At 49.0% G+C, this 288358-nt stretch overlaps 1 protein-coding gene across 1 annotated transcript; it reads left to right on the top strand.

The window, feature by feature from the left end:
• Nucleotides 1-141445: 141445 nt before the first annotated feature.
• abch1 (ATP-binding cassette, sub-family H, member 1) lies at nucleotides 141446-263564 on the top strand. Its single transcript, XM_085981594.1, has 19 exons — nucleotides 141446-141706; nucleotides 142433-142592; nucleotides 143555-143709; nucleotides 156120-156227; nucleotides 161612-161705; nucleotides 165130-165204; nucleotides 165298-165466; nucleotides 180449-180545; nucleotides 181015-181183; nucleotides 185699-185799; nucleotides 186089-186159; nucleotides 189550-189599; nucleotides 189703-189759; nucleotides 192550-192620; nucleotides 197731-197819; nucleotides 198820-198923; nucleotides 200086-200245; nucleotides 217598-217702; nucleotides 262206-263564. The coding sequence occupies exons 1-19, from the start codon at nucleotides 141585-141587 to the stop codon at nucleotides 262310-262312; spliced, it is 2064 nt and encodes a 687-aa protein (XP_085837720.1). The 5' UTR covers nucleotides 141446-141584; the 3' UTR covers nucleotides 262313-263564.
• The last annotated feature ends 24794 nt before the right edge of the window (nucleotides 263565-288358 follow it).

The following is a 288358-nucleotide window of genomic DNA, read 5'->3' as shown; positions in this document are numbered from 1 at the left end:
GCAACCAAAATTTGAGGAGCAGCCCCCTCAAAAAATGGAAGAGGGGCTGCAACCTCTCACACCCCGTGTAAACGTGAAAGACGGACTCCTCCAGACCGCAAAACAAACAGGCGGTCTGGGAGTCCGTAAACCTATTTAAAAATCTATTGCACGGAACTGCTCTGTGCAACACCCTCCAGGCCAAATCCCCGATAGAACAAGGGAGGACTCCCGCATAGAGAGCCCCCCATTGGGATGAGTGGTTACCCCTCTCTTTTTAATTCGACCAAAAAACAAATTCACAAATAAGGCGACAAAAACCCAATAACCCTTTTAAATAGCCCTCCACCAATCAAATTAAAATTTGGTTGTCCCGATTAATTATGCACTCCAGTCCCCGCGGCGCCCACCGGTCACGAAAAAGCTCGAGCGTGCCGGCGGACACCGCGTGCTCCATCTCCAGGGCCACCCGGGCGCGAACATGGCCACGGAAGAGGGGGAGGCAATCCGGTCGGACGACCCCCTCGCTCGCCCGCTGCCAGGACCAATTGATGGCTTTCTTGGCCAGGCCCAGGAGCAGGCCCACGAGGAGGTCCTCCGACCCGCCCGCTCCCCTCCGCACGGGGTGACCGTAGATCAGGAGCGTGGGACTGAAGTGCAACCAAAATTTGAGGAGCAGCCCCCTCAAAAAATGGAAGAGGGGCTGCAACCTCTCACACCCCGTGTAAACGTGAAAGACGGACTCCTCCAGACCGCAAAACAAACAGGCGGTCTGGGAGTCCGTAAACCTACTTAAAAATCTATTGCACGGAACTGCTCTGTGCAACACCCTCCAGGCCAAATCCCCGATAGAACAAGGGAGGACTCCCGCATAGAGAGCCCCCCATTGGGATGAGTGGTTACCCCTCTCTTTTCATTGGACCAAAAAAAAAGAAACAATTTCACAAATAAGGTGACAAAAACCCAATTACCCTTTTAAATAACCCTCCACCAATCAAATTAAAATTTGGTTGTCCCGATTAACAATGCACTCCAGTCCCCGCGGCGCCCACCGGTCACGAAAGAGCTCGAGCGTGCCGGCGGACACCGCGTGCTCCATCTCCAGGGCCACCCGGGCGCGAACATGGCCACGGAAGAGGGGGAGGCAATCCGGTCGGACGACCCCCTCGCTCGCCCGCTGCCAGGACCAATTGATGGCTTTCTTGGCCAGGCCCAGGAGCAGGCCCACGAGGAGGTCCTCCGACCCGCCCGCTCCCCTCCGCACGGGGTGACCGTAGATCAGGAGCGTGGGACTGAAGTGCAACCAAAATTTGAGGAGCAGCCCCCTCAAAAAATGGAAGAGGGGCTGCAACCTCTCACACCCCGTGTAAACGTGAAAGACGGACTCCTCCAGACCGCAAAACAAACAGGCGGTCTGGGAGTCCGTAAACCTACTTAAAAATCTATTGCACGGAACTGCTCTGTGCAACACCCTCCAGGCCAAATCCCCGATAGAACAAGGGAGGACTCCCGCATAGAGAGCCCCCCATTGGGATGAGTGGTTACCCCTCTCTTTTCATTGGACCCAAATAAAGAAGAAACAATTTCACAAATAAGGTGACAACAACCCAATTACCCTTTTAAATAACCCTCCACCAATCAAATTAAAATTTGGTTGTCCCGATTAACAATGCACTCCAGTCCCCGCGGCGCCCACCGGTCACGAAAGAGCTCGAGCGTGCCGGCGGACACCGCGTGCTCCAACTCTAGGGCCACCCGGGCGCGAACATGGCCACGGAAGAGGGGGAGGCAATCCGGTCGGACGACCCCCTCGCTCGCCCGCTGCCAGGACCAATTGATGGCTTTCTTGGCCAGGCCCAGGAGCAGGCCCACGAGGAGGTCCTCCGACCCGCCCGCTCCCCTCCGCACGGGGTGACCGTAGATCAGGAGCGTGGGACTGAAGTGCAACCAAAATTTGAGGAGCAGCCCCCTCAAAAAATGGAAGAGGGGCTGCAACCTCTCACACCCCGTGTAAACGTGAAAGACGGACTCCTCCAGACCGCAAAACAAACAGGCGGTCTGGGAGTCCGTAAACCTACTTAAAAATCTATTGCACGGGACTGCTCTGTGCAACACCCTCCAGGCCAAATCCCCGATAGAACAAGGGAGGACTCCCGCATAGAGAGCCCCCCATTGGGGACCTCCGCCTCCGTCCGGAGGTAAAACGGCACGCCACGGCGTGTCCGGACGGCAGGCGAAGATGGCAAAGTGGAAGGTGTGCAAGAGCAGCCCGTACAGGAAACCCCTCCGCGCAGAATGAAAAAGCACGGAGGGTATTTCCTCGAGACGGCTCAAGTTGTGAGGCGCCGATCTCCGAGGGGAGTCTCGGGGAAAGGCGCCGATAAGGAATTCCATCCGAACGGGAGTAAGCTCGGACGGGATCTCCCCACGTGCCCGAGCCGCCTCGACGCACCTCGTGGCGCCGGGGGGCAGCATCGCTTTCACCGCCCCGATGGCATTGACCGCGAGCCGGACGTCGTCCCACGACATGCGCCTCGCCAGCTCCTCTGGCGCCATCCAGCCCGCTCCTCCGCCATCGAGTAGGTCCCCGACTCTAGTCACCCTGGCAGGCACAGCCCTGCGTTCCGCCAGCCACCCGAACTCGCGGACGTGGAGGTGCGGATTCCTGAACAGCGGCTCCCGGAGGACAGCCGCCGCTCCTGACGGGGGAGAGCTCCGCCTGGAGGCGACGTGATTCCAAACCCATAGTAGTTCCTGGTAAAAGACAGGCAGCTCCCGCAGGCTCTCACGCCTGCCGCTCCCCTCCAAAAACAGGAGCTGCGTGTCGTAATTGAGGCCGTGCAGCTGGCGGAAAAAATACGTCGCCAGCGCACACCATCTTGGAGGATTCTCGACGTACAGGTATCTCTGCAGCGTCCGAAGACGGAAAGTCGCAATCTGGGTGCGGAGGCACACCAACGCCTGACCGCCCTCCCTAAGCGGGAGACTCAGAACCGCGGCAGCGACCCAGTGCATCCTGTTGTTCCAGAAGAAGTCGACGAGCTTCTTCTGTATCCTGGCGACAAACGCAGGGGGGGTGGTCAGAGTAACCAACCGGTACCACAACATGGCGGCCACCAGTTGGTTTATGACCAACGCCCGACCCCTGTAGGACAACACTCGGAGCAATCCTGTCCAGCGTCCTAAGCGAGCGGTGACTTTGGCCTCCAGCTCGTGCCAGTTCGCCGGCCAGGCGTCCTCGGCCGGGCTGAGGTAGACTCCCAAGTAGAGGAGTTGCGTAGTACTCCAGGCGAAGGGCCTGAACTCCTCCGGCAGAGAGTCCACCTGCCACTGACCCACCAGGAGTCCGGAACATTTCCCCCAGTTGATCCTGGCGGAGGATGCGTCCGAGTAAATCTGCTGGCATTCCCGCATCCTCCGCAAGTCAACGGGATCCGTGACCACGAGGAGCACGTCATCGGCGTAAGCCGAGAGGACCACCTCCACGCCCGGCCCTTGCAGAGCCAATCCCGCCAACCTCTTCCGCAAGAGGCGCAGGAAAGGCTCCACGCAAATGGCGTATAACTGGCCGGACATGGGGCATCCCTGACGCACCCCCCTCCCGAAGCGAAGGGGCGCCGTCAAGAACCCGTTAACTTTAATCAGACACTCCGCGGCAGCGTACAGAAGTCGGATCCGGGCGACGAAATGCGTCCCGAACCCGAAAGCGCGCAGAGTCCCGAAAAGATACTCGTGATCCACCCTGTCGAACGCCTTCTCCTGATCCAGGGAAAGGAAGGCGACCGACAGACCAGCCCTCTGGGAATGGTGGACCAGGTCCCGGACCAGATGGATATTATCGTGAATGGTCCGGCCCGGGACCGTGTAGGACTGGTCGGGATGGATCATGCGGGCCAGCACGGTGCCAAGGCGAACAGACATGGCCCTGGCAAAGATTTTATAATCCGCGCTGAGGAGGGAGACCGGGCGCCAGTTCTTAAGGAGGCGGAGATCACCCCTCTTAGGCAGCAGGACGATCACCGCCCTGCGCCACGAGAGGGGCATCTCCCCGGTCGCCAAACATTCCCCCAGGACCCGCACGTAGTCGCCCCCCAGGACGCCCCAGAACGCCCTGTGGAACTCCACGGTCAGCCCGTCCAGCCCCGGGGACTTCCCCCTAGAGAGCTGGCGGAGGGCGCCGGACAGCTCCTCCAAACTCAGAGGAGCGTCCAATTTTTCGGCGCCCTCCAGGCCGACCTTCGGCAGGTCCTCCCACAAAACTCCGCGCGCGTCCTCGCTGGACGGATCCGGAGAGAACAGAGCCCCGTAATAGGCGCGGGTCTCCACGCGGATTCCCTCCGGATCCGAGACCGGAGATCCGTCGTCGGCCAGCAGCTCCAAAAGCTGCTTACGGACCCCCCGTCTTTTTTCCAGCGAGTAGAAGAAGGGGGAGCCGCGGTCCAGGTCCCGCAGGAACTGGATCCGCGACCTCACGTACGCGCCTCGGGACCCGACGAGCTGCAGGTCCTTCAGCGCGCCCCTCTTCTCTTCGTACGCCAGCCGCAGGGCCGGGTCCTCGGCGACTTGACCGAGACGGGACTCCAGGTCGAGCACCTCCTTCTCCAACTGCCCGACCCTGGCCTCCCGCCTCTTGGTCGACCCCTTCGCGTACTCCTGACAGAAGAGACGGATGTGAGCCTTGCCCACATCCCACCATAGCCTCAAGGAGGGGAAGCCCCCCTGCTTCCTTCTCCAGCCGGCCCAGAACCGACCGAACGAATCCCGGAACCTCGCGTCCTCCAGCAGCAGGTTGTTAAAGTGCCAGTACGCGGACCGCCCCCCGGCGCGCGGCGGCACGAGCTCCGCCCACACCAGGTGGTGGTCCGTGCACGGCACCGGCCGCACGGAAGCCGTCGGAACGCAGGAGACGTACGCCCGGGAAATGTAGAGGCGGTCGATCCTGGACGCTCCTCCCCCAGACCTCACAAAAGTGAAGGCGCTGGAGTCGGGATGGAGATTACGCCAGACGTCCACCAAGTCGAGGGACCCGACCAGGTCCCTCAACTTCCCCACCGACGCCGGGCTCGGCTGGGTACCCGTGCGGTCCCTCGCCTCGAGGGTACAATTAAAATCCCCCCCGAGGACGACGCACTCGCCCGCGTCGATGGAGCCCAAAAGAGTGGACACTTCTTCAAAGAAGCGCGCTTGCTGCGCACCAGCCCCGGGGGCGTACACGTTCACTAGATGGAACGGCACGCCCCCCAGGCGAACAGTGACCTGGAGCAAGCGGCCCGGCACGAGCTCCTTGACCCCCAAGATCTCCGGCTGAAAATGCGGGGCCAACAAGATAGCCACCCCACTGGAAACATTGGAGAGGTGACTCATGTTGACCCCTCCTTGCCACTCCAGGAGCCACGTGGCCTCGTCTCCCGGAACGGTGTGGGTTTCTTGCAGGAAGCACACCGCATACTTCCCGTCCCGAAGGACCGAAAAGTTATTAAATCTGCGGCTAGCCTCCCTGCTGTCGTTGACGTTGAGGCTGGCTATGGTTATCTTCATTTCAGAAGCACAACCAACCCCTACTTAAACCTAACGGGGGAAGGGAGGGCGGCCGCTAGCCGACCGCCACTCCCTTAGCAGCCCGGTGAGGAATGCCCGGAACCGACACAGCTCGGACGGGCTCACGCCCGCGTCCGCACCCATGGTCTTGTAGGCGACGCGGGCCGACCCGACGAGCAGCGCCAGCCCCGACCATCTGTCGAGGGCCTGCTGGGTCCTGCGGCGACCCTGGCTCGTGGCCACAAATTCCCGGAGCTCCCTGATGGGAATAAGAACGAGGGGGGTCCCGGCGAGGGGCGCGAGGTCATCCATCGCCTCGTCGGCGACGGACTCTAAGTCCTCCTCCGCCCCCACCACCGAGTCCCCGTCCTCCTCCGGGGGGTCGCCACCGGCGGCCGAACCGTCCACCACGCAATGCGCATCGGGCGGCCCGGCCGCGACAGCCGGCCCCGCCTCCGCCCGGATCCCACCCCCAGGATCGGTAGCGGAGGATTCCCCCCCGGGCTCCTCTAGGGGGGCCGGGCCAGCAGGCGGCGGCGGTTCGGAGACCCCCTCCGCCCCAGGCGCCGGAACGACCGGAGAGGCCGGAGAGACCGGAGAATACAAAAACCGGACCTCCTCCAAGCCGCCCGGCGCCGGAGACACAGACCGAGGGCCCTCCTCTGCGACGCCACCGGCCTCCGACCCAGCAGACGGGGTGAATTTTTGACACACCTCGACGAGGTCGAGCAGCACCTGGGAAAAATCCGGGTCGCTCTGGGCGGGCTCGTCCTCAGACGACCCGCCCGACCCGGTCCCCTGGCCGCCCGACCCGTCGAGGGGCAATGCCACCAGTACTGGATGAATACCCGCCGCGGGTTGTTCCGCGACCCCCCCCACGGGCAGGGTCTCGTCCCCATCCCCGGGAGGCACGAGCTGGGCAGACGCTTCTGCCTCAGCCTCCTCAGGGACAGGCGACCCCTGCCGTTCGCCCGTAATGGTGTTAGCGGTGGGGTGGGGCGCAGCGCCCGCGGCGGGTGACGACTCCCCCTGACCGGAGGGACCTTCCTCCTCCCGGTCCTCCTCCTCATCCAGGGGGTCGCGCCTTCTTTTTAGCGCGGAGGGGTAAAGGGAGGCCTCCATTTCTTCAGGGGCCTCCCCTGCTCCTTCAGGAGGAGCGAGTTCTTTGGGTCCCCCGGGCCCGAGCCCGGCCGCAGGTTCTGGCATTACCGCCTCGGCAGTCGCGGCCACAGGCTCGGCCACGAGGGCCCCCCCCCCCTCCGCACTCCGCGATTAGCGCGGCGACGCTCTCCGGCGTCAGGGGCTCCATGTTGTGGGGGACGCCCTCCGCGGGGGGACCCACCCCACGGTTTCGCGTCTTGTCCCGCGCCTTCTTTCGGACGGGACCTCCCTCCTCCCCCCCGCCGGAGGCCAGGATGGCATCGACCTCCGACGACGACCGCGCCCCGGTAGCGTTGGATCGAGCGGGGGCGCGGCTAGACCCGGAGAGAGGAGCGGCGGCGGCGCCAGCCTTGGCCACGGCAGATGACTTGGCGGCCTTGGAGGCGGGGCAGTTTTTGCGCACGTGCCCCACCTCCCTACAGGCGTGGCACCGCACGCCGTCCGTCGTCCAGAAGACGCGGTACGAGGTCCCCCCGTGGAGGACCGTGAAAGCCCCGTCCGTCTCCCCCTCCCGCGCCAGCTGGATAAAGGCCTGGCGCCGGAAGGAGAAGACATGGCGAAGGCTGCTCTCCCGGAGTCCGAGCGGGATCGGGGAAATCCCCGACCTCACCTCCCCGAGTTGGTGTAGGTGGGGGAGGAGGAGCTCACAGGTGATAAAGGGCGGGACGTTTGACAAAACCACCCTCTGCGCGGTGGCCTCCAGCGGGTCCACCGGCAGGAAAGTCCCGCCCACGGTGAGCCCCTGAGCGATGGCCAGGGCCACCGCCCGCTCGGACTCCAGGAAAAAGACAGCCTTCCCATACATTTTTGAGGCGGCGACTATGGCCGGAGGGCCGACAACCCCGGCCATAGCCTTTACGCACGCCTCAATAGTCATGTTGGGGTGGGTGTAGCTCTTCACCCCAAGTTTTTCAGTCAGCAATCGGAACGGCGACGGGGCAGCAGCGGAAGCGGCAGCGGCCGCAGCTTTGGCCGCCACTGCCGCATAAGTTCTCGCCGGCCCCGTCGCCGCCGCAGATGTAGATGCCATCGTGGGGTGGATTTTAAAAAAAGAGCTACACACACCCCAAAAGTCACAGGCCCGAAGGTGTTAAAAATGGCCTCGGTGTAACAAGGTCTTTCCTGAGCAGAGGGAGCGTAAATGTACTGGGCCACCTCTCCCCTTGATGGTATGAATTGGGAGGGGGCCCTTTCTTCCCTCTGCTCAATTGGGAAATTAATAAGGGAGGTGCCTATCGGAGAGGCAGAGAGAGGACAAAGAGAGAGAGAGAGGGGGTTGGGAAGGAGGGGGGGGGCCGCAAAGGCAGGGTCCCCACTCGACGATGATAGGCGGTGGGTGGGTGTCGGCAGGGTGTACTCCCCCGATGGTCAAAGCAAAGTCTTTTATGGTGGTCTTCGGGCAGGGGGAGAAGATGTCTTCGCCTGGGCAGACTGGAGACAGCCCAGGTTCAGCCTCAGCCCACACCAGGTCTTTTTGATGAGGGAAGCAGCTTCACCCGGGCAGGCTCCAGCCAACCCAGGCCAGGCTTTCGAACCGTCTTCTTTTCCTCCCCCCGCCTAGAATGCAAAAAGTCTTTAGGGGGAATACACAGAGACACCCACCTGCAGATGTTGGAGTTGCAGCTCCTCCCCTCCTTCCAAGTGGAGCTGTTGGTATCCTCTCTCCCTCTCTCCCTCTCCTGGGCTGGAGGCCGAATTGGGAGGCAGTGCTGGAAAAGAGGCCTCTCCCGTTCTAATGCTGGCCTCCTCCTCTGTCCTCCACTCCTTCCTCTCCAGGCACCTCTGTCGATGGGTTGGTGTGGGACACACACTCTCTCCCCACAGTAGCAGCAGGAGCAGCTCAGCCACACAACCTGCTCCTCTGATTGCAAGGAGCAGACTGAGCTGGTGTCAGGGTGCCGGTTAGTTCTCCTAGTAACCCCTAGGTGGCACCTTCATGAGTGGTTACCCCTCTCTTTTCATTGGACCAAAAACAAGTTCACAATTAAACTGACAAAAACCCAATGACCCTTTTAAACAGCCCTCCACCAATCAAATCAAAATTTGGTTGTCCAGATTAATTATGCACTCCAGTCCCCGCGGCGCCCACCGGTCACGAAAAAGCTCGAGCGTGCCGGCGGACACCGCGTGCTCCATCTCTAGGGCCACCCGGGCGCGAACATGGCCACGGAAGAGGGGGAGGCAATCCGGTCGGACGACCCCCTCGCTCGCCCGCTGCCAGGACCAATTAATGGCTTTCTTGGCCAGGCCCAGGAGCAGGCCCACGAGGAGGTCCTCCGACCCGCCCGCTCCCCTCCGCACGGGGTGACCGTAGATCAGGAGCGTGGGACTGAAGTGCAACCAAAATTTGAGGAGCAGCCCCCTCAAAAAATGGAAGAGGGGCTGCAACCTCTCACACCCCGTGTAAACGTGAAAGACGGACTCCTCCAGACCGCAAAACAAACAGGCGGTCTGGGAGTCCGTAAACCTATTTAAAAATCTATTGCACGGAACTGCTCTGTGCAACACCCTCCAGGCCAAATCCCCGATAGAACAAGGGAGGACTCCCGCATAGAGAGCCCCCCATTGGGATGAGTGGTTACCCCTCTCTTTTTAATTCGACCAAAAAACAAATTCACAAATAAGGCGACAAAAACCCAATAACCCTTTTAAATAGCCCTCCACCAATCAAATTAAAATTTGGTTGTCCCGATTAATTATGCACTCCAGTCCCCGCGGCGCCCACCGGTCACGAAAAAGCTCGAGCGTGCCGGCGGACACCGCGTGCTCCATCTCCAGGGCCACCCGGGCGCGAACATGGCCACGGAAGAGGGGGAGGCAATCCGGTCGGACGACCCCCTCGCTCGCCCGCTGCCAGGACCAATTGATGGCTTTCTTGGCCAGGCCCAGGAGCAGGCCCACGAGGAGGTCCTCCGACCCGCCCGCTCCCCTCCGCACGGGGTGACCGTAGATCAGGAGCGTGGGACTGAAGTGCAACCAAAATTTGAGGAGCAGCCCCCTCAAAAAATGGAAGAGGGGCTGCAACCTCTCACACCCCGTGTAAACGTGAAAGACGGACTCCTCCAGACCGCAAAACAAACAGGCGGTCTGGGAGTCCGTAAACCTACTTAAAAATCTATTGCACGGAACTGCTCTGTGCAACACCCTCCAGGCCAAATCCCCGATAGAACAAGGGAGGACTCCCGCATAGAGAGCCCCCCATTGGGATGAGTGGTTACCCCTCTCTTTTCATTGGACCAAAAAAAAAGAAACAATTTCACAAATAAGGTGACAAAAACCCAATTACCCTTTTAAATAACCCTCCACCAATCAAATTAAAATTTGGTTGTCCCGATTAACAATGCACTCCAGTCCCCGCGGCGCCCACCGGTCACGAAAGAGCTCGAGCGTGCCGGCGGACACCGCGTGCTCCATCTCCAGGGCCACCCGGGCGCGAACATGGCCACGGAAGAGGGGGAGGCAATCCGGTCGGACGACCCCCTCGCTCGCCCGCTGCCAGGACCAATTGATGGCTTTCTTGGCCAGGCCCAGGAGCAGGCCCACGAGGAGGTCCTCCGACCCGCCCGCTCCCCTCCGCACGGGGTGACCGTAGATCAGGAGCGTGGGACTGAAGTGCAACCAAAATTTGAGGAGCAGCCCCCTCAAAAAATGGAAGAGGGGCTGCAACCTCTCACACCCCGTGTAAACGTGAAAGACGGACTCCTCCAGACCGCAAAACAAACAGGCGGTCTGGGAGTCCGTAAACCTACTTAAAAATCTATTCCACGGAACTGCTCTGTGCAACACCCTCCAGGCCAAATCCCCGATAGAACAAGGGAGGACTCCCGCATAGAGAGCCCCCCATTGGGATGAGTGGTTACCCCTCTCTTTTCATTGGACCCAAAAAAAGAAACAATTTCACAAATAAGGTGACAACAACCCAATTATCCTTTTAAATAACCCTCCACCAATCAAATTAAAATTTGGTTGTCCCGATTAACAATGCACTCCAGTCCCCGCGGCGCCCACCGGTCACGAAAGAGCTCGAGCGTGCCGGCGGACACCGCGTGCTCCATCTCTAGGGCCACCCGGGCGCGAACATGGCCACGGAAGAGGGGGAGGCAATCCGGTCGGACGACCCCCTCGCTCGCCCGCTGCCAGGACCAATTGATGGCTTTCTTGGCGAGGCCCAGGAGCAGGCCCACGAGGAGGTCCTCCGACCCGCCCGCCCCCCTCCGCACGGGGTGACCGTAGATCAGGAGCGTGGGACTGAAGTGCAACCAAAATTTGAGGAGCAGCCCCCTCAAAAAATGGAAGAGGGGCTGCAACCTCTCACACCCCGTGTAGACGTGAAAGACGGACTCCTCCAGACCGCAAAACAAACAGGCGGTCTGGGAGTCCGTAAACCTATTTAAAAATCTATTGCACGGAACTGCTCTGTGCAACACCCTCCAGGCCAAATCCCCGATAGAACAAGGGAGGACTCCCGCATAGAGAGCCCCCCATTGGGGACCTCCGCCTCCGTCCGGAGGTAAAACGGCACGCCACGGCGTGTCCGGACGGCAGGCGAAGATGGCAAAGTGGAAGGTGTGCAAGAGCAGCCCGTACAGGAAACCCCTCCGCGCAGAATGAAAAAGCACGGAGGGTATTTCCTCGAGACGGCTCAAGTTGTGAGGCGCCGATCTCCGAGGGGAGTCTCGGGGAAAGGCGCCGATAAGGAATTCCATCCGAACGGGAGTAAGCTCGGACGGGATCTCCCCACGTGCCCGAGCCGCCTCGACGCACCTCGTGGCGCCGGGGGGCAGCATCGCTTTCACCGCCCCGATGGCATTGACCGCGAGCCGGACGTCGTCCCACGACATGCGCCTCGCCAGCTCCTCTGGCGCCATCCAGCCCGCTCCTCCGCCATCGAGTAGGTCCCCGACTCTAGTCACCCTGGCAGGCACAGCCCTCCGTTCCGCCAGCCACCCGAACTCGCGGACGTGGAGGTGCGGATTCCTGAACAGCGGCTCCCGGAGGACAGCCGCCGCTCCTGACGGGGGAGAGCTCCGCCTGGAGGCGACGTGATTCCAAACCCATAGTAGTTCCTGGTAAAAGACAGGCAGCTCCCGCAGGCTCTCACGCCTGCCGCTCCCCTCCAAAAACAGGAGCTGCGTGTCGTAATTGAGGCCGTGCAGCTGGCGGAAAAAATACGTCGCCAGCACACACCATCTTGGAGGATTCTCGACGTACAGGTATCTCTGCAGCGTCCGAAGACGGAAAGTCGCAATCTGGGTGCGGAGGCACACCAACGCCTGACCGCCCTCCCTAAGCGGGAGACTCAGAACCGCGGCAGCGACCCAGTGCATCCTGTTGTTCCAGAAGAAGTCGACGAGCTTCTTCTGTATCCTGGCGACAAACGCAGGGGGGGGGGGTCAGAGTAACCAACCGGTACCACAACATGGCGGCCACCAGTTGGTTTATGACCAACGCCCGACCCCTGTAGGACAACACTCGGAGCAATCCTGTCCAGCGTCCTAAGCGAGCGGTGACTTTGGCCTCCAGCTCGTGCCAGTTCGCCGGCCAGGCGTCCTCGGCCGGGCTGAGGTAGACTCCCAAGTAGAGGAGGTGCGTAGTACTCCAGGCGAAGGGCCTGAACTCCTCCGGCAGAGAGTCCACCTGCCACTGACCCACCAGGAGTCCGGAACATTTCCCCCAGTTGATCCTGGCGGAGGATGCGTCCGAGTAAATCTGCTGGCATTCCCGCATCCTCCGCAAGTCAACGGGATCCGTGACCACGAGGAGCACGTCATCGGCGTAAGCCGAGAGGACCACCTCCACGCCCGGCCCTCGCAGAGCCAATCCCGCCAACCTCTTCCGCAAGAGGCGCAGGAAAGGCTCCACGCAAATGGCGTATAACTGGCCGGACATGGGGCATCCCTGACGCACCCCCCTCCCGAAGCGAAGGGGCGCCGTCAAGGACCCGTTAACTTTAATCAGACACTCCGCGGCAGCGTACAGAAGTCGGATCCGGGCGACGAAATGCGTCCCGAACCCGAAAGCGCGCAGAGTCCCGAAAAGATACTCGTGATCCACCCTGTCGAACGCCTTCTCCTGATCCAGGGAAAGGAAGGCGACCGACAGACCAGCCCTCTGGGAATGGTGGACCAGGTCCCGGACCAGATGGATATTATCGTGAATGGTCCGGCCCGGGACCGTGTAGGACTGGTCGGGATGGATCATGCGGGCCAGCACGGTGCCAAGGCGAACAGACATGGCCCTGGCAAAGATTTTATAATCCGTGCTGAGGAGGGAGACCGGGCGCCAGTTCTTAAGGAGGCGGAGATCACCCCTCTTAGGCAGCAGGACGATCACCGCCCTGCACCACGAGAGGGGCATCTCCCCGGTCGCCAAACATTCCCCCAGGACCCGCACGTAGTCGCCCCCCAGGACGCCCCAGAACGCCCTGTGGAACTCCACGGTCAGCCCGTCCAGCCCCGGGGACTTCCCCCTAGAGAGCTGGCGGAGGGCGCCGGACAGCTCCTCCAAACTCAGAGGAGCGTCCAATTTTTCGGCGCCCTCCAGGCCGACCTTCGGCAGGTCCTCCCACAAAACTCCGCGCGCGTCCTCGCTGGACGGATCCGGAGAGAACAGAGCCCCGTAATAGGCGCGGGTCTCCGCGCGGATTCCCTCCGGATCCGAGACCGGAGATCCGTCGTCGGCCAGCAGCTCCAAAAGCTGCTTACGGACCCCCCGTCTTTTTTCCAGCGAGTAGAAGAAGGGGGAGCCGCGGTCCAGGTCCCGCAGGAACTGGATCCGCGACCTCACGTACGCGCCTCGGGACCCGACGAGCTGCAGGTCCTTCAGCGCGCCCCTCTTCTCTTCGTACGCCAGCCGCAGGGCCGGGTCCTCGGCGACTTGACCGAGACGGGACTCCAGGTCGAGCACCTCCTTCTCCAACTGCCCGACCCTGGCCTCCCGCCTCTTGGTCGACCCCTTCGCGTACTCCTGACAGAAGAGACGGATGTGAGCCTTGCCCACATCCCACCATAGCCTCAAGGAGGGGAAGCCCCCCTGCTTCCTTCTCCAGCCGGCCCAGAACCGACCGAACGAATCCCGGAACCGCGCGTCCTCCAGCAGCAGGTTGTTAAAGTGCCAGTACGCGGACCGCCCCCCGGCGCGCGGCGGCACGAGCTCCGCCCACACCAGGTGGTGGTCCGTGCACGGCACCGGCCGCACGGAAGCCGTCGGAACGCAGGAGACGTACGCCCGGGAAATGTAGAGGCGGTCGATCCTGGACGCTCCTCCCCCAGACCTCACAAAGGTGAAGGCGCTGGAGTCGGGATGGAGATTACGCCAGACGTCCACCAAGTCGAGGGACCCGACCAGGTCCCTCAACTTCCCCACCGACGCCGGGCTCGGCTGGGTACCCGTGCGGTCCCTGGCCTCGAGGGTACAATTAAAATCCCCCCCGAGGACGACGCACTCGCCCGCGTCGATGGAGCCCAAAAGAGTGGACACTTCTTCAAAGAAGCGCGCTTGCTGCGCACCGGCCCCGGGGGCGTACACGTTCACTAGATGGAACGGCACGCCCCCCAGGCGAACAGTGACCTGGAGCAAGCGGCCCGGCACGAGCTCCTTGACCCCCAAGATCTCCGGCTGAAAATGCGGGGCCAACAAGATAGCCACCCCACTGGAAACATTGGAGAGGTGACTCATGTTGACCCCTCCTTGCCACTCCAGGAGCCACGTGGCCTCGTCTCCCGGAACGGTGTGGGTTTCTTGCAGGAAGCACACCGCATACTTCCCGTCCCGAAGGACCGAAAAGTTATTAAATCTGCGGCTAGCCTCCCTGCTGCCGTTGACGTTGAGGCTGGCTATGGTTATCTTCATTTCAGAAGCACAACCAACCCCTACTTAAACCTAACGGGGGAAGGGAGGGCGGCCGCTAGCCGACCGCCACTCCCTTAGCAGCCCGGTGAGGAATGCCCGGAACCGACACAGCTCGGACGGGCTCACGCCCGCGTCCGCACCCATGGTCTTGTAGGCGACGCGGGCCGACCCGACGAGCAGCGCCAGCCCCGACCATCTGTCGAGGGCCTGCTGGGTCCTGCGGCGACCCTGGCTCGTGGCCACAAATTCCCGGAGCTCCCTGATGGGAATGAGAACGAGGGGGGTCCCGGCGAGGGGCGCGAGGTCATCCATCGCCTCGTCGGCGACGGACTCTAAGTCCACCTCCGCCCCCACCACCGAGTCCCCGTCCTCCTCCGGGGGGTCGCCACCGGCGGCCGAACCGTCCACCACGCAAAGCGCATCGGGCGGCCCGGCCGCGACAGCCGGCCCCGCCTCCGCCCGGATCCCACCCCCAGGATCGGTAGCGGAGGATTCCCCCCCGGGCTCCTCTAGGGGGGCCGGGCCAGCAGGCGGCGGCGGTTCGGAGACCCCCTCCGCCCCAGGCGCCGGAACGACCGGAGAGGCCGGAGAGATCGGAGAATACAAAAACCGGGCTTCCTCCAAGTCGCCCGGCGCCGGAGACACAGACCGAGGGCCCTCCTCTGCGACGCCACCGGCCTCCGACCCAGCAGACGGGGTGAATTTTTGACACACCTCGACGAGGTCGAGCAGCACCTGGGAAAAATCCGGGTCGCTCTGGGCGGGCTCGTCCTCAGACGACCCGCCCGACCCGGTCCCCTGGCCGCCCGACCCGTCGAGGGGCAATGCCACCAGTACTGGACGAATACCCGCCGCGGGTTGTTCCGCGACCCCCCCCACGGGCAGGGTCTCGTCCCCATCCCCGGGAGGCACGAGCTGGGCAGACGCTTCTGCCTCAGCCTCCTCAGGGACAGGCGACCCCTGCCGTTCGCCCGTAATGGTGTTAGCGGTGGGGTGGGGCGCAGCGCCCGCGGCGGGCGACGACTCCCCCTGACCGGAGGGACCTTCCTCCTCCCGGTCCTCCTCCTCATCCAGGGGGTCGCGCCTTCTTTTTAGCGCGGAGGGGTAAAGGGAGGCCTCCATTTCTTCAGGGGCCTCCCCTGCTCCTTCAGGAGGAGCGAGTTCTTTGGGTCCCCCGGGCCCGAGCCCGGCCGCAGGTTCTGGCATTACCGCCTCGGCGGTCGCGGCCACAGGCTCGGCCACGAGGGCCCCCCCCCCTCCGCACTCCGCGATTAGCGCGGCGACGCTCTCCGGCGTCAGGGGCTCCATGTTGTGGGGGACGCCCTCCGCGGGGGGACCCACCCCACGGTTTCGCGTCTTGTCCCGCGCCTTCTTTCGGACGGGACCTCCCTCCTCCCCCCCGCCGGAGGCCAGGATGGCATCGACCTCCGACGACGACCGCGCCCCGGTAGCGTTGGATCGAGCGGGGGCGCGGCTAGACCCGGAGAGAGGAGCGGCGGCGGCGCCAGCCTTGGCCACGGTAGATGACTTGGCGGCCTTGGAGGCGGGGCAGTTTTTGCGCACGTGCCCCACCTCCCTACAGGCGTGGCACCGCACGCCGTCCGTCGTCCAGAAGACGCGGTACGAGGTCCCCCCGTGGAGGACCGTGAAAGCCCCGTCCGTCTCCCCCTCCCGCGCCAGCTGGATAAAGGCCTGGCGCCGGAAGGAGAAGACATGGCGAAGGCTGCTCTCCCGGAGTCCGAGCGGGATCGGGGAAATCCCCGACCTCACCTCCCCGAGTTGGCGTAGGTGGGGGAGGAGGAGCTCACAGGTGATATAGGGCGGGACGTTCGATAAAACCACCCTCTGCGCGGTGGCCTCCAGCGGGTCCACCGGCAGGAAAGTCCCGCCCACGGTGAGCACCTGAGCGATGGCCAGGGCCACCGCCCGCTCGGACTCCAGGAAAAAGACAGCCTTCCCATACATTTTTGAGGCGGCGACTATGGCCGGAGGGCCGACAACCCCGGCCATAGCCTTTACGCACGCCTCAATAGTCATGTTGGGGTGGGTGTAGCTCTTCACCCCAAGTTTTTCCGTCAGCAATCGGAACGGCGACGGGGCAGCAGCGGAAGCGGGAGCGGCCGCAGCTTTGGCCACCACCGCCGCATAAGTTCTCGCCGGCCCCGTCGCCGCCGCAGATGTAGATGCCATCGTGGGGTGGATTTTAAAAAAGAGCTACACACACCCCAAAAGTCACAGGCCCGAAGGTGTTAAAAATGGCCTCGGTGTGCCAAGGTCTTTCCTGAGCAGAGGGAGCGTAAATGTACTGGGCCACCTCTCCCCTTGATGGTATGAATTGGGAGGGGGCCCTTTCTTCCCTCTGCTCAATTGGGAAATTAATAAGGGAGGTGCCTATCGGAGAGGCAGAGAGAGGACAAAGAGAGAGAGAGAGGGGGGTGGGAAGGAGGGGGGGGGCCGCAAAGGCAGGGTCCCCACTCGACGATGATAGGCGGTGGGTGGGTGTCGGCAGGGTGTACTCCCCCGATGGTCAAAGCAAAGTCTTTTATGGTGGTCTTCGGGCAGGGGGAGAAGATGTCTTCGCCTGGGCAGACTGGAGACAGCCCAGGTTCAGCCTCAGCCCACACCAGGTCTTTTTGATGAGGGAAGCAGCTTCACCCGGGCAGGCTCCAGCCAACCCAGGCCAGGCTTTCGAACCGTCTTCTTTTCCTCCCCCCGCCTAGAATGCAAAAAGTCTTTAGGGGGAATACACAGAGACACCCACCTGCAGATGTTGGAGTTGCAGCTCCTCCCCTCCTTCCAAGTGGAGCTGTTGGTATCCTCTCTCCCTCTCTCCCTCTCCTGGGCTGGAGGCCGAATTGGGAGGCAGTGCTGGAAAAGAGGCCTCTCCCGTTCTAATGCTGGCCTCCTCCTCTGTCCTCCACTCCTTCCTCTTCAGGCACCTCTGTCGATGGGTTGGTGTGGGACACACACTCTCTCCCCACAGTAGCAGCAGGAGCAGCTCAGCCACACAACCTGCTCCTCTGATTGCAAGGAGCAGACTGAGCTGGTGTCAGGGTGCCGGTTAGTTCTCCTAGTAACCCCTAGGTGGCACCTTCATGAGTGGTTACCCCTCTCTTTTCATTGGACCAAAAACAAGTTCACAATTAAACTGACAAAAACCCAATGACCCTTTTAAACAGCCCTCCACCAATCAAATCAAAATTTGGTTGTCCAGATTAATTATGCACTCCAGTCCCCGCGGCGCCCACCGGTCACGAAAAAGCTCGAGCGTGCCGGCGGACACCGCGTGCTCCATCTCTAGGGCCACCCGGGCGCGAACATGGCCACGGAAGAGGGGGAGGCAATCCGGTCGGACGACCCCCTCGCTCGCCCGCTGCCAGGACCAATTAATGGCTTTCTTGGCCAGGCCCAGGAGCAGGCCCACGAGGAGGTCCTCCGACCCGCCCGCTCCCCTCCGCACGGGGTGACCGTAGATCAGGAGCGTGGGACTGAAGTGCAACCAAAATTTGAGGAGCAGCCCCCTCAAAAAATGGAAGAGGGGCTGCAACCTCTCACACCCCGTGTAAACGTGAAAGACGGACTCCTCCAGACCGCAAAACAAACAGGCGGTCTGGGAGTCCGTAAACCTATTTAAAAATCTATTGCACGGAACTGCTCTGTGCAACACCCTCCAGGCCAAATCCCCGATAGAACAAGGGAGGACTCCCGCATAGAGAGCCCCCCATTGGGATGAGTGGTTACCCCTCTCTTTTTAATTCGACCAAAAAACAAATTCACAAATAAGGCGACAAAAACCCAATAACCCTTTTAAATAGCCCTCCACCAATCAAATTAAAATTTGGTTGTCCCGATTAATTATGCACTCCAGTCCCCGCGGCGCCCACCGGTCACGAAAAAGCTCGAGCGTGCCGGCGGACACCGCGTGCTCCATCTCCAGGGCCACCCGGGCGCGAACATGGCCACGGAAGAGGGGGAGGCAATCCGGTCGGACGACCCCCTCGCTCGCCCGCTGCCAGGACCAATTGATGGCTTTCTTGGCCAGGCCCAGGAGCAGGCCCACGAGGAGGTCCTCCGACCCGCCCGCTCCCCTCCGCACGGGGTGACCGTAGATCAGGAGCGTGGGACTGAAGTGCAACCAAAATTTGAGGAGCAGCCCCCTCAAAAAATGGAAGAGGGGCTGCAACCTCTCACACCCCGTGTAAACGTGAAAGACGGACTCCTCCAGACCGCAAAACAAACAGGCGGTCTGGGAGTCCGTAAACCTACTTAAAAATCTATTGCACGGAACTGCTCTGTGCAACACCCTCCAGGCCAAATCCCCGATAGAACAAGGGAGGACTCCCGCATAGAGAGCCCCCCATTGGGATGAGTGGTTACCCCTCTCTTTTCATTGGACCAAAAAAAAAGAAACAATTTCACAAATAAGGTGACAAAAACCCAATTACCCTTTTAAATAACCCTCCACCAATCAAATTAAAATTTGGTTGTCCCGATTAACAATGCACTCCAGTCCCCGCGGCGCCCACCGGTCACGAAAGAGCTCGAGCGTGCCGGCGGACACCGCGTGCTCCATCTCCAGGGCCACCCGGGCGCGAACATGGCCACGGAAGAGGGGGAGGCAATCCGGTCGGACGACCCCCTCGCTCGCCCGCTGCCAGGACCAATTGATGGCTTTCTTGGCCAGGCCCAGGAGCAGGCCCACGAGGAGGTCCTCCGACCCGCCCGCTCCCCTCCGCACGGGGTGACCGTAGATCAGGAGCGTGGGACTGAAGTGCAACCAAAATTTGAGGAGCAGCCCCCTCAAAAAATGGAAGAGGGGCTGCAACCTCTCACACCCCGTGTAAACGTGAAAGACGGACTCCTCCAGACCGCAAAACAAACAGGCGGTCTGGGAGTCCGTAAACCTACTTAAAAATCTATTCCACGGAACTGCTCTGTGCAACACCCTCCAGGCCAAATCCCCGATAGAACAAGGGAGGACTCCCGCATAGAGAGCCCCCCATTGGGATGAGTGGTTACCCCTCTCTTTTCATTGGACCCAAAAAAAGAAACAATTTCACAAATAAGGTGACAACAACCCAATTATCCTTTTAAATAACCCTCCACCAATCAAATTAAAATTTGGTTGTCCCGATTAACAATGCACTCCAGTCCCCGCGGCGCCCACCGGTCACGAAAGAGCTCGAGCGTGCCGGCGGACACCGCGTGCTCCATCTCTAGGGCCACCCGGGCGCGAACATGGCCACGGAAGAGGGGGAGGCAATCCGGTCGGACGACCCCCTCGCTCGCCCGCTGCCAGGACCAATTGATGGCTTTCTTGGCCAGGCCCAGGAGCAGGCCCACGAGGAGGTCCTCCGACCCGCCCGCCCCCCTCCGCACGGGGTGACCGTAGATCAGGAGCGTGGGACTGAAGTGCAACCAAAATTTGAGGAGCAGCCCCCTCAAAAAATGGAAGAGGGGCTGCAACCTCTCACACCCCGTGTAGACGTGAAAGACGGACTCCTCCAGACCGCAAAACAAACAGGCGGTCTGGGAGTCCGTAAACCTATTTAAAAATCTATTGCACGGAACTGCTCTGTGCAACACCCTCCAGGCCAAATCCCCGATAGAACAAGGGAGGACTCCCGCATAGAGAGCCCCCCATTGGGATGAGTGGTTACCCCTCTCTTTTCATTGGACCCAAATAAAAAGAAACAATTTCACAAATAAGGTGACAACAACCCAATTACCCTTTTAAATAACCCTCCACCAATCAAATTAAAATTTGGTTGTCCCGATTAACAATGCACTCCAGTCCCCGCGGCGCCCACCGGTCACGAAAGAGCTCGAGCGTGCCGGCGGACACCGCGTGCTCCATCTCTAGGGCCACCCGGGCGCGAACATGGCCACGGAAGAGGGGGAGGCAATCCGGTCGGACGACCCCCTCGCTCGCCCGCTGCCAGGACCAATTGATGGCTTTCTTGGCCAGGCCCAGGAGCAGGCCCACGAGGAGGTCCTCCGACCCGCCCGCCCCCCTCCGCACGGGGTGACCGTAGATCAGGAGCGTGGGACTGAAGTGCAACCAAAATTTGAGGAGCAGCCCCCTCAAAAAATGGAAGAGGGGCTGCAACCTCTCACACCCCGTGTAGACGTGAAAGACGGACTCCTCCAGACCGCAAAACAAACAGGCGGTCTGGGAGTCCGTAAACCTATTTAAAAATCTATTGCACGGAACTGCTCTGTGCAACACCCTCCAGGCCAAATCCCCGATAGAACAAGGGAGGACTCCCGCATAGAGAGCCCCCCATTGGGGACCTCCGCCTCCGTCCGGAGGTAAAACGGCACGCCACGGCGTGTCCGGACGGCAGGCGAAGATGGCAAAGTGGAAGGTGTGCAAGAGCAGCCCGTACAGGAAACCCCTCCGCGCAGAATGAAAAAGCACGGAGGGTATTTCCTCGAGACGGCTCAAGTTGTGAGGCGCCGATCTCCGAGGGGAGTCTCGGGGAAAGGCGCCGATAAGGAATTCCATCCGAACGGGAGTAAGCTCGGACGGGATCTCCCCACGTGCCCGAGCCGCCTCGACGCACCTCGTGGCGCCGGGGGGCAGCATCGCTTTCACCGCCCCGATGGCATTGACCGCGAGCCGGACGTCGTCCCACGACATGCGCCTCGCCAGCTCCTCTGGCGTCATCCAGCCCGCTCCTCCGCCATCGAGTAGGTCCCCGACTCTAGTCACCCTGGCAGGCACAGCCCTCCGTTCCGCCAGCCACCCGAACTCGCGGACGTGGAGGTGCGGATTCCTGAACAGCGGCTCCCGGAGGACAGCCGCCGCTCCTGACGGGGGAGAGCTCCGCCTGGAGGCGACGTGATTCCAAACCCATAGTAGTTCCTGGTAAAAGACAGGCAGCTCCCGCAGGCTCTCACGCCTGCCGCTCCCCTCCAAAAACAGGAGCTGCGTGTCGTAATTGAGGCCGTGCAGCTGGCGGAAAAAATACGTCGCCAGCGCACACCATCTTGGAGGATTCTCGACGTACAGGTATCTCTGCAGCGTCCGAAGACGGAAAGTCGCAATCTGGGTGCGGAGGCACACCAACGCCTGACCGCCCTCCCTAAGCGGGAGACTCAGAACCGCGGCAGCGACCCAGTGCATCCTGTTGTTCCAGAAGAAGTCGACGAGCTTCTTCTGTATCCTGGCGACAAACGCAGGGGGGGGGGTCAGAGTAACCAACCGGTACCACAACATGGCGGCCACCAGTTGGTTTATGACCAACGCCCGACCCCTGTAGGACAACACTCGGAGCAATCCTGTCCAGCGTCCTAAGCGAGCGGTGACTTTGGCCTCCAGCTCGTGCCAGTTCGCCGGCCAGGCGTCCTCGGCCGGGCTGAGGTAGACTCCCAAGTAGAGGAGGTGCGTAGTACTCCAGGCGAAGGGCCTGAACTCCTCCGGCAGAGAGTCCACCTGCCACTGACCCACCAGGAGTCCGGAACATTTCCCCCAGTTGATCCTGGCGGAGGATGCGTCCGAGTAAATCTGCTGGCATTCCCGCATCCTCCGCAAGTCAACGGGATCCGTGACCACGAGGAGCACGTCATCGGCGTAAGCCGAGAGGACCACCTCCACGCCCGGCCCTTGCAGAGCCAATCCCGCCAACCTCTTCCGCAAGAGGCGCAGGAAAGGCTCCACGCAAATGGCGTATAACTGGCCGGACATGGGGCATCCCTGACGCACCCCCCTCCCGAAGCGAAGGGGCGCCGTCAAGGACCCGTTAACTTTAATCAGACACTCCGCGGCAGCGTACAGAAGTCGGATCCGGGCGACGAAATGCGTCCCGAACCCGAAAGCGCGCAGAGTCCCGAAAAGATACTCGTGATCCACCCTGTCGAACGCCTTCTCCTGATCCAGGGAAAGGAAGGCGACCGACAGACCAGCCCTCTGGGAATGGTGGACCAGGTCCCGGACCAGATGGATATTATCGTGAATGGTCCGGCCCGGGACCGTGTAGGACTGGTCGGGATGGATCATGCGGGCCAGCACGGTGCCAAGGCGAACAGACATGGCCCTGGCAAAGATTTTATAATCCGTGCTGAGGAGGGAGACCGGGCGCCAGTTCTTAAGGAGGCGGAGATCACCCCTCTTAGGCAGCAGGACGATCACCGCCCTGCGCCACGAGAGGGGCATCTCCCCGGTCGCCAAACATTCCCCCAGGACCCGCACGTAGTCGCCCCCCAGGACGCCCCAGAACGCCCTGTGGAACTCCACGGTCAGCCCGTCCAGCCCCGGGGACTTCCCCCTAGAGAGCTGGCGGAGGGCGCCGGACAGCTCCTCCAAACTCAGAGGAGCGTCCAATTTTTCGGCGCCCTCCAGGCCGACCTTCGGCAGGTCCTCCCACAAAACTCCGCGCGCGTCCTCGCTGGACGGATCCGGAGAGAACAGAGCCCCGTAATAGGCGCGGGTCTCCGCGCGGATTCCCTCCGGATCCGAGACCGGAGATCCGTCGTCGGCCAGCAGCTCCAAAAGCTGCTTACGGACCCCCCGTCTTTTTTCCAGCGAGTAGAAGAAGGGGGAGCCGCGGTCCAGGTCCCGCAGGAACTGGATCCGCGACCTCACGTACGCGCCTCGGGACCCGACGAGCTGCAGGTCCTTCAGCGCGCCCCTCTTCTCTTCGTACGCCAGCCGCAGGGCCGGGTCCTCGGCGACTTGACCGAGACGGGACTCCAGGTCGAGCACCTCCTTCTCCAACTGCCCGACCCTGGCCTCCCGCCTCTTGGTCGACCCCTTCGCGTACTCCTGACAGAAGAGACGGATGTGAGCCTTGCCCACATCCCACCATAGCCTCAAGGAGGGGAAGCCCCCCTGCTTCCTTCTCCAGCCGGCCCAGAACCGACCGAACGAATCCCGGAACCGCGCGTCCTCCAGCAGCAGGTTGTTAAAGTGCCAGTACGCGGACCGCCCCCCGGCGCGCGGCGGCACGAGCTCCGCCCACACCAGGTGGTGGTCCGTGCACGGCACCGGCCGCACGGAAGCCGTCGGAACGCAGGAGACGTACGCCCGGGAAATGTAGAGGCGGTCGATCCTGGACGCTCCTCCCCCAGACCTCACAAAAGTGAAGGCGCTGGAGTCGGGATGGAGATTACGCCAGACGTCCACCAAGTCGAGGGACCCGACCAGGTCCCTCAACTTCCCCACCGACGCCGGGCTCGGCTGGGTACCCGTGCGGTCCCTGGCCTCGAGGGTACAATTAAAATCCCCCCCGAGGACGACGCACTCGCCCGCGTCGATGGAGCCCAAAAGAGTGGACACTTCTTCAAAGAAGCGCGCTTGCTGCGCACCGGCCCCGGGGGCGTACACGTTCACTAGATGGAACGGCACGCCCCCCAGGCGAACAGTGACCTGGAGCAAGCGGCCCGGCACGAGCTCCTTGACCCCCAAGATCTCCGGCTGAAAATGCGGGGCCAACAAGATAGCCACCCCACTGGAAACATTGGAGAGGTGACTCATGTTGACCCCTCCTTGCCACTCCAGGAGCCACGTGGCCTCGTCTCCCGGAACGGTGTGGGTTTCTTGCAGGAAGCACACCGCATACTTCCCGTCCCGAAGGACCGAAAAGTTATTAAATCTGCGGCTAGCCTCCCTGCTGCCGTTGACGTTGAGGCTGGCTATGGTTATCTTCATTTCAGAAGCACAACCAACCCCTACTTAAACCTAACGGGGGAAGGGAGGGCGGCCGCTAGCCGACCGCCACTCCCTTAGCAGCCCGGTGAGGAATGCCCGGAACCGACACAGCTCGGACGGGCTCACGCCCGCGTCCGCACCCATGGTCTTGTAGGCGACGCGGGCCGACCCGACGAGCAGCGCCAGCCCCGACCATCTGTCGAGGGCCTGCTGGGTCCTGCGGCGACCCTGGCTCGTGGCCACAAATTCCCGGAGCTCCCTGATGGGAATGAGAACGAGGGGGGTCCCGGCGAGGGGCGCGAGGTCATCCATCGCCTCGTCGGCGACGGACTCTAAGTCCACCTCCGCCCCCACCACCGAGTCCCCGTCCTCCTCCGGGGGGTCGCCACCGGCGGCCGAACCGTCCACCACGCAAAGCGCATCGGGCGGCCCGGCCGCGACAGCCGGCCCCGCCTCCGCCCGGATCCCACCCCCAGGATCGGTAGCGGAGGATTCCCCCCCGGGCTCCTCTAGGGGGGCCGGGCCAGCAGGCGGCGGCGGTTCGGAGACCCCCTCCGCCCCAGGCGCCGGAACGACCGGAGAGGCCGGAGAGATCGGAGAATACAAAAACCGGGCTTCCTCCAAGTCGCCCGGCGCCGGAGACACAGACCGAGGGCCCTCCTCTGCGACGCCACCGGCCTCCGACCCAGCAGACGGGGTGAATTTTTGACACACCTCGACGAGGTCGAGCAGCACCTGGGAAAAATCCGGGTCGCTCTGGGCGGGCTCGTCCTCAGACGACCCGCCCGACCCGGTCCCCTGGCCGCCCGACCCGTCGAGGGGCAATGCCACCAGTACTGGACGAATACCCGCCGCGGGTTGTTCCGCGACCCCCCCCACGGGCAGGGTCTCGTCCCCATCCCCGGGAGGCACGAGCTGGGCAGACGCTTCTGCCTCAGCCTCCTCAGGGACAGGCGACCCCTGCCGTTCGCCCGTAATGGTGTTAGCGGTGGGGTGGGGCGCAGCGCCCGCGGCGGGCGACGACTCCCCCTGACCGGAGGGACCTTCCTCCTCCCGGTCCTCCTCCTCATCCAGGGGGTCGCGCCTTCTTTTTAGCGCGGAGGGGTAAAGGGAGGCCTCCATTTCTTCAGGGGCCTCCCCTGCTCCTTCAGGAGGAGCGAGTTCTTTGGGTCCCCCGGGCCCGAGCCCGGCCGCAGGTTCTGGCATTACCGCCTCGGCGGTCGCGGCCACAGGCTCGGCCACGAGGGCCCCCCCCCCTCCGCACTCCGCGATTAGCGCGGCGACGCTCTCCGGCGTCAGGGGCTCCATGTTGTGGGGGACGCCCTCCGCGGGGGGACCCACCCCACGGTTTCGCGTCTTGTCCCGCGCCTTCTTTCGGACGGGACCTCCCTCCTCCCCCCCGCCGGAGGCCAGGATGGCATCGACCTCCGACGACGACCGCGCCCCGGTAGCGTTGGATCGAGCGGGGGCGCGGCTAGACCCGGAGAGAGGAGCGGCGGCGGCGCCAGCCTTGGCCACGGCAGATGACTTGGCGGCCTTGGAGGCGGGGCAGTTTTTGCGCACGTGCCCCACCTCCCTACAGGCGTGGCACCGCACGCCGTCCGTCGTCCAGAAGACGCGGTACGAGGTCCCCCCGTGGAGGACCGTGAAAGCCCCGTCCGTCTCCCCCTCCCGCGCCAGCTGGATAAAGGCCTGGCGCCGGAAGGAGAAGACATGGCGAAGGCTGCTCTCCCGGAGTCCGAGCGGGATCGGGGAAATCCCCGACCTCACCTCCCCGAGTTGGCGTAGGTGGGGGAGGAGGAGCTCACAGGTGATATAGGGCGGGACGTTCGATAAAACCACCCTCTGCGTGGTGGCCTCCAGCGGGTCCACCGGCAGGAAAGTCCCGCCCACGGTGAGCCCCTGAGCGATGGCCAGGGCCACCGCCCGCTCGGACTCCAGGAAAAAGACAGCCTTCCCATACATTTTTGAGGCGGCGACTATGGCCGGAGGGCCGACAACCCCGGCCATAGCCTTTACGCACGCCTCAATAGTCATGTTGGGGTGGGTGTAGCTCTTCACCCCAAGTTTTTCCGTCAGCAATCGGAACGGCGACGGGGCAGCAGCGGAAGCGGGAGCGGCCGCAGCTTTGGCCACCACCGCCGCATAAGTTCTCGCCGGCCCCGTCGCCGCCGCAGATGTAGATGCCATCGTGGGGTGGATTTTAAAAAAGAGCTACACACACCCCAAAAGTCACAGGCCCGAAGGTGTTAAAAATGGCCTCGGTGTGCCAAGGTCTTTCCTGAGCAGAGGGAGCGTAAATGTACTGGGCCACCTCTCCCCTTGATGGTATGAATTGGGAGGGGGCCCTTTCTTCCCTCTGCTCAATTGGGAAATTAATAAGGGAGGTGCCTATCGGAGAGGCAGAGAGAGGACAAAGAGAGAGAGAGAGGGGGGTGGGAAGGAGGGGGGGGGCCGCAAAGGCAGGGTCCCCACTCGACGATGATAGGCGGTGGGTGGGTGTCGGCAGGGTGTACTCCCCCGATGGTCAAAGCAAAGTCTTTTATGGTGGTCTTCGGGCAGGGGGAGAAGATGTCTTCGCCTGGGCAGACTGGAGACAGCCCAGGTTCAGCCTCAGCCCACACCAGGTCTTTTTGATGAGGGAAGCAGCTTCACCCGGGCAGGCTCCAGCCAACCCAGGCCAGGCTTTCGAACCGTCTTCTTTTCCTCCCCCCGCCTAGAATGCAAAAAGTCTTTAGGGGGAATACACAGAGACACCCACCTGCAGATGTTGGAGTTGCAGCTCCTCCCCTCCTTCCAAGTGGAGCTGTTGGTATCCTCTCTCCCTCTCTCCCTCTCCTGGGCTGGAGGCCGAATTGGGAGGCAGTGCTGGAAAAGAGGCCTCTCCCGTTCTAATGCTGGCCTCCTCCTCTGTCCTCCACTCCTTCCTCTCCAGGCACCTCTGTCGATGGGTTGGTGTGGGACACACACTCTCTCCCCACAGTAGCAGCAGGAGCAGCTCAGCCACACAACCTGCTCCTCTGATTGCAAGGAGCAGACTGAGCTGGTGTCAGGGTGCCGGTTAGTTCTCCTAGTAACCCCTAGGTGGCACCTTCATGAGTGGTTACCCCTCTCTTTTCATTGGACCAAAAACAAGTTCACAATTAAACTGACAAAAACCCAATGACCCTTTTAAACAGCCCTCCACCAATCAAATCAAAATTTGGTTGTCCAGATTAATTATGCACTCCAGTCCCCGCGGCGCCCACCGGTCACGAAAAAGCTCGAGCGTGCCGGCGGACACCGCGTGCTCCATCTCTAGGGCCACCCGGGCGCGAACATGGCCACGGAAGAGGGGGAGGCAATCCGGTCGGACGACCCCCTCGCTCGCCCGCTGCCAGGACCAATTAATGGCTTTCTTGGCCAGGCCCAGGAGCAGGCCCACGAGGAGGTCCTCCGACCCGCCCGCTCCCCTCCGCACGGGGTGACCGTAGATCAGGAGCGTGGGACTGAAGTGCAACCAAAATTTGAGGAGCAGCCCCCTCAAAAAATGGAAGAGGGGCTGCAACCTCTCACACCCCGTGTAAACGTGAAAGACGGACTCCTCCAGACCGCAAAACAAACAGGCGGTCTGGGAGTCCGTAAACCTATTTAAAAATCTATTGCACGGAACTGCTCTGTGCAACACCCTCCAGGCCAAATCCCCGATAGAACAAGGGAGGACTCCCGCATAGAGAGCCCCCCATTGGGATGAGTGGTTACCCCTCTCTTTTTAATTCGACCAAAAAACAAATTCACAAATAAGGCGACAAAAACCCAATAACCCTTTTAAATAGCCCTCCACCAATCAAATTAAAATTTGGTTGTCCCGATTAATTATGCACTCCAGTCCCCGCGGCGCCCACCGGTCACGAAAAAGCTCGAGCGTGCCGGCGGACACCGCGTGCTCCATCTCCAGGGCCACCCGGGCGCGAACATGGCCACGGAAGAGGGGGAGGCAATCCGGTCGGACGACCCCCTCGCTCGCCCGCTGCCAGGACCAATTGATGGCTTTCTTGGCCAGGCCCAGGAGCAGGCCCACGAGGAGGTCCTCCGACCCGCCCGCTCCCCTCCGCACGGGGTGACCGTAGATCAGGAGCGTGGGACTGAAGTGCAACCAAAATTTGAGGAGCAGCCCCCTCAAAAAATGGAAGAGGGGCTGCAACCTCTCACACCCCGTGTAAACGTGAAAGACGGACTCCTCCAGACCGCAAAACAAACAGGCGGTCTGGGAGTCCGTAAACCTACTTAAAAATCTATTCCACGGAACTGCTCTGTGCAACACCCTCCAGGCCAAATCCCCGATAGAACAAGGGAGGACTCCCGCATAGAGAGCCCCCCATTGGGATGAGTGGTTACCCCTCTCTTTTCATTGGACCCAAAAAAAGAAACAATTTCACAAATAAGGTGACAACAACCCAATTATCCTTTTAAATAACCCTCCACCAATCAAATTAAAATTTGGTTGTCCCGATTAACAATGCACTCCAGTCCCCGCGGCGCCCACCGGTCACGAAAGAGCTCGAGCGTGCCGGCGGACACCGCGTGCTCCATCTCCAGGGCCACCCGGGCGCGAACATGGCCACGGAAGAGGGGGAGGCAATCCGGTCGGACGACCCCCTCGCTCGCCCGCTGCCAGGACCAATTGATGGCTTTCTTGGCCAGGCCCAGGAGCAGGCCCACGAGGAGGTCCTCCGACCCGCCCGCCCCCCTCCGCACGGGGTGACCGTAGATCAGGAGCGTGGGACTGAAGTGCAACCAAAATTTGAGGAGCAGCCCCCTCAAAAAATGGAAGAGGGGCTGCAACCTCTCACACCCCGTGTAGACGTGAAAGACGGACTCCTCCAGACCGCAAAACAAACAGGCGGTCTGGGAGTCCGTAAACCTATTTAAAAATCTATTGCACGGAACTGCTCTGTGCAACACCCTCCAGGCCAAATCCCCGATAGAACAAGGGAGGACTCCCGCATAGAGAGCCCCCCATTGGGATGAGTGGTTACCCCTCTCTTTTCATTGGACCCAAAAAAAGAAACAATTTCACAAATAAGGTGACAACAACCCAATTACCCTTTTAAATAACCCTCCACCAATCAAATTAAAATTTGGTTGTCCCGATTAACAATGCACTCCAGTCCCCGCGGCGCCCACCGGCCACGAAAGAGCTCGAGCGTGCCGGCGGACACCGCGTGCTCCATCTCTAGGGCCACCCGGGCGCGAACATGGCCACGGAAGAGGGGGAGGCAATCCGGTCGGACGACCCCCTCGCTCGCCCGCTGCCAGGACCAATTGATGGCTTTCTTGGCCAGGCCCAGGAGCAGGCCCACGAGGAGGTCCTCCGACCCGCCCGCCCCCCTCCGCACGGGGCGACCGTAGATCAGGAGCGTGGGACTGAAGTGCAACCAAAATTTGAGGAGCAGCCCCCTCAAAAAATGGAAGAGGGGCTGCAACCTCTCACACCCCGTGTAGACGTGAAAGACGGACTCCTCCAGACCGCAAAACAAACAGGCGGTCTGGGAGTCCGTAAACCTATTTAAAAATCTATTGCACGGAACTGCTCTGTGCAACACCCTCCAGGCCAAATCCCCGATAGAACAAGGGAGGACTCCCGCATAGAGAGCCCCCCATTGGGATGAGTGGTTACCCCTCTCTTTTTATTGGACCCAAATAAAAAAGAAACAATTTCACAAATAAGGTGACAACAACCCAATTACCCTTTTAAATAACCCTCCACCAATCAAATTAAAATTTGGTTGTCCCGATTAACAATGCACTCCAGTCCCCGCGGCGCCCACCGGTCACGAAAGAGCTCGAGCGTGCCGGCGGACACCGCGTGCTCCATCTCTAGGGCCACCCGGGCGCGAACATGGCCACGGAAGAGGGGGAGGCAATCCGGTCGGACGACCCCCTCGCTCGCCCGCTGCCAGGACCAATTGATGGCTTTCTTGGCGAGGCCCAGGAGCAGGCCCACGAGGAGGTCCTCCGACCCGCCCGCCCCCCTCCGCACGGGGCGACCGTAGATCAGGAGCGTGGGACTGAAGTGCAACCAAAATTTGAGGAGCAGCCCCCTCAAAAAATGGAAGAGGGGCTGCAACCTCTCACACCCCGTGTAGACGTGAAAGACGGACTCCTCCAGACCGCAAAACAAACAGGCGGTCTGGGAGTCCGTAAACCTATTTAAAAATCTATTGCACGGAACTGCTCTGTGCAACACCCTCCAGGCCAAATCCCCGATAGAACAAGGGAGGACTCCCGCATAGAGAGCCCCCCATTGGGATGAGTGGTTACCCCTCTCTTTTCATTGGACCCAAAAAAAGAAACAATTTCACAAATAAGGTGACAACAACCCAATTACCCTTTTAAATAACCCTCCACCAATCAAATTAAAATTTGGTTGTCCCGATTAACAATGCACTCCAGTCCCCGCGGCGCCCACCGGTCACGAAAGAGCTCGAGCGTGCCGGCGGACACCGCGTGCTCCATCTCTAGGGCCACCCGGGCGCGAACATGGCCACGGAAGAGGGGGAGGCAATCCGGTCGGACGACCCCCTCGCTCGCCCGCTGCCAGGACCAATTGATGGCTTTCTTGGCCAGGCCCAGGAGCAGGCCCACGAGGAGGTCCTCCGACCCGCCCGCCCCCCTCCGCACGGGGTGACCGTAGATCAGGAGCGTGGGACTGAAGTGCAACCAAAATTTGAGGAGCAGCCCCCTCAAAAAATGGAAGAGGGGCTGCAACCTCTCACACCCCGTGTAGACGTGAAAGACGGACTCCTCCAGACCGCAAAACAAACAGGCGGTCTGGGAGTCCGTAAACCTATTTAAAAATCTATTGCACGGAACTGCTCTGTGCAACACCCTCCAGGCCAAATCCCCGATAGAACAAGGGAGGACTCCCGCATAGAGAGCCCCCCATTGGGGACCTCCGCCTCCGTCCGGAGGTAAAACGGCACGCCACGGCGTGTCCGGACGGCAGGCGAAGATGGCAAAGTGGAAGGTGTGCAAGAGCAGCCCGTACAGGAAACCCCTCCGCGCAGAATGAAAAAGCACGGAGGGTATTTCCTCGAGACGGCTCAAGTTGTGAGGCGCCGATCTCCGAGGGGAGTCTCGGGGAAAGGCGCCGATAAGGAATTCCATCCGAACGGGAGTAAGCTCGGACGGGATCTCCCCACGTGCCCGAGCCGCCTCGACGCACCTCGTGGCGCCGGGGGGCAGCATCGCTTTCACCGCCCCGATGGCATTGACCGCGAGCCGGACGTCGTCCCACGACATGCGCCTCGCCAGCTCCTCTGGCGCCATCCAGCCCGCTCCTCCGCCATCGAGTAGGTCCCCGACTCTAGTCACCCTGGCAGGCACAGCCCTCCGTTCCGCCAGCCACCCGAACTCGCGGACGTGGAGGTGCGGATTCCTGAACAGCGGCTCCCGGAGGACAGCCGCCGCTCCTGACGGGGGAGAGCTCCGCCTGGAGGCGACGTGATTCCAAACCCATAGTAGTTCCTGGTAAAAGACAGGCAGCTCCCGCAGGCTCTCACGCCTGCCGCTCCCTCCAAAAACAGGAGCTGCGTGTCGTAATTGAGGCCGTGCAGCTGGCGGAAAAAATACGTCGCCAGCACACACCATCTTGGAGGATTCTCGACGTACAGGTATCTCTGCAGCGTCCGAAGACGGAAAGTCGCAATCTGGGTGCGGAGGCACACCAACGCCTGACCGCCCTCCCTAAGCGGGAGACTCAGAACCGCGGCAGCGACCCAGTGCATCCTGTTGTTCCAGAAGAAGTCGACGAGCTTCTTCTGTATCCTGGCGACAAACGCAGGGGGGGGGGGTCAGAGTAACCAACCGGTACCACAACATGGCGGCCACCAGTTGGTTTATGACCAACGCCCGACCCCTGTAGGACAACACTCGGAGCAATCCTGTCCAGCGTCCTAAGCGAGCGGTGACTTTGGCCTCCAGCTCGTGCCAGTTCGCCGGCCAGGCGTCCTCGGCCGGGCTGAGGTAGACTCCCAAGTAGAGGAGGTGCGTAGTACTCCAGGCGAAGGGCCTGAACTCCTCCGGCAGAGAGTCCACCTGCCACTGACCCACCAGGAGTCCGGAACATTTCCCCCAGTTGATCCTGGCGGAGGATGCGTCCGAGTAAATCTGCTGGCATTCCGCATCCTCCGCAAGTCAACGGGATCCGTGACCACGAGGAGCACGTCATCGGCGTAAGCCGAGAGGACCACCTCCACGCCCGGCCCTCGCAGAGCCAATCCCGCCAACCTCTTCCGCAAGAGGCGCAGGAAAGGCTCCACGCAAATGGCGTATAACTGGCCGGACATGGGGCATCCCTGACGCACCCCCCTCCCGAAGCGAAGGGGCGCCGTCAAGGACCCGTTAACTTTAATCAGACACTCCGCGGCAGCGTACAGAAGTCGGATCCGGGCGACGAAATGCGTCCCGAACCCGAAAGCGCGCAGAGTCCCGAAAAGATACTCGTGATCCACCCTGTCGAACGCCTTCTCCTGATCCAGAGAAAGGAAGGCGACCGACAGACCAGCCCTCTGGGAATGGTGGACCAGGTCCCGGACCAGATGGATATTATCGTGAATGGTCCGGCCCGGGACCGTGTAGGACTGGTCGGGATGGATCATGCGGGCCAGCACGGTGCCAAGGCGAACAGACATGGCCCTGGCAAAGATTTTATAATCCGTGCTGAGGAGGGGAGACCGGGCGCCAGTTCTTAAGGAGGCGGAGATCACCCCTCTTAGGCAGCAGGACGATCACCGCCCTGCGCCACGAGAGGGGCATCTCCCCGGTCGCCAAACATTCCCCCAGGACCCGCACGTAGTCGCCCCCCAGGACGCCCCAGAACGCCCTGTGGAACTCCACGGTCAGCCCGTCCAGCCCCCGGGGACTTCCCCCTAGAGAGCTGGCGGAGGGCGCCGGACAGCTCCTCCAAACTCAGAGGAGCGTCCAATTTTTCGGCGCCCTCCAGGCCGACCTTCGGCAGGTCCTCCCACAAAACTCCGCGCGCGTCCTCGCTGGACGGATCCGGAGAGAACAGAGCCCCGTAATAGGCGCGGGTCTCCGCGCGGATTCCCTCCGGATCCGAGACCGGAGATCCGTCGTCGGCCAGCAGCTCCAAAAGCTGCTTACGGACCCCCCGTCTTTTTTCCAGCGAGTAGAAGAAGGGGGAGCCGCGGTCCAGGTCCCGCAGGAACTGGATCCGCGACCTCACGTACGCGCCTCGGGACCCGACGAGCTGCAGGTCCTTCAGCGCGCCCCTCTTCTCTTCGTACGCCAGCCGCAGGGCCGGGTCCTCGGCGACTTGACCGAGACGGGACTCCAGGTCGAGCACCTCCTTCTCCAACTGCCCGACCCTGGCCTCCCGCCTCTTGGTCGACCCCTTCGCGTACTCCTGACAGAAGAGACGGATGTGAGCCTTGCCCACATCCCACCATAGCCTCAAGGAGGGGAAGCCCCCCTGCTTCCTTCTCCAGCCGGCCCAGAACCGACCGAACGAATCCCGGAACCGCGCGTCCTCCAGCAGCAGGTTGTTAAAGTGCCAGTACGCGGACCGCCCCCCGGCGCACGGCGGCACGAGCTCCGCCCACACCAGGTGGTGGTCCGTGCACGGCACCGGCCGCACGGAAGCCGTCGGAACGCAGGAGACGTACGCCCGGGAAATGTAGAGGCGGTCGATCCTGGACGCTCCTCCCCCAGACCTCACAAAAGTGAAGGCGCTGGAGTCGGGATGGAGATTACGCCAGACGTCCACCAAGTCGAGGGACCCGACCAGGTCCCTCAACTTCCCCACCGACGCCGGGCTCGGCTGGGTACCCGTGCGGTCCCTGGCCTCGAGGGTACAATTAAAATCCCCCCCGAGGACGACGCACTCGCCCGCGTCGATGGAGCCCAAAAGAGTGGACACTTCTTCAAAGAAGCGCGCTTGCTGCGCACTGGCCCCGGGGGCGTACACGTTCACTAGATGGAACGGCACGCCCCCCAGGCGAACAGTGACCTGGAGCAAGCGGCCCGGCACGAGCTCCTTGACCCCCAAGATCTCCGGCTGAAAATGCGGGGCCAACAAGATAGCCACCCCACTGGAAACATTGGAGAGGTGACTCATGTTGACCCCTCCTTGCCACTCCAGGAGCCACGTGGCCTCGTCTCCCGGAACGGTGTGGGTTTCTTGCAGGAAGCACACCGCATACTTCCCGTCCCGAAGGACCGAAAAGTTATTAAATCTGCGGCTAGCCTCCCTGCTGCCGTTGACGTTGAGGCTGGCTATGGTTATCTTCATTTCAGAAGCACAACCAACCCCTACTTAAACCTAACGGGGGAAGGGAGGGCGGCCGCTAGCCGACCGCCACTCCCTTAGCAGCCCGGTGAGGAATGCCCGGAACCGACACAGCTCGGACGGGCTCACGCCCGCGTCCGCACCCATGGTCTTGTAGGCGACGCGGGCCGACCCGACGAGCAGCGCCAGCCCCGACCATCTGTCGAGGGCCTGCTGGGTCCTGCGGCGACCCTGGCTCGTGGCCACAAATTCCCGGAGCTCCCTGATGGGAATGAGAACGAGGGGGGTCCCGGCGAGGGGCGCGAGGTCATCCATCGCCTCGTCGGCGACGGACTCTAAGTCCACCTCCGCCCCCACCACCGAGTCCCCGTCCTCCTCCGGGGGGTCGCCACCGGCGGCCGAACCGTCCACCACGCAAAGCGCATCGGGCGGCCCGGCCGCGACAGCCGGTCCCGCCTCCGCCCGGATCCCACCCCCAGGATCGGTAGCGGAGGATTCCCCCCCGGGCTCCTCTAGGGGGGCCGGGCCAGCAGGCGGCGGCGGTTCGGAGACCCCCTCCGCCCCAGGCGCCGGAACGACCGGAGAGGCCGGAGAGATCGGAGAATACAAAAACCGGGCTTCCTCCAAGTCGCCCGGCGCCGGAGACACAGACCGAGGGCCCTCCTCTGCGACGCCACCGGCCTCCGACCCAGCAGACGGGGTGAATTTTTGACACACCTCGACGAGGTCGAGCAGCACCTGGGAAAAATCCGGGTCGCTCTGGGCGGGCTCGTCCTCAGACGACCCGCCCGACCCGGTCCCCTGGCCGCCCGACCCGTCGAGGGGCAATGCCACCAGTACTGGACGAATACCCGCCGCGGGTTGTTCCGCGACCCCCCCCACGGGCAGGGTCTCGTCCCCATCCCCGGGAGGCACGAGCTGGGCAGACGCTTCTGCCTCAGCCTCCTCAGGGACAGGCGACCCCTGCCGTTCGCCCGTAATGGTGTTAGCGGTGGGGTGGGGCGCAGCGCCCGCGGCGGGCGACGACTCCCCCTGACCGGAGGGACCTTCCTCCTCCCGGTCCTCCTCCTCATCCAGGGGGTCGCGCCTTCTTTTTAGCGCGGAGGGGTAAAGGGAGGCCTCCATTTCTTCAGGGGCCTCCCCTGCTCCTTCAGGAGGAGCGAGTTCTTTGGGTCCCCCGGGCCCGAGCCCGGCCGCAGGTTCTGGCATTACCGCCTCGGCGGTCGCGGCCACAGGCTCGGCCACGAGGGCCCCCCCCCCTCCGCACTCCGCGATTAGCGCGGCGACGCTCTCCGGCGTCAGGGGCTCCATGTTGTGGGGGACGCCCTCCGCGGGGGGACCCACCCCACGGTTTCGCGTCTTGTCCCGCGCCTTCTTTCGGACGGGACCTCCCTCCTCCCCCCCGCCGGAGGCCAGGATGGCATCGACCTCCGACGACGACCGCGCCCCGGTAGCGTTGGATCGAGCGGGGGCGCGGCTAGACCCGGAGAGAGGAGCGGCGGCGGCGCCAGCCTTGGCCACGGCAGATGACTTGGCGGCCTTGGAGGCGGGGCAGTTTTTGCGCACGTGTCCCACCTCCCTACAGGCGTGGCACCGCACGCCGTCCGTCGTCCAGAAGACGCGGTACGAGGTCCCCCCGTGGAGGACCGTGAAAGCCCCGTCCGTCTCCCCCTCCCGCGCCAGCTGGATAAAGGCCTGGCGCCGGAAGGAGAAGACATGGCGAAGGCTGCTCTCCCGGAGTCCGAGCGGGATCGGGGAAATCCCCGACCTCACCTCCCCGAGTTGGCGTAGGTGGGGGAGGAGGAGCTCACAGGTGATATAGGGCGGGACGTTCGATAAAACCACCCTCTGCGTGGTGGCCTCCAGCGGGTCCACCGGCAGGAAAGTCCCGCCCACGGTGAGCCCCTGAGCGATGGCCAGGGCCACCGCCCGCTCGGACTCCAGGAAAAAGACAGCCTTCCCATACATTTTTGAGGCGGCGACTATGGCCGGAGGGCCGACAACCCCGGCCATAGCCTTTACGCACACCTCAATAGTCATGTTGGGGTGGGTGTAGCTCTTCACCCCAAGTTTTTCCGTCAGCAATCGGAACGGCGACGGGGCAGCAGCGGAAGCGGGAGCGGCCGCAGCTTTGGCCACCACCGCCGCATAAGTTCTCGCCGGCCCCGTCGCCGCCGCAGATGTAGATGCCATCGTGGGGTGGATTTTAAAAAAGAGCTACACACACCCCAAAAGTCACAGGCCCGAAGGTGTTAAAAATGGCCTCGGTGTGCCAAGGTCTTTCCTGAGCAGAGGGAGCGTAAATGTACTGGGCCACCTCTCCCCTTGATGGTATGAATTGGGAGGGGGCCCTTTCTTCCCTCTGCTCAATTGGGAAATTAATAAGGGAGGTGCCTATCGGAGAGGCAGAGAGAGGACAAAGAGAGAGAGAGAGGGGGGTGGGAAGGAGGGGGGGGGCCGCAAAGGCAGGGTCCCCACTCGACGATGATAGGCGGTGGGTGGGTGTCGGCAGGGTGTACTCCCCCGATGGTCAAAGCAAAGTCTTTTATGGTGGTCTTCGGGCAGGGGGAGAAGATGTCTTCGCCTGGGCAGACTGGAGACAGCCCAGGTTCAGCCTCAGCCCACACCAGGTCTTTTTGATGAGGGAAGCAGCTTCACCCGGGCAGGCTCCAGCCAACCCAGGCCAGGCTTTCGAACCGTCTTCTTTTCCTCCCCCCGCCTAGAATGCAAAAAGTCTTTAGGGGGAATACACAGAGACACCCACCTGCAGATGTTGGAGTTGCAGCTCCTCCCCTCCTTCCAAGTGGAGCTGTTGGTATCCTCTCTCCCTCTCTCCCTCTCCTGGGCTGGAGGCCGAATTGGGAGGCAGTGCTGGAAAAGAGGCCTCTCCCGTTCTAATGCTGGCCTCCTCCTCTGTCCTCCACTCCTTCCTCTCCAGGCACCTCTGTCGATGGGTTGGTGTGGGACACACACTCTCTCCCCACAGTAGCAGCAGGAGCAGCTCAGCCACACAACCTGCTCCTCTGATTGCAAGGAGCAGACTGAGCTGGTGTCAGGGTGCCGGTTAGTTCTCCTAGTAACCCCTAGGTGGCACCTTCATGAGTGGTTACCCCTCTCTTTTCATTGGACCAAAAACAAGTTCACAATTAAACTGACAAAAACCCAATGACCCTTTTAAACAGCCCTCCACCAATCAAATCAAAATTTGGTTGTCCAGATTAATTATGCACTCCAGTCCCCGCGGCGCCCACCGGTCACGAAAAAGCTCGAGCGTGCCGGCGGACACCGCGTGCTCCATCTCTAGGGCCACCCGGGCGCGAACATGGCCACGGAAGAGGGGGAGGCAATCCGGTCGGACGACCCCCTCGCTCGCCCGCTGCCAGGACCAATTAATGGCTTTCTTGGCCAGGCCCAGGAGCAGGCCCACGAGGAGGTCCTCCGACCCGCCCGCTCCCCTCCGCACGGGGTGACCGTAGATCAGGAGCGTGGGACTGAAGTGCAACCAAAATTTGAGGAGCAGCCCCCTCAAAAAATGGAAGAGGGGCTGCAACCTCTCACACCCCGTGTAAACGTGAAAGACGGACTCCTCCAGACCGCAAAACAAACAGGCGGTCTGGGAGTCCGTAAACCTATTTAAAAATCTATTGCACGGAACTGCTCTGTGCAACACCCTCCAGGCCAAATCCCCGATAGAACAAGGGAGGACTCCCGCATAGAGAGCCCCCCATTGGGATGAGTGGTTACCCCTCTCTTTTTAATTCGACCAAAAAACAAATTCACAAATAAGGCGACAAAAACCCAATAACCCTTTTAAATAGCCCTCCACCAATCAAATTAAAATTTGGTTGTCCCGATTAATTATGCACTCCAGTCCCCGCGGCGCCCACCGGTCACGAAAAAGCTCGAGCGTGCCGGCGGACACCGCGTGCTCCATCTCCAGGGCCACCCGGGCGCGAACATGGCCACGGAAGAGGGGGAGGCAATCCGGTCGGACGACCCCCTCGCTCGCCCGCTGCCAGGACCAATTGATGGCTTTCTTGGCCAGGCCCAGGAGCAGGCCCACGAGGAGGTCCTCCGACCCGCCCGCTCCCCTCCGCACGGGGTGACCGTAGATCAGGAGCGTGGGACTGAAGTGCAACCAAAATTTGAGGAGCAGCCCCCTCAAAAAATGGAAGAGGGGCTGCAACCTCTCACACCCCGTGTAAACGTGAAAGACGGACTCCTCCAGACCGCAAAACAAACAGGCGGTCTGGGAGTCCGTAAACCTACTTAAAAATCTATTCCACGGAACTGCTCTGTGCAACACCCTCCAGGCCAAATCCCCGATAGAACAAGGGAGGACTCCCGCATAGAGAGCCCCCCATTGGGATGAGTGGTTACCCCTCTCTTTTCATTGGACCCAAAAAAAGAAACAATTTCACAAATAAGGTGACAACAACCCAATTATCCTTTTAAATAACCCTCCACCAATCAAATTAAAATTTGGTTGTCCCGATTAACAATGCACTCCAGTCCCCGCGGCGCCCACCGGTCACGAAAGAGCTCGAGCGTGCCGGCGGACATCGCGTGCTCCATCTCTAGGGCCACCCGGGCGCGAACATGGCCACGGAAGAGGGGGAGGCAATCCGGTCGGACGACCCCCTCGCTCGCCCGCTGCCAGGACCAATTGATGGCTTTCTTGGCCAGGCCCAGGAGCAGGCCCACGAGGAGGTCCTCCGACCCGCCCGCCCCCCTCCGCACGGGGTGACCGTAGATCAGGAGCGTGGGACTGAAGTGCAACCAAAATTTGAGGAGCAGCCCCCTCAAAAAATGGAAGAGGGGCTGCAACCTCTCACACCCCGTGTAAACGTGAAAGACGGACTCCTCCAGACCGCAAAACAAACAGGCGGTCTGGGAGTCCGTAAACCTACTTAAAAATCTATTCCACGGAACTGCTCTGTGCAACACCCTCCAGGCCAAATCCCCGATAGAACAAGGGAGGACTCCCGCATAGAGAGCCCCCCATTGGGATGAGTGGTTACCCCTCTCTTTTCATTGGACCCAAAAAAAGAAACAATTTCACAAATAAGGTGACAACAACCCAATTATCCTTTTAAATAACCCTCCACCAATCAAATTAAAATTTGGTTGTCCCGATTAACAATGCACTCCAGTCCCCGCGGCGCCCACCGGCCACGAAAGAGCTCGAGCGTGCCGGCGGACACCGCGTGCTCCATCTCTAGGGCCACCCGGGCGCGAACATGGCCACGGAAGAGGGGGAGGCAATCCGGTCGGACGACCCCCTCGCTCGCCCGCTGCCAGGACCAATTGATGGCTTTCTTGGCCAGGCCCAGGAGCAGGCCCACGAGGAGGTCCTCCGACCCGCCCGCCCCCCTCCGCACGGGGTGACCGTAGATCAGGAGCGTGGGACTGAAGTGCAACCAAAATTTGAGGAGCAGCCCCCTCAAAAAATGGAAGAGGGGCTGCAACCTCTCACACCCCGTGTAGACGTGAAAGACGGACTCCTCCAGACCGCAAAACAAACAGGCGGTCTGGGAGTCCGTAAACCTATTTAAAAATCTATTGCACGGAACTGCTCTGTGCAACACCCTCCAGGCCAAATCCCCGATAGAACAAGGGAGGACTCCCGCATAGAGAGCCCCCCATTGGGATGAGTGGTTACCCCTCTCTTTTCATTGGACCCAAAAAAAGAAACAATTTCACAAATAAGGTGACAACAACCCAATTACCCTTTTAAATAACCCTCCACCAATCAAATTAAAATTTGGTTGTCCCGATTAACAATGCACTCCAGTCCCCGCGGCGCCCACCGGCCACGAAAGAGCTCGAGCGTGCCGGCGGACACCGCGTGCTCCATCTCTAGGGCCACCCGGGCGCGAACATGGCCACGGAAGAGGGGGAGGCAATCCGGTCGGACGACCCCCTCGCTCGCCCGCTGCCAGGACCAATTGATGGCTTTCTTGGCCAGGCCCAGGAGCAGGCCCACGAGGAGGTCCTCCGACCCGCCCGCCCCCCTCCGCACGGGGCGACCGTAGATCAGGAGCGTGGGACTGAAGTGCAACCAAAATTTGAGGAGCAGCCCCCTCAAAAAATGGAAGAGGGGCTGCAACCTCTCACACCCTGTGTAGACGTGAAAGACGGACTCCTCCAGACCGCAAAACAAACAGGCGGTCTGGGAGTCCGTAAACCTATTTAAAAATCTATTGCACGGAACTGCTCTGTGCAACACCCTCCAGGCCAAATCCCCGATAGAACAAGGGAGGACTCCCGCATAGAGAGCCCCCCATTGGGATGAGTGGTTACCCCTCTCTTTTTATTGGACCCAAATAAAAAAGAAACAATTTCACAAATAAGGTGACAACAACCCAATTACCCTTTTAAATAACCCTCCACCAATCAAATTAAAATTTGGTTGTCCCGATTAACAATGCACTCCAGTCCCCGCGGCGCCCACCGGTCACGAAAGAGCTCGAGCGTGCCGGCGGACACTGCGTGCTCCATCTCTAGGGCCACCCGGGCGCGAACATGGCCACGGAAGAGGGGGAGGCAATCCGGTCGGACGACCCCCTCGCTCGCCCGCTGCCAGGACCAATTGATGGCTTTCTTGGCGAGGCCCAGGAGCAGGCCCACGAGGAGGTCCTCCGACCCGCCCGCCCCCCTCCGCACGGGGTGACCGTAGATCAGGAGCGTGGGACTGAAGTGCAACCAAAATTTGAGGAGCAGCCCCCTCAAAAAATGGAAGAGGGGCTGCAACCTCTCACACCCCGTGTAGACGTGAAAGACGGACTCCTCCAGACCGCAAAACAAACAGGCGGTCTGGGAGTCCGTAAACCTATTTAAAAATCTATTGCACGGAACTGCTCTGTGCAACACCCTCCAGGCCAAATCCCCGATAGAACAAGGGAGGACTCCCGCATAGAGAGCCCCCCATTGGGATGAGTGGTTACCCCTGTGTTAAATCCCTAATTGACTGTTATTGGGCTTATGAGTTTCACCTGTGATTTGTAGTATATTAGTTCTGTTTTTCCCCTTCTCTGTGCTTAGTCTTGACAAGCCTTTGTGCCAAGTGGTTGCTTGTCAGAGCTCCTAAAGTGTATTTGTATCTTTGTGTTTATTAAGTAAAGTACTTTGTTTGAACTTTATACCTGCCTCAAGCCTCGTCTCTGCACTTGGGTCCAGATCCAGCCTCGCCCTGACAGCAAGACTGAGCCAGTATGGACCCAGCAGTGATGGAGGAACTTCGTTCTATTCTCTCCCTTCAGGGTACTTTCCTCGGCCGCCTTGAGCAACTTCTCCAAGGCATTTCGGACAAGGTAGATACGTGGACTCAGACCATTCAACACCTAGCTGCTGTGGCTTCTGCTCGGGACGTTCCTCTTCGGTCAGTTCCTTTGGGTGCTACCCCACCGGTCGCCGATCGCCAAACTTACCGAGAGCCTTGCCTACCGGCGCCGGAGCGCTATGATGGTGATCCAGGCAAGTGTCATGGCTTCCTGACCCAGTGTTTCCTGGTTTTTGAACTTCAACCTTCCATGTTCCATTCATCTCGCTCTAAGGTAGCATTCATTATTTCACTACTTTCGGGAAAAGCTCTCGCCTGGGCTACCGCTATCTGGGAGCAGCAATCTTCGGTCTGCTTCGATGTTGTCGATTTCACCGCTGAGATGGGCAAGGTCTTTGACCATCCTGTGAGTGGACGGGAGGCAGCTAAGAGACTTTTGAATCTCCGCCAGGGCTGCTGCAGCGTAGCCGACTTTGCCATTGAGTTCCGCACACTCGCTGCGGAGAGTCGCTGGAACACCGAGGCCCTTCTTTCCATGTTTTTTTACGGCCTTTCCGGAACTATCAAGGATGAACTAGCGTCCAGAGATATCCCGGAGGACCTTGACACGCTCATCTCCCTTGCTGTCAGAGTGGATAACCGCCTCCGGGAGCATGCTATAGAGAGGCGATTCACTACTTCCACAAGGGTGAAATCGTCTGGTGTTCCGGATTTGACCAGGAGTTTCCAAGTACCCCCGAGTCCACCTGTTAGCACGGAGGAGACACCTATGCAACTCGGCAGAACACGGCTCTCCCAGGTTGAGAGACAGAGGAGATTGAGAGAGGGGTGTTGTCTTTACTGTGGCCTGTCTGGTCACTTCAGAGCCACATGCCCAGAGCTCCAGGAACAAGCCAGGAGGATTGGGAAGATACGGATTGATCAAACCCCTTCTTCTACCCCTTCTGTCTTCCAAACCTTGATTCCTGCTCGTCTCTCTTGGGAGGGAAAGCAGTTCAATCTGCAGGCGTTCATTGACTCCGGGGCCGCGGGTTGTTTTATTGACCGTACCCTGGTGCACAGACTGAAAATTCCTTTCTCCTGCCTGGATAAGCCTTTACAAGTCATGGCCCTCGATGGCAGGCCCCTTGGTTCTGGGCTCATTCATCATATCACTGGTGTGTTACATGTCCAAGTGGGGGAGAGACATCAAGAGTTGCTGCAGTTTCACCTGATAGATTCCCCTGAGCTTCCTCTCGTTCTTGGACACCCGTGGCTCTTTCTCCACAACCCTCATATTGACTGGACTACTGGGATGGTGCTGGAGTGGGGCCCTTCATGTTCAACTAACTGTCTCAAGGTCTTCCCTAGTCTGCCTCGTCCTTCCTCTCCCGAGCCAGCCGATCAGCTGGATCTTGCTCGTGTGCCTCCTGAGTATTCGGACCTCCATGCGGTATTTAGTAAGGGGCGGTCCTCTACACTCCCCCCACACCGGCCCTACGACTGTGCGATTGATCTCCTGCCTGGCACTAGCCCTCCTCGGGGTCGGCTCTACTCTCTCTCTGGTCCTGAGAATGTTTCGATGGAGGAATATATCAAAGAAGCCCTCGCCACAGGTTTCATTCGTCCTTCCACCTCCCCAGCGAGTGCAGGTTTCTTTTTTGTAAAGAAGAAGGATGGCGGTCTCAGACCTTGTATAGACTATCGGGGGCTCAACAAAATTACGATTAAGAACCGCTATCCTCTCCCTTTGATGTTCTCAGCGTTTGAGCAGCTACAGGGAGCTACCATCTTCTCCAAACTTGACCTCCGCAATGCATATAACCTGGTCCGCATTAGGGAGGGGGATGAATGGAAAACTGCCTTTATCACCCCGAGCGGTCACTGGGAATACCTTGTCATGCCCTTTGGTCTCACTAATGCTCCTGCTGTCTTCCAGGCTCTGGTCAATGACGTGCTCCGGGACCTGCTGAATCAGTTCGTGTTTGTTTATTTGGATGACATTCTCATCTTCTCGAAGTCCCCCCAGCAGCATGTCCAACACGTCAGGCGGGTGTTGCAGAGGCTCTTGGAGAGCCGCCTCTTCGTCAAACCCGAGAAGTGTGAATTCCACGTCACGAAGGTCACCTTCCTGGGCTACGTTATCTCTGGTGGAAGCGTCCAGATGGATCCGAGTAAGGTTCAAGCCGTTCTGAACTGGCCGAGTCCCACGTCAGTTAAGCAGATTCAGCGGTTCCTGGGATTCGCCAACTTTTACAGACGCTTCATCCGCAACTTCAGCTCCCTTGCCGCGCCCCTCTCCGCATTGACCAAGGGCTCTCCTGTACGGTTTAGCTGGTGTTCTGAAGCAGAACGGGCATTCCAGGAGCTCAAACAACGCTTCGCCTTGCCCTTCATCGTAGAGGTGGATGCCTCGGATATTGGAGTTGGGGCTGTCCTGTCCCAGCGCTCCCCCAAGGACCAAAAACTTCATCCCTGTGCCTTCTTCTCCCGTCGCCTGAAGCCAGCTGAGTGTAACTATGATGTCGGCAACAGGGAGCTTTTGGCAGTTAAGTTGGCCTTGGAGGAGTGGAGACACTGGTTGGAGGGAGCGGAACATCCTTTTGTCGTCTGGACCGACCATAAGAACCTGATATATATTCAGGACGCTAAGCGCCTCAACCCCCGGCAGGCCAGGTGGGCACTCTTCTTTAACCGGTTCAACTTTCTCCTGTCGTACCGCCCAGGGTCTAAGAACCTCAAACCGGATGCCCTTTCTCGCCAGTTTGACCCCTCGGAAAAGGACCGGATTCCGGAACCTATCGTCCCTAGTTCCTGCATCGTGGCTCCCGTCGTATGGGAGATTGAGACTGTGGTGCGAAGGGCCCAACGTCAGGAGGCCGATCCCGGAGGAGGCCCTCCTAATAAACTTTATGTTCCCAGTCGAGTGCGCGCCCAGGTCCTTCAAGGGGCCATTCTTCTCGATTGACGGGTCATCCTGGGATCCGTCGGACTCTCGAGTTTCTTAAAAGGAGGTTCTGGTGGCCCGCTATGGAAGCCGACACCCGGACCTTTGTCTCCGCTTGTCCCGTCTGCGCCCAGAACAAGACATCCCAACAACCTCCGCTTGGTCTCCTGCATCCCTTGCCTATTCCCAGCCGTCCCTGGTCTCATATCGCCCTGGATTTCATCACCGGGCTACCTCTATCTGAAGGATTCACCACCATCCTAGTTGTGGTTGATCGCTTTTCAAAGGCTGCTCACTTCGTTCCTCTTGTCAAGCTTCCCTCGGCCAGGGAGACCGCCCAGCTGGTTGTCCAACACGTCTTCCGCCTCCATGGCTTGCCCCTGGATGTTGTCTCTGACCGTGGTCCTCCAGTTTTCATCTAGGTTTTGGAAGTCCTTTTGTTCCCTCCTGGGGGCTTCCGTCAGTCTCTCTTCAGGGTTCCGCCCTCAATCTAACGGCCAGACTGAGAGAACTAATCAGGATCTGGAGAGGGTGCTACGAAGCTTTGTGTCCTCCAATCCTTCCTCCTGGAGCAAGTACCTGGTCTGGGCAGAGTATGCACATAATACCCTTCAGAGCTCCTCCACTGGTCTTTCGCCTTTTGAGTGCCAATATGGCTTCCAACCGCCACTCTTCCCGGAACAGGAGAAGGAGGTAGGAGTGCCGGCTGCCCAGGGGTTAATCCAACGCTGCCGTCGTACCTGGAGGAGGGTCCGATCCGCCTTGCAGCTTGCCTCATCTCGGCAGAAGGTACAGGCCGACCGTCGCCCAGCTCCTCGGTTCCGGACCGGACAGAAGGTCTGGCTGTCTACCAAGAATCTTCCGCTCCATGTAGAGTCCCGCAAGTTGGCTCCCTGGTTCATAGGACCTTTTAGGATTTTGGAGCAAGTAAACCCGGTGGCCTACCGGCTCCTCCTTCCTCGATCGATGAGGATACATCCCACATTTCATGTCTCTCACCTCAAGCCGGTACTTACTAGTCCCTTGGTTCCTGCGGCTAGACCTCCACCCCCGCCCCGTATGATCGACGGCCAGCAAGTCTTCACGGTCCGTCGTCTCCTTGATTGTCGCCGGGTCAGGAGGAGCATCCAATACCTGGTTGACTGGGAGGGTTTCAGTCCTGAGGAGCGTTCCTGGGTTCCGGCCCGGGACATTTTGGATCCGGAACTCATAAGGGATTTTCGCCGTCGTCACCCTGCTCGTCCAGGAGGAACGTCAGGAGCCGTTCCTAGGGGAGGGGGTCCTGTGAGGGTGCCGGTTAGTTCTCCTAGTAACCCCTAGGTGGCACCTTCATGAGTGGTTACCCCTCTCTTTTCATTGGACCAAACAAAAGAAACAATTTCACAAATAAGGTGACAGAAACCCAATTACCCTTTTAAATAACCCTCCACCAATCAAATTAAAATTTGGTTGTCCCGATTAACAATGCACTCCAGTCCCCGCGGCGCCCACCGGTCACGAAAGAGCTCGAGCGTGCCGGCGGACACCGCGTGCTCCATCTCTAGGGCCACCCGGGCGCGAACATGGCCACGGAAGAGGGGGAGGCAATCCGGTCGGACGACCCCCTCGCTCGCCCGCTGCCAGGACCAATTGATGGCTTTCTTGGCCAGGCCCAGGAGCAGGCCCACGAGGAGGTCCTCCGACCCGCCCGCTCCCCTCCGCACGGGGTGACCGTAGATCAGGAGCGTGGGACTGAAGTGCAACCAAAATTTGAGGAGCAGCCCCCTCAAAAAATGGAAGAGGGGCTGCAACCTCTCACACCCCGTGTAGACGTGAAAGACGGACTCCTCCAGACCGCAAAACAAACAGGCGGTCTGGGAGTCCGTAAACCTACTTAAAAATCTATTGCACGGAACTGCTCTGTGCAACACCCTCCAGGCCAAATCCCCGATAGAACAAGGGAGGACTCCCGCATAGAGAGCCCCCCATTGGGATGAGTGGTTACCCCTCTCTTTTCATTGGACCCAAAAAAAGAAACAATTTCACAAATAAGGTGACAAAAAAACCCAATTACCCTTTTAAATAACCCTCCACCAATCAAATTAAAATTTGGTTGTCCCGATTAACAATGCACTCCAGTCCCCGCGGCGCCCACCGGTCACGAAAGAGCTCGAGCGTGCCGGCCGACACCGCGTGCTCCATCTCTAGGGCCACCCGGGCGCGAACATGGCCACGGAAGAGGGGGAGGCAATCCGGTCGGACGACCCCCTCGCTCGCCCGCTGCCAGGACCAATTGATGGCTTTCTTGGCCAGGCCCAGGAGCAGGCCCACGAGGAGGTCCTCCGGCCCGCCCGCTCCCCTCCGCACGGGGTGACCGTAGATCAGGAGCGTGGGACTGAAGTGCAACCAAAATTTGAGGAGCAGCCCCCTCAAAAAATGGAAGAGGGGCTGCAACCTCTCACACCCCGTGTAAACGTGAAAGACGGACTCCTCCAGACCGCAAAACAAACAGGCGGTCTGGGAGTCCGTAAACCTACTTAAAAATCTATTGCACGGAACTGCTCTGTGCAACACCCTCCAGGCCAAATCCCCGATAGAACAAGGGAGGACTCCCGCATAGAGAGCCCCCCATTGGGATGAGTGGTTACCCCTGTGTTAAATCCCTAATTGACTGTTATTGGGCTTATGAGTTTCACCTGTGATTTGTAGTATATTAGTTCTGTTTTTCCCCTTCTCTGTGCTCAGTCTTGACAAGCCTTTGTGCCAAGTGGTTGCTTGTCAGAGCTCCTAAAGTGTAATTGTATCTTTGTGTTGATTAAGTAAAGTACTTTGTTTGAACTTTATACCTGCCTCAAGCCTCGTCTCTGCACTTGGGTCCAGATCCAGCCTCGCCCTGACAGAGTCATGATAAGATTCATAACATTCTTCCCGCCTGAAAGTTTTGGAAGTCCGACGACATCCTTCTAGTGGATTAGGTGGACCACGAATAGGTGCAGTCTTTTAGATCTTCACTTGTGGCTGGAAGGCACGTCTCCTCGGACTGTGTCTTGGTCCCTGGGTCGCATGGCCCGTACTGGTAGATCGACGGGGCCCGTGTCGCCTTGATTGACCTGCGGAAGACTGGGGAGATCGTGACTCCGGGTGCGGGTCCCCACAGGCACAGAGCTGGCGTCATCTTGGTTGGTAGTCGGGGATTGACCAGCGTCCTGGCTTCGGGTGGCCATCCTATGGGAAGCGCTCGGCTCCTCGAGTTGATCCGGTGGAGTAGCCGGCAGATCCCTTGATGTCCCAGGTAGGGCATCATCCTCAAAGGAGCGCAGAGCGTCGGCATCATTACCATGGGTTCCTCTACCAGTTGGGTCCGTGGGACTGGTTGGACAGGGAGCCAGATCTCGGAGTGAAACGGTGGACTGCCGGCCATCAGGGTACCACACGTGCGCGTATGTGGGATTAACGTCCGTTAGTTCCACCTCGTCAATGTGGGGATCGTTTTGGGAAGATCAGACGAATCTTCGGAGCAGCAGAGGGCGAGGAGCTGCCAACCATGACAGTAGGGACGTCCCATGAGTGGAGCGACGCTGGAACCTGAAGAATTGCTCGTGAGGAGTGACATTGGTGGAAGTAGAAAGAAGAGACCTGATGGAATGCAACGCGTCAGGGAGCATAGTTCCCCACTGCTGGTCTGGTAGGTTGCATGACCTCAGTGCAAGACGAACAGCGTTCCAAATGATAGCGTTGTATCTCTCAACCTGCCCGTTACCGATGGGATGATACGGTGTCATTTTACTTGTGGCGATTCCCCGTTGGGAATGATAACCTTTGAGTTCACTTGACATGAAGGAGGGACCCCGATTAGAGTGGATGAAATTGGCCGTACCGCAAAGGGAAAAGACTTGATCAAGGCATTTGATCACTGTGGAAGTAAGCATATTGGGACAGGGGAAAGCAAAGGGAAAGCGTGAATACTCGTCCACCATAGTAAGTGAGTAGGGCCTAGAAATTCAGTGGGCTGCGCCACCCGTTAGCGCCTTAACGGGCACTAAGTGGGTCGGAAGCCACTGGCCACGCCTCCCGCTAAATTCAGTGGGACACTAATGGCGTCTTCGGTGTGCGCAGCACCCCGCCAATGCCCCGATCGCGATATGTAGATGCACCCCCCCTGCTTTAACGCCGGACGCTATGTGCGACTGGTTCAGGGGGGCCTACCTGCGGCGGTAGAGGCGCTAATTAAAGGAGAGGTGTGGGGCGGCCATTTTTGTTGCTGGCCGCCTGCCAGCACCTCTCTGCGCTGCCGTCCCCGGCCTGCTGAGCCGCCCCCCCCCCCCCCCGGTGGAGTGCCGACTGCGTTCCAAGAGTCCGGCACTTCTCCTCGGTGCCGGGCTGTTTTGCCGGCACTCGCGATCCTCGGGGGGCCCAGCTGGGCCCCAGATCGCGCTGCACAAGGCCCCTCCCCTTTAAGAAAGGGAGGAAGGCCTGCAGTACCGCAGCGCGATGTGCCGCAGCATCTGGCGCTCCGGCACGTTGCGCAGTGATATTCAGTTGCAGCGTCCTAAGAGGGATGCGGGGCGCCTCCAGTAGCGCCGCGCTATCCTCTGGGGCGCACCAACTGAATTTCCAGCGGGCGGCCGCGACTGCGTCCGCGGCGCTACTTTTAGCACCTTGGCGAGGCTGGCGTCCCAAACGGAGCTATAGTGAATTTCTAGGCCTAGGTGTTTCGCGTTGAGAAAGGCAATGGCCCTTTAAATTCAATGCTGAGTCGCTGCATAGCGTATATGAGCGAGCCATCCGATGGACGGATGAATTGCGGTTTTAATTCCGCACAGATTCTACAGGTGGAGCAAGTTCTTTTCACATCTTCCGTAGAAAATGGGAGATTTTTAGATCGCACAAAGTGCAACATACGGGTAACGCCAGGATGGCATAAGTCAGTATGAAGATCCGCAAGAGTCGAAGTTGACATAGAAGAGCAGAATGCACGCGTGAGGGTATCCGGGGCCACATTCTCTTTGCTGGGTCGATAATGTATGGTGTAGCCAAAGGCGGCCAATTCCATCCTCCAGAGTTGTATTTTGTTATTCTTGATCTTAGTGCTTTTCTGGTTATCCAGCATAAACGCCACGGAGCGCTGATCGGTTATAAGTGTGAAATGGCGACGAGCGAGAAAATGACTCCAGTTACGTACTGCTTCGATGATAGCCGTAGCCTCCTTCTCGACAGGAGGATAATGGAGCTCGCTACCCTGCAAAGTTCTGGACAGAAATGCAACGGATCGACCACCTTGATTCAAAGTAGCTGAGATCGCCACATCCGATGCATCGCACTCGACCACGAAAGGAAGATTTTCATCGATGGAACGAAGCGTGGCTTTTTCCAGTTGTCGCTTGAGGAGGTTGAAAGCTGAAATAGCCATTGCCTCCAATGGAAATGACTTCGGGTGAAGCAGAGGCTGGATCTTGTCGGAGAAGTGGGGTATCCACTTCAGATAATAGGCGAACATGCCGAGTGCCCGACGAAGAGAGCTGAGTTTCGTAGGGGGAGGGAGCTCCTGAAATGGACAAAGTTGCTCCGGATCCGGTTTGATGACACCGTTGCCCACCCAGTAGCCAAGGATGTTGACTGATAGTACTGATTTCACAGATTTGGACTCATTTAAGGTTAAGTTGCGATGACGGAGAAAGTCAAAAAATTTCTGGAGTTTGGCATCATGCTCCTTCTGGTCATGACCAGCAATGGTGATATTATCCAGATATGGAAAAGTGTCCGTTAAGTTCTCCTGTTTGACTAGGCTATCCATTGCCCGTTGAAAGACGGCCACCCCATTGGTGACCCCAAATGGAAGGCGACAAAACTGATAAAGCTGACTATTGGCCTCAAAGGCTGTATACTTTTTGTCAGAGTCCTTTAACGGTACTTGATGATATGCGCTCTTTAAATCAAAAGTTGAAAATACCTTGTAGTTGGCAAGGTTATTGACCATGTCATCGATACGTAGTAGTGGGTAGGCATCCAGGTCAGTGTACTGGTTAATAGTTTGCGAGTAATTGATGCAAAGATGTTTCTTGTGTTGCTTCAGACGATTTTTAACAACGACGACTTGAACCCGCCAGGAAGTTGAACATGGCTCAATGATACCGTCAGCTAGAAGGCGAGCGATTTCTGCCTCGATAAAGGATCAATCATCTTGGCTGAAACGTCATGATTTAGTGACTTATGGGCTTACATCGGGGGGAAAGATTGTAAAAAAAGGAGGTCTCGTCGAACGAAGCCACCGAGAGCGCACAAAACGGTACTTTGGAACTAGTAAGCTCCGGCTTTAAACCTCCAAACTCGAAAGTGAGTCTTTTGTGTTGTTTCTGGAAATCCTGTCCCAGGAGCACATCACTGCATAGGTTCTTGAGCACCCCGAGCCGGGTGGAGAAATAAGTGCGGCCATTGAGAATAAGGTCAGTGTCATCAGAACCATTGCAATTTCCCTGTCTGAGGGGTAAATACGCAGTTTTAACATACTGACAGCCCGCTCACTAATGAAGCTGTCAGAGCTGCATGAGTCGATTAGTGCACTCAAAATGTGTCCATTTACCGAAACCTTCGTGGCAGCATGGGACAGACTTTGGGGAAAAACAGCTGTGATGGGAGGAGGGGCAGTTTTACCCTTGACAGCTGTAACCTTAGTAGTAGCTCTTGGGGGAGGAGCAGTTTTATAGATAGTAGCTGCAAAACTAACAGGGGCTCTCGACCGGTATACCTTAGAAAAGTGGCTTTTCTTACTAACAGAGGCTCTTGACTAGCATACCTTAGAAAAGTGACCTTTCTTACTGCAATGATTGCAGACTGTGTCACGAGCAGGACAAAATTTCCTATAGTGGAATGCACCTCCACAGAAGAAACACTTCCTTCCAGATTGCCAAGATGCCGCTAGGGCAGGGTCATCATCAGTGAAGGCTTCTAGGGCAGGGTTGTCATCAGCCAGGTGGGAGTCATCATCAGTGAGGGCTTCCGTCCGAGGCCTGACGAAGGAGTCACTAAAAGTGATAGCAGCATCCCGTGCACATGGTGAAAGATAGGTATCTGCATTCCTCTTTGCTAAGTTTAGGGAGTATGCCTGGTCATAGGCAGCCTGTAACTTGAGGGTTTTGTTCTCCAACAGACGCTGACGTATGAAGGGAGACCCAATCCCATTAATAAAGGACTCACGAATTAACTCCTCCTGGTACTGCTCAGCTGTGACAGCTTTAAGATTACAATCCTTGCTGAGCCTGCGAAATTTCTGAAGGAATTCGTCAAGTGATTCCCCAGGTTGTTGTCGAGTTGTGGCCAGTAGATGCCGAGCAAAAATTTCATTTGGGGACTTAACATATAGTTGCTGTAGTATTTGGATAGCGGCGTCATAGTCTACACAGTCTTCGATATAGTTAAACACATGAGGGGATACATAGTTAGCAAGCATTCATAACTTATTAGGAACATTCTCACCACACTCCTCAAGGAAGTTGCTAAAGTTACGATACCAATATTTCCATACCTTAGCAGCTGTAAGTGAATTCGGGTCCAGGTCGAGACGGGTGGGTCTGAGTAGTTTCTCCATGATGGATCAATTACTTCGTCCGAGTTCCCTTCTACGGTTTGAGTCGTAGCTGTCTGTTCCCAAGACCACTCAGAGCGTGGAGCAGGTCCAGTTGATTAAATTGATGTAAAAAGACTACTGAGCGCTTGGTTTGAGTATAAAACAAGGCTTTAATCAACTGTTTCAAAACCATGAGATTTCTAGTTACATCACTAGTTCCTGGTTACAAAAACATCCTGAGCAAGCTGGGCCCATGCCCGAGTATTTATACTCCTTGGACGGCGCCACCAACTGGCCGCCCAGTGTTACTTCATGAGTCATGATAAGATTCATGACGGGAGGCGTTAGGGGCACTAGGGGCTTTGCATCCCATTAGTGCCCCCCGGGGGCGCTAACGGGAGGCGCAGAGCAACCCAATTTTTCCCCCCCTAGAATTTGTCGCCGACTTAGTGGCCTTGGCTGGAATTCTGGACACCTTCACCAAAGCCCTATGGATTTCTGACCAAGAGGCATCTGGCCTTTCGTCTTCAGGTCAGCTGGAACAAGACAAAAGTCTAATCGCAAGGATTAGTGTTTTGTTTTGCTGCTAACTAAAATTAATTGAAAACCCCAATAACTAATCAGTGCTGCCACGCCATGAGGCTTCAACCGAAGTGGAAAAAAAGCTGGGGTTGTTCTTAGAGCAGAGAAGGTTAAAATGATATTTAACAGAGGTGTTCAAAATCATGAAATAAGGAGTAAATAAGGAGAAATTGTTTCCAGTGGCAGGAGGGTCAGTAACCAGAGGACACAGATTTAAGGTAATTGGCAAAAGAACCAGAGGCGACATGAGGAAAAAAAATTTACGCAGCGTGTTGTTGTGATCTGGAATGCATTGCCTGGAAGCAGATTCAATAGTAACTTTCAAAAAGGAATTGGATAAACACTTATAAAGGAAAAATTTGCAGGGCTATGTGGGACTAATTGCATAATTCTTTCAAAGAGCCGGCACCGGCTCGATGGGTCGAATGGCCACCTTCTGTGCTGTATCATTCTCTGATTCTATGATTGACGTCACTTTGGCAACCGAATATCACCTCAACTTAAGTGAGTTGTAAACACGTTGCAAACCTGTTTTTCGTAATGTTTGGTGATCACAACATCAATAACAACTTGCATTTATATAGCACCTTTAACATAGTTAAATGACCCAAGGCACTTCACAGGAGTGTTAACAAACAAAATTTGATAACACAGGTGCAGGCTTCTGCACTGCTCATTAATAGCCAGGCCAGTAGTCCATTCATCACTAATCGCAATGTGGGCACTCCTCTAAATTGTGAAGTTGTGCTGTATATCATAAAGCGTTTAGAAACTTTAGATGACTCATCATATTGCCTAGCAAAGTGCCACCAAAGTGATCGAGGCAGCTGCAGTAAATCTCTGTATTAATAGAGCACATATTTCCATTATAATGGAATAGATCTATTGGTGCACCTGACTGTATCTATGATCAGTTCAATTTAAGGGATCAAGGGTCACAGTTTCACAAGATAGCCAGTGACATAATAAAACTCACTACGCACTTGGTTTGAGCATAAAGCAAGGCTTTAATCAACTTGTTTCAGAACATGGAGGTCTAGTTGTACTTCACTAGTTCCATGTCTTACAAAATGTCCCTGGGAAGCTGGGCCCACGCCCGAGTATTTATACTCCTTGGACGGCGCCACCAGCTGGCCGTCCAGCGTTATTTCATAAGTAGTTTCTTGATGATGAGCTTTATAACATTCTTCCTGCCTAAAAGATTTGGAAGTCCGACGACTTCCTCTTAACGGATTAGGCGGACCATGAATAGCCGCAGTCTTTTAGATTTTTGTTTATGGCCAGAAGGCAAGTCTCCCCGGACTGTGTCTTGGTCCCTGGGCCGCTTGATCCCTACTGGTGGATCGACAGGGCCCGTGTTGCTCTGATCGACCCGAGGGAGGCTGGGGAGATCGTGACTCCGGGTGCGGGTCCCCACTGGCGCAGAACTGGCTTCGTCCCGTTGGTTAGCCAGGGATTGACCGGCGTCCCGGCCCGGGGTGGCCATCCCACTGGGAGCGCGCAACTCCCCGAGCGGATCCGGCGGGGCAGCCGGCCGATCCCTCGATGTCCCAGGTAGGGCGTCATCCTCGGGGGGGCGCAGAGTGTCGGGCTCATCCCCGCGGGTCCCTCCATCAGTTGGGTCCGCGGAACCGGCCAGACAGGGAGCCAGGTCCCGGAGCGAAACGGTGGACTCCCGGCCATCCAGGTACCGCACGTGTACATATGTGGGGTTGACATCCGTAAGTTCTACATCTTCGACTAGAGGATCGGTTTTCGACGATCGGATGAATCTTCGGAGCAGCATGGGGCCAGGAGCTGCCAACCATGATGGTAGAGACGTCCCATGAGTGGAGCGACGCTGGAAGCTGAAGAATCGCTCATGAGGTGTGACATTGGTAGAAGTAGAAAGGAGAGACCTGATGGAATGCAATGCGTCAGGGAGCATAGTTTCCCACTGCTGGTCTGGTAGATTGCGTGACCTCAGCGCAAGATGAACAGCGTTCCAAATGATAGCATTGTATCTCTCAATCTGTCCGTTACCAATGGGATGGTACAGTGTCGTTTTACTTGTGGCGATTCCCCGTTGGGACAGATAACTTTTGAGTTCGCTTGACATGAAGGAGGGACCCCGATCAGAGTGGATGAAATTGGCCGTACCGCAAAGGGAAAAGACTTGATCAAGGCATTTGATCACTGTGGAAGTAAGCATATTGGGACAGGGGAAAGCAAAGGGAAAGCGTGAATATTTGTCCACCATAGTCAGTAAGTAGGTGTTCCGCGTTTAGGAAGGCAATGGCCCTTTAAAGTCAATGCTGAGTCGCTGCATAGGCTGCATAGCGTGTATGAGCGAGCCATCCGATGGACGGAAGAATTGCAGTTTTAACTCCGCACAAATTTTACAGGAGGAGCACGTTCTTTTCACATCTTCCGTAGAAAATGGGAGATTTTTAGATCGCACAAAGTGCAACGTATGGGTAACGCCAGGATGGCATATGTCAGTATGAAGATCCGCCAGAGTCGAAGTTGAAATAGAAGAGCGGAATGCCACGTGAGGGTATCCGGGGCCACATTCTCTTTGCCGGGTCGATAATGTATGGTGTATTCAAAGGCAGCCAATTCCATCCTCCAGAGTTGTATTTTGTTATTCTTGATCTTTATGCTGGATAACCGGAAACGCACTAAGGCCACGGAGCGCTGATCGGTTATAATTGTGAAATGGCGACAAGCGAGAAAATGACTCCATTTACGTACCGCTTCGATGATGGCCGTAGCCTCCTTCTCGACAGGAGGATAATGGAGCTCGCTACCCTGCAAAGTTCTGGACAGAAATGCCACGGGTCGACCACCTTGATTCAAGGTAGCCGAGATCGCCACATCCGATGCATCGCACTCGCCCACGAGAGGAAGATTTTCATCAATGGAACGAAGCGTGGCTTTTTCCAGTTGTCGCTTGAGGAGGTTGAAAGCTGAAATAGCCGTTGTCTCCAATGGAAATGACTTAGCGTGAAGCAGGGGCTGGATCTTGTCGGAGAAGTGGGGTATCCGTTTCGCATAATAGGCGAACGTGCCAAGTGCCCGACGAAGAGAGCCAAGGGAACTCCTGAAGCGGACGATGTCGCTCCAGATGCGGTTTGATGACACCATTGCCCACCCAGTAGCCAAGGATGTTGACTGATGGTACTGATTTCACAGATTTGGACTCATTTAAGGTTAAGTTGCGACGGCGGAGAACGCCAAAAAATTTCTGGAGGTTGGCATCATGCTCCTTCTGGTCATGACCAGCAATGGTGATATTATCCAGATATGGAAAAGTGTCCGTTAAATTCTCCTGTTTGACTAGGCTATCCATTGCCCATTGAAAGACGGCCACCCCATTGGTGACCCCAAATGGAAGGCGACAAAACTGGTAAAGCCAACCATTGGCCTCAAAGGCTGTATACTTTTTGTCACAGTCCTTTAACGATACTTGATGATATGCGCTCTTTAAATCAAAAGTTGAAAATACCTTGTAGTTGGCAAGGTTATTGACCATGTCATCGATGCATGGTAGTGGGTAGGCATCCAGGTCGGTATACTGGTTAATAGTTTGCGAGTAATTGATGCAAAGATGTTTCTTGTGTTGCTTCAGACGATTTTTAACAACGACGACTTGAACCCGCCAGGAAGTTGAACATGGCTCAATGATACCGTCAGCTAAAAGGCGAGCGATTTCTGCCTCGATAAAGGATCAATCATCTTGGCTGAAACATCGTGATTTAGTGACTATGGGCTTACATCAGGGGGAAAGATTGGCAAACAAGGAGGGCTCGTCGAGCGAAGCCGCCGAAAGCGCACAAAACGGTACTTTGGAAATAGTAAGCTCCGGCTTTGACCCTCCAAACTTGAAAGTGCGTCTTTTGTGTTGTTTCTGGAAATCCTGTCCCAGGAGCACATCACTGCAGAGGTTCTTGAGCACCCCGAGCCGGGTGGAAAAATAAGTCTGGCCATTGAGGATAAGGTCGACAAGACAAATGCCGGAAGAATTGGTGGTCAACGTCGTCAGAGCCATTGCAATTTTCCTGTCTGAGGGCTAAATACGCAGTTTTAACTTACTGACAGCCCGCTCACTAATAAAGCTGTCAGAGCTGCATGATTCGATTAGTGCACTCAAAATGTGTCCATTTACCGAAACCTTCATGGCTGCATGGGACAGACTTTGGGGAAAAACAGCTGTGATGGGAGGGGGGGCAGTTTTACCCTTGACAGCTGTAACCTTAGTAGTGGTTCTTGGGGGAGGAGCAGCTTTATAGATTGCAGCTGTAACCTTAGTAGTGGCTCTTGGGGGAGGAGCAATTTTATAGATAGTAGCTGCAAAACTAACAGGAGCTCTTGACCGGTATACCTTAGAAAAGTAGCCTTTCTTACGAACAGTGGCTCTTGACTGGCATACCTTAGAAAAGTGACCTTTCTTGCTGCACTGATTGCAGGTTGCGTTACGAGCAGGACTGTTAAAGCGAATTCTGGGGGGGCGCATGTAGTGGTACTACCGAGTGTCCCTTACTTACTGGACATAATTCCCTTCAACGATGTCGCAGACAAACGCGATGTCCCGGGCGAACGCGATGACGCGGGCGAACGCGATGACGTCACGTCGCACATCACGTGACGGCCCCAAGCGCGGGCAAACGTGATGACGTCACGTCATGTATCACGTGACTACCCAAGCGCGGGAAAACGCGGACAACGCGATGACATCACGACGCAAACGTGATGACGTCATCGCGCAAACCTCCGGACTGCCTAGTCAGTCCTCGTGGCGTCCCCACTGGGGAAAGAACTGCTCTACGACTCTCCTGCATCGTTATACGTTGTTTGCTGTACGTCATCGAATTCAACATTAAAAACCAGTTTGTTGTTCTTCCAAGTTGATCTCCGTTATTGGTTAGGTATACGACAATACCTACAACGTAACAAAACTCACTACGCACTTGGTTTGAGCATAAAGCAAGGCTTTAATCAACTTGTTTCAGAACATGGAAGTCCAGTTGTATTTCACTAGCTCCTTGTCTTACAAAATGTCCCTGGCAAGCTGTGACCCATGCCCAAGTATTTATACTCCTTGGACGGCGCCACCAGCTGGCCGTCCAGTGTTATTTCATAAGTAGTTTCTTGATAATGAGATTTATAACAGCCATGATCCCTCCAGGAAGAGGTTTGTGACTGGTTTCCCTGTCCAACTGAGTTAGACAAACTAGACTGGAAAAAGTGTTTGCCGCTCGATATTTGGCAATCACAAAGATGAGTAGGTTTGGAGGATTGTGCACCACCTTTACATTGCAGAAACCTTTACAATTGATGTATGGCATGCTACCAAATTGACTGGTAGCCCACACATAACACGGAAATCATGTCAAAGCGACAAGCAAATAAAACATAATTTGTCCCTGTGACTTGACTGCGTTTATCCATGGTGCTGTGAAGGTTAAGCATAGAAAATAATGTTATTGTACATAGATTTTGCAAGAAAATAAAATGATTGAAGTTTAGTAACAATTATAAAAGAAAAAGAGGCTGGTGTTAGATGAGACTATTAGTTATATATTTATCCCAAACCATCACAACGCTCCCCCCTTTCCCTGCCTCTGTACTTGCTTAAAACCTGTTACCTCTTTAACTTTTTCCAGTTCTGACAAAAGGTCCTCGACCTAAAATGTTAACTCTGTTTCTCTCTCCACAGATGCTGCCAGACCTGCTGAGTATTTCCAGCATTTTCTGATTTTATATCACAATTTTATTGTTTTATTGTTAACATGTTAACAGTTTTACAAAAGGAAACAAATATATATGTATATAGAAAGCAGCAGGCTACAGGACAATATAGATGGGTTGGTTAGATGAGCAGAACAGTGGCAAATGGGATTTAACCCTGAAAAGTGTGAGGTGATGCATTTTGGGAGGACTAACAAGGCAAGGGAATACACAATGAATGGTAGGACCCTAGGAAGGACAGAGGATCAGAGGGACCTTGGTGTGCATGTACATAGATCCCTGAAGGCAGCAGGACAGGTAAATAAGGTGGTTAAAAAGGCATATAGGATACTTGCCTTCATTCGCCGAGGCATAGAATATAACAGCAGGGAGGTTATGATGGAGCTGTACAAAACGCTAGTTAGGCCACAGCTGGAATACTGTGTGCAGTTCTGGTCGCCACACTATAGGAGGGATGTGATTGCATTGGAGAGGGTGCAGAGGAGATTCACCAGGATATTACCTGGGCTGGAACGCTTCAGCTATGAAAAGAGACTGGACAGGCTGGGGTTGTTTTCCTTAGAGCAGAGAAGGCTGAGGGGGGACCTGATTGAGGTGTACAAAATTATGAGGGGCATAGATAGGTAGATAGAAAGGAACTTTTCCCCTTAGTTGAGGGGTCAATAACCAGGGGGCATAGTTTCAAGGTAAGGGGCAGGAGGTTTAGAGGGGATTTGAGGAAAAACTTTTTCACCCAGAGGGTGGTTGGAATCTGGAACTCACTGCCTGAAACGGTGGTAAAGGCAGGAACCCTCACAACATTCAAGAAGCATTTAGATGAGCACTTGAAACGCCATAGCATACAAGGCTACGGACCAAGTGCTGGAAAATGGGATTAGAATAGACAGGGCTTGATGGCCGGCGCGGACACGATGGGCCGAAGGGCCTCTTTCTGTGCTGTATAACTCTATGAATTGATGACTCTATATGACTACTTTCCAACCGGGATTAGTGGCTGTGTTCTAAAGTTTTAACATTTGTCATGAGACTGCTGTAGTTTCACCATGTCCTTGGAGGGTTTGAAATTGTAAAACCTCTCCTCATGCAATAAAATGTCAGGTGCCTGATTTTAAACAATGTACTTTAATTTTATCTGATTCATTTCACTGGCCAGACATTCCACATCATGACAAGCAACCTTAATTTGTTAGGACAGCAACAGAAATCCAGGTTTGCTTTTATTTCTGGGATATTTTATTTCCTCAATGTGTATTAATACTGGGTCATGAGCAATGAATTACTTTCTTCTGGTATCACAGTCAGGAATTTGTATGCTAATCCTCTGTTCTTTCACACGCTCCTTAATAGTTTGTGACTGTTCTACTGATCAGACGAGAGAGAAAAAAAGCACGCTCTTTTCTAGATACAAGAGGGTGTATTTTGTCCTGGATCTAGGGGGTGAAATTCCTCCTCATAATGGCCGGAATTTTCCCTACCTGGGCGGGTCCGGTGCGGGCAGTGGCCATGGCGGGTCGCGACCCCGTTGCTGACTCCATCCTACTCCACAAAACGGCTTTATGTTAATTAAGACCGCCCAGCACGTTACCCAGCCCAATTAAATGGTGTCGGTCTGTTGATGTCATCCATGATGCTTTTTCAGCCGGGACATTTAAAGGGGCCATGGCCGCATTACATTTGAAGGTTAATCTAACATAGTGCAGTCAGTGCACTACAGCATTGGAGCTCTGCAAACACTGACAATGACTGCACAGAGGCAGAGTGCTGCACCCAGGTTCTCCCATGACTCCCTCCATATGCTTGTGGAGGGAGTCAGAGCACGCAGGGAGGTCCTCTTCCCTTCCAATGGATGGCAGAGACCTCCCCAGGAAACCAAAACAGCCTGGTTGGTGACTGCAGAGGAGGTGAACAGCAGGGATGTGGTCAGGAGGACCTAGATGCAGTGCCGCAAATATTTCAATGATCTCATTAGATCAGGAAATGTTAGTACAAACCACACTCAACTGCATCCTGCTGTGCCTCTCATCACATCCCTAGCACTCTGCCTTCCCAACCCTACTCCTGCACATCCTTACTCACACCAACGTACCTTGCAGCTCCATCTATCCCTCTCTCTCTATCTACATTATCACATCCCCATCTCACTAGCCTCCTCTCACACTCACCCTCATCCGAGTGCAATCATACCAACTAACAACACACAAGGAGGCCACTTGGCTTTGGCACCCCACTCCATCTACATCTCCCTCTACAGATCTAGCCCATTCATTACATCAATCTCAGCATTTGCAGGAAAAGAGAGCCCCAAATAAGAGGTTTGCATCATTTGCAAACCTCACAACAGCAGAGGAGGCTGCTTTAGAAATATCTGGAGTCGCCGAGCAGCTGGAGGTGGGAGATGGAGAGAGGAGGATGTCTCAGCAACCTGGTGACAAAATGACATATCATAGAGCTGCATGGCATACATCAGTCACTCATATGGGGACTGATGTCAGCAGCTATTGAATGGTCATCATGTGCATAATGGTATCTGTACCCATTCTTCATATGACATAGCTGACTCATCTCTTTACTCTCCCACAGGTCCATCAAGAGGCTGCCCCCCCCACCCCCCACCCAACTGTCCAGGAGGAAGAGGGTGACGGGACTCCTCAGAGGAGCCTCTGAGGGTGCACCATCACCAGACATAAACGCACTCAGCACCAGCGTAGATATGCACATCTCAGTGGCTCCCACGCGACATAGTGTAGTGTTGTCACCTGGTGTCTTACAAGTGAGCAAGAGCAGATGATGGAGACAGGGACAGCAGTGGGGACTCTTCGCCAGAGAGCGTAGGACTCTCCTAGATCTGCTCAGCTGCATGCAGATGCGGAGCCGCGGGGACCATCGAGAAAGAGGGCAATCCTGGAGGTGCAGGAAGAAGTGCAGGGGGCTCTGACAGGTTTGACGAGCGCGATGTCTACAAATGTTAAGAGAATGGAGGAGTCCATCTCCAACATGAGCACCACCGTGTCGCAGGCGATGGCGACTGTAGGCTCCTCCATGGATAGGATGGTCACCTACATGTAGCAGCTAATGCGCCATTCACAGGAGCACATGGTCTCTATGGAGGATAGATGGCTATCTATGGAGAATAGATGGCAGAGGCTCATACACCTCCTCTCTAGGAGGGATGTCAGCATAGACGTGGGTCCTCATGGCCCCACTGATGTGCAGTAAGGTGCTCTCCAGCTCCTTTGCAGCAGGGAAGTGAGCAGGCTGCCTCTACCTCTGCTGAAGTCACAGAGGTAGCACCTCATAGAAGCACATGGAAGATAAAGATGACACGCAACTGGATTCACAAGGGTAGTTTTATCCAATGTTTATGTAAAGTTTTCATTAATGTGCTGTCAAATATAAAAATCTTTATTTTCAACACTTTCCAGTCTTCGCCAGATTTGTGTACACCTTTAGAACATAAGAACATAAGAAATAGGAGCAGGAGTAGGCCAATCGGCCCCTCGAGCCTGCTCCGCCATTCAATAAGATCATGGCTGATCTGATCCTAACCGCTAATCTACTATCACAGAACCATCTCCTGAATCTAACAGAATTAGACACACGAAATAGGAGCAGGATTAGGCTACACAGCCCCTGGGCCCGCTCCGCTACCCACAGGGCCATATCCGATCCGAACCTAGACTCATGTCCAAATTCCTGCCCGCTCCCCGTAACCCTTAATTCCCTTTACTTCCAGGAAACTGTCTATTTCTGTTTTAAATTTATGTAATGATGTAGCTTCTACAGCTTTTTGGGGCAGCATATTCCATGGACCTACCACCCTCTGACTGAAGTAGTTCCTCCTCATCTCAGATTTGAAAGAGCAGCCCCTTATTCTAAGACTATGTGTACTGGCCGCGCTGGACGTGCTCCTATCTAGCTATCCAGCAAGTTAAACACTCATTCAAAATAATTCTTCCTGAAGCGGTTGCTGTTTTGAAGCTTTTACTTGAACAAATTTGTGAAACTGTAAACAAAGACAAAGTATGTTTTGTACATAAACTGAGTACTATACATTCGATATTACATAAGATATAAACATATTTACAACAATAGAATGGACTAATTGTATGACTAACTAACATTTGAACTAACTTCTGTAACTATTAAATATTAACCTTTTATAAACATAGTATTATCAAAATATTACTCTGACAACATTGCTATTATGCCAAGAACTAAAGATACTCACAGATATTGCGCTTGGCCTAACATATGAAGTCAGATTACACTGGATTGTAATGGAACCTCTCATAGCAAATTCTCCATTACTCAAGTCAGGTTCTTCCTGGCAAAACTGCTTCCTGGGGTCAACAGGAAGAAAGGTAAGAAGGTCAAATGACCCCTCACAGGAAGAAAGGAACAAAGGTCAAATGACCTCACACAGGAAGAAAGGAACAGATGACCTTTCCAGTATACAAACTGTTAACACAATAACCACCACCAGAGGGTGCTATTGCATGTAAAATGTCCAGAATGTCACATAATGTCCATCGGTCCAGAACACTATGCCCCCTAGTTCTAGTTTCACCCATCATCAGGAACATCCTCCCCGCATCCACCCGATCCAACCCCTTCACAATCTTATATGTTTCAATAAGATCGCCTCTCATTCTTCTGAACTCCAATGAGTAGAGTCCCAATCTACTCAACCTCTCCTCATATGTCCATCCCCTCATCCCCGGGATTAACCGAGTGAACCTTCTTTGTACTGACTCGAGAGCAAGTATGTCTTTTCCTAAGTATGGACACCAAAACTGTATGCAGTATTCCAGGTGCGGTCTCACCAATACCTTGTACAACTGAAGCAACACCTCGCTATTTTAATATTCTATCTCCCTAGCAATGAAAGCCAACATTCCATTGGCCTTCTTAATCACTTGCTGCACCTGCATACTAACCTTTTGAGTTTCGTGCACCAGGACCCCCAGATCCCTTTGTACTTCAGTACTTTCCAGTTTCTTGCCATTAAGATAATAACTTGCTCTACGATTTTTCCTGCCAAAGTGCATAACCTCGCACTTTCCAGTATTGTATTCCATCTGCCAAATCTCTGCCCACTTACTTAGCCTGTCTATGTCCCCTTGCAGGTTTTTTATGTCCTCCTCACTCACTACTTTCCCTCCCATCTTAGTATCATCTGCAAACTTTGATATGTTACACTCGGTCCCCTCCTCCAAATCGTTAATATAGATTGTAAAGAGTTGGGGACCCAGCACTGACCCCTGCGGAACGCCACTAGTTACTGATTGCCAGTCTGAGAATGAACCATTTATCCCAACTCTCTGCCTTCTGTTAGATAGCCAATCCTCTATCCATGCCAGAATATTACCCCCAATCCCGTGATTTTTTATCTTAAGCAATAATCTTTTGTGTGGCACCTTGTCAAATGCCTTTTGGAAGTCTAAATACACTACGTCCACTGGTTCCCCTTTATCCACCCTATATGTTACTTCCTCAAAGAACTCCAGCAAATTTGTCAAACATGACTTCCCCTTCATAAAACCATGCTGACTTTGTCCTATTAAATTATGATTATCCAAATGTCCTGTTACTGTCTCCTTAATAATGGACTCTAAAATTTTACCTACCACAGATGTTAGGCTAACCGGTCTATAGTTTCCAGCCTTCTGTCTACTGCCCTTTTTAAATAAGGGGGTTACATTAGCAGTTTTCCAGTCTGCCGGGACCTTTGCTGAGTCCAGGGAGTTTTGGAAAATTATTACCAATGCATCCACAATCCCTACCACCACTTCCCTCAAGACCCTAGGATGTAAGCCATCAGGTCCAGGTGATTTATCCGCCTTGAGTCCCATTATTTTACCGAGTACCACTTCCTTTCGATTTTCATCGTGTTTAGCTCCTCCCCCGCTATAGCCCCCTGTTTGTCCAGTGTTGGGATATTCTTAGTGTCCTCCACTGTAAAGACTGATACAAAATATTCATTCAGTGTTTTTGCCATCTCCATATTTCCCACCATTAATTTCCCGGTCTCATCCTCTAAGGGACCAACTTTTACTTTAGCCACCCTTTTTCTTTTCATATAACTATAAAAACTCTAACTATCTGTTTTTATATTTTTTGCTAATATACTTTCATAATCTATCTTCCCTTTCTTAATCAATCTTTTTGTTATTTTTTGCTGTCTTTTAAAGTTTTCCCAATCTATCCTCCCACTAGATTTGGCTACCTTATATGCCTTTGTTTTTAGTCGAATACTATCCTTAATTTCTTTACTTAGCCACGGATGGCTGTCTTTTCTTTTACACCCTTTTCTTCTCAGTGGAATATATTTTTTTTGGAAGTTGTAAAATAACTCCTTAAATGCACATCACTGATCATGTATCGTCTTACCCTTTAATCTATTTTCCCAATCCACTCTACTCAATTCCGCTCTCATAACTTCATAGTCTCCTTTATTCAAGCTTAGCACGCTTGTTTGAGATCCAACCTTCTCACCCTCTAATTGAATATGGAATTCAACCATGTTATGGTCACTCATTCCAAGGGAATCCTTTACTAGGACATTTTTAATTAATCCTGTCTCGTTACACAGGACCAGATCTAAGGTTGCTTGCCCCCTGGTCGGAAACCCATCCCTAATACACTCAATGAACTCATCCTCAAGGCAGCCCTGCCCAATTTGATTTGTCCAATTAATATGATAGTTAAAATCCCCCATAATTATAGATGTTCCCTTATTACAAGCCTCAACTATTTCCTGATTGATACTCCGTCCAACAGAGTTGCAGCTGTTCGGAGACCTATAGACTACGCCCACTAGTGTTTTTTCCCCTTATTATTCCTTACCTCCACCCAAACTGTTTCATTATCCTGATCTTTTGACCCAATATCATTTCTCTGCATTACAGTGATTCCTTCCTTTATTAACATAGCCACCCCACCTCCCCTTCCTTCCTGCCTGTCCTTCCTGATCGTTAAATAACCTGGTATGTTTAATTCCCAGACATTGCACCCTGCAGCCATGTGTCTGTAATGCCCACAAGATCATACCCATATGTAGTTATTTGTGCCATGAACTCGTCTATTTTGTTACGAATGCTACGTGCATTCAGATAGAGAACTTTCAAATATGTTTTGTGACACTTAGTTCCTGCTTTTGCCCTTTTTATTACTTTACCTTTTACTCCATACCTTCTGCCCCTTCCTGACACACTCTGGTTTTTAATTTCCCCACTGCTACCTAAGTCTATGACCTTCTCTGTTGTCATTTTTATTATTTGCTCTCTAGGAACCTCCCCCCCACTAGTTAGTTTAAAGCCCTCTCTACAGCCCTAGTTATATGATCCGCCAGGACTCTAGTCCCAGCACTGGCCAAGTGACGCCCGTCCCAACGGAACAGCTCCCTCCTGCCCCAGTACTGGTGCCAGTGTCCCAGGAAGCAAAACCCATTTCTCCCACACCAGTCTTTGAGCCACGCATTTAACTCTCTAATTTTATTTGTCCTAGCCAAATTCGCTCATGGCTCAGGTAATAATCCAGAGATTATTACCCTTGAGGTTCTGTTTTTTAATTTGACCCCTAGCTGCTCATACTCCTTTAACAGAACCGGCTTCCTAGTCCTATCTACGTCATTTGTACCAACATGGACCAGGACAACTGGATCCATCCCCTCCCACTGCAAGTTTCTTTCCAGCCCAGAGGAGATGTCCTTAACCCTGGCACCGGGTAGGCAACACAGCCTTCGGGACTCTCGCTCTCGGCTGCAGAGAACTCTATCTATCCCCCTAATAATACTATCCCCTACCACTACAACATTTCTATTTACTCCCCCCTCTTGAATGGCCCCCTGTTCCACGGTGCTGTGGCCAGGTTGCTCATCCTCCCTGCAGTCCCTGCTCCTGTCCCCACAGGGAGTAAGAACCTCGAACCTGCTGGATAAGAGCAAGGGCTGCGGCTCCTCCAGCTCTACCTCCTGGATCCCCGTACCTGCCTCACTCATAGTCACACCGTCCTGTCCCTGACCATGGGCGACATCTGAATTAATTAACTTCATAGGTGTGACCACCTTCTGATACACAGAGTCCAGGTACTTCTCCCCCTCCCTGATGTGTCGCAGTGTCTGAAGCTCAGACTCCAGCTCATCAACACGGAGCTGGAGTTCCTGTAGCAGCAGACACTTGTCACAGACGTAATCACCGTGAGCCTCAATGGGGCTCACCGGCTCCCACATCTCGCAACAGTAACACATCACCTGCTCCATTCTATGTAATTAATTAAATTTTTTATTGTTAGTTATGGACACTCTCTGCCCGATTTTAGATGCTAGTATCCCCTTTAATTAATTGGATTTAAATTAAATCAATCCCTCTAGTTACACCAGTTAAATGGTTTACCAGCAGTCACTCTGCACCAGAAAGGCCTTATTAACTACAACCCACAGAGTTAAAGTTTGAAAAGAGCACCTAACACCCCACTTACCCTAACTCACACTTACCCAAACTCACAGCACTCTTTGATGACTCGCACTAGGACTGGTCTTTTTATACTATTTGTTTGTTTACAGCCAAATGAGTCACCCCTGCTGATTGGTTAGAAAACTGGTTTCCACTGCCTGCTGTGCCAATTTACTCCGACTGCAGTGTAACCTTGTTTTACTCTTCTTAAACCAACAGAATCCCAAATATTTAACTTGTCCCCTTTACTTAAACTGCTTAAGTAATCTTACCAAGAATGATTTAAAGAGAAATAACAATTAAAGAACTCTCACACTTACCCAAACTCACAGCACTCTTTGATGACTTGCACTCAGTGCTTGCTCGCACTAGGACTGGTCTTTTTATACTGTTTGTTTGTTTACAGCCAAATGACTCACCCCTGCTGATTGGTTAGAAAACTGGTTTCCACTGCCTGCTGTGCCAATTTACTCCTACTGCAGTGTAACCTTGTTTTACTCTTCTTAAACCAACAGAATCCCAAATATTTAACTTGTCCCCTTTACTTAAACTGCTTAAGTAATCTTATCAAGAATGATTTAAAGAGAAATAACAATTAAAGAACTCTCACACTTACCCAAACTCACAGCATTCTTTGATGACTCGCACTCAGTGGAAGTGGCTTAGTGAGTTGCAATGAATGGTGAGACATAACGGTACCTCCAGCAATGGTTTGACTGTGGAAGGACTGTGGTCATTGTAGGGATGCTTTATGGTGTTGTTGGTGGGGTGGTGCCAACCTGGCGCATCATGTGGCCATATGGGTGTACAGCATAAAGTTAAGTAAATCCGGCCATGATGAGGCCATCCCTGGCCTCCCGGGCAGCAATGTGCGATGCCTTCTGACCTGTGCAGCATCAGGTGATTGTGGGAAAGGTTGGTATTGTTGTTGTTGGTGCTGCTGGTGTACCTGGTGCTGCTGGTGTTGGGGCTCATTGTGGTCCGATTCTGAGGACCAAGGTGAGACAGTGTAAGCCATGTTGATGGCAGGTGAAATACAGTTGACAGAAGCATTCTGTCAATGGTGAGAGATGTTCTTCCAATGAGGTGACACGGGATGGTGACTTTGCTGGAAAGACTTGCAGCCTGCAGAAATCTCAGTCTTTGCTGGGAATGCAGTCAGCAACAGCTTCTGTCTGAGAAAAGTGATCAGCTGTCAGGTGGGAGCTTTTAAATTACATTTGATGCTGTCAACTAATCAGCTGGATCAATGGCCACTCAACTTCCGCCTCAGTTGACAGACATGATCCCCGAGCAGTGTGAGTCCCGCGGTAAGGTTAAAAAGATTCTTAGGGGTCTGACAACAAGCTAATAATCCTTTAAATTGGGTCACCCGCTTCTGCCGGTCGGGTCAAGGGAAAGGTGCATGGGGGTGGGATGACGGCGGGTTCCCAACCCACTGCAAGAAATTTCAACTTTCCCACCTGACTCACCTCCGATCGCGCATGCATGAACCCTGTAAAATTCCGGCCATGACTTTAACAAACGTACAAAAGAGGTTTCCCCATTTGGTAATTGTGTTGTTTGCTTCACTAAAACAATCGACAGGACAAATTGAATACTTAATCAGAGGCAGATTCTGACCAAAGTTTTGGTAAGATGTAATAACAGAGAGCTAGAAACAGACTGCTCTGTTCTTATATTTTTCCACTAGTAGCCCAATGCTTTACAGATGCATTTTTATGAAGACATAGATCTCTGAGTTTCATCATTTCCATCTATCTTATCTATGGAGGATGTTTGTCGAACTGGTGGAGATGAGATAAACCTCCAGAGCAATTCTCTATACAGGCGACAATGTTGTTCATGTGTTATACATTGAGATTTGGTCTCTCTTGTTACAAACACAAACTATATTTAAAGATTGTAATAAGCTAGCAACATAAATCATCGGTGAAATAAATCGCTGAACTTAGTTTGCATGTTGTATTTTGATCACTTATGTTCTCAAAGTAAGACCTTAAGGCAGATCATTCTTGGGTCAATCTCCAAGTAATGCAATGAAAACTGAGCCATCTTGTCTGTCAGCAGATAATGTATCCTCTCCATCACCAAGACCGCCTATTTCCACCTCCGTAACATCACCCGTTTCCGCCCTACCTCAACTCATCTGCTGCTGAAACCCTCATTCATGCCTTTATTACCATCTTGCTTACATTACATAGGATATACAACACAGAAACAGGCCATTCGGCCCAACCAGTCCATGCCGGCGTTTATGCTCCACACGAACCTCCTCCCGTCTTTCCTCATCTAAATCTTTCAGCATAACCCTCTATTTCCTTCTCCCTCATATGTTTATCTAGCCTCCCCTTCGATGCATCTGTACTATTCGCTTCAACCACTTCCTGTGGTAGCAAGTTCCACATTCTCATCACTCTCTGGGTAAAGAAGTTTCTTCTGAATTCCCTATTTGATTTCTTGGTGACTATCTTATATTGATGGCCTCTAGTTATGCTCTTCCCCACAAGTGGAAACACTCTCTCTGCATCCACTCTTATCAAAATTTTTCATAATTTTAAAGGCCTCTATTAGGTCACCCCTCAGCCTTATTTTTTTCAAGAGAAAAGAGACCCAGCCTGTTCATCCTTTCCAGATATGTATACCCTCGCATTTCTGGTATCATCCCTGTACATCTTCTCCGCACCCTCTCCAGTGCCTCTATATCCTTTTTATAATATGGCAACCAGAACTGCACGCAGCACTGTAAGTGTGGTCTAACCCCAGGGCCTGATAATCTACATCCTAGGGTACTTAAGGAAGTGGCCCTAGAAATAGTACAGGAAACTCTCGTTTAAACGACACCTAAATATCCAGAATTCTCGATTAACCGGCAAAATTCTCACTCCGAAAACAACACCTCAATAACCGGCAATGTTACCGAGTCCGAGTCTCCCGTGGTGGCCGAGTTAGTCAGTGCGGGTAGTTCTCCAAACTGCCACTACTAGGCTTCTTGGTGCTGTCGGAAGTCGGAAGATCTCAATACCCCTGTAACAGGAGTCTGACTGTCCCGCGCCGCCAGTAGTCTCTTCTGATCCGCCATTTTACAGGGGTACTGTGCGTCTCCCACGCTGCTGGTAGTCATTGCATTGCATTACCCTCAACTGGCAGTACTGTACTTAATCAAGCATCTTCCACCATCCATTTAACACAACACTCTGTAGGCGAGTACCCAATTACTGTATACTGCACATTTCTTGTTTTTTAATTTTTCTTTGTTAAAAATAGCCTCGGTAGATAACCCTCTCTGTCATCTGGAATTTTTGATCAACCGGCAACACGCTGGTCCCGTCGGTGCCGGATACCAAAGAGTTTCCTGTAGATGCATTGCTGGTCATCTTCCAAAATTCTATACATTCTGGCACAGTTCCCATGGATTGGAGGGTAGCTAATGTAACCCCACTATTTAAAAAAGCTGGCAGAGAGAAATTGGGGAATTATAGACTGGTAAGCCTGACATCGGCAGTGGGGGAAATGCTAGAGTCCATTATAAAAGATGTAATAGCAGAGCACTTGGAAAACAGTGACAGGATCAAACAAAGTCAACATGGATTTACAAAAGGTAAATCATGCTTGGCTAATCTACTGGAATTTTTTGAGGATGTAACTGGTAGAATAGATAAGGGAGAACCAGTGGATGTGGTGTATTTGGACTTTCAGAAGGCTTTCGATAAGGTCCCGCATAATGGCGTGTAAAGTTAAAGCACATGGGATTGGGGGTAAGGTACTGACTTGGATAGAGAACTGGTTGGCAGACAGGAAGCAAAGAATTGGAATAAACGGGCCTTTTTCCGAGTGGCAGGCAGTGACTAGTGGGGTACCGCAGGGATCGGTGCTAGGACCCCAGCTATTCACAATATATATTAATGATCTAGACGAGGGAACTAGATGTAATATCTCCAAGTTTGCAGATGACACAAAGCTGGGTGGGCGTGTGTGTTGTGAGGAGGATGCCGAGAAACTCCAGTATGATTTGGACAGGTTGGGTGATTGGGCAGATGCATGGCAGGTGCAGTATAATGTGGATAAATGCGAGGTTATCCACTTTGGTGGCAAAAACAGGAAGGCAGATTATTATCTGAATGGCAATAGATTGGGCGAAGGAGAAGTGCAATGAGACCTGGGTGTCCTTGTGCAGCTGTTGCTGAAGGTTAGCATGCAGGTGCAGCAAGCGGTTAAGAAGGCAAATGGTATGTTGGCCTTCATAGCAGGAGGATTCGACTACAGGTGCAAGGATGTCTTGCTCCAGTTGTACAGGGCCTTGGTGAGACCACACCTTGAGTATTGTGTGCAGTTTTAGTCGCCTGATCTGAGGAACAATGTTCTAGCCATGGAAGGAGTGCAGCGAGGATTCACCAGACTGATACCTGGGATGGCAGGAATGACGTATGAGGAGAGATTGGGTCGATTGGGCTTATATTCGCTGGAGTTTAGAAGAATGAGAGGGGATCTCATTGAAACTTATAAAATTCTAACAGGACTAGACAGACTAGATGCAGGAAGGATGTTCCCGATGGCGGGGGAGTCCAGAACCAGGGGTCACAGTCTAAAGATAAAGGGTAAGCCATTTAGGACAGAGATGAGGAGGAATTTCTTCACCCAGAGAGTGGTGAACCTGTGGAATTCTCTACCACAAGAGGCTAATTCATTAAATATGTTCAAGAAGGAGTTGGATATATTTCTTAAGGCTAAAGGGATCAAGGGATATGGGGAGAAAGCAGGGACGGTACTGAATTTGGATGATCAGCCATGATCTCATTAAATGACGGAGCAGGCTTGAGGGGCTGAATGGCCTACTCCTGCTCCTGTCTTCTATGTTTCTATGTTTCTAACCAAGGTTCGATACAGGTTTAGCATAACTTCCCTACTTTTCAATTCTATCCCTCTAGAAATAAACCCTAGTGCTTGGTTTGCTTTTTTTATGGCCTTGCTAACCTGTGTTGCAACTTTTAGTCATTTGTGTATTTGTACTCCTAGATCCCTTTGTTCCTCTACCCCACCTAGACTCGCACCCTCCCTATTCTTCCTACCAAAATGTAATACCTCACATTTATCTGTGTTGAACTTCATTTGCCAATTATATGCCCATTCTGCAAATGTATTAATGTCCTCCTGTAACTTGTTGCAGTCCTCCTCAGTAATGATTATCCCCCCCAGTTTGGTGTCATCTGCAAATTTAGAAATTGTGTTTTTGATTCCTAAGTCTAAATCGTTAATGTAAATTGTGAACAGCAGTGGTCCCAGCACTGATCCTTGTGGAATATCACTACCCACCTTCTGCCACTGTGAATAGCTACCCTTTACTCCCACACTCTGCTTTCTGTCCTGAAGCCAGCCAGCAATCTATTCTGCTACTTGTCCACTGACTCTGCATTCTCCGACCTTGTTCATCAGTCTATTATTCTTCTTCTCTTCTTCTACCTTATCAAAGGCCTTTTGAAAATCCAGATAAATTACATCTACTGCATTACATTGTCTACTCTCTCTGTTACCTCTTCAAAAAATTCAATAAGGTTGGTCAAGCAAGACTTTTCCTTTTGAAATCCATGTTGACTATTCATTATTATATTTTTGGTGACTAGATGTGCTTCTATTTTCTCCTTTAGTAGGGATTCCATTATTTTTCCTACCACCGATGTTAAGCTGACTGGTCTATAATTCCCTGGACATGTTTTATCTCCCTTCTTAAATATCAGTATTATGTTAGCTCTCCGTCAGTCCTCTGGCACTGCACCATTTTCAAACAAATTATTAAATATGCGTAGTAATGCTTCTGCTATCTCTTCCCTAGATTCTTTTAAAATGCGTGGATGCAATCCATCTGGAGCAAGGGATTTATCCTCTTTGAGTTTGATTAGTTTATTTAATATCTCCCCTTTTTATTTTAAATGCACTTATGTGGCGGAACCAACAGAGGATTACGGACAATTGTATATAATTCCTTTTACAGCAATGTAGTACAGCTGGGGGCTGCACCTTTAATGTATCTGTTAACTGTACTAGGGCTTCTTTCCTGTACTCCGCGTGATGACGTCATGCCGTCCGTCACGTGGTCTCCCAACGGCGGGAAGAACGTCATGACGTCATGATGTCAGAGCTCAGAACCTTCTAGCAGTAGAGCTCGGAACCTTCTAGCAGTTGAGCTCAGAACCTGCTAGCAGTTGAGCTTGGAACCTGCTAGCAGTTGAGCTCGGAACCTTCTAGCAGTTCCAGAGAGGCTTTCAAGCAGACCAGACCTATTTGCATTGTATCCTACAGTTTCCTGTACAGCTTCGTTTGTTCATTAAATTTTATTGTTTTTGATTTTCTGAGTCGATCTCAATTCTTTGGCTAGGAACCCCAGTTCCTACATTGGTGACCCCGATTTCTTCGAACAATTTTCGTTGAAGTTACATCATGGACATGAACGCCGTCACCCTCAAACTGCCGCAATTTTGGGAGCAACAACCGGCCGCGTGGTTTTTCCAGACGGAAGCCCAATTTGCAATCTGGGGAGTAGCAGCGGATTTGACCCGTTATTATTACGTGGTCTCCGCCCTCGACAGCGCCATGGCCTCGCGGGTCGTCAGCCTCCTCGAGAGTCCACCGAACGATGGCAAGTACGAAGCTTTTAAAGCACGTTTACTGCAGATTTTCGGTCTGTCCAAGTCGGAGCACGCTCACAGACTTATCTCCATGCCCGGCCTCGGGGACTCAAAACCCTCAGAGCTCATGAGCCAAATGCTCACGCTTTTGGGCTCGGAATTGCAATGTTTTCTGTTCCGCGAGCTTTTTTTCTGTCAACTACCAGAGCCAGTACTGACGGCCTTGGCCAATTCCACGATCACGCATTGTGCTGAACTCGCCGCGGAAGCGGATAAAATATTCACCGTCTCACAACAATCTTGTGTAGCCACGAGGCGCCAAAACTATGCTGAACTCGCCGCAGAGGCGGATAAAATATGCTCCAGCACACAGCCATGTTGTGCAGCCACGAGGCGCCCATCCCCCACAAGAGCGAATCCGACTCCTCCTCCTGCAGGCTGGTGTGCTTACCACTCTCGTTTCGGCGTGAAGGCCAGAAATTGCCGTCTGCCCTGCAGTTTCTCACCCAAAAAAAACCTACCTCAAACCAGCGGTTTCTGAGAAGATCAATAAGGCCTAAGGGACGCGCCAGAGTTGCGATGGCCATCGGGTCCGCAGGGAAACTCCTATACATTACAGACTCCCTGTCAGGGCGCCGTTTTCTCTGTGATGCTGGCTCCCAGTGCCGTATCCTACCAGCGTCGAAGCTAGATCTCCAATCCGGCGGTCAAGGTCCCCCCTCGAGGCAGCCAATGGTGCGGCCATTCGCATGTTCGGAAAGCGTAGGGTCCAGTTGAGTTTTGGCAGCCAACGTTTTGTTTGGGAATTCATCACGGCGAAAGTCTCACAGGCCATCCTGGGGGCAGATTTCTTCGGCGCAAACGGGTTTCTCGTCGACGTCCGACACTGCCGGCTAATCAGTGCCTCCACTTTTCACTCAGTCCCCTGCCACCGAAGCACCACGATGTCTTGGTCAGTTGCCTGTGCAGTCCCATCTCCAAATGAGTTTTCTCGTCTTCTCAGTGAGTTCCCTGAGCTCACCAGGCCCACATTTTCTTCTTCAGTCGCGAGGCACGGTGTGGCACACCACATTACCACGACAGGATCCCCCGTTTATGCGAGAGCTCGAAGGCTGGAACCCGTAAACTCGCGGCCGCCAAGGCGGAGTTCCATACAATGGAACGCCTGGGTATTATTCGACGTTCGAATAGTCCTTGGTCCTCGCCATTACACATTGTTCCTAAGCCGGGTGGCGGATGGCGACCATGCGGCGACTACAGACGCCTGAATGAGGCTACCACACCGGATCGGTACCCAATTCCTCACATTCAGGATTTTTCGGCCCATCTGGCAGGGAATTCCATCATTTCCAAAGTAGACCTCGTCCGAGGCTATCATCAAGTGCCCGTGCATCCCCAAAACTGCCGTCATCACACCTTTCGGTCTCTTTGAGTTCCTTCGTATGCCGTTTGGGCTGAAGAATGCATCACAAGCCTTCCAACGTCTCATGGATTCCGTGTTGCGCGATCTGCCGTTCATCTTCGTCTACCTCGACGACATCCTTATTGCCAGTAACAGCACGAAAGAACACATTACGCACTTTTTTCTCGTCTCAGCCAACATGGCCTTATTATCAACCCGGCCAAGTGCCAGTTTGGGTTGCACAGCATTGATTTCCTGGGACACAGAATCACCTCAGAAGGCGCCATCCTGCTGGCCATGAAGGTGGAAGCAGTCACCTCGTTCCCTCTTCCTCAGACCGTCAGGGCCCTCCAAGAATTTCTGGAAATGGTCAATTTTTATCATCGGTTCATCCCCAAGGCGGCATTGTTGATGCAACCTTTGTACGAGGCCCTCAGAGGTAAATCGGGCAAAGACCCGATCGATTGGACACCCCAGATGGACCAGGCTTTCCTCGACACTAAGAACGCTTTGGCTGCTGCGACCATGTTGGCACATCCCCTTCCGGGCGCAACCATTGCCCTCACCACCGACACATCTGATTATGCCATCGGGGCAGTACAGGAGCAGTGGGTCGACGGCACATGGCAACCACTGGCTTTCTTCAGCCGCCAATTGCAGCAGAACGAACGCAAGTATAGTACTTCTGATAGGGAGTTGTTGGCATTGTTTCTGGCCATCCGCCATTTTCGCTTCCTACTGGAAGGGCGCCCATTCACGGCTTTTGTAGACCACAAGCCACTTACTTTTGCGATGGCCAAGACAGCGGAACCATGGTCGGCACGGCAACAGCGTCATCTTACGTACATATCTGAATTTACAACCGACATACAACATGTCTCGGGCAAAGACAACCTGGTGGCGGATTGTCTCTCCCGCGCCCAACTCCATGCAGTACACCTGGGAGTCGACTATGTTGATTTGGCAAAAGAACAGAAGGCAGACCCTGAAGTGCAGGCATACCGGACCGCACCTTCCAGCTTACATGTGGCTGATGTCAGTTTCCAGGCCGCAGGGACCACACTCCTGTGTGACATCTCGATGGGCGTCCCACGTCCAATCGTTCCAGTCGAATGGCGCAGGAGAATTTTTGACACTATCCACGGGTTGTCACACCCTGGCATGAGAGCGTCACAACGACTCACGGCAAAGAAATTCATCTGGAAGGGCATGCATCTCGATGTCCGTGACTGGACCAATACCTGTGTGAGTTGCCAGAAGTCCAAGATACAACGCCATGTTAAGGCCCCAGTCGCCACTTTTCCAGTTCCGGAGCGTCGATTCGACCATGTGCACGTGGACCTGGTTGGTCCTCTCCCTTCCTCTCACGGGTACACTCACCTCCTCACCGTGGTAGACCGCACCGCCAGGTGGCCAGAGGCAATTCCTTTGGTTGCCACCACAGCGGCAGACGTCTCCAGAGCCTTCATCTCGTCGTGGGTAGCTCGGTTCAGGGTACCGGCTGACATCTCCTCCGACCGGGGGCCTCAATTTACCTCTGAGCTTTGGAACGCCGTAGCTCAAGGTTTGGGCACCATGCTTCATCGTACCACCGCCTACCATCCACAGGCGAACGGTCTGTGTGAAATATTCCACAGGTCCCTTAAAGCCACACTGCATGCTAGTCTCCGTGGGCCTAGTTGGGTGGACAGGCTCCCTTGGATGCTGCTAGGTCTTTGCACGGCGCCTAAGGACAACCTGCATTCTTCTTCAGCAGAGCTGGTTTACGGCCAACCACTCAGAGTGCCTGGCGATTTTCTTCCTCCTCACACGGAACCCTGGTCCCCAGCTCAGCAGCTCGTCAGCCACCAGGAAGCGGCTAGGAATTTCATCCCAGTGCCTACGTCGCATCATGACCTGCAGCGCTCCCATGTCCCGATGGATCTTAAGAGCGCAGAATACATGTTCATTCGGCAGGATGCTCGCAAAAACCCGCTCAAACTGCCTTACTCAGCTCCGTTCCATGTCATCTCGTCAGGTGACAAGTCCTTCACAGTCGACATCGGCGGTAAGCCTGACCACATCTCCATCGATCGGTTGAAACCGGCACATCTGGATCTGAGCGAACCAGGCGTCACTGCTCAGCTGCCTCGTCATGGTCGTCCACCGTCGACTGCCGGTCCAGTACAGCCACAGTCATCCGCCGAGTCGCCAGTGCCCGCCTCACCGGGTCGACCACTGCCGGCCTCTTCTTCTCCTCCGCCTGCGGCGTCATCCCAACCACAGCCAACGGCCAGTTCGTCTTCTAGCGCCCCGTTCCAGCTGCCGGGGTATCGCAGTCGGTTGGACAGACTCGTCAGACCCCCTTCTCGCCTTACCTTCTCTGTTAAAAGCAATTCTGGGAGGACGCATGTGGCGGAACCAACAGAGGATTACGGACAATTGTATATGATTCCTTTTACAGTAATGTAGTACAGCTGGGGGCTGCACCTTTAATGTATCTGTTAACTGTACTAGGGCTTCTTTCCTGTACTCCGCGTGATGACATCATGCCGTCCGTCACGTGATCTCTCAACGGCGGGAAGAACGTCATGACGTCAGAGCTCGGAACCTTCTAGCAGTAGAGCTCAGAACCTTCTAGCAGTTGAGCTCGCAACCTGCTAGCAGTTGAGCTCGCAACCTGCTAGCAGTTGAGCTCGGAACCTTCTAGCAGTTCCAGAGAGGCTTTCAAGCAGACCAGACCTATTTGCATTGTATCCTACAGTTTCCTGTACAGCTTCGTTTGTTCATTAAATTTTATTGTTTTTGATTTTCTGAGTCAATCTCAATTCTTCGGCTAGGAACCCCAGCTCCTACACTTATCTCATTACTAATCTCATCACCCAATGTAATGTCCACCAGTTCTATCTCCCTGGTAAATACTGAAACAAAATAATTATTTAATATTTTGCCATCTCTCTATCGTTACCTGTGGTATTATCCTGACTATCCCTTAATGGCCCTATTCCCATCCCAACCTTCCTTTTTTTATTGATGTGCCGATAAAATATTTTACTATTTTGTTTTATGTTCCTTGATAATTTAATTTCATAGTTCCTCTTTGCATCCCTAATTGTTTTTTTGACTTCTCTCCTAATCTTTTTGTATTCTCTCTTATCATGCACTCCCCTGCTGTCTATGTAATTAATGTATGCCTCTTTCCTTGCCCTCATTTGTTCCCTTATGGCTTTATGCATCCATGGAGTCTCATGGAGTTTAGTTTGTTCTTTCCTTTTAGCGGAATATATTTTTCCTGCACTATATTGAACACTGTTTTATATGCTTCCCATTGCTGTTCTGCATTGTTGTTTGCCCATTTGTTGCCCATTTTTTCCCAAGTTCTATTCTCAGCCCCTCAAAATTAGCTTTTCTTCAATCTATTAACCTGGTTTTCGTCATACTTATGACCTTCTCAATTACCATCTTAATGCGTATTATATTATGGTCACTATTGCCTATATGTTTCCCTAACTTTACTTCTCTTATCAGCTCTGGTTCATTCCCCAATACTAGAGCCCATATCGAATCCCCCCTTTTTGGGCTTTTTACATATTGGGTTAGAAAGGAGTCCTGTACACATTGTAGGAACTCCATTCCCTTATCCCCTTTACCTACTTCTTCTGTCCAGTTAATATCGGGATAGTTAAATAAAGGAAACTACGATGGTATGAGGTGCGAGTTGGGTAGGATTGATTGGGGAATGTGACTCAAAGGGTTGACGGTGGATAGGCAATGGCAAACATTCAAAGATTGCATGGATGAACTACAGAATTTGTTCATCCCAGTTTGGCATAAAAATAAAACAAAAAAGGTGACTCAACCATGGCTAACAAGGGAAATTAGGGATAGCATAAGATCCAAGGAGAGGACATATAAATTGGCCAGAAAAAGCAGTAAACCTGAGGATTGGGAGCTGTTTAGGATTCAACAAAGGAGGACAAAGGGATTAATTAAGAAGGGGAAGATAGAGTATGAGAGTAAGCTTGCAAGGAATATAAAAATTGATTGTAAAAGCTTTTATAGATATGTGAAGAGAAAAAGATTGGTGAAGTCAAGCATAGGTCCCTTACAGTCAGAATCAGGGGAATTTATAATGCGGAACCAAGATATGGCAGACCAATTAAATACATACTTTGGTTCTGTCTTCACAAAGGAGGACACAAATAACCTCCCAGAGATGTCGGGGAACATAGGGTCTAATGAGAGGGAGGAACTGAAAGAACTCAGTATTTGTAGGGAAATGGTGTTGGGGAAATTGACGGGATTGAAGGCCAATAAATCCCCAAGACCTGATAATCTACATCCTAGGGTACTTAAGGAAGTGGCCCTAGAAATAGTAGATGCATTGCTGGTCATCTTCCAAAATTCGATAGACTCTGGAACAGTACCCATGAATTGGAGGGTAGCTAATGTTACCCCACTATTCAAAAAAGGTGGTAGAGAGAAAACGGGGAATTATAGACTGGTAAGCCTGACATCGGTAGTGAGGAAAATGCTAGAGTCCATTATAAAAGATGTAATAGCAGAGCACTTGGAAAACAGTGACAGGATCAGACAAAGTCAACATGGATTTACAAAAGGTAAATCGTGCTTGACTAATCTACTGGAATTTTTTGAGGATGTAACTGGTAAAATAGATAAGGGAGAACCAGTGGATATGGTGTATTTGGACTTTCAGAAGATATTCGATAAGGTCCCACAAAATAGATTAGCGTGTAAAGTTAAGGCACATGGGATTGGGAGCAAGGTATTGACTTGGAAAGAGAACTGGTTGGCAGACAGAAAGCAAAGAGTTGGAATAAATGGATCTTTTTCCAAGTGGCAGGCAGTGACTAGTGGGGTACCGCAGGGATCGGTCCTAGGACCCCAGCTATTCACAATATATATTAATGATCTAGATGAGGGAACTAGATGTAATATTTCCAAGTTTGCAGACGACACAAAGCTGGGTGGGCGTGTGTGCTGTGAGGAGGATGCCGAGAAACTCCAGTATGATTTGGACAGGTTTGGTGATTGGGCAGAAGCATGGCAGATGCAATATAACGTGGATAAATGCGAGGTTATCCACGTTGGTGTCAAAAACAGGAAGGCAGATTATTATCTGAATGGCAATAAATTGGGAGAAGGGGAAGTGCAACAAGACCTGGGTGTCCTTGTGCAGCAGTTGCTGAAGGTTAGCATGCAGGTGCAGCAGGCGGTTAAGAAGGCAAATGGTATGCTGGCCTTCGTAGCGAGAATGTTCAAGTACAGGAACAAGGATGTCTTGCTGCAGTTGTACAGGGCCTTGGTGAGACCACACCTTGAGTATTGTGTGCAGTTTTGGTCGCCTTATCTGAGGATGTTCTTGCCATGGAGGGAGTGCAGCGAAGATTCACCAGGCTGATACCTGGGATGGCAGGAATGACATATGAGGAGAAATTGGATCGATTAGGCTTCTACTCGCTGGAGTTTAGAAGAATGAGAGGGGATCTCATTGAAACTTATAAAATTCTAACAGGACTAGACAGACTAGATGCAGGAAGCATGTTCCCGATGGCCGGGGAGTCCAGAACCAGGGGTCACAGTCTAAGGATAAGGGGTAAGCCATTTAAGACAGAGATGAGGAGGAATTTCCTCACCCAGAGAGTGGTGAACCTGTGAAATTCTCTACCACAGAAGGCAGTAGAGGCCAATTCATTAAATATATTCAAGACGGAGTTAGATATATTTCTTAAGGCTAAAGGGATCAAGGGGTATGGGGAGAAAGCAGGGACAGGGTACTGAGTTTTGGATGATCAGCCATGATCTCATTGAATGGCGGAGCAGGCTCGAGGGGCCGAAAGGCCTACTCCTGCTACTATCTTCTATGTATCTATTTGAAATCCCCCATGATTATTATTCTATGTTTTTTACTCATTTCCTTAATTTGTCTGCATATTTCTTCCTCCACCTCCTTTCCACTATTAGGTGGTCTGTAGACTATGCCTATTAGTGTGATTGATCCTTTATTATCTTTGATGTTTATCCATATGGGTTCTATTTTTGTCTTGCTGATATCTATGTCACTTTTTTCTACTGCCATTATATTATCCCTAATAAGTACAGCTGCTCCACCTCCCTTTTTTTCATGCGTGCGAGGTCAGCAGAGAGTGCTGAGTGTTTGGGTAAGTGTGAGAGTTCTTTAATTGTTATTTCTCTTTAAATCATTCTTGATAAGATTACTTAAGCAGTTTAAGTAAAGGGGAAAAGTTAAGTATTTGGGATTCTGTTGGTTTAAGAAGAGTAAAACAAGGTTACACTGCAGTAGGAGTAAATTGGCACAGCAGGCAGTGAAAACCAGTTTTCTAACCAATCAGCAGGGGTGACTTATTTGGCTGTAAACAAACAGTATAAAAAGACAAGTCCTAGTGCGAGCAAGCACTGAGTGCGAGGTCAGCAGAGAGTGCTGTGAGTTTGGGTAAGTGGGATGTTAGGTGCTCTTTTCAAACTTTAACTCTGTGGGTTGCAGTTAATAAGGCCTTTCTGGTGCAGTGTGACTGTTGGTGAACCATTTAACTGGTGTAATTAGATGGATTGATTTAATTTAAATCCAATAAATTAAAGGGGATACTAGCATCTATAATCAGGCAGAGGGTGTCCATAACTAACAATAAAAAATTTAATTAATTACATAGAATGGAGCAGGTGATGTGTTACTGTTGTGAGATGTGGGAGCTGGTGAACCCCATTGAGGCTCATGGTGATTACGTCTGTGACAAGTGTCTGCTGCTACAGGAACTCCAGCTCCGTGTTGATGAGCTGGAGTCTGAGCTTCAGACACTGCGACACATCAGGGAGGGGGAGAAGTTCCTGGACTCTGTGTTTCAGGAGATGGTCACACCTATGAAGTTAATTAATTCAGATGTAGCCCATGGTCAGGGACAGGACGGTGTGACTACGAGTGAGGCAGGTACGGGGATCCAGGAGGTAGTGTTGGAGGAGCCGCAGCCCTTGCTCTTGTCCAACAGGTTCGAGGTTCTTACTCCCTGTGGGGACAGGAGCAGGGACTGCAGGGAGGATGAGCAACCTGGCCACAGCACCATGGAACAGGGGGCCATTCAAGAGGGGGGAGTAAATAGAAATGTTGTAGTGGTAGGGGATAGTATTATTAGGGGGATAGATAGAGTTCTCTGCAGCCGAGAGCGAGAGTCCCGTAGGCTGTGTTGCCAACCCGGTGCCAGGGTTAAGGACATCTCCTCTGGGCTGGAAAGAAACTTGCAGTGGGAGGGGGTGGATCCAGTTGTCGTGGTCCATGTTGGTACAAACGACATAGACAGGACTAGGAAGCCGGTCCTGTTAAAGGAGTATGAGCAGCTAGGGGTCAAATTAAAAGACAGAACCTCAAGGGTAATAATCTCAGGGCAGCACGGTGGCATAGTGGTTAGCACTGTTGCCTCACAGCGCCAGGGACCCGGGTTCGAATCCGGCCTCGGGCGACTGTCTGTGTGGAGTTTGCACATTCTCCCCGTGTTTGCGTGGGTTTCCTCCGGGTGCTCCGGTTTCCTCCCACAGTCCAAAGATGTGCGGGTTAGGTTGATTGGCTATGATAAAAATTGACCCTTAGTGTTTGGGGGATTAAATACGTGGGGTTACGGGGATATGGTGGGATATGTGTCGGTGCAGGCTCGATGGGCCAAAATGGCCTCTATCTGCACTGTGGGGTTTCTGTGATTCTGTGATTCTGTGATTATTACCTGAGCCACGAGCGAATTTGGCTAGGACAAATAAAATAAGAGAGTTAAATGCGTGGCTCAAAGACTGGTGTGGGAGAAATGGGTTTTGCTTCCTGGGACACTGGCACCAGTACTGGGGCAGGAGGGAGCTGTTCCTTTGGGACGGGCTTCACTTGGCCAGTGCTGGGGCTAGAGTCCTGGCAGATCATATAACTAGGGCTGTAGAGAGGGCTTTAAATTAACTAGTGGAGGGGAGGTTCCTAGAGAGCAAATAATAAAAATGACAACAGAGAAGGTCATAGACTTAGGTAGCAGTGGGGAAATTAAAAACCAGAGCGTGTCAGGAAGGGGCAGAAGGTATGGAGTAAAAGGTAAAGTAATAAAAAGGGCAAAAGCAGGAACTAAGTGTCACAAAACATCTTTGAAAGTTCTCTATCTGAATGCACGTAGCATTCGTAACAAAATAGACGAGTTAATGGCACAAATAACTACATATGGGTATGATCTTGTGGCCATTACAGAAACATGGCTGCAGGGTGACAATGCCTGGGAATTAAACATACCAGGTTATTTAACGATCAGGAAGGACAGGCAGGAAGGAAGGGGAGGTGGGGTGGCTATGTTAATAAAGGAAGGAATCACTGTAATACAGAGAAATGATATTGGGTCAAAAGATCAGGATAATGAAACAGTTTGGGTGGAGATAAGGAATAATAAAGGGAAAAAAACACTAGTGGGCGTAGTCTATGGGCCTCCGAACAGCTGTAACTCTGTTGGACGGAGTATCAATCAGGAAATAGTTGAGGCGTGTAATAAGGGAACATCTATAATTATGGGGGATTTTAACTATCATATTAATTGGACAAATCAAATTGGGCAGGGCTGCCTTGAGGATGAGTTCATTGAGTGTATTAGGGATGGGTTTCTTGAGCAGTATGTAACTGAACCGACCAGGGGGCAAGCAACCTTAGATCTGGTCCTGTGTAACGAGACAGGATTAATTAAAAATGTCCTAGTAAAGGATCCCCTTGGAATGAGTGACCATAACATGGTTGAATTCCATATTCAATTAGAGGGTGAGAAGGTTGGATCTCAAACAAGCGTGCTAAGCTTGAATAAAGGAGACTATGAAGGTATGAGAGCGGAATTGAGTAGAGTGGATTGGGAAAATAGATTAAAGGGTAAGACGATACATGATCAGTGGTGTACATTTAATGAGTTATTTTACAACTTCCAAAAAATATATATTCCACTGAGAAGAAAAGGGTGTAAAAGAAAAGACAGCCATCCGTGGCTAAGTAAAGAAATTAAGGATAGTATTCGACTAAAAACAAGGGCATATAAGGTAGCCAAATCTAGTGGGAGGATAGAGGATTGGGAAAACTTTAAAAGACAGCAAAAAATAACAAAAAGATTGATTAAGAAAGGGAAGATAGATTATGAAAGTAAATTAGCAAAAAATATAAAAACAGATAGTAAGAGATTTTATAGTTATATAAAAAGAAAAAGGGTGGCTAAAGTAAATGTTGGTCCCTTAGAGGATGAGACCGGGAAATTAATGGTGGGAAATATGGAGATGGCAAAAACACTGAATGAATATTTTGTGTCAGTCTTTACAGTAGAGGACACTAAGAATATCCCAACACTGGACAAACAGGGGGCTATGGGGGGAGGAGCTAAACACGATCAAAATCACTAAGGAAGTGGTACTCGGTAAAATAATGGGACTCAAGGTGGATAAATCACCTGGACCTGATGGCTTACATCCTAGGGTCTTGAGGGAAGTGGCGGTAGGGATTGTGGATGCATTGGTAATAATTTTCCAAAACTCCCTGGTCTCGGCAAAGGTCCCGGCAGACTGGAAAACTGCTAATGTAACACTCTTATTTAAAAAGGGCAGTAGACAGAAGGCTGGAAACTATAGACCGGTTAGCCTAACATCTGTGATAGGTAAAATTTTGGAGTCCATTATTAAGGAGACAGTGATGCACTATCAACAACACCAAAGACTACGAGTTGAACTTATACGAAGTAGGCTTTTATTGACTAAGAACTGGAGCATGCCTCTGCTAGTGGATCCATCCTAAGAGCTCCCGGGGGAAGGGTGGTGAGTCACCTTTATACCCGGGCTTAGGGGTGGAGCCGGGGCGGAGACATGCCCGGACCTGTACAGAGTTAACAGTGGTTTACCACATTCACCCCTCGTTTAAAAAGAGTCCGGCGGGGTGAAGTGTTTCAAAAGTTCGTATACGAAAGTCTCTCCGGGGGTCTTGTCTGCCGTAATGATCTTCATGGTGCCGGTTGCCGCGGTTCTTTGCCCGCGGCCGCTTCTCGCGTGGGACGGAGCACTGGCGTGTCGTCCTCTCGGGGTAGGGATGGCACCGGCATGTCGTCAGTTCGTGGTAGACACCCCGGTGGTGCGTCGTGGGTAGTGGTGGTGGGTGGAGGTAGTGGATGGTGATCGATGGTGTTTCGGGTGGTACCTGAGGGTGCGAGGTCTCGAATTGAGACTGTGTCCTCCCGCCCGTCAGGATACGCCACGTAGGCGTACTGTGGGTTGGCGTGGAGGAGGTGAACCTTTTCGACCAGGGGGTCCGTCTTATGGCTCCTCACGTGTTTCCTGAGCAGGACGGGTCCCGGAGACGTCAGCCATGGCGGTAGTGATGTCCCCGAGGTGGATTTCCTGGGGAAGACGAACATCTTCTCGTGAGGGGTGGCGTTTGTGGTAGTACAGAGCAGTGATCGTATGGAGTGGAGCGCATCGGGGAGGACATCTTGCCAGCGGGAGATTGGGAGGCCCTTGGATTTTAGGGCGAGCATGGCGGTCTTCCACACCGTTGCGTTCTCCCTCTCTACCTGTCCGTTACCCCGGGGGTTGTAGCTGGTAGTCCTGCTTGTGGCTATGCCCTTCTCGAGCAGGTACTGGCGCAGCTCGTCGCTCATGAACGACGAGCCCCTGTCGCTGTGGATGTAATTGGGGAAGCCAAATATGGCGAACAGGTCGTTGAGGCACCTGATGACTGTGGCGCTGGTCATGTCAGGGCAGGGGATGGCAAAGGTGAAACGGGAGTACTCGTCAATAATATTGAGGAAGTACGTGTTGCGGTCAGAGGAGGGAAGGGGCCCCTTGAAATCGACGCTGAGCCGTTCGAAGGGGCGGGTGGCTTTAATCAGGTGTGCCCTGTCTGGCCTATAAAAATGCGGTTTGCATTCGCCGCAGACCTGGCGGTTCTTGGTCATGGTCCTGACCTCCTCGACGGAGTAAGGCAGGTTGCGAGCTTTAATAAAATGGAAGAACCTGGTGACCCCCGGGTGGCAGAGATCATTGTGGAGGGTCCGTAGCCTATCGACTTGTGCGTTGGCACATGTCCCACCGGATAGGGCGTCTGGGGGCTCATTAAGTTTCCCGGGCTGGTATAAGATATCGTAGTTGTAGGTGGATAACTCGATCCTCCACCGCAATATCTTATCATTTTTGATTTTCCCCCTTTGTCTGTTGTTAAACATAAATGCTACTGACCGTTGGTCAGTGAGCAGGGTGAAACATTTACCGGCCAGGTAATGCCTCCAGTGCCGTACAGCCTCCACTATCGCCTGCGCCTCCTTCTTGACTGAGGAGTGTCGAATTTCGGGGCCCTGGAGGGTCCGTGAAAAGAAGGCCACGGGTCTCCCCGCCTGGTTAAGGGTTGCGGCTAGGGCGAAGTCGGATGCATCGCTCTCCACTTGGAAAGGGATGGACTCATCCACTGCGTGCATTGTGGCCTTCGCAATGTCCTCTTTTATGAGGGTGAAGGCCGCACGGGCCTCTGCCGTCAGGGGGAAGGAGGTTGACTTGATGAGGGGCCGGGCTTTGTCCGCATAGTTGGGCACCCACTGGGCGTAGTAAGAGAAGAACCCTAGGCATCTCTTCAGGGCTTTTAGGCAGTGGGGGAGGGGTAGTTCCAGGAGGGGGCGCATTCGGTCGGGGTCGGGGCTGATGACTCCGTTTTCCACCACGCAGCCAAGAATAGCGAGGCGCGTGGTGCAGAACATACATTTTTCTCTGTTGTATGTCAGATTCAGCCGTTGGGCCGTACGGAGGAATTTTTCTAGGTTGGCGTCGTGGTCATGCCGGTCATGACCGCAGATGGTGACGTTGTCTAGATAGGGGAAGGTGGCCTGCAGCGCGTTCTGGTCAACCATCCGGTCCATCTCCCTTTGGAAGACCGAGACCCCGTTGGTGACGCCGAAGGGGACTCGGAGGAAGTGGTAGAGGCGACCGTCGGCCTCGAAGGCCGTGTACTGGCGGTCCTCAGGCCTGATGGGGAGCTGGTGGTATGCCGACTTCAGATCAATCGTCGAGAATACCCGGTATTGTGCTATCTGGTTGACCATGTCAGATATGCGGGGAAGTGGGTATGCATCTAATTGCGTGTATCGATTGATCGTCTGGCTGTAATCAATAACCAGGCGCTGTTTTTCGCCGGTCTTCACTACCACCACTTGGGCTCGCCATGGGCTGGTGCTGCCCTCGATAATCCCTTCCCTCAGGAGTCTTTCTACTTCTGATTTAATAAAGCTCCTATCCCCGGCACTGTACCGCCTGCTTTTAGTAGCAATTGGCTTGCAGTCTTTGGCGAGGTTAGCGAACGACAGGGGGGGGTTTGATCTTCAGGGTGGACAGGCTGCATACTTTGCGCGGCGCCGTGTTTAAATTCTGCCGGCTGCAGACTGTAAGTGGGGGCATGGGCCCGCCATATGCCATCGTGGCGCTCTCCAGATGGCACTGGAAGTCTAATCCTAGCAGTACGGGAGCGCAGAGCTGTGGCAGGATGAGGAATTTAAAATCTCTGTACTCCACGCCGTTCACTGTCAGAGTCGCTACACAGTAGCCACCGACGTCCGCCGTATGGGACTTTGAGGCCATAAAGACCTGGTGGCGTGTGGGCATAACCGATAGGGAGTAGCGTCGCACCGTGTCGGGGTGGATGAATCTCTCCGTGCTTCCGCAGTCGAAAAGGCAATTTGTGGCATGGCCATTTACCTTTACGTTCATCATGGACCTGGCTAGTTGATGGGGCCTAGATTGGTCCAGGGTGATGGAGGCCATCGTCGAGGTCGGTGGGTTGCTGTCATATTCGCCCGCGCCGGGGGCCTGGTCTCGAAATGGTGTCCAAGATGGCGGCTCCCCCGCGGCTGGTGGTGCCCAAAATGGCGGCCCGCACGGCTCACACGTGGTTGGTGGGGTCCAAAATGGCAGCCTGCACGGTTCACACGCGGCGCTGCTGGAATTGGGGGTCGATTTCGCCCTGCACACTCTTGCGTAGTGGCCTTTCTTGCCGCATTTGGAGCAGGTCACGTCCTTTGCTGGGCATTGCTGTCTGGGGTGCTTGGCCTGGCCGCAGAAGTAGCATTTCTGGCCTCTGGTCATTGCAGCTGTAGTTGGGCTGCTGGCGGCTTGTGGCCTTACCGGGTCCCAAGATGGCTGCTCCCATGACATCCACATGGCCATCCGGTCAGGGGGGTAGGCGTCCATGTTCTGGAGGGCCACGTCTAACGAGTTAGCGAGGGCCACCGTCTTCTGCAGGTCGAGCCCCCTCTGTTCCAGCAGCCTCTGCCGAGTATAGTTGGACCTGATGCCGGCTACGTAGGCATCTCGGATCAGGTCTTCCGTGCATTCCTTGGCCGTCACTGCTTTGCAATTACAGGCCCGGCCGAGGACTCTCAGTGCCAGTAAATATTCGGCGCCCGATTCCCCGGGGCGCTGTTTTCGGGTAGCCAGGAGGTGTCTGGCGTAGACCTCGTTAACTGGCCTCACGTATTGTTCCTTTAGCGTCGCGATGGCGGCCGCGTAAGTTGTGGCATCTCGGATGATCGAGTAGACTCGGTGGCTCACCCGTGAGTTCAAGACAAGCCGTTTCGCGTCATCTGTAGTGACGATAGTGCTGGAGGCCTCCAGGAAGGCTTCGAAACAGCTCAGCCAGTGTTCAAAGTTATTGGCTGCATCTGCTGCTTGAGGATCCAGGTCTAAACGTTCCGGCTTCAAGATTTGCTCCATGTCGAAAATTTAGTCAATAAAATTGATGCACTATCAACAACACCAAAGACTACGAGTTGAACTTATACGAAGTAGGCTTTTATTGACTAAGAACTGGAGCATGCCTCTGCTAGTGGATCCATCCTAAGAGCTCCCGGGGGAAGGGTGGTGAGTCACCTTTATACCCGGGCTTAGGGGTGGAGCCAGGGGCGGAGACATGCCCGGACCTGTACAGAGTTAACAGTGGTTTACCACAGACAGTAACAGGACATTTGGATAATCATAATTTAATAGGACAAAGTCAGCATGGTTTTATGAAGGGGAAGTCATGTTTGACAAATTTGCTGGAGTTCTTTGAGGAAGTAACATATAGGGTGGATAAAGGGGAACCAGTGGACGTAGTGTATTTAGACTTCCAAAAGGCATTTGACAAGGTGCCACACAAAAGATTATTGCTTAAGATAAAAAATCACGGGATTGGGGGTAATACTCTGGCATGGATAGAGGATTGGCTATCTAACAGAAGGCAGAGAGTTGGGATAAATGGTTCATTCTCAGACTGGCAATCAGTAACTAGTGGTGTTCCGCAGGGGTCAGTGCTGGGTCCCCAACTCTTTACAATCTATATTAACGATTTGGAGGAGGGGACTGAGTGTAACATATCAAAGTTTGCAGATGATACTAAGATGGGAGGGAAAGTAGTGAGTGAGGAGGACATAAAAAACCTGCAAGGGGACATAGACAGGCTAAGTAAGTGGGCAGAGATTTGGCAGATGGAATACAATACTGGAAAGTGTGAGGTTATGCACTTTGGCAGGAAAAATCGTAGAGCAAGTTATTATCTTAATGGCAAGAAACTAGAAAGTACTGAAGTACAAAGGGATCTGGGGGTCCTGGTGCACGAAACTCAAAAGGTTAGTATGCAGGTGCAGCAAGTGATTAAGAAGGCCAATGGAATGTTGGCTTTCATTGCTAGGGGGATAGAATATAAAAATAGGGAGGTATTGCTTCAGTTGTACAAGGTATTGGTGAGACCGCACCTGGAATACTGCATACAGTTTTGGTGTCCATACTTAAGAAAAGACATACTTGCTCTCGAGTCAGTACAAAGAAGGTTCACTCGGTTAATCCCGGGGATGAGGGGATGGACATATGAGGAGAGGTTGAGTAGATTGGGACTCTACTCATTGGAGTTCAGAAGAATGAGAGGCGATCTTATTGAAACATATAAGATTGTGAAGGGGTTGGATCGGGTGGATGCGGGGAGGATGTTCCCGATGATGGGTGAAACTAGAACTAGGGGGCATAGTCTTAGAATAAGGGACTGCTCTTTCAAAACTGAGATGAGGAGGAACTACTTCACTCAGAGGGTGGTAGGTCCATGGAATATGCTGCCCCAAAAAGCTGTCGAAGCTACATCATTACATAAATTTAAAACAGAAATAGAGAGTTTCCTAGAAGTAAAGGGAATTAAGGGTTACGGGGAGCGGGCAGGAATTTGGACATGAGTCTAGGTTCGGATCGGTCATGGCCCTGTGGGTAGTGGAGCGGGCCCAGGGGCCGTGTAGCCTGATTTTGCTCCTATTTCGTGTGTCTAATTCTGTTAGATTCAGGAGATGGTTCTGTGATAGTAGATTGGCGGTTAGGATCAGATCAGCCATGATCTTATTGAATGGTGGAGCAGGCTCGAGGGGCCGATTGGTCAACTCCTGCTCCTATTTCTTATGTTCTTATGTTCTTATGTTCTATCTTTTCTCAATATGTTGTACCCTGCAATGTTTAATTCCCAGTCCTGATTTTTCTGTAGCCATGTCTCAGCAATCCCTACTATATCTGGTTCCTCGCAACGTATCATCGTTTCCAGCTCCCATTTTATTACGGACACTGTGTGCATTGCTGTACAGACAGTTTAACTCATTTTTAATAGGATTTCCTCTCACTTTATGTTTAACCATCTTTTTAGACTTCTGTTCTATAACTCTATTTATTCCCTTGCCATGAATATCCTCCCTTACTTTATTCTTTCCTGTGCTGTCTTTTCCTGTTTTGTTTATATTTAGGCTGGTTACGTTTCTTGCTATCTCCGTAAACTTGAGCTCATCCAAAACTCTGCTGCCCATATCCTAACTTGCACCAAGTCCCGTTCACCCATTACCATTGTACTTGCTGACCTACATTGGCTCCCGGTCCTGCAACGCTTAGATTTTAAAATTCTCATCCTTGTTTTCAAATCCCTCCATGGCCTTACCCCCCTCATTATCTGTGTAACCTCCTCCAGCCCCACAACCTTCCGAGATCTCTGCACTCCTACCTCTTGCGCATCCCTGATTTTAATCGCTCCATCATTGGTGGCCGTGCCTTCAGTGCTTCGAGCCTAAGCTCTGGAATTCCCTTACTAAACCTCTCCACACTGTACCTCTCTCTCCTCCTTTAAGACACTCCTTAAAAACTACTTTGACCAAGCATTTGGACTCCTGTCCTAATATCTCCTTAAGTGGCTCGGTGTCACACTTTGTCTGATGACGCTCCTTTGAAGTGTCTGAGAATGGTATGAAAATTATATAGATGGTGTGGTCGTTACGAAAATGATTTCTGTGCATTTCGACTTTTGGAATTCTGGACTGCAAACACATCTCCCATCACAAAATAACTTGTGTACTCCGAAGGTCCACTTTAAAAGGCGCACACAGAGACAATGCACATTTTAAAAATAAAATTAACCAGTAAAAAATCGAATTGTTTTCCAGAGCAATTCTTTAATGTTTGCTGTCCAGGAATGTGTCTCCCGCAGCTGAGTGATGGTTTGAAAAGCTGGAATTAAATTATCTGTGAAATAAAATCCATAGTGTGTAAAACACACACTACATCTGCATTCTGCAGATCGCAGTGGTTTGCAAAGCTTTGCCTCGCCCTGTTTGATTGACAGCTCGTGTTCCGAGGCTGTGTTTCAGAGTGTGGGAGGCGACTGAGCAAAGCAGCTCCACAGGAACTTGGCTGGAATTCCAGTGGGCTCTGATAAACACTGTCGCGGCGTTTAAAGTCCAGCAAAGGCTGGGATTCTTACCTTAGGTGCGAACACCGAAATAAGCCTGTGGCAAGTGAATTCCTACAGCTGCAGGTACTGTACACAACCAATGTTATTTATTAACGGCTTATATATTTATAGTATTGACTGCAAAGCGCTTTGAGACGTCCGGTGGTCGTGAAAGGCGCTATATAAATGTAAGTCTTTAGTATTGTTAAATTAACGCATTGTTGCTAAATGATTAAAAAGGAATGGAAGCATGTAAAAGGATGCAACTACATGCACTCAGTTTGTCATGTACAGTGACTCATCAGATATAAGCTGAAATACTTGTGCAGATGAAAAGTAAACCATTCTCAAGAGGATAGGGATGGGATATCCTGCTCATCTTAAAGTAAGGAAAGCTGCTATCAGAACGACCAAAAGGTCAGTGGAAAAGAAGGTGGTGGATTGGTAAAGTATTTTTTAGTTATGTTAGGAGTCAGAGGCAATTTAAGGATTCCTCTGGGCAGATTCAGGTGGAGGTTTTGAATGGTTACTTTGCATCAGTCTTTACTCCTGTAGACAGTTTATTCAGTTACCACGAATGCAGTGTGTAGTTGACACGAAAGTTGTAAATGTTAAAGTAGATGCAGATCTAATCTGGCAGAGAATAAGGGGGCATCAAATCAGATCGTGCTGCTGGCCCAGTTGGCATCTAGCAGGCATTGATGAAAGAAATGTTAGCTGTGCTAAGGTTAGCCCTTTGCTCGTATTTTCAACCATTCGCTGGAGTCTGGGATTGTTCCTGATGACTGAAAGGAGGCTCATGTTGTTCTGATATTCAAAAAAGGGCAACAAGTTTAGAATCAAGAAATTATCAGCCCATTGGGGAAGACATCAGTTGTGGGAGAGTTGCTAGAATGGATCATTAGGCATGCTCTGTGATAACACCTTGACAGAGAAGGAGTTATTAGGGACATGTACCATGACTCGGGATAAGGTTGTGCCTTACAAACTTGGTTGAATTCTTTGAGGATGTTACAAGGTTGATGGATGATGTTAGACATTGTCTATTTGGACTTTTCAAAAGCTTTTGACAAGGTGCCTCACAATAGGTTGCTATATAGGCAGGGCTGGCCTTACAGGTAGGCGACTGCCCAGGGCACTGTGGTCGGGGGGTGCTGTGGTCAAGAGGGCCTGACATTAACGGCGTCGACCTCTGCGAAGAACTTGGCTATCTCCAATGTCTGCTTCCAGCGGACTGTAGTGCTCCTGAAGAGCAAACTTCAAGTTTCCAAACAAAGGGATACTGCTCAGGATCCTGTTAACCATGCCTGTATCAGTGGCGAACAGCGAACAGAGCTTCTCGAAGTTGAAGCTCATAAAAACATATTTGCAGTCGACTATGGGAGACGAAGGCTATCTTCGCTGGTCATCCTGCCTATCGAGAATAATGTGGCTCAAAATATCATGGTGAACAAAGTTTTTTATTTGTTATTGTTATTTACTAGTTTAGTGTTTCATTTAATGTTTAGTTTATTTGTCACTTAGCTATAATATTTTTATGACATATATTGTTTATTATTTAAATGATAAAAATAGTTTGAGATTACAGCTTTATTTCTGAAACTTTCGCTAATACGACTACATACTTAAACTCAAAGAAAGGGCACCAAAATACAAGTTCGCCCAGGGCACCATTTTCCCTCAGGCCGGTTCTGTATATAGGCGTCACAGGAAGCATGAACTGTATGCATGACTATCAATATATTGTAGATATAGAAAATATGGATTTATTTTTCAAAAGCTGGTAATTTGACTGAGTACTCTTGGTGTTAAAAACTTTAGAGGAACTTGGGAATGCAGTTTTGTTTGTTCAGCGAAGCTCCTAATTTAAAGTCTGTGGTTGGCGTATTCTAATGCAGCTTAAAATGGGGAAAAGGGAAGCATTGTTTTATACAATGGTCTGTGGGTGAGCAGATGGTCTGTTGAGAATGCTGAGGAGTGGTGTGGACAGAGCTAACAGTTCTGAAGACAGATATAAACCAAAAACTTCAACTACCTGTTCTCTCCACAGGTGGTGATTGACCTGCTGTATATTTCCAGCTTTATCTGCCATTGTAGTTTGTGAAAGTGCTTGACTGATCTGTCGCACTGGTGTAATAATCAAATTAGCAGATTTCCAGTGTGTCACATTTCTGTTGCAGAATATGGTCGATAAGTGTTTGAAGCATTAAAGGACTTGTGTAAAACATTCCTGCATGTACTAGAATGGTTCCAGGGGTGAGGGATTACAGTTATGTGGATGGACTGGAGAAGCTGGTGTTGTTCTACTTAGAGCAGAGAAGGCTAAGAGGTGATTTAATAGAGGTGTTTAAAATCATGAAGAGTTTAGATAGAGTAAATAAAGAGAAATTGTTTCCAATGGCTGAAGGGTCGATTATCTAGAGGGCACAGACAGATTTAAGGTGATTGACAAAAGAAGCAGAGGCGACCTGAGGAAAAACGGTTTTACGCAACGAATGGTTAGGATTTGGAATGCGCTGCTTGATAAGGTGGTGGATATGGATTCAATAGTAGCTCTCAAAAGGGAATTGGATAAATACTTGAACAAAAAAAGTTACAGAGATATGGGGAAAGAGCGGGTGAGTGGGACTAACTGGATTGCTCTTTGAAAGAGCCAGTGCAGACTCGATGGGCCGAACGGCATTTTTCTGTGCCTCTTACTGTTCTATCATTCTATGATCAATGTGACCTGTGACTAATAGCAAAGGGGGCACTAAAGTACATCATTTGTCTAAGTGCAGCAATGGTTTGTGTATTGATTTCTATGTGGGTTCAAGGACGACACATTCATGAAAGAGATGTCTTTTTATCTAAAGTATGTTCAACTCAGTTAACAGCGTTACAGGAGACACCATCTTAGAGATCCATCTAAAACGAAACTAAAACTAAAAACCAAACTCTGCCTCTGTCACATGCCTTCTGCTGGTCAGGCATAAATAATCAATCAGGCAAATATGCTGGTAAGGCATAAATAATCAAACAGGCAAATACCATCACTATTTGCTGATATCATTACATCTCCCTTTCTTAAAACAAAAGTATTTTACTTTTATCTAACAACATGTTTTCTTTGTATTACTCTGCATTTTAACTGTAACACTTAATGAACTTACATTATCATCATTATCAAGGTTTTTTAACCTTGCTTTGTGTGTTCACATGAAATATGTAAATACACTAGAACTTGAAGAAAGAATAAGATAACATTACTTCCTTCTATAACAAGAGTCCTTAAACTTGCTCAATGAGTCTCTCAGGAGGCTTCACGTGTCTTGAGGATTTTCTGATTGATTGTCCTTGAATCTGAGTTGTTGCCTCAGATGATGGTTTCTCAGCTGTGTGATCAGGTTGTTCAACAGTATCAGTCTTTTGACCTGCTGTGTGATCAGGTTGTTCAACAGTATCAGTCTTTTGACCTGCTGTGGCTGGTCCCATGAGAAGATCCCGACGATTTCTTCGCAGAACAGCACCCTCATTTGTCTGAATGGTGTATGATCTTGGTTGAACTTCACTCAGGACAGTTCCCTTCTGAGTCCATATGTTTGTTTTGTCTTTGAACCTTACTTGGTCACCAGTGTGGAGTTCAGGTAGGTTTTGTGTTCCTCTGTCATAGTAGTACTTTTGCTTTTCTTTCTGTTGTTCTTTGAACTTCCTCACTTTCTCCCCCTCTTTTGTTTTCAGGAGGTTCTCCGGGATGGGTAGGTTTGACCTTAGCAGACGTCACATAAGGAGTTGGGCTGGTGACATACCACACTCGAGCGGCGTTGTGCGGTATACAAGCATGCTCTGGTAGAAGTCAGTTCCACTGTCTTTTGCCTTGTACATCAGTCTTTTCACTGTCTGGACCGATTTTTCCACTAGTCCATTGGACTGTGGAAAGTGAGGACTTGACGTTGTGTGGACAAAGTCCCACTCTTTGGCAAAGTGTCGGAAACTTGCATTGTAAAACTGGGGTCCGTTGTCTGTGAAGACCTCGCTTGCCACACCATGTCTGGAGAATATGGCTTTCATACATGTTATCACAGCATCTGCAGTGGTGGTGTACAGTCTACAAACCTCTGGATACAGGGAGTAATAGTCTGTGACTACAAGATAGTCCTTCCCTTGACATACGAATAGGTCAGCGCCTACCTTCTGGTAAGGTCTGTCTGGTGCTGGGTGTGGCTTTAGTGGTTCTACCGGATTGCTTGCTCCATATTTCAGGCATATTGTGCAGTTTGACACCTCATTTGTCACATCTTGGTTGATTCGTGGCCAGTACATCACCTCTCGTGCTCTTTTCTTACACTTTTCGATTCCCAGATGTCCTCCATGGATCCTTTTTAGCATCTCTTTTCTCAGACTCTTTGGGATAACTATTTTACTTCCTTTGTAGATGATGTCTTCGACCACTGATAGTTCCACCCTGCAGTTCCAGTACTCTGCCATGTCAGGTGAGCAGTCTTGCTTCATGTTGGGCCATCCATCCAAGATGCTTTTCCTCAGTCGTCTCTTTGTTGTCTCAGTCTTTATGAGCTCCATTTTTGCATCTGCTATGGGCAGTGCACTTGTGATCATGTCCACGTAGGCGTTCACTTTTTCATCCATTTTGGTGTTTGCGGGCTCACTTGGGTCAACAGCTCTGGACAACGTGTCTACTGTATACATCAGCTTACCCGGTGTGTACGCAACATTCAGTGTATAGCGTTGCAGCCTGATCATCATTCTTTGTATTCTAAGCGGACAGCTATTTAGTGGCTTTTGGAACAATGCAATCAAGGGCTTATGGTCAGTCTCTACACTGATTGCTTGTCCTGCCACAAACTGGTGAAATCTTTCACAGGCGTATGTGATGCTGAGCAGCTCCTTTTCTATTTGAGCATATCGCGTCTCCGCGTCTGTCATTGAGCGCGATGCATATGCAGTAGGTTGCCAGTAGTCATATTTTTGCAGAAGAACGGCACCGAGCCCACTCTGTGATGCATCTGATGATATCTTGATGGGTCTCGCTGGGTCATAAAACCTCAGAACTGGTTCCTCTGTGAGCAGTTTCTTTAGACCGCTCCATGACTTCTCATGCTCATGATTCCATTCCCATTCTATGTTCTTTTCAGTTAGTCTTCTCAGTGGCGCCATCTTTTCTGAGAGGTTGGATATGAATTTACCCATGTAGTTGATCATTCCATTAAACCTCTGCACGTCCTTTTTGCATTGTGGCTTTGGCATATTCTCAATGGCGGACACCTTTCTGGGATCTGGTCTGATGCCCTCACTTCTAAGGATATCTCCCACAAATGTCAGTTCTGTCACCCCGAGCTGGCATTTCTCTCTATTCAGCTTCAGGTTTGTTTTCCTTGTTGCTTCCAGCACTTTTTTCAGTCTCTCGTCATGCTCAGTTCTCGTGGTTCCCCATACTATGATGTCATCCATCAATGTATCAACTCCCTCCAGGTGCTCATAGATCATATGGATAGTTTTGTGATACACTTCAGGAGCTGAGGCAATGCCAAATGGTAACCTTAGGAATCTGTATCTGCCAAATGGACTGTTGAACGTGCACAGTCTTGAACTTGCCTCGTCCAGTTTCATCTGCCAAAATCCTGATGATGCATCTAACTTGCTGAAATACTTTGCATTTGCAAACTGTGACATGATTTCCTCATGTGTAGGAAGCTTGAAGTGCTCTCTCTTTATTGCTCTGTTTAGATCTCTTGGATCCAGGCAAATTCTGAGCTTTCCATTCTTTTTGTCCACAATGACGAGGGAACTCACCCACTCAGTTGGCTCATCTATCTTCTGAATCACGTTCAGGCTTTCCATCCTGTCCAACTCTGCCTTCAGTTGCTTTTGAAGAGCAAACGGAACTTTTCTGCATGGATGTATGACCGTTGGCATACTTTTATCTACTCTGATCGTGTGTTCTCCTGGAAGGCAGCCTAGACCCTGAAATAGGTCGTTGTACTCTTTCATGAGTTCATCATAGACTGTCTCTCCTTCGCTTTCCACAACGAGGACTCTCTTTACCAGGTTCAGTCTCTCACAGGCTATTAAACCTAGTATGGCTTGCACATCCTTTGGCACCACGATTAATGCTAGCGTGTGCTCTCTGTCCTTGTGTGTCACTTTGACAATGCATCTTCCTTTCACTGGTATATTAGTACCTGAGTATCCTGTCACTTTCACTTTTATTCCATGTATCTTTGGTCTGGGTCTAATTTTCTTAAAATCAGTCTCTGATATCACATTAACTTGTGCTCCAGTATCCAATTTAAATGGAATGTGTATGTCATTCACCTTTAGTGTCAACATCCAATCTCTTTTTTCTTCTTTGTTTTCAGACACGACATCCACATAGAACTCCTCTATCTCGCTTTCATCTACTGCATTGACCTTGCTTTGTTGCGCTTGGTCCTTACAGCAACGGGCATAATGGTTGTTTTTGTTGCAACTATTGCACTTTTTACCATATGCTGGACACTTTTTTGGTGGATGCTGTGTACCGCATCGACTACATGACTTTCGATTGCCCCTTTCATTTTTGTTCGCTGGCCACGCCTCTTTTTTCACATTGGCGCTCTTTTTGTTAAACGGTTTGTGTCCGTTCTTTCTCACTGCATCCACGTTGCAGCTACTGTCACTGAACAGCTCTTTTGCCTGCGACTTCACAGTCTCTGTAGCCCTACACAGTGTTATGGCTTTTCCCAGGTCTAGATTTTGCTCTCTTAGCAGTCTTTCCCTTAGACCATTATCTGGAATACCACACACCAGTCTGTCTTTTATCAGCGAGTCTGTCAGTCCCCCAAATTCACATGTTTTGCTTCAGTTTCTCAGTTCAGTCACATACTGATCAATAGTCTCTCCCGTTTTCTGTACACATGTGAAAAATCTGTGCCTCTCAAACGTCACGTTACATTTAGGTATGCAGTAGGCCTCAAACTGTTCCATTATTTTATCCAACTTCATTTTGTCTCCATCAGCAGCGAATGTGAAGTTATTATACACCTCCAGCGCTTCATCACCCACGACATGTAAGAACACTGACGCTTTCATTTTATCACTTTTCTCGTCAGCTCCGATTGCTGATAAATACAACTCCAAACGTTGTTTGAACCTTCTCCAATTTTCAGCCACATTACCTGTCAACTGAAGCTTCGCCGGTGGATGTAAACCTTCCATTTTTTCACTTCGTTAGCTATTCTCTAATGGTAAGTAATGATGTTCTCTTTTGGCTTGCTAATATGTGGAGAGCTGATTTAACTTCAGATTTTTCCTCTTCATCTCTTTCAATCACTTCTGACACCATGTATTGATTTCTATGTGGGTTCAATGACGACACATTCATGAAAGAGATGTCTTTTTATCTAAAGTATGTTCAACTCAGTTAACAGCCTTACAGGAGACACCATCTTAGAGATCCACCTAAAACGAAACTAAAACTAAAAACTAAACTCTGCCTCTGTCACATGCCCTCTGCTGGTCAGGCATAAATAATCAATCAGGCAAATATGCTGGTATGGCATAAATAATCAAACAGGCAAATACCATCACTATTTGCTGATAGCATTACAGTTTGTACCTGCAATCATTCAGAGACCCTGGAAAATTACCTTCCAGAGTTTGTTATAAGGAAGACGTTTATTCCATAACAATACCCTCACCTTCTCAAAATGATTCCACAGATCATCTTTAAATTATTACAGAGTCAAAATGGCATAGAAGGAGGCCATTCGGCCCATTGAGTCCATGCCGGCTCTCTGTAGAGCAATCCAGTCAGTCCCATTCCCCCACTCTATCCCCGTAGCCCTGCAAGTTTATTTCCCTCAAGTGCCTATCCAGCCTCCCCTTGAAAACATTGAGTGTCTCCGCTTCCACCACTTCCGTTGGTAGCGAGTTCCAGGTCCTCACCACTCGCTGTGTAAAAAAGTTTTCCCTCACGTCCCCCCTGTATCTCTTGCCCAAAACCTTAAATCTGTGTCCCCTAGTCCTTGTACCATTAACTAGTGGGAACAGCCTTTCCCCGTCTAGCCGATCCAAACCCATTATAATCTTGTACACCTCTGTCAAATCACCCCGCAACCTCCTTTGCTCTAATGAAAACAAATCCAGCTTCTCCAACCTGCCCTTGTAGCTCAGATACCCCATCCCCGGAACCATTCTGGTAAATCTCCTCTGCACCCTCTCAAGGGCCTTCACATCCTTCCTAATGTGTGGTCACCAGAACTGGACGCAACACTCCAATTGTGGCCTAACCAGCGCTTTATAAAGGTTCAGCATAACTTCTCCACTTTTGTACTCAATACCTCTATTTATGAAGCCCAAGATCCCATATGCTTTGCTAACCACTCTCTCAATATGTCCTGCCACCTTCAGGGACCTATGCACATTAACTCCCAGGTCCCGCTGTCCCTGCACACTCTTTAAAACTGTGCCATTAAGTGTATATTGCCTCTCTCTCTTCCTTCTGCCAAAATGCATCACCTCACTCTTCTCTGCATTAAATTCCTTCTGCCATTTGCCTGCCCATTCTGCTAACCTTTCTATGTCCTGTTGCAGTCGATTGGTATCATCATCACTGTTTGCCACACCCCCAAGTTTGGTGTTATCGGCAAATTTAGAAATTCTACTCTGTACTCCAATATCCAGGTCATTTCAAAAAAAGCTGTGGCCCCAGCACTGACCCTTGGGGAACACCACTGTCTACCAACCTCCAGTCTGAAAAACAGCCATTTACCACAACTCGCTGTTTTCTGTCCTTAAGCCAATTCCTTATCCAAGCTGCCACTGACCCACCTATTCCATAAGCCTCAATTTTGTTAACCAGCCTTCTATGTGGTACTTTGTCAAATGCCTTCCGAAAATCCATGTAGACAACATCCATTGCATTCCCTTTATCAATCCTCCCTGTTACTTCATCAAAAAATTCAATTAGATTAGTCAAACATGATCTGCCGTTTACAAATCTGTGTTGGCTCTCCTTAATTAGCTTAAACCTCTCCAAGTGCCCGTTAATTTTTTCCTTGATTATTGTTTCTAAAACTTTACCCACCACTGATGTTAAATTGACCGGCCTGTAGTTACTAGGATTGTCCTTACACCCTTTCTTGAACAATGGTGTCACATTTGCCACTTTCTAATCCTCAGGCACCTCCCCCGCACCTAGGGAAGATTGGAAAATTATGGCAAGCCCTTCCGCTATCTCATCCCCCAATTCCCTTAGCAACCTGGATGGAAGCCATCTGGACCAGGCGACTTATCCACTCTAAGCATACCCAGCCTTTCTAGTACATCCTGTCTATCAACTTTCACCCCTTCTGTTGCTTCTGCCTTTTCCACTTCTACTGATATTTTGTCAGCATCCACCTTCTTAGTAAACACCGATACAAAGTACTCATTGAGTATTCTAGCCTTGCCCTGCGCCACTAAGCATATATCACCTTCTTTGTCACTATTAGGCCCCACCTCGCCTCTTACTACCCGCTTACTGTTTACATGCCAGTAGAAGATTTTTGGGTTCCCTTTTATGTTAACCGCCATTCTACTCTCCTATTCTCTCTTTGCCAATCTTATTTTCATCTTCACTTCCCTCTCAACTTATTGTATTTGTTCTGGTTCTCCCTTGAAGAATTCACCTGACATAGAAAACATAGAAACATAGAAGATAGGAGCAGGAGTAGGCCATTCGGCCCCTCGAGCCTGCTCCGCCATTCAATGCGATCATGGCTGATCATCCAAATTCGGTACCCGGTCCCTGCTTTCTCCCCATACCCCTTGATCCCTTTAGCCTTAAGAAATATATCCAACTCCTTCTTGAATACATTTAATGAACTGGCCTCCACCGCCTTCTGTGGTAGAGAGTTCCACAGGTTCACCACTCTCTGGGTGAAGAAATTCCTCCTCATTTCTGTCCTAAATGGCCTACCCTTTATTCTTAGACTGTGTCCCCTGGTTCTGGACTCCCCGACCATCGGGAACATCCTTCCTGCATCGAGTCTGTCCAGTCCTGTCAGAATTTTATATGTTTCAATGAGATCACCTCTCATTCTTCTAAACTCCAGTGAGTACAAGTCCAATCGACCCAATCTCTCCTCATATGTCATTCCTCCCATCCCAGATATCAGCCTGGTGAATCTTCGCTGAACTCCTTCCATGGCAAGAACATCCTTCCTCAGATAAGGCGACCAAAACTGCACACAATACTCAAGATGTGGTCTCACCAAGGCCCTGTACAACCGCAACAAGACATCCTTGTTCCTGTACTCAAACCCTCTCGCTACGAAGGCCAACATACCATTTGCCGCCTTAACCACCTGCTGCACCTGCATGCTTACCTTCAGCGACTGGTGCACAAGGACATCTAGGTCTCGTTGTACTTCCCCTTCTCCCAATCTATTGCCATTTAGATAATAATCTGCCTTCCTGTTTTTGCCACCAGAGTGGATAACCTCACATTTATCCACGTTATATTGCATCTGCCATGTTTCTGCCCAATCACCCAATATGTCCAAATCATCCTGGAGTTTCTCGACATCCTCCTCACAGCACACACGCCCACCCAGCTTTGTGTCGTCTGCAAATTTGGAGATATCAGGCCAGTAATTCCGGTCCCAATGCGTGAGTACGGACGGTGTACTCACGTGTGGGCCCGTTGGAAGTGCCGGATTTCAGCATGCACAGCGCATGCGCGGGAAACCGGCATTTCCTCTCCATCGAACCAAGGGGTTAAGAGGTCCAACGTATGCGCGCAGGACTCTGCACGCACGCGTTGAACTTCCTTCGTTTTGACAGGTTTGCGCGTGTGCAAGGGCCTGAACCTTTTAGAAATGAAAAAAGGAGGCGTAAGGTGTGGATTCTTGAAGGTAAGTGGTCTATTATTTAAAATTATTACATTTTTTCCACAGCTTCATTGTTTTTAAGGACTTTACAGTAAGGTAAGTTTATTTTTAGACCCGATTTCGTAAAAAATTATTTTTTTCAAAAATTTTATTAATTGTTTAAAATAGTTTTTTAAAGTTATTTATAGTTTATTTAATTATTGGGATGTTTTTTAAAATTTTAATTAAAGTTAAACTAGTCTTTTGGGCACACGTACTTTTCATGAGTTTGACAGTCTTTACTATCAAACTCATGAATGAGTTTCCCCTCCCCTGATTGGCTGCAGAGTGCTCACCTGATCCCAGCCGGCACATCGCACTAACTACGCCGCTGGATCAGGCAAGCACATCGCGCCGACATCTGAACCGAGCCAGTGACAGGAAATGCAAGCAGGCCCGGGCTCCAGATGTCGGCGCGCAGGGTGAGTGCACATCGGGGGCTTGCACGCGCGGCAAGCACCCGATCCTAATTTCTGGCCCATCACATCTAGTTCCCTTGTCCAGATCATTTATATATATTGTGAATAGCTGGGGTCCAAGGACCGATCCCTGCGGTACCCCACTAGTCACTGCCTGCCATTCGGAAAAAGACCCGTTTATTCCAACTCTTCAAAAAAGGTGGTAGAGAGAAAACGGGGAATTACAGACCGGTAAGCCTGACATCGGTAGTGGGGAAAATGCTAGAGTCCATTATAAAAGATGTAATAGCAGAGCACTTGGAAAACGGTGACAGGATCAGACAAAGTCAACATGGATTCACAAAAGGTAAATCGTGCTTGACTAATCTACTGGAATTTTTTGAGGATGTAACTGGTAAAATAGATAAGAGAGAACCAGTGGATGTGGTGTATCTGGACTTTCAGAAGGCCTTCGATAAGGTCCCGCATAAGAGATTAGCGTGTAAAGTTAAGGCACATGGGATTGGGGGCAAGGTATTGACTTAGATAGAGAACTGGTTGGCAGACAGAAAGCAAAGAGTTGGAATAAACGGGTCTTTTTCCAAATGGCAGGCAGTGACTAGTGGGGTACCGCAGGGATCGGTCCTTGGACCCCAGCTATTCACAATATATATAAATGATCTGGACAAGGGAACTAGGTGTAATATCTCCAACATTCATCATGCACCCTCTTTTTTTGTTTCATCATCTTCTCTATCCCCCTCGTCATCCAAGGAGCCCTGGCTTTGGTTCCCTTACCCTTCCTTCTTGTTGGAATGTACCTAGCCTGTACTTGGAACATCTCCTCCTTAAAGATCTCCCATTGTTCCGTTACAGTATTTCCTGTCAGTCTTTGGTTCCATTTTATGCTGGCTAGATCCTTTCGCATCCCATTGAGGTTCCACTCTAGATTGTTTCTTGCTCTTCTCCATTGCTAATCTAAATCTTATGATATGATGATCACTCGTACCCAAGTTTTCTCGCACAGACACTTGGTCGAACTGGCCCACCTCATTCCCCAGCACCAAATCCAGCAATGCCTCCTTCCTAGTTGGGCCAAGAACATACTGGTCAAGGAAATTCTCCTGAACATATTTCAGAAATTCCTCCCCCTCCTTTCCCTTTACCCTAGCATTATCCCAATTGATATTTGTGTAATTAAAGTTCCCCAATATCACCACTCTATAGCTCTTGCATATCTCTGCGATTTCCTTGCAGATTTGCTCCTCTACCTCCCTCTCACTATTTGGAGGCCTGTACAATGCAGCATCTATTCTTAGTAATCTGAGAGTGAGAATGAGCAAAAATTGCAAAATCATTTAGGAAGTGAGGCATAGTTATTGACAGTTTAAAAATGGTCTTCAGAAACGTTTGTGAAGTAAATCTAAAATGCCATTCTGGCTTCTCTCATGTCTTTCAGATGAAATATTAAACCAAGGCCTCGTCTGCTCTCTCAGGTAGATGTAAAAGATCCCACGACACTATTTTGAAGAAGAGCAGGGGAGTTCTCCCCAGTGTCGTGACCAATATTTATCCCTCAATCAACATCACTAAAAAACAGATTATCTGTTCATTATTAGATTGCTGTTTGTGCAAATTGGCTGCCACATTTCCTACATTACAATAGTAAATTCACTTCAAAAGTACTTCATTGGCTGTAAAGCGCTTTGGAACGTCCTGAGGTCGTGAAAGGCGTTATATAAAGGCAAGTCTTTCTTTCTCATGGTTGGTGAATACAGTGTGGAATTGAGTCTTATAAACTGTAAAGCTCCTATGTTTGATCAGCGGTCTGTGGTCAGCTGAGGCAGTGCCAGTGCCATCATTGGTCTCAGCACCTCAGGGTTCGAGAGGGGGAAACATTAACCACATTCCTCGCTTCTAATTGTCATTGACAGGCATGAAAGAATGGATGTCGTATGACAACAGGATTGGGATCAGTTGTGATACCCCAACAACAACAACAACTTGCATTTATACAGTGCCTTTAACACAGTAAAATGTCCCAAGACACTTCACAGGTTTGATTATCAAACAAATATTTGACACCGAGCCACATAAGGAGATATTAGGACAGGTGAGAAAAAGCTTGGTCAAAGAGGTAGGTTTTAAGGAGCGTGTTAAAGGGGGAGAGAGAGGTGGGGAGGTTTAGGGAGGGAATTCCAGAGCTTAGGACCTTGGCAGCTGACGGCACGGCCACCAATGGTGGAGCAATTAAAATTGGGGATGCGCGAGAGGCCAGAGTTGGAGTCAAACATCTTACCAATGCTCACTCTGCGGGCTCAAACATGAAGATTGACCACTGGGCAACATAATGGAGGACAGTCAGCATCTTGAATCAATATCTCCAGGGATGGCCAGAAAACATTGGGGCTAATTTCTAAAAAAATCCATTATTAGAACTGATTGCAAATACAATAATATATACAACTTAGGAATAGATTCTGATTCAAAGAACAAGGAAGTGTAAACTCAAGGTTTTCTGAAAGTAAAAATAAAGCAGTTTCAATAAGGAAATAGATGCAAAAGATTTTTTTCAAGATGAGTGTATCAATGTACATTTAATGAAAATGAAATGATTTCTTCAACCCCTTTTATAATATATAATGTTTTTAATGTAGAAAAATATTCCTCAAGTGCTTCAGAGTTGTGGGTGAGACTTGAGCAGGAGTACCAGAATCATTCTGGATTACAAAGATAACCCCCGGCTTCTATTCTCCACTGCTAACTGTCTTCTTAAACCCCTCTCCCTTGTCTCCTCCACCCTCACCTCCAACAACAAGTGCGAGGAGCTCATGGACTTCTTTATCTCTAAGATTGAGACCATCTGATCAGCTGCCTCTGCCACTTCCCTTCCTTCCCCTAGCCCACCGGGCCAAACTTCCTGTAAGCTTTCCCCCTGCCCTAGCCCTGAACTCACATCTTTCTCGAGTTTCTCTCCAATCTCCCCTCAGATCCTCTCCACACTCATCTGGTCCTCTCCACACTCATCTGGTCCATGAGATGGGCAGAAAACATTGGGGCTAATTTCTAAAAAATCCATTATTAGAACTGATTGCAAATCCAATAATATATACAACTTAGGAATAGATTCTGATTCAAAGAACAAGGAAGTGTAAACTCAAGGTTTTCTGAAAGTAAAAATAAAGCAGTTTCAATAAGGAAGTAGATGCAAAAGATTTTTTACAAGGTGAGTGTATCAATGTACATTTAATGTGCTTTAATGAAAATGAAATGATTTTCTTCAACCCCTTTTACAATATATAATGGTTTTAACATAGAAAAATATTTCTCAAGTGCTTCAGAGTTGTGGGTGAGACTTGAGCAGGAGTAGGAGGAACTTTATGAAGGAGGTCGAAAGCGCAGTTGTAGCATCGGTTTCAAGGAGGCTTTTTAAGGTGGAGAGAGATGTAACACGACAAAGGGGTTTAGAAAGTGAGTTCCAGAGTGTGGGGGCAACATGGCTGATGGGTCTGCCACCAATGGGAGAATGCGTAGGAGACCAGAGCTGGATGAGCGGAAATAGTGAGCAGGATGTTGGGCTGAAGGAAGTTGCAGAAATAGGGGAGGAACGAGGTCATGAACGGATCTGTAGATAAGGACTATAATTTTGAAGTTGACAGCTGAGCAGCAGGGACAATAGGGAAGTGGGACTTTGTGCGGATAGAATGCAAACTGTGGAGTTCTGGGTGAGTTGGAATTTATGCAGAGAGGAGCTCCAAAATGATAGTTTGGAATGATGGTCTAAAACTGTGTTCACTCTCAACTAAATATCTATGTGTAAGTTGTTTAAAATGTAATAATAGTAGTGCTAAACATTTTTCTGTTCATTTGTTTTTACTAGAAGGCCATTCAGCTCATAACATAAGAATTAGGAGTAGGAGCAGGCCATTCGGCCCCTCGAGCCTGCTCCGCCATTCAAAAGATCATGACTGATCTGATCTTGGCCTCAACTCCACTTTTCTGCCTGTTCCCCATAACCCTCGACTCCCCTGTAGTTCAAAACTCTGTCTATCTGAGCCTTGAATATATTCAATGACTCCGCCTCCACAGCTCTCTGGGGTAGAGAATTTGAAAGATTCATGACCCTCTGAGAGAATAAATTCCTCCTCGTCTCCGTCTTAAATGGGCGACGCCTTATTCTGAAACTATGCCCCCTAGTTCTAGATTCCCCCATGAGGAGAAACATCCTCTCAGCATCTACCCTATCAAGCCCCCTCAGAATCTCATATGTTTCGATAAGATCACCTCTCATTCTTCTAAACTCCAATGAGTATAGGCCCAACCTGCTCAGCCTTTCCTCATAAGCCAACCCCTTCATCCCAAGAATCAACCTAGTGAACCTTCTCTGAACTGCCTCCAATGCAAGTATATCCCTCCTTAACTAAGGAGACCAAAATTATACACAGTACTCTAGGTGTGGTTGCTACAGTTGTAGCAAGACTTCCCCACTTTTATACTCCATCCCCCCTTGCAATAAAGGCCAACATTCCATTTGCCTTCCTAATTACTTGCTGTACCTACATGCTAATTTTTGTGTTTTATGTACGAGGACACCCAGATCCCTCTGTGCCTCAGCATTCTGTAGTCTCTCTCCATTTAAATAATATTTTGCTTTTCTATTCTTCTGACCAAAGTGGATAACCTCACAATTTCCCACATTATACTCCATCTGCCAAATTTTTGCCCACTCACTTAACCTGTATTGTCAACAAATTTGGCTACAGTACACTCGGTCCCTTGATCCAAGTCATTAATATAGATTGTAAATAGTTGATGCCCCAGCACTGATCCCTGTGGCACCCCACTAGTTACAGTTTGCCAACCTGAAAATGACCCATTTATCCCGACTCTCTGTTTTCTGTTAGTTAGCTAATCCTCTATCCATGCTCATAAATTACCCCCAATACCATGAGCTCTTATCTTTTATGTGGCACCTTATCGAATGCCTTTTGGAAATCCAAATACACTACATCTACTTGTTCCCCTTTATGCACCCTGCTCGTTACATCCTCAAAGAACTCTAATAAATTTGTCAAATATGTTTTCCCTTTCATAAAACCATGTTGACTCTGCTTGATTGTATGATTTTCTAAATGTCCTGCTACTACTTCCTTAATAATGGATTCCAGCATTTTCCCAATGACAGATGTTAGGCTAACTGGCCTATAGTTTCCTGCTTTCTGTTTCCCTCCTTTTTTGAATATGGGCGTTACATTGGCGGTTTCCCAATCCGCTGGGAGCTCTCCAGAATCCAGGGAATTTTGGAAGATTACAACCAATGCATCCACTATCTCTGTAGCCACTTCTTTTAAGACCCTAGGATGCAGGCCATCAGGTCCAGGGGACTTTTCAGCCTTTAGTCCCATTAATTTACCTAGCACTTTTTCTCTAATGATAGTGATTGTTTTAAGTTCCTCCCTCCCTTTTGCCCCTTGATTTTCCACTATTATTGGGCTTTTCGGGTCTTCTACCGTGAAGACAGATACAAAATATTTGTTCAAAGTCTCTGCCATTTCCTTGTTTCCCATTATTAATTCTCCAGTCTCATCCTCTAAGGGACCAACGTTTACTTTAGCTACTCTCTTCCTTTTTACATACTTGTAGAAGCTCTTACTGTCTGTTTTTATATTTCTTGCTAGTTTACTCTCAATCTATTTTCTTCCTCTTTAATGGCCCAGAAATTCGGGTCGGAGGCTTCCCACGGGTGCAAGCCCCCGACCTGCACTTACCTAGCGTGCCTGCCGTTGTGTTATGGGCCCGCGTGGGATTCTGATCCTGGGCCTCCTCCAGCTGCTGGCGCGCAGTGCTTGCGTATCCCAGGGGCGCAGTTAGTTCGAAGCGTCCCCTGGGATCACGTGGGCCATGGAGAGCCAATCGTAGCAGGGAATCTCCATTCATAAATTTGACAGGAAGACCTGTCAAATCTATGAATAGAGATCGGCCCCAAAACCTAACTAAAACTTCAAATAAATTTTTTTTAAATCACATTTTTAAAATAACTATAAATTACATAAAATAACTATTTTAAACAATAATTTAAATTTTTGAAAAAATTAATTACTGTTTTTAACGGGGCTAAAAATAAACTTACCTTTCTTTAACGTATTTAAAAATAATAAACCTGTGGAAATTTTTTTTAATTTTACTTAATTCACCACTTACCTTGTTAAAAGCAGGCCTTGCGACTGCTTTTTAAATGTGCAGCTGCTAGAGAATTACCCTCCCGGAGAAACCTGTAAAAAAAATCGGAAGTTCCAGGCGTACGCGCTGCCTCTCTAGCATACGCGTTTGACCTGTGAATCCCTTCCGGTTTCCAGCGCATGCGCAGTGCATGCACGAAACCGGCACTTTCGTTGGCCCTACGCGTGAGTACACATCACGTACTCGCCCGTGGGGACCCAAATTTCTGGCCCATTATTTTTTTAGTCATCCTTTGCAAGTTTCTAAAAATTTCCCAATCTTCTGGCCTACCACTAATCTTCGCAACATTGTATGCCTTTTCTTTCAATTTGATACCCTCCTTAACTTCCTTAGTAAGCCACGGATGGTTCATCCTTCTCGTAGAGTCTTTCTGTCGCACTGGAATATATCTTTGTTGAGAGTTATGAAATATCTCCTTAAAAGTCTGCCACTGCTTATCTACCATCTTACCTTTTAATCTCTTTTCCCAGTCCACTTTAGCCAACTCTGTCTTCATACCCTTGTAATTGCCTTTATTTAAGGTTAAGACACTAGTTTCAGACCCAGGTTTCTCACCCTCAAATTGAATGTGAAATTCTATCACTCTTCCCTAGAGGATCCTTTACTATGAGATCATTCATTAACCCTGTCTCACTACACATTACCAGATCTAAAATAGCCTGCTCCCTGGTTGGTTCCACAACATATTGGGCCAGAAATTCGCGGCCAAAGGCGTGAGTGCGCTCGGGGTACTCACGCATCTGGCCGTTGGAAATGCCGGCGTTCAGCATGAACAGCGCATGCGGGGAACGCCGGCATTTCCAGACACGAGCACGTGCGACTGCACAGGCAGCGCTTGCGCAGTGAACTTCGTAGATTTCATTCATGAAATCCGTGAGGGTAAGTCCTCAGAAGTTACACTTGAAAAAAGCAAGTGTAAAGTGGTTCATTGGCTGCGGAGGAAGAAACATTTTATCGTGGAGCTTCTGAAATGCAATATTTTTGTTTGGGAAAGGGAGGGAAGTTATTTTAAGAAATTTTAAGTAAGTTTTAAAGTAAAAATTTTTTTTTTTTTTAAAAGGGTTTTCAGAACAGTAGGTAGAAGGAGCAATTGTGGCTGTGTGAATGGAATGTGAGAATGAGTTATGTATGTATGTCCACATATATTCCTTTACGTATATGTATGTATGTTTTATATTCCTTTACTAATGTGTATGAATGTATGTTTTTAATTATGATTTTCAAATAAGTTACTTTCTCCGAAAGTCATAACTAAATAATACATTCATACACATAAGTAAAGGAATATATACATAACACGCAAAGGAATATATACAGACATACATACTTTCAGAAGCTCCACGATAAGAAATATCTTCCTCCGCAGCCTCTGGAGCAACTGTACCCATGCTTTTTTCATGTGTAAGTTGTAAGGACTTGACCTCACTGAAAGCAGTAATGAAAGCGGCGAATTATACTGCGCACGCGCTGCCTGTGCAGTCGCACGCGTTCTGCCTCTGAACCCCTTCGTTCAGAGGACAGGAAATGCCGGTTTTCCCCAAAAGCACTGTGCATGCTGAAAACCGGCATTTCATCCGGCCAGATGCGTAAGTACCCCGACCGTACTCGTGCAGTTGGAAGGGAATTACTGGGCCAACATTTTACATGTCAATAAAATGAAAAATTTAACAATTGCACGACTTGCCCCCTCGCATCTGCGACTGAGGGTCCAAGGAGGTGCATTGCGCAAGAGGTCATCATCGTACGTATCCTCACACTGTTCCCTTTGGGGAACTGTATGAAGTGGTGGAAGGATTTATGGCCGTGATTAACGCTCATTCCGTGACCGTAACCATCTTTGAACCAGCCATTAGGGTGGTTAGTCCTATGGCGGGAGGGTTTTACGGGCTCCCACAACCCATCTGAGGGGGGGGGGGCCACCAACACCCACGGACGCAAGTATCCCGCTGGATGTCCACCCAGAATTTAAAGTTGGAACTCCGACTCCACTTGCCGGGACTGTCTGGAGTGGGGTTCAAAACCCTACTCCTTCTGGCCCAGCGGCGGGGATGCTTACTGCTACGCAAAAGGCCCACTCCGCACAAAAGGTGACACCCATACGTTTCCTGCGCCTTTTCCCTCCCCGTGACTGGAGCCCTATGCTACCATTTCACGTTGCTAATCGGATTGGGCCTTTGTCATAGCGGTAGGATCCCCGCCGCTGAGCCAGATCAGGGTAGGGTTTCGAACCCCGCTCCAGACAGTCCCGGCAAGTGGAGTCGGAGCTCCGGCTCTAAATTCTGGGTTGACATCCAGTGGGATATTTGTGTCCGTGGGTGTGGGTGGCCCCCCCTCCTTGTATAGCTTGTGGGAGCCCGTAAAACCCTCCCGCCATAGGACTAACCGCCCTAATGGCTGGTTCAAAGATGGTTACGGTCACGGAATGAGCGTTAATCACGGCCATAAATCCTTCCACCACTTCATACAGTTCCCCAAAGGGAACAGTGTGAAGACACGTATGACGACGACATTGCTAAATAAATAAATGGAATTTAAAAAATTCTTTTAGGGCTTTTAAAAGTCTTCAAATTGCTTTAATTCTCTTTAAAACTACTTCAGATTACTCAAAATAATGTAAACATTTTAAAAAGTTTATAAAAGTTACCAAAATCTTCAAAAAACTTCCAAAAACCTATTTAAACTGCTGCTTTGCATGTAAAAATCCTTAGCAGCTTGACAGAAACATTGGGGGCGTGTCCAGTGAAACTGAGACCTCAAGGGGCGTGTCTCACTTACACTGCACGCTCCTGGCTTCGCGCTGGCTGCACTCCTGGGCGGCGTGACGTCATACGCTGCCCGGGATTCTTCTTTTTCATTCACCAAGTCCAGGCGTCCCTGGAGCTGATCGTCAGTAGCGCGGGGTAAGTGTAAATACGGGGCTTGCATGCGCTGCAAGCCCCGTTCTGGAATTTCTGGGCCATTGTTCTAAGAAACTGTCCTGAATACACTCTATGAACTCGTCCTCAAGGCTACCTTTGCCAATTTGATTTGTGCAATCTATATGAAGATTAAAATCGTCCATGATTATTGCAGTACCTTTCTTACAAGCCCCCATTATTTCTTGATTTATACTCTGTCCTACAGCGTAGCTACTGTTAGGGGGCCTATAGACCACTCCCACCAGTGACTTCTTTCCCTTATTATTTCTTATCTCCACCCAAACTGATTCTACATCTTGATCTTCCGAGTCAAGATCATTTCTCACTCCTGTACTGAGCTCATCCTTTATGAATAGAGCTACACCTCCTTTGTCTTTCTGCCTATCCTTCTGAAATGTCAAACACCCCTGAATATTCAGTTCTCTTCCTTGGTCACCTTGCAGCCACATCTCTGTAATGGCTATCAGATCATACCCATTTATTTCTATTTGTGTCGTCAATCATCTATCTTGTAACGAATGCTGTGCACATTCTAATAAAGAGCCTTTAATTTTGTCTTTTTACCATTTTTCCCTAATCTTACCCGATTTGCCGGTGCAGCCTTATGTTTGTACGTTCTGTCCCTTCCTGCCACACTCTGGTTATCATTACCCCTATCTCTACCCTGCACTATTGCCTTGTCCTTTCTCTTTAACTTTCTAATTTTCCCCTCACCTGAACCCTCCCCCCTACTATTTAGTTTGAAGCCCTATCTACAGTCCTGGTTATTCAATTTGCCAGGACACTGGTCCCAGCACGGTTCAAGTGAAGCCTGTCCCAACAGAACAGCTCCCTCTGTCCCCAATACTGGTGCCAGTGCCTCATGAATTGAAACCCATTTCTCCCACACCAATCCTTGAGCCATGCATTCAACTCTCTGATCTTATTGACCCTATGCCATTTTGCTTGTGGCTCAGGTAGTAATCCAGAGATTATTGCCTTTGTGGTAATTTTCACCTTCAGTGCCTGGGCAGTAATTGAGCAAAGTGGATGCCCACCTGTTACAGAATCTGCCTGAGTTACATCTCATCAATCGGACTGGTGATCTGTTCTGCCAGATTATTGCTCACCCATGTGTATGTGAAAATTACCCTGCAGTGCAATGCTGCCATGCCAACCAGAATGCCCAAGATTTGACCCTGGTTTGTGCTGACTTTGCTGATCTCAGCCTGAAAGTCAACTCAGAATTTACACCCAGCTTCAGTGCTCTTGAATGAGGGAGGGGATAATCACTGAGGGTTCTGGCTTCTTATTGCTATCCAATGACCCTTCCTGGAAAATAGTGGGCATGTGATAACCCTCGATAAAATAGCATGGCTGCACTCACTGGCTAGGCTCACCCATGAAGAATATCTGTTGGTCAGGTACCACTGCCTGTGAAACTGTCTCTCAGTAAGGAGAAATGAGTGAACATCATTGTCAAATTTCACCAGCATTTTAATTACCTCAGTGATCACCGCATTCAAGCTGTCAGTTGTTTCTGTGACATTGTGTAGCGCTATTGCTGTTTTCCTCCTGCATTGAGACTGCTGTGGCTGAGTGGGTAGCTCTCTCGCTGCTGAGTCAGAAGGTTATGTGTTCAAGTTCCACCCCAGAGAGTTGAGCACAAAAATCTAGGCTGACACTCCAGTGGAATGCTGAGGGTGTGCTGCACTGTCACAGGTGCCATCTTTTGGATGAGATGTTAAACTGAGGCTTTGTCTGCTCTCTCAGGTGGACGTAAGAGATCCCATGGAACTATTTTGAAGAAGAGCAGGGGAGTTCGCCCCGGTGTCCTGGCTGATATTTATCCATCAATCAACATCACTAAAAGCAGATTATCTGGTCATTATCACATTGCTGTTTGTGGGAGCTTGCTGTGCACAAATTGGCAGCCACGTTTCCTACATTACAACAGTGACTTCACTTCAAAAGTACTTCATTGGCTGTAAAGTGCCTTGGGACGTCCTGCAGTTGTGAAAGGCGCTATAGAAATGCAAGTCTTTTTCTTTTTTATTTGTTAGTTGCAATGTGAACTGTGCATAAGTGGGACAAAGCAAGGAAATTAGTTCCTTGAATAACAAAACGCTGCTTTTATACAACGGGCACCTGCTTTAGAGAAAGGCAAGTTGGCAGCGGTGTACAGCGTCAGCTCTGTACTGTTCTATATTTGGCCAAAGTGGGAATCTCAGCCCATATACACTTCAACGCACATGCGGAACTCTGCTCAGCAGTGTCAGAATGTCAATAACATTCTTAATGTTCAGCCTCAGCAGGAATCCAGCCTGGAGGTTGCTGCTGGACGAGAATGGTTTTGTTCCTTAAATTAATACCCGTGTGAAGTGAGGAAAAATGTGATTCTTGCGAACGTTTTGGTGCTAGTGAGAGTTCAGGTTAACACCATCTACATTTTACAGTTTGAGACCGAGGGCTGGCAGTGCAGGGAATGCTGGTGATATGTGTGCAGTGCGAGGTATGGCCCATCATGAATCCTCAGTTTATCCAAGGGCACCACAATTTGCACTAAGTGCCATCATTGTTTTCAAATCCCTCCATGGCCTCACCCCCCTCCCTATCTCTGTAACCTCCTCTAGCCCTACAACCCTCCGAGATCTCTTCGCTCCTCCAATCTTGGCCTCTTGCGCATCCTCGATATTAATCGCTCCACCATTGGTGGCCGTGCCTTCAGCTGCCGAGGCCCTAAGCTCTGGAATTCCCTTCCTAAACCTCTCCGCCTCTATACCTGTCTCTCCTCCTTTAAGACGCTCCTTGAAACCCACCTCTTTGACCAAGCTCTACCTTAATAACTCCTTATGTGGCTCGGTGTCAAATTTTGTTTGATATTGCTCCTGTGAAGCGCCTTGGGATGTTTTACTACGTTAAAGGCGCTATATTAATGCACGTTGTTGTTGCTGAAATGTGAGTCTTTGAAGCAGTGGATTTCTGTGCTCGAGAAGTAATTGGTTGCAACATCAGAGAGGATGCTGGATCAGACTCTGCAGAAAGTGGTCATCCAAAACGCAGTGCTGGAGAGTTCAGGACATAGGGATAGTGTAGAAGGAGGAAAATGGGTGACAATTCACAGGGGAGACTGTAAAATCCGCGCCTCAATAATACACGGACTTCGGGAGAACAGTTTAACAGGTACTTTACTGAACAAGAGGCAGCTTGAAACTGAAACTACAGAAGCCTGCTAGGGCCTTTTATACAGGGGTGGTCACTGCCGGTACTGCAGTCTAAAACCAGTTATTCCCTTAAAGGTACATACACAACAATTCCTCCCCTTTTAGATAAACAGTACATAACATTCATTTAACAACTAAATAATAACTAATTACAATTACAATTTTCTCAGTAACATATACATCAACTGAAATAGTCATTTATAAGTTCAGTCTTTGAGGAGGCTTCCTGATCCGGACTGGATAGCGCCTTTCTCGAGTATCCTGTTCTGGCGGTGGAGTCAATTCTGGCTCATTGGCATTGGTTGGTTCGTCAGTTTCCAATACCCCTGCTTCTGAGGTAGACGCAATCTGTACTTCGGGCTCATTACCAGGTGCACATGCTTGTGGTACAGGTTTGGCTTGTTCCTGTGACTCTAGAATCTGGTCAGCGTGGCGTCTCACGATGCTCTCTCCAACGTCCACTGTGTACATTAGTGGTCCCTGGTGTGTGCATATCGTGCCTGGCTGCCATTTTTCTGTTCGGCAGTCGCGGGCCAAGACTGGTTGCCCTATCTTGCTCCTGGTTGGCTTCTCATTTATGTGCTGGAACTGCTTATCCTCAACATCTCGTCTTATGTTTGGTTTGAGCAAATCCAAGCGACATCTTAGCCTCCGGTTGAAAAACAGTACGGCTGGAGTTTGGTTGGTTACTGCATGTGTCGCATTCCGGTAAGCAAACAGGAAGTTATCCACCTTGTGTTGCAGTGGTATGTCGTCATTATACATTGCCTTTATGGCCTTTTTAAAGGTCTGAACAAACCTCTCAGCCAATCCATTTGTGGCTGGATGATATGGGGCAGATGTGTAATGTTTCACCCCATTATTCTTCAGGAACCTCCGGAAATCCTCAGACACAAACTGTGGGCCATTGTCGGAACAGATCTGTTCTGGCAACCCATTCCTGGCGAAGATGGTCCTTAGGACTGCAATAGTTTTCTCCGTGGTGGTGGAGGACATTTTAATGACCTCTGGCCATTTCGAATGGGCGTCCACAGCGATTAGAAACATTGAGTCCATAAATGGACCAGCGAAATCAATGTGTACCCGTTGCCATGGAGATGAGGGCCACTCCCATGGATGTAGCGGGGCCTGTGGTGGAGCGTTTTGGACCTTCTGGCATCCTATGCATCTCTTGGTCATATCCTCGATTTCTTTATCGATTCCCGGCCACCACACAAACGCCCTGGCTAGGCTCTTCATTTTTACCCCTCCCAGATGACCCTCGTGAAGCTCATTGAGTACTCTATCTCTCAATTTGGGTGGTCCTCCATCTCGTAGTATATACATGTATAGTTTCTGTGTTTCCTTTCCGTTATATTCAACTGGCACCCTTATTTTTCCTCTGGGGTAGACCTTTTGCCCCGTGTATGTCTTCAATACAATGGACGTGTCCTTTAAGGGTATGTGTGAGAATAGCCGCTCATAGTCTCATCAATTCATGACAGTTAGGGCTGATCCTGTGTCCAATTCCATCTTCACTGGGGACCCTGCTATCATGAGGGTGACCCAAATGGTTCGGTGATCCTCTTTTGCGATCACGTTGTGTAACTTTAAACAACTTAGTCGCCTGCTCCCGGAGTCCTTATCACTCTCCTGATCTTCTGAACTACTATCTGTCAGTTTCTTTACTTTCCTGTACTGTTCCTTAGTAGTTCTTGTCGTGTTGGTCTTCTTTCCTGACCTGCAGACTCTTGCTATATGTCCCATTTTCCCGCATTGCCTGCATATTTTGTCTTTAAACCAGCAGTCCTTCTGCTCATGGGTTGTTCTGCCGCAGCGATAGCACTTTTCGGCTCCATACGCCATTTCGTTAGCGCTGTATTCTTGTGGTTTCTGTTGTATTTCCGTAGCTCCCCGTGCTGCTGCTTCGTAGGATACTGCCACGCTGAAAGCCTGTTCTAGCGTCGGGTCCTTTTTTGAAAGTAGTCGTTTCTGGGTTCCTTCACTCTGGAGCCCGCAGACAAACTTATCCCGTAAGGTGTCTGCCAGTCCTGCTCCGAACTGGCAGTGCTTCGATAACTTGCGTAGTTCCATAAGATAGTCAGCATTGCTCTCATCTTTGTGCTGGTTTCTTTTATGGAACTTGAATCTTTCTGCTATCAGCAGTGGTGTAGGGCTTAGATGTGCCTGTAAGATATGAACAATCTCCTCAAAACTTTTCTCCATTGGTTTAGCTGGGGTAATTAAATTCCGCAATAGGCCGTACGTACTCGCACCCATCAGATTTAATAATACCGACGCCCTCTTTCCATCAGCCACCTCATTTGCCTTGCAGTACACTTCAATTCTTTCCACATACGTGGTCCAGTCTTCTACCTCGTTGTCGAAAGCAGTGATACTGCCACTTTTCGGCATCTTGGGCGATTTAAAATGGCGCCTCCCGCGCTTTTGCTTCTTCCCCAATGGAATAAAATGGCGCCTCCTGCGCTTTTGCTTCTTCCCCAACGGGATAAAATGGCGCCTCCCGCGCTTTTGCTTCTTCCCCTTACTGCCACGCTGCTCCTAGCATTCTACGGGGTAATGGCGGCAACCCGCAGCTTTGGCGCGTCTCGCTTTCCTTCCCCCCCCCCGTTTAGTTTCTCTCCGCTGTCCTGTTCTCGAGCACCGACTGCGCCCTGTGCGCTCCACCCTCTCTCTCTTGTTTTCTTTTCCCGGCAACGCTGCGCGGCCCGATTTGTAGAGCCGCTCGATCGAGCTTGAGCCTGCCGCAGTCCGGAAGGGTCAGCGTGCTACCTGCTACCAGCACGATTCGCTGGAACCACAGTCTCTCCCGCAATTCTCCAAACACCGATGTATTCTTTGGGCGGTTGCCCTCGGTCGACGCCCATTGCTCAGACTACAACCTTCCAGGACCTTCCTTTCAGGCGAGATCCCCGTGAGATGATGCCACACTGCAGGTGAGTTTGAACTTACTCGTCGCCACTGTAAAATCCGCGCCTCAATAATACACGGACTTCGGGAGAACAGTTTAACAGATACTTTACTGAACAAGAGGCAGCTTGAAACTGAAACTACAGAAGCCTGCTAGGGCCTTTTATACAGGGGTGGTCACTGCCGGTACTGCAGTCTAAGACCAGTTATTCCCTTAAAGGTACATACACAACAGAGACCGGACTCACCGGTGCAGCAAACCTCTGAGTTACTGCAGCTGTCCAATAGATACAAAGTGTTGGAGGAGTATGAGCTGGACGGTGGCAGTAACTCAGAGTAGGGTGGACCTGAGCAACAGTGCTACGCTGTGAAGCAAGGGAATACCTGTAATGATCAATAACATGTCATTCTATAGTGGACACGAGGTGGAGCCGTAGAGCTGTATATATATATATAAGACTACACTACCCAGCTGTATGTATATTAAGACTACATTACCCATGGGGCACTAGGCTACCCACAAGGCAGCAGTCAAGATGGATGCCTCTACAGATACTGTACCTAGTCCACATGTGCTCAATAAAAGTGTCTAGCAAAAGCTAGCTGTGTTCATAATAAGAATGTCTATTTATTAATGAACATAAGATGGTACCAGGATGGTGAAGATCTGCTGAAAATTGTGAAAAGCGACATGGAGAATTTGAAGCCATCGGAGCGTTTGAAACTCACAGGAAATATCGACTACAATTGGCAGACTCTTAAACAACAATTCGAACTCTACATTGCAGCCATCGGATTCGGTACGAAGCCAGACGCAAGGAAGATAGCGTTGCTGCTTATGGTTGCAGGCCCACAGGCGATAGAGGTATTTAATACATTTGTATTTAATCCAGAGGAGAACAGAAAAAAATTAGAAGATGTGCTAAAAAAATTTGATGCACATTGCTCTCCCAAAAAGAATAAGGCCTATGAAAGATACATCTTCCGTTCTCGGACACAGCAGCAAAATGAGACTTTTGATAGCTTTATAACTGATCTGAAACTGAAAGCACAGACATGTAATTTTTCTGAGCTCAAAGCATCCATGATTCGTGACCAGATTGTGTTTGGTATTCATGATAAAAAAGTCAGGGAACGTCTGTTGAGAGAAACCGAACTAAATTTGGAAAAAGCTGTGAAAATATGCCAAGCCAGCGAGCTAGCTCGAAAGCACGCGAAGACTTTCAGTGAAATCAATAATGATGTGATTGTAATGAGTGATAATGCTGCTGTCGGTGCTGTGTCCTACAAGGGGAAGAAACGTGGGCAGAACAGAAATGAAAAGCAATCGGAGGATGAAATTTTTAATTGTAAATGCTGTGGTTACAAACACCAGTTAAGACAATGCCCAGCGTTTGGAAAAATGTGCACAAAGTGTAATGGAAAGAATCACTTTGCCAAACAATGCTTTTCAAAAGTAAAAACTAAGAAAGGGCAACGAGTTAGTGTAATTGAGGACACTGATTTAAGTGAGACATTTTTTGTAGGAATGGTGTCGTGACACTATCAAAAAGGATACAGAAAATGTGCAGCCCTCAGAAATGGACAATGCTGAACATAAAGTTAATGCAGTAAAAGAGGACAAATGGATGATCCCACTGCAGGTAAATGGAGCATTAGTTACCTTGAAATTAGACACTGGAGCAAAAGCAAACTTAATCAGTATGAGTGACATTAACAATATGAAAGAAAAGCCCAAAATACAGAAAAAGTCAGTACTACTGAAGGACTATAATGGACAGAAAATAGATAGCTTAGGTGTATGCAGACTTAAAGTGACAGTCAAAGACAAAATGCATCATCTCATGTTTTCTGTTGTGGCTGAAGGACTTGATTCACTACTGGGTGACAAAGCTTGTGAGGACTTAGAACTGGCCAAGAGAGTCTACCGTATAAACTGTGCCATAAGCAGACCAGATGACTCGGTGGATTCTGTAGTGAATAATTTCCAGGATGTGTTCAAAGGATTTGGAGTTCTACCATTCACTTACAAGGTCCAGCTAAAGGAGGATGCTCAGCCAGTGGTACATGCTCCACGAAGAGTTCCAGCACCTCTGCGTGACCGGCTCAAGAATGAACTGGACAGAATGACCACACTAGGAGTCATCAGGAAAGTCGAAGAGCCAACAGACTGGGTTAACTCCATGGTATGTGTAAAGAAAAAGAACAATGATCTAAGAATATGCATGGATCCAAAGGACTTAAATGCAAACATAAAACGTGAACACTACCAGATTCCCAAGCGAGAAGAAATCGCCAGTGAAATGTCAGGTGCCAGATACTTTACAAAGCTCGATGCCTCACAAGGATTTTGGCAACTAAAACTGGATGAAGAGAGCACCAAATACTATACCTTCAACACACCATTTGGCAGGTATTGTTTCCTCAGAATGCCTTTCGGGATAATATCTGCATCTGAAATCTTTCATAGAGCGATGGAACACATAATTGAAGGTCTGGAAGGAGTTCGGGTCTATGTTGATGACATCATCATCTGGGGCTCCACACTGAAAGAACACAATGAGAGACTGACTAAAGTGCTACAGAGCATACGCCGGAATGGACTGAAGCTCAACAAAGCCAAGTGTCAGTTTGGCGTCCAGGAAGTCACTTTCCTAGGAGATAATCTATCTGGTAAAGGAATAGAGCCAGATATGGAAAAAGTAAACGCCATACTCAAAATGCCCCGACCCACTGACAAAAAAGGAGTGCTACGCATCATGGGGATGATAAACGTCATTGGAAAGTTCATTCCTAACTTGTCAGCCAAGACAGCCTGTCTGCGAGACCTGCTACATAAAACAAATGAGTTTGCATGGACAGAAAGACATGAACAAGAGTGGATAAACCTCAAAACAGTGCTGACAACCACACCTTCTTTGACCCAACAAAAAGAATCAAAGTGTCAACGGATGCATCAAAAGATGGCCTAGGTGCGGTCTTGCTACAAGCAGAGGGTGAAGATTGGAAGCCTGTTGCCTATGCCTCCAGGTCTATGACTGATACTGAGTGTCGATACGCCCAGATTGAAAAGGAATGTCTAGGCTTGGTAGTTGGACTAGAAAAGTTTCATGGCTACATATATGGACTTCCCGCCTTCACAGTTGAGACAGACCACAGCCCTCTGGTTGCCATCATAAAAAAAAACCTGAATGAGATGTCTCCAAGGATTCAACGACTCATGATGAAGCTGCAAAGATATGACTTTGAACTGATCTACACACCAGGCAAATACATAGTGTTAGCAGATGCACTATCCCGAGCACCCACAATGAGTCATGTGAGCTCTACTGAAGAAGACGTGGATGTTCATGTGAGTATGGTCACTGCTGCACTACCCGTGTCAGACACAAAATCAAAGCAAATAGCAGAAGAAACAGTAAAAGATACAGTATTACAAACAGTAATAGAGAACATTCATCATGGTTGGCCAAAAGGTTCCTGTCCAAAATATTTTCACATAAGGTCAGAATTGAGTGTCGCAAGTGGACTATTACTAAAACAGAACAGAATAGTCATTCCACAGGCTCTACGTCAAGACATGCTCAAAAGGATTCATGAGGGACACCTCGGAATTGAAAAATGCAAAAGGAGAGCAAGAGACACTGTTTATTGGCCTGGCATAAATAAGGACATTGAGAACATGATAGGCAAATGTGAGACATGTCAGAAACACCAAAACAAACAAGCAAAGGAACCAATGATAGTAGCTGACATACCAACAGCACCATGGCAAAAGGTTGGTATGGACCTTTTTCATTTAAATGGTAAAGACTATCTAATAGTGATTGACTACTATTCTAACTATCCTGAGATGGCGCTGCTCTCAAGCACCACAGCAAGCAGTGTCATAATGCATGTGAAATCCATCTTCGCCAGACATGGAATTCCCAGGATTGCCGTTAGCGACAATGGTCCGTGCTTCAACTGTAAGGAGTGGCAACAGTTTGCAGCACATTATGACTTTCAGCACATCACATCCAGTCCTTTGTATGCTCAGTCAAATGGTAAGGCAGAGAAAGGTGTTCAAGTTCTCAAGCAGCTACTGAAGAAAGCAACAGAAAGCAAGTCTGATCCTTATCTCGCCCTGCTGAGCTACCGAGCCTCATCTTTAGACTGTGGTTCTTCACCTGCTGAACGACTAATGGGTCGCAAGTTGCGCACCACGCTACCCTGCTGTGCAAAAGAACAGCAAAGTGAGGAACTGAGACAGAGACTTCAACTGTTAAAGCTGAAACAGAAATCATACTATGACAAGTCATCCAAAACTCTAAAACCATTGACAAGGGATGATGTTGTCAGGATTGAGGATCCAGATGCATGGAACAGGAAAGCTACAGTTCTTGAGGAAGTAGGACCAAGGTCATACACTGTTAGAACTGAGGAAGGACAAATTCTCAGGAGGAACCGCCGTTCCCTCCTAAAAACACAAGAGACTATTCAAGAGCAGATTGATGACAATGCCGCAACTGCATCTTGTCATTCACCACCAGAACAATCTCATGAAGACACATCAGACTTACCCGTGTTGAGAAGATCCACACGTGAAGTAAAAAAGCCTGATAGACTTAATCTTTGAGTACAATGTAAAGCTTTGAAAATGTGTTGACTGTTTTGAAAATGTTTATGTTTATAGAGCACTAACAAAAGTGTTACTGATATTATCTTTATTGTTTTCTTGAAAGTTGATTGATATTGATTTTGTTAAACCTCAAAGAAAGGGGGATGTAATGATCAATAACATGTCATTCTATAGTGGACACTAGGTGGAGCCGTAGAGCTGTATATATATAAGACTACACTACCCAGCTGTATGTATATTAAGACTACATTACCCATGGGGCACTAGGCTACCCACAAGGCAGCAGTCAAGATGGATGCCTTTACAGATACTGTACCTAGTCCACATGTGCTCAATAAAGTGTCTAGCAAAAGCTAGCTGTGTTCATAATAAGAATGTCTATTTATTAATGAACATAAGAATACCCAGAGGGTGAGAGACAGGTAGCCTACACGAACAGGAGAGTGGTGGTACTGGGGGATTCTACAGGCATCTTTCTCCGAATGAAATGTTGCCACCCTGGAAAAAAAGGCATTCTGAGAATCATTCAGGGAGTCTGATAAGAGCAAAAAACAGTAGTGTGTTATTTCGCCAATCACCGAGGTTAACGAGTACAGCAAAACATTTAAAACGAGGAGCTGAATGCTTTCATAGGTTGACGTAACATGGTCAACCTGAGGCTGATGGGGAGGAAAGAGTTGGAAGACATCGGGGCCGATTTTCCTGCAGGTGCGGGGAATTGTCGGGTTCCCCGAATGTCGGGTTCCGACACGAATCTAAATGGGTCTGCCAGCTGGATGCAATTTTCGCTCAATTGGCCAATTAATTTCCAGCGTGTGGGCACCCTTGTTAATTGATTATTTCCAGTCAGAAAGCCCCACAGTATGATGTCATCATTCGTGGTGCTTTTAAAGTCTACAGCAAGCTTTTCAACCTCTGCAGACTTCCCAATGAGCCATCCAGTATGGCAGAGGAGCCTGCAGCAGCTGTTGCCAGTGGCAAACCCCGAGCTGCCGCCAAATTTGGCGAAACGTCACTGCAGACATCAGTGGATGGGGTTAGGGCCCACAGGGAGCTCCTCTTCCCTAGCTCAGGGAGGAAGAGGCCTCCCAGTGAGACCAGGGCTGCTTGGATGGAGGTGGCAGCAGAGGTGAACTCTGTGGGAGTCACCAGAAGAACCTGGATACAGTGCAGGAAGCGATTCCATGACCTTCACCGTACAGGAAAAGTAAGTATGAAGTTTCCATCACCCTCAACCTGATCCCCGTTGCCTTTCCCCAACAGCACTCAGCTTCAGCACTCTCTTCCTCCACATCCCACTTCACAGTCACATCCATGCACCCTTACCCATTCCCTCTCTCTCTATGCTCACATTCACATAACTATTCCACCATGCAGCCCTCACACTGCCTCTCACTCTGATGCTTGGAACACAACTGACAACACACGGAGAGCCCTTGGTCTTGCAGCCTCACACCATCTTTGTCTCCTTCTAAGTATCTATGCTATGCAATCTCTACACTCACTCCTGCACTCTCACTCAAACTCCACTTGTCTCCCTCATTGCAAGAAAAGAGAGCTCACAACAGGAGAGAGCGAGCCAGGACTGGAGGAGGCCCACCCTCAATCGCCCACCTGACCCCCTGGGAGGAAGGAGTGCTGGAGATTGTCGGGGCTGACGTGGCTGCGGAAGCTGGGGAAGAAGAGACAGGAGCAAGCCCGCAAGCTGGTGACAGAATAGTTTTCCATCTCTCTCATTGACAAAGCATGAGTTGCTGTTATGATTCTGAAGCTACATCATTTGGACTTATGAGCATCTGCAAAATCCAATGTGCATGTAGCCTTGGCATCACACCTCTAACTCCTTTACTCCCCCACAGGACCATCCAGAGCCCCCGTCCCCACTGTCGAGGAGGAAGAGGCTGTGCAGCCAGACTCCTCAGAGGAAGCTCCAACCTCTGAGGGTGCAGCGTCAGCAGAAGTAAGCGCACCCAGCACCAGTGCAGACACTCACACCTTGGGGGGACCTTCGGGACATAGAGTAGTGTTGTCACCTGGTGTTTCACAGCTTACAAGTGAGCATCAGCAGATTCTGGAGACAGTGGAGAGTCCTCGTCGGAGGGCGCAGGCCTCTGCCAGCTCAGCTTAGCTGCATGTCGACTCTATGCCTCTGGGTTCATCCACAAGAGAAGAGGTGATGGATCCCCATGCACAGATGCAGGAGTCTCTGGCAGGTTTTGTCTCCAGGGTCGCTGCGAGTGTGGAGCGAATGGAGGAGTCCATAGCGAACATGAGCAGAGCCTTATTGGAGTCATTGGCGCATGAATGCATCACCACGGAAAGGATGGCTACCTCCGTGGTAAGGCTGGCTGCGGCCGAGGAGAGGAGGGCTGCGGCCAAGGAGAGGAGGGCTGCAGCCGAGGAGAGGAGGGCTACGGCCATGGAGGAGCTTAGTCGCCAGGTTATGGAAAACATGGTGAGTGCTCAGAATAGAATGACATCTCTTGAGGAGCGATGGGCATCTATTGAGCACCGAAACCAGACCTTCATGGAAGTCCTTCTGAGCAGGACTTCCAGTGCTGAGATGGGTCCCCATGGCCCCCCTGATGTGCAGCAAGGTGCTCTCCAGCCACTTGCAGGCACTGAGGGGGAGCTGACCCATGAGAGGGAGGTTGTTGGCACACCTCAAGGAAGTGGGGGCTCCTCTCCACGCGCTCACACTTCCATGCCACTTCAGAGCCCTCAGTCAGAGCCCCGCCGGAGTCCACATCCAAGTGAGATAGGCGTCTCAACCCCTGCACAGCCGCAGGAGCAGCAGACTGCTGGCGAGCCCTCACAGGCTCGCCACCCCAGAGGACGCCCGCCAAAGGTGTTGAGACAGGAGCAGCAGGAAAGTGAGCAAGGGGCCTCCACATCTGCTGAAGCGACAGGGGTAGCACTACGTAGGAGCACGCATAAGAAAAATAAAGCACCACTAATCACAAGGGTAGACACTTGGGTGAAAAGTTTTGTCTATAGTTTTAATGCCATCAGTTTCTTGTTCTTAAAAAATCTGGTGGCAACTGCTGCAGTTGTGGCGTCTGTCATTTGGCGAATGGGGATTTCACATTGAGGCCTTAGGATTACTTGCAGATGTCAGCAAGCTGGTCAAATAGGTAGATATGCGCAGGGATGAGCCACTGTCCATGGTCAGGTAAGAAGCAGCGAGGCTACAGTGTTTGATGTACCAGGCTAAGCAAATCTGGCCAGGATGAGTGCGTTCCTTGCATCCCGGCCAGCAATGTTCTCGCGTACTGGTGCCGCTGGTTGATGGGCCTCTGCAGGATGCTCGTTTCCGGCCTCCTCCTCCTCCTCCTCCTCAGCATCATCCTCAGCATCATCCTCATCCGAGGCGGCTCTGTGAGGAGCCTCTTGGTCCTGCGGAATCTGCAAGCCACTACGCTGTGCCATGTTGTGAAGCACACAGCAAACCACGACGATTTTGGAGACCCTGGCTGCTGAGGGCTCCACCTGATCTATCGAGGCATCTGAAGCGCATCTTCAGCAATCCGATGGTTTGCTCGATAATGCATCTGGTGGAAATGTGGCTGGAGTTGTAGCGCTCCTCAGCTTCGTTGGCTGGTCTCCTCAATGGCGTCATTAGCCAAGTCTGCAAGGGATATCCCTTGTCTCCAAGTAACCATCCCTGAAGTTCGTCTGGCGGACTGAATAGCAGAGGCACAGTAGACTGGCGCAGTATGAGGGAGTCATGGCAGCTGCCAGGGTACTTGGCACAAACATGCAAAATCTCCTTCTTGTGGTCACACACCAGCTGAATGTTAAGGGAGTGGAAGCCCTTGCGGTTGACAAAAACTCCTGGATTGCGATGGGGTGCCCTAAGGGCCACGTGTGCAGTCAATGACGCCCTGCACCCTTGGAAAGTCTGCCAGCTGAGCTAATCCAAGTGCTCGCGCCCTCACACTTGCGCGATCCCTGGTGAAATGGATGTGATTGTGCGCGAGGGCAAAGAGGGCATCGGTTACCTGCGTGATGCAAGTGTGTGCGGCCGCTTGGGAGATGCCGCTGATGTCTGCTGCTGATCCTTGGAAGGAGCCTGAGGCAAAAAAGTTGAGTGCGGTGGTGACTTTGATGGCCACTGGTAGGGAGTGTCGACCTGGTGCTCTGGGCTCCAGGTCTTGCTGCAGCATTGCGCAGATGTCAGTCACTACCTCTCGCGAAAGTCGGAGCTGCCTTTGGCACTGCTGCTCAGTCATGTTGAGATAGCTCACCCTGTGTCTGTAGACCCTGTTTGGGGGGTATCTCCTGCGCCGACGGCCTTCCATGCGCTGGCCCCTTCTGGCCTGTGCTGCCTCAGGTGGGTGAGCCGCAGCCTGTCGCTGGTGCTGCTGTTGTCGCTGGTGCTGCTGTTGTCGCTGGTGCTGCTGTTGTCGCTGGTGCTGCTGTTGTTGCTGGATCTGCTGCTGTTGCTGGTGCTGCTGTTGTTGCTGGATCTGCTGCAGCCTCCTGTGCTGTTGGAGATCCTCTAATGCCAAGAAGGGGAGGAACAAAAGGCCTCCCATGCTTCTGGCAGATGCCTCCGTTGAGGAAGCGCTGAGTGAGGGTGGTGAGAGGGGCTTCCCAGGAGCTCACACTGGAGAAGTGTGTGAGGCTCCAACCTTCCACAGCTGCGCCTAAGCCTTGAACAAGTTGCCCCAAGCCTGAAACAACAAGGTCCTGCAACCTACAAATGCTATCTGATTAAATCTCTTCTTTCCTGATTGACCTGCAGCTTAAAGTAAGCAAGCCGACATTGATCACACTAGGTTTCATCAGCGGTGTTCCCACCAGGCGTGGTTTACGTGGGGAAAGGCTGAAAATTGCAAGGGCCCCTTAAAATGGCATTATAGATGCCAATTATTGCTGATTAGGCTCGCGATGACCAGTCCCAGCTGCTGCAGACGGGACTGATTCGGGTTGCTTTGAAACGCCGGGGCGAAAGTCGAACGGGGCGGGGAATCAGGCAGGGGGGTCGCGACCCCCTATTTTTGTGATTTTTCTTTTTTTTTCTTCCCCCCGCCCCCCCCCCCCGCCACACGCCTGAAACCCTGCCTGACGGCTCCAGGAAGATCGAGGCCATAATATTGAGCTGTGTGAAATAGGTTAGTAAATAAGAGATATTTATTACATGAAGGATACTATATGCCAGTAATTTCTGGACAGATTTATTTTTTGACAGACTGAATTTCCAATCCTGGGTTTGAACAAACAATTCCTGGGCAGATATTCCTGTCATTTTGTCAAGGTGTTTTTCACCATTTTGTCTCAGTGACTCACAGAATCTGAATTGGTTCTAATTCTTCAGGAGAGTTTGTGTGTGGCCAGTGGTTATCTATCAGCGATAGCATTTTCAGAAGCTTTATGGCAGAGTTTAATATCAGTCATAAAATATGCCTGGATATAGGAAGCAGCTTACAGCTACAAGATTTTTTTTGTTTCAAATATACTTTATTCATAAACTTTGTAAAGATACATTACAGTACAATCCAAAGGTCATAATTCACATAGTGCAATACAGATTAAATACAGTACCTGGCACTCTAGGGTGCCCCATTCTATTTACAGTGCAGATTACATGTACATTTATGTTACATTAAACACTTTTTGCTACATACAGCCCAAGGGTTTTACACTGGTTCCAGCCCCTCAGTGTACAATGGCGGGGGGGGTCCTAAACAATGTTCCCGTTAATTTTATTTTTGGGTGTGTAGCCTTTTTAAGGGGCTGCGCGGCCCATTCAAAGTACCCTGCATGCGCGTTTTTTCTCATTGAAAAGCCGGCCGCACATTGGTCCTAAACTATGGCCCTTCCCCCATCGTGCCTTTGCGGCGGCGGCACCAACCTTTCGTGCGTCCCTCAGCACGTACTCCTGGACCTTGGAATGTGCCAGTCTGCAACACTCGGTCGTGGACAACTCCTTGCTCTGGAAGACCAGCAAATTTCAGGCAGACCAAAGGGCGTCTTTCACCGAGTTGATGGCCTTCCAGCAGCAGTTGATGTTTACAGCCACAAGATGATGCCCATATTGAGCACATGAGTGATGCCAGGGAGGAGATTGGGCTGCTACAGGAGTCCCAGAGAGTGCAAGAGGAGGAGACCCCTTCAGCTGGAGATATAGAGCATTGACAATGGTTTGAACCCTCCACAGCGCTGAGGAATTCTGTCCCTATTGTGTTGATTGTTTTGCAGCTTCTGATAGTTCTGTATAACTGGGTGATGTATAGGCAGAAGACAGAGAAAAAGAGATATGGCTGATGCAAAACAAAAAATTTAAATGCACATGAATCGTATCAGTTGCGGAAAATGTGAGTGCTGCTAGTGTAATACCCAGTAAAGTCACTTGGTGGCGCTGTGCAGCAACTAGTAATTCAATAGTTTCAAGGAGGTTTGCAGACACATCCACCACTTCCCACTGTGACGAGAATTAGCTGTCCGTGGAATAGGCTGGATTTCTTTTCTATGGAGTGGTGGTAATAGCTCTTTGACAGTAAATGCACAGATTCTCGATTAAGAACACAAGGACATAAGAAATAGGAGCAGGAGTAGGCGATTTAGTCCTTTGAGCCTGCTCCGCCATTGAATAAGATCATGGCTGCTCAACCAACTCAACTCCACTTTCCCGCCCTATCCCCCATATCCATCGATTCCCCTAGAGTCCAAAAGTCTATCGTTCTCAGCCTTGAACATACTCAACGACCGAGCATCCACAGCCCTCTGGGATAGAGAATTCCTAAGATTCACAACCATCTGAGTGAAGAAATTCCTCCTCATCTCAGTCTTAAATGGCCGACACCTTATCCTGAGACAATGCCCCCTAGTTCGAGACTCCCCAGCCAGGGGAAACAGCCTCTCAGCATCTACCCTGTCAAGCCCTCTAAGAATTTTATACGTTTCAATGAGATCACCTCTCATTCTCCAATTGAAAGAAAGAACAAACTTGCATTTATATAGCACCTTTCACATCCTTCGCAGCCACTTAATTACTTTTGCAATGTAGTCACTGTTGTAACATAGGGAAACATGGCAGCCAATTTGTGCATAGCAAGGTCCCACAGACAACACTGAGACATATTTACCTGTTATAATGTTTTAATAATCTGTAATTTTCCTGTGATCCTCTTAACAAAACCAAGACACTGATTTCTGTTCTTGTGGGATTGAGTACTTGTGGAGCAACGGTGACTTTGTGATGTCACAGCACACTCAGTTCTGAATTGGATAGTCTGACATAATTTATAACGTACAGGGACATTTCTTTACAAAACATCAGGAGGGTGGATGTAGCATCCTGCAATTCACTGAGGGAAATCAGTCTTCAAAGACCAGTTTGCAATAACCAAGACTTGGCATTCCACTCAGAGCTTTTGCATAACTACAATTGATAGGCGCAGACTGCAGGAAGATATCAATGGACTGGTCAGGTGGACAGAACAGTGGCAAATGGAATTCAGTCTGGAGAAGTGTGAGGTAATGCATTTAGGGAGGGCTAACAAGGCAAAGGAATACAATATAAATGGTAGGACACTGAAAGAAAGAAAGATTTGTGGCGGAGCCACTAAAGGACTCAGACCATTTGTATATAATTCCCTTTAACAACATGTTAGCTACAGCCTAAGTCTGTATCTTTATGTATACTGTTTACTTGTATAGAACATGATTACTTTAACAGCGCGGGTAAACGCGATGATGTCACGCCGTACATCACGTGATCCCCCACTGACGGGAAGAACGTGAACCACGGGACCAGCCAGCAGTCCTCGTGGAGCCTCCGAACTGAATCGACCTACACTCGATGTTCTCCTGCAGTTACTTGTTTAAACCTGTTAGTTTCCATTAAACTTCGTTTTGTTTAAGCGCCTGAGTGGACCTCAGTCTTTGGATAGGAACTAGACATTCCTACATTGGTGACCCCGACTTTTGCGAACGGTTTTCGCAGAAGATAATCAACATGGAAACAAACGCCGTTACCTTGAAGCTGCCGCAGTTCTGGGAGCAACAACCAGCTGCGTGGTTCATCCAGGCTGAAGCCCAGTTCGCCATCAGGGACATCGTTGCGGATCAGACCCGTTATTATTACGTGGTCTCCGCCCTCGACAGCGCCACAGTCTCGCGGATCGTCAGCCTACTCGGTAGTCCGCCTACTGATCGCAAGTATGACACCTTAAAGGCGCGGTTGCTGCAGGTCTTCGGGCTCACGAAGTCGGAGCGCGCCCGCTGGCTGCTCGCTATGCCCGGCCTCGGGGACTCCAAGCCATCCAGGCTCATGAGCCAGATGCTCACGCTCCTCGGGTCCGAGCCGGAATGCTTCCTCTTCAGGGAGCTATTCCTCAGCCTACTCCCGGAGCAAGTTCAGGCTGCCCTAGCCAGGTCTGAAGTGACAGACTGTGCGGAGCTTGCTGCCAAAGTGGACAAGATCTTCGCAGTGACACAACAGCACTGTGCGGCCACGAGGCGCCCCGACCCCACAGACGCTGCTCCAGCTCCTCAATCAGCGGGGTTGTGCTTTTACCTCGCCCGTTTTGGCGCGAAAGCAAGATGCTGCCGCTCTCCCTGCAGTTTTTCGCACAAAAAAAAACATCTACAGACACCCTGGCGAAAGAGGACCGGGTCTAACGAGTGCCCCGCGACCGCGATGGCCATCGGAGACTCAGGGAAGCTTCTCTTCATCACCGACTCCCTTTCTGGTTGACGTTTCCTTTGCGACACCGGGGCGCAGTGTAGCATCCTACCTGCATCAAATCTCGATATACTACCTGGGGGCCACGGCCCCGCCCTCGCGGCGATTAATGGTGCAGCCATTCGGACCTTCGGAAGGCGGCGGGTCCAGGTGTGTTTCGGCGGCCAGCCTTTCCACTGGGAATTCATCATGGCCAAAGTCACACAGGCCATCCTTGGGGCGGATATTTTGTGCGCCAACGGCCTCCTGGTCGATGTCAGGCACCGCCGGTTGATCAATGCGGCCACGTTCCACTCCATCCCATGCCACCGCGGTAACGCTGTGCGGTCCCACCTCCAGACGACTTCACTCGGCTCCTCGGAGAGTTCCCGGATCTGACCAGGCCCACTTTCTCTTCCTCGGCTACTAAACATGGTGTGGAACATCACATCACTACCACCGGCCCCCCAGTTTACGCATGGGCCCGACGACTCGAACCCGGCAAGCTCGCGACTGCGAAAGCGGAGTTCGACACGATGGAGCGGCTGGGGATTATTCGCCGGTCGAATAGTCCCTGGTCTTCGCCTCTCCACATTGTTCCGAAACCCGGCAGCGGATGGCGGCCATGCGGCAACTACCGACGCCTGAATGACGCCACTACTCCTGATCGGTACCCGATCCCGCATATCCAAGATTTCTCGGCCCATTTGGCGGGAAGTACCTTTTTTTTTGAAAGTCGACCTCGTCCGCGGCTACCACCAGGTCCCCGTGCATCCGCAAGACGTCCCGAAAACCGCAGTCAACACTCCATTCGGCCTGTTCGAGTTTCTGCGGATGCCGTTTGGCTTAAAGAACGCTGCACAGGCTTTCCAGCGCTTAATGGACTCCGTGCTTTGGGACCTAAAATTCCTCTTCGTCTACCTCGACGACATCCTCATCGCCAGCCCTAGCAAAGAGGAGCACTTCTGCCATTTGCGTACCCTCTTCACACACCTCAGTCAACACAGTTTGATTATCAACCCGGCCAAGTGTCAGTTCGGCCTGCAGCGGATTGATTTCTTGGGCCACCACGTTACATCAGACGGCGCAATTCCCTTACAGACGAAGATTGAGGCGGTTACATCTTTCCCGTGCCCGCAGACCGTCAAGGCCCTACAGGAGTTCCTCGGGATGGTAAATTTTTATCATCGGTTCGTCCCTAAGGCGGCTCTCCTTATGCAGCCCTTGTACGAGGCCCTCAAGGCCAAGTCCGGTAAGGATCCGATCAGCTGGACGGCCGAGATGGACCGGGCATTCGTCGACACCAAAGGCGCCTTGGCCAACGCAACCATGCTGGCGCACCTGCTTCCAGGTGCCACCATTGCCCTTACCACCGACGCGTTGGACTACGCAATCGGCGCAGTGCAGGAACAGTGGGTGAATGGGACGCGGCAACCGCTTGCGTTTTTCAGCCGGCAACTACGGCGAAACGAAAGAAAGTACAGCACTTTCGACCGGGAGTTGCTGGCCCTTTTCCTAGCCATCAGCCATTTCCGGTTCTTATTAGAGGGACGTCCGTTCACGGCTTACGTGGACCACAAGCCACTAACGTACGCTATGGCCAAGACCGCCGAACCGTGGTCAGCTCGGCAACAACGTCACCTGACGTTCATTTCAGAATTCACCACGGACATTCAGCATGTGTCCGGCAAAGACAACCTGGTGGCGGATTGTCTCTCCTGCGCGACTGTGCACGCAGTCCAACTCGGAATCGACTATGCCCTCATGGCTGCAGATCAAGCCTTGGACCCAGAGGTCCAAGCATACAGGACCAGCCCCTCTAGCTTCCAAGCGGCCGACGTCAAATTCCATGCCGCAGGCACCACGCTACTTTGCGATGTCGCCATGGGAGTTCCCCGCCCTATAGTTCCAGTCGCCTGGCGCCGAAAAGTGTTCGACGCCATACACGGTTTGTCACACCCTGGCATGAGGGCCTCGCAAAGGCTGATGTCGTCAAAATTCGTCTGGAGGGGTATGCACCTGGATGTCCGCGACTGGGCCAACACCTGCGTGGTCTGCCAAAAGGCCAAGGTGCAGCGTCATGTAAAAGCTCCATTGGCCACCTTCGCTGTTCCGGAGCGTCGATTCGACCACGTGAATGTGGACCTCGTGGGGCCGCTTCCACCTTCTCAAGGCTTTACACACATCCTCACAATGGTAGACCGCACCACTAGATGGCCAGAGGCAGTTCCTTTGGTTTCCACCATTTCGGCAGACGTGGCCAGAGCTTTCATCTCCTCTTGGGTTGCTCATTTCGGCGTACCGGCGGACATCTCTTCCGATCGTGGACCGCAGTTTTCCTCTGAGCTCTGGAATGCTGTGGCTCAGGGGCTCGGCACCAAACTACTTCGCACCACCGCCTATCATCCACAGGCGAACGGCCTGTGCGAGCAATTCCACAGGTCGCTCAAAGCCGCTCTGCAGGCCAGTCTTCAAGGCACGGGATGGGTGGACAGACTTCCCTGGGTCCTTTTGGGTCTTCGTACGGCACCCAAAGAAGATTTACAATCCTCCTCGGCGGAACTCGTATATGGCCAACCACTACGAGTACCAGGGGATTTCCTCCTGTCTCCAACAAAGCCATGGTCCGCATCCCAGCAACTCATCGGCCACCAGGAAGCGGCCAGATGATTCGCTCTAGTGCCTACGTCGCATCACGGCTTACAGAGCTCCCATGTCCCAACTGAGCTGAAAAGCGCCGAGTATGTGTTTATCCGCCATGACGCTCACCGGGACCCGCTCAAGCCTCCTTACACTGGTCCCTTCCGCGTCATAGAGCCGGGAGACAAATCCTTTTCGGTCGATATCGGAGGTAAACCGGACCACATATTGGTTGACCGGCTGAAGCCGGCGCATTTAGACCTGGACAGCCCAGTCGAAATCGCTCAACCGCCAAAATGGGGCCGACCGCCCACAGTCGCCATGCCAGCTCCACCACAACCGCCCGACAGCCCGACCACCAACCATCAGCTTCCACTTCAGGGTTACAGAAGTCGCTCGGACAGGCTTGTCAGGCCTCCTCGCCGTCTCACTTTTGCTGTTAAAGACAATTCTGGGGGAGGCGCATGTGGCGGAGCCACTAAAGGGCTCAGACCGTTTGTATATAATTCCCTTTAACAACATGTTAGCTACAGCCTGAGTCTGTATCTTTATGTATACTGTTTACTTGTATAGAGCATGATTACTTTAACAGCGTGGGTAAACGCGATACGTCACGCCGTACATCACGTGATTCCCACTGGCGGGAAGAACGTGATGACGTCATGACGTCAACCACGGGACCAGCCAGCAGTCCTCGTGGAGCCTCCGAACTGAATAGACCTACACTCGATGTTCTCCTGCAGTTACTTGTTTAAACCTGTTAGTTTCCATTAAACTTCGTTTTGTTTAAGCGCCTGAGTGGATCTCAGTCTTTGGATAGGAACTAGACAGTCCTACAGACTTGCATTTATATAGCACCTTTCATGACCACTGGACGTCTCAAAGCACTTTACAGCCAATGTACTTTTGAAGTGTAGTCACTGTTGTAATGTGTGAAATGCAGTCAATTTGCACACAGCAAGCTCCCACAAACAGCAATGTGAAAATGACCAGATAATCTGTTTTTGTTATGTTGGTTGAGGGATAAATATTGGCCAGGACACCGGGGATAACTTCCCTGCTCTTCTTCGAAATAGTGCCATGGGATCTTTTATGTCCACCTGAGAGAGCAGACAGGGCCTCAGTTTAACGTCTCATCCAAAAGACAGCACCTCCGGCAGTGCAGCACGCCCGCAGCACTGCACTGGAACGTCAGCCTAGCTTTATGTGCTCAAGTCCCTGGAGTGGGACTTAAACCCACAATCTTCTGACTCAGAGGCGAGTGTGCTACCCACTGAGCCACAGCTGACACACACAAGTGCAGAGGATCAGAGGGACCTTGGAGTGCATGTCCACAGATCCCTGAAGGTAGCAGGACAGGTAGATAAGGTGGTTAAGAAGGCATACGGGATACTTGCCTTTATTCAGCCGAGGCATAGAATATAAGAGCAGGGAGGTTATGCTTGAACTGTATAAAACACTAGTTGGGCCGCAGCTAGAGTACGGTGTACAGTTCTGGTCACCACATTACAGGAAGGATGTGATTGCACTAGAGGGGGTGCAGAGGAGATTTATGAGGATGTTACCTGGGCTGGGGAATTTTAGCTATGAGGAAAGATTGGATAGGCTGAGGTTGTTTTCTTTGGAACAGAGGAGGCTGAGGGGGTCCTAATTGAGGTGTATAAAATTATATGGGGCCTAGATAGAGTGGCTAGGAAGGACCTATTTCCCTTAGCAGAAGGGTCAATAACCAGGGGGCATAGATTTAAAGTAATTGGTCGAAGGTTTAGAGGGGATTTGAGGAGAAATATTTTCACCCAGAGGGTGGTGGGGGTCTGGAACTCGCTGCCTAAAAAGTTTGGTAGAGGCAGAGACCCTCATTACATTTAAAAAGTATTGGATATGCACTTGAAGTGCCGTAACCTACAAGGCTACGGACCAAGTGCTGGAAAGTGGGATTAGGGTGGATAGCTCTTTGTCGGCCGGCATGGACAAGATGGGCCGAATGGCCTCCTTCTGTGCTGTAAGTTTCTATGATTCTATGATAGTTGAATCAATGAAAGAGTTGAGTGTTAAGGAATTAAGTTGCCCTAACTATTGGAACAAGTCCAGGTTATTACCACTGCATCTTTAAATTTCTTTTGCATATCTCAGAGTACAAAAAGGGTGGGTGATGAGACAATCGATTGCTAACAAGAGGAGCTTTAACATTTAAGTTTGATTCAGTGTCTGCTGTGACTCAGTTGGTAGCACACTTGCCTCTGAGTCAGAAGGTTGTGGGTTCAAGTCCCACTCCAGGGACCTGAGCACATAAAGCTAGGCTGAGGGGAGTGCTGCACTGTCGGAGGTGCCGACTTTCGGATGTGATGTTAAACCGAGTCTGCTCCCTCAGGTGGATATAGAAGATCCCATGGCACTATTTCAAAGAAGAGCAGGGGAGTTTGCCAATATTGTACTGGCCAATATTTATCACTCAGTCAACATCACTAAAACAGATTATCTGGTCATTGTTACATTGCTGTTTGTGGGAGCTTGCTGTGCACAAATTGGCTGCTGTGTTTCTCACATAAAAACAGTGACTACATGATGCGCTATCAATTACTCATAAAAGACGGAGAGTTAGGAGAGTAACTAAAGGCTTTTATTAGCAAAGAACAGAGCATGCCTCTCGTGGTTGACTGGGTTCCAAGAAGGCAGGGGGCTGCAGGGCAATCACCTTTGTACCTGGGCCTGTGGGTGGAGCCAGGGGCGGAGCCAGCAGAGACATGCTGAGGCATGCATAGGTACAACAGTGTGCAACAACAACAACAACAGTGAACAACAATAACAGTGGTTTACCACATTCACCCCTTGTTTAAAATTGAGTCTGGCGGGGTGAAGTGTACTAAAGGTTCGTGTAAGTAAGTCTATCAGGTGGCCTTGTATGCCGTCCTGATCGTCGTGGTGGCGGCGGTGATGGTGCAGCATCCAACGTTGAATCTGGCGTCTCATTGAGTGGTTGGGTGGTCAATGACGGGTCCTGGGGCTGCGGCATGCCGTCTAGCGGGGTTGGGTTGTGGGTAGTGGTGGATGGCAATGGTAGTGTTTCAGGGGCACCCAAAGGTGCGAGATCTCGTGTGGGGGCTGTGTCCTCCCGCCCGTCCGGGTACGCTACGTAAGCATACTGGGGGTAGGCGTGGGTAGTGGTGGGTGGCGAGGGAGGTGTTTCGGGAGCACCCGAAGGTGCGAGGTCTCATATGGAGACTGTGTCCTCCCGCCCGTCCGGGTACACCACGTAAGCATACTGAGGGTTGGCATGGAGGAGGCTCACCCTCTCGACCAGGGGGTCCGTCTTATGGGACCTCACGTGCTTCCGCAGTAGGACGGGTCCTGGAGAAGTCAGCCATGTCGGTAACAAGATCCCCGATGTGGACTTCCTGGGGAAGGAGAACATTCTCTCGTGAGGGGTAGCATTGGTGGCTGTACAGAGCAGTGACCGAATGGAATGGAGCGCCGCAGGGAGGACTTCCTGCCAGCGAGAGGTCGGAAGGCCCTTAGATTTCAAGTTTAAAAGGACTGCCTTCCAGACCGTCGCATTCTCCCTTTCCACCTGGCCATTCCCCCGGGGGTTGTAGCTGGTGGTCCTGCTTGTAGCGATACCTCTCGAGAGCAGGTACTGCCGGAGTTCGTCGCTCATAAAGGATGAGCCCCTGTCGCTATGAATATAGCTAGGGAAACCGAACAAGGCGAAGAGGTCATTCAGACATTTAATGACCGTGGTACTGGTCATGTCTGAGCAAGGGATGGCAAACGGGGAACGGGAGTACTCATCAATTATGTTGAGGAAGTACACATTGCGGTCGGAGGAGGGGAGGGGCCCTTTAAAATCGATGCTCAGCCGTTCAAAGGGGCGCGTGGCTTTGATCAGGCTTGCTCTGTCTGGCCTATAAAAATGCGGTTTGCACTCGGCACAGATTTGGCAGTTCCTGGTCATGGTCCTGACCTCCTCGCTGGAGTAGGGCAGGTTACGGGATTTGATGAAGTGAAAAAACCTGGTGACCCCCGGGTGGCAGAGGTCATTGTGGAGGGTCTTCAGTCTATCGACCTGCGCGTTGGCGCATGTACCACGTGATAGGGCATCTGAGGGCTCATTGAGTTTCCCGGGCCGGTACAAGATATCGTAATTGTAGGTGGAGAGTTCGATTCTCCACCTCAAGATCTTGTCGTTCTTGATTTTGCCCCTCTGCTTATTATTAAACATAAAAGCTACTGAACGCTGGTCAGTGAGCAGGGTAAATCGTTTTCCGGCCAGGTAATGCCTCCAATGTCGCACAGCTTCCACAATGGCCTGGGCCTCCTTTTCGACAGAGGAGTGTCGAATCTCGGGGCCCTGGAGGGTCCTTGAGAAAAAGGTCACGGGTCTCCCCGCCTGGTTAAGGGTTGCAGCTTAGGGCAAAGTCGGATGCGTCGCTCTCCACTTGGAAAGGGATGGACTCATCCACTGCGTGCATTGTGGCCTTCGCAATATCTCCTTTTATGAGAGTGAAGGCTGCACAGGCCTCTGCTGTCAGGGGGAAGGAGGTGGACTTGATGAGGGGTCTGGCTTTGTCCGCATAGTTGGGCACCCACTGAGCATAGTACGAGAAAAACCCTAGGCATCTCTTCAGTGCTTTTTGGCAGTGGGGGAGGGGGAGCTCCATAAGGGGGCGCATCCTGTCGGGGTCGGGGCCGATGACTCCGTTCTCCACTACACAGCCAAGAATGGCAAGGCGCTTGGTACGAAACATACATTTGTCCTTGTTGTATGTTAGGTTCAGCCGCTGGGCCGTACGGAGGAATTTCTCTAGATTAACATCATGGTCCTGCTGGTCGCGGCCGCAGATGGTGACGTTGTCTAGATGGGGGAAAGTGGCCTGGAGCGCGTTCTGGTCAACCATCCGGTCCATCTCCCGTTGGAAGACTGAAACCCCATTGGTGACGCCGAAGGGAACTCTGAGGAAGTGGTAGAGACGACCGTCAGCTTCAAAAGCTGTGTACTGGCGGTCCTCAGCCCTGATGGGGAGCTGGTGGTATGCCGACTTCAGATCAATCGTCGAGAACACCCGGTATTGTGCTATCTGATTGACCATGTCAGATATGCGGGGGAGTGGGTATGCATCTAGCTGGGTGTAGCGATTGATCGTCTGGCTGTAGTCAATAACTAGGTGCTGTTTTTCGCCAGTCTTCACTACCACCACTTGTGCTCGCCATGGGCTGGTGCTACTTTCAATAATCCCTTCCTTCAGGAGTCTTGCTACCTCGGATTTAATGAAGCTCCTATCCCCGGCACTGTAACGCCTGCTTTTGGTAGCGATGGGCTTACAGTCGCGGGTGAGGTTAGCGAACAAGGAGGGGGGGGGGACTTTAAGGGTGGAGAGGCTGCAAATGGTGCGCGGCGGGCGATTTAAAAGCTGCTGGCTGCAGACTGTGAGTGGGGGGAGGGGTCCGTCGTACGCTAATGTGACACTCTTAAGGTGGCACTGAAAATCCAACCCCAGTAGAACGGCAGCGCAAAGATGGGGCAGGACCAGGAGTTTAAAATTTTTGTATTCTGTGCCCCTTACTGAAAGGGTCACTACACAGTAGCCACCGACGTCCACTGACTGGGCTTTGGAAGCCAAAGAGATCCGATGTCGCGTCGGCAGGACCGGGAGAGAGTAACTGCGCACCGTGTCGGGGTGGGTAAAGCTCTCCGTGCTCCCGCTGTCAAAAAGGCAGGTAGTGGCGCGGCCGTTTACCGTAATGTCCATCATGGACCTGGACAGTTGATGAGGGAGAGATTGGTCCAGCGTCACGGAGGCCAGCGTATGGTCGAGCGAGTCGATGTGGTCGTCAGATGAGGCGGTGGTTGAGTCCGGGTCCCCCGTGGTTGAAGTTGGAGACGTCCGAGATGGCGGACAAAATGACGGCGCCCATGGTCCCGATCCCCACGCGGCTGGGGGAGCCCAAGATGGCGGACAAGATGGCTGCCCCCACGGTTCGCACGTGGCGCTGCTGGCGTTAGCGGTTTTACCTTTGCAGGCGCTGACATAGTGTCCTTTCTTCCCGCAGCCGGAGCAGGTAGCGTTTCTCGCCGGGCAGCGTGCTCTGGGGTGTTTTGCCTGGCCACAAAAATAACATTTCTGTGCCTTGGACATCGCAGCAGCAGTTGAAGGTGGCGGTCCCATGACCCAAGGTTGTGGTGTCCACGTTGCGGAGCGGTTAGGGGAGAAGGCGTCCATATTCCTGTGGGCCGCGTTGAGCGAGAGCGCGAGGGACACTGCCTTTCTCAGGTCCATTTCTCCCTTTTCCAACAGTCTCTGCCGGGAGTAGTCGGACCTTAGACCCGCAACAAAAGTATCTCGGATCAGTCCCTCTGTGTGTGCTGCGGCTGATACTTCTTTGCAATCGCAGTCTCGGCCGAGTATCCGTAGTGCCCGTAGGAAGGCCTCCACCGATTCCCCGGGCTGCTGTCTGCGGGATCTTAAGAGGTGCCTGGCATAGACCATATTTACCGGGCGTGCATATTGCCCTTTTAGCAGATCGATAGCCGCCGCGTAGGTCGTCGCGTCCTGGATTATTGTATAAACTTGGTGGCTCACCTTTGAGGCCAGGATTTCCAACTTGTTTTCGTCCAGGGTCACAGTTGAGGCTTGCAGGTAGGCCTCGAAGCAACGCAGCCAATGCGCGAATTTGGTAGCCGAACCCGCTTCTTGGGGGTCTAGGTCCAGGCATGTTGGTCTGAGGGCTCGCAGCAGCTCCTGCTGCTCAGCGTTTGGTGCAGCAGCCTGCTGCTCAGCGTTTGGTGCAGCAGCCTGCTGCTCAGCGTTTGTTGTCGACATTTTGTTTTTGCTAATAAAATTGATGCGCTATCAATTACTCATAAAAGACGGAGAGTTAGGAGAGTAACTAAAGGCTTTTATTAGCAAAGAACAGAGCATGCCTCTCGTGGTTGACTGGGTTCCAAGAAGGCAGGGGGCTGCAGGGCAATCACCTTTGTACCTGGGCCTGTGGGTGGAGCCAGGGGCGGAGCCAGCAGAGACATGCTGAGGCATGCATAGGTACAACAGTGTGCAACAACAACAACAACAGTGAACAACAATAACAGTGGTTTACCACACTACACTTCAAAAAAGTACTTCATTGGCTGTAAAGCACTTTGGGATGTCCTGAGGTCATGCAAATAAATGCAAGTCTTTTTTCTGTGTTGAAAATATATTTTTATGTTTACTGAGAAAGAGAGATGATTTTACCTAATGTTTTAACTCGTTTTCAGTTCTGCTGAAATTAATGCTTCAGTTTCATTTTTTATTTCAGCTTTATGATGATATAAAGACATCCTGCCAATGTCTCCTGCTGCAACCAATGACTTCAGCCAGTCTGCTGTTGAGTGTAGGGGAGTCTGTATGTCCTATGGAAAGCTGAAGATACTTGATAACCTTAACCTCACCTTACCACAGGGGCAGATGTAAGTGTACTGCTAGGTTATATCTGAAGGGTTAATAGTTGTATTATCATTATTATAAATTTATTAAGAAACTGCTTTCAGTTAATTTACCGAGAAGTTCCGGCCTCAAAATTGGTTGACGCTGCCCGTATGTTCCAGGTGTAACTCAGGCACCTAAGCATCCAATATGGGGGGCAATCCACGCCGGAATTATGTAAAGGCAGAACTCTAGACATCCTGGGTCCGTGCCTGAAACGGCCGTTAGTCCCTTTGCATAACGGCTGTTTCAGATGGGCACCTGTGCCACTCGGACTCGCCCGATCCAAAGTGGCGACCACCAAATTTCAGGTGCAGATCAGACACAGGAGATCCCAGCCCACCTTTGGTAAGTTTTTCCCTTAGTTTTACACCTGGAAAATGGCCAGAATGAGGTGGAATTTCTAGCCCCTTTCACCCCCGTGTTATATTTTTTCAGACTTGGATTATTTCCTATGTTATTAAGCATAGCTAAAGTGTGATATGTAGATGATGTTTCAGGTGAACTTCTTAATACAGAGAGAGTCAAAAGACATACATGTTGTATCATAGGTCATGATGATCAATATGATGTATTCTAGTGAGTTACCACTGGCACAGACTCGATGGGCCGAATGGCCTCCTTCTGTGCTGTACTATTCTACGATATGTGTGGTGTGTAAGAAGTGTGCGCAGTGACGGCCGTGATGATGAATCTCCTGTTTCATGCAGATACGGACTGCTTGGTCCAAGTGGCTGTGGGAAAACCACATTTCTCCGATGTATTTTGGGAAGATTACGCATCTCAAAGGGTCAGATTACTGTCCTGGGGAAACCTCCAGCATTCCCAGGTCATGAGGTGCCTGGGAGGATGGTGGGATACATGCCACAGGTACAACTCTTCATGTAATTTTAGGATTTGAAAAGGTAATTGAGTTCAGTGGATCAGACAGCCAATGATTTTGTACTCTGATATGGAAAGTACTCATGAAACATGATGCTTTTTGATAGGTAAAGGTATAAGTAGGTGATATGTTTTGGTAGGAAGAATGAGGAGAGACAATACAGGCTAAATGGTACAATTTTAAAGGGGTGCAAGAATAGAGACACCTGGGGGTGTTTGTGCACAAATCTTTCAAGGTGGCAGGACAGGTTAACAAAGCAGTTAATAAAAGATATGGGATCCCGGGCTTTATAAATAGAGGCAGAGTTCAAAAGCCAGGAAGTTATGCTAAACCTATATAAAACACCAGTTCAATTCTGGCACCACACTTTAGGAAGGATGTGAAGAGATTTACTACAGAATGCAGAAGAGATTTACTAGAATGGTTCCAGGGACAAGGGATTTCAGTTACATGGATAGACTGGAGAAGCTGGGGTGGTTCTCCTTAGAGCAGAGAAGGCTAAGAGGAGATTTAATAGAGGTGTTTTGATGAGTAAATAAAGAGAAACTGTTTCCAATGGCTGAATGGTCAATAACCAGCGGGCACAGATTTAAGATGATTGGCAAAAGAACCAGAGGCGACATGAGGAAAAACTTTTTTATGTAACGAGCGGTTAGGATTTGGAATGAACTGCCTGGTGGATACAAATTCAGTAGTAGCCTTCAAAAATGAATTGGATAAATACTTGAAGGAGAAAGAAATTGCAGGGATATGGGGAAAGAGCCGGGGAGTGGGACTAATTGGATTGCTCTTCAAAAGAGCCGCCACAGACTCGATGGGCTGAATGGCCTCCTTCTGTGCTGTACTGTTCTATGATTCTGTGATTCTATGAAACTAGGTTAAAGTTTATTTCCTACATATTGCTCCTGCATTATATTAATAAATACTCCTTTGGATTTATCACAAACAGGAATTAGCATTGTACAATGAATTTAGCATTAACAACACCTTTTGGTTCTTTGGGCGAATACATGGGCTGGTCAGAAAAGACATTGAAGCTCGTCTCTCCTTCCTGGTTGACTTTCTTGATCTTCCTGACAAGAATAAACTTGTAAAGCACCTCAGGTATGCAAAATATTTTTTAATGATAAACATATATGAATTAAAGGGACAGTAACTCTCCCGGATGGATTGTTCCCTTTACGCGTCCAGCCCCAGTGCATGACTATGTGTTCCTACATTGCCCTTTTATTTCATCCCATATATTTATAGTTTTAACACAGTTTTGTGCAAATTGTGATTTATATGAGGTTTCACCTAAATATTTAATGCCTTTTAAATAAAGTCCTTGGGAGTGAAGTTATTGCCCTGACTTAACCTCAAAATGGAAGAAAGGAGAGTTAACTTAAAGAAAAACTTCTCAATTACACCTGGACCATAGTGCGGTGAGAGGGTTGAGGAGGGAGGCGGGGGGGAGGGGAGAAGTGGGGTTTGGGGGGAGTTGGGAGGGGGCAAGGGAAGATGTGGGGGAGTTGGGGAGGTGGGGGGGAGAGAGAGAGGTGGGGGGAGAGAGAGAGGTGGGGAGAGAGAGAGAGGTGGGGGGAGAGAGAGAGAGAGAGGTGGGGGGAGAGAGAGGTGGGGGAGGGAGAGGTGGGGGGAGGGAGAGGTGGGGGGAGAGAGAGAGGTGGGGGGAGAGAGAGAGAGGTGGGGGAGAGAGAGAGGTGGGGGGAGGGAGAGGTGGGGGGAGGGAGAGGTGGGGGGAGGGAAAGGTGGGGGGAGGGAAAGGTGGGGGGAGGTGGGGGGAGGTGGGGGGAGGAAAGGTGGGGGGAGGGAAGGGGGAGGGAAGGGGAAGGGAGAGGTGGGGGGAGGGAGGGGGAGGGAAAGGTGAGGGTGGGGGAGGTGGGGGAGGGAAAGGTGGGGGGAGGTGGGGGGAGGGAAAGGTGGGGGGAGGTTGGGGGAGGGAAAGGTGGGGGGAGGGAAAGATGGGGGGAGGGAAAGGTGGGGGGATGGGGAGATGGGGGAGGGAAAGGTGGGGGGATGGGGAGATGGGGGAGGGAAAGGTGGGGGAGGGGGAGATGAAGGAGGGGGAGATGGGGGAGGGAAATGAGGGGGAGGTGAGGGGAGGGAAAGGGGGGAGGTGAGGGGAGGGAAGGGGGGGAGGTGAGGGGTGGGAAAGGTGGGAGGTGGGGGGAGGGAAAGGGGGGAGAGGTGGGGGGAGGGAAAGGTGGGGGGAGCTGGGGGGAGGGGGAGCTGGGCGTTGGAAAGGGTAGGTGGACGACGAGGTGGACAGTAGGAAAGGGAGGTGGGCAGTGGACGGGGAGGGGGAGGTGGGCGTTGGGAGGAGGGAGTGGAGGTGGGAGGGGGAGCTGGGTGGGGGAGGGGAGGTGGAGGATGGCGGGGGAGGCGGGAGGGAGTAGGAGAGCGGGGTGGGGGAGAGGGCGGGAGAGGCAGGTGGGGGGGAGGGGGAGGGGGAGGCGGGCGTGTACTGTTGGTCTCCCTTAACTCAGACATTCTATAACATGGAGGCATGGAAGGTGGAACATTAGGGTGGAGGAGAATTGATGGACAGTGAACTCCAAACTGATCCCTCACACCTCAGAGCACCCAGTTTTGGACCAATATTGTTGGGTGCAGGAAACCTGTCCATCATCACAGCCATGAGTGGAAGGGAAGGAAACTGTAGAGATGATAAAGTGGGCTGTCTTACACTGAAGAGAAAGTTCTGGAGTTGATCAGCAAAAAATAAATTCCAATTTCAAAATATGCAAATTTATATCTGAGCAATCGTCAACCTATACACTTTCTGAGACCTAAAATACAGAAATTAAAGTTCTGCACTGTCTGGGTAAAGAAGTTTCTTCTGAATTCCCAATCTGATTTCTTGGTGACTATCTTATATTTATGGCCTCTAGTTTTGCCCTTCCGCACAAGTGGAAACACTCTCTCTGTGTCCACACGGGGTATGGTAGCATAATAATCCAGAGGCCTGGACTAAGGATCCAGAGACCTGAGTTCTAAATCCCACCATGGTCATTATTGGAGAATTTAAATTCAATCAATTAAATAAATCTGGAATAAAAAGCTAGTATTAGTAATGGTGATCATGAAACTGCCGGATTGTTGTAAAAACCCATCTGGTTCACTAATGTCCTAGGGAAGGAAATCTGCCGTCCTTACCTGGCCTGGCCTACAGGTGACTTCAGACCCATGGCAATGTGGTTGACTCTTAACTGCCCTCTGAAATAGCAAACCATTCAGTTGTCACCACCACCTTCTCAAGGGATGGGCAATAAATGCTGGCCTTGCTGGTGACATCCACATCCCAGGTACAAATAAAAAACGCTCTATCAAAACCTTTCATAATTTTAAAGACTTCTATTAGGTCACTGTTGTGTATGTAGCTTTAAGAGAATAACTGGTCTCAGACTGCAGTACCGGCAGTGACCACCCCTGTATAAAAGGCGCTAGAGAGCCTCTGTTTTGTTAGATTCGTTTATGCCTTTCACCAGTAAAGTTCTGTTTGCTTCTCTCCTGCTAGTCCGTGTCTCAATCATTCACGGACTTAACACAGGCGACGAGTTAGAAACGAACTTACCTGCAACTCAGCAGCAGCTCCGACGACATGTTGAAGGTCGGAGCCAGAAGAAAGAGAAAAAAAAAATAGGCCATTGAAACTCGAGAAACGGGCGTCGACCGTCAATCATCGATTTCAAAACTTGCAGGAGAGACTGTCCAGAGCCTGGCTGGGTTCCTCGGTCCGTGGTTTCCCAGCTAATCGGGCTGGTGGCAGGTAGTGCTCTGATCCTTCCTGGGCTGCAACGGGGCCAGGCAGCGAGTCGGGAAGCAAGGAGAGAGAGAGAGAGGGTGGAGCATACAGGGCGCGGCCGGTGTTTCGAAGCTGGGCAGCGTTCGGACCTCAGAAGAGGGAGGGAAGTGTCCCAGAGGGTCCGCTCCACGACGAGAAGATAATAAAAGAAAACGAATTAATATTTAACGCGCAGGAAACCGTGGAAAGCAGCGCTAACAACAGCGGGGAAGAAGGAAAAGCGTGGGAGGCGCCATTTTGTTAAATCGGAGAAGAAGGCAAAGCGTGGGAGGCGCCATTTTAGATTTGCAAGATGCCAAAGACTGGCTGTATCACTGCTTTTGATAATACATTAGAGGACTGGACCACGTATGTGGAAAGAGTAGAGGTATATTTCGAGGCAAACGATATAGCGGAGGGGAAAAAGGTATCGGTATTGTTAAACTTAATGGGCGCTAGAACGTACGGCCTATTGCGGGACCTGATTACTCCAGCCAAACCGAAGGCGAAGAGTTTTAACGAAATTGTTGCTGTTCTACAGGAGCACTTAAACCCTGCACCGCTGTTGATAGCAGAAAGATTTAAATTCCACAGGAGAACTCAGCACAAAGATGAGAGCAATGCTGAGTATCTTACGGAACTACGCAAGCTATCAAAGCACTGCCAGTTCGGAGCAGGACTGGCAGATACCCTACGGGACAAATTTGTCTGTGGACTCCTGAGTGAAGGAACACAGAAGAAGTTACTCGCAGAAAAAGAGCTGACGCTAGATAAGGCTTTCAGCGTGGCAATATCGTATGAAGCAGCAGCCAGGGGAGCTGCAGAAATTCAACAAAAACCACAGGAATACGGCACCCACAAAATGACACGGGGATTTGCAAAATGTTATCGCTGCGGCAGAACTAACCATGACCAGAAGGACTGCTGGTCCAAAGACAAAATATGCAGACAATGCGGAAAGATTGGACACATTGCACGAGTTTGTAGGTCTGGGAAGAAGACCAGCAACAACAAAAAGGCTACTAAGGAACCGTACAAGAAAGTACAAAAGATGACGGACAGTAGTTCCGAAGACCAGATGAGCGATAGTGAATCCGGAAACAGAAGACTAAGCTGTAAAGTCTGTGGGTTGTTTAGCTAATTAATACACAGACTACCAGAGTAACTTAAAACAGGACTTTACTATTCGAAGGTCAGGGCGAATCTGCCCAAAAATCCTGACACAACACTTATATACTGGTGTGGTCACCGTCGGTATTACAGTATACAGAAGCCAAACAAAGTAGTGCCACACCTAAAATAGTTCTCTTAAAGGTGAACGGTTACATACAATAGTTCTCTTAAAGGTAGACGGGTACATACACTACAATCCTCCCTTTTTAGCTTACAACATACTTATTCCCCATTAAACATAACATATAATCAACTTCATGTAAAACAATTCACAGATATAGTCTCTGCGGGAAACAGTTCACAGATTCAGTCTCTGTGGGAACAGCTCACAGATTCAGTCTCTGGTCTTGACTCGGTCCGAACAACATCTCTGTGGTGTAGCCGGTTCACATTTCTAGCGTGACTCATCCAATAGTCTTTCCCTTGGCTTAACAGCTTGAACTTCCGTCCTGCTGAACCAGCAGTGCTGACTTTTACAAACAGCTGGACTGCCTTGGTAATTTTTCCTACTTTCCAACTGATTTGGCCCCCTTCGTAGGGCCCACGTGCATGATCTGATAGAAGTGATAATGATTTAGATGGTTATCGTCTTCTGCTTCGTCTTTTTCTTTTCTGCTTCTTGGAGACTCTCGGGGCTCCCTTATCCGCTGCCAGCTGTAGCGCCACCATCTCCCTATGTTCCTTAGACTTTAAGTGCTTCATCCTGATTCCTGCACTTTGGGAGTTTTCATCACAAGCTGGGCAGACCAAGTCATCGTAATATTCCATGTCACTCAACAGGTCATGGTAATATTCGGTGTCGTCCTGAGCTAGTCTAGCGAGAGGGCCGGCTACTTCTTCCTTACCCAACTGGACGTTAGCCGACTGTTGTTCCCTCCCGAGACATCTTTCCTGAAGAGACTTCTTCATGCGTTCATATTCATCCCGCTCTTCCTGGGTTTCCTGCCAATCCTTCACTAATGACCTCATTTGTGATTCCAATACTTCCCCTTCCATCGGGGATTGATTGATCGGGCTATTCAATCCTTCTACTGGAGCAGCTGTTTCAACATTCTGTAGTTCACATTGACGTGATTCAGCGTACTTTCGGCAGCCCCGTAAAATCTGTGTTGCAACCTCAACTATTCCCCAAACTTTTGAGAGCTCCGAACCCCTTCCCTTTGAAGATTGAAGCTCGTGTTCAAATGGTTCCCATTGCAGAGTCTTGTCTCTCAGCATATGAAGGAGTTGGCTGACCATTAACTCTTCCACAGGGACCCTGTGGATCAGAGTCTTCTCCATTTCATCCACCTTTTCCTCCAATGCTTTCACCTTTTTTTCCTCTTGTACTTTGGCTTTAAGCGCTCGGAGAAGTTGCGCCTTGATGCTCTCCAGCTCATGTTCAGGGGCCATTCTTACAGTCTCTGTGTTTCTTACAGTTGCCTTTTCTTTCACTGAAAGAATTCCCAGTTGAATCTGTTCTTCAAGTTGTTGAACCTCGGTCATTGCCGCCTCATATTTGTCTTGGGTTTCCTTCAATATTTTTATGAGTTCTTGGACATCTTGACTTTCATGTTCTGCCATGTCTTTCACCTCTAATTTCTCATCTATGGATGGAACTTCTACCGATGAGTCTGTCTTGGCCTTGAGCTCATCAAGAATTTCCTGCAGCCTTTGGACTTCTTGCTCATGTTCAACCTTTAGTTGCTCATAAGCTTCCACTGAAACTAGCTTTTCGGAGGTTGCCGAGTTAACCCCCTCCAGGATTGTAGCCTGGGCCTGTTCATACTGTTCCTTCAACTTCCCAAACTCTGCTTGTAAGGAGTCGTAGAGAAGAACTGGAATAAAATCCTGGCTTCCTGAAGATTCCTCTTCATTTGCTTCTTTCTGCAAATACTCTAACTCCTGAACATCATAAGGGAGATGTGATCGGTGATTGGTCACGATGGCTCTATGGTCGCTCTCTGCTTGAGCTAGCTGCTTCTGTTGTCTTTCCAGATTCTCCCATTCGGTGTCATAGAACTTTTTCATTGTTTTCATCTCTTGTACGAGACGGTAACTCAATTGTTCTAATTGTTGTCGTAATTTGAAATAAAGTTGAGTCCGAGCTCGGTGTTCTTCCGTCATGGATATGTCCTTAAACTGAACAGACTCAGAATTCTCTGTCAAACTATGTTGTCGTTGTTCGGTGGAGATCTGTTCTGAAACTTTGTCCTTCTCTGGAGCATAAGCCTTTCTGCATGCCTTCATTTTTCCAACCTTAGTCGGCAAGTCCATTTTAGCCTTGTCTTTCACATTTGGGTTGGTCTTATCGTCATCCGATTCAGAATCTGAGCTGATTGTCTGCACCGAGTCCTCACTCGTTATGGCTTTTAGATAGTGCCATTCCATGTCTATTTTCTTGATCCACTCCCGTCCTAGAAGTGGTGGTCCTCCCTCAGGTAGTACGTATAAGTTCATTCTTGGGTGTTCTTTACCCCTATCTCTCACCTTGACTCTTATCTTTCCCATGGGGTATACTTTATGCCCCGTGTATGTCTGCAATACGAACTTGGTATCTCTTAAGGGTATATGTGAGAATAGCTGGTGGTAATCCCTTCGATTTATGACTGATAGAGCTGATCCAGTGTCCAACTCCATTTTCACTTGGACTCCAGCTATTTTTAGCATGACCCAGATAGTTTGTAGGTCAGCTTCCTTACTCACATTGTGAATTCTCAGACTACCCAGCTCCTGGCCGTTTGGGTCTGAGTCCGAATTCTGTTCGTCTGAACTCTTCTCAGCCACCTTGTGTACCTTGTTGTACTTTTCCTGTGATGGCTTCCTTTGGTTGTTGGTCCTTTGGTTGTTGGTCTTCTTCCCTGACCGGCATACCTTAGCTATGTGACCCAGTTTGCCACATTTCCTACATTCCTGGTTCTTAAACCAGCATTGGTTCTGGTCGTGTGTTGTCTTCCCACAACGATAACATTTTGTTGTTGTCGAGGTAATTTGATCCACACTGAGTGCCGTTGTCTTTAGCTGCATTTCCGCAGTTCCCTTCGCTGCGGCTTCGTGCGATGCTGCAATAAGGACAGCCCTGTCAAGTGTAAGGTCGTTCTCTTCGAGTAGTCGCTTTTGCGTTCCTTCCTTTGCCAATCCGCACACGAACTTGTCTCGCAATGCCTCTGTCAGATTCCCTCCAAACTGGCAGTATTTCGCTAGTCTACGCAGTTCGACCAAGTATTCTGCGTTGCTTTCGTCTTTCCGTTGCGTTCTCGCATAGAATTTGAATCGTTCCGCCAACATCAACGGTGTGGGGTTCAAGTGATCCTTCAGAACAGCCACAATATCATCGAAAGTCTGATCCGCCGGTTTAGCTGGTGATAGTAGATGCTTCAAGAGCCCGTATGTCTTCGCGCCCATCGAGATAGCAAGGTTATAGCTTTGTCATCTTCTTCTATTTTATTGGCCTCACAATAGATCTCAATGCGTTCCACATACGTGGCCCAGTCTTCTACCTCGGAATTAAAATCGTTGATGTTACCACGCTTAGGCATCTTCCTCTCTTCCTGATAACACGGATTATTTCTTTAAATTTTCTTTTTTTTTTCTTCAAGATGGCGGTTCCCGCGAAAATGGAGGTTTCCCGCGCTTATCTTCTCTCCCCGCCCACTTCAATGGCGGTTTCCCGCTTCTGTCTTCTTCCCCGCCTAATGGCGGCTTCCCGCGTTTCTTCCCTGGCGGGAGGGGTACACTTTCCCCACGGGCGACGGCCGCTGGCTTTCAGGTTCACAGCCTGCGCGTCGGCTTCAGTGCTTTCCCTTTTCTCGGCAGGGCAACCGGCGCTGGGTACACCCCGTTGACGGCGAACAGTTTCAGCCGCTGGGCTGGCTCTCGCTCAGTTCCCCTTGCTCGGGCTCTGTCTCTCTCCCGCTCGCTCGGTTGTACCGGCGCTGGGTACACCCCGTTGACGGAGAACAGTTTCAGCCGCTGGACTGGCTCTCGCTCAGTCTCCCTTGCTCGGGCTCTGTCTCTCTCCCGCTCGCTCGGCTCTACCGGCACTGGGTACACCCCGTTGACGGAGAACAGTTTCAGCCGCTGGACTGGCTCTCGCTCAGTCTCCCTTGGTCGGCTCTGCCTCTCCCGCTCGCTCGGCTCCCAATCGCGCCTCCCAGCCCTCTCGCAGTCCGGTGCTTCCCTCCCCGGCTGCGGCTGAGTTTATCTCTTCCCGTGCCTACGTTCCCGGTCGCAGCACTTCGTGGCTTCGGTCGCTGCCCGGCCTTTTTCGCCGGTCGCGGTCTAGCTGTCTCACGACGCCGTTGCGTCCCCCAGCCTGTCTGTACCGCGGCTTCCTTGCTCCACGCTGCCCCAGTCTCAGCGCCTCTGGACCCGACTTCTGTCCGGCTCCTTTCCCCCTCGACCGTGGTCGAGTGCACCGCCCTTATCCTCCGGTTATTCTTTTTACTTTCCCTTACTCACAGTCACCGTGGCCGCCTTGCTTCTCGTGCTGATCGGCTCACTCCTCACCGTGGCAGAAGGGACAGTCAGTGCCTGTTGCTGATGGAAGTCTTTGTCTCTAAATTCTTCCTCCTTTCTAGTTCTGCAGCCTCGAGCTTTCTCCCAGCAGAACGACGAGGGCGGTTGCCTCTTCTCGACGCTCGTTAACTGCTTCAGAAGTATTGTTGCCGCAGGGTACGATCGGACTCGTCGCCACTGTAAAGTCTGTGGGTTGTTTAGTTAATTAATACACAGCCTACCAGAGTAACTTAAAACAGGACTTTACTATTCGAAGGTCAGGGCGAATCTGCCCAAAAATCCTGACACAACACTTATATACTGGTGTGGTCACCGTCGGTATTACAGTATACAGAAGCCAAACAAAGTAGTGCCACACCTAAAATAGTTCTCTTAAAGGTGAACGGTTATATACAATAGTTCTCTTAAAGGTAGACGGGTACATACACTACATAAGCTGTCTCAAACTTCACAATGTAATCACAAAAGAGGATCACCGAACCATTTGGGTCACTCTCACGATAGCAGGGTCCCAAGTTAAAATGGAATTGGATACAGGATCAGCGCTAACCGTCATGAATCGACGAGACTACAAGCGGCTATTTTCACACATACCCTTGAGAGAGACATCCATCATCTTGACGACGTATACAGGGCAAAAAGTATACCCCAGAGGAAAAATAAGGGTGCCTGTCGAATACAATGGCAAGAAAATACGGAAATTGTATCTCTACATACTGCCAAATGGTGGACCACCGTTATTGGGACGGGAATGGATCAGGAAGATAAACTTAGATTGGCATTCCATTCATGCAATGACGGTGGACGGTAAAAAAGATGAAGACGTCACTCCTGGACGATTGTCAACAATCTTAGCTAACGCCAAAGAGGTATTTCAACAAGAACTGGGCACGCTTAAAGGCGTAACCGCCTCGATAAAAATAGAAGAGAATGCAGTTCCCAAGTTTTTCAAAGCGAGACCGGTACCATATGCAATTCGCCCAGCCATCGAGGCAGAGCTGGAGAATCTGGAGAAGGCGGGCGTGTTGTCTAAGGTTGACTGGAGCGAGTGGGCGACACCCATCGTTCCTGTCATGAAGAAAACGTTAACCAATAAGTCCGGAGAGCCAAGGAAGATTCGCATCTGTGGGGATTTCAAGGTGACGGTGAACCCTGTCCTTCGCACAGTACAATATCCTCTTCCAAGGATAGAAGACATCTTCGCCTCGCTGTCTGGAGGGAAGCGTTTTACAAAAATTGACCTAGCACAAGCATATTTGCAGATGGAGGTTGAAGAGTCCTCTAGGAAGTATCTCACAATAAACACTCACAAAGGTCTTTACCAGTATCATCGATTGGTATTCGGAGTAGCATCGGCTCCGGCGATATGGCAAAGAGCGATGGAACAAGTCCTGCAAGGGATTCCGGGGACTCAGTGTTACTTGGACGACATCCTTGTAACAGGTGAAGATGACAGTGAACACCTTAACAACCTAGAACAGGTGCTCACTAGACTACGGGAACATGGGCTGCGAGCCAACCGCCCCAAGTGCGAATTTTTTAAGAAACAGATATCGTATTGTGGCCACGTGATTGATGAAGAGGGGTTACATAAGTCCCCTGACAAAATTGAAGCGGTTGTTAAGGCCCCAGCGCCTGAAAATGTGTCGCAGCTGAGGTCATTCCTCGGGTTGGTGAATTACTATCATAAGTTTTTGCCGAATTTGTCGACAATTCTGCACCCACTGAACGCCCTGCTACGAACGGGGGTAGCATGGAAATGGAGCGATGATTGTAAGCGTGCTTTTCAGAAGAGTAAGGACTTAATCACTTCAAAGGAAGTATTGGCTCACTACAACCCAGCACTGCCAATCAGGCTGGCATGTGATGCGTCTCCCTACGGCATTGGGGCGGTACTGTCACATAAATTCCTTGATGGTTCGGAGAGGCCGATAGCTTTTGTGTCACGCTCGTTAACTTCTGCCGAGCGTAACTACGCCCAGATTGACAGAGAGGTCCTCAGCCTAGTGTGGGGGGTGAAGAAGTTCAATCACTATCTGCACGGTCAAAAATTTACTCTGCTAACCGATCATCAACCTCTTGTCTCCATTTTCAACCCTCAGAAGGGCGTACCGATAATGACAGCACAACGGCTGCAGAGATGGTCCCTTTTCCTAGGGGCACACCAATATGACATCGAGTACAAAGGAACTAAACAGCATGGAAATGCTGATGGATTGTCACGTCTACCGTTGCCGACGGTGGAAGAAGAAGACCTTGCAGTGGATCCAATGGAGTTATTCCACTCGACCATAGTCGAATGTCTCCCTGTGACGAATGCAAACATAGAAAAGGAAACACGGAATGACCCGACACTATCACGGGTCTATGATTTAACGGTGAAGGGATGGCCAGCACATGGCGAACCACTGCTGCCAGCATTCTCGCCGAGAAGAGAACAGCTGTCAGTGTGCAGAGGAACCTTGATGTGTGGATCCAGAGTAGTAATTCCACCTAAGTTGACGGATAAAGTGCTCAATGAGCTTCATGAGGGTCATCTGGGTGGGGTAAAAATGAAGAGCTTAGCCAGAGCGTTTGTGTGGTGGCCGGGAATCGATAGAGAAATCGAAGAGATGACCAAGAGCTGTGCAGGATGCCAGAAGGTCCAAAACGCCCCACCACAAGCTCCTCTGCAACCATGGGAGTGGCCCTCATCTCCATGGCAAAGGGTGCACATTGATTTTGCTGGTCCCTTCATGGACTCGATGTTTTTAATTGCGGTGGATGCACATTCAAAGTGGCCAGAGGTAATAAAAATGTCCTCAACCACCACGGAAAAAACTATCACAGTTTTACGAACCATATTCGCCAGGAATGGGCTGCCTGAACAGATTTGCTCTGATAATGGACCACGGTTTGTGTCTGAAGAGTTCCGGAGGTTCTTAAAGAACAATGGTGTTAAGCATTACACATCTGCCCCGTATCATCCAGCCACTAATGGATTGGCCGAGAGGTTTGTCCAAACATTCAAGAAGGCTATCAAGGCAATGTGTAATGAAGATATACCCCTACAACACAAGGTGGACAACTTCTTGTTTGCCTACCGGAATGCGACACATGCGGTTACCAACCAAACTCCAGCCATGATGTTCTTCAATCGAAGACTACGATGCCGCTTGGATTTGGTTAAGCCAAATGTCCGAAGAGATGTGGAGAACAGGCAGTTTCAGAATATGAATGAAAGGCCGACCAGGAGTTTTAAGATAGGTCAACCAGTTTTGGCCCGGGACTACCGCACTGAGAAATGGCAGCCAGGAACGATTTGTACACAACAAGGACCTCTCATGTATACCGTGGACGTTGGGGAGAGCATTGTAAGACGACATGCTGACCAGATTCTAGAGTCACTGGAAAACGTCAACTCCACACCACGATCTGATACACCTGGTAATGAAATCGACGTTTCAATTGCAGCTACCGCAGACCCGGTAATATTGGAAGCAGATGAACCAAACAATGACATTGATTCCGACTCAACATTGCCAGAAGAACCTGATACCCCAAAGAGGCGTTATCCAGACAGAATCAGGAAGTCTCCTCAAAGACTGAACTTATAATTGCTCAAACTTAACCAATGTATCTAGCAACAGTAATTGTGATTGTAATTCGTTATCATTAGTTGTTAAATGAATGTTATGTACTGTTTATCTAAAAGGGGAGGAATTGTTGTGTATGTACCTTTAAGAGAATAACTGGTCTCAGACTGCAGTACCGGCAGTGACCACCCCTGTATAAAAGGCGCTAGAGAGCCTCTGTTTTGTTAGATTCGTTTATGCCTTTCACCAGTAAAGTTCTGTTTGTTTCTCTCCTGCTAGTCCGTGTCTCAATCATTCACGGACTTAACAGTCACCCCCTCAGCCTTCTCTTTTCAAGCGAAAAGAGACCCAGCCTGTTTACTACCAGCCTGTAGTGTTGCAAGAATCCAGTTATCTTGGCACTTATCTCAGAGTTGTTCTGTCAGAAATTGCCCAAATAGATAATAAATTGTCTGATTGATCCGCGGGTTGTGACTTTTTTTCAGTGGTGGTCAGAAACGGCGAGTGTCCCTGGGAGTTGCTCTACTCCAGGAGCCACAGCTCCTATTATTGGATGAACCAACTGTTGGAGTGGATCCAGTGCTACGAGCCAGGTATTAATGCTGAACCAGATGGTTCGCCCTATCGCCAGAACTTTTATTGATAAGCTAAAATGCAGTTTCCTCCAATCGATTTTTTTCAATAGAAATTTTCAGGAGAAAACTAAACCATTTGAAGCAAACTGCATCTTAAAACTGGCTGCTGAAAGTGCCCTTGTTTGGAGTCTTATGAAGTTCATGTATTTATCAACTGTTCTATCCATTCTTCTCTGGGACTGCCATTAAAGCCAGACCTCCAATTGGGCCAGTGGTGCTGGAGTTTCTTGAGTGCTTGGCCAGGGCCTCCCCTTCTGGCAGGGGGTGGGAGGGATTAAGATGCGCCCATAGTGGCACAGGCACCCGCCAACCATATTTAAAGCATGTGACATTTCGCCCCCCCACCCCCCGCAATCCCCTGGGACTTCCGCAGTATCGGAGCGCAGATCATCAATGGGCACTCCCTGACCTGTGCCAGTGGAGCAGCCCAGTGGATTATTGTGGCCCTGTCTCCTGAACTGGAGTTGTTAGCACATGAGTTAGGCAGTAGGATTGGGAAATTTTGACATTTGACCATTGGCATTCCAATACAGTTGCGCCAACGTTTTGCTGTTGCCAGCCGAGTGAGACAGATCTCCTTGTCAGAGTCTGCACACCATTGTTGTGCACCTAATCTACCAAGAGAATAAAAAAGTCAATAGCTCTGACTGAATATTGCACTAAATTCAAAACATGTCAGGGTAGAAATTCTGCTTCTGCCTTACCAGCCCATGAGTCTCTACCCAGTCACTTGAATAGAGGATTAATTGCCGGTTGCTGAACACAGAACCTGAATTTCTACCCAATCATTTGTAAGTGTTTTGACTCTCGTACAAAAATTTATATCTGCTAATGTCTGCCTTTACATAATACAAATGTAGCTTATGGGACATACGTTTTCAGATTTAGAGCACGTGTTTGAAAGACAAAATGTATTTCTGTTGCTGGGTTCCTGACTTCTGGTGCACTGTTGTGAGGATGTGACAAGTGGAGGATATGGAATCATAGAATGAGACAGCACAGAAGGAGGCCATTCAGCCCACCGTGCCTGTGCCGGCTCTTTGGTAGAGCTATCCAATTAGTCCCACTCCCTGCTCTTTCCCCATAGCCCTGCAAAAGCTTCCCCTTCAACTATTTATCCAATTTCCTTTTGAAAGTTATTATTGAATCTGCTTCCACCACCCTTGCAGGCAGTGTATTCCAGATCACAACAACTTGCTGCGTAAATGATTTTTTCCTCATGTCGCCTCTGGTTCTTTTGTCAATCACCTTAAATCTGTGTCCTCTGGTTACCGACCCTTCTGCCACTGGATACAATTTCTCTTTATTTACTCTATCAAAGCCCTTCATGATTTTGAACACCTCTGTTAAGTCTCCCCTTAACCTTCTCTGCTCCGAAGAGAACAACCCCAGTTTCTTTAGTCTCGCCATGTAACTGAAGTATTTTGTACCTAGTACCATTCTCGTAAATCTCCTCTGCATCCTCTCTCAGACCTTGACATCCTTCCTAAAGTGTGGTTCCCAGAATAGACCACAATACTGCAGCTGGAGCCTCACCGGTTATTTATAAAGGTGCTTACCCACAATGAGGAAAAAGTAATCTCTGATCCACCCTATGACGGGTGGCTGCTAGGCAACAGATCCTATATGGCCCAGGAAGATAGTAAGCGTGACAGGAACATGAGATGTTTACAACAACAACTTGCATTTATTTAGCACCTTTAAAGTAGTAAAACATCCCAAGGTGATTCACAAGAGTGATTATAATACAAAACTTGACAGCAAGCCACATAAGGAGATATTAGGGCAGATCAACGAGGTAAGGTTTAAGGAGCATCTTAAAGGAGCAAAGAGAGGCGGAGAGGTTTAGGGAGGGAAACCCTCATCCACGCCATTGTTACCTCTAGACTATTCTAATGCACTCATGGTCGGCCGCCAACATTCTACCCTCCGTAAACTTGAGGTCATCCAAAACTCTGCTGCCCGTGTCCTAACTTGCACCAAGTCCCGTTCAACTGTGCTCGCTGACCTACATTGGTTCCCAGTTAAGCAACACCTCAATTTTAAAATTCTCATCCTTATTTTCAAATCCCTCCATGACCTCGACCCTCCCTATCTCTGTAACCTCCTCCAGCCCTACAACCCCCCGCGATTTCTGCGCTCCGACAATTCTGGCCTCTTGAGCATCCCCAATTTTAATCGCTCCACCATTGGTGACCGTGCCTTCAACTGCCAAGATCCCAAGCTCTGGAATTCCCTCCCTAAACCTCGCCACCTCTACCTCTCTTTCCGTCTTTAAGACGCTCCTTAAAACCTACCTCTTTGACCAAACTTTTGGTCATCTACCCTAATATCTCCTTATGTGGCTCAGTGTCAAATTTTGTTTATTTTGCTCCTGTGAAGCGTCTTGCGACATTTAACTACGTTAAAGGCGCTATATAAATACAAGTTGTCGTTGTTGGAATTCCAGAGCTTAGGGCCTCGGCAGCTGAAGGCACGGCCACCAATGGTGGAGTGATGCAAATCGGGGATGGGCAAGAGGCCAGAATTGGAGGACGGCAGAGATCTCAAAGGGTTGTAGAACTGGAGGAGATTACAGAGATAGGAAGGGGCGAGCCCATGGAGGGATTTCAAAACAAGGATGAGAATCTTAATATCGAGGCGTTGCTTAACCGGGAGCCAATGTAAGTCAACGAGCGCAGGGGTGATGGGTGAACGGGACTTGGTGCGTGTTAGGATATGGGCAGCAGAGTTTCCTGTGTTTTGATAAATGTATTGGATTTCTGCTTTCTTCAGTGTCTTCACTGTTGTGTGCAAATTCTTCCAGGACATTTTGACTTGTTGATTCAGGTCATCCTCCGCTTCTGGGTTGAGCAGATCAGCACAGCCTAATTTAGTTATCTATTTTAAGGCTCCTCTTCTGCATTAACATTCCTCTGTGAGTAGGTGTTAAGCTATGATCAACACCTCAGTACAAAGAACTTACAAACAGACACGCCCTCGCCTATAAGTGGGAGGCTATTAAAATAGAAAAGCTGAATCTGAAACCCCAGTCAGAAGTAGAGTAAGATTCAAGGCGGTGAGTCAGAAGCCTGGAGAATTTCCATGCAGCACTGACACTTCAAATAGGAATAAATCAGAAACATAATGTATTATGTATGATAAATAGAACATTTTATTTTTAAAACCAGAGGCGAGATGAGGAGAATTTCTTTTATGCAGCAAGTTATTATGATCTGGAATGTGCTGCATGAAAGGGCGGTGGAAGCAGGTTCAATAGTAACTTTCTAAAGGGAGTTGGATAAATACTTGAAAAGGAAAAATTTGCAGGGCTACGAGGAAAGAGCAGGGGGGAGTGGGAGTAATTGGATAGTTCTTTCGACGAGCCGGCACAGGCACGATGGGCCAAATGGCCTCCTTCTGTGCTGTATGATTCTATAGGGGAGAAATTCGGAATCACCCCGTTTGGGATGCAATTATCGGCCAGGCGCAAAGATTAGCGCCTGGAGCTAATTATCGCCTCCGACTACAATCTTGGCTTCTATCGCCCCGGAGGTGATTGGAGCGCTAAATCAGGCGCTACGCACCTCTCTTAAGGCGCTAACGCCGAGGAGCGAGGCGCTGGCGAAGCTCCTGTGATGTCAGTCAGTAATGGAACACAGACACACTGACGCCGGCCAGTTCTTAAAGGGGAGGGTCAATCTTGCTCTCCATCCACATCCTGCTCATTGCAGCCTTGAATCTCAGCCTGGAGAGACATGTACATCAAATCTGCTGGAAAGAACAATGGAGCGGCCCATGGAAAGAGCTCAGAGTGCAACCCCCAAAGTCTCTTCTAAATCGAGGCAAGGAAGTTCAAATCAAAATGAACCTGCAAAGTGCTGCTCATTACCCAAAACTCCTTCACACAGCGTTGAATCTCTCCAGAAGTCTCTCTCTCTCTCTCTCAGAATGCGTGGTGCAAAAATGTCGCCGACAAAAAAAGGCAGGAAGCGGTCGCCTTTAAATAGCGCTCCCCCAGTCCCTTCCCGACTGCAAAACATTCCCCTCAACCTGTCGTTGCTGGCGGCAGGCGGAAAGGCAGGGGGTGCCACTCAGTATCTGGTCCGGGGCGTTGCACACTCGACTGATGTCACGATCTGCGGGCGCAGGAGATCATGGCGGTAGTGTTTAGCGCCACCGCAAAATATCTGGTCAATTTCGCGAGTGGCGCAAACATCGCCACGCCCGGGCGCTAGTTGCTTTGCACCCCATTAGCGCCCTCTTAGGGCACTAACGGGAGGCGCAAAGCAACCAAATTTTTCCCCCAAGGATTTTAAAATGCAGGAAATGCACATCAGTTCAATCAGCATCTGAAAGAGAGCAATCGGTTCATATTAAATACAATTAATAAACTTTCAATGTAATTTTATTGACCAGTTTGCTCCATTTCCTGTCCCTATTTCTGGGATGCTGAGGTCATAGAGTCATAACGGCACAGAAGGAGGTCATTCGGCCCATTGAGTCCGTGCCAGCTCTCTGCAGAGCAATCGAGTCAGACCCATTCCCCCACTCTATCCCTGTAGCCCTGCAAGTTTATTTCCCTCAAGTGCCTATCCAGTCTCCCCTTGAAAACATTGAGTGTGTCCGCTTCCACCACTTCCATCGGCAGCGAGTTCCAGGTCCTCACCACTCGCTATGTAAAGAAGTTTTTCCTCACAACCCCTCTGTATCTCTTGCCCAAAACCTTAAATCTGTGTCCCCTAGTCCTTCTACCTTGGTAGTCAAAGCTCTCCTTCATCCTTGATCTAATTTAGCACTGACCAGGGTCTCACCTAACAATGTGCTTGGGCGTTCAGTGGCTGCATACAAGTTTAGCAGACAATTGAGAGTACTATTGGGGAAGACTAGGGGCCAGTCACTTGCTCACCCCTTGGACATAGCAGGTGCACTGTTTGAGAAGAAAAATGTTGGGGTCTAATTTAGAAAAGGGAGCTCTTTTAAAGCGTCCCTATTTCTCCAGTTAGAAATGGACCAGACTTAATGTAGAAATTGGAACCTGTAGTTTCCAATTGAAAATGCTGTTTCTTGATAGTTCAATGGTTCTATAAGAACATAAGAAATAGGAGCAGGAGTAGGCCATTCAGCCCTTTGAGCCTACTCCGCCATTCAATAAGATCATGGCTGATCTTCTACCTCAACTCCACCTTCCCGCTCTATCCCCATATCCCTTGGTTCCCTGAGTGTCCAAAAATCTTTATCAAGTTCTTTATCAAGTATTAAGAAATGTGAAATAATTCTTTGTCACAGATTATAAATGAATGTACTTCTGCAGATATTTTAAACATGCCCTTTTATTAACTCTTTCCCTTTGTTATTTGGAGGATATGGCAACATTTGTTAGATGTAGTAAAAGATGGAAAGGTATCGGTAATCATAACAACACACTACATAGAGGAAGCGAGACAAGCAAACCTGGTAGGAATTTTCTTTTCTTTTATTTGGGAATATATTTGCATTTGTGTGAATATCTATATTACTGCTAATTACCAGAAAGTAGTATTGCATAAAATTATTCCATATCAAATAATGAAAAGGTTGTGAATGAGTGAAAACATACTGCATAATCTGATTAATAAATTTGCCTTTATACAGACAAATTATTTTGCGTAGTGTGTCATCCCATCATGCATCGTTACTGTGTGTGGTGAAATCTGCGACCCACATACTGAAATTTTGTGTAGAAATTCCTAGAAGTGGTGAAGTTGCCGGATTCTGAGCAGATCTGAGTCACTCCCCCCATTCCACCCCACCCTATCAAAACCACCCTAACAATTATTTACTGTTTCCTACCCGTTCCCCATTTCTTATCCAATCCCAGCGACTCCCCATAGCTTTGCATCTAACCAATAGTCTTTTGTGTGAAACTTGTCAAAAGCCTTTTGGAAGTTGCAGTATCACAGGGCAACCTCCACACTTGGGTTGTCACTTTCTCAAAGGAGTCGAGGAGTTTGGTGAAGTAAGATTTTTCCCTTCTGAAAACACGTTGATTGCTGTTTATTGATTATTATTGATTGTCAGCTGTGTCTCCGTTGATAGCACCTCGCCTCTGAGTCTATAAGGTTGTGGATTTAAGCCCCACTCCAGAGACTTAAGCACCAAAATCTAGGCTGCCATTCCAGTGCAGTACTGTCGGAGGTGCCGTCTTTTGGATGAGATGTTAAAACCAAGATGTCTGCTCCCTCAGGTGGACGTAAAAGATTCCATGGCACTATTTCGCTGAAGAGCAGGGGAGTTCTCCCCGGTGCCCTGGCCAATATTTATCCCTCAATCAACATCACTGAAAAACAGATTATCTGGTCATTATCACATTGCTGTTTGTGGGAGCTTGTTGTGCGCTAATTGGCTGCCACGTTTCCTACATTACAACAGTGACTACACTTCAAAAGTACTTCATTGCCTGTAAAGTGCTTTGGGACGTCTGGTGGTCGTGAAAGCCTTTCTATTGTATAGATAACCCTAAGGTTTACTCCCGATAATTGGTTCCATTATTTAACATGGAAAGGAAGTAAAACTACAGCCCCCACCACTTATAGTGGGCACGTTTGTGCGAGTGCGATTTGCCTGTTATACGCAACAGTCAGTATCACCTGACAGCGGTGATCCTGGAGGTGACGGGTAATGCAGAGTGGGACACTGTTATCTTCTGACATTTGCCATTGCAGCACAGGTGCATTTGCTGGTGTAATGGCCATCGTGCGCATGCGTTCTAACTGAAACATCACTAAAAACAAAAATACTGGGAAAACACAATCTGTTTCATTTAAGGGGTTAGAGTGCTTTCATGCAGTTATATATTCTCAATTTAGAAACAGCTTAATTTCAATTGTAATTTACTTTGAGTGCTTGCAGATTTAAACGTCATAGCTGAGAGAACTGTAACAAGACATAGCCCAGTTGTTAACCAAAGGTCTATATTTACTGGATAGCTTTCAGATCGGGGCCATTTATTACAGCTGATAAACTGTATGAACAAATTCTCTCATTAATAAGACTGTTTTAGTACATTTTCTATTGCATTCACTGTACTTGAATGAGGTATTATTTACTTTATGTTTGTTCCTGAATTCAGTGCACCTTAACATGGTGCGAATTAGTGTGTAAACACAGCTGTTTCTGCCTGAAATAAATTAAGTGCTTACGACACTATAACCGGCAAGTGTGAAATTGACGTTAATGCGAATGGTTAATGATTATTGCATTTTGGCTAATATAAGTGACTACCCATTTTAAACGTGGACGTATCAAGTGGTGGGGAGTGGGGACTGTAGTGGGTGTGTAGTTGCCCGAGTATGTCTTTTTGAATATGAGCACCAAGATAGCCTGTTTCTACTTTAACTTCAATCTCTTGCTTAAACAATTGATACAAAAGATGAGAAAACCATGCCAACCAATTTCATTTTTATTAATTTATTAATTCACGGGATGTGTGCATTTCTGGCAAGGCCAGCATTTATTGCCCATCCCTAATTGCCCTTGAGAAGGTGGTGTTGAGTCGCCTTCTTGAACCGCTGCAGTCCATGAGGCGAAGGTACTCCCACAGTACTGTTAGGGAGGGAGTTCCAGGATTTTGACCCAGCGACGATGAAGGAACGGCGATATATTCCCAAATCAGGATTGTATGTGACTTGGATGGGAACTTGGAGGTGATGGTGTTCCCATGCGCCTGCTGCCCTTGTCCTTCTAGGTGGTAGAGATCACGGGTTTGGGAGGTGCTGCCGAAGAAGCCTTGGCAAGTTGCTGCAGTGCATCTTGTAGATGGTGCACACTGCAGCTACGGTGTGCTGGTAGTGGAGCGAGTGAGCGTTTAAGGTGGTGGATGGAGTGCCAATCAAGTGGACTGCTTTGTCCTGGATGGTGTCGAGCTTCTTGAATGTTGTTGGAGCTGCACTCATCCAGGCAAGTGGAGAGTATTCCATCACACTCCTGACTTGTGCCTTGTAGGTGGTGGTGAGGCTTTGGGGAGTCAGGAGGTGAGTCACTCGCCGCAGAATACCCAGCCTCTGAGCTGGTCTAGTAGCCACAGCATTTTTATGCCTGGTCCAGTTGACTTTCTGGTCAATGGTGACCGCCCAGGATGTTGTTGGTGTGGGATTCAGCGATGGTAATGCCATTGAATGTCAAGGGGAGGTGGTTAGACTCTCTTGTTGGGCATGGTCATTACCTGACACTTGTGTGGCACGAGTGTTACTTGCCACAGATCAGTTCAAGCCTGGATGGAGTTGCGAATGGAGCTGCCCTGAGTAACTCCTGCAGGGATGCCCTGGGGCTGAGATGATTGGCCACCAATAACCACAACCACCTTCCTTGTTCATTAATTTACTCCATGTTTGAAGATTACAGTTTAAGCTTTTTTATCTGGGGATTTAAATGATTGAACTCTTGTTGGTAGTTTTGAAACTTAGAACCCACATGACACTTTTGTTCTCTAACCAAGGAGTGACCTTTTCCCAGAGTCCTGTGACCTTTTCTGTGGAGCCGATTACTGAAAGGTGTTTGAGAGCATCCGGACATGGTTTGCTTTCCTTTTTATCCCCTTTTTCCCTGCCTTTTGTCCCTCCGGATGAGGTTGTTTCCTCTCCTTGGCATTTCTTCAAACAATACTACTGTTAAGACTGGGAATCTGTGTAGAGAGAATGATGGATACAGGGGTTAGAGACTTCCTCAGCATGTGATAAGGTGCTTTATTCTCTTTTTCTTGATCCTATCTCCCTGTGGGACCACCCTCAGATACACTAGTGCTTTGTAGCACCTAGCTGCCTCCTCGCTTTAATAATATTAATTGAATAAATTCTGTACTTGTATCTTCTAATCCAAAATAATCCTTCTGTAACTTCCTCAGGTTGGTTTAATGAGAAATGGTAACCTACTTGCAGAAGCTCCGCCTGATTATTTAATCAGGTTCCACAATGTATCAGTAAGTAATTACGATTCATAATTGAATAGTCATTAAGTGAATTGTACACTAGCACTCTGATGCAATTTCTTGTTTTGCTGATGGTTATTTTAGACGTTGGAGAACGTGTTCCTGAAATTGTGTAAAACTTCAGATCAGTCACCTGCAAATATTGCTTCTGATACTCGTCAAAAGAAGAAACTAAACCCCAGCGAGAAAGCTGAAGAGGAATCTCTACCAATACTCCACGGAGATGTTGAGCAAAATAAACGTGAATTCAAAGGTGAGATATAAAACTAGTTGTTGTTTGCTGCTGTCTCTGGATGTCTCCCACACTTTTCTTTCTCACTGTATCTTTGTCTTTCCTCTCTCTTTCTATATATCTTTCTCTCTCACTCACTCTGTATGTTGTCTGTTCTGATTACCTCTCACACACTTTGGTGTAGAAATTGGTCTGCGTGTGGCCGTTTTTTGCGGTGTCCAAATTCAAAAATGGGACCCATGAAATTCGCAGTGGGACCAATGCCTGCACAGATTGGCCACGGACCATCCCACTGCGAATTTCCTGGGGACCTTGGTTAGGCCCCTGGAATGGGCAAAGTAGGGGCCTAATGCCTGTTGGTAAGATTGGTCAGTGACGAGCGGGGCTCGATGCCCCATGGCCCCCAACCAAAGGTACTTTTCAACGTTTATTTTAAAATCACAAAAGGCATCAAGGGGTATGGGGAGAGAGCGGGAATATGGTATTGAGATAGAGGATCAGCCATGATCATGTTGAATGGCAGAGCAGGCTCGAGGGGCCGAATGGCCTACTCCTGCTCCTATTTTTCTATGTTTCTAAACCTTCCCTGAGGAGAGGAAGGGCTCCCTGACTGTAACATTTGGATATTGAATTATCATTGGCCCGCAGGCATCTGTAAGGAATACCTATTATATTCACGTGATCATATGCTGAGTTGTGATTGGCCTGCAGGAATCTGTAAGGACTACTATTGTTTTGAAGACCCAGGCTAGGGGTCCTATTGCCAGGCTTTCCCCATGGTGCTGCTATGAGTAAGATCAGACCTAATGCTTAATAAAAGAGTTAAACTGTAATACTCCGTTGTCCTGCAAGTTATTATTTTTGTACAAGTGTGCAAAACAAGACATGGTGTCAGAATAGGGATTGAAAATGGACATCGTTGGAGCTCCCTTGCCTCGAATGAATTGGGAATCTTTGAACTTACATAGAGAATGGCGCAAGTTCAAGCAATACGTGGAGTTGATGTTCTCGGGTCCACTGAAAAGCAAAGGGGAGGAAGAAAGATGCAGCTATCTACTCCTGTGGATCGGAGAAAAAGGGAGAGACATTTTTAACACATGGTCTCTCACCACGGATGAAGCAAAGGTACTGAAAAGTTATTTTGACCATTTTGAATCATTTGTGATGCCCAAGACAAATACGATATTCGCTAGGTACAAGTTTCAGGAGAAAGCACAAGGAGCTAGTGAGTCGTTTGAACAGTTCGTGACTGAGTTAAAACTGCTGGTAAAAGACTGTGAATATGCAGATAAAGATGAGATGGTCAGAGACCGCATCGTGTTTGGAATACATTCAGCTAAAGTGAGAGAGAAACTTTTGAATGTTGGATCCAGGCTAATGCTGGACAAAGCTATGGACATAGCTAGATCGCACGAGATAGCCCAAGCACAGTTGAAAGCCATAACCGGCGCCACGAGCAGCTCGCGTGAATAGACAGTGCACGCAGTTAATAGACACACACCAAAGAACACCGCCCAGAGAGCATGTTTCAGAACAGAAAGAACAGAGAGAGTTCTAAAAATGAGCGACACAGACATAAAACGCTTCAAAAACTGTGGATATTGTGGAAACAAGGTGCATGGGGAAAAGGAGCAATGCCCTGCCAAAGGAAGGCAATGTGCTAAATGTGGTAAACGGAACCACTTTGCTAAAGTTTGCAGGACTGTTTTTGGAATGGCAGTACACACTGTGAGTGACAGCCAAATGCCAGATAGAGAGCCAAATGCAGAGGAACTGTTTATTGATTCTGTGTCACAGAAAAAACAGATTTCAGAGACTGAGCAAGCCTTTGCAGATATTGAGATAGGAAAACAGGGCACAGAGCTTAAGTTTAAACCAGACACGAGCTCAGGTTAATGTAATTCCTCTGAGTGAGTGTCACAGCTTGAAGGATAAGTGTGAGCTACAGCTCACCTCACGCAGACTGACCAGCTATGGGGGTGAGCAGCTCATTGTAAAAGGCACATGCGTGATGAAATGCAAGTACAAAGAAAGCGACATGATGTTGGACTTTTACATTGTTGACACTCGAGCACCTCCAGTGCTAGGTCTAAAGGCATGTTTAGACATGGACCTCGTCAAGCTAGTGCTATCATTGACAGCACCAGTTGAGAAGCAGACAGTCATGGAGGAGTTTGCTGACGTTTTCAAAGGAATTGAACTATCCCCAGGTGAATGCACTATTCACCTTGACCCAGCAGCAACCCCTGTGGTTTGCCCACCAAGAAGGATACCCCTTGCTCTATGTAGTCACCAGAAGGAGGAGCTGCAGAGCATGGAGAATACAAAAATCATCATCCGGGGAAACAGAACCGACAGAGTGGGTCAACGCGTTAGTAGTGGTTGAAAAACCACGTACAGGCAAGCTCAGAGTCTGTCTCGACCCCAGAGATTTGAACAAGGCTATCAAACGCCCTCACTACCCTCTACCAATGCTAGATGACATCACACCCAAGCTAGTGGGAGCACGTTACTTCAGTGTAATGGACGCATGATCAGGATACTGGACTATCAAGCTCACAGAAGAGTCATCTAAGCTAACAACGTTCAACACACCATTTGGACGCTACCAATTTCTGTGTTTACCATTTGGTCTTATCTCAGCTCAGGATGAATTCCAGCGGAAGATCGACGAAACCTATGAAGGCCTCGACGGAGTAGTCGCAATCGTAGACGACATCCTCATCTATGGCAGGAACAGAGAGGAACATGACAGGAACCTCCGTGCAATGCTACAAAGATCACGGGAGAAAGGTATCCGGCTCAACCCCGAGAAAAGCATAATCGGATCCACCGAGATCAGTTATTTTGGGCATCGCCTCTCAACTGATGACATTAAGCCGGATCCAGAGAAAATCTCCGCCATCAAGAAGATGGAGCCGTCGAAGAACCGCGCAGAGCTAGAGACAGTACTTGGCATGGTTAACTACTTAGCCAAGTTTGCCCCAAGCCTCTCCAAAATCAACGCACCCATGCGTCAGTTGCTCAAACAATCCAATGAGTTCCTGTGGGACAAACAACATGACACAGCATTTCAGAAAATGAAAGACCTAATCACCAGAGAACCAGGACCAGTTCTTGCCTACTTCGACCCCAACAAAGAGCTCAGACTTCAAGTGGACGCGTCAAAGTACGGACTAGGCGCAGTATTACTGCAAGAAGGAAAGCCCATCGGCTACGCTTCCAGATCTCTCACAGACAGTGAAATCAACTATGCCCAAATCGAGAAAGAGCTATATGCAATTCTGTTTGGATGTAAGCGTTTCCACCAGTACGTCTATGGCCGACAAGTCATTGTGGAATCTGACCACAAGCCCCTCGAGTCAATCATGAGGAAACCACTAGCCGCAGCCCCACCAAGGCTACAGAGAATGACCCTTCAGCTACAGAAGTATGACTTCACAATCATTCACCGTCCAGGCAAAGACATTCCTGTCGCAGACACGCTCTCCAGAAAGTCTCTTAGCTACCAGGACAGCAGCCTCAGTGAAAGCATGGATGTGCAGGTGCACATGGTATACAACAGCTTACCTGTGAGTGACTCAAAACTGAAGGAGATCTGAGCAGGAACAGAGAAAGATGCACAACTCACACTGCTGAGCAAAGTCATACATGAAGGATGGCCTGAGGGAAGGAGGAAATGCCCTCAGAGCATATCTGAATTCTGGAACCACAGAGATGAACTGTCACAAATCAACAGAATCGTCTTCAAAGGGGAGAAAACCATAATTCCTACCAGTCTCAGAGAAGAGATGTTGACAAAAATTCATGCTGGACATATGGGCATGGAAAAATGCAAACAAAGAGCACGTGACATTATGTTTTGGCCCGGAATGTGCAAACACATTGAGGACATTGTCGGAAAATGTTCCATTCGTCTAGAACGCCGCCCATCAAATGTTAAAGAGCCCATGATACCTCACTGTATCCCAGATAGGCCCTGGCAGGTCGCGGCAACGGATCTGTTCACATGGAACAACGAGGACTACATAGTGACTGTTGATTACTACAGCAGATTTTTTGAACTGGACAAGCTTCACAGCACCACATCTGCAGCTGTGATCCACAAGCTAAAGGCAGCCTTTGCCAGGCATGGCATGGTAGAGACTTTAGTCTCAGACAATGGCCCCCAATACAAATCAAAAGAGTTTGAGTCGTTTGCCAAGGCATGGGATTTCACACATGTCACATCAAGCCCACATTACCCTCAAAGTAATGGCCTTGCTGAAAAAACTGTCCAGATTGCAAAAACACTCATGGACAAAGCCAAAGCGGACAAAAGAGACCCCTACATCAGTCTCCTTGAGTACCGCAACACTCCGGTTGACAACTTCAAGTCACCAGCACAGCTGTTGATGAGCCGCAGACTTCGCTCAATCCTTCCAAGCACCAACCAGCAGCTGCAGCCAGAGGTCGTCAGCTGCAAGCAAGTGCATGCAAAACGTGTACAGAGACAGCAACACCAAAAGAGATACTATGACAGGTCAGCTAGACTACTGCCGCCGCTGCACAATGGAGAATCCGTGAGAATCCAGGAGCATGACTACTGGAAGCCAGCAGTCGTCATCCAGCCAGCTGACACTGAGCGATCGTATCACGTCCGCACCCCAGAAGGACAGGTGTACCGCCGCAATCATAGGCACCTCCTGAACACCAAGGAACAACACCGTCATTCCGACGAGAGGATCAGTTCAACAGAGTGTGATGAACATAAGAACATAAGAACATAAGAAGCAGGAGCAGGAGTAGGCCATACGGCCCCTCGGGCCTGCTCCGCCATTCAGTAGGATCATGGCTGATCCGAATCTAGACTCACGTACACTTCCCTGCCCTCTCCCCGTAACCTCTAATTCCCTTATCTGCTAGGAAACTGTCTATCTCCATTTTAAATTTATTTAATGTTGCAGCTTCCACAGCTCTCTGGGGTAGCAAATTCCATAGATTTACTACCTTCTGAGTGAAGAAGTTTCTCCTCATCTCAGTTTTGAAAACGCAGCCCCTTATTCTTAGATTATGTAGAGCAATACACAAAACACATCATACTTACCTGAACCTAAACCTGAACCTGAATTGTTGACCGATTCAGAAGCATGCTCAGTTTCATACCACACAAGGTTGGGACGAGAGGTCAAGCCTAGAGTTATCCTTGACTTGTGAACTGTCAAAGGGTGTAGGCGGATCGCAGCCCTAAAAAAAACTGTACATCGTTATTGAAACGTTGAGATGTTTTCAGTGCTAGTTAAATGCTGAGTTTACTTATATGCTTATGTTACCGAGAACATTATGTAGAAGAAAGGTTTAAAAGTAATGCATAACATTTTTCTTTTAAAAGAAAGGGGATGTAACATTTGCATATTGAATTATCATTGGCCCGCAGGCATCTGTAAGGACTACTATTGTTTTGAAGACCCAGGCTAGGGGTCCTATTGCCAGGCTTTCCCCATGGTGCTGCTGTTAGTAAGATCAGACCTAATGCTTAATAAGAGTTAAACTGTAATACTCTGTTGTCCTGCAAGTTATTATTTTTGTACAAAGTGTGCAAAACAAGACACTGACTACACAGGTGTTGCGAGGCGCAGCTCACCCCAAGCATGTTGATGAGGCCCGAGGAACAATTTCCATCGATCCTCAGGCCTCTTGGTTCGGGCGCTTATTGCTCCCGCTCCGCCAAGTCTGACGAATTTCTGCCCCTTTGACCTTTCTCTCTATGTGTCTGTCTTTTTTTTGTTTGTTTCTCATTCTTCTTTTCATCTCACCTCCCACGGAGCTCAACTGGTGAAGGGGCAGGGGGGTTTGACCCCACGATAGGTGTAGAAACAATCTCGCCTCTCCCTGCGAGCAGAGGGACAGTTCATGTGTTGTTTTCTTGAATTCCAAATATGAGAAGAATATGCCCCCCATCTCTGCTGACCCCCACCCCACTTAAAGAAAAGTTCAAAGACAAAATTCAGAACTTCGATATAAATAATATGGAAGTCCCAAACAAGCTGAAAATGCTTAAAACAAATAAACCCCCAGAGTTGGATGGTATTTATCCCAGAGTGTTGAGAGAGATGAGCAAGATGATTAGTCAGGCACTGATAATTGTTATGAGAGAGTCAGTGGAGGTGCCAGTAGGTTAGAAACAGGCTTATGTGGTGTCCATATTCAAAACGGGTGGCAAAACAGACATAGGCGATTACAAACCCATTAGTCTAGCTTCCATTCCATGTAAAATAATAGTGATTAACAGCAGTAAATTTGAGGGTTGTCTGTACAACAACCAAGTAAACAGCAGTCAACATGGCTTTAGACAGGCAAGATCTCGCCTGACTAACCTTTAGGTCGATTGTGGTAAACCAGGCAATGTTGTGTACTTAGACATCCAAAAGGCATTTGATAAAGTTCCACACAAAGCAGCTCTAATTGCGCTCAAAGCTGTGGGGGTTTAGGACAGAACATGGGAAAGGATAAGAAATTGTCTGTAGGGTAGCAAACAACAGGTACTGGATAGGGGGGTAATGTCAGGGTTGGGGGAGGTACTGGGTGGGGTGCCTCAGGGGTCAGTATTGGGACCGCTACTAATTCTAATTTGCATCAATGACTTAAATAGAGAACCTCAACGCAGATTTCTAAAATTTGCAGATGAATCGAAGAGGTAGTTCATGCAAATGGAATATAATGTGGAGAAATGTGAAGTTATCCACTTTGGTAGAAAAAGTAGAAAAGCAGAGTATTTTTTAAATGGTGAGAGATTGGGAAATGTTGGTGTTCAGAGGGATCTGGGTGTCCTTGTACATGAATTACTGAAAGTTAAGATGCAGGTACAGCAAGCAATTAGGAAAGCAAATGGTATGTTGGCCTTGATTACAAGAGGATTTGAGTATAAGAGTAAAGACGTCTTACTGCAATTATATAGGGCCCTGGTGAGACCACACCTGGAGTATTGTGTACAGTTTTGGTCTCCTTACCTAAGGAAGGATATACTTGCCATAGAGGGAGTGCAACGAATGTTTAGCAGACTGGTTCCTGGGATGGGGAGATTGTCCTATGAGGAGAGATTGAGTAGACTAGGCCTGTATTCTCTGGAGTTTAGAAGAATGAGAGGTGATCTCATTGAAACATACAAAATTCTTACAGGACTTGTCAGGATAGATGCAGGGAGGATGTTTCCCCTGGTTGGGGAGTCCAGAACCAGAGGTCACAGTCACAGAATAAGGGGTCAGCCATTTAGGACTGAGATGAGGAGAAATTTCTTCACTCAGAGGGTGGTGAATCTTTGGAATTCTCTGCCCCAGAGGGCTGTGGAGGCTCAGTCGTTGAGTATATTCAAGACAGAGATCGATAGATTTTTTAATATTAAGGGAATCAAGGGATATGGGGATAGTGCAGGAAAGTGGAGATGAGGTAGAAGATCAGCCATGATCTTGTTGAATGGCGGAGCAGGCTCGAAGAACCAAATGGCCCACTCCTGCTCCTATTTCTTATGTTCTTATGTTCATTGAGCTTTATGCAGGTTGCAAGTGTTTGGAGAAAACTCTCTATCCAGTGTCACCTCATTGGAACAACCTCTCTCACCATTGACAGATTGCTTCTGTCATCTCAACATCACCTGCCATCTTTTCCATCAGCATGGGTACCGTTTATACTCTCTCACCTTGGTCCTCAGAATCTGACCATGATCAGCCCCAACACCAGCGGAACCAGGCACCCCAGCAGCACCAACAACAACACCAACCTTCTCCGCAATCAACTGATACTGCACAGGACACAGGGCATCAGCACCCGACCACATTGCTGCCCGGGACACCAGGGATGGCCTCACCATGGCCAGATTTACTTCACTTGACACTATATATCCTGGCTGCCACGTGATGCACCTGGTTGGCACCACCCCACACCAACACCATAAAGCATCCCTACAATGTCCTAGCTATTCTTTTCACACACTCCACCATTGCGGGCACTGCAACTTACTAAGCCACTTCCAAAGGTGCACACAAATCTATCCAGGAACGCAAAGTGTTGAAAATAAAGGTTTCAATGTTTGACAGCACATTAACATAAACTTTACATGAACATTGCATAAAACATCCAAGTGCCTACCCTTGTGTGTTGTTAGTTGGTATGATTGCACTAGGATGAGGGTGAGTGTGAGGGGTGGCTAGTGAGATGGAGACATGATAATATAGATAGAGGGGGATGGGTGGAGGTCCAAGGTAAGTTGCTGTGAGTAAAGATGTGCAGCAGTAGGATAGGAAAGGCAGAGTGATGGGGATGTGATGAGAGGCACAGCAGGATGAGGTTGAGTGTGGCTTTGTAGTAACGTTTCGTGATCTACTGAGATGATTGAAACATTTGTGGCACGGCACCCAGGTCCTCCTAACCACATCCCTCCTGTGCAATGTTCAACCAGGCTGTCTTGATCTCCTGGGAGGGCTCTTCTGCCCATGGGAAGGGAAGAGGACCTCTCTGCATACTGTGGAGAGCCTGAGTGCAGCCCTGCACCTCCGTGCAGTGATTGTCAGTGTTTGCAGCACCTCACTGCTGTAGAACACCATCAGCACAAATGTCAAAATCAATTTTTCCATGGTCCCTTCAAGGAAACCGGCTGATGACGCAACATCAAATCATGTCACCAGACCTGCTTCCTCTAATTGGCTGGGAATTGCGCTGGGCGGGCTTAACGAGCCCTATCAAGGGAAATTCATTTCAGACAGCGGGCTGGAGCCAGCAGCGGGGTCAGGACCCACCACCGATGTCACCTGCCACGGACCCGCCGAGTTTAGCAAAATCACGGCCCTAATGTCAGGGTGTCTGAAATCAGAGGAAAGACTGGAGACACTTGTGTTTTTCAGGAACGGCGGTTTCTGAGAGGTGATCTTCTAGAAGTATACCAAGGTAGTAAATGGTATAAAAAAGGTTAATCTGCATACTACTTTAAAACAAACAGTGGGAGTAAGACAAGGGACAAAGGTTCATACTAATACACTTGGAAGAAGCACTGAGTGTAGCAAGGGCACAGAATGTACTCTGGGTGGGGGACTTCAATGTCCATCACCAAGAGTGGCCTGGTAGCACCACTATTGACCGAGCTGACCAAGTCCTGAAGAACATAGCTGCCAGTCTGGGCCTGCGACAGGTGGTGAGAGAACCAACACAAGGGAAAAACCTACTTGACCTCGTCCTCACCAATCTACCTGTCCATGATAGCATTGGTAGCAGTGACGACCGCAGTCATTGTGCAGATGAAGTCTCATCTTCACACTGAGGACACCCTCCATTGTGTTGTGTGGCACTACCACCGTGCTAAATGGGATCGATTCAGAACTGATCTAGCAGCTCAAAACTGGGCATCCATGAGGTGCTGTGGGCCATCAACAGCAGCAGAATTGTATTCCACCACAATCTGTAACCTCATGGCCCGGCATATCCCTCACTCTACCATTACCATCAAGCCAGGGGACCAACCCTGGTTCAATAAGGAATGTAGAAGAGCATGCCAGGAGCAGCACCAGGAGCACCTAAAAATGAGGGGCCAACCTGAGGAAGCTGCAACAAAGGACTACACGCATGCTAATCCCACAATCAACGGATCAGATCAAAGCTCTGCAGTCCTGCCACATCCAGTCGTGAATGGTGGTGGAGCATTAAACAACTAACAGGAGGAGGCTCCATAAATATCCCCATCCTCAATGATTGTGGAGCCCAGCACGTGAGTGCAAAAGACAAGGCTGAAGCGTTTGCAACCATCTTCAGCCAGAAGTGCTGAGTGGATGATCCATATCGGCTGCCTCCTGAGGTCCCCACCATCACAGAAGCCAGTCTTCAGCCAATTCAATTCACTCCACGTGATTTAAAAAAAAAATTTATTCATTGATGGGATGTGGGCATCGCTGGCTAGGCCTGCATTTAGTGCCCATCCCTAATTGCCCTTGAGAAGATGGTGGTGAGCCGCCTTCTTGAACCGCTGCAGTCCATATGGTGTAGGCGCTGCAGTCCATATGATGTAGGTACACCCACAATGCTGTTAGGAAAGGAGTTCCAGGATTTTGGCCCAGCGACAGTGAAGGAACGGCGATACAGGTCCAAGTCAGGATGGTGTGTGGCTTGGAGGGGAACTTGTAGGTGATGATGTTCCCATGCGTCTGCTGCCCTTGTCCTTCTAAGTGGTAGAGGCCGCGGGTTTGGAAGGTGCTGTTGAAGGAGCTTTGGCGAGTTGCTGCAGTGCATCTTGTAGATGGTACACACTGCAGCCACGGTGCGCCGGTGGTGGAGGGAGTGAATGTTGAAGGTGGTGGATGGAGTGCCAATCAAGCGGGCTGCTTTATCCTGAATGGTGTCGAGCTTCTTGAGTGTTGTTGGAGCTGCACTCATCCAGGCAAGTGGAGAGTATTCCATCACACTCCTGACTTGTGCCTTGTAGATGGTGGAAAGGCTTTGGGGAGTCAGGAGGTGAGACACTCACTGCAGAATTCCCAGCCTCTGGCCTGCTCTTGTAGCCGCAGTATTTATATGGCTGGTCCAGTTCAGTTTCTGATCAATGGTAACCCCCAGGATGTTGATAGTGGGGGATTCAGCGATGGTAATGCCATTGAATGTCAAGGGGAGATGGTTAGAGTCTCGCTCGTTGGAGATGGTCATTGCCTGGCACTTGTGTGGTGCGAATGTTACTTGCTACTTGTCAGCCCAAGTCTGAATGTTGTCCAGGTCTTGCTGCATATGGACACGGACTGCGTCAGTATCTGACGAGACTCGAATGGTGCTGAACAGTGTACAATCATCAGCGAACATCCCCACTTCTGACCTTATGATGGAGGGAAGGTCATTGATGAAACAGCTGAAGATGGTTGGGCCTAGGACACTGACCTGAGGAACTCCTGCAGTGATGTCATGTGATTGAGATGAATGACCTCCAACAACCACAGCCAACTTCCTTTGTGCTAGGTATGATTCCAACCAATGGAGAGTTTTCCCCTTGATTCCCATTGACTTCAGTTTTGCTAGGGCTCCTTGATGCCACACTCGATCAAATGCTGCCTTGATGTCAAGGGCAGTCACTCTCACCTCACCTCTTGAGTTCAGCTCTTTTGTCCATGTTTGGACCAAGGCTGTAATGAGGTCAGGAGCTGAGTGGCTCAGCACACTGGATACAGCAAAGGCTGTGGGCCTCGACAACATCTCGGCTATCATGCTGAAGACTCGTGCTCCAGAACTAGCCGCGCCTCTAGCCAAGCTGTTCCAGTACAGCTACAACACTGGCATCTATCCGACAATATGGAAAACTGCCCAGGTATGTCCTGTCCACAAAAGCAGGACAAATCCAATCTGGCCAATTACCGCCACATCAGTCTACTCTCAATCATCAGCAAAGTTATGGAAGGTGTCATCGACAGTGCTGTCAAGCGGCACTTACTCACCGATAACCTGCTCACTGATGCCCAGTTTGGGTTCCGCCAAGACCACTCGGCTCCCGACCTCATTACAGCCTTGGTCCAAACATGGACAAAGGAGCTGAATTCCAGAGGAGAGGTGAGAGTGACTGCCCTTGACATCAAGGCAACATTTGACCGAGTGTGGCATGAAGGAGCTCTCGTAAAACTGAAATCAATGGGAATCGGGGGGGGGGGGAAACTCTCCACTGGCTGGAGTCATACCTAGCACAAAGGAAGATGGCTGTGGTGGTTGAAGGTCAATCATCACAGCCCCAGGACATCGCTGCAGGAGTTCCTCAGGGCAGTGTCCTAGGCCCAACCATCTTCAGCTGCTTCATCAATGACCTTCCCTCCAACATAAGGTCAGAAATGGGGATGTTCTCTGATGACTGCACAGTTTTCAGTGCCATTCACAACTCCTCAGATAATGAAGCAGTCCATGCCCGCATTCAACAAGACCTGGATGATGTTCAGGCTTGGACTGATAAGTGGCAGGTAACATTTGCGCCACACAAGTGCCAGGCAATGACTATCTCCAACAAGCGAGAGTCTAACTACCGCCCCTTGACATTCAATGGCATTACCATCGCCGAATCCCCCACCATCAACATTCTGGGGGTCACCATTGACCAGAAACTTAACTGGACCAGCCACATAAATACTGTGGCAACAGGATCAGGTCAGAGGCTGGGTATTCTGCGGTGAGTGTCTCACCTCCTGACTCCCCAAAGCTTTTCTACAATCTACAAGGCACAAGTAAGGAGTGTGATGGAGTACTCTCCACTTGCCTGGATGAGTGCAGCTCCAACAACACTCAAAAAGCTAGACACCATCCAGGACAAAGCAGCCCGCTTGATTGCCACCCCATCTACCACCTTAAATATTCACTCCCTCCACCACCGGCGTACCGTGGCTGCAGTGTGTACCATCTACAAGATGCACTGCAGCAACTCGCCAAGGCTTCTTCGGCAGCACCTCCCAAACCTGCGACCTCCTCCACCTAGCAGGACAAGGGCAGCAGATGCATGGGAACAACACCACCTCCAAGTTTCCCTCCAAGTCACACACCATTCTGACTTAGAAGTATATCGCCGATCTTTCATTGTCGCTGGGTCAAAATCCTGGAACTCCCTACCTAACAGCACTGTGGGAGTACCTTCACCACATGGACTGCAGCGGCTCAAGAAGGTGGCTCACCACCACCTTCTCGAGGGCAATTAGGGATGGGCAATAAATGCTGGCCTTGCCAGCGACGCCCACATCCCATAAACGAATTTTTAAAAACTACTACAGGTAACTTTAGGAAAGATATAATTGCCTTAGAGGGAGTGCGACTAAGGTTCACTGGACTAATTCCTGGGATGACGGGATTGTCCTATGAGAAGAGATTGCGTAGACTAGGCCTACATTCCCTAGAGTTTAGAAGAATAACAGGTGATCTCATACAAAATTCTTAAAGGGCTTGACAGGGTAGACACTGGGAGGATGTTTCCCTTGGCTGGGGAGTCTAGAGTCTCAGAATAAGCGGTCGGCCATTTATGACTGAGATGAAGAGAAATTTCTTCACTTAGAGGGTTGTGAATCTTTGGAATACTGTACCCCGGAGAGCTGTGGATGCTCAGTTGTTGAGAATATTGTAGACAGAGATCGATAGATTTTTGGACACGAAGGGAACCAAGGGATATGGGGATAGTGCGGGAAGCTGGAGTTGAAGTAGAAAATCAGCCATGATCTTATTGAATGGCAGAGCAGGCTCGAAGAGTTGAATGGCCTACTCCTGCTCCTATTTCTTATGTTCTTATGAAAACAGCTTTTCCTCATGCAGAGAATGATCAACATTTGGAATGGACTCTGGGCAGAGTGGTGGAGGTGAAAAACCTGGAATCATTTAAGGAGCAGTTAGATGCAGCAACGGTGGGTAGGGTTGTTCTGTATGCATGAATTAAAATGAGCTGATTGGTCTTCCTCATCCATTAGTATATTGTGATCTAATGGCCCTCCAGTGCCAAGCTCTTTGCTGCAGTGCAGGACCCAGTCCACTCCAGCACAGGAACAACGCGCGGAGAGATAGGATCCTGCTGGGGCTGGGATGGGATGATCTCTGCTTCCAGGCCCCATTAAATCTTATAAAGTAGATTTTATTAAAAGACAGTATTAATGTTGTAATTTTGGGATGATACACCAATATTGGGTCTATTGTAAATCCATATGTGCAGGGGGACATTCTTTGGCACTGCCTTCTCCACATGTTCATGTAGCAGCATCATAATCCAGGCAAATCCAGCTTGTGGTGGGACAACCTGGGACCAGGGAAAGCCGTTGGCCACTGGGAGTTGCGTGACTAAACCGTTTCTTTATTTTTTTTTGCACTGCTCTCCCTCACCCCTTTCTTTACGTCGACCCTCCGCTCAATGACAAATCTAAGATCAGAAACTCACCACATAAGAAACTCCTGCTCTTCATTTTCACACGAGTGTTGGAGCATCAAAGCACTGCCTCACCTATGTTCACAACTTCAGTGGAATCATCGCAGGGTTTACTGATCAAAACTAGAGCATACAAGCAGTGTATAAATATTTCGCAAAAATATTAGAAGTGGAGCTAATTCCTTCTCTGTCACGTTACCTGCAGAGTGTTAAATGGTGATTTGATACAGGGCCATATTTAATTTAAAACAGTGGGACCAAGCTCAATGTGTAAATATCACTTGGGGTTTGGTCCCAAAGATGAAAACTTTAATAATTATCTCAGGGATAGGGAATAAACTTCTTCCTTGTATTTCAACTCTTAACTGCTTCTAAGCATGGGGAAAGCTCAATTCCACAGCCATGTTTGAACTGGAGGTGATTTTTTGTTGAGGTACTTGTTAGAAAAAAAAACCTCCTGAATGTAGATAAATGAGATGGCAGATCTGAAGAGTTTAAACAATCTGATTTTATAATCTAGCACTATGAAAAAGAAACCCTTTTCCCCATACTCTCTTGAAGACGTTGACCCATTTGGGACGTGGTTCCAAGTTGGCCGAGTCTAATGCTACCCTTGCTCGATCTCCACACCTGTGTCCTTTCAAGCAGGAATCACTTATGTAGCAATTAGAACTGTGAAGCCAAGCTTATTTTTCTCTCACTATTACAAACTTGATGAAACCAATTCATAGAATGATACAGCACAGAAGGAGGCCATTCGGCCCACCATGCCTGTGCTGGAGGCTGAGATCAGTTAACTTGGTACTGACCAGGGAGTGAATCGGGAACCTTTTGGTCAGTGTGTCTAAGTTACACATTGTCGCTGCCAGACTCTGGGGCCGTCATTGATGCAAATGCTTTTTTCAAAATTACAATCAGGAATTTCTGTTCTCTCTGATACAAGTCCCAATGACAGACTGTTTTGATGTGTTTGACTCACTGTTGTAATAGTTCCGAACCGTGAGGCAAAAAGGTAATTTTTGTTGTAGTCCTTAGTCTCAAGTGTAATGTCTCTTTTCTAATTGCTCGAAAAAAGTTTTGCTTGAAATTTGGTGCCTGATTCCTTTTTATCTGTTTAATTATAGTGGACTGGAAGTTGTGGATGAAAAGCATGGTCCCTAAATGGAGGAATATTGCAGCTTTAATGATTAAGACTTTCATTAGAATCAGCAGGATGCCTGGGTAGGCTTTGTTTTTATTTTTTAGGCAGCCTTTGGTAGACAAGAGTTACAACAAGATAATTTGTCTATTTTGCAATTAATGATGTAAGAGTCATTTCAAGCTTGTGTTGTGTTCGTCTGCATTTGAACTTCCATCAAAAAAAGGGTTATTTGAAATGTGAATACTGTACTATGGTTCATTTAATGAGTCGCATGCAAGCAGGTGAGTGGAGAAATAGATCAGCATGACTACATTTAAGGTGTAATTTTGTGGAGACACAGAAGCAGGTGAAAGATAGTGCTGTAATACAACTTCAACACCTGTACTTGTTACATCATTTGTATGTTATTAAAAAGTCTTTGGTTGGTGTACTGAAATAAAATCCTGTCACCTGCATCTAATCTCCCAGTATTCAGAATTGCAAAATATTTTGAAGGGTACAGTTAATTTCAGTCTTTTTTTGCTGAACATCTTCTTCTGTGTCCCACAGGTTCCTTTGCTTCCAGTTCTTCCTGCCAGTTATTCAAATCTCACTGATATGTCTTTGCATTGGAGGCAATCCAAAGGATTTGCCAGTGGCTGTGGTGGACAATGATACAGGACAACCCGCCATGAGTCAGAAGGTTCTGAGGCAGCTAGACAACAACACAATTACCCAGGTTATTTATATGTTACATCACCGTTACACCAAGTCTACAGCACAGAAACAGGCCATTCGGCCCAACTGGTCCATGCTGACGTTTATGCTCCACATGAGCCTCTTTCCACCTTTCTTCATCTCACCCCATCAACATATCCTTCTATTCCTTTCTCCCTCATGTGCTTATCTAACTTCCCCTTAAATGCATCTACGCTATTTGCCTCAACCGCTCCTTGTGGTAGCGAGTTCCACATTCTCACCACTCTCTGGGTAAAGAAGTTTCTCCTGAATTCACTATTGGATTTAATAGTGACTATCTTATATTTATGGGATGAGAGGGCTGCCCTATGAGAAGAGATTGAGTAGAATGAGCCTATATTCTCTGGAGTTTAAAAGAATGAGAGGTGATCTCATTGAAATGTATAAAATTCTTAGAGGGCTTGACAGGGTAGATGCTGAGAGGCTGTTTACCCTGGCTGCAGAGTCTAGAACTAGGGGTCATAGTCTCAGGATAAGGGCTTGGACATTTATGACTGAGATGAGGAGAAATTTCTTCACTCAGAGGGTTGTGAATCTTTGGAATTTGCTACCCCAGAGAGCTGTGGTTGCTCAGTCATTGAGTATATTCAAGACTGAGATCGATAGATTCTTGGGCACTAAGGGAATCAAGGGATATTGAGATAGGGTGGGAAAGTGGAGTTGATGTAGAAGTTCAACCATGATCTTATTGAATAGTCTACTTCTGCTCCTATTTCTTATGACCTCTAAATATATATATATATATTTATATATAATATATGTGTGTGTGTGCATATATTTGTAAATGTTTCTGGAGGTTCCTTTGTTGAGTGAACTACAATATAAAACCTCAGACTTTGAGGACATTATCTAACCTTTAACGGTCTTGCTGAATCGTCAATAAGCACAGCCGCTTGTAAGATCTTTGCTGCTGATAGTAACATTGGTGACAGAAGGATGAGCCCACTTTATTTTACTAAGAAACCTCATTTTGAAACTCAGAGAGGGAGGTGGATTTCTTAGTAATTGCCGTGTGAGTGTTGTGAATGCCAAATAAGGGAAGCATTTGAACAGAGGCCCATTGATTAGCCAGACCTTTAAAAAGAATTCTGGATGATCCTGTTTGGGAAACTGGCTGTTTAAAACATAAGAACATAAGAAATATGAGCAGGAGTAGGTCGTACGGCGCCTTGAGCCTGCTCTGCCATTCCATACAATCATGGCTGAACTTCTACAACAACTCCACTTTCCCACCTTATCCCCATTTTCCTTTACTTCTCTTAGTGCCCAAAAATCTATCGATCTCTGTCTTGAATATACTCGACGACTGAGCATCCACAGCCCTCTGCAGTAGAGAACTCCAAAGATTCACCACCCTCTGAGTGAAGAAATTTCTCCTCATCTCAGTCCTAAATGGTCGACCCCTTATCCTGAGACTATGCCCCCTAGTTCAAGACTCTCCAGCCAGGGGAAACAGCCTCGTGGCATCTACCCTGTCAAGCCCGCTAAGGATTTTATATGTTTCAATGAGATAGAAAGTCCTGTTGAAATGTGTTCCCACCAGAAAGTGGATGCAACTGGGGAAAGTGGGGCTTGTGCTATGGTTTCGGGTGAATCTTTCCTAATTGGGATTAACTCAATTGAAGAATTTCCAAGATCGATGAAGTAGTGGGTTTCAAATTGGGACTATGAAAGGTACCCGGGGATCTGCAAAGAAGTAGTTACAAGAGGCATGAAGGAGCAGAGCTGAATGGTAAAGAGAGATAAGACAGTGAGGCAAAAGCAAAATACTGTGAACGCTGGAAATCTGAAACAGAAACAGAAAATGCTGGAAATACTCAGCAGGTCAGGCAGCATCTGTGGAGAGAGAGACAGAGTTAACGTTTCAGGTCGATGACCTTTCATCAGACAGTGAGTCGTGGAGCAATTGACACCTGCATCTCAAATCCACGGTCTTGGACTGTTCTGAGGGATGAGGTGGAGTGTCTGGCACCTGGGAACTGATAGCTAGGCGGGCAAAACCCCGTGAAGATGACTATCAATTTCGAGGAGTGTTTGAGGAGCTTTGTGATGTGGGATTTGGAATGATCCTTGGATTCTCAGAGCAGGAGTCTCCAGCTACACAGCAATACCCTTCCTCCACAACCCTTCGCAAACCTCCTGTTGAGCTTTAGTTGAAGATGCTGAAAAAACACGTAAATGAAGTGCACATGCCCTTTCTGTCTGAAATGTTGAAAATTGCACATAGAAGTGGTACACTTTTGACACCGTTATCACTGGCATTACGCAAATTCCACTTCAATTTTCATCATCGTGGGAATGATTCCGTCTATTTACAGTCTGTCACTGAAAAACATAATAGGCTTGTTGATTTTTATGAATGATAAAAGGTGAATGGTTATAAAACACTGCAATAGTTTTATTTAACAATCATATCGATAAATAAGAAAAGAAAGAAAAAATCTAATTCCCAGAGTCTCAAGTCAGAAATTGAGCAGTTATGTGGAGGTTTTGCAGAGCCCTGGGAAACTGTCATAGTCTCCCACAGGACATGGACGGAATTCAGAGTATTCCTGACCAAATGCTGTTTGCTTCTTTGCTTTGCTGTAACAATACCTATCGGACAAAATATTGTCACAGATGGCAAATTGCATGGGTGAATGGAGATGCTTCGAAAGTACTATCTGCCCTCTTTAGCGCAAGGCTATTTATTGTTGTTTACTTGCAAGAAATGAAATGGGCTCCAGAGGGGCATTAGCATGAATCTTTGTGTATTTGGAAATGCAGCTTCTCAGATTTTTCTACAACAACCTTCATTTATATAGCAACAACAACAACTTGTATTTATATAGCATATTTAACATAGTAAAACATCCCAAGGCACTTCACAGGAGTATTAAAAGACAAAAAATTTGACATCGAGCCACACAAGGAGAAATTAGGACAGGTGACCAAAAGCTTGGTCAAAGAGGTAGGTTTTAAGGAGCGTCTTAAAGGAGGAAAGAGAGGTAGCGAGGCGGACAGGTTTAGGCAGGGAATTCCAGAGCTTAGAGCCTAGGCAACAGAAGGCACGGCCACCAATAGTTGAGTGATTATAATCAAGGATGCTCAAGAGGGCAGAATTAGAGGAGCACAGATATCTCGGGGAGAGTTGTGGGGCTGAAGGAGATTACAGAGATGGGGAGGGGCGAGGCCATGGAGGGATTTGAAAATAAGGATGAGAATTTTGAAATCGAGGCGTTGCTTAACCGGGAGCCAATGTAGGTCAGCGAGCACAGGGGTGATGGGTGAACGGGACTTGATGGGATTAGGACACGGGCAGCCGAGTTTTGGATGACCTCATGTTTACATAACACCGCAAATGTAGAAACATGTCCCAAGACCATTCACAGAGGCGACTTTTTAATCTTTCTGATTTAGATTTAGCATAGTATCTGTTGAATTATTGCCATTGTGTTTATCATTATTAATTATATATCTTCAAAATTACACTGTGTAACATGGTTTTTGAGGATGTCCCCAAAAATATAGGCACATTTGTCAGTCATAAGAAATATGCTTATTATTTGAAGTCTGTTAAAGATCTAAAGAGAATCATGACTATTGTTCAAATCCAAAATATTATCAAAACTTGATGAGGTGTCTTGAATTATTTAACATTGAATTTTTATCAGCAAATGATCCACCTTTGCTGAGGGATGTTTTTAAGGGGTTCAGGGAGGATGTGCAGGAGTGCTTTCTTGTGGAAGTTCCCGACCATAGCAATGATGCAAATGCATAAAGGACATGGTTTCAATTTTCCAGGATATAATAATTTTTTTAATACAGTACTTGGAACGTCAAAATATCTAACATTTAATATTTCATCCCAGCTTCGTGACGTTTAAATCATTTCTCTTTATTGTACACGGTGCTGCCATTAGACTGGCGAGGCCAGTGGAAATAATTGTCATCAGTGTGACTACAGAACTGTGCTGCTCACTCACACCGCTATAAAGCAGGAGGCCAGACATCTGAATATGCATTGGTGCCTTTTACTGATCTTCTGTTTTGCTGTTTTAATATATACTGATTATTACTGATGGATTGCTCTTTGAAAGAGCTAGCATAGACTCGATGGGCCAAATGGCCCCCTTCTGTGCTGTACTATTCTATGATTCTACATAATGGGGTTCATTTTCTGCCAGTCTTTCCTTTTCTGTACAAGGATGAATTTTGCACGGCCCCACTCTAGCTGAAAGAACCGTGAGTGTTGGGAATCAGGTGTTCCAGATTCTCTGATCTGCATTCCCATTCCCGGGGAGCAGACCTGCGCAAAAATTGCTCTAAAATACTGTAATTTTGATATTAAGCCTGAAGAAGTCAACTAAATTGCCTGCGGAGAAGTTCAGCAATTCGATTTTATTTCAAAACCAGAGTTTTACTGCACTTTTATATCAACATATTGGGCCTTTCATTGCTCACCAAAGAGATCATGCTTTCTTGTGCATTACTGGTTGGTTGTTGTATCTTGCAGATTCACCTAAACCAGTCCGATGCCATTAAGGGAGTAACAGAGGGTAAATACTGGGGTGCAATCGGCTTTGGAGCAAACTTCACACAAGACTTTTTTTTAAGGTAAACTGCAATTTATAAATACGATAGCAAAATACTGCGGATGCTGGAAATCTGATGAAAGGTCATCGACCTGAAACGTTAACTCTGTTTCTCTCTCCACGGTTGCTGCCCTGGCATGCTGAGTTTTTCCAGGGTTTTCTGTTGTTATTTGCAATTTATAAAGGTTGGTTTATTTTGAGATGCTTATCAGTACAGCTGTTCTTGTGATGTAAGAAACAACTGGAAGTACATCAAACACCATTCTGTCCAGATCTTTCTGTAGTAATGTGTGTGTCTGGTTTAATTTTAGGGTGACTCAAAAGATAGTTGATGAAAGCACAGTTGATGGGGGTTCCGTTCATGTCTGGCTGGATATGACCAGTAAGTATGTTAAAGCTTTTTCTCTGTAAACTGTGGCAAAGGAGAATGTTCAGATAGGTAGAAACATAAAACTTATTTCTCCTAGTTTGCGTAGCCTCCACATACAAATGAAACAGACATTACCCAGCTGCAGGGAAATCCTCACGAATTCTTCCCCTTTAAAGGGTGGAGAGCTCTGCTGCTGTTTCCCAGCCTGTGGATTACACAAGGCCTTGTTCTGATATTATCCTGCAGCTCCTTTCATTCTGTTTTTGACAAATATTCACTTCTCTTGCTACATGCCGGGAAAAAATAGTTCAACATAGTTTAATGACATTTTTCTAAGGTTTAGTTTATGCAGCTGTTGGTCTTTGGAAACATTTATTTTTGGTAAGCCGCTGATTTTTTTTAACCATATTTCACAATCGCAAATTCTAACTTTTTTGGGGACTAATTGCCTCAGTTGAGGTCTTCATTGACACTTTGGGTGACTTCCTTTCACTTTTAGTTGTTACTAGGAGCCAGAATTTAAACTTCCACATCTTGTAGGTCACTACATAAATATGGATGACTGAGGCCATTTGGCCCATCTTAGTCCATCCATCCATCAAGTCCCTGCATTAAATTTTTTTTTGAACAGTTCCAAGGTTTTTCCCCTCTGCTACTCTATTGGATGCCCACTCTATTATTGATCACAGTCCATTGATCACTTTTCGTGTGAAGAACCTACTGTCAGCAGTTACTTTGCAGGTTTTGGAAATTCCAGCTCGCCCTTGATGAAGTGCTGCAACTTTTTATCCTAATCGTTTTGTTGTCTTTGCTTCAGAGTACTGAGCGTTCCTGATAGAGGCTGTATCCACAATTGGCAGCTGTGCGGCCTGCAAATATTCTACAGTTTGCTGAGTGCATGACCTGCTTTAGAAAAGGCCTCATCATTAACTTATGGGATACTTACAAAACCAAACCAAATGTTCCAGGTTGCACATGGGATCAAGTGTGGAAACTTATCACTGGCAGATAGTGGTTTTTATGTGAAAAGCTGAGTCAAGCCGTTGACTAAACTCTACACAAAGACCATGTTCTGCAGCACAATAGGTTGCAAGCCCAGGAAGAGGTACCTGGGTCCATGATGCGAGCCAGCATTGGGCCGATTGCAGTGCTATCCAGTGCTATAGCACAGGGTAACAATTTACTGATTTATTTGGTCGGTGCTGCTCTAAGGGAAACTCATACAAGATGACTTTGATGTCTCCCTTGTCTTTGACCATTACCTAGATAGCTAAGTCGAGTTACATCAAGTCTACAGAACAGAAACAGGGCATTCGGCCCAACTGGCCCATGCCGGCGTTAATGCTCCACACGAGCCTCCTCCCACCCCTAATCTAACCCTATCAGCACCTCTTTCTAATTCTTTCTCCCTCACGTACTTATCTAGCTTTCCCATAAATGCATCTATGCTATTCGCCTCAGCTACTCCTTGTGGTAGCGAGTTCCACATTCTAACCACTCTCTGGGTAAAGAAGTTTCTCCTGAATTCCCTGTTGGATTTATTAGTGACTATCTTATATTTATGGCCCCTAGTTTTTGACTCTCCACAAGTGGAAACATCTTCTCTACATCTAGCCTATCAAGCCCTTTCATAATTTTAAAGACCTTTTCAGGTCACCCCTCAGCCTTCTCTTTTCTAGAGAAAAGAGCCCCAGCCTGTTTAGCCTTTCCTGATAATTATAACCTCTCAGTTCTGGTATCATCCTTGTGAATCTTTTTTGCACCTTCTCCAGTGCCTTTACATCCTTTTTATAATATGAAGAGCAGAACCGTTCACAGTACTCCAAGTGCAGTCTAACCAAGGTTCTGTAAAAGTTTAACACAATTCTCTGCTTTAGAATTTCATCCCCCTAGATATGAACCCCAGTGCTTAGTTTGTTTTTGATGGCCTTATTAACCTCAATTATCCACTGGGCACTGGCTCTGGTCAACAGAGAAACAGATGTAGAGCTCATCTTATATTTTTCCTTCACCACATCCCCCCACCATCACCCCAGATCTAAGACATTTTGTAAAGCAAGATTTGACTCTGTGATTGCAGCAATCTCTCAATGCATACAGTAGGACTGGCACAATCCAAACATGCCCCAGTCTCAGCAATAGTGAGAGGCAGATACCAACACTGCTGTAAGTTATTGATGATGATGGGTCGTCCAGTATTTCTTTAAAGCATGATAGAAATAGCTGTTAAGACAGAGCATCTGCTGTGTCTGGAGATGGTTCGAGATGATTCACACCTCCATTCAAAAGAACCAAACAGGCCCCTACTGGTCCTTCTGCCTTCATACCCAAGCAGTGATTCAGTGTCGCAGTCTCGCTTCAGAATAACGCTGCAAACATCCCATTCTCTCACCCTGATGACTGACACTTTCCTCATAGAATGAGTGACCTAACTCCGGAATGCATGGTCACAAGTCACATGACACTTGACACAAACTGTTTATTTCTCTTCCTGATTTTAAAGTATAGATTTGTTTTATTCACTGAGTTCTGGTGACATTATCAGAAAAAAAGTGGGAGACTTGGATTTATACAGCGCCTTTCATGACCTCAGGACGTCCCAAAGCACTTTACAAAGTACTTTTGAAGCGTAGTCATTATTTTAATGCAGGAGTGGTGTGATAGAGCGACTGAGCATGGCGACAACAACAACTTGCATTTATATAGCACCTTTAACATAGTAAAACGTCCCAAGGCGCTTCACAGGCGCGATTACAAGACAAAATTTGACATCGGGCCACATAAGGACATATTAGGACAAGTGAGATAGGTTCTAAGGAGCGTCACCAAGGAGAAGAGAGATGTAGCGAGGCAGCAAGGTTTAGGGAGAGAATTCCAGAACTTAGACAGCTGAAGGCATGGCTGCCAGTGGTGGAACAATTAAAATCGGGGATTTTCTATCTCTGTAGCCTTCACCAACCCTACAAGCCCTCAAGATCTCTCCACTCCTCCAATTCTAGCCTCTTACGCATCGCTCCACCATTGGTGGCCGTGCCTTCAGCTGTCAAGGCCCTAAGCTCTGGAATTCCCTCCCTAAACCTCTTCACCTCTCCTCCTTTAAGACGCTCCTTAAAACCTACCTCTTTGACCAAGCTTTTGAACATCTGTCCTAATATCTCCTTATGTGGCTCGGTGTCAAATTTTGTTTTATAATGCTCCTGTGAAAGCGCCTTGGGGAGTTTTACTACATAAAAGGCGCTATATAAATACAAGTTGTTGTTGTTGACGATGATCTTAATTGTTAAAACAGTGAAATGTGTAATGGTTAGAGCAACACTTTTGTACTTCAATTTGTGAAAGCAATGTGGTTGTTTGTAGATGAGGCGGAATTGATGTCTGCTTCACATGTTTATTTACTTTCAGATCAACAAATTGCATTCACCATTGAACAAAAGTTGCAAGAAGCATTTGAGGTACTTTTAGAAGAAACATCACTTAGATTGTTCCGATCTTTCACCATCTAGCTTGACTACATTTTGTACACTCTAAATTGTTCTTCTTAATCTTTTATCATAGGTTTTTGTTAAGGACATCCTGGGAAATTATTCGTACTTATCTTCTCTTCCAGTGAAGGTAAAAACAACCAATCAGAATTCTTGTTTTATTTAGCTAAGCCCAAAGCCAGCATGTCATAGGCACAGTTTACAAATAAATATGAACTATTCATGCCCAACATTTAGGCTTTATTAAATTATTTGATCTTGCTTGGGTTCCTGTGGTGGCAATGTAATGTTTTTATTCGTGGCTAAAGGTGTTATGTTGACCTTTAAAACACAATAGGGGTAATTTTTGACTTTGGATGAGCGTATAAAATGGGATTCAGCCACCTGTTATACACCTCTCCCGATTCTCATATCGTTTGACTTCAAATGGGAATGACAATCGGGAGAGATGTATAACGGGCGGCTGAATCAATATCGCCTGTTTACACAATTATACAAAGTCAAAATTACCCCCAAATAAGAACATAAGAACATAAGAAATAGGAGCAGGAGTAGGCCAATCGGCCCCTCGAGCCTGCTCCGCCATTCAATAAGATCATGGCTGATCTGATCCTAACCGCCAATCCACTATGACAGAACCATCTCCTGAATCTAACAGAATTAGACACATGAAATAGGAGCAGGATCAGGCTACACGGCCCCTGGGCCTGCTCCGCTACCCACAGGGCCATGACCGATCCGAACCTAGACTCATGTCCAAATTCCTGCCCGCTCCCCGTAACCCTTAATTCCCTTTACTTCTAGGAAACTGTCTATTTCTGTTTTAAATTTATGTAATGATGTAGCTTCTACAGCTTTTTGGGGCAGCATATTCCATGGACCTACCACCCTCTGAGTGAAGTAGTTCCTCCTCATCTCAGTTTTGAAAGAGCAGCCCCTTATTCTAAGACTATGCCCCCTAGTTCTAGTTTCACCCATCATCGGGAACATCCTCCCCGCATCCACCCGATCCAACCCCTTCACAATCTTATATGTTTCAATAAGATCGCCTCTCATTCTTCTGAACTCCAATGAGTAGAGTCCCAATCTACTCAACCTCTCCTCATATGTCCATCCCCTCATCCCCGGGATTAACCGAGTGAACCTTCTTTGTACTGACTCGAGAGCAAGTATGTCTTTTCTTAAGTATGGACACCAAAACTGTATGCAGTATTCCAGGTGCGGTCTCACCAATACCTTGTACAACTGAAGCAATACCTCCCTATTTTTATATTCTATCCCCCTAGCAATGAAAGCCAACATTCCATTGGCCTTCTTAATCACTTGCTGCACCTGCATACTAACCTTTTGAGTTTCGTGCACCAGGACCCCCAGATCCCTTTGTACTTCAGTACTTTCCAGTTTCTTGCCATTAAGATAATAACTTGCTCTGCGATTTTTCCTGCCAAAGTGCATAACCTCACACTTTCCAGTATTGTATTCCATCTGCCAAATCTCTGCCCACTTACTTAGCCTGTCTATGTCCCCTTGCAGGTTTTTTATGTCCTCCTCGCTCACTACTTTCCCTCCCATCTTAGTATCATCTGCAAACTTTGATAGGTTACACTCGGTCCCCTCCTCCAAATCGTTAATATAGATTGTAAAGAGTTGGGGACCCAGCACTGACCCCTGCGGAACACCACTAGTTACTGATTGCCAGTCTGAGAATGAACCATTTATCCCAACTCTCTGCCTTCTGTTAGATAGCCAATCCTCTATCCATGCCAGAATATTACCCCCAAGCCCATGATTTTTTATCTTAAGCAATAATCTTTTGTGTGGCACCTTGTCAAATGCCTTTAGTTTGATGTTCGTCAGTTCTAGTTGGTACTTTGGTCACTTGCAATTCATGTTTGTTGGGCAGTAGTCGCCCAGTTACTGTCCAATCTTTCTCTTCCACTGTGATTCTATATCACACTGACACTGCTCACTCCCTGTGCCTGCTGGCATCTTCAAAGCTCCAATTCCTCACTTCATGTTTCATTTCACATTTAGTATTAAAAGTAACTACCAGAAATCACTTTCTCCCTCCTCCCAATCGCTTAGGTGTCCCTGGAACATGATGACCTGAGCACAAGAGGTTGCACTGCTCCCTCTCCCATGCTACTGTGAGCTGGCTGCTGATGGAAGGAGAACATTTCACCAATCTAGTTGATGGGCACAATTTCCATTTGCAATCTTTGTTTGAAGATTTCTGCAGTAAAACTATTGTCTTTACCTTAAATTTAGCTCAAGTGACCATTCGTGTTTGAGGCTAGACTGTGATTGTTGGCAGGCTTTTTCAACCATATACTGTATAAGGCACTACAACTGAACCCAATCCTGGTCTCCACACGGGTTTACTTTCTAGTATGTGCCACTGGATAGTAATCAACAGAAGGAGTCCTTGCTTATGGTTTTGTCCCTCTTTTCATTCCAAGCCATGGGGCATTGGGCCCAACAGTAGTGCATTAACTGCTGCCCCAGCTAAGATCAGCTAACAGCACCGGGCATGAGCTGAACCTGAGACCTTCTGTTGTGTTACGACTTCGCGCCACGCAAGGTGTACCTACCCACTGCACCATTAGGAGAGCTATGGCCTAAACTATTAATCATTTTCAGATATCTTAAAGAGTAAATTTACTGTGAAAGTAATCTTTTATTTAATTTGCCCTCCTTACAAGCATTTTAAAGTTGTGAGATAGAATAACATCCCTGTTGTCGATGGAAACTGAAGGAAAGCTTTTTTTGTACTCAGCAAAAAATACGCGAATTATTTGCGGGGGTCGGGGGAGGTGGTTTAAATGGAATAGGTTTGATGTTAAGAGTTCAATATGAAGTGATGAGGTGATATATGATTATAAATAATTATGCTGTTAATAACAGGTTTGTTTTGTTGTAGATTGAAGAGCCAATATATGGGAATAAGCATCCAGATTTTACAACATTCATTGCACCTGGTGCAATCTTAAGGTGAAGTCTAAAATCAGTGTTATCAATACAGTACAGCTTACAGGTACACAGTTACACTGCTCCCCAATAGCACAATAATAATTTCTGTGATTGAATAACATCTAACGCTCTGAATGGTAACTAGCAATAATAAACTCATGGCAAATTCATAGTCAACATAAAATAATAAATAATGCTTCCATTGATGTATTATTACATCTGTAAAAGTTTTTTTTAAATGTCTCAAAATGCTTTACACAAGGAATGACTTTTGAAGTGCAGCGATTTTGTTTAAGAAAAGCAATAGAAAAATCTTTCTATAATATGCATGGTACAATCCTGATTTTTGGTACTTTTTCACTTTGTAGTTTCTGTGCTGGAATAGAAAACGTGGAGCTAACTCTCTGTATAGATGATAAATCCGGATTAGAGATTGAAAGGGAAAATGAAAGAATAACTATATAGACCTCTGATTGGTCTCTAAAGAACAGTTTCACTGACAGTAATTTGGAACAGAAATGCTTTGAGGGGAACTCCTTGGGTGATGTCATTCTAGTTCATTTACATGGAAGGAAAACCTCAAAAGATGAACATTTGGAAAATAAATACTGAAAATTCATGGAGGTAACATATAACCAAATGCTGATTGAAAGTATTTACCCATATTATTCCCCATATTATTCCCGCATACTTTAATGTCTCATTTATAGCATGGAGATGCTTTCAGATAACTCGGTCTATTCAGTTTTTTCCCCCTAGCTTATAAAACTGGGCTCTCTATTGTGCAGGGTAGCAGGGAGAAATCACCCACCCAAAATCATGGACCTCACCATCCTGACCACTCCCATCAGCCCCAAGCCCCTGCTCCTGCTACCTAAACTGGAACTGAAACACTTTCTGAAGCAGCTATTGGACCTCCATATAAGAGTAGGAAACAACCAAAATAAAAAAAAATTAAATTTTAAAGACTGCATGCTCCAACCCGTCTGTAGACACAGAGCCAGCTAGCACATGTACGTTTTAAATAAAATAATCATTTTATTTTGCCTATTAGCGGGCCTGTCCATGGGTAAGTGCTGTAAATCTACTGCCATTACAAGAACAAGAGGCGCTTGGGTTGGTGGTATTTGACCTCCTACCACTACCAACCCCTGTGCTCGCTGACCTACATTGGCTCCCGGTCTGGTTCAAATCTCTCCATGGCCTCGCCCCTTCCTATCACTGTAACCTCCTCCAGCCCTACAACCAATGCTCCCTTTAAGCTGTTTACTTTAAGCTGCGCAGCCGCGCAGCACTCTGGAGCCCCCGCACAGCCGGCTCACCAGCTTTTAAATGGGAAAAACTACACATGCGCAATATTTTGAATGGGCCATGCAACCCCTTAAAGGGGCCACACACCCAAAAAATAATGAAAGGGAGCATTGCCTGCAACCCTCCGAGATCACTGCGCTCCTCCAACTCTGGGCCTCTTGCGCATCCCCAATTTTCTTTGCTCCACCATTGGCAGTGGTGCCTTCAGCTGCCTAGGCCCTAAGCTCTTGAATTCCCTCCCTAAACCTTTCCACCTCTCTATCTCTCTCTCCTTCTTTAAGACGCCTCTTAAAACCTACATCTTTGACCAAGCTTTTGGTCACCTGTCCTAATATCTCCTTATGTGGCTCGGTGTCAAATTTTGTTTGATAATCACTCCTGTGAAACGTCTTGGGACGTTTTACTACATTAAAGGCACTATATAAATACAAGTTGTTGTTGTTAATGTCAAAGTTGAAGTCAGTTTCTCATTCCATCCCCAACTTTAGGAAATTCATCCAAAAAGTGAGGTTTTATTCAAGTCAGGTTTTTTTCTGAATAACAGGAGCTGAGTCACGACACCCATTTTCACTTACAAATGTAGTTCTACGTTTGCATATAACCCACTGGGAACGTGGGTTATGGTTCCCAGAGCAGCCAACCCCCAAACTGAGCTGTTGCAGCTGCCACCCGTTTTATCAGAACTGGACTGCTGGTAAAGATCTCCCTTCTTTGAGAAAAAGCTTGCGATGCCTCGGATAGACTGCGTAGATGACAATGCTTTGATCTTCATAGAAACTTACAGCAGAGAAGGAGGCCATTCGGCCGGTCGTGCCTGTGCTGGCTCTTTGAAAGAGCAGTCGTGCTTAGTCCCACATCCCTGCTTTCTATCCGTAACCCTGCAAGATCCTCATCCTCAAGTATCTGTCCAATTCCCTTTTAAAATTATTTATGGAATCAGCTTCCACCACCTTTTCAGGTAGAGCATTCCAGATCCTAACAACTCTGAGTGAAAACATTTCTATTCATCTCCCCTCCAGATGTTTTGCCAATGATTTTGAATCTACGATCTCTAGTTATTGACCCATTCCCCAGAGGGAATAGTTTTTCTCTATCTACTACTATCAAAACCTCTCATCATCTTGAAAACCTTTATTAGGTCACCTCTTAACCTTCTCTGTTCCAAGGAGAACAGTCCTAAATTTTCCAATCTCTCCTCATAACTGAAATCCCTCATCTACATAAGAACATAAGAAATAGGAGCAGGAGTAGGCCATTTGGCCCTTCGAGCCTGCTCCGCCATTTAATAAGATCATGGCTGATCTTCTACCTCATCTCCACTTACCTGCGCTATTCCCATATTCCTTGATTCCCTTAATATCGAAAACTCTATCGATCTCAGTCTTGAATATACTCAATGACTGAGCTTCCGTAGCCCTCTGGGGTAGAGAATTCGAAAGATTCACCACCCTCCAAGTGAAGAAATTTCTCCTCTTCTCAGTCCTAAATGGCCGATCCCTTTATTCTGAGACTGTGAGCCCTGGTTCTAGACTCCCCAGCCAGGGGAAACATCCTCCCTGCATCTACCGTGTCAAGCCTTGTAAGAATTTTGTATGTTTCAATGAGATCACCTCTCATTCTTCTAAACTCTGGAGAATATAGGCCTAGTCTACTCAATCTCTCCTCGTAGGACAAGCCCCCCTTCCCAGGAATCAGTCTGGAGAACTTTTGTTGCACTCCCTCTATGGCCAGTATATCATTCCTAAGGTAAGGAGACCAAAACTGTACACAATACTCCAAGTGTGGTCTCACCGGGGCCCTATATAATTGCAGTAAGATGTCTTTGCTCTTGTACTCAAATCCTCTTGTAATAAAGGCCAACATACCATTTGCTTTCCTAATTGCTTGCTGTACCTGCATCTTAACTTTCAGTGACTCATGTACAAGGACACCCAGGTCAACCTCTGAACCCCAACATTTCCCAATCTCTTACCATTTAAAAAATATTCTGCTTTTCTATTTTTCCTACCAAAGTGGATAACTTCACATTTCTCCACATTATATTCCATTTGCCATGTTCTTGCCCGCTCACTTAGCCTGTCTATATCCCCTTGAAGCCTCCTTGCATCCTCCTCACAACTTACAATTCTACCCAGCTTTGTATCATCAGCAAACTTGGATATATTATATTTGGTCCCCTCATCCAAATCATTGATGTAGATTGTGAATAGCTGAGGCCCAAGCACTGATCCTTGCGGTACCCTACTAGTTACAGCCTGCCAACCTAAAAATGACTCGTTTATTCCTACTCTCTGTTTTCTGTCCATTAACCAATCCTCAATCCATGCTAGTATATTACCCCCAATCCCATGAATCCTAATTTTGTTTAATAACCACTTGTGTGGCACCTCATCAAATGCCTTCTGAAAATCCAAATACACCATATCCACTGATTCCCCCTTATCTATTCTGCTAGTTACAACCTCAAAAAACTCTAACAGATTTGTCAAACACGATTTCCATTTCATAAATCCCTGTTGACTCTGTCCAATCCTATTATTATTTTCTAAGTGCCCTGTTACCACGTCCTTAATAATAGATTCTAGCATTCTCCCTACTACTGATGTCAGGCTAACTGGTCTGTAACTCCCCGTTTTCCCTCTCCCTCCTTTCTTAAATGGTGGGGTTACATTTGCTACCTTCCAATCCGCGGGAACCATTCTAGAATCTATGTGGTAACATCCTGGTAAACCTCTTATGTACCTTTTCCTGAAGCGTGGTGCCCAGAATTATCCACAATACTCCAGCTGAGGCCTGATTTATAAAGTTCTAGCATAATCTCTTTGCTTAACCTGCTTTCCAGAACACTTCATTGAGAATTTGTTTGCTGGAGGAACAAGGGGAGATGTAGAGGGACACCTGTGGCATGGAGTGAAGAAAAATGCAGATGTGCCCATTGATTTTCTGATCTTAGCCTTGCAATCGGAGGGAGGTATGGAGATAGGACTAGTGCCTTCCTACGGAGAAAAATGGAAAATTAGGTCAAAATCCTGGAACTCCCTCCCTAACAGCACTGTGGGAGTACCTTCACCACACGGACTGCAGCGGTTCAAGAAGGCGGCTCACCACCACCTTCTCCAGGGCAATTAGAGATGGGCAATAAATGCTGGCCTTGCCAGCGACGCCCACATCCCATGAATTAATAAAAAAACACAGAAGTTGTCAGCATAGAAAGCGGCCATTCGGCCCATTGTATCTGTGCTGGCTTTTTGCTAGAGCATTCTAAAACTAATCCCACTACTCTGTTCTCTCTCTGTACAAATTCATCTTTACTGTCTTACTCATATTCTATGACCCTAATATATTATTGGCCTTTTTTGTGGCTTTATCTACCCAGGCTCACAGTTTCAGCAAATTATGTATTGGAACCTTTAGGTCTCTCTTTTCATCCTCAGTGTCTCTCTATTAAGAGTAAACTCTCATTCCTTGTTTTTTTTCTCCCCAAATGCCTGATGTGGTCTTCATCTTTCATCTCACTGTATACATACACACATTGCATCACAGCTCACTGGAGATTAATCAGCAGGAACACTGGCTGGTTTTTCTCTTCGCCCCCGCCCCCATTGCTACGGATCCCGTGTAGTGCTCCTATCACTGCCTTGGCAGAGACTCGAAATCGAACCTGGGACCTCCTAGCTTGTATGGCCCACTTCTATACTGGGCAGTGCATTTAAACTGAGCCATCAGAGTAACATTAACACCAATATATTTTTATGACTAAATGCTGTATAGAATGCATTCAAAATATCATTATAACAAAGGACTTGTTTTAAATCTTCAGCATCACTTTCTTCTTGGCCCTTGGGTTGACTGCACTATCCTTCGTAATAGAGCAGAGAGAAGGTTTACTGGACAGAGGCTGGGTCGCAGGTTTGTACCATGTGATTATTGTGGCAAATCAAATGATGATCTTAAACAAACGAAAAACTTTAATTTCTAATCCTCAAATTGTATCATTCATCAGATTCAGATCATTCGCTGTGACTGTCCAATTGCAATTATCTCTGACAAGATGTGTGTATGTAATGTATTGTTCACAGAGGAGCCATATTGAACACCTTCTGTGTAACATGGCTCCCACTTTTGCACACTTCATGTGTGGCTCCTGTAAAGCAGACAATTGACTGGGTGTCCTGTATTTTTATGCCACATGCAAGTTATTGAATAAACATTATATTGCCTGATTAGTAGCTTGACAGTAACACAGTGTGGGAACCATTGCACACTGACAAGTCTCACCCCAATAAAGCAGTTGGATGTTGGATGGACCTCAGTGAAACATCGCAATAAACCACTCTTGTTCAGAGAATATCATATAATTATATCCACTTTCACAAACTGGGCAATGAAAAGACTCCACAGTGGAGCTATGTAAGGTACAATACTGTATCCGCTAAACTCAATTAGAACTACTTGGCCCACATCTGCAGGTTGTGTCCAGAGATACAATACTCCTTCAAACAATCCATTTAAAGTTCAGCATGGTTGCTGAAGATACTTACCTCTTGAATTAATCTTTTCTGTCGATTTCCTGCACACGAGTTAATTCCATGTACTTAAGGAGGAAATTATCAGTACGTATTCATGACGTGGACTAAAGTACTTTCAAGCACTTTTATAATTTTTAAAGGCGGTTATGTAGATAAATAAGATATGTGTGCAGTGGGATTTAAAGGCATGATGAGGACACGTACAGGAACAGGCTTGATGGGTTCAATGGTCATTTTTATCTTTTTTGTGTGTATTTTATGAAGTAAAAGTTTGAGTAATATTCTGTGCAGAATATTATAGTTTTAAGAAAACTTGTATTTGCTCTGCTTTTGTCAGTAAATTCTTTGTGTCTATTTTTATTCACTGTTTTGTTATTCAGGTGTTAGTTCCCTGGAGGTAATGTTGGCTCATACCTTCTCCCATCTGGTTACGATGACTATTCAGATAATCTTGTTACTGATCTTCACATTCCTCGTTTTCAAGGTCAGTCCTGTACTATCCTGCAGAAGTTTCTAATGGAAAATTATTGATGAGTCTGTCCGTCAGCCTGCCCACAATCTGGGTATTATTCACACAAATGCTGAGGTCAGGCAGTTAAATATGAGCCTGCCACTAATGGATGTTTATTGAAGGGTACAGTCACCTGCATGCAATTTATGCATTAGAACTGTAGAACGAGAGTAAGGGCTGTCGATCCTGCTCCACGCCCAGCTACTAGGAAGGGAACAGGAATAATCAAGGTGAACGGCCCTTAGATTTTTCCCCTCCCTCTCTGTGGGAAACACCCCACAACAGAATGGCTAAGATTGGGAACTCAAAGTGTGAGGAATTTTGGGCTTGAATCCATCTCCTACTATTCCATGGTTCCTTGAATTCCTAGATTTATTGCTTAACTTTGAGTCAACTTTATACTCAAGGTTCTGCTAAACTGGTTTATTCACTGAGAATATCTTGTTTGCTTTTCACAACTTTGGAGGCGTAGATTATTCCATTGACTGCACTAATGCTGCAAAACTTCAAAGGGCTAGTTTTTATTTCTAAATTACCACCAGATACTGTTTGAATTTGACATATTTTGGATTAAATGGCTCTTTAAAGTTCTGGTGCTTTGTTCAACTAGCCCTCCATTGAAGTAAGAAAGCATGATGGAAACATGTTTAATTAACTTGAAATATTCATATGGTAGGGGCAAATTTCCAATTTGCACATCAAGATTTTTTTAAATATTCGTTCCTGGGATATGGGCGTCGCTGGCAAAGCCAGCAGTTATTACCCATCCCTAATTGCCCTTGAGAAGGTGGTGGTGAGCCGCCGCCTTGAACCGCTGCAGTCCTTGTGGTGAAGGTACTCCCACAGTGCTGTTAGGGAGGGAATTCTAGGATTTTAAACCAGCGACGATGAAGGAACAGCGATATATTAGATTAGAGTAGCTTTTAGCGCTATAGCATCACAATTTACACTTAATACTGCATTTCATCAATACGTATTTTCAAATACAATCGAGCCCCAAATTTAAAGGGGATGCAAATGAGTTAAATATAAACTAACTGGTTCTCCTTGCTTTAAAAGAAATGTGTAAGTTGAAATTGCATTGAACAATTGATTGTCTTGAACTTATTTATTTTATCCATGTCTACTGTTGAAGATTCCCAATGAAGGATCTTTGTCACTGATAGTAATTCTTATCCTACTGCAAGGCATCACTGGCATGTCAATGGGCCTTGTCATCTCCGCTGCATTCGATGATGAGCAATCAGCAGCCCAGGTTTCGCTGGGCATCTTCTATCCTAATATTGTACTTAGTGGTAAGTGAGTTCTTAAGCTAATGTCAGAAAATAGAATCTATTAATAACTACCTCTGGAACTGCAGACATATTCTTATTTATGTGGAGGATAAAATTCAATCAAATAATCAAGAAGTCCATGGTGAAAGTAGTAAGTTAACCCCTTCTTTTATCCAAAGTCACTCCTCTGGAATGCCACATTCAATAAAGGTCTGGTCCACCTTAATTCAGTGGCGCGATCATTAAGATAGTCTTCCCTAAGGCCTACTGCCCTTCACTTGCCCATGCAGCTGTGTCCTCACCAGCTTGTCGTCACCTTATGTCCAAAGTGAGACAGTTGCCTCTTCCTGATCGTCTCCGCTATTTCCTGTTTTGCATCTGGTGCTCTCCATATGTTCTCATTTCACTTTCCTGTTGTGTAACTCTTAACAATCTCACCAATCCTTCTCAGCAACACCACGTCTTATCTTTTCCTGGGAAGTCTTTTCCTATGTAGTTCCAATGAACTGTTAACTTTGGATTGAGAACACATCGGGGGAAAAATTCAGTTGGTTTGTGCCTCCCGTTAGCGCCTTAAGAGGGCGCGAATGGGGCGCAAAGCAACTAGCGCCCGTGCGTGGCGATGTTTGCGCCGCTCACGAAATTAACTAGACATTTTGTGGCGGCGCTAAACACCGCCAGCAGATCGTGACGTCAGTCGAGTGTGTAGCGCCCCGGCCTGGATATTGAGTGGCGCCCCCTGCTTTACCGCCTGCCGCTAGCAACGACAGGTTGAGGGGAATGTTTTGCAGCCAGGAAGGGACTGAGAGAGCGCTATTTAAAGGCGACCGCTTCCTGCCTTTTTTTGTTGGTGACATTTTTGCACCACGTATTCTGAGAGAGAGAGAGAGAGAGAGACTTCTGGAGAGATTCAACGCTGTGTGAAGGAGTTTTGGGTAATGAGCAGCACTTTGCAGGTTTATTTTGATTTGCCCTTCCTTGTATCAATTTAGAAGAGACTGTGGGGGCTGCACTCTGAGCTCTTTCCCTGGGTCTCTCCATTGTTCTTTCCAGCAGATTTGATGTACAGGTCTCTCCAGGCCGAGAGTCAAGGCTGCAATGAGCAGGGTGTGGATGGAGAGCAAGATCAACCCTCCCCTTTAAGAACTGGCCGGCGCCAGTGTGTCTGTGTTCCATTACTGACTGACATCACATGAGCTTCGCCAGCGCTCTGAGGTAGTGCCTCGCTATTCGGCCTTTGCGCCTTAAGAGATGTGTGTAGCACCTGATTTAGTGCTCCAATCAACTCCGGGGCGATAAAAGCCAAGTTTGCAGTCGGAGGCGATAATTAGCGCCAGGCGCTAAACTTTGCGCACGGCCGATAATCGCACCCTAAATGGGGCGATACTGAATTTTTCCCCCATCAAATTTAATAGAACTAAATAACAGCCATTAAATAACAGCCATTAAATAACAGCCTGTGACTTGCACTTTATACTGTTGGGGTTTAGGTGCAGCTTTAGCTTTTAACCGGAGATGCCTAAAATATCCTGGTTAAGTGGCAAATCAGTGGTTTTACATTGTCATTCAAACTAAATTTTTGTTATAAAATAAAATAAATGTTTACAAATGGATGCAATGTTTCCCACTTTTATTTTTGGTCAGTCAGTTTTCTGACATTCTGCAGAAAATCAGCACCTTGTTTAAGAGTCCAGGCCCAGCTGCTGAAAAATCTATACAGGTAACAATTCTGTTGGCTCGACTTAGAGTGTGCAACAACAACAACAACTCACATTTATACAGCTCCTTTAACGTAGTAAAAAGTCCCAAGGCACTCTACAGGAGCGTTATCAAACAAAATTTGACACCGAGCCACATAAGGAGATATTAGGACAGATGAAGAGGTAGGTTTTAAGGAGCCTCTTAAAGGAGGAAAGAGAGATGGAGAGGTTTAGGAAGGCAATTCCAGAGCTTAGGACCTAGGAAGCTGAAAGCGTGGCCACCAATGGTTAAGCAATTATAATCAGGGATGCTCAGGAGGCCAGAATTGGAGGAGCGCAAATATCTCAGAGGGCTGTAGGAGATTACAGAGAGGGGTGAGGCCATGGAGGGATTTGAAAACAAGGATGGGAATTTTAAAATTGAGGCGTTACTTAACCGGGAGCCAATGTAGGTTAGTGAGCACAGAGGTGATGGGTTAATGAGACTTGGTGCAAGTTAGGACACGAACAGCAGAGTTTTGGATGACCTCAAGTTTACAGAGGGTGGAAAATGGGAGGCCGGCCAGGCGTGCATTTGAATAGTCAAGTCTAGAAGTAACAAAGGCATGGATGAGGGTTTCAGCAGCAGATAAGCTGAGGCAAGGGCGGAGTCGGGCAATGTTACCGAGGGGGAAATAGGCGGTCTTAGTGAAGGCATGGATATGTAGTCGGAAGCTCATCTCGGGGTCAAGTACGACACTGTGCATTCTCTCCACATTGTGACACAGGCACTTGTACTCCTGTACTATGAAGAAAGAGTACAGTTACTGTGGATGCTCTTAATGGAGAAGGGGGGCTTAGATTTGGCCTTGTTGAGGTATTGAAGAGCTTAAAAAAGATAGTTAAACTGGATCCCAGACAGATGTTCAGTATTAACATAAGCTCTAAGCCATGGGGACATGGATTCAACCTTAGACAAGGAAAGTTGGATACACAGTTAAGATTAAAGTCTTTATGCAGAGGATGGTGAATATGTGAAATAGTCTCCGTATAAATGTCACAGTGTGATGGATATGAGAAATAAAGTGGGATAAGTAGATCTGAGACCTTTGCAACTGACCCAATTGATGGACGTGGCCTTTACTGCTCCTGTACAGTCCTGTGTTCCAAAGGACATTAGACATATTGGTAGGGTGGCGAGGTTAGTTAAGTACATTCTAATAATGCATTGTGGATAATCATGGTCTTGGAGCTTGCTTGATTGCCTTAGAGAATCAGGGGAAAATTTCCAGAATTTTTCCTGAGATTTTCCTGTTTTTCCCTCTCTGGGTCTTGCCTCCCCAGGAGTTTGCACCATTAGCGATTGGGGAGGGTGGTGAATGAAGTTATACCATCTAGCAGATAGAGGTAACTCTGAGGGGCCTGATGGTCTTTCTTACTCTTTTCATACATTCACAAGTAATCTTTCTATGAGAGGTGAATATACAGAAAAAATTAGATTAAATTTACATTTGGCAAGAAGAAAGAATTGCATTTATACAGCGCCTTTCATGACCTCTGTAGTGTATATACCTTTAAGAGAGAACTACTTTTACAGCTCCTGTATACTGTAGTACCGGCAGTGACTATATAAGATATAAGATTGTGAAGGGGTTGGATCGGGTGGATGCGGGGAGGATGTTCCCGATGATGGGTGAAACTAGAACTAGGGGGCATAGTCTTAGAATAAGTGGCTGCTCTTTCAAAACTGAGATGAGGAGGAACTACTTCACTCAGAGGGTGGTAGGTCCATGGAATATGCTGCCCCAAAAAGCTGTAGAAGCTACATCATTACATAAACTTAAAACAGAAATAGACAGTTTCCTAGAAGTAAAGGGAATTAAGGGTTATGGGGAGCGGGCAGGAATTTGGACATGAGTCTAGGTTCGGATCGGACATGGCCCTGTGGGTAGCGGAGCGGGCCCAGGGGCCGTGTAGCCTGATCCTGCTCCTATTTCGTGTGTCTAATTCTGTTAGATTCAGGAGATGGTTCTGTGATAGTGGATTGGCGGTTAGGATCAGATCAGCCATGATCTTATTGAATGGCGGAGCAGGCTCGAGGGGCCGATTGGCCTACTCCTGCTCCTATTTCTTATGTTCTTATGTACCTGTATATAAGCCTTGAGCATGCCTCTGTACTGTTAGTCTTTAGACTACCCTCCTCCAGTAAACACCTGTTGATTGTTAATTTACAGCCTCCGTCTAGTTATTGGAAAACATCATACTTTAAGAATCACGGATTCAACAGTGGCGACGAGGTCGATTCGAATCTACCTGCAACTCTGCATTTCCTTTCAAGGATTCGCTCCGGGAGGACGGTGGAAGAAAGTCGAGGCCAGAAGCACGGGCGTCGACCACGAGCAACCGCCCAGTCATCTGGCAGAGAGTGAACATCGCAGGGGAGGCTGTTGCGAGCTGGGCTTGGTTCTCCAGCCACGACGATCCAGCAACAGACTGGCAACAGGTACAGCGCAGACCCTTCCCGGACAGCGGCGGCTGGAGCCGACCGACGGCACAGAAAAGGCCGAGCAGCGTCGACGGGGTAAGAGAGAGGGTGAAGCGCACAGGGCGCAGCCGGGGGTTGAAAACCAAGTGGCGTCGACGGAAAACAAAAAGAGAGAGAGGGTAAAGCAGCAGCCGGGTTCAGGACCGAGCGGCGGCAACGAGAGGGGCAGACAGGAGAACGCGCAGAGCACAGCCAGGGCTCAAGGGCTGAACAGTGTCTGCGGGGGAAAGAAAGGAAGCGCGGGAGACGCCATTGAGCCGCGGAGAAGAAGGGAGTGTGCGGGAGACGCCATTTTAGAAGCCGCAGCGGAGAAGAAGGGCGAGCGCGGGAAGAAAGGAAAGCGCGAGAGACGCCATTTTGTGCCAGCGGAGAAGAAGGGAGAGCGCGGGAGACGCCATTTTAGACAGTTTAATCACACCCAGGGATGCCGAAGAGTGGCAGTATCACTGCGTTCGACAATGAAGTCGAAGATTGGGCGACATATGTGGAACGCATTGAGGTGCACTGCAAGGCGAATGAAGTGCCAGATGCTAGGAAAGCACTGGTTTTGTTGAATTCCATGGGTGCAAAAACTTATGGCTTACTGCGAAACCTAATAACCTCAGAGAAGCCAGTGGATAAGAATTTCGAAAGCATAGTGGAAATCCTACAGGACCACTTAAACCCCACACCGCTGCTGATAGCAGAAAGATTTAAGTTCCACAAAAGGAACCAGCATAAAGACGAAAGTAATGCTGAGTACTTAACGGAACTGCGCAAGCTATCGAAACACTGCCAGTTTGGATTGGGACTAGCAGATACGTTAAGGGACAAGTTTGTGTGTGGGCTTCAAAGTGAAGGAACCCAGAAACGGCTTCTATCAGAAAAGGATCTTGATGCGCTATCAATTACTCATAAAAGACTGAGAGTTAAGAGAGTAACTAAAGGCTTTTATTAACAAAAGAATGAAGGTCTGCCTCGAGTGGTCGACCGGTCCAGAATACAAAGGGGCTGGGGAGCAGTCACCTTTATACTAGGACTTGTGGGAGGAGTCAGCCGAGGCATGTCCAGGCATGTACACAGTGGAATACAAACAGTGGTTTACCACAGATCTTACGCTGGACAAGGCTTTCAGCATGGCAGCATCACACGAAGCAGCCGCACGGGGCGCTGCAGAGATACAACGGAGACCGCAAGAATATGGCACCAATGAAATGTCATATGGAGCAGGGAAGTGTTATCGCTGCGGCAGAACAACACACGACCAGAAGGATTGTTGGTTCAAGGACCAAGTGTGTAGACAGTGTGGAAAAGCAGGACACATAGCAAGAGTCTGCAGGTCAGGGAAGAAAACCAGCAGCAAGAAATCTCCACAGGAGAAGTACAAAAAGGTACATAAGGTGATGGACAGTAGTTCAGATGAACAGAAAAGTGATACAGACTCCGGAAGCAAGGAGCTGGGTTGTCTGAAACTACATGAGGTAATCAAAATGGAGGATCACCAGACTGTCTGGGTCACGCTCAAGATAGACGGAGTCCAAGTGAAAATGGAATTGGACACAGGATCAGCCCTAACAGTCATAAACCAAAGGGACAACAAGCGGCTATTTTCACATATACCCTTGAAAGCTACAGAGATTGTCTTGAAGACGTACACGGGGCAAAAAGTCTACCCCAAAGGAAAAATAAGGGTGAACGTGATATACAAAGGCCAGGAAATACCCAAAATGGACCTATATGTATTGCCAGATGGAGGACCACCACTACTAGGACGTGAATGGATCCGGAAGATACAATTAGATTGGCATTCCATACAGGCACTGAAGGTTGAGGCCAAAAAGGATGACGACGTCACACCTGGACGACTGTCAAAAATGCTAACTGACGCACAAGAAGTGTTCCAGGAGGGACTCGGAACACTAAAAGGCATAACAGCGATGATTAAAATAGAGGAAAATGCAAGCCCAAAGTTTTTAAGGCCAGACCGGTGCCTTATGCGATCCGACCAGCCGTCGAAGCAGAGCTGGAAGGGTTGGAACGTTCAGGAGTACTGTCCAAAGTAGACTGGAGCGAGTGGGCTACACCCATCGTTCCTGTAATGAAGAGGTCGTTGAGTAATACGCCTGGGGAACCAAAGAAGGTCCGCATCTGTGGGGATTTTAAGGTGACAGTGAACCCAGTCCTTCACACGGTACAATATCCACTTCCACGGATTGAGGATATTTTCGCCTCGCTATCTGGAGGTAAACGCTTCACCAAAATTGATCTGGCCCAGGCGTACCTGCAAATGGAGGTAGAAGAAGCCTCGAAACAATACCTCACGATCAACACTCATAAAGGTCTCTACCAATACAACCGGCTGGTGTTCGGGGTAGCATCGGCTCCGGCTATTTGGCAAAGGGCAATGGATCAAGTCCTGCAAGGGATTCCAGGGACCCAGTGTTATTTGGACGACATCCTGGTCATGGGCGAAAATGACAGTGATCACTTAGCCAACCTGGAGAAGGTGCTCACTAGATTAAAGGAATATGGGCTACGAGCTAATCGCCACAAGTGCGAGTTTTTCCAGAAGCAGATCTCGTATTGTGGCCACGTTATTGATGAAGAGGGGTTACATAAGTCCCCTGAAAAGATTGAGGCAGTAGTCAAGGCTCCAGCACCGGAAAATATGTCACAACTGAGGTCGTTCCTCGGGCTGGTGAACTACTACCATAAGTTCTTACCAAATTTGTCTACAGTATTACACCCACTGAACACCCTACTGCAAACGGGGGTACCATGGAAGTGGAATGACGAATGTAAACAAGCTTTCCAGAAGTGCAAAGAATTGATCACATCAAAAGAGGTGTTGGCCCATTTCAACCCAGCACTACCAATTCGGTTGGCATGTGATGCATCACCCTATGGTATTGGAGCGGTGCTGTCGCACAAATTCCCAGACGGGTTGGAGAGGCCAGTAACCTTTGCGTCTCGGTCACGAACCTCAGCCGAGCGCAACTACGCCCAGATCGACAGGGAGGCCCTCAGCCTAGTATGGGGAGTAAAAAAATTCAACCACTATCTGCATGGGCAGAAATTCACCTTGCTGACTGACCACCAACCACTTGTCTCCATCTTTAATCCAAAGAAGGGCGTTCCGGTGATGACTGCACAACGGCTACAAAGATGGTCCCTTTTTCTAGGGGCGAGCCAATATGAAATAGAGTATAAGGGCAGGAAACAGCATGGAAACGCTGATGGGCTATCACGCCTGCCACTGCCTACTGTGGAGGAAGCACCAGCAGTGGACCCTATCGAAATATTTTATTCGTCGATAATTGAACGATTGCCAGTAACTAACGCGGATATAGAGAAGGAGACCCGCAATGATCCGACACTGTCTCGGGTATATGATTTGATGGTGAAGGGATGGCCAACACATGGCAACTCACTGTTGCCAGCATTCTCATCCAGAAGAGAACAGCTGTCAGTATGCCAGGGGACAGTGATGTGTGGATCTCGAGTGGTAATTCCACCCAAGTTAAGGGAGAGAGTGCTCAATGAGCTTCACGAAGGCCATCTGGGAGGGGTGAAAATGAAAAGCCTTGCTAGGGCTTATGTGTGGTGGCCGGGGATCGATCAACAAATCGAGGACCTAACAAAGAGCTGTTCAGGATGCCAGAAGGTCCAAAATGCACCACCACATGCCCCTCTACACCCATGGGAGTGGCCCTCCTCTCCATGGCAACGGGTGCATATTGATTTTGCTGGTCCATTCATGGACTCAATGTTCTTAATAGCAGTGGATGCGCACTCGAAATGGCCTGAGGTGATCAAAATGTCCTCAACCACTACAGAGAAAATGATTGCAGTCCTACGGACCATATTTGCCAGGAACGGCTTGCCAGAGCAGATTTGCTCTGATAACGGACCACAGTTTGTGTCCGAAGAGTTTCGGAAATTTATGAGAAGGAATGGGGTAAGGCATTACACATCCGCCCCGTATCATCCAGCCACAAATGGATTGGCTGAGAGGTTCGTACAAACCTTTAAAAAGGCGATAAGGGCCATGTGCGATGATGAAATTCCACTACAGCATAAGGTGGACAATTTCCTGTTAGCCTACAGAAATGCGACACATGCAGTTACCAACCAGACCCCGGCCATGATGTTCTTTAACCGAAGGTTGAGATCTCGTCTGGATTTGCTCAGACCAAATGTGCGAAGAAATGTTGAGGATAAGCAATTCCAGCACATCAATGAAAAGCCGACAAGGAGCTTCAATGTAGGACAACCAGTCTTGGCCCGCGACTACCGAACAGAGAAATGGCAACCCGGAACGATATGCACACGGCAGGGGCCATTAATGTACACAGTGGATGTCGGGGAGAACATTGTGAGACGCCATGTCGACCAGATCCTAGCATCACAGGAACGAGTCAACCCCATGTCTCGCGTACCTGGGGATGAACCTGACATACTGGTAGCATCTACCTCAGAAACAGTAGCAGCGGAGCCTGATGAACTAACCGATGAAAGGGGGCCAGAATCGCCTCCGCACCAAGAACAAGAACCTCAGGAAAGGCGCTATCCAGAAAGGATCAGGAAGCCGCCCCAAAGACTGAATCTATAAATGGACTATTTCAGTTTAATGTGCATGTTAAAGTGTTAACTGTGATTTGAATGTTATGGGTACTGTTAATCTAAAAGGGGAGGAATTGTAGTGTATGTACCTTTAAGAAAGAACTACTTTTACAGCTCCTGTATACTGTAGTACCGGCAGTGACCACAACTGTATATAAGCCTTGAGCATTCCTCTGTACTGTTAGTCCCTCCTCCAGTAAACACCTGTTGATTGTTAATTTACAGCCTCCGTCTAGTTATTGGAAAACATCATACTTTAAGAATCACGGATTCAACAACCTCAGCATGCTCCAAAGCATTTTACAGCTTTGAAGTGTGGTCACTGTCACAATGTAGGAAGCGCAGCAGCCAATTTGCACACAGCAACCTCCACAAACAGCAATGAGGTAATAACCAGATAATTGGTTTTAGTGATGTTGGTTGAGGGATAAATATTGGCCAGAACACCGAGGAGAACTCCCCTGCTCTTCTTCAAAATACTGCCATGGGATCGTTTACATCTACCTAAGAGGGCAGATAGAGTTTTGGTTTTACATCTCATCTGAAAGGCAGCACCTCCAACATTGCAGCACTCCCTCAGTACTGTGCTGTCAGTCTGGATTATGTGCTTAAACTCTCTAGAACAGAATTTGAACCCACAACCTTCTGAATCAGAGGCAAGCGTGCTACCCATTGAGACACAGCTGACACTTGGGAATGGTGGCTTGAAAAACCCTCCATTAGGTCCTGGGACAATCAGAGAATATGTTTAAAATCAAAGCAGAATTGTTGATGGTATTCAGGAAATTGCTGTAAAAATTATCACTAGCATCTTTGAAGCTAAATGGAACAAAAGAACATTTAAATCCAAGATAAAAACAGAAAATGCTGGAAATACTCAGCAGGTCAGGCAGAATCTGTGGAGAGAGAAACAGAGTTAACATTTCAGGTCGATGACCTTTCGTCAGAACTGGAAAAGGTTGGAGATGTAACAGGTTTTTAAGCAAGTGTAGGGGCAGGAGGGGGGGGGAGGAAAGAACAAAAGGGAAGGTCTGTGATAGGATGGAAGGCAGGAGAGATTAAGAGACAAAAGGGATGATGGTGCGAGGCAAAAGGAGATGGTAATGGGACAAGTTAAGAAAAAAAGATGACTCTAGATGAAGTGTAAATGGCAATGGCAGAATGATCGACAGCTGCCATGTGAGAGGGAAAGAAAAAATGAAAAAAATGAAAAGGGCAGAGGTTATGGTCTAAAATTGTTGAACTCTATGTTGAGTCCAGAAGGCTGTAAAGTGCCTAATCGAAAGATGAGGTGAAGACGAGCTTATGTTGAGCTTCAGTGGAACAGTGTAAGAGGCGGAGGACGGTGAGGTCCAAGTGGGAGTGGAGCGGAGAATTAAAGTGACAGGCGACCAGAAGCTCGGGGTCGCCCTTACGGACTGAATGGAGGTGTTCCGCAAAGCGATCACCCAATCCGCGTTTGGTCTCCCCAATGTAGAGGAGACCGCATCGTGAGCAGCGAATACAGTATACTAAATTGCAAGAAGTACAAGTAAATCACTGTTTCACCTGGAAGGAGTGTTTGGGGCCCTTGATAGTGGGAAGGGAGGAGGTAAAAGGGCAGGTATTGCATCTCCTGCACTTGCACGTGAAGGTGCCAGGCGAAGGGGAAGAGGTGTTGGGGGTGATAGAGGAGTGGACCAGGGTGTCGCGGAGTGAACGGTCCCATCGGAATGCTGAAAGGGGAGGTGAGGGGAAGATGTGTTTGGTGGTGGCATCACGCTGGAGGTGGCGGAAATGGCGGAGGATGATCCATTGAATGTGGAGGCTGGTGGGGTGAAAGGTGAGGACAAGGGGAACCCTATCGTGGTTCCGGGAGGGAGGGGTAGGGGTGAGGGCAGAAGTGCGGAAAATAGAACGGACACGTTCAAGGGCCGTGCCAACCACAGTAGAGGGGAATCCTCGGTTGAAGAAAAAGGAAGACATGTCGGAAGCACTAGTATGGAAGGTGGCATTGTCAGAGCAGATGCGGCGGAGACAGAGAAACTGGGAGAATGGAATAGAGTCCTTACAGGAAGCGGGGTGGGAGGAAGTGTAGTCCAGGTAGCTGTGGGAGTCAATGGGCTTATAGTGAATGTTTGTCAATAGCCTATCCCCAGAGATGGAGACGGAGAAGTTGAGGAAAGGAAGGGAAGAGTCGGAGATGGACCATGTGAATGTGAGGGAAGAGTGGAAATTGGAGGCAAACTGTTGTCCTTTTGTCTGTTTGTTTGGCTAGTGTGCAGTAATACTAATGTTTGTGTTAGTTTAGCTGACGTGTATAATGTTGTTACACTATGAACTTGTTTTAAAATTTGTAGCATGTCATTACCACATCAAGAAAGAGTGCACCCAGTTTATGTGCAACAATAGCTTAAGAGAAGCAACGCGATTCTGTCAGTCATTGCCTGCAATGTCTCATTAAGTCCATTTATCTGACAGCATCGTATATTTGTGTTTACAAGTATTTGTTGAAGTAAATGCCAAAGAAACTCTCTGTATAAGGGAGTGGCTGAAAAGCTCCGTTCACATTATTCTGGCATTACTTTCGATCAAAGCAATGGCAGGTTATGTTCAACAGAGTCAGAAAGAAAAGAGGGTATTTTAATCCTGGGCGGACAGTTGTGGGGAGCCATCGAATGCGCTATCTGGGCGTCTCCGTGGGAGGTGGGACGCTTCTGCATTGTGTCTAAGGCTCTTTGAAATGTCCTAAAGAGGGGCATTTTTTTGCTTTATTAATGTATATATGTGGTATATTCTACTGAGTCAATCGATTTTGCCAAAAACACAGCAGTGTATGAACCTTGTGTATTCAACGCTGCGAATGTTTGTAAATGCTGTAAGAAGTATATCGGGAGAGGTGGGACAGCGGGAGGGGTGCAGGGGGAGAGGTGGGACAGCGGGAGGGGTGCGGGGGGAGAGGTGGGATGGGGGAGAGGGTGCGGGGCGGATAGGTGGGACGGGGGAGGGGGTGCTGGGGGAGAGGTGGGACGGGGGAGGGGGTGCGGGGGGGGATAGGTGGGACGGGGGAGGGGGTGCGGGGGGAGAGGTGGGACGGGGGAGGGGGTGCGGGGGGGATAGGTGGGACGGGGGAGGGGGTGCGGGGGGGATAGGTGGGACGGGGGAGGGGATGCGGGGGGAGAGGTGGGACGGGGGAGGGGATGCGGGGGGAGAGGTGGGACGGGGGAGGGGATGCGGGGGGAGAGGTGGGACGGGGAGGGGATGCGGGGGGAGAGGTGGGACGGGGGAGGGGGTGCGGGGAGGGAGAGGTGGGACGGGGAGGGGGTGCGGGGGGGATAGGTGGGACGGGGGAGGGGGTGCTGGGGGAGAGGTGGGACGGGGAGGGGGTGCGGGGGGGGAGAGGGGGGACGGAGGAGGGGGTGCGGAGGGGGAGAGGGGTGACGGGGGAGGGGATGTGGGGGCAGAGGTGGGATGGGGAGGGGGTGCGGGGGGAGAGGTGGGATGGGGAGGGGGCTGGGGTGCAGAGGGGGGGGAGAGGGGGGACGGGGGAGAGGTGGGATGGGGAGGGGGGAGGGGGTGCGGGGGGGAGAGGGAGGAGGGGATGCGGGGGGAGAGGTGGGAGGGGGTGTGGGGGGAGACGTGGGACGGGGAGAGGTGGGGAGGGGGGAGGGGGGAGGGGGTGCGGGGTGCGGCGGGGGGAGGGGGTGCGGGGGGGGAGAGGTGGGATGGGGGAGGGGGTGCGGGGGGAGGGGGTGCGGGGGGAGAGGTGGGACGGGGGAAGGGGTGAGGAGGGGGTGCGGCGGGGAGAGGTGGGACGGGGGAAGGGGTGAGGAGGGGGTGCGGGGGGGAGAGGTGGGACGGGGAGGGGCTGCGGGGGGGAGAGGTGGGATGGGGGAGGGGGTGCGGGGGGAGAGGTGGGACGGGGGAAGGGGTGAGGAGGGGGTGAGGGGGGAGAGGGGGCAGGGGGGAGGGGGGGAGAGGGGGGGGATCGGGGGGAGAGGTGGGACGGGGGGACGGGGGGAGGTGGGGGGGGGGGAGGTGGTGAGGGGGGGAGAGGTGGGATGGGGGGAGGGGGTGGAGAGGGGGGTAGGGGGTGCGGGGTGGAGAGGTGGGAGGGGGGAGGGGGTGCGGGGGGGAGAGGGGGTGCGGGGGGAGGGGGGTGCGGGAGGGAGAGGGGGTGCGGGGTGGAGAGGTGGGGGGGAGGGGGTGCAGGGGGAGAGGGGGTGCGGGGGGGAGAGGTGGGACGGGGGGAGGGGGTGCGGGGGGGAGGGGGTGCGGGGTGGAGAGGTGGGACAGGGGGAGGGGGTGCGGGGGGGAGCGGGGGGAGAGGTGGGACGGGGGAGGGGGTGCGGGGGGAGGGGGTGCGGGGGGGAGAGGTGGGACGGGGGGGAGCGGGGGGGGAGAGGTGGTGCGGGGGGGGGGAGAGGTGGGACGGGTGATGGGGAGAGGTGGGGAGGGGGTGCGGGGGGGAGGGGGTGGGGAGGGGGTGCTGGGGGGAGAGGTGGGGAGGGGGTGCGGGGGGGAGGAGGTGGGGAGGGGGTGCGGGGGGAGAGGTGGGACAGGGAGTGGGTGCGGGGGGGAGAGGTGGGACAGGGAGGGGGTTGTGGGGGGGAGAGGTGGGACGGGGAGGGGGTGCGGGGGGGGAGAGGTGGGACGGGGAGGGGGTGCGGGGTGGAGAGGTGGGACGGGGGAGGGGGTGCGGGCGGGAGCGGGGGGGAGAGGTGGGACGGGGGGGTGCGGGGGGGAGAGGTGGTGCGGGGGGGGGAGAGGTGGGATGGGGGAGGGGGGAGAGGTGGGACGGGTGATGGGGGAGGGGGTGGGGAGGGGGTGCTGGGGGGAGAGGTGGGGAGGGGGGTGCGGGGGGGAGAGGTGGGACGGGGAGGGGGTGCGGGGGGAGAGGTTGGACGGGGAGGGGGTGCGGGGGGGAGAGGTGGGACGGGGAGGGGGTGCGGGGGGGGAGAGGTGGGACGGGGAGGGGGTGCGGGGGGGAGAGGTGGGACGCGGAGGGGGCGCGGGGGGGAGAGGTGGGACGGGGAGGGGGCGCGGGGGGGAGAGGTGGGACGGGGAGGGGGGTGCGGGGGGGGGAGAGGTGGGACGGGTGATGGGGGAGAGGTGGGGAGGGGGTGCGGGGGGGAGAGGTGGGATGGGGAGGGGGTGCGGGGGGGGGAGAGGTGGGACGGGTGATGGGGGAGAGGTGGGGAGGGGGGTGTGGGGGGAGAGGTGGGGAGGGGGGTGCGGGGGGGAGGTGGTGGGGAGGGGGTGCGGGGGGGGAGAGGTGGGGAGGGGGTGCGGGGGGGAGAGGTGGGATGGGGAGGGGGGTGCGGGGGGGAGAGGTGGGACGGGGGGGAGAGGTGCGGGGGGAGAGGGAGGAGGGGTGAGAGGTGGGGAAGGGGGCGGGTGGAGGGGGTGCGGGGGGTAGCGGGGGGTAGGGGGGGAGGGTGTGTGGGGGAGGGGCTGCGGGGGAGGGGTGGGGCGGGGGAGGGGGTGTGGGGGGAGGGGTGGGGCGGGGGAGGTGGGGCGTGGGAGGGGTGTGCGGGGGAGAGGTGGGGCGGTGGGAGGGTGTGAGGGGGCAGGGGTGAGATGTGGAGGGGGTGCGGGGGGAGATGTGCGACAGGGGGCGGGGTTGCAGGGGGAGGGGTGCAAGACGGTGGGCTTTCACCCTGAATTTTGTCTCCTAAAAACCTTAAACAAGCTAATTAAATTCTATTAAGTTCTATCTTGCATTAATGTAGGCGTTGCAATGCTTTGGAATTGCCAGCATGTACCACCATGGAGTAACAACAGAAAATGCTGGAAAAACTCAGCAAGTCAGGCAACATCCGTGGAGAGAAATTTGAGTTGACGTTTCGGGTTTGACCCTTCTTCAAAACTGGAGAGAAAAGGAACTAGATCGAAGGCAGGGCTGCGATCGGACAAAAGAATAAAAGAACCAAAAGAAGTAAAAGAGATTAGAAGCTAGACGAGATGGTAATAGGCTGTGATTAGGTGTAAAGTGTACTGGCAGGGCAAAAGATAGCTGCCAGGTGTGAGAGAGAAACAAAAGGAAAGGGGGGGGGGGGGAAAGGAAAGGAGTGGAAAAATATAAGTGAAAATGAAATAGGGGCCAAGGTTAGGGACCATCTCGTCTAGCTTCTAATCTCTTTTACTTCTTTTGGTTCTTTTATTCTTTTTGTCCGATCGCAGCCTGCCTTCGATCTAGTTCCTTTTCTCTCCAGTTTTGAAGAAGGGTCAAACCCGAAACGTCAACTCAAATTTCTCTCCACGGATGTTGCCTGACTTGCTGAGTTTTTCCAGCATTTTCTGTTGTTATTTCGGATTTCCAACATCTGCAGTATTTTGCTATCGTACCACCATGGAGTAGTGGGTTTTGGGTTGTGGGACCGCACTGGTTGTCCCCCAGACTGTAGGAAGGCCAATCTCGGCTGTTCCATTGTGGTTAGGCAGAGATCAGAGGTCACTTCCCTAAAGGGAGGAGGGAGAATTAGAGGGAACTTCATCCCCAGGCTCTGTTACCAAAACTATTCTTCAGCTATGTGTGGACATTTGGAGCTGCTCCCTTGCCACCTCTTGCCATTGAGCTGCTCTTGGTCTGTGATTCGAGAGAGAGAGATCGGAAAAGGCAATGGAGAAAATAATTTGGAAAAAACAGCTTTATACGTTCACCAAGACGAGGAAGAAAATACAAATTAGTGATTTGCAAGGATGCATTTAAGGGTAAGCTAGATAAGCACATGAGGGAGAAAGGAATAGAAAGATATGCTGATAGGGTGAGATGAAGTAAGGTGGGTGGAGGCTCGTGTGGAGCATAAACACCGGCATGGCCTATTTCTGTGCTGTAAATTCTATGTAATTCTATGAAATTAGTATTGAGCTTCTTTCTGCAAGATTTATTCTGTTGGAATACTTTCTAAGTCCCTTTTATTTTTGTCTGATAATAGGTGTTTCAGAATTCTTTTTCCATCTTTTCTTCATTATTGGATTGCATTTTATTCAGATATTTTTCATTTGTGATGCAATGGTGTAATAAGTGACGTTTTGTTTCATTTGTACTGCATTTGCAGATGTACAATATTTGTACAATATTGTCTCCCTATCATTATAGTGACTGAAGAATGAGATACTGTAGATATATTCTAACTTGCAACAAAACTCATAAAGCAAAATATTGGTATAGTCAATAGATATGTAGTGCCAAAAATACCACAGTCGAAGTTAGACGTGTAATAGAAATTATAGCATCCCTGTGTTTCCAATTGGTCATCAACGTAACGAATTATGGATATCCTCATTGGAAGCATCATTCAGAATAATAGAATCTAGGTTTAGGGAGAGAATTCCAGAGTTTAGGGCCTCGGCAACTGAAGGCACAGCGCCAATGGTGACGCGATTAAAATCAGGGATGCCCAAGAGGCCAGAATTAGAGGAGCGCAGAGTTTTCGGAGTATTGTAGGGCTGGAGGAGGTTACAGAGATAGGGAGGGGACGATGCTTAGCACTACTTGCAACTTCGAATTGTCAGAGGTATGCTTTAGACTTTTACTCCAAAGTTAACGCACTACTTGCAACTCATACCCCGCCTATACTACCGCGCGTTTCATCCTAACCCCAAGACCGCTTGACTTATCGATTCAAACCTTTTCGTTCTTTGATTCCAAAGGGGGCGGTGGACACGAGATGGTGTTGCCTTGCCCTAACTGTACGTGGTATTTAAAGGAGGAGATTGCAGGGGCTCTGACACAAATTTTCAGAACCTCTCTGGCCACAGGGGATGTGCCAGAGGACTGGAAAACAGCTAACGTAGTACCATTATTCAAGAAGGGTAGTAGGGATAAACCAGGGAATTACAGGCCAGTGAGCCTAACATCAGTGGTAGGGAAATTATTGGAAAAAATTCTGAGGGACAGAATTAGTCTCCACTTGGAGAGGCAAGGATTAATCAGATATGATAAGGCAGGATCTGGCCAAAGTGGACTGGGATCAGCTACTTGTAGGAAAATCTACATCGGAGCAATGGGAGTCTTTCAGAAAGGAAATTGAGAGAGTACAATGACAACATGTTCCCATAAAGGTCAAGGGTGGGATCAACAAGCCCAGGGAACCTTGGATGTCAAGGGACATACGAGAATGGATTAGGAAAAAAAGGAGGGCTTTTGGCAGATACAAAGGACTAAAGACAGAGGAAGCCCTAGAGGAGTATAAAAAGTGCAGGGGGATACTTAATAAAAGAAATTAGGAGAGCGAGGAGGGGCCATGAAATAACACTGGCGAGCAAAATAAAGGAAAATCCTAAGGTGTTTTATAAGTAAAGAGCTTTCCAATTCGTTCCCCTGCCCTGCCCTGCCCTGCCCTTTCCCCATAGACCTGCTAAGTTTTTACCCTTGAAGTATTCCCTTTTGAAAATTACTATTGACTCTGCTTCCACCACCCTTTCAGCCAGTGCATTCCAGATCACAACAAATCGCTGCGTAAAACAAGTTTTCCTCATGTCGTCATTACTCTTACTTGAGGTGCACCTGATTGGCAGCTGAATCGTAACAATTGATCAAATTCTCTTTTTTCTTTGTTTCAGGAATCATTTGGCCAATCGAATGTATTCCATATCCCCTAAGATACATCAGTTTAATCCTGCCACTAACATCTGCATCAGAAGCTCTTCGCGGTATACTGTACCGAGGTAAGGAAGCGTGTTCAATTATTTCACAACACACTATTCCTGTTCATTTGAATAGGTTATTCATTTGAAAGCTAATTTATACATCTGAAAACTAATTTTCAAATTTAACGGTAAAAATATAAATTTTTGCAACATGATTATATAGAATTTGCTGAAACAATGGCCTAGAAATTGGGGGGGTTTATTGTCACCCAGTACCGCCAGAATCGGGTGATAAAATGTCGGCTGCCACTCTTCCACCAGCTGGTGGCGGCAGGTCCCATGGCGGCCACCATTTTCAGATGGCCAGCACCGCTGCCAATATCAGCGATCGCAAAAATCATGGAAATGATGCAGATTGTGACGTCAGTGAGTGTGCAACACTCACTTGACGCCTGACCTGCAAGTTTGGAGTTCGCCGTGCAACTTACTGGCATGCCTTAAGTGCGACGAGCTGAGCAAGTGCTGACAAGCAGGAAGGTGGCTCCAGCAGCGGTATTTAAAGGGATCATCAGCAACTACTTGCACCTGACATGTTTCTGCAGTTTGACTGGCTCTGTGCAACTTTCTGCAACTCCAGCAGCTTTAAGAACTTCTTTCAAGGTTCTACGGTAACAGGGAGGTTGTTGCAAGTGGAGAACGCCTTCATTCTTATTTTAAAGGTTTCTGCTCACAACACTTGCTCACAGTCCTGGGGGCTCTACTGGCAGACCCCTCGCGCTTGAGTATCTTCGGGAGAGGGACCGGAGTCAGCGAAGAGGGGGAGCAGATGCACACAGAGGGAGGAGGAGGAGGGCCAGGAGGGCTCTCAACAGGAGGCCTTACCCAGCTAGGGTCTTCCGAGAGCACTTCTCCTATCTCCACTTAAGTGAGGAGCAGTGTATTAGGAGGCTCCGCTTCACCAAGGAGGTGGTTACAGAACTCTGCCACCTCCTGCAACCAGACCTGCAGCCTGAGAGCAGGACAACCACAGTTCTCCCAATGGCAGTCAAGGTCACCGTGGCCCTCAACTTCTTCGCCGGTGGATCCTTCCAGTCTGCAGTAGGAGTCATAAGAATATCAGAACATAAGAAATAGGAGCAGGAGTAGGCCATTTGGCCCCTCGAGCCTGCTCTGCCATTTAATGAGATCATGGCTGATCTGATCTTGGGCTCCGCTCCATTTCCCTGCCCGCTCACCATAACCCAACACTCCCTTATTGTTCAAAAATCTGTCTTATCTCCACCTTAAATATATTCAATGGCCCAGCATCCACAGCTCCCTGGGGCAGAGAATTCCACAGATTTACAACCCTCTGAGAGAAGAAATTCCTCCTCATCTCAGTTTTAAATGGGCGACCCCTTATTCTGAAACTATGTTCCCCTAGTTCTAGATTCCCCCATGAGGGGAAAGATCTTCTCTGCATCTACCTTGTCGAGCCCCCTTCAGTAATTATATGTTTCAATAAGATCACCTCTCATTCTTCTAAACTCCAATGAGTATAGGCCCAACCTGCTCAACCTTTCTTCATAATCAACCCCTTCATCTCAGGAATCAACCCCGTGAACCTTCTCTGAACTGCCTCCAATACAAGTATATCCCTCCTTAAATAAGGAGACCAAAACTGTACGCAGTACTCCAGGTGTGGTCTCACCAATACCCTGCTGTACAGTTGTAGCAGGACTTCCCTACTTTTATACTCCAGCCACCTTGCAATAAAGGCCAACATTCCGTTTGCCTTCCTGATTACTTGCCGTACCTGCATGCTAACTTTCTGTGTTTCATGCACAAGGACCCCCAGGTCCCTCTGTACTGCAGCATTTTGTAATCTCTCTCCATTTAAATAATAATTTGTTTTTTTATTTTTCTTACCAAAGTGGATAACCTCACTTTCCCACATTATATTCCATCTGCCAAATGTTTGCCCACTCACTTAGCCTGTCTATATTCCTTTGCAGATTCTTTGTGTCCTCTTCACAACTTGCTTTCCCACCTATCTTTGTATCATCAGCAAATTTGGCTACTTTACACTCAGTAATGTACATTACATAGCTAACACCTCAAAGTTTGCCGTCCATTGCTGTATCTGGGAGGTCACTGAGGCTCTCTACACCAGGAGAAGGGACTACGTTGTCTTCTCTCTGAGCTGAGAGAAGCAGAACGAGCATGCATGTGGCTTTGCCAGGATAGCGGGCTTCCCCATGGTGCAGGGCACCATTGACTGCACACACGTGGCTTTGCAGGCACCGTATAACAATCCTGAGATCTTCCATAACAGTAAAGGCTACCACTCTCTTAATGTGCAGTTGGTGTGTGCCAACGCCCACTGCTTCCTGATGGCCAATGCCCGCTATCCTGGCAGCAGCCATGATGCCTTCGTTCTGCATCAGTCCGGTGTGCCAGCAATCTTCCAGCCACCACAGCAAACTCAAGGGTGGCTGATCGGAGACAAGGGCTATCTGTGCTCCACCTGGCTCATGATTCCCCTCCGCAACCCCACTACTCATGCCCAGCATTCATATAATGAGAGCCATGCCTCAACCAGGAACATCATTGAGCAGACCATTGGGCTACTAAAGCAACAGTTCCGCTGCCTTGACCACTCGGGAGGAGTCCTCCAGTACACGCCGGAGGGGGTGTCCCATTTCGTGGTTGTTTGCTGTACACTTCACAACTTGGCCATCATGAGGGCCCAACCCTTGCCAGCATGGATTGCAGGATCACCTCAAGAGGAGGACGAGGGAGAGGAGGACAAGGAGGAAGAGGAAGAGGAGCAAGCGGAAGAGGACGAGGACGGAGGGAAGAGAAAGGCAGCCAATCCCGCTTCCAGAGGGCTCTCCGTCAACGCCTCATCAGACTCCGATTCCAATGAATGAAACCCCAGATCCCCGTTGCTCACCACATCCTCATCATACCATCCCTGTCTTACGGAATATCACAGTGTCCTCCTGGGCACAAAGCTGAAATGACAGACACCACAAAAGATTCCAAACAAAATTTATAAATTTATCAAAAATGAATTCACATATTTACAGTAATGATATGAACTAATCACCCTTGTGCAATCCTTTAGTGCCTGTTGTTCAGGTGCCCTTTCCTGTCCTAGTGCTCCTACGAAGTGTTCCCCCAGTGGCTGCAGCATGGCTGGTGGAAAGCTGCTGAGTTTCCGTGCGGGAGACTTCAGATGGCCTTGCAGGACGACCTCAAGCAGCTCTGGCTCTAGAAGGCCCGGCTGTAGACTGCACCACCTCGGCATGGGCGGCAGCAGTCTGGGCTGGCTGGCTGACAGACAGCGTCAAGGGCAAAGGCGGAGTGGCAGTGGTGGGAACAGGAATGTTGTCATCCTGAGACCCACTGCCACTCCCCCGGGGCGGCGCCTCAGCATTCCTAGCAATCTGTTGGAGCACAGATTGCTGGGCTGCTGCGACACTGTGAAAGCCCTGGTCGGCGGTGGTAAACCCAGCCACGATGGCAGCAATCTGAGTTTGGATGGCACCAACCATAGACAGCATGGGAGTGCTCTGCGCTTCCGCTGCAGCACTAAGATGGTGGGTTCTTCGCCTGTGCTGCAATGGCAGCCACGACATCGCCCATCACACGCAGCATCATGTCTGGGTCGACACGGTCTCTTCGGGAGTCTTCCATCATTTCCAGCCTGGAAATCCTGGGCTCCAAACTCTGCGTAGAGCGCTGTGCAATGTTGGAAGCAGACTCCTCCATGCTTCTTGATATTGTCACGAGGCTCTCTGGCAGGCTTGCCATTGCACCTAATAATTCGGTGTGCATGCCCATTACCCTTCTTCTGAAATCCACCCCATCGAGGTTCTCATCTGAGTCCTGTGCAACCTAACTCGCGCGTGAACCTGCCCTCCGGGGAGCTGGCCCCCAAGCTACCCTTTCCCCCTGGCCTTGCTACAGCCCACTCGTGTCCAGTGCCTCACCTTGTGCAGATCCCGCTACTACACTAGCCTCTAAAGTGCGTGCAGTGCCAGTTTCTGAGCTGGTGTCTGCTAGTGACAAATGCTGTGATGCTGTGTCGTCTTCTTCTTCCCCCTCACTCTCATGCATTGCTTGTTGTTGATTATCTGAAAGCAGAAAGGCACAAGATTCGGGTTATGGTGAGAGGAGATGGGGGGAAGCAAGGTATGCCTGCATACAGCATGAGTAGCTTGAAAGTAAGAGATTGTGAGATGAGGGTGAAGTGGGATGTGAGAAGGATTAGGAATGACCATACCGTTCTTCTCCCCAAGTGGTTCAACTTCGTCAGTTGCCACGGCCTCTACGATCTGCCACCCAATTATGTCCAGCACTCTCTCCTCCAGCTGGCAGAGGTCATTGATGTCAGCCTGCCTGTCTGCCACTGCTCCCTCCGGTTATGTGTGACCTTGACCTGCAAGAGAAAGAGAAATGTGTGAGTGAGTGTGGTGCAATGTGTTTGGGTGATGTGCCTACCATAGTTGAATGTCAGTGCGTGCAAGGTATGAGATGTGAATGTGAGTGTTGCAGCAGTGGTAAGTGTGAGAGAGTGAAGTGTAGCTCTGATTGTGAGGTGTGAGTGGTGATAGGTAGAGATTATTGGTAGGTGAGTGCTGGGGGTGTGGTGCATTGAGTAGTGTGCGAGGCTTGTGGTGCAGATAGTGGGATATGACATTTGCTGAAGCCTTCACTCACTTTGACCTGCCATGTGAGGTCATTAAACTTCTTTCAGCACTGTATGGCCGACCTTGTCACCAGGCCGTGACATGGGCAGCTATCTCCTTACACAACCTTCACGAGGTGTGTGGTGAGGGCTTCCTTCCAGTGTGTGGGAAGAGTACAGCCTGCCTCCTCTCCATGGCCACAACTAGTGCCTCCAGAGCTGCATTGGATAATCTCCGGGCTCTCTCCCTTTGAGGACGCTCCATCATGGCTTTGCAGTACTTTTTTCTTCTTGCAGATAAGTTCTGAGTGGCTTGACAATGAGGTGCTGTAGCATCAATGCACCTCCCCTTTAATTGCTGAATAAAGCTTGTGCCACACATGACTAGGAATTAGACTGGACCTGATATTGGTCCACCTGTTGAGCGTTAAGCCAATGAGCAGCAATTTTAGCGCTGAAATCAAGAATATAATCATGTTATGAGGACTGAGCACAAATTTTGTGTGCTATCTAGACCATTTTGAGGTGGCGCAGCTTAGCACCATTGGGCCTGAACACTGCCCATTTTGTGGCCATATCCAATTTCTAGGCCAATATATTTTATATATGCTTTTTCAATTCTATTCTGATCTCTGTTCGATAGCTCTCTTAAATATTAACAATGCAAACCAGTTTTTAAATTATGTTTGATTTGACAACAGTAACACCAGTTATGAATGAGGTGAAGTTATTTTCTGGAGGCAAACTTGCAAAGGTGGATCTGGGTTAATGCACAGCTATTTAAAATCTGCAAAAGGAATTATTCTAGATTTTTAATGGCTGCTGTACTAATATAAATGTATGCTCACCCATTGCAGCAAAAAAATAATAATTTTAGGAATGATACAATCCTGGTATAAAAGAAAGAAAGAACTTGCGTTTCATGTCCTCAGGATGTCCCAAAGCGCTTTTCAGCCAATGAAGTACCTTTGAAGTGTGGTCACTGTAATAAACACAGCAGCCAATTTGCAAACAGCAAGCTCCCACAAACAGCAATATGATAATGATCAGATAATCTGTTTAGGTGAAGTTGGTTGAGGGATAAATATTGGGCAGGACACTGGGGAGAACTCCCCTGCTCTTCTTCAAAATAGTGCCATGGGATCTTTTACATCCACCTGAGAGAGCAGACGGGGCCTCAGTTTAACGTTTCATCTGAAAGACGGCACCTCCGACAGTGCAGCACTCCCTCAGTACTGCACTGGAGTGACAACCTGGATTATGTGCCGGCTCTTTGAAAGAGCTATCCAATTAGTCCCACTCCCCTGCCGTTTCCCCATAGCCCTGCACATTTTTCCCCTTCAAGTAGTTATCCAATTCTCTTTTGAAAGAATCTGCTTCCACCACCCTTGCAGGCAGCACATTTCAGATGACGTGGTATAAATGACACAGAAGAGTTAGTATTTTCAGATATTCAAATGAAACACAATACTTTACTAAAGTTACTGTTTCTTCATTTCCAACACTCTGTTAGTACAGCCTCTAGATCTATGGATTGTGCCTCCCGTGAGCAACTATTGGAAGCTTTGTTAGAATTTCAGTGTCGTACAAAGATGCATGCAGCCTACAAAGTGTCAGAAATTAGGATGTGTACAGCAGTATGGAAGTGAAAATGAGAAATAACACACTGGTGGCAGTCGGTGATACCACATGTAAACAACATAATCTACTTTCCATTTGAAGTAGTTATTGGAATTTAGTTAGTTTTTTAACCGCTGTGAAGCAACATCTAGATTAATTGGAAGTATGCAGCATGTTTTTGAACTGAAGTTAAATTGAAAGTATTTATTGGTTATAGGAAAAGTTAGAAAACATTTTGACTCTTTGAATATAGGCAGTGAAGCTAATACAAAAGCAAAATACTGCGGATGCTGGAAATCTGAAATAAAAACAGAAAATGCTGGAAACATTCAGCGGGTCAGGCAGCATCTGTGGGGAGAGAAACAGAGTTAACGTTTCAGGTTGGTGACCTTTCGTCGGAACTGCCTGACCTGAGTATTTCCAGCATTTTCTGTTTTTATTTTAAGTTTAATAAACTGCCTAATATGCATCTAACATGACGAATGACTAAAACCCATTGGACTGTAGGGTAGAATGTAGAATCAGATAAGAAATTGGATTACTAAAAAATGAAGACTAGATGAGAGATGAGAGATGTGGCGTTATACGGGGAGTGCTGAAAGGAGCACCGTAGGGATCAACCATGCTTGTTTCTATGCAAGAGGCAGAAACCAATTGTAAGCTTGCTTGTTAAATATGCAGGCAACATTGCACTAGAGCTGGAGAGTCCAGTTAAAATTTTGAAGAAGCATTTAGAGCTGTTATGCAACTAGGCATATATATGGCAAATTAAATTTAATGCTGTCAGATGCAAAATATTGCTTATCGGGAAACCTATGAGCAAAATAGATATACAATGAAGGGAATAGAATTCCCTACATTAATGCATTTACAGGGAAGCTAGTAGGTGCATGAGGGAGACAGGAATAGAAGTATATGCTGATAGGGTGAGATGAAGTAAATAGAGTGGGAGGAGGCTCGTGTAGAGCATAAACACCAGCATGGTCCTGTTCGGCTGAATGGCCTGTTTCTGTGCTGTAAATTCTATGTCACTGTATGTATTCTGTTTGCTCTTCTGTACTGCATTTCATTCTCTGAGCTCCTGGCTCAATCTGCCAGTGATAAAGTGTGGCAGACTGCAGCTCCTGACCTCACAATAGTATAACCATACCTCACAATAGTGTAACCGCACCTCACAATAGTGTAACCGTACCTCACAATAGTGTAACCCTGCCTAACGATAGTGTATCTCTGCCTCACAATAGTTCAACCTTGCCTCACAATAGTGTAACTGTGCCTCACAATAGTATAACTGCCTCACAATAGTGTAACTGTGCCTCACAATAGTATAACTGCCTCACAATAGTGTAACTTTGCCTCACAATAGTGTAACCTTGCCTCACACTAGTGTAATCGTGCCTCACAATAGTGTAACCTTGCCTCACCATAGTGTAACTCTGCCTCACAATAGTATAACCGTGCCTCACAATAGTGTAACTCTGCTTCACAATAGTGTAACTCTACCTTACAATAGTGTAACCATACCTCACAATAGTGTAACCTTGCCTCACCATAGTGTAACCGTACCTCACAATAGTGTAACCTTGCCTCACAATAGTGTAACCGTACCTCACAATACTGTAACCTTGCCTCACACTAGTGTAACTCTGCCTCACAATACTGTAACTCTGCCTCACAATAGTATAACCGTGCCTCACAATAGTGTAACTTTGCCTCACAATAGTGTAACCTTGCCTCACACTAGTGTAACTCTGCCTCACAATAGTGTAACTCTGCCTCAGAATAGTGTAATCGTGCCTCACAATAGTGTAACTCTGCCTCACAATAGTGTAACTGTGCCTCACCATAGTGTAGACTTGCCTCACAATAGTTTAATCGTGCCTCACAATAGTGTAACCATGCCTCACAATAGTGTAACCTTGCCTCACAGTAGGTAATTGAGCCTCACAATAGTGTAACTCTGCCTCACCATAGTGTAACCGTACCTCACAATAGGGTAACTGTGCCTCACAATAGTGTAACCTTGCCTCCCAGTAGTGTAATTGTGCCGCACAATAGGGTAACTGTGCCTCACAATAGTGTAACCTTGCCTCACCATACTGTAACTCTGCCTCACAATAGTATAACCGTGCCTCACAATAGTGTAACTGTGCCTCACAATAATGTAACTCTGCCTCACCATAGTGTAACCGTACCTCTCAATAGTGTAACCATGCCTCACAATATGGTAACCGTGCCTCACAATAGTGTAACCATGCCTCACAATAGCGTAACTCTGCCTCACAATAGTATAACCGTGCCTCACAATAGTGTAACTTGGCCTCACAATAGTGTAGCCTTGCCTCACACTCGTGTAACTCTGCCTCACAATAGTGTAATCGTGCCTCAGAATAGTGTCATCGTGCCTCAGAATAGTGTCATCGTGCCTCAGAATAGTGTCATCGTGCCTCACCATAGTGTAACCTTGCCTCACCATAGCTTAACCGTGCCTCACAATTGTGTAATCGTGCCTCACAATTGTGTAACCGTGCCTCACAATAGGGTAACCGTGCCTCACAATAGGGTAACCGTGCCTCACAATAGGGTAACCGTGCCTCACAATAGTGTAACTCTGCTTCACAATAGTGTAACTCTACCTTACAATAGTGTAACCATACCTCCCAATAGTGTAACCTTGCCTCACCATAGTGTAACCGTACCTCACAATAGTGTAACCTTGCCTCACAATAGTGTAACCGTACCTCACAATAGTGTAACCTTGCCTCACAATAGTGTAACCGTACCTCACAATACTGTAACCTTGCCTCACAATCGTGTAACCTTGCCTCACACTAGTGTAACTCTGCCTCATAATAGTGTAACTCTGCCTCACCATATTGTAACCGTACCTCACAATAGTGTAACCTTGCCTCCCAGTGGTGTAATCGTGCCTCACAATAGGGTAACCGTGCCTCACAATAGTGTAACTCTGCCTCACCATAGTGTAACTCTGCCTCACAATAGTATAACCGTGCCTCACAATAGTGTAACCTTGCCTCACAGTAATGAAATCGAGCCTCACAATAGTGTAACTCTGCCTCACCATAGTTTAACCATACCTCTCAATAGTGTAACCGTGCCTCACAATAGGGTAACCATGCCTCACAATAGTGTAATCATGCCTCACAATAGTGTAACTCTGCCTCACAATAGTGTAACTCTGCCTCACAATAGTGTAACATTGCCTCACAATAGTGTAACCATGCCTCACAATAATGTAATCGTGCCTCACAATAGTGTAACTCTGCCTCACAATAGGGTAATCGTGCCTCTCAATAGTTTAATCGTGCCTCATAATAGTGTAACCTTGCCTCACCATAGTGTAACCTTGCCTCACCATAGTGTAATCGTGCCTCACAATTGTGTAATTGTGCCTCACAGTAGGGTAACTGTGCCTCACAATAGTGTAACCGTGCTTCACAATAGTGTAACTCTGCCTCACAATAGTGTAACTCTGCCTCAGAATAGTGTAATCGTGCCTCACAAAAGTGTAACTCTGCCTCACAATAGGGTAACCGTGCCTCTCAATAGTTTAATCGTGCCTCATAATAGTGTAACCTTGCCTCACCACAGTGTAACCTTGCCTCACCATAGTGTAACCTTGCCACACAATAGGGTAACTGTGCCTCACAGTAGTGTAACCTTGCCTCACCATAGTGTAACCGTACCTCACAATAATGTAACCTTGCCTCACAATAGTGTAACCACACCTCACAATAGGGTAACCATGCCTCACAATAATGTAACCTTGCCTCAGCATAGTGTAACCATACCTCACAATAGTGTAACCTTGTCTCACAATAGTGTAACTCTGCATCACAATAGTGTAACCATGCCTCACAATAGTGTAACTACGCCTCACGATAGTGTAATCTTGCCTCACGATAGTGTAACTCTGCCTAACAATAGTGTATCTCTGCCTCACAATAGTGTATCTCTGCCTCACAATAGTGTAACTCTGCCTCAGAATAGTTTAACTGTGCCTCACCATAGTGTAACCTTGCCTCACAATAGTTTAATCGTGCCTCACAATAGTGTAACCATGCCTCACAATAGTGTAACCTTGCCTCACAATAGTGTAACCTTGCCTCACAGTAGTGTAATCATGCCTCACAATAGTGTAACCTTGCCTCACCATAGTCTAACCATACCTCACAATAGTGTAACCTTGCCTCACAATAGTGTAACTCTGCCTCACAATAGTATAACCGTGCCTCACACTAGTGTAACCTTGCCTCACAATAGTGTAACTCCACCTCACAATAGTGTAACCGTGCCTCACAATAGTGTAACTCTGCCTCACAATAGCGTAATCGTGCCTCACAATAGTTTAATCATGCCTCATAATAGTGTAACTGTGCCTCACCATAGTGTAACCTTGCCTCACAATAGTGTAACCGTGCCTCACAATAGGGTAACCGTGCCTCACAATAGTGTAACTCTGCCTCACAGTAGTGTAACTCTGCCTCACAATAGAGTAATCGTGCCTCACAATAGTTTAGTCGTGCCTCATAATAGTGTAACCGTGCCTCACCATATTGTAACCGTGCCTCACAATAGTGTAACCGTGCCTCACAATCGTGTAACTCTGCCTCACCATAGTGTAACTCTGCCTCACCATAGTGTAACCGTACCTCACAATAGGGTAACCGTGCCTCACAATAGTGTAACCTTGCCGCACAATAGGGTAACCGTGCCTCACAATAGTGTAACCTTGCCTCACCATAGTGTAACCTTGCCTCACCATAGTGTAACCTTGCCTCGCAATAGTGTAACCGTGCCTCGCGATAGGGTAACCGTACCTCACAATAGGGTAACCGTACCTCACAATAGTGTAACCATGCCTCACAATAGTGTAATCATGCCTCACAATAGTGTAATCATGCCTCATAATAGTGTAACTGTGCCTCACCATAGTGTAACCGTGCCTCACAATACTGTAATCGAGCCTCACAATAGTGTAACCTTGCCTCACCATAGTGTAACTGTACCTCACAATAGTGTAACCTTGCCTCACAATAGTGTAACCGTACCTCACAATAGTGTAACCTTGCCTCACAATAGTGTAACCGTACCTCACAATACTGTAATCTTGCCTCACACTAGTGTAACTCTGCCTCACAATAGTGTAACTCTGCCTCACAATAGTATAACCATGCCTCACAATAGTGTAACTTTGCCTCACAATCGTGTAACTCTGCCTCACCATAGTGTAACCGTACCTCACAATAGGGTAACTGTGCCTCACAATAGTGTAACCTTGCCTCCCAGTAGTGTAATCGTGCCTCACAATAGGGTAACCGTGCCTCACAATAGTGTAACCTTGCCTCACCATAGTATAACTCTGCCTCACAATAGTATAACCGTGCCTCACAATAATGCAATCGAGCCTCACAATAGTGTAACTCTGCCTCACCATAGTGTAACCGTACCACTCAATAGGGTAACCGTGCCTCACAATAGGGTAACCGTGCCTCACAATAGTGTAATCATGCCTCACAATAGTGTAACTCTGCCTCACAATAGTGTAACTCTGCCTCACAATAGTGTAACTGTGCCTCACCATAGTGTAACCTTGCCTCACCATAGTGTAACTCTGCCTCACCATAGTGTAACCGTACCTCACAATAGTGTAACCTTGCCTCACCATAGTGTAACTCTGCCTCACAATAGTATAACCGTGCCTCACAATAATGCAATCGAGCCTCACAATAGTGTAACTCTGCCTCACCATAGTGTAACCGTACCTCTCAATAGGGTAACCGTGCCTCACAATAGGGTAACCGTGCCTCACAATAGTGTAATCATGCCTCACAATAGTGTAACTCTGCCTCACAATAGTGTAATTCTGCCTCACAATAGTGTAACTGTGCCTCACCATAGTGTAACCGTACCTCACAATAGGGTAACCGTGCCTCACAATAGTGTAACCTTGCCTCACAATAGTGTAACCGTGCCTCACAATAGTGTAATCGAGCCTCACAATAGTATAACGTTGCCTCACCATAGTGTAATCGAGCCTCACAATAGGGTAACCGTGCCTCACAATAGTGTAACCTTGCCTCACCATAGTGTAACCGTACTTCACAATAGTGTAACCTTTCCTCACACTAGTGTAACCTTGCCTCACCATAGTGTAACCGTACTTCACAATACTGTAACCTTGCCTCACACTAGTGTAACTCTGCCCCACAATAGTGTAACTCTGCCTCACAATAGTATAACCGTGCCTCACAATAGTGTAACTTTGCCTCACAATCGTGTAACTCTGCCTCACCATAGTGTAACCGTACCTCACAATAGGGTAACTGTGCCTCACAATAGTGTAACCTTGCCTCCCAGTAGTGTAATCGTGCCTCACAATAGGGTAACCGTGCCTCACAATAGTGTAACCTTGCCTCACCATAGTGTAACTCTGCCTCACCATAGTGTAACCTTGCCTCACCATAGTGTAACTCTGCCTCACCATAGTGTAACCGTACCTCACAATAGGGTAACCGTGCCTCACAATAGGGTAACCGTGCCTCACAATAGTGTAACCTTGCCTCACAATAGTGTAACCATGCCTCACAATAGTGTAATCGAGCCTCACAATAGGAGAACGTTGCCTCACCATAGTGTAATCGAGCCTCACAATAGGGTAACCGTGCCTCACAATAGTGTAACCTTGCCTCACCATAGTGTAACCGTACTTCACAATAGTGTAACCTTTCCTCACACTAGTGTAACCTTGCCTCACCATAGTGTAACCGTACTTCACAATACTGTAACCTTGCCTCACACTAGTGTAACTCTGCCCCACAATAGTGTAACTCTGCCTCACAATAGTATAACCGTGCCTCACAATAGTGTAACTTTGCCTCACAATCGTGTAACTCTGCCTCACCATAGTGTAACCGTACCTCACAATAGGGTAACTGTGCCTCACAATAGTGTAACCTTGCCTCCCAGTAGTGTAATCGTGCCTCACAATAGGGTAACCGTGCCTCACAATAGTGTAACCTTGCCTCACCATAGTGTAACTCTGCCTCACAATAGTATAACCGTGCCTCACAATAATGCAATCGAGCCTCACAATAGTGTAACTCAGCCTCACCATAGTGTAACCGTACCTCTCAATAGGGTAATCGTGCCTCACAATAGTTTAGTCGTGCCTCATAATAGTGTAACTGTGCCTCACCATAGTGTAACCGTGCCTCACCATATTGTAACCGTGCCTCACAATAGTGTAAACGTGCCTCACAATCGTGTAACTCTGCCTCACCATAGTGTAACTCTGCCTCACCATAGTGTAACCGTACCTCACAATAGGGTAACCGTGCCTCACAATAGTGTAACCTTGCCTCACAATAGGGTAACCGTGCCTCACAATAGTGTAACCTTGCCTCACCATAGTGTAACCTTGCCTCACCATAGTGTAACCTTGCCTCGCAATAGTGTAACCGTGCCTCGCGATAGGGTAACCGTACCTCACAATAGGGTAACCGTACCTCACAATAGTGTAACCATGCCTCACAATAGTGTAATCATGCCTCATAATAGTGTAACTGTGCCTCACCATAGTGTAACCGTGCCTCACAATAGTGTAATCGAGCCTCACAATAGTGTAACCTTGCCTCACCATAGTGTAACTGTACCTCACAATAGTGTAACCTTGCCTCACAATAGTGTAACCATACCTCACAATACTGTAATCTTGCCTCACACTAGTGTAACCGTACCTCACAATACTGTAATCTTGCCTCACACTAGTGTAACTCTGCCTCACAATAGTGTAACTCTGCCTCACAATAGTACAACCGTGCCTCACAATAGTGTAACTTTGCCTCACAATCGTGTAACTCTGCCTCACCATAGTGTAACCGTACCTCACAATAGGGTAACTGTGCCTCACAATAGTTTAACCTTGCCTCCCAGTAGTGTAATCATGCCTCACAATAGGGTAACCGTGCCTCACAATAGTGTAACCTTGCCTCACCATAGTGTAACTCTGCCTCACAATAGTATAACCGTGCCTCACAATAATGCAATCGAGCCTCACAATAGTGTAACTCTGCCTCACCATAGTGTAACCGTACCTCTCAATAGGGTAACCGTGCCTCACAATAGGGTAACCGTGCCTCACAATAGTGTAATCATGCCTCACAATAGTGTAACTCTGCCTCACAATAGTGTAACTCTGCCTCACAATAGTGTAACTGTGCCTCACCATAGTGTAACCTTGCCTCACCATAGTGTAACTCTGCCTCACCATAGTGTAACCGTACCTCACAATAGTGTAATCGAGCCTCACAATAGTATAACGTTGCCTCACCATAGTGTAATCGAGCCTCACAATAGGGTAACCGTGCCTCACAATAGTGTAACCTTGCCTCACCATAGTGTAACCGTACTTCACAATACTGTAACCTTGCCTCACACTAGTGTAACTCTGCCCCACAATAGTGTAACTCTGCCTCACAATAGTATAACCGTGCCTCACAATAGTGTAACTTTGCCTCACAATCGTGTAACTCTGCCTCACCATAGTGTAACCGTACCTCACAATAGGGTAACTGTGCCTCACAATAGTGTAACCTTGCCTCCCAGTAGTGTAATCGTGCCTCACAATAGGGTAACCGTGCCTCACAATAGTGTAACCTTGCCTCACCATAGTGTAACTCTGCCTCACAATAGTATAACCGTGCCTCACAATAATGCAATCGAGCCTCACAATAGTGTAACTCTGCCTCACCATAGTGTAACCGTACCTCTCAATAGGGTAACCGTGCCTCACAATAGGGTAACCGTGCCTCACAATAGTGTAATCATGCCTCACAATAGTGTAACTCTGCCTCACAATAGTGTAACTCTGCCTCACAATAGTGTAACTGTGCCTCACCATAGTGTAACCTTGCCTCACCATAGTGTAACTCTGCCTCACCATAGTGTAACTGTACCTCACAATAGGGTAACCGTGCCTCACAATAGTGTAACCTTGCCTCACAATAGTGTAACCGTGCCTCACAATAGTGTAATCGAGCCTCACAATAGTATAACGTTGCCTCACCATAGTGTAATCGAGCCTCACAATAGGGTAACCGTGCCTCACAATAGTGTAACCTTGCCTCACCATAGTGTAACCGTACTTCACAATAGTGTAACCTTTCCTCACACTAGTGTAACCTTGCCTCACCATAGTGTAACCGTACTTCACAATACTGTAACCTTGCCTCACACTAGTGTAACTCTGCCTCACAATAGTGTAACTCTGCCTCACAATAGTGTAATCGTGCCTCACAATAGTTTAATCATGCCTCATAATAGTGTAACTGTGCCTCACCATAGTGTAACCTTGCCTCACAATAGGGTAACCGTGCCTCACAATAGTGTAACTCTGCCTCACAGTAGTGTAACTCTGCCTCACAGTAGTGTAACTCTGCCTCACAATAGTGTAACTCTGCCTCAGAATAGTGTAATCGAGCCTCACAATAGTGTAACCTTGCCTCACCATAGTGTAACTGTACCTCACAATAGTGTAACCTTGCCTCACAATAGTGTAACCGTACCTCACAATAGTGTAACCTTGCCTCACAATAGTGTAACCGTACCTCACAATACTGTAATCTTGCCTCACACTAGTGTAACTCTGCCTCACGATAGTGTAACTCTGCCTCACAATAGTATAACCGTGCCTCACAATAGTGTAACTTTGCCTCACAATCGTGTAACTCTGCCTCACCATAGTGTAACCGTACCTCACAATAGGGTAACTGTGCCTCACAATAGTGTAACCTTGCCTCCCAGTAGTGCAATCGTGCCTCACAATAGGGTAACCGTGCCTCACAATAGTGTAACCTTGCCTCACCATAGTGTAACTCTGCCTCACAATAGTATAACCGTGCCTCACAATAATGCAATCGAGCCTCACAATAGTGTAACTCTGCCTCACCATAGTGTAACCGTACCTCTCAATAGGGTAACCGTGCCTCACAATAGGGTAACCGTGCCTCACAATAGTGTAATCATGCCTCACAATAGTGTAACTCTGCCTCACAATAGTGTAACTCTGCCTCACAATAGTGTAACTGTGCCTCACCATAGTGTAACCTTGCCTCACCATAGTGTAACTCTGCCTCACCATAGTGTAACCGTACCTCACAATAGGGTAACCGTGCCTCACAGTAGTGTAACCTTGCCTCACAATAGTGTAACCGTGCCTCACAATAGTATAACGTTGCCTCACCATAGTGTAATCGAGCCTCACAATAGTGTAACCGTGCCTCACAATAGTGTAACCTTGCCTCACCATAGTGTAACCGTACTTCACAATAGTGTAACCTTTCCTCACACTAGTGTAACCTTGCCTCACCATAGTGTAACCGTACTTCACAATACTGTAACCTTGCCTCACACTGGTGTAACTCTGCCCCACAATAGTGTAACTCTGCCTCACAATAGTATAACCGTGCCGCACAATAGTGTAACTTTGCCTCACAATCGTGTAACTCTGCCTCACCATAGTGTAACCGTACCTCACAATAGGGTAACTGTGCCTCACAATAGTGTAACCTTGCCTCCCAGTAGTGTAATCGTGCCTCACAATAGGGTAACCGTGCCTCACAATAGTGTAACCTTGCCTCACCATAGTGTAACTCTGCCTCACAATAGTATAACCGTGCCTCACAATAATGCAATCGAGCCTCACAATAGTGTAACTCTGCCTCACCATAGTGTAACCGTACCTCTCAATAGGGTAACCGTGCCTCACAATAGGGTAACCGTGCCTCACAATAGTGTAATCATGCCTCACAATAGTGTAACTCTGCCTCACAATAGTGTAACTCTGCCTCACAATAGTGTAACTGTGCCTCACCATAGTGTAACCTTGCCTCACCATAGTGTAACTCTGCCTCACCATAGTGTAACTGTACCTCACAATAGGGTAACCGTGCCTCACAATAGTGTAACCTTGCCTCACAATAGTGTAACCGTGCCTCACAATAGTGTAATCGAGCCTCACAATAGGGTAACCGTGCCTCACAATAGTGTAACCTTGCCTCACACTAGTGTAACCTTGCCTCACCATAGTGTAACCGTACTTCACAATACTGTAACCTTGCCTCACACTAGTGTAACTCTGCCTCACAATAGTGTAACTCTGCCTCACAATAGTGTAACTCTGCCTCACAATAGTGTAATCGTGCCTCACAATAGTTTAATCATGCCTCATAATAGTGTAACTGTGCCTCACCATAGTGTAACCTTGCCTCACACTAGGGCAACCGTGCCTCACAATAGTGTAACTCTGCCTCACAGTAGTGTAACTCTGCCTCACAATAGTGTAACTCTGCCTCACAATAGTGTAACTCTGCCTCACAATAGAGTAATCGAGCCTCATAATAGTGTAACTGTGCCTCAACATAGTGTAACCGTGCCTCACAATAGTGTAACCGTGCCTCACAATAGGGTAACCGTGCCTCACAATAGTGTAACCTTGCCTCACAATAGGGTAACCGTGCCTCATCATAGTGTAACCTTGCCTCACCATAGTGTAACCTTGCCTCACCATAGTGTAACCGTGCCTCGCAATAGGGTAACCGTACCTCACAATAGGGTAACCGTACCTCACAATAGTGTAACCATGCCTCACAATAGTGTAACCATGCCTCACAGTAATGTAACTCTGCCTTGTGGCAAAGCCACTAAGAGACTCTCACAGTGATTTGTATAATTGCCTTTAATCATGTTTATTACCTTTCAATGTTGGCTCTGGTTAAACAGAGCTAGATCGACAAAATCGCGATCTGACGCGATGATGTCATCACGTGGGTCATGTGACGTCCCCAACGGCGGGAAACGTGATGACGTCATGACGTCAGAGGTAGAGGGCATGGCCAGTCAGTCCTCATGTGGAGTAATAGAGAAAAGACCTGTTTGGAGCTTCTCCTGCATTTTCTTGTTTTGTAAAGTTTTAATACATTAAACTCAGTTTGTTAACTTCCAGTGAGTTCATAGATTCTATGCTAGGAGTGCAGAGACTCCTACATTGGTGACGCCGAATCCTCGCAATCATTTTTCGCGGTGAACGCAGAGAACGGGCCAGTAATGGAGGCCAATGCAGTGGCCTTGAAGCTCCCCCAATTCTGGGAACAACAGCCGGCCTCTTGGTTTGTGCAAGCCGAGGCGCAATTTGAGCTCCGCAACATCGTACAGGAGCTGACCAGATATCTCCACGTGGTCTCCGCCCTCGAGAGTTCGACAGCGTCTAGAATCATCAGCCTTCTGGAGAGTCCCCCGAATGCTGACAAGTATGTTGCCATCAAGACATGATTGCTGCAGGTATTTGGTCTTACCAAAGCGGGGCGAGCTCGCCGTTTACTGACGCTACCAGGGTTAGGTGATTCCAAACCCTCGGAGCTTATGAGCCATATGCTGACTCTCCTGGGGTCCGAGCCCCAGTGCTTTCTGTTTCGCAAGCTGTTCCTTACTCAACTCCCCGAGCAAGTCCAGGCGGCCCTCGCCCGAGCAGAAACCGCAGACTGCATCGCGCTTGCCGAAGAGGCGGATAAGATTTACGCGGTCCGGCAACAGTACTGCGCCCTCGCGCAACACCCCGCCACGAGGAGCCCGGCCCCGGCTCCGACCATGGCGCCTCCGATGACCGGTTACTGCTACTACCATGCTTGTTTCGGACCGAAGGCCCGCTGTGGCCGCCCACCGTGCAGTTTCATTACCAGACCGTCGAATAGACCGCCACGAGTCAAGCACGCCGGTCCCGGTACTTCCCCCGCAGCCACGATGGCGATCGGCGCTTCCGGGAATCTCACCTACTTAACCGACTCCATCTCGGGCCGTCGTTTTCTATGCGACACGGGGGCGCAATGCAGCATACTTCCCGCCTCGGTCATCAACCTTCGCTCCAGCGGACGGGGTCCCCCTATGCAAGCGGCCAACAGGGGTTCGATCTGCACTTGCAGAATGCGGCTCGTCCAAGTATGTTTCTGTTATGTATTGTGTGTTCTCCTCCCACCTGTGGTGGCGCTGTCACAGGAGATAAATGGTTGGGTGTTCTCTGTTAAGTTTAGCTCTCTTTGTTCGGAACTTTCCAGAACTTCCTTTCCTTCCAATAAAGCACTTCATGTTTGAATCTCTGAGTTCTGAGTCCTAAATTGTGTCCAGGTAGAAAGGTACCGACACAACAAGTGGCAACGAGGAGCGGATGAATCTGCATTCGTTACGGGTGCAGTGAGTAAACAGAAAATTTAATTTGAAACGTGAGATGGCTATATTAGGAAACATCGGTGATTTTTATGAAAATGTGGAGCAATGGAGCGCATATACGGAACGTTTTGACTATTTTGTATTGGCGAATGCGGTGGCAAATGAAAAGGTCGTGCCTACCTTTTTGAGTGTCATCGGGCCGAAAACATTCAATTTACTTCGCAGCCTCGTGCAGCCAGATAAGCCAGGAACTAAAACATATAAGCAACTAGTGGAAATTCTTGGAGCACATTTTTCACCAAAACCTCTGGTTATTGCTGAGAGATTTAGATTTCACAAACGGAATCAAGAGGAGGGGGAATCAGTGACGATGTTTATTGCTGCTTTAAAAAGGTTGTCGGAACACTGCCAGTTTATTTTCCCAATCCACTCTACTCAATTCCGCTCTCATACCTTCATAGTCTCCTTTATTCAAGCTTAGCACGCTTGTTTGAGATCCAACCTTCTCACCCTCTAATTGAATATGGAATCCAACCATGTTATGGTCACTCATTCCAAGGGGATCCTTTACTGGGACATTTTTAATTAATCCTGTCTCGTTACACAGGACCAGATCTAAGGTTGCTTGCCCCCTGGTCGGTTCAGTTACGTACTGCTCAAGAAACCCATCCCTAATACACTCAATGAACTCATCCTCAAGGCAGCCCTGCCCAATTTGATTTGTCCAATTAATATGATAGTTAAAATCCCCCATAATTATAGATGTTCCCTTATTACAAGCCTCAACTATTTCCTGATTGATACTCCGTCCAACAGAGTTGCAATTGTTCGGAGGCCTATAGACTACGCCCACTAGTGGTTTTTTCCCCTTATTATTCCTTACCTCCACCCAAACTGTTTCATTATCCTGATCTTTTGACCCAATATCATTTCTCTGTATTACAGTGATTCCTTCCTTTATTAACATAGCCACCCCACCTCCCCTTCCTTCCTGCCTGTCCTTCCTGATCGTTAAATAACCTGGTATGTTTAATTCCCAGGCATTGTCACCCTGCAGCCATGTTTCTGTACGATAGCAAAATACTGCAGATGTTGGAAATCCGAAATAACAACAGAAAATGCTGGAAAAACTCAGCAGGTCAGGCAACATCCGTGGAGAGAAATTTGAGTTGACGTTTCGGGTTGGACCCTTCTTCAAAACTGGAAAGAAAAGAAACTAGATCGGAGGCAGGGCTGCGATCGGACAAAAGAATAAAAGAAACAAAAGAAGTAAAAGAGATTAGAAGCTAGACGAGATGGTAATAGGCTGTGATTAGGTGTAAAGTGTACTGGCAGGGCAAAAGATAGCTGCCAGGTGTGAGAGAGAAACAAAAGGAAAGGGGGGGGGGGGAAAGGAGTGGAACAATTACAAGAGAAAATGAAATGGGGGCCGAGCTTATGATCTGAAATTGTTGAACTCGATATTGAGTCCGGAAGGCTGCAGACTGCCTAATCGGAAGATGAGGTGCTGTTCCTCGAGTTTACGTTGAGCTTCCGTGGAACAATACAAGAGGCCAAGGACGGTGAGGTCCGAGTGGGAATGGAGCAGTGAATTAAAATGACAGGCGACCGGAAGCTCGGGGTCACCCTTACGGACTGAACGGAGGTGTTCCGCAAAGCGGTCACCCAATCTGCGTTTGGTCTCCCCAATGTAGAGGAGACCGCATCGTGAGCAGCGGCCATGTTTCTGTAATGGCCACAAGATCATACCCATATGTAGTAATTTGTGCCATTAACTCATCTATTTTGTTACGAATGCTACGTGCATTCAGATAGATAACTTTCAAATATGTTTTGTGACACTTAGTTCCTGCTTTTGCCCTTTTTATTACTTTACCTTTTACTCCATACCTTCTGCCCCTTCCTGACACGCTCTGGTTTTTAATTTCCCCACTGCTACCTAAGTCTATGACCTTCTCTGTTGTCATTTTTATTATTTGCTCTCTAGGAACCTCCCCCCCACTAGTTAGTTTAAAGCCCTCTCTACAGCCCTAGTTATATGATCCGCCAGGACTCTAGTCCCAGCATTGACCAAGTGAAGCTCGTCCCAACAGAACAGCTCCCTCCTGCCCCAGTACTGGTGCCAGTGTCCCAGGAAGCAAAACCCATTTCTCCCACACCAGCCTTTGAGCCACGCATTTAACTCTCTAATTTTATTTGTCCTAGCCAAATTCGCTCGTGGCTCAGGTAATAATCCAGAGATTATTACCCTTGAGGTTCTGTTTTTTAATTTGACCCCTAGCTGCTCATACTCCTTTAACAGAACCGGCTTCCTAGTCCTATCTACGTCATTTGTACCAACATGGACCACGACAACTGGATCTACCCCCTCCCACTGCAAGTTTCTTTCCAGCCCAGAGGAGATGTCCTTAACCCTGGCACCGGGTAGGCAACACAGCCTTCGGGACTCTCGCACTCGGCTACAGAGAACTCTATCTATCCCCCTAATAATACTATCCCCTACCACTACAACATTTCTATTTACTCCCCCCTCTTGAATGGCCCCCTATTCCACGGTGCTGTGGCCAGGTTGCTCATCCTCCCTGCAGTCCCTGCTCCTGTCCCTACAGGGAGTAAGAACCTCGAACCTGTTGGACAAGAGCAAGGGCTGCGGCTCCTCCAGCTCTACCTCCTGGATCCCCGTACCTGCCTCACTCGTAGTCACACCATCCTGTCCCTGACCATGGGCTACATCTGAATTAATTAACTTCATAGGTGTGACCACTTCCTGATACACAGAGTCCAGGTACTTCTCCCCCTCCCTGATGTGTCGCAGTGTCTGAAGCTCAGACTCCAGCTCATGAACACGGAGCTCGAGTTCCTGTAGCAGCAGACACTTGTCACAGATGTAATCACCGTGAGCCTCAATGGGGTTCACCGGCTCCCACATCTCGCAACAGTAACACATCACCTGCTCCATTCTATGTAATTAATTAAATTTTTTATTGTTAGTTATGGACACCCTCTGCCCGATTTTAGATGCTAGTATCCCCTTTAATTAATTGGATTTAAATTAAATCAATCCCTCTAGTTACACCAGTTAAATGGTTTACCAAAAGTCACTCTGCACCAGAAAGGCCTTATTAACTACAACCCACAGAGTTAAAGTTTGAAAAGAGCACCTAACACCCCACTTACCCTAACTCACACTTACCCAAACTCACAGCACTCTTTGATGACTCACACTCGGTGCTTGCTCGCACTAGGACTGGTCTTTTTATACTGTTTGTTTGTTTACAGCCAAATGAGTCACCCCTGCTGATTGGTTAGAAAACTGGTTTCCACTGCCTGCTGTGCCAATTTACTCCTACTGCAGTGTAACCTTGTTTTACTCTTCTTAAACCAACAGAGTCCCAAATATTTAACTTTTCCCCTTTACTTAAACTGCTTAAGTAATCTTATCAAGAATGATTTAAAGAGAAATAACAATTAAAGAACTCTCACACTTACCCAAACTCAGAGCACTCTTTGATGTCAAAAGGGGAGTCAGGTCTGACTGCAGTGTTAAACAAACATGCAGAACTCTTCAATGGGGAACTTGGGAGCATGAAAAAGATCAGCATGAGACTGGACATTAAACCTGACATCAAGCCGAAGTTTCACAAAGCCCGACCTGTACCCTATGCAATTAGGCCAAAAGTTGAGGCTAACTTGGAGGCCTTAGTCGAGAATGGAGTCCTGGAGCCTGTGAGCGTGAGCAAATGGGCCACACCCATTGTTCCTGTCCTGAAAAAGGATGGTTCTGTTCGAATCTGCGGGGATTTTAAAGTGACTATTAACCCGGTGCTGTCTGCGGAACAGTACCCTCTTCCCCTCATTGATGATCTTTTTACGGGCCTGGCCGGAGGGCAAAAGTTCAGCAAAATAGACTTATGCCAGGCTTATCTACAAATGCATGCCGATGACAAATCAAAGGAGCTGCTGACAATTGTGACACACAAGGGGCTATACAGGTACTGCCGCCTTCCGTTTGGAATTACGTCGGCCCCTGCTCTATTCCAAAGGGCAATGGATCAGATTTTGAGTGGACTGCCAGGAGTCCAGTGCTACCTGGACAACATCCTTGTCACTGGGACAAATGAGGATCATCTTCTGAACTTGGATGCGACACTACAACGACTGAAAGAGTACGGACTCAGAGTTCGTAAAGACAAATGTGAATTCTTTCAGTCTTCAGTTGAGTACCTGGGGCATGTGATTGACGCTACTGGCCTGCATAAAGCGCCGTCAAAGGTCAAGGCGATCGTGGAGGCCCCAGCACCCCAGAATGTGAGCCAGTTACGTTCATTTCTGGGGCTACTTAACTACTATGGGAAGTTTATTCCAGACTTAGCAACATTGCTGAAGCCGTTACATCAGTTGCTATGTCAAGGCAAAACATGGAAATGGACTGAACTGTGCAACGAAGCTTTCGCCCAAGCAAAGAAAGCATTGCTGAAATCGGAGGTCCTGACACACTTCGACCCAAAGCTACCCGTGCAGCTAGCATGTGATGCATCACCATATGGTGTGTGAGTAGTCATATCCCACATCATGCCTTCGGGTGAAGAGAAACCTATCGCCTTCGCATCATGCACCTTGAACAAAGCTGAGAGTAACTATGCGCAGATCGAACGCGAGGCCTTGGGAATCGTTTTTGGAATTCGAAAATTTCATCAGTACCTGTTTGGGAGAAGGTTCACACTCCTGACGGACCACCGTCCATTGACTTCAATCTTCGGGCCCCACACCGGAATTCCGTCTCTCGCTGCAAGCAGGATGCAAAGGTGGGCTTTACTGTTGTCAGGACACACATACGACATCAAATATCGCAAATCAGACTTGCACGGCAACGCAGACGGTCTCTCGAGGCTACTCTTGCCTGTTACTCCCCCAGAGCCTCGTCAGATAGACATCTTCTACTTTAGACAAGTGGAGGGAGCACCTGTCACTGCAGTTCAGGTGCGAAGGTACACCCGCAACAATCCAGTCCTGTCTGAGGTAATGGACGATGTCATTCGAGGGAGAGCTATAGGAGATTCTCCTAGTTTGAAACCTTACGTTTCAAAAAGAAATGAGCTCTCCGTCCAGGCAGGTTGTCTTCTTTGGGGACGCCGTGTCATCATTCCGCCACCTCTGAGGGAACCTATACTGCAACAACTTCATACAGGCCACAGTGGGATGGTTCGGATGAAGGAAATGGCAAGAAGCTACTTCTGGTGGCCAGGTCTCGATGGGAATATTGAGGAGAAAGCCAAAACATGTTCCCCATGTCAAAGGGTCCGGAATGTTCCACAGCTGGCAACCCTACACCCCTGGGATTGGCCTGCAGAAGTGTGGCAGCGAGTACATGTGGACTTCGCCGGTCCTTTCGAAGAGAAGACGTTTATGGTGGTTGTGAATGCTCGTAGCAAGTGGCCGGAGGTCACTGTGATGAGGTCTACCACGGCAGAGAAAACAATTGAGAAACTTGGTGAGATGTTCAGCCGTTATGGCTCACCAACTCGTAAGTGACAACGGTCCACAATTTGTATCACAGGAGTTTGCAACCTTCCTGCATGTGAATGGTGTCCAACACATCAGGTCTGCGCCCTATCATCCCTCTACTAACGGCCAGGCAGAAAGGTTTGTGCAAACTTTGAAGCACGCCTTGAAGGCATCGCAAGGTCAGGGCTCAATCCACCAACGTCTGAACAGCTTCCTGTTGTCCTACAGGAACGAGCCGCATGCCACAACCAAAACTTCCCCCGCTTCGCTCATGATGAAGAGGCAGTTGCGGACAAGTTTTGACTTACTCAAACCTCCAAGGGCAGAACAGGTTGTCCATTGTCAACAACAAGCTCAAGTTGAAAAGAGAGAGAAAAGAGCCAAGGAGAGACGGTTTCATCCGGGAGAGCACGTCCTAGCTCGAAACTACAACACTGGACCGAAATGGGTTCCTGCTACGGTGATCGCGCAGACGGGCCCTGTGTCTTACACGGTTGAGACTGCTGAGGACGTCGTCTGGAGAAGACACACAGATCAACTGTTGCTAGGAGCAGAGACAGCCACAGAGGCTCCAACGGCTGGTTGGCCTGAACTGTTTCCAATTGATACCGCAAACCAGCATCCTTTGCCACAGTGCTCTTCTCCAACACAGGAAGTCAAAGAGACTGTTCCACCTGTGCAAACTCCTGACTTTCGACTGACACAGGCACCTTCTCCATCCAGGCTTGTGTCGATGCCTACTGCTGTGGAAGCCAGCGATGACCGCCGGTATCCTGTCGAGCGGCGGCCTCCAAGACGCTTGGATCTGTAGGCTTAGTGACTTACCCACAAGACTGGGGCAGAATAAACCCCAGGGTAAAGTCAGGGTTTGAGGCAGTCTACCTCTACCCTTGGTTAGTTGAGTGCATTGAAAGTAACTTACCTGTTGAGGAATAATGTGGACCTTCCATTTAAGAGGGGAGGAAATGTTATGTATTGTGTGTTCTATTGTGTGTTCTCCTCCCACCTGTGGTGGCGCTGTCACAGGAGATAAATGGTTGGGTGTTCTCTGTTAGGTTTAGCTCTCTTTGTTCGGAACTTTCCAGAACTTCCTTTCCTTCCAATAAAGCACTTCATGTTTGAATCTCTGAGTTCTGAGTCCTAAATTGTGTCTAGGTAGAAAGGTACCGACACAACAGTTTCGGTGGACAGTTTTTCACCTGGAATTTCGCCACCGCTCAAATCTCGCAGGCCCTGTTGGATGCTGACTTTTTGGGCGCCAACGGCCTGTTGGTGGACGTGAAAAATCGACGCCTCATTCGCGCCGCCACACTCGACGATATTTCAGGGGTGCGCAGCACGTCTGTGTCACACACGATTTCATGTGCGCAGCCACAGCCCGACGATTTCGCCCATCTCCTCGAGGAGTTCCCCGAGCTGACGAAGCCCACCTTTTCGACTCCGACCGTCAAGCATAAGGTGGAGCATCATATTTCGACTACCGGCTCTCCCGTTTACGCCAGGGCACGACGTTTAGAGCCCAGCAAGCTAGCGGCAGCAAAGGCGGAGTTCGCCGTGATGGAGAAAATGGGGATCATCCGTCGGTCCAGTAGCCCCTGGTCCTCCCCGCTCCACATCGTCCCCAAGCCCGGCGGGGGATGGCGGCCCTGTGGTGATTATCGCTGCCTCAATGAGATAACGACGCCCGACCGCTACCCCATTCCCCATATACAGGACTTCTCAGCCCATTTGGCGGGGATGTCCATCTTCTCGAAAATCGACCTCGTCCGTGGTTACCACCAGGTGCCAGTGCACCCTCAAGATGTCGAAAAGACAGCGGTAATTACCCCCTTTGGACTTTTTGAATTCCTGCGAATGCCCTTTGGGCTTAAGAACATGGCGCAGGCGTTTCAGCGCCTCATGGATTCAGTCCTGCGGGACCTTGACTTTTTATTTGTTTATTTGGATGATATTCTGGTTGCCAGCACCTCCAAGGAGGAACACCTCGAGCCCCTTCGGGTCCTTTTCCGACGGCTTCAGCAGCACGGCCTCATCGTAACCCGGACAAATGCCATTTCGGCCTAGCGCAACTTGATTTCCTGGGCCACCGCATAACCCCCACTGGGGCAATGCTACTTCGAGTCAAGGTGGAGGCAATTGCGGCGTTCCTGAAACCGAAATCCGTGAAAGCCTTACAGGAGTTCCTGGGGATGGTGAACTTCTATCATCGTTTCATCCCCAGGGCAGCACAGCTCATGCGTCGCTCTACGAGGCCCTCAGAGGCACGACGGGAAAGGAGCCAGTGGTATGGTCGCAAGACATGGATCTCGCCTTCGAGGAGACGAAAGCTGCGCTCGTCAATGCGACCATGTTAGCACACCCCCTGCCGGGAGCCACCATCGCCCTCACGACGGACGCGTCAGACTACGCGGTGGGGGCCGTCCAGGAGCAGTGGATCGACGGCGCGTGGCAACCTCTGGCCATTTTTAGCCGCCAGCTACAATGGCATGAGCGCCGGTACAGTACTTTCGGTCGAGAGCTGTTGGCTTTGTTTTTGGCCATCCGCCATTTTCGTTTCCTCCTCGAAGGACGACGCTTCATCGCGTTTGTGGACCACAAGCCATTGATGTTCGCAATGGCCAAGTCTGCGGAACCATGGTCGGCTCGGCAGCAACGGCAGCTGACGTACATATCAGAGTTAACCACCGACATCCGGCATGTGGCCGGTAAGGACAACGTCGTCGCCGATTGCCTCTCCCGTGCCGCCGTCCAGGCCGTCCAATTGGGCATTGACTACACACAGATGGCGGTTGACCAAGCGGCCGACCCGGAGACCCGGGGTTTTCATTCGGTTCCAACCAGCCTCCAGCCGAGGGATGTGCCGTTCCATTCCGCAGGTACTACTCTGCTCTGCGATGTTTCGCTGGGTGCACCCCGTCCAATCGTTCCGTCTAAATGGCGCCGAGCGGTTTTCGACGCCATACATGGCCTATCGCATCCTGGAGTGCGGGCATCACAAAAGCTGCTGGTCTCCAAATTCATATGGAGGGGAATACGCAAAGACGTCAGAGACTGGGCGAACACTTGTGTTGTTTGCCAACGGGCCAAGGTGCAGCAGCATGTCAGGGCCCCGCTCGCCACCTTTGAGGTTCCGGAGCGGCGATTTGCTCACATTCACATTGACTTAGTGGGCCCGCTTCCACCTTCCTGGGACTTTACGTACCTTTTGACGATGGTGGATCACACCACGAGGTGTCCGGAGGCAGTCCCCATGACGTCCACCACCTCTGCGGATGTTGCTCGAGCTTTCGTTTCATCATGGGTAGCCCGTTTTGGTGTCCCTGCGGATATTTCGTCGGATCGGGGGCCGCAATTTTCGTCCGAATTGTGGAATGAGGTGATTTCCGTGTTGGGCGTTAAACTCCACCACACTACGGCCTATCACCCGCAAGCGAACGGTTTGTGCGAGCGGTTCCACCGTTCCTTGAAGGCGTCGCTCAGGGCCAGCCTGCTGGATACATCCTGGGTCGACAAACTGCCATGGGTGATGTTAGGACTCCGCACGGCACCGAAGGAAGATCTCTAGTCGGCGGCGGCAGCGGAGATGGTTTACGGGCAACCGCTTCGAGTCCCGGGTGAATTCCTGCCGTCCCCTACGTGACCATGGTCCGCGGCCAGGCAAAGAGAGACCCACCGGGATGCGGCCCGCTGTTTCCGCCCAGTTCCGACCTCACAACACGGTTTGCCTTCGTCCAACGTCCCGGGGGAGTTGTCAAAAGCCAAGTTCGTGTTTGTGCGCCAAGAAGGCCATCGTACCCCGCTCGCACCTCCTTATGCCGGGCCCTTCAAAGTTTTGCAGGCAGGAGACAAGAGTTTCATGATTGACGTCGGGGGCAAGCCGGATCACATCTCTGTCGATCGCCTCAAGCCTGCGCACCTGGACCTCGAACGACCGATCGCGCTGCCGCCGGCTGCCGCCACACCTGACGGCGTCGTGTTACCTACCAGCTCGCTGCCTGCTCAGCGTTTTCCCCTCCAGGAATTTAAGAGTCGGTCCAACAGACTTGTCCGACCTCCTCAGCGATTGACTCTTTCCGTTAAAGACAATTCTGGGGGTGCGTATGTGGCAAAGCCACTAAGAGACTCTCACAGTGATTTGTATAATTGCCTTTAATCATGTTTATTACCTTTCAATGTTGGCTCTGGTTAAACAGAGCTAGATCGACAAAATCGCGATCTGACGCGATGACGTCATCACGTGGGTCATGTGACGTCCCCAACGGCGGGAAACGTGATGACGTCATGACGTCAGAGGTAGAGGACGTGGCCAGTCAGTCCTCGTGTGGCGTGATAGAGAAAAGACCTGTTTAGAGCTTCTCCTGCATTTTCTAGTTTTGTAAAGTTTTAATACATTAAACTCAGTTTGTTAACTTCCAGTGAGTTCATAGATTCTTTGCTAGGAGTGCAGAGACTCCTACAGCCTCACAATAGTGTAACCGTGCCTCACAGTAGTGTAAGACCGCAGCCAAATTGCTAACCTTGCCTCATAATTGTGTTCAAATTTGCTTTAAACAACTTTATGCTATTTAAATGCTATGTATTGTATAAATAAAATATATTCTGGGTACTTGATGGAAACCTAACCACTAGTGTCATGGAAGAAGTAGCTGGGTTGCAGCTGCAACACTCGTGACCTATGAAGCACAGACCCACTTGGTTTCTGTTCTGTAAGCCACCTGTCCCTGTGTGTTTATATAATAGAGCACCGATTTCCGTTTCTGAAATTTTCCAAGACGTCTTTAATAACAACTTCACCCTCAGATAGACCCATCTTGCATTTGGCTACAATGCTGTAATATGAAAGCTGGAAGGAAAGATATCTATCTAACTCGCACCAAGTCCCATTCACCCATCACCCCTGTGCTCGCTGACCTACATTGGCTCCCAATCCAGCAACGCTTCAATTTTAAAATTCTCATCCTTGTGTTCAAATCCCTCCATGGCCTCGCCCCCTCCGTAACTCTCTAACTTCCTTCAGCCCTACAACCCTCCGAGATATCTGCGCTCCTCCAACTCTGGCCTCTTGCACATCCCCAATTTTAGTCGCTCCACCATTGGCGGCCGTGTCGTCAGCAGCCAAGGCTCCAAGCTCTGCCGTTCCCTCACTGAATCGCTCCACCTCTCCTTCTTTAAGGCAGTGCTTAAAACCTACCTCTTTGACCAAGTTTCACCAGTTGAAAGTCACTCCTGTAAATGTCTTTTTTTAAACTATACAAACTGCTGGCAGCACAGTGCTTTGGAGCACCAATGTGCGGTGCCCCTGAAGATGCAGATTTGATTCCTCATTCTACTGAGTTCTTGATGTCAGCCATGCTGCTGTGGGAAGTACCTGTCAGCTCTTTACAACAAAGGGGACCAAGAATTGCAAGCGTAGGGAGATTCGGTCTGAGTCATGCACCTCTGAGCAGCTGACTCAAGAATGGCATTGGTGGTGGCCTGGTTGCAGACCAGCCATGCAGCTGCCTGATGCTGAAGGAACTAGAGGAACGCACAGATGGGAGGGAAGGACTTAACATATTCTCTCTCGTAAGAGGGTATGCCAAAAATGCACATGTATGGTTCAGTTAGTAAAGGCTGTATGTAATTGAGCTGTGCGTGTCAGTCTGTCCTGAGTTTGGCAGTCGGGACGCTGCATTTGTTTTTTGGGTTACAAAGGAGAATAAAAGCCCGAGCTATGTCTTGACTGCCATCCAGTGACCTCTGCTGGAAGGTACATGTGCATGGATATGAGGACATCATCATTTCAACATGGTTGAATAGCCTCCCAATAGTCACTGCCTTGGCTCATACATCAAGAATGGCCACTTGGGAAGGCACCAGTGCATGTCCGTGGAGCTGTGCACCAGTGCATGTTCGTGGAGCTGTGCACCAGTGCATGTCCGTGGAGCTGTGCACCAGTGCATGTTCGTGGAGCTGTGCACCCGTGCATGACCGTGGAGCTGTGCACCAGTGCATGTCCGTGGAGCTGTGCACCCGTGCATGACCGTGGAGCTGTGCACCAGTGCACGACAGTGGAGCTGTGCACCCGTGTATGTCCGTGGAGCTGTGCACCAGTGCATGTCCGTGGAGCGGCGCACCAGTGCATGACTGTGGATCTGTGCACCAGTGCATGTCCGTGGGGCTGTGCACCCGTGCTTGTCCATGGAGCTGTGCACCCGTGCTTGTCCGTGGAGCTGTGCACCAGTGCGTGTCCGTGGAGCTGTGCACCAGTGCATGTCCGTGGAGCTGTGCACCCGTGCATGTCCGTGGAGCGGCGCACCAGTGCATGACTGTGGATCTGTGCACCAGTGCGTGTCCGTGGAGCTGTGCACCAGTGCATGTCCGTGGAGCTGTGCACCAGTGCATGTCCGTGGAGCTGTGCACCAGTGCGTGTCCGTGGAGCTGTGCACCAGTGCATGTCCGTGGAGCTGTGCACCCGTGCATGTCCGTGGAGCGGCGCACCAGTGCATGACTGTGGATCTGTGCACCAGTGCATGTCCGTGGAGCTGTGCACCAGTGCGTGTCCGTGGAGCTGTGCACCAGTGCGTGTCCGTGGAGCTGTGCACCAGTGCGTGTCCGTGGAGCTGTGCACCAGTGCGTGTCCGTGGAGCTGTGCACCAGTGCATGACCGTGGAGCTGTGCACCAGTGCGTGTCCGTGGAGCTGTGCACCAGTGCATGTCCGTGGAGCTGTGCACCAGTGCATGTCCGTGGAGCGGCGCACCAGTGCATGACTGTGGATCTGTGCACCAGTGCATGTCCGTGGGGCTGTGCACCCGTGCTTGTCCGTGGAGCTGTGCACCAGTGCGTGTCCGTGGAGCTGTGCACCAGTGCATGTCCGTGGAGCTGTGCACCAGTGCGTGTCCGTGGAGCTGTGCACCAGTGCGTGTCCGCGGAGCTGTGCACCAGTGTGTGTCCGCGGAGCTGTGCACCAGTGCGTGTCCGTGGAGCTGTGCACCAGTGCATGTCCGTGGAGCTGTGCACCAGTGCGTGTCCGTGGAGCTGTGCACCAGTGCATGTCCGTGGAGCTGTGCACCAGTGCGTGTCCGCGGAGCTGTGCACCAGTGTGTGTCCGTGGAGCTGTGCACCAGTGCGTGTCCGTGGAGCTGTGCACCAGTGCGTGTCCGCGGAGCTGTGCACCAGTGCGTGTCTGAGGAGCTGTGCACCAGTGCGTGTCCGTGGAGCTGTGCACCAGTGCATGTCCGTGGAGCTGTGCACCAGTGCATGACCGTGGAGCTGTGCACCAGTGCGTGTCCGTGGAGCTGTGCACCAGTGTGTGTCTGTGGAGCTGTGCACTAGTGTGTGTCCGTGGAGCTGTGCACCAGTGTGTGTCTGTGGAGCTGTGCACTAGTGTGTGTCCGTGGAGCTGTGCACTAGTGTGTGTCCGTGGAGCTGTGCACCCATACATGTCCTTGGAGCTGTGCACCAGTGCGTGTCCGTGGAGCTGTGCACCAGTGCGTGTCCGTGGAGCTGTGCACCAGTGCATGACCGTGGAGCTGTGCACCAGTGCGTGTCCGTGGAGCTGTGCACCAGTGCATGTCCGTGGAGCTGTGCACCAGTGCATGACCGTGGAGCTGTGCACCAGTGCGTGTCCGTGGAGCTGTGCACCAGTGTGTGTCTGTGGAGCTGTGCACTAGTGTGTGTCCGTGGAGCTGTGCACCAGTGTGTGTCTGTGGAGCTGTGCACTAGTGTGTGTCCGTGGAGCTGTGCACTAGTGTGTGTCCGTGGAGCTGTGCACCCATACATGTCCTTGGAGCTGTGCACCAGTGCGTGTCTGAGGAGCTGTGCACCAGTGCATGTCCGTGGAGCTGTGCACCAGTGCATGTCCATGGAGCTGTGCACCAGTGCATGTCCGTGGAGCTGTGCACCAGTGCATGTCCGTGGAGCTGTGCACCCGTGCGTGTCCATGGAGCTGTGCACCAGTGCATGTCCGTGGAGCTGTGCACCCGTGCGTGTCCTTGGAACTGTGCACCCGTGCGTGTCCATGGAGCTGTGCACCAGTGCGTGTCTGAGGAGCTGTGCACCAGTGCATGTCCATGGAGCTGTGCACCCGTGCGTGTCCGTGGAGCTGTGCACCAGTGCATATGCCTGGAGCTGTGCACCAGTGCGTGTCCTTGGAACTGTGCACCTTCAGGAGAGGGGGAAATTGGCAAAAAGCAATCTGCTTTAATTTTTTTACAACACACCCTTTTGAATAATCTGATTCAAACTGGGGAGATGCAATTTCCCCTCTTTGTCTCCTCTCCCCAGAACAATGCAATGGCCGAGCTATTATCTGCACGACTGTGGTTACCTAGTGGATGGAAATTTGTTCCACTTCTGTTTTGCCATTAATGAAACTGATGGACTACATATTACCTGCAATAAAAAGCAGTAGTACCATGAACCTATACACTGGACTATTTTTATTAAGCAAGCAACAGCATAATGAACATCACATTTATACATGGTCATCCTGTGCATAATTGGATCGTGAAAACAGCCCTTTTATTCATTCTGTCAGGCAGCTCCATGCTGCAGCAGCCTTGAAGTCACCCCGACACTGCTGGGTGCCATTTTATAAATTGCAGCAGATGTTTTTTATGCACTGCTAGTGCACGTGTCCCACTCAGATCAGCAGAGCAGCATTGGAGTTGTGTTACATCAGTGTGAGCAGGGGCCAATCGGAGATCTGCTACTTCCTTATAGGGTACGGGCAAAAATGGAGCAGCGAGTTGACCGAGGATGCTCTCTCACATAGGGGTTGCCAACCCTCCAGGATTGGCCTGGAGTCTCCAGGAGTTGAAGATTCATCTCCAGGACACGACTGCGAGCAACACCCGGGAGAAAAATTATTGGGCATTAAAAACAATTGTGGGGTTTTTTCATTTTCTTTGAACACTTTTGTTTATTAGTTGTAAGAATGTTGGTGATGGGGAAAAAAAGGATGTTTGACTGAAAGTGAAGAATCATCCAATCGGAACTGTAGTGTATGTACCTGTCTACCTTTAAGGGAACTATTGAATGTAACCGTTCACCTTTAAGAGAACTACTTTAGGTGTGGCACTATTTGTTTGGCTTCTGTATACTGTAATACCGACAGTGACCACACCAGTATATAAGTGTTGTGGCGGGATAACTGGGGCAGATTCGCCCTGACCTCTGAATAGTAAAGACCTGTTTGTTTGTTACTCCTGAAGTCTGTGTCGTTATTAACTGTACAACCCACAGACTTTACAGTGGCGACGAGTCCGATCGTACCCTGCGGCAAGACTACCAAAGCAAGAAGAGCGTCGAAGAGAGGCAACCGCCCTCGCCGTTCTGCTGGGAGAAAACACGAGGCTGCAGCAGGAGGAAGGAGGAAGACTTTAGCAACAAAAGCTTCCGTCTGCAACAGGCACTGACTACCCTTCTGCCACGGTGCGGAGTGAGCCGATCAGTCCTCCCACAGTCCAAAGATGTGCAGGTTAGGATGATTGGCTATGATAAATTGACCCTTAGTGTTAGGGGGATTAAATACGTGGGGTTACGGGGATAGGGTGGGATATGTGTCGGTGCAGGCTCGATGGGCTGAAATGGCCTCTATCTGCACTGTGGGGTTTCTGTGATTTCTGTGACTTCTGTGAAGGCGGCCGATGAGACTGTGAGTAGGGGAAGGTGTAGAAGTATCCGGAGGATAAGGGCAGAGCACTCGACCTCGGTCGAGGGGGAGCTGAGCCGGTCAGAAGTCGGGTCCAACGGCGTCGGGTGACAGCCGGACCGCGATCGGCGGGAACGATCCGGGCGGCGACGAAGCCGCGGAGCGCTGAAACCGAGCGTGTGGGAGAGGCAGAGCCGAGCAAAGGAGGCTGCGCGAGAGCCAGCCCAGCGGCTGAACTGTTCTCCACCAACGGGGTACCCAGAGCCGGTAGAACCGAACGTGCGGGAGTGGGAGAGAGACACAGCCGAACAAGGAGAGAGAGACTGCGCGAGAGCCAGTCCAGCGGCTGAACTGTCCTCCGTTAACGGGGTGTACCCAGCGCCGGTAGAGCCGTGCGGGCGGGAGAGAGAGACAGAGCCGAGTAAGGGGAGCTGTGCGAGAGCCAGCCCAGCGGCTGAACCTGTCCGCTGTGGGGAAAGCGTACCCCTTCCACCAGGAAGAAACGCGGAAAGCCGCCATTAGGCGGCGAAGACGACAGAGGCGGGAAACCGCCATTGAAGTGGGCGGGGAGAGAAAGGAAGAGCGGGAAACCGCCATTTTCGTGGGAAAAACCGCCATCTTAACTGCCATTGAAGTGGGCAGAGAGAGAGAGAGAGAGAGAAGGGAAGAGCAGGAAACCGCCATTTTCGCGGGAAAACCGCCATTTTAGAAATAAACAGATAATAAATAATACTTAAAGAAATACTGTGCTGCTCCAAGGAAAGGAAGATGCCTAAGCGAGGGAATATTAACGATTTTAATTCTGAGATAGAAGACTGGGCCACGTACGTAGAACGCATCGAGATCTATTGTGAAGCCAACAAAATAGAGGAAGACGACAAGGCGATAACATTGTTAAACTCGATGGGCGCAAAGACATACGGGCTCTTGAAGGATTTACTAGCACCAGCTAAACCGGCGGATCAGTCTTTCGAAGAGATTGTGGCTGTTCTGAAGGACCACTTGAACCCCACACCGTTGATGTTGGCTGAACGATTCAAATTCTATGCAAGAACACAACGGAAAGACGAAAGTAACGCAGAATACTTGGTCGAACTGCGTAGGCTAGCGAAATACTGCCAGTTCGGAGGGAATCTGACAGAGGCACTGCGAGACAAGTTCGTAGGCGGATTGTCCAAGGAAGGGACGCAAAAGCGCCTACTCGAAGAGAACGACCTTACACTTGACAGGGCTGTCCTTATAGCCGCATCACACGAAGCCGCAGCGAAAGGAACGGCGGAAATGCAACTAAAGGCGGCGGCACTCGGGGTGGACCAAATTACCTCGAGTACAACAAAATGCTATCGTTGTGGGAAGACAACACACGACCAGAATCAATGCTGGTTTAAGAACCAAGAATGTAGGAAATGTGGCAAACTGGGTCACATCGCTAAGGTATGCCGGTCAGGGAAGAAGACCAACAACCAAAGGAAGCCATCACAAGAAAAGTACAACAAGGTATACAAGGGGGCTGAGAAGAGTTCAGACGGACAGAATCCAGACTCAGATCCAAACGGCCAGGAGCTGGGTAGTCTGAGTATCCACCATGTGAGTAAGGAAGCTGACCTACAAACTATCTGGGTCATGCTAAAAATAGCTGGAGTCCAAGTGAAAATGGAGTTGGACACTGGATCAGCTGTATCAGTCATAAATCGAAGGGACTACCACCGGCTATTCCCACACATACCCTTAAGAGATACCAAGTTCGTATTGCAGACATACACGGGGCATAAAGTATACCCCATGGGAAAAATAAGAGTCAAGGTGAGAGATAGGGGTAAAGTACACCCAAGAATGAACTTGTACGTACTACCTGAGGGAGGACCACCACTTCTAGGACGGGAGTGGATCAAGAAAATAGACATGGACTGGCACTACCTACAAGCAATGACGAGTGAGGACTCGGTGCAGACAAGCAGCTCAGACTCTGAGCCGGAAGACGATAAGTCCAGCCCACGTATGAAAAACAAGGTTAACATGAACTCACTGACTAAGGTTGGAAAAACGATGGCGTGCATAAAGACAGAGAATTCTGAGTCTGTTCAAGTTACAGACATATGCATTACGGAGGAACACCGGGCTCGAACTCAACGTTATTTCAAAGTACGACAACAATTAGAACAATTAAGTTACCGTCTCGTACAAGAGATGAAAACAATGAAAAAGTTCTATGACACCGAATGGGAGAGTCTGGAAAGACAACAGAACCTGCTGGCTCAAGCAGAGAGCGACCATCGAGCCATCGTGACCAATTACCGATCACATCTCCCTTATGATGTTAGAATATTTGCATGATCTAGAGATACAGCATAAAGGCAAACCACGCTACACTGAGGATTTTGTTCTGCAATTGGAGACGGAGCTAGTGCAGGCAAGGTTAAGAGAAGCTGAATCGCAGTGTGCACTTAAAGAGATGCAGAAAAAAATCTTGATCATGGAAAAGAGAAACGCTTCTTTACCTGATGTGAATAATGTGGCCATGTTGCAAGAGGAGCTTATAGGGGCGAAACTGGAAGAAGCTAAGCAAAGGATGTTGGAACTTGAAACACAGAACCAAATCAGCAGTAACCAGCTATGTCGAGCAGAGAAGGAGTGCTATGGTCTACATGAGAAGGTGCAATATCTCTCAGCCCAGAATAAGGGTCTACTCACTCAGTTAAATGAAAGTAAACGGAAAATGGCTGAGATAGACTGCAAGAATAAAGAAGATTTGATGGCAGTGAGACTTCAAGAGGCAGATAGCATAGCAGCCTTGGCTGAACTCCAACAGGAAATTGCGAAAGAAGCAAATGAAGAGGAATCTTCAGGAAGCCAGGATTTTATTCCAGTTCTTCTCTACGACTCCTTACAAGCAGAGTGTGAGAAGTTGAAAGAACAGTATGAACAGGCCCAGGCTACAATTCTGGAGGGGATTAACTCGGCAACCTCCGAAAAGCTAGTTTCAGTAGAAGCATATGAACAACTAAAGGTTGAACATGAGCAAGAAGTCCAAAGGCTGCAGGAAATTCTTGATGAGCTCAAGGCCAAGACAGACTCATCGGTAGAAGTTCCATCCATAGATGAGAATTTAGAGGTGAGAGACATGGCAGAACATGAAAGACAAGATGTCCAAGAACTCATAAAAATATTGAAGGAAACCCAAGTCAAATATGAGGCGGCAATGACCGAGGTTCAACGACTTGAAGAACAAATTCAACTGGGAATCCTTTCAGTGGAAGGAAAGGAAACTGTAAGAAACACAGAAACTGTAAGAATGGGCCCTGAACATGAGCTAGGGAGCATCAAGGCGCAACTTCTTCGAGCACTTGAAACCAAAGTACAAGAGGAAAGGAAGGTGAAAGCATTGGGGGGAAAGGTGGATGAAATGGAGAAGACTCTGATCCACAGAGTCCCCGTGGAAGAGTTAACGGTCAGCCAACTCCTTCACATGCTGAGAGACAAGACTCCACAATGGGAACACGAGCTTCAATCTTCAAAGGGAAGTAATTCGGAGCTCCCAAAAGTTACGGAAATAACTGAGGTGGCAACACAGATTTTGTATTACAGTTTACTCTATGAAGAGTTCGTTGAATCACGTCAATGTGAACAGAAGAATGTTGAAACAGCTGCTTCAGTAGAAGGATTAAATAGCCTGATAACGCAATCCCCGATGGAAGGGAAGGTATTGAACATATGAGGTCAGTAGTGAAGGAATGGCAGACAACCCAGGAAGAGCGGGATGAATATGAATGTTTGAAGAAGTCTTTTCAAGAAAGATGGTTAGGGAAGGAACCACCGTCGGCTAACGTCCAGATGGATAAGAAGGAAGTAGAAGGGCCTCTCACTGGCCTAACTCAGGATGACCCCGAATATTACCATGACCTGTTGAGTGACACTGAATATTACGAGGATCTGGTCTGCTCAGTTTGTGATGAAAACTCCCAAAGTGCTGAAATCCGGATGAAGCACTTAAGGTCTAAGGAACATAGAGAGTTGGTGGCGCTACAGCTGGCAGCCGAGAAAGGAGCTCCGAGAGTTTCAAAAAGGCAGAAAAGAAAAAGAAGAAGCAGAAGATAATAACCGTCTAAAATATTATCACTTCTACCATCTCAGGCGGGACACTACGAAAGGAGCTAAATGAGTTGAAAAACCGGAAATTATCAAGACAGCCAGTTGGTTGTAAAAGTCCGCACTGCTGGTTCAACAGGATGAAAGTTCAAGCTGTTACGTCAAGAAAAAGGCTATGGAGGAGTCACGCTAGCCATGTGAACCGGCTACACCAAAGAGATGCTGTTCGGAACGAGTCAAGATCAGAGACTGAATCTATGAACTGTTCCCACCGAGATTATATCTGTAAATTGTTTTATATGAAGTTGAAGATATGTATGTTTAACGGGGACTCTGTAAGTAATAAGCTAAAAAAGGAGGATTGTAGTGTGTGTACCCGTCTACCTTTAAGGGAACTATTGAATGTAACCGTTCACCTTTAAGAGAACTACTTTAGGTGTGGCACTATTTGTTTGGCTTCTGTATACTGTAATACCGACAGTGACCACACCAGTATATAAGTGTTGTGGCAGGATAACTGGGGCAGATTCGCCCTGACCTCTGAATAGTAAAGACCTGTTTGTTTGTTACTCCTGAAGTCTGTGTCGTTATTAACTGTACAACCCACAGACTTTACAGGAACAGTCTATTCGCCTTCCAGTTGGTGGTGGGAAGGCGGTGCACATGAGGATGGGCATGTCGGGCAACCAATGGCGGGAGAGTGGGGGCGGGCCAGTTGGAGGCAGGAGGTCATGTGATGAAACCTCCAGGAACAGAGTCAACCAGAGTTGGCAACCCCACTCTCACACCTAGTGGCCATGTTCAAGAGCTGCATAAGCAGATCAGCGGGATCCTTCTGGTCTGTGGACTGTTGAAGCCTAAAAGGCTGGAAAAATACATTGGAAATGATTTTAGAAGATTGGTCATTTCAGGACTCCATCTTTTGCATTTAGCTTTGGGAGAATAGAAAGGTTTGTAGGTTCTAAGTAAGCTGGCAGATTACTGCAGTACCATGTTTAATGACACCATGAATGTGACTTACAAGATGCACTGCAGCAACTCACCAAGGCTTCTTCGGCAGCACCTCCCACACCTGCGACCTCCTCCACCTAGGACAAGGGCAGCAGATGCATGGGAACACCACCACCTCCAAGTTCCCCTCCAAGTCACACACCATCCTGACTTAGAAGTATATCGCTGATCCTTCATCGTCGCTGGGTCAAAATCTTGAAACTCCCTCCCTAACAGCACTGTAGGAGTACCTTCACCACACGGACTGCAGCGGTTCAAGAAGGCGGCTCACCACCACCTTCTCAAGGGCAATTAGGGTTGGGCAATAAATGCTGGCCTTGCCAGCGGAACTACATCCCATAAACGAATTTTAAAAAACAACTTGTATTTATATAGTGCCTTTAACGTAGTAGAACGCCCCAAGACAGGTCACCAAAAGCTTAGTCAAAGAGGTAGGTTTTAAGGAGCATCTTAAAGGAGGAGAGAAGGGTAGAGAGCAGAGAGGTTTAGGGAGGGAATTCCAGAGCTTAGAGCTTCAGCAGCTGAAGGCACAGCCGCCAATGATGGAGTGATTAAAATCAGGGATGCTCAAGAGGCCAGAATTAGAGGAGCGCAGAGATCTCATATTATGAATGTTCTTGGTGTGTGCAGCCCACTAACATAATTTTTGGTCTTCAGTGCGTTGAGTTGTGATGAGTGTCGATCGCAATCTTTATTTGGTCAGTTTTATTTTCTCCCTTTCTTACACCTCCCATTACCTCGGGCAGGAGGACGGGCAAATGATCTGTTCCCAAATGGCAATGCTGCTCTTGAGATGTGCAAAACCTGCCAGGGTTCACTCTCCCTCCTTGACCTTCCAGGGTTAATTCTCCCTCCCTGATCAGCCAGGGTTAACTCTCCCTCCCTGATCAGCCAGGGTTAACTCGCCCTCCCTGACCTTCCAGGGTTAACTCTCGCTCCCTGGCCTTCCAGGGTTAACTCTCCCTCCCTCACCTTCCAGGGTTAACTCTCCCTCCCTCACCTTCCAGGGTTAACTCGCCCTCCCTCACCTTCCAGGGTTAACTCTCCCTCCCTCACCTTCCAGGGTTAACTCGCCCTCCCTCACCTTCCAGGGTTAACTCTCCCTCCCTCACCTTCCAGGGTTAACTCTCCCTCCTTGACCTTCCAGGGTTAACTCTCCCTCCCTCACCTTCCAGGGTTAACTCTCCCTCCTTGACCTTCCAGGGTTAACTCTCCCTCCCTCACCTTCCAGGGTTAACTCGCCCTCCCTCACCTTCCAGGGTTAACTCTCCCTCCCTGACCAGCCAGGGTTAACTCTCCCTCCCTCACCTTCCAGGGTTAACTCTCTCTCCCTGACCAGCCAGGGTTAACTCGCCCTCCCTCACCTTCCAGGGTTAACTCGCCCTCCCTCACCTTCCAGGGTTAACTCTCCCTCCCTCACCTTCCAGGGTTAACTCGCCCTCCCTCACATTCCAGGGTTAACTCTCTCTCCCTCACCTTCCAGGGTTAACTCTCTCTCCCTCACCTTCCAGGGTTAACTCTCCCTCCCTCACCTTCCAGGGTTAACTCTCCCTCCCTCACCTTCCAGGGTTAACTCGCCCTCCCTCACCTTCCAGGGTTAACTCTCCCTCCCTCACCTTCCAGGGTCAACTCGCCCTCCCTCACCTTCCAGGGTTAACTCTCTCTCCCTCACCTTCCAGGGTTAACTCTCCCTCCCTCACCTTCCAGGGTTAACTCTCCCTCCCTCACCTTCCAGGGTTAACTCGCCCTCCCTCACCTTCCAGGGTTAACTCGCCCTCCCTCACCTTCCAGGGTTAACTCTCCCTCCCTCACATTCCAGGGTTAACTCGCCCTCCCTCACCTTCCAGGGTTAACTCGCCCTCCCTCACCTTCCAGGGTTAACTCGCCCTCCCTCACCTTCCAGGGTTAACTCTCTCTCCCTCACCTTCCAGGGTTAACTCTCCCTCCCTCACCTTCCAGGGTTAACTTGCCCTCCCTCACCTTCCAGGGTTAACTCTCTCTCCCTCACCTTCCAGGGTTAACTCTCCCTCCTTGACCTTCCAGGGTTAACTCTCCCTCCCTCACCTTCCAGGGTTAACTCTCTCTCCCTCACCTTCCAGGGTTAACTCTCCCTCCTTGACCTTCCAGGGTTAACTCTCCCTCCCTCACCTTCCAGGGTTAACTCTCTCTCCCTCACCTTCCAGGATTAACTCTCCCTCCCTCACCTTCCAGGGTTAACTCGCCCTCCCTCACCTTCCAGGGTTAACTCTCTCTCCCTCACCTTCCAGGGTTAACTCTCTCTCCCTCACCTTCCAGGGTTAACTCGCCCTCCCTCACCTTCCAGGGTTAACTCTCCCTCCCTCACCTTCCAGGGTTAACTCGCCCTCCCTCACCTTCCAGGGTTAACTCTCTCTCCCTCACCTTCCAGGGTTAACTCTCCCTCCCTCACCTTCCAGGGTTAACTCTCTCTCCCTCACCTTCCAGGGTTAACTCTCCCTCCCTCACCTTCCAGGGTTAACTCGCCCTCCCTCACCTTCCAGGGTTAACTCTCCCCCCTTGACCTTCCAGGGTTAACTCTCCCTCCCTCACCTTCCAGGGTTAACTCTCTCTCCCTCACCTTCCAGGGTTAACTCTCTCTCCCTCACCTTCCAGGGTTAACTCTCTCTCCCTCACCTTCCAGGGTTAACTCTCCCTCCCTCACCTTCCAGGGTTAACTCTCCCTCCCTCACCTTCCAGGGTTAACTCGCCCTCCCTCACCTTCCAGGGATAACTCTCTCTCCCTCACCTTCCAGGGTTAACTCGCCCTCCCTCACCTTCCAGGGTTAACTCTCTCTCCCTCACCTTCCAGGGTTAACTCGCCCTCCCTGACCTTCCAGGGTTAACTCTCTCTCCCTGACCTTCCAGGGTTAACTCGCCCTCCCTCACCTTCCAGGATTAACTCTCTCTCCCTCACCTTCCAGGGTTAACTCTCCCTCCCTCACCTTCCAGGGTTAACTCTCCCTCCTTGACCTTCCAGGGTTAACTCGCCCTCCCTCACCTTCCAGGGTTAACTCGCCCTCCCTCACCTTCCAGGGTTAACTCTCCCTTCCTGACCTTCCAGGGTTAACTCGCCCTCCCTCACCTTCCAGGGTTAACTCTCTCTCCCTGACCTTCCAGGGTTAACTCTCTCTCCCTCACCTTCCAGGGTTAACTCTCTCTCCCTCACCTTCCAGGATTAACTGTCTCTCCCTCACCTTCCAGGGTTAACTATCCCTCCCTCACCTTCCAGGGTTAACTATCCCTCCTTGGCCTTCCAGTGTTAACTCGCCCTCCCTCACCTTCCAGGGTTAACTCTCTCTCCCTCACCTTCCAGGGTTAACTCTCCCTCCCTCACCTTCCAGGGTTAACTCTCTCTCCCTCACCTTCCAGGGTTAACTCTCTCTCCCTGACCTTCCAGGGTTAACTCTCCCTCCCTCACCTTCCAGGGTTAACTCTCTCTCCCTGACCTTCCAGGGTTAACTCTCTCTCCCTGATCAGCCAGGGTTAACTCTCTCTCCCTCACCTTCTAGGGTTAACTCTCTCTCCCTGATCAGCCAGGGTTAACTCTCTCTCCCTCACCTTCTAGGGTTAACTCTCTCTCCCTGATCAGCCAGGGTTAACTCTCTCTCCCTGATCAGCCAGGGTTAACTCTCCCTCCCTCACCTTCCAGGGTTAATTCTCTCTCCCTGATCAACCAGGATTAACTCTCCCTCCCTCACCTTCCAGGGTTAACTCTCCCTCCCTGACCTGCCTCCACATCACACTTCCCCAAAGTGGCCTAACTGAGACTAGGAGCTTGTGAAGGGAACCTTGGCCTGAAGCCTTTTCCTCTCCTGGAACAAATCTGAGCTTCAGTGCACTGTCTCTCTTGTACCATGATGCAATTTTAGTTTTTAAAAGTAAGCGATGTAACCAGAACCAACTTTAAAACGGGAAAATCAGTTTGGTGCAGAATGTTTTTTCTGCTTGAAAGCTTGGAATAGAGATTTAAGGGGAAACTGGGGAAGAGGAAAAACCATTAATAGCATATTTCAGACAGAAGATCATCAGTACCTCTAGCCTACCCATCTAATTATCCGTGTTCTTTCCTGTGAGATTTCTCTGTATGCCATTTATAAAATGTATTAATTATGAATCAAATGGCAGGAACTTGCTTCTCTGTTTCCTTTTTAAACCACAGTTTCCTTTTCAAACACCTGCATTGGTTATTTGTTTTATATGCTCAGCCTTTTGCAAAAGAAATGTTATCTGAATTGCCGACTTTAGTTTTCCCTATCTTGAATCTATGTCCTTTTGTTATAAAAGCAGAATACTGTTTAACTGGGTGAAGTCGTGCCAGCTCAGAATGCACCCGATACTGATTCTATAATTAAAAAGGGGGTTCTAATTACAGATGGTGCCCTGATATTGGTTTGTAACGTATGTGACAACTTAACAGCTGCAAAAGTTATTTCCCATTGATGCACGCTGGATGGGAGCCGAATCGGTAATACATCAGTACCAAATATCTGACGCCTAAAAAACCTTCAACTGACATTCAGACCTTGAGTGGTTTGGAATAATACTGGGCACTAATCATCATTTTACCACTGCAAATACATCCCATTTATGTATTTTTACAAGAATATTAAGTTTTATGTCTTGGAAAAATTGGACTCGTACTCAAGGTTTAGGCAGATGAGATGAACTCCTCCTTCGACTTAAGTCTATTAAGTATGGTGACAAGGATTAAGATTCGAGAAAAAAAGATTACACATTGTAAAAATGTTTCAGTCTTTCTAACATGCTCTGTGTCCCTTCAATATTGCAGGGTGGGGCATCACTCACTGGCCAGTGTGGAGTGGATTTGTAATTACGCTGGCTTGGAATACATTTTTCCTTTTATTAGCAACAATAATATTGAAAATAAGAAGATAGCAAAAAGACAAAACGAATGAATGATCTACCACACCTACACATATTCAGAATGATCACCTCCCAAGCAAGTCAGTCTTCCGAGAGAGGGGTCGAAGAGAACAGTCATTAAGTTAAATTTCTATTAAGTTGCAAATGTGAAAATTAGTGCTTGATACGATTATCCTGTTGCTTTTACCATTTTCTAAATGATTTTGTTTTTATGAAATGCTCAAATAGCAACCATTTGTAATGAAGACAAGCATGTTGCTGTTCTAAAAATGTACATGTTAAATATATCTGATTGCCCCATCTTAAACTTATTTAATGCTGGTGCTGAGTTTGCATGATAGCAGTTACTACACAACAAGATTGCTTATCCTTGAAACAGGGATATTCATACCCTGCCTTACCCGAAGAAATTCAGACAGGTTTATTCACAAGATCACAAGAAAATAAAGTTGTGGAATGCCATTTTTTTCTCATCTAGCTTATCCATCCAAAATTAACCTTTGGTTGCCCCTGATCCCTAGGTAATTCATTGTATTTTTTCCAAGGTTTTTACCTGCACTATCCCATGGGAAGTCTGTGACTACACCTGGTTACCTCATTAACACATTGAGTTAGGAAACAGTTTGTATAGTTTCTACAAATCATTCAGCTGTCCCGCCCTCAACATTAGATGGCTTACCAGTGTGCCCTTGAATTCTTGCCAAATTAAAGATCCCCATGTGTGATGAAATATGTCATTCATCAGACTCTGTATTTAACTACATATATTGTATTGCCTGCTCCTGTGTTTTTACCTTGTATTGTATATAGTGCACCGCCCCCTTTCTCCCCATTGGGTGTGTCGGCTCCGCCCATACCTGGCCCTACTTAAAACAAGCCCAGGCTTGTCTTGCAGCAGAACAGCAGAATGCTAGGTGAAGACACAGGCATCTTTCTTTGCTAATAAAAGCCTTGTTTTATCCAGTTAACTTTGAGCCTTGAAGTTATTGAGGCGCATCACCATGAAACAGGCATCACCTGTGCCAGAGGCTTTAGTAGTTTGTGTCCAGAGTTCATAATCACAATTAAAAAAAAGAAAGACTTGCATTTATATAGTGCCTTTCAAGACCACAGGAGCGCTTTCCAGCCAATGAAGTACTTTTGAAGTGTAGTCACTGTTGTAATGTAGAAATTAGCTCCTTCAAACAACAATTCTACCTGAAACTGTAAAATCAGTCCTGTAAAAATGATCGATAAAGTACAAATAAAAATGTTGGAAGTTTTCAACTTGATTCTATTTCAGATCGCACCCTTGGGACAGATATGATGTGATGATCAATTGTGTCTCTTCTGGAGAGAAGCAAGGCTCATTAGATTAGATGTGCAATAGAGCAATTCCAGCAAAATATTCTTGTACTGTTTTAAAAGTTACTACTGCTAATGACTCAGCTCCTTAAGAAAGTGAGTAGCGATACAGACCAGAAGGATCCTTGACCTCTACTGAGTTCGTTGATCTCAGCCAAATTGCTACAGTTGGCTTCAGCACCCAGGTTAGGGAGCAGAAAATGCATCAGGTGCTTGCTCCTGATCACTATCTCTGTCAAAAGTGGACATTCTGTGTATTTTGGGTGTGGACCTGTATTTGGTGATGGTTCCGACAGTTGAATAGCCGAACAACAGTTCCCCATTCAAGATCATAAATGAAGAATTGGGCAAAGAACTAGAGGACAACCAGTGTCCATAAAGCCATACCCAAGTAAGGAGTAAATACTCTAGAGAGAGAGAAGACGAGAAAACTGATGGACAAGAATGGGAAAGGAGGATTACTTCTGGAAATTAGAATTTATACCGTAATTAAAAAAAGGACACCAGGTCTCCAGATCTCTCCTCCTTTTACCTTGATTGGGTGTCAGTTGTAGCCCTTATTTATATTGACCTGCAAACATCCAATTCTAGTGGATTGGTAGTGCAATGAATATCAGTTGTTAATTCAGTGTAGCACTATCTTTTTGGCTTTGGCACCTTTAATTTTGTCTTTCTACAGGTCCACAATGTGCCAGTTGCAACTATTCTCACATCCACTGCTGTCTGTCTTGTGGTGATTGCCTGCCAACTTTGCCTGGACATTGTAATTTAGTCGCTTGAGACTGCAGTTTAAACTCAGTCATAAGAACATAAGAATTAGGAGCAGGAGTAGGCCATACAGCCCCTCACGCCTGTTCCTCCATTCAATAAAATCATGGCTGATCTTCAACCTCAACTCCACTTTCCTGCCCTATCCCCATATCCCTTGATTACCCTAGAGACAAAAATATATCGATCTCAGCGTTGAAGAGCTCTGCAGCCCATTAAATAATGAAATAATGCTCCCTCACTTTCACCAGGTGGGTTATATTTATGACATTCAGAACCCGCCGGGTTAATCTACAAATAAGAATGCCTCTGGACACTTGTAGCCACATGAACTAGTACAGTGCCTACGTGCCTGTACAAGCACCATGACACTGGAAGCTCTGAAGAAAAACGGCACACCCACTACGCACGGCACATTAAATCTACTTACTGACACAAGTCTGTCAGCCTGAGGCACATTAGGCTCACATTAGCAACAATATAGAGCAATCTAAACGTGTGTCCTGATGTTGTGTCATTATGAAGGTTTCCAGTGCGCTGTGGTGGAGCTCACTGTTATACTGGGACCAGCAACCCTACTAGCAAACTACCTCATTTGAAGGTCCCATTTCATAACACTGCAACCAGAAGCTCAAGTTTCCTTTTACATAATCGGAGGATCTTCGTGAACAGTGGGTGGGAGGATGTCATAAGAAAAATTCTGAAACAAGTTGTTCCAGTGCTAGCTTTAGGTATGTCTGCATGTTAACTCGATGATACCATAACATCTTCCTGTTGCTAAAATGACAGCCTAGTAAGACTATGTTGCTAAGTAAATAAGTTAATAATGTTATATCAGCATACTTTTTGAATAGCTTTTGACTCACAATGAAGTTAAAAATAAGTGTGTCAAGACAGCCTGGTGTCTCTATTAATGGAAAGTGAGAATCCAGACTATAGTTTCCAGGATAAAATGTAATTTCATTTTGACCATTTGGTCTCACTTCTGCTGTTAGGTAGAATGCCCTGAGGCAGTGAGGTGTCCCATGTAAGGAAGCAACATAAACTGACGTCAAACGCTCCTACTCGAACTGCGCTCCTTGGTGACTAGTCCAGAGTTATTCACAGTGTCACTGGTGACTCACAGGTCCAGGCTGCCCTATACATTCCCAATTGGATGAGGCGGTGGCTTGCAAAGTGCGAAAGAAAGAAAAAGAAAGACTTGCATTTATATAGCACCTTTCATGACCTCAAGATGTCCCAAAGCGCTCCACAGCCAATTAAGTATCTTTGCAGTGTAGTCACTGTTGTAGGAAACAGAGCAGCCAATTTGCGCACAGGAAGGGAAGAAAAGAAAACTTTATTGGTGTCCTTTTCTGAAATATGAGTTGTGAGGAATTCAAACTCAGTTTTTAATTATTATTTAGGTTGCTATGACACACCAAATTTCATTTGCGCATGTGAGTTACACAGAGATGAATTGTCAGAACTAAGTCGCAATTTTAAGTCAAAACACGCCAACTGAATTATTTTTATGCCAATATGCCTGACAAATCAAAAGTGACTTAAATATTACCTTAAAAATTTAATTTAAATATTGTTAAAATTCCAGTGATGCAAGTCTAGTCATGCCGTTTGTTTCATTCAACATATACATTTACAAGCAAGCCTGCTTCTGTTTAAATAATCTGTGAACAAGTCCCCATTTTTTCCTAAGAATCTGCATATATCCCAAATAAAATTGCTTCTTCATATGCAATGGGTTCATATAAACAATTCATTAGCAAACTAATAAAAAGAAAAAAGATTTGCATTTCTATAGCGCCTTTCACGACCTCGGCGACCCAAAGTGCTTTACAGCCAATGAAGTACTTTTGAAGTGCTGCCACTGTTGTAATGTAGGAAACACTGCAGCCAATTTGTGCACAGCAAGCTCCCACAAACAGCAATAAGATAGATGACCAGATAATCTGTTTTAGTTGATTGAGTGATAATTAGTGGCCAGGAGAACTCCCCTGCACTGCTGCAAGTAGTGCCATGGTATTTTTTTACATCCATCTGTGAGGGCAGATGGGGGCCTCAGTTTAACATCTCACCTGAAAGCCAGCACCTCCTCAGTGATGCAGTGAAGCGTAAGCCTAGATTATGTGATCAAGCCTCTGGTGTGGGACCTAAACCCACAACATTTGACTAAGAGGCAAGAGTTGCAGCACTACCTCCAAAGCTGACACTGTGATGTAAAGGTAAAAATTGTGTCGAAACACATAATTAAGTCACAGTGTTGGGGGGCGATTTTCTGCCATTGGAGGAGGCGCGTTTGGAGGTGAGAAAAGCAGATTCAATGAGGGCGGGTTCGGAACTCGCCTCCAACCCGCCTCCGCGGGATTTTGCCGGTGCCGCTTTTAGAGGTCGGGAAACAGCCCCGCCTCCAGCTGGCCATAGCGATACTTGTGATCATTAAATGCTCATTAAGGGCCTCTCTAAGCTTATTTTGAGAGGCCCTCGTGATTTTTCAAGGATTTCGGCGTGCTCCACGCACCCCCTAAACCGCACCCCCTAAACCACGCCAGGAAAAAGAAAAAAAAAAGAAAAAAGAAAAAAAAAGAAAAAAACCACGCCAGGTAAATCTGGCAGGTTGACTCGTGGGTGACCTCCTCACAGCTGCAGGTCTAACAAGACATCGTTTCCTGCAGCAAGGATTACTTGCAGGTGCCAGGCCTTGGCTTTAAAAGGTCTCTGCGCACTTTTAGAAGGCCTTCCGAAGTCGGAGGTGATGCAGCTTGAATCAGTCAACTGTGGGACCTCCTTGGAAGACCCTCTCCCCGCTTGCAATGGGCGCTTCCCCAAAGGAGGCATCTGCAAGCAGCTTGGGAACCATTCGTTTTCTTTCTGCATGGACCTCAGATGAGGAGGAGGAGCAGGAGGAGGTCAGAGCGCCGGTGTATCGACCAGCGGCAGCAGCAGCCCGCGAGCACATGGCTGCCTGGGATGCAAGGGATGAACTTATCATGGCCAGATTTGAATAGGTTGCCCAAGTTGGCACATGTCCTTGGCGCCATCCTAGGATATCATTGACAATGGACATGACTCTCTGGCCTCCTTTCACTCAGGCCACCAACCTGACAATGCAAGTGTGGCGGAGCCCGCAATGTGGAGCTGCCTAAGGCGAAAAAACAGATACCATAACGCCAACATTTTGGCTTCAAATCATTTTAATACTTTCCAACAGGGATGGCATTTCATCAATACACATAAACATTCTTCCAATCTGCCCACAGATCTGGAGGTTATATCCCTTTCCAGCTGTACCCACAGAGGTTTCTTTGGCCTCTCCCTCCCAGATGAGTGGAAGAGCACCTCTATGCTAGCTGCCACCCCCTCAAACAACATTTGCACCACCTCATCCGAGAGCCCTTGCCTTGGAATTGGACATAGTGGTTTCTCAAAATATGTTGCAGGTGGTGCAGCATAAGCAGAAATGCTGTGGAATGAGCCAAGAGAGCAAGAAGCCATAAAATCAGACTGGAAAAGTGCTGTCAACAGAGGCGGGTTTCAGTCCCAAAACACTAATTGACCAAGGGCATCCCACACCTCTGAAATCAAGTGGCCAATCAGGGGAAAATCTCAATTTTTTGAAAACTATCAGTGGAGGCAGGTTTCAAACCCACCCAAACCAAAACCCGCCTCTATCTCGCCTCCAGTGGGAAAATCGCCCCCTAATATTCTAACCATTTTTCTCCCTTCCTAAAACATTTTCTGCCAAATGCTTTTTCACGAAGACAGTGCCCTTGTGAAGGGAAATCTAGCAGGAAATGACAAGGTTCCAATTCCAGAATAATACATGTAAATTCACTTGCTTAATCCATGCATCTGTTACTTGTAAGTCTGAGCTTGAGGGCATCTACAGAGTATGTGTAAAAAAGGTGTCAAACTCTCCATATCGCCTCCAAAAAGCAGAGGGAATTTCAGGATTCCTACTATGTACCCAAAGAGATGGGTGCTGTGGAGATATGACATTGACTGTCCCACAGAATGTTGCCAGTGATGACAGGTTTGAAAGCATATGTTCTCTCGCTCCTCCCCTGAAGTCCCAATGTCAGACCATTTCCCTAAGTCTCACTGGGCTGCAGCTCATATTGCATTATTGTAATCGTGTCATATTGAAGGACACTATTACACAGCATTTTGTTCTACATAAGAACATAAGAAATAGGAGCAGGAGTAGGCCAATCGGCCCCTCGAGCCTGCTCCGCCACTCAATAAGATCATGGCTGATCTGATCCTAACTGCCAATCCACTATCACAGAACCATCTCCTGCATCTAACAGAATTAGACACACGAAATAGGAGCAGGATCAGGCTACACGGCCCCTGGGCCCGCTCTGCTACCCACAGGGCCATGACCGATCCGAACCTAGACTCATGTCCAAATTCCTGCCCGCTCCCCGTAACCCTTAATTCCCTTTACTTCTAGGAAACTGTCTATTTCTGTTTTAAATTTATGTAATGATGTAGCTTCTACAGTTTTTTGGGGCAGCATATTCCATGGACCTACCACCCTCTGAGTGAAGTAGTTCCTCCTCATCCCAGTTTTGAAAGAGCAGCCCCTTATTCTAAGACTATGCCCCCTAGTTCTAGTTTCACCCATCATCGGGAACATCTTCTCTGCATCCACCCGATCCAACCCCTTCACAATCTTATATGTTTCAATAAGATCGTCTCTCATTCTTCTGAACTCCAATGAGTAGAGTCCCAATCTACTCAACCTCTCCTCATATGTCCATCCCCTCATCCCCGGGATTAACCGAGTGAACCTTCTTTGTACTGACTCGAGAGCAAGTATGTCCTTTCTTAAGTATGGACACCAAAACTGTACGCAGTATTCCAGGTGCGGTCTCACCAATACCTTGTACAATTGAAGCAATACCTCCCTATTTTTATATTCTATCCCCCTAGCAATGAAAGCCAACATTCCATTGGCCTTCTTAATCACTTGCTGCACCTGCATACTAACCTTTTGAGTTCCGTGCACCAGGACCCCCAGATCCCTTTGTACTTCAGTACTTTCCAGTTTCTTGCCATTAAGATAATAACTTGCTCTACGATTTTTCCTGCCAAAGTGCATAACCTCACACTTTCCAGTATTGTATTCCATCTGCCAAATCTCTGCCCACTTACTTAGCCTGTCTATGTCCCCTTGAAGGTTTTTTATGTCCTCCTCACTCACTACTTTCCCCCCCATCTTAGTATCATCTGCAAACTTTGATATGTTACACTCGGTCCCCTCCTCCAAATCGTTAATATAGATTGTAAAGAGTTGGGGACCCAGCACTGACCCCTGCGGAACACCACTAGTTACTGATTGCCAGTCTGAGAATGAACCATTTTTCCCAACTCTCTGCCTTCTGTTAGATAGCCAATCCTCTATCCATGCCAGAATATTACCCCCAATCCCGTGATGTTTTATCTTAAGCAATAATCTTTTGTGTGGCACCTTGTCAAATGCCTTTTGGAAGTCTAAATACACTACGTCCACTGGTTCCCCTTTATCCATCCTGTATGTTACTTCCTCAAAGAACTCCAGCAAATTTGTCAAACATGACTTCCCCTTCATAAAACCATGCTGACTTTGTCCTATTAAATTATGATTATCCAAATGTCCTGTTACTGTCTCCTTAATAATGGACTCCAAAATTTTACCTACCACAGATGTTAGACTAACCGGTCTATAGTTTCCAGCCTTCTGTCTACTGCCCTTTTTAAATAAGGGTGTTACATTAGCAGTTTTCCAGTCTGCCGGGACCATTGCTGAGTCCAGGGAGTTTTGGAAAATTATTACCAATGCATCCACAATCCCTACCGCCACTTCCCTCAAGACCCTAGGATGTAAGCCATCAGGTCCAGGTGATTTATCCGCCTTGAGTCCCATTATTTTACCGAGTACCACTTCCTTAGTGATTTTGATCGTGTTTAGCTCCTCCCCCCCATAGCCCCCTGTTTGTCCAGTGTTGGGATATTCTTAGTGTCTTCTACTGTAAAGACTGATGTAAAATATTCATTTAGTGTTTTTGCCATCTCCATATTTCCCACCATTAATTTCCCGGTCTCATCCTCTAAGGGACCAACATTTACTTTAGCCACCCTTTTTCTTTTTATATAACTATAAAAACTCTTACTATCTGTTTTTATATTTTTTGCTAATTTGCTTTCATAATCTATCTTCCCTTTCTTAATCAATCTTTTTGTTATTTTTTGCTGTCTTTTAAAGTTTTCCCAATCCTCTATCCTCCCACTAGATTTGGCTACCTTATATGCCCTTGTTTTTAGTCAAATACTATCCTTAATTTCTTTACTTAGCCACGGATGGCTGTCTTTTCTTTTACACCCTTTTCTTCTCAGTGGAATATATATTTTTTGGAAGTTGTAAAATAACTCCTTAAATGTACACCACTGATCATGTATCGTCTTACCCTTTAATCTATTTTCCCAATCCACTCTACTCAATTCCGCTCTCATACCTTCATAGTCTCCTTTATTCAAGCTTAGCACGCTTGTTTGAGATCCAACCTTCTCACCCTCTAATTGAATATGGAATTCAACCATGTTATGGTCACTCATTCCAAGGGGATCCTTTACTAGGACATTTTTAATTAATCCTGTCTTGTTACACAGGACCAGATCTAAGGTTGCCTGCCCCCTGGTCGGTTCAGTTACATACTGCTCAAGAAACCCATCCCTAATACACTCAATGAACTCATCCTCAAGGCAGCCCTGCCCAATTTGTTTTGTCCAATTAATATGATAGTTAAAATCCCCCATAATTATAGATGTTCCCTTATTACACGCCTCAACTATTTCCTGATTGATACTCCGTCCAACAGAGTTGCCACAGTTCGGAGGCCTATAGACTACGCCCACTGGTGTTTTTTTCCCCTTATTATTCTTTACCTCCACCCAAACTGTTTCATTGTCCTGATCTTTTGACCCAATATCATTTCTCTGTATTACAGTGATTCCTTCCTTTATTAACATAGCCACCCCACCTCCCCTTCCTTCCTGCCTGTCCTTCCTGATCGTTAAATAACCTGGTATGTTTAATTCCCAGGCATTGTCACCCTGCAGCCATGTTTCTGTAATGGCCACAAGATCATACCCATATGTAGCTATTTGTGCCATTAACTCGTCTATTTTGTTACGAATGCTATGTGCATTCAGATAGAGAACTTTCAAAGATGTTTTGTGACACTTAGTTCCTGCTTTTGCCCTTTTTATTACTTTACCTTTTACTCCATACCTTCTGCCCCTTCCTGACATGCTCTGGTTTTTAATTTCCCCACTGCTACCTAAGTCTCTCTGTTGTCATTTGTATTATTTGCTCTCTAGGAGCCTCCCCCCCACTAGTTAGTTTAAAGCCCTCTCTACAGCCCTAGTTATATGATCCGCCAGGACTCTAGTCCCAGCACTGGCCAAGTGAAGCCCGTCCCAACGGCCGTCTCTTCTATTTTCTCAGGGAATCCGCAACTCAGAGTATCCGTATCATTGTCGGCACCTCTGCCAACGCCAGCACTGCTACGCACACCCTGTAGATAGCCAGGTAGCACAGGGCGAGTTAGAATGCATCAGTGAAGAGAAGCACAGGCTGTTGGCTGCTCAAGGCCAGGAGCCTGCTGGCAGGAGGTTCAGCACTGTTCCTGACTCTGGGCAGTGCCAAGGGATGCTGGCCTCACAGGGAGATTGCTGTCTGAGCAGGTTTGTCTGCACGAGTCAGTTGTACCCATGCAAAAAAAGTCCAGGGAAGAGTATGGAGGGGTCCAATGCCCGGTGAATAAATGTGACCTTAAACATCTCTGTGCAAATGACAGTAAAGGTGCCAGAAAGCAGACACAACAGCATGGGGCATGTGTGATTGAGATGGTTTGCATGCTATCTGACACCACAGGTAGCCCTTTCCTGCTCTTGCTGACTTTCTGTGAATTGAAATGTTAATGGAGCATTGAATGCATTACCTGCCATACAGAACTGTATACTGTATTCACTGCTCATGATGCAGTCTCCTCTACACTGGGGAGACTAAATGCAGATTGGGTGATTGCTTTGCTGAACACCTCCATTCAGTCCATAAGCATGACCCCGAGCTTCCGATAGCCTGGCACTTTAATTCTCCGCTCCACTCCCACTCTGACCTCTCTGTCCTTGCTCTCTTACACTGTTTCATCGAAGCTCAATGTAAGAACATAAGAACATAAGAAATAGGAGCAGGAGTAGGCCAATCGGCCCCTCGAGCCTGCTCCACCATTCAGTAAGATCATGGCTGATCTGATCCTAACCTCAAATCTTCTATCACTCTCCATCCACCCGAGCCCATGTGATCTCCCTGGAGAGGCGAAAAACCAGATAAAGACCCAATGGCCAATTTGGGAGAAAAAAATCTGGGAAATTCCTCTCCGACCCATCTAGGCGATCGAAACTCATCCAGGAGATCACTCTGTCCCTATATTTTCTACAGTACTTACCTTCTGTAAAGGCGATCTCCACCCCAGCCAGGAACAGGAATAAAACCATCTCCTGAAATCTAACACAGAATTAGAACACAGTAGGAGCAGAACCAGGCTACACGGCCCCTGGGCCCACTCCACTACCCACAGGGCCATGACCATTCCGAACCTAGACTCATGTCCAAGCTCGAGGAATAGCAGCTCATCTTTCGATTAGGCACTTTACAGCCTTCTGGACTCAACATCGAGTTCAACAATGTCAGACCATAATCTCTGCCCTTATTTTCTCACGTGGCAGCTGTTGATGTTTCTGCCATTCCCATTTACATCTCTTCAAGACCCATCTTTTGTTTCTTTACTTGTCCCATTACCATCTCCTTTTGCCTTGCACCATCATACCTTTTGTCATTTAATCTCTTCTGCCTTCCATCCTATCACAGACCTTCCCTTTTGTTCTTTCCTCCCCTCCCCACTTTCCCTGCCTCTGCACCTGCTTAAAACCTGTTACATCTCTAACTTTTTCCAGCTCTGACGATAGGTCATCAACCTGAAACGTTAACTCTGTTTCTCTCTCCACAGATGCTGCCTGACCCGCTGAGTATTTCCAGCATTTTCTGTTTGTATTTCAGATTTCCAGCATCCACAGTATTTTGATTTTTTTTTATACAGAACAAAGGGTAGGTTTTAGCTCCTGAATATAGTAGCTCACCAGTCAGCACACACACAAACCACAGCCTCTGGTTTCACATGAAGACTAACAGTGCACCACACAAGTGATGTGTGAGCCTTAGAATATGGCATGCTTTCCATTTAACTGCCTATTATCGAGTACAGGTTGAGCGTCCTGAATCCGGCAACCTCGGCACCGAGGCCGAGCCGGATTTCATGTTTTTCCGGACTTCGGAACATGTTTCTAATATCTGAAGTCTGGAAATATCGCAAGCTGGGCTCGGGCGTTTCAGGACTTCGGACATCAGAAACATGTTCCGAGTCTGGAAATGCCTGGGCCGATAGCAAAATACGGCAGATGCTGGAAATCCGAAATAACTGCAGAAAATGCTGGAAAAACTCAGCAGACCAGGCAACATCCGTGGAGAGAGAAATAGAGTCAACGTTTCAGGTCGAAACCCCTTGTCAAGACAAAGGGTTTCGACCTGAAACGTTGACTCTATTTCTCTCTCCACGGATGTTGCCTGGCCTGCTGAGTTGTTCCAGCATTTTCTGTTGTTATGCCTGGGCCCAGTTTGTGGTTTGACAGGGTGTTCGGATTCCGGAGCATTTTACGGATTCCGGATGACCCTGCCACCAATCGTCCCGGATTCTGGAACATTCCGGATTCTGGAACTCTGAATTTCGGACGCTCAACCTGTAATAACAAGTTTAGTTCTCCTATTGCGCATTCTCATCATAATAAAGCCCAAAAAATACTTCCTACAAACTAAAATCTGGCAGTGGTGAATCTAAGTGAGAACCGCGCACCACAACCCACTCACAATACTATTGCACTGTCACCCTTCACTAACAGTAATTCCATCTATCGCCAACAGGGCTTTCTAGGCTTCTATCTCTTATACCTCCCAATTACTTATTTTGCCTAAAAAAGCTCTCTCTTGAGTTTGATGACACCATCCGTCTCCGCTGCTTGCTGGGCAGTGTGCTCTGCAAATTTATGACCCTATGTGTTAAATAGTTAAATCTAAATTGTCTGTTCACTTTCCCACTTCTGAGCTTGAGCCCATGAGCCCAGATTATGCCAACTAATAGATTAGGATTCTGTTTATCTGTACCTGTGATAACGGCTCTCCTGAGCTTTCTTTTCTCCACTGAAAACACTCTCAGCTTTCAATGGTCTCTTTTAATTCCTCTCCTACACATCCTTTCTAAGACCAGGATGTCCACACTGCAGCATGGTGACCATTATTGTACATGGTACTCCCACTGGAGCTGCGTCAGTGCACTGTACATGCTCATATTACTCCCTCGGGCCATGTAATCGCAGACTCTTTTTTTTACATAGAATTAACAGCCGGTGTTTATGCTCCACATGAGCCTCCACCCCTTTTCATCTCACCCCATCAACATAACCTACTATTCCTTTCTCCCTCTTGTGCTTATCTAGCTTCTCCTTAAATGTATCTATACTATTTCCCTCAACTACTCCTTTTGGTAGCGAGTTCCACATTCTCACCACTCTCTGAAAGAAGTTTCTCCTGAATTGCCTATTGGATTTATTAGTGACTATCATATTTATGGCCCCTAGTTCTGGTCTCCGTACAAGTGGAAATATCCTCTCTACGCCTACCCTATCAAACCCCTTCACAATAAAGTTTGCCTTCTTCACTGCTGCATACTGTGGCGATGGTTCAAACAAACTGTCCTTTGCCTTTGTCCTTTGCCACGTTTTCCATTTGGCTGATTTTTTCTTGTGGTTTTGACCATTTTTGTAGTTTTTGTTTACTTTTCTACTGTTTCTGGTTCACAAGATCACAAAATAAATACATCTAAGGAAAGACATTGGACCCATATTCAATCATACATCCACAACAAGATAAGTTTATACCCCTTTGTTCTATTGTCTTGACTTATCCTGAGCTCCAGATTTAGTTTATCTATACCATTTAATATCCTGTTCCTTTAGAGGATCCGCTCTCAGTTGCCTCCTGTCAAGGCTAAAGAAACAATTTTTCCAGTCTTTCCTCATAACTCATTCCTTTAACATTAGGAATTAGCGTGGTTACTTTTCTCAAAACTGAACACAGCACTCAAGAGGTGGTCTGACCACAGCACCATACCCTGATTCAGCATGATAGCTTCCAATTTATACTCTACAGATCTGCACTGTGGGGTTTCTGTGATTCTGTGATTCTGTGAATTCAGCATTCTCTTTACTCTATTTATTGCTGCTCCTTGGCGATTTGACTTAAGTGCTGCATCTATTATCACCCTAGATCCCTTTCAATGTCATCTTTATCTTTTACCACACCATCCATAGTACATGTATGACACCCATTATCCTTCCAATATTTAGTAGCTTTATGATCTGTCCATTTACAGATTTTATCTAATTCCTTTTGTAGCTTCCTGACTGCCTCCAACTCCCCATCCCACTTCAGTGTCTGCTGCAATTATAACCAGTCTGCACTGGGTAACTTTGCCTGTTTTGCTGTTGTTTTGTGATTTCTTTCACTTTGCTATTTCTGTTTTTATCATCCTTCTGCCTTTTTCCTCTTTGCTTCTCTGAATTTTTCCTCTTCAAGTTTAGAATTTGCTTACAATGTGCACTTTTTAACTATTGCAATAAATCTTTCTGCTTTGCAAAGTTTACATCTATATATATAAATCGGTACTTCTGTCATTCTGTCTTTCTATCTGTCTATCTGTCTGTCATCGCGTGTGCGTTGCGGGTATGCACTCGAAAGTTACAGGGCGTACCTACGCACGCATTACCTCCGAAGAAAGCTTACGCTTCCGAGACGGTTTTAAGCGTATTTACGTTTCGGCCGGGCTAAAATTGCGCCCGCGGTATCCCAAAGACCTTCAACATTCCGCTCATTAGCATCTCATTATCCGCTCATTAGCGACAGAGTGACCTCGAGCTCGACCAATCGTACGTCGGGTTGCTGGCGTGTGCCGCCGGGCCAATCGGTGCGCGTGTGGCCGGGCTTTATCGTTCTGAACCGAGGTGAGTCGCCGCCATCTTGATTCCAAACTTTTCCTTTCTTTTTCCCGCTTTCTGCGTCTTAAAAAAAAACGTTGCTTTTAAAACACATATTGTTTAAAAAAAAAATGATTTAGAAAGTAATTAACTTATCTAATCTCATTAATTTTCCTACCTTTCCCCGTTTTTCCAGGTAGGCCTAGAAGCCTCGGCGTCTCCTCCGCACCCACGCCCGAGCTAGGCACCTCCCGGCCCCACTCGAAGGCTGGAGGGCCGAGCCTCAGCCCAGCGCCGCTAGGGTGTGCACGCAGCAGGAGCTGAGACGTCTCTCTCTGCCGGGGCTTGCTGAGCGTCCAGCGTTACCCTGGCAACGGGCGCAATCGGCGGCCTTCACCTCGGGGGGGAGGGGGGGCGGCCGCGACCCTCGGGGGGGGCCGCGATCCTCGGGGGGGGGCGTGACCCTCGGGGGGGCCGCGACCCTCGGGGGGGGGCCGCGCGCACAGCAGGAGCAGCTGAGACGCGGCGTCTCTCTCTCTGGCTTGGCACGGTTGCCCTGGCAACCGGGCCCGCCGGCCGAGAGAGACGCCGCGTCTCAGCTACTGCTGCGCGCGCAATCGGCGGTCTTCACCTCCGGGGGGGGCGCGACCCTCGGGGGGGGGGTCGCGACCCTCGGGGGCCGCGACCCTCGGGGTGGGGCGCCAGCCGCCCTCCCTCCCCTCCCTCCCCCCCGCCCTCCATCCCCTCCCCCGCCCTTCCCCCCGCCCTCCCTCCCCCCCTGCTCTCCCTTCCCCCCTCCCTCCCTTCCTCCCCCCCGCCCTCCCTCCCCCTCCTCCCCCCCGCCCTCCCTCCCCCTCCCCCCCGCCCTCCCTTCCCCGCCCGCCCTTCCCCTCCCTCCCCTCCCCCCACCCTCCCTTCCCCTCCCCTGCCCTCCCTTCCCCCCTTCCTTCCCCCTCCCCTCCCCCCGCCCTCCCTTCCCCGCCCTCCCCCTCCCCCTCCCCCCCGCCCTCCCTTCCCCTCCCCCTCCCCTCCCTCCCCCCTCCCCTCCCCTCCCTCTCTTCCCCCCACCCCTCCCCTCCCTCTCTTCCCCCCAGTCGCTCTCTCTCTTCCCCCCAGTCGCTCTCTCTCTTCCCCCCAGTCGCTCTCTCTCTCTCTCTTCCAACAACAACATGCCCTCGAAAAAGCCTCGGCACCGCCGGGCACTTCAGCTAGTATAAAGTAAATGAAATAAAAATAAACAACTTTCACATGTTACGTTATGCCAAATATTCTGATTATAAAAGTGACTTACTTTTCTCACACAGGTTGCAACATCAATTATTATTTCTCACACTGATTACAGTATCTAAAGAAAGAAAGAAAGACTTGCATTTATATAATGCGTCTCACGACGTCCCAAAACGCTTTACAGCCAATGAAGTACTTTTGAAAGTAGGAAACGCAGCGGTCAATTTGCACACAGCAAGCACCCACAAACAGCAATATGATAATGACCACAAATTTGTTTTTAGTGATACTGGTTGAGGGATAAATATTGTCCAGGAGATTGGGTAGAACTCCCCTGATCTTCTTTGAACTGGACTTATTTATGTCCACACAAAAGGGCAGCTGGAGCCTTGGTTTAACATCTCATCCAAAAGACGGCACCTCCGACATTTCAGCATTCCCTCAGTACTGCACTGGAGTGTCAGCTTGGATATTATGCTCAATTGTCTGGAGTGGGAGTTTGAACCCACAATCTTATGACTCAGTGGCAAGAGTGCTACCCACTGAGTCACAGCTGATGCCACAATGATGGAATAAACTGTGCACAGAAACTTTTCAGGCCAGGTTAAAAAGGCATCCGAATCATCTGTTTCTATTACTGAAACTTTGTTGAGTTGTGTGCGTGTGTGAAATGATTACAAGCAACATTCCAATTTCCACAGTATTACACTTTCAAAATTGTGCATCTCATCTCATCCATAATTTATTTTTTGTTTATAAAGTTTTAAATACTCTGTTTTTTAAATTAGGAGAGATAGAAGCTTGGTTCACCGGAAACACTTCAGTTGGAAAACATTTTCCAACCGTCACAACTATAGTATTTGCCTCTCCGTTTGCGTCATTTAAAATATGCGTATCATAGCTGTTTTTTTATTTCCTTTATTTTTTGATTACAAAATAAGACATAAAAAGTAAATTCTACTAAAATACTGAAAATGTTCTCTCCCTTTGTCTTTCAACAACTATAATGAAATGATATACATTGAAATGTGCTGAGACGTTATTGAATCAGATATTTTTGAAGGTTTGTTTCTGCTCCTGATTTCAGTTTGTTTCTGTGTAGCTTCACCTCTCCCCCACGTCACACATTGCTCCCTTGGTAAAATGGTAAGGAATTGCCAACTTTGTCCTTTGTCACTCACTCATTGGACACAAGCCTAACCTGCCTGACTTCGCTGGCCTCTGATTTCTTTCCCCACCCTCTGCGGAAATGCCTCATCTCCTGTTGCCTCTGCCCCTTAATGGCCCAGCATAAGATCAGAATCTCAATGCTTGGGGAGTTGTGGATTTAAAGCAACAGCCTATCATGCTGTGATACAAGACACTGATCCACCAATAAGCCACACCACCAGGCTGCCAAGTACTTTTTTAAATTTTCATATTTATAACTCATATATGATAATCATAAAAGAACAATTAAAAAATTACAAAATTGGGACACTTTTACGTTCAATCAACTTACTAGGAATGCAGAAGGCCCCAGACCTTTTTCTGTAGATTTATGTTAACTGTGCATTCCCAACAGCTTTGTCCGTATGTTTGACAAGAGATGATACAGTTAGCCGCAAATCGTGGCCCGAATTCAGTGACACTTAATATCATCTTTCAGGAGTAATATCAAGCGTATCAATCTTAACATTAAACAAAACGAATGAAAGAATGAAATCACTTCCTTACATATTTATCGGTTTAATACATCAGGAATTGAGCTAGTGGCATTTCACTTCCTCAAAGCTTTAAGTATGTAAAACAGCATGTAAACATTCCGTCTGCCTGGATACTGTATCCATGACGATACGTCAACAGATCAGAGCCTGTACCAAAACAACATGATGAAGAACACTGGTTATATTCAGTTCATCTGTTGGAGCAACCGTGTCGTGTAAACACAGGCATCTGACTGCTGTTCAGTCATGAGACTTTACCTAAAGTGATAAATTACTGCTTCCTCAGATTTTAAGTTATTTCCAAAGTAGTTTACTACACATTAAGTTTCAGAAATGATAATGACCATCGGGCATATTGATAGCTCAAGCGATTTGACTGCTTAGTTATTAGCCACAGTCTTTAGGCTGCCGACCAGCTTCTTTCCTATTTCTCCTCTACCTAATTTCTTATTTGCTTTCACTCCCTTCAGGATTCCGTGCTAGAGATGTAATTCCCTGATATCAGGAAAGGTGGGTGACCTGCTGGCAGACATCTCCCAATGCCACTTTACAACCAGACACACCGTGATCTGCTTTCACCTTCGTAATTCTTTTCAAAATACCTCTGTATCTTATTTATTCTCAAGATTTTCCCTGAAAGCCTAACTGAGATTAGGAGCTGGTTGTGTGGAGAATTATAAAAAGAAAAAAAAGGAAGACTTGCATTTCTATAGCGCCTTTCACGACCACCAGATGTCACAAAGTGCTTTACCGCCAATGTAGTGTAGTCACTGTTGTAATGTAGGAAACACTGCAGCCAATTTGCACACAGCAAGCTCCCACAAACAGCAATGTGATAATGAACAGATAATCTGTTTTTTAGCGATGCTGATTGAGGGATAAAAATTGACCGGGACACCAGGGAGAATTCCCCTGCTCTTCTTTGAAATAGTGCCAAGGGATCTTTTATGTATACCTGAGATAGCAGACAGGGTCGTGGTTTAATATCTCATCCGAAAGACAGCACCTCCGACAGTGCAGCACTCCCTCTGTACTGCAATAGAGTGTCAGCCTAGTTTTTTGTGCTCAAGTCTCTGGAGTGGGACTTTGAACCCATTACTTTCTGACTCAGAGGCAAGAGTGCTGCCCACTGAGCTACAGCTGACAGTTATGAGTTTTATCCTTGTTCCCCCACTCCATGGTGCATTGCATTGACACATCAATGACACATTGACACCAGTCTGCCTCAAGCTCTGTCTATCATCAGCACAGTATCAGGACACTTCATTTAAGGATGCGAAAAGTGGGCAGAAACTGATTTAGGTGTCAAACTTGGCTCAGAGGTAGCACTCTCACCTTTGAGTCAGAGGCTTGTGCATTCAAGCCCCACTCTAGAGACTTGAGCACATAATCTAGGCTAGTAATGCAGTGCAGTACCAAGGGAAGTGCCATCCTTTGAATGAGATGTTTAACAGATGCCTGTCTGCCATCTCAGATGGATCCCAATGCACTTTTTGAAGGCCATCCCCACGCCTCCACTACTCGCTTTCAAACAGCCGCCTAACCTCAAACAGACCATCGTTCGCAGCAAATTACCCAGCTTTCAGGAGAACAGCGACCACGACACCACACAACCCTGCCACAGCAACCTCTGCAAGACATGCCAGATCATCAACACAGATACCATCATCACACGTGAGGACACCACCCACCAGGTACATGGTACATACTCATGTGACTCGGCCAACGTTGTCTACCTCATACGTTGCAGGAAAGGATGCCCCGGCATGGTACATCGGCGAGACCATGCAGACACTGCAACAACGGATGAACGGACACCGCGCAACAATCACCAGGCAGGAGTGTTCCCTCCCAGTCGGGGAACACTTCAGCAGTCAAGGACATTCAGCCTCCGATCTTCGGGTAAGCATTCTCCAAGGTGGCCTTCGAGACACACGACAACGCAAAATCGTCGAGCAGAAACTGATAGCCAAGTTCCGCACCCATGAGGACGGCCTCAACAGAGATCTTGGGTTCATGTCACGCTACATGTAACCCCACCTGATGCAGGGTCATCCAGACTCGAGTCGACATTGGCTTGTTCTCTCTACACGGATGCGGCCGGACCTGCTGCGATTTCCAGCCAAAAAAAAAAAAAAAAAAAATGTTTTTTGTCTTTTTTTGTTTTTCATACAGACCCCAGCATCTGCAATATTTGACCCCACCTCATTGTTCTTTGATGTAATGTTTCCCTGACTGACCTGTTTGGACACCATTCACACCTTTGACTGCTGTGATTATCTCTCTGCCGAGGTGTGATTAATGGCAGTTGGAAAGGTTACCTGTAAACATCTGACATGATTCTCTGACTATATAAGCTGTGTCTTTATGCATTTCTCCACTTCACCTGAAGAAGGAGCAGCGCTCCGAAAGCTTGTGATTTCAAATAAAGCTGTTGGACTATAACCTGGTGTTGTGTGACTTTTTACTTTTTGAAGAACAGAGGAGTTTTCCCAGTATCCCAGTCACCATTTATCCCTCAATTAACACCACTAAAAACAGATGATTTGGCCATTTTTCTCATTGCTCTTTGATGGAGCTTGCTGTGCGCAAATTGGCTGCCACCTTTCCCTACATTACAACAGTAGTGACAATTCAAAAGTACTTAATTGGCTGTGATGCATTTTGGGATGTCCCAAGATTGTGAAAGGCGCTATATAAATGCAAGTTCTTTCTTACTTCCTAGAATCATGTTCCCTCCTGGCCAATCAAAGAATGGCATTGATGGTGACTTTTAAAAATTCATTCAAGGGATGTGGGTCTCGCTAGCAAGTCGGGATTGTATGTGACTTGGATGGAAACTTGAAGCTGCCCTTGTCCTTCTAGGTGATGGATGTCACGGGTTTGGGAGGTGCTGCTAAGAAGAAGCCTTGTCAAGTTGCTGCAGTGGATCCTGTAGATAATACACACTGCTGATATGGTGTGCCAATGGTGGAGGGAATGAATGTTTAAGGTGGTGGTTGGGGTGCCGATCAAGTGGGCTGCTTTGTCCTGGATAGTGTCAAGCTTCTTGAATATTGTTGCAGTTGCTCCCATTCAGGCAAGTGGAGAGCATTCCATCACATGCCTGACGTGCCTTGTAGGCGGTGGAGAGGCTTTGGTGAGTCAGAAGGTGAGTCACTCACCACAGAATACCCAGCCTCTGACCTGCTCTAGTAGGCATGGCATTTATGTGGCTGGTCCAGTTGCGTTTCTGGTCAATGGTGATCCCCCAGGATGTTGATGGTGAGAGATTCTGTGATGGTGATGTCATTGAATGTCAAGGGAAGGTGGTTAGACTCTCTCTTGTTGGAGATGGTCATTGCCTGGCACTTGTGTGGCACATATGTTACTTGACATTTATCAGCCCAAGCCTGGATGTTGTCCTGGTCTTGCTGCATGTGGGCAAGGGCTGCTTCATTATCTGAGGAGTTGTGAATGGAACTGAACACTGCGAAATCATCGGCGAACATCCACACTTCTGACCTTATGATGAAGGGAAGATAATTAATGAAGCAACTGAAGATAGTTGGACCTAAGGACACTGCCTTGAGTAACTCCTGCAGCGATGTCCTGGGGCTGAGATGATTGACCTCCAACAACCACAACCATCTTCCTTTGTGCTAGGTATGACTCCAGCCAGTGGAGAGTTTTCCTCCGATCCCCATAGACTTCAGTTTTACTAGGGCTCCTTGGTGCCACACTCGATCAAATGCTGCCTTGATGTCTATGGCAGCCATTCTCACCTCACCTCTGGAATTCAGCTCTTTTGTCCATGTTTGGACCAAGGCTGTAATGAGTTCTGGAGCCGAGTGGTGCTGGCGGAACCCAAACTGAGCATCGGTGAACAGATTATTGATAAGTAACTGCTGTTTGATAGCATTGTCCTACGACACCTTCCTCACAGCTTGTAGAAAATATCAGGGCATAAGGGAGAATTTCTACCCAAAATTCACAAAAATATGCCCGGAATTCAGAAATTTGAATGACGAACAAAAACTCCCATACCTACTAGGGGAAGAGAGAAATTGCATAACACTAGCGGCACACTATGTTACAGCTTGCCATAAACAGAGGGACAACCAGTAAATATAAGAAAAGAGTATATATAAATTATATGAAAGTATATATTTATACACTCAGGGATATATCTGTTTATACACTGTATGGATAGATCTGTATTTTTGTGAACAAACATGAATGTTTTCCGATGCTTTGGCAACATAAAATGTAACTTGTCATGCCAATAAAGCGATTTGAATTGAATTGAATTGAATTGAATTGATTAAGAGTAGACTGATGGAGCGGTAATTGATCGGATTAGATTTGTCCTGCTTTTTGTGGACAGGACATACCTGAGCAATTTTCCACGTTGTTGGGTAGATGCCAGTGTTGTAGCTGTACTGGAAGTAAATCAACTATGCAAACCATCTGACTCACCCTCCTGGCTAAAGTAAAGTGCATGAGGGCAAGCTGCACCCATATGGAAGAAAAGATAAAAGAAAAACAACTGTTGTCTTTAAAGCCATTTAATATGGTTCAACACTAATCAAACTTTGGAGCTAGCTGATGCTAAAGTTTGGAAAATATTATAAAGTTGCAATTACAAAGAAATTAAAATGCTGATGTCTAATATTTTTCTTTAAAAAAAAAGAATTTCAATAGAATTGATGTTGATAATATTAAAAATAGCCTACCCATATTTTGAAGCTGCAGTCACCCCATAATTAGATTGTTTTCACTTATAGATAGGAGCTAACTGGGCTTACACATAAAAATTAAAATTTCTTGCACCATCTGTTGTGATAATATTTAACAGTTTGCAAAAGAATTGGATAGTTGTACGGTATGCTTTGCATTCTCACGCCATCCTCACACAGATAATGTGACTGAGATTTGCAAACTCCCAGGGGAACACGATTGCTAATGTCATTTGAGACTGTAATGAGAACTCAAGTCTGAGTTGGATTGCCAAATTCCAGTATTATAGCTGCCAGGACACATCAGTCAATCTGATTTAAAATATACCTGATCAGAAAAACCAAGAGGAGGATCAACATTTTTGTCAGAGGAATGAGGTGTATATAAACTTATTGAGTTTTATTTTGAAATATTTCATCACAATGTAAGACTGCCTCCAATGGGGACACGTAGCACCAATTTATATTTTTAAGCAACCATCACTATTTAGCAACCTTCATCAACGGGAAACATCGGATTAAAATATGAAAATTCTAAATTACTTAGTCCAACATTCAGGACAAAAATTACCATAAAACCAAACTTAAAATGTGCTTCAGTCCGTGGGCGTAACTGGAGGTTTACTGTATTACAACACATCAAGCTTAATGACTGACTTGATTCTTTTCTTAGGAATACTGGGAACATTTAGTGCTGAATGTTGACCTAACATGATTCATTTATAATGTGACTCAGCATATAATGTTAGTGAATTAACCCTTCAAGCTCTGTGATGTGACTTAGGTGCTGTAAAAAGAAATTGGAATTTTGTTTGCAACGGAATATATAGATGACACTAAGCATTCAAGCTACTGATACTGTTGCTGAGCATTGACAATGCTACGTCACTCACTACATGGGAATGTGACTATATTTCATAGAATAGAATCATAGAATAGTACAGCACAGAAGGAGGCCATTCGTCCCATTGAGTCTGTGCTGGCACTTTCAAAGAGCAATCCAGTTAGTCTCACTTCCCAGCTCTTTCCCCATAGCCCTGCAATTTTTTCTCATTCAAGTATTTATCCAATTCCCTTTTGAAAGCTATTATTGACTCTGTTTCCACCACCCAATCAGGCAGTGCATTCCAAATCCTAACCACTCGTCGCATAACAACGCTTTTCCTCAGGTCGCCTCTGGTTCTTTTACCAATCACCTTAAATCTGTGCCCTCGGGTTATCAACCCTTCAGCTATTGGAAACAGTTTCTCTTTATTTATTCTGTCTTTTTTTTATTCATTCCTGGGATGTGGGCGTTACTTGTAAGGCCAGCATTTATTGCCAATCACTAATTGCCAGTGAGTAGGTGGTGGTGAGCCACCTTCTTGAACTGCTGCAGTCCATGTGGTGAAGGTACTCCCACAGTGCTGTTAGGGAGTTCCAGGATTTTGACCCAGCGACTATGAAGAAACAGCGATATATTTCCAAGTCAGGATGGTGTGTGACTTGAAGGGGAACTTGCAGGTGGTGGTGTTCCCATGTGCTTGCTGCCCTTGTCCTTCTAGGTGGTAGAGGTCGCGGGTTTGGGAGGTGCTGTCGAAGAAGCCTTGGTGAGTTGCTGCAGTACATCTTGTAGATGGTATACACTGCAGCCACGGTACGCCGGTGGTGGAGGGAGTGAATGTTTAAGGTGATGGACGGGGTGCCAATCAAACGGGCTGCTTTGTCCTGGATGGTGTTAAGCTTCTTGAGTGTTGTTGGAGCTGCACTCATCCAGGCAAGTGGAGAGTATTCCATCACACTCCTGACTTGTGCCTTGTAGATGGTGGAAAGGCTTTGGGGAGTCAGGAAGTGAGACACTCACAGCAGAATATTCAGCCTCTGACCTGCTCTTGTAGCAGCAGTATTTACGTGGCTGGTCCAGTTAAGTTTCTGATCAATGGTGACCCCCCAGGATGTTGATGGTGGGGGATTCTGCAATGGTAATGCCATTGAATGTCAAGGGGTGGTGGTTAGACTCATGCTTGTGGAGATGGTCACTTGTGTGGCGCAAATGTTACTTGCCACTTATCAGCCGAAGGCTGAATATCGTCCAGGTCTTGCTGCATGTGGGCACAGACTGCTTCATTATCTGAGGAGTTGTGAATGGAACTTAACACTGTGCAATCATCAGCGAACTTCCCCATTTCTGACCTTATGATGGAGGGAAGGTCATTGATGAAGCAGCTGAAGATGGTTGGGCCTAGACACTTCCCTGAGGAATTCCTGCAGCGATTCCCTAGGGCTGAGATAATTGACCTCCAACAACCACAACCATCTTCCTTTGTGCCAAGTATGACTCCAGCCAGTGGAGAGTTTTCCCCGCTGATACCTTATCGAAACCCTTCATGATTTTAAACACCTCTATCGAATCTCCTCTTAAGCTTCCCTGCTCTAAGGAGAACAATCCCAGCTTCTCCAGTCTATCCACGTAACTGTAACCCCTCATCCCTGGATCCATTCTCGTAAATCTCTTTTGTACCCTCTCCAAAGCCTTAGTCCTTCCTAAAGTGTGGTGCCCAGAATTGGACACAATACTCCAGCTGGGGCCGAACTAGTGTTTTACATAGATTTAGCATTACCTCCTGGCTTTCGTACTCTATGCCTCCATTTATAAAGCCCAGGAATCTATATATTTTATTAACTGCTTTGTTAAACTGTCCTGCCACCTCCAAAGATTTGTGCTCAAACACGCCCAGGTCTCTCTGTTCTTGCACCCTCTTTAAAATTGTACTATTTAGTTTGTATTGTCTCTCCTCATTCTTCCTACCAAAATGTATCACCTCACACTTTTCTGCATTGAATTTAATCTGCCATGTGTCCACCCATTCCACTGACCTGTCTATATCCCCTTGGAGTCTATTACTAGTTTCCTTAGTGTGTACAACACTTCCAAGTCTCGTGTCATCTGAAAATTTCAAAATTGTGCCCTGTATTCCCAAGTCCAAGTCATTAATGTATATCAAAAACAGCAGTGGTCCCAGTACTGAACCCTGGGGAACACCATTATATACCTTCCTCCAGTCTGAAAAGCAGACATTTACCACAACTCTCTGTTTTCTATCCCTTAGCAAATTTTGTATCCATGCTGCTATTGCGCCTTTTATTCCATGGGCTTCAATTTTGCCAACAAGCCTTATATTTAGTGCAGTGGTGACCTCTGAAAGGTGTGTCCCTATTTCATATGGGAGTGCGAATGGGATTAATTGGATAGCTCTACCAAAGAGCCAGCACAGGCATGATGGGCTGAATGGCCCCTTTCTGTGCTGTATCATTTTATGATTCTATTTCAAATAGTTTGTCCAGGTTGTTCCAGTATCAGACTAGTGCATGTGTGTGTGGTAGGGGAAATGGTGGGGTTTAGACTGGGGGCTGAATCATAAATGCTCTTCCTAATCAAGGGTCACTCATAACATTACCATAAAATGCAGTAGAAATGTAATATGTGTAATTTTGGACAGACATGTCCCTGGTCATTTCAACAGTCTACTTTTATCATTGGGCCTGAGGGATATTTCATAACCTTTAATTGCATAAAACAGAGAGGACCACTAATGCAGAAGTCCTGCATCAATCTGCCAAATTCCTTTGGGACCTAGGGTTGCCAACCCTCCCAGATTATCCCAGAGTCTCTCCAGGAATTAAAGATTAATCTTTCTCCCAGTGCTGCAAGCAGCACTGGGAGAAAAACCTGGGTATAAAACAAAATGTTGGAGATGGGAAAAAATCCTGTTTGACTGAGTCAAGAAACAGTCCGATTGAAGAGTCTGTTCGCTTTCCAATCGGTGTGGGAAAGCAGGGTGTTGCCAGGTGGACATATGAATCACGGAAACTTACGGCACAGAAGGAGGCCATTCGGCCCATCATGCCTGTGCTGGCTTTTTGAAAGAGCAGTCGTCTTTAGTCCCACACCCCTGTTTTTTGTCCATAACCCTGAGTTCCTCATCCTCAAGTACCCGTCCAACTCCCTTTTAAAATTATTGATGGAATCCGCTTCCACTACCTTTTCTGATAGAGCATTCCAGATCTCGACATCTCTCTGAATGAAAAAAATTCTTTCCATCTCTCCTCTAGTTCTTCTGCCAATGATTTTAAATCTATTCCCTCTGGTTATTGACCCACTCGCCAGAGGGAATAATTTTTATGCC

Source organism: Somniosus microcephalus, chromosome 3 (genome assembly GCF_052327205.1).
Source record: "Somniosus microcephalus isolate GS21.2 chromosome 3, FLI_Smic_1.0, whole genome shotgun sequence".
Taxonomy (NCBI): Eukaryota; Metazoa; Chordata; class Chondrichthyes; order Squaliformes; family Somniosidae; genus Somniosus; species Somniosus microcephalus.
Note: the sequence above shows the minus strand (reverse complement) of the source record. Positions and strands in the feature narration are given on the sequence as shown.

Coding starts and splice junctions, on each gene's coding strand:
- abch1 (XM_085981594.1), top strand. CDS start 141,585: ATGTCTCCTGCTGCAACCAATGACTTCAGCCAGTCTGCTGTTGAGTGT. Junction 185,800..186,088: donor ACACAAGACTTTTTTTTAAG/GTAAACTGCAAT, acceptor GTTTAATTTTAG/GGTGACTCAAAAGATAGTTG. Junction 189,600..189,702: donor AGTTGCAAGAAGCATTTGAG/GTACTTTTAGAA, acceptor CTTTTATCATAG/GTTTTTGTTAAGGACATCCT.